Genomic DNA, 288,358 nt, shown 5'->3' with positions numbered 1-288,358 from the left:
CTACTTTTAAATCTGTTATAGAATGTCCAGGAAGATTGAAGTGTTCTCCTACTGGCTTTTGTATGTTGCTGTTCCTGATGTCAGATTTGTGTCCATTTATTCTTTTACGTAGGGACTGTCTGGTTTGGCCAGTGTACATGGCAGAGGGGCATTGCTGGCACATGATGGCATATATAATATTATTAGACATGCAGGTGAATGAGCCCCTGATGGCGTGGCTGATGTGACTGGGTCCTCTGATGGTGTCGCTAGAGTAGATATGGGGACAGAGTAGGCAACAAGGTTTGCTACGGGGGTTGGTTCCTGGGTTAGTGTTTCTGTGGTGTGTAGTTGCTGGTGAGTATGAAGGTGTGCCTGTGGAACTTTCACAGCCTAAAGGGCTGATTGGGGGAATGGGCTCAGCTGGCGAGAAAGCTGGCTGAGGGCCTGCAGCTAGCCTGAACTGGAGTCCAGCTTTAGGAGGAGAGCTGTGGGGATGCCTGATCTAAGGCAAATGCCAATAAGAGTTTAAAATACAGCCAGGTTCCAGGAGAGGAGGCTGCCTTAAGGAAGGATAATGTAACTACCTGAAGCATGACCTAGCTGCCAGAAAGGCCATGAGTGGACTTGAGGAATCTCCTCAGTAGCCAGCTGGGATGAAGCCAGATGAGGAGACCGAACTACACTACTCCTGCTCTGTAATCTCCAGCCCAAGGAAATGGAAGGAGCAGTTTGCTGCCTAATTCAGGGTCCTTGGGCTGAAACTCAGACTAGAGAGTGGGCCTGGGTTCTCTTACCTCTCTGCCGGTAAGAGGAGGGACTACAAGCCTCTAGACTAAAAGAAGCAGAGACTGATGGGGCCACAGAGGAGGGCCAAAGGCATAAAGGCCAGTAGACTTGGGTTTGGTTCTGTTTGGGCTTTTCTGCTAACCCCTACCTCTTGGAAGAGGATTGAACTCTAAAGTCCCAGGCAATGGAAGTTGCAGACCACTATAAAACCAGAACAGCAGATGACAGGCAGTGCTAGAGTAGAAGAACCCCTACAATGCTGCTGTTAGGCCTGTTTGCTCTGATAGTGAATGTGCCCCACGACCACTAGCATCACATAGGAGCTCTGGGGTGGTGGTAGGGGATAGAATCCAATTCTCTAGGGTGGTATTGAACTGCCTTAACCATGAGATTGTCCTTTCTCTTCCTGCAGTTCTCTGCCTCGTTTTCTAGGCACGTTCCAATGTCTACAACGAATGGAGCAGAAGCCTTAGAGAACGTTTTTATCTCTACACAACCCTGACTCATCCCAAGAGCCGGTCCATCCTGTGCACTGAATGAGGTAAGGGTCCTGGGGAAAAGCAATATGGAATCATAGTGGATATGCACAAGGGGGCTGAATTAGTCTTGCACAGCCTTAATTCTGGTGTTTCTTAACTTTTCAGTGCTTGACTTTGTGACATTAATGTTCTCTTAACATTGCATTTTTGTGTGTAAATTGCTTTTTTAAAAACCCCCAGCAAAACCAGAATTTTGAACCTGTGGTGGCATATTGACCCCTATCTGGGTCATCAGCAGGGTTTGAGCCTTTAGATCCACCACATGAACCTCTGTCACTTGCACTAATTAAATGCTGGCCTATGCTGTATAGTTATGTTGGCTTAACGACATTGCTCAGGAGTGTGAAAAAGTTAATGCCCAGTGTGAGGTAATTAAGCAGACCGAAACCCTAGGGTAGACACCCCTAAATCCACAGAAGAATTTTTTTCCATCAAATTAGCTCCTGCCTCTTGAAGAGGTGGATTTCCTACAGTGATGAAGAACCCCTTCTGTTGCTGTGGTGCAGCTGTGGCTGTGCTGCTGTAGCATTTCTAGTGTAGACATACCCTGGGTAACTGATAACAGTAGTAGACCATTATCCTCTGTGGACAGCAGTAGCAGGGGATAGGACACTTTGCCAGTGGGTTTCACAGGTACAAGCTGATAGCCGAGGAAGGTGAGGCTCGGGAATCTTGGTTTCCATTCCAGGTGTCTTCTCCAGTGGGCACAGACTCTTCCGCTCTCTTCCCCCAATCTTGACCCCCTTCTGTCTTACTCCTGTCTCTTTCCCACCCCTTGTTCCCATCCCAGTCTCCTTATCCAGCAAGTCCTGGTCTCACCTTTCGAGATGCTCTGTCCCAGTCTTCTTGTTCAGGTAGCCCCAATCTTTTCCCACCCCAAATCCTCATCTCAGGTTCCTTCTCTTCTCCCCACAGGCTCCTTGTTCCAATCTACTCCCCCAGGCTTTTGTTCCTTCTGCATTGGACTCAGACTTCCTCCTGTATGGGCCCAGTGTGGGAGGGGAACAGACAGACCGGCTCCTCTTAGTTCTGGTGCCCAAATTGAGCCTGGCTCACAGCAGGCCTGAGCTGTAACTGTAAGGAAATTCCTGCTCAGCCTTGGGCTGGAGCATACTAAATGCAGACAAAACTTCGGGGCATTTAGCTGTGAAGCTCTAGTAAGTCACTAATGAGCATGTGAAAAATACATAATTTTCACATGCTTACAATTTTGCCAAATCTGGGCAGCTTCTCATGGGGATGGCTAAAGGTGCTACCCTAACAAAAAGGCCACTCCTTGCCAAATTCCTAGTCCCTGCTCCAAACTCTGGGGTATTAAAACTTTTCAAAGAAAATGATGCCAAAATCTCTTTCATGTGGGCAAAACAAAATATTATTCCCAAATCTTGTTCTCAGAAACAGCTGAACCATTCTGGCTGATATTTCCCCCCCCCCCCCCAAAAAAAAAAAAAAATTGAGCATGAGGTAGGTGTGGAAAATTTTAGTCAAAGCAGTTAGTTTGGCAAAGTTATAAACAACCAAAAACAGAATCTTGTAAATGGGATGTGCTGGCCAACATTAATAGCTGGGGCTGGTAGCATGACCTATGATACAGTGGTAACAGCAACAAAATACAGCTTCACCATTTGAAAAGAGTGGCCAGTTACTGACATTAAATAAATGTCACAGGTATGCATGGTGCTTCACAGATAGATATAGAAGAAGACAAAGAGCTGTCCAGGGGGATTTTTATAGTCCATCATAGACAGATAACAGAACGTGTGTGTGTTAAATCAAACCATGGGGTGGGGAGGAATGAGGAGACAAATGAAGAGCGTGGGAGGAAAACTCTTGGAAGACTTGTCCTAGTGTGTAATGATCAGAGAGGGGCACGATCAAGTCATCTGAACCCAGGCCTGGGTACCAGAAACTCCCCTGCTTCGAATCTTGGCTCTGATGCGGATTTTCTCTGTGGCCTTGGGCAAGTTGCTTCATCTTTGCTCCTCAGTTTCCTCACCTTTAAAATGAGGCAGATGATGCGTCTTTCCCTCCCAGGGGTGTTGTGAAGAGTACAATGAATGTACTTAGAGCATTCTGAAGAACTAACTGGTTTACAGGACTTCTCCTGCTTTGTTGGCAGTCTAGTCCCAAGTATCCTGTCTCATTTTGTTATGCATCTTGTGAAAACTGGATGGATACAAAATCCTGGGCAGGAATGGAGAGGACATTGGAGAGAAAGGTGTGTGTGTGTGTGTGTGTTTGAAGACTCTTCTGGAAGCTAGCGTTTGATGTCAGCACTGCTCCATGCTGGGCTGCTCCTAGCTACACTTCCCCCAGTTATCCATCTTTGCTACAGAGATCGTGGGACAAGGGAGATAGAATAGCTTATGCTTCATAAGGAAGCATTAGTGTGATGCTAAATACAATCTGCTGATGAAAATCCACTTTTTAATAACATCAGAGTTCCCTGCTGCTTTGCATTTTAGCATAGATATTAATAATTGTTTATGAAATTCTTGAACAGATACTAACAGCAGGAAATGCACCTGCATTATTTAAAGGCTGTTAAATAAGCAGATTTTATTTACCAAAATACCACCGTACTCCTTTAGCTATTAAACCTGTCCTTGGTTTTGGCAGGATGGGTGCTTATTTCTGTTTTGGGCCATTGGCTGCATGTTGCTGTTGTCAACAGACAAAATGGACTTTTAAATGAGAAACAGTGGCATCCTTGGCTGTGAATTTTGGCTCCTGTTTAGGACTCTGCAATCAGCCAGTGATATTCACATATTGACTAACTGGGGGTTTTGTACAATACTCTGGCTAATCCATTTTAATGGGAAATAAGTATGTATTGAATTGGCTTGTGTCTGTACCCCCTGCTGGATGGAATCAGACTTGATCAACTGTGTGTCATCAGCCCTATACTGCTAGTGGTGATTATCCTTTAGCTTAAGTGGCAGGAGGCTATGGCTTTGGCACATAAGGATCTGAGTTCTGTCATTGTTGCTGCCATGAAATGCCAAGTGTAACTCAGTGTAATTACACTAGGGATGAAGCTGACTCATTGGGTCCATTGTAACATCAGGAAAAATATCACAAAGCAATCACTTTATGGCTCTCTGCAACACAACTGCTTGATATTCCCTTCAGTTCTTTCTCGCTCCTTCCTGACTGCTGAAGGGGGAAGAGAGGATGGACTCTCTTCTCTTCCTTCCTCCTTTATTTTGACTGTTCGGAGGAATAGGGGTCTAAAAAGCTCCACCCCATTTGCTCAACTTTTCCTGCAGAGCCTCCAGTGAATTGGGTAGCATGGGGAGTGCGCCTTGGATTGGCAGTCATTCTACCTGATAACAGGCACAGCCAGGAAAGGGCCTGTTCACATATTACCCCCTTATTCTCTCTCCCCTCTTTCTCCCTTCAACCCCCCCCCCCCCGGGAATGCATTTGGCATTAGATCCATAGTCTGAGATCCATGGGGTAGAGTCTATGCTGGATGAACCTGTTGCTTGGATATGTAGCCACAGTCAAGGCGCTTGTCTGAAGCCCAGCCAGACCTCCTGCATCTGCAAAATTTGCCTGGAAACTTCATGTTACTGTTAACAGATGTTCTTGAGATTTCTAGTATATCCTACTTATGTCTGGCCTAAAAATACAAGAATATCTCCAAGGTTATTTCAGCACCTCTAGGGTTGGTCCCGGTTGGAACCCAGAACCTCACTGGTCTGAGGAAAAGGCCAAAGCTAAAAGAATGCTTCAGAACCTTCAAAGATGCTCCCTTAAAAGAATGTGCAAAGGGTTCTGGGATAGATGTAGGAGCCTTATTGCGTCAGATTCAGGCAAGCTGCTTCAAACTCATGACACAAGGGTTATCCCGCTTGGCTCTTGCCTTTCGTTTGAAGTTCTCAGTATTTGTGATGCACTTTAATTCTCGTACCATAGTGTGGTGGGTATTAATTATTCCCAGTTTACAAATGGGGGAAACCTAGGCACAGTGTGTCAAATGATTTGCCTGACCTCATACAGCATGTCCATGCCAGAGCTAAAAATGAACCAACAAATCTTTACTCCTAGTCCCATTTGGGATCATTTGATCACTCTGTGCCTCATACACAAAAATTTGATGGGGGAAAACACCACATTACTAGACAGGTTGTACAAATTTGTATTGCAGTAGCTCCTAGAGACCCCAACTTGGATGTGTGTGTGGTGCTACTCAATGTACATACACGCAATAAGAGACAGTCCCTGCACAATTTAAATAGACAAGACAGACAAAAGGTGGTGGTGGTGGGGAAATCCACCTAATTATCCCCATTTTATAGATAAGAAACTGAGGAGATTTGCACAAGGTCTTATGAGATGTCTGTGGCAGAACTGGGAAATGAACCAATATCCTCCCCAACTCCAGGTCCAGTACCTTAACTACACCGCCATCCTTCCTCTTAATCACAGAGTTTTATCTGTGTAAACAATTGTTAAAAACCCTCACATGATCCTATGCTAATTGTTTTAATTGCGCAAATGACACCTGTGCAGATCTAAGAAAGTTAAGACATCAATTAAAACTGTAGCCAATGGCTGTTTGAATAGTAGGGTGTCAGTGTAGAATGCTGCAACATCAGATGCAGCAGCAGAGTTGTTAAATTAGCACAGGGGTTCTCAAACTTCATTGCACTGTGACCCCCCTCCTTACAATAAAAATTACTATGTGAGCCCGAGGGGCAGGCTGGCTTCAGCCCTGGGTGGTGAGCCTTAGGCTTTGGCCCCAGGCTCCAGCAAGTCTAATGCCAGTCCAGGTGACCCCATTAAAATGGGGTCGCTACCCACTTTGAGGTCCTGACCCACAGTTTGAGAACCGCTGAATTAGCACATTTAATGGGGCAGGGGGGAAAGAAAGATGCATTTTTTTTCCTGCTGTTACAGAATAAATCCATCATTCATTAGAGAGGCTTTAATCCAGATGTCTGACAAGAAAAGTTTTTTCCTTTGAACAGCAGCATAATGGTCAACACAATAGGACTCCCATAGCCGAAATGATCTTGCAGCCACATTGAGCGAAAGGTCTGTGGTTCACAGTGTGCCACAGAAGTGACATTCAGCGGGGTGATTTCCTCCTCTCAGCAGCAGAAAAATTTCAGTGTGTATTGAGACTGCTGACAGCTGTTGAAATTGGGGTGGGTCAAAGGCTACCATGATGCTACTATCCACCATAATAAAACATTATTCCTTTATAGACCCTTTCATCCTAAAGCAATTCACAGGCTATGTTCGGTACAATTAGGCTTAGCAGAATTTTGATTCCAAATTTATAAAAATTTGGATCTTGTTTTAAGCATTTTATTTTTATAAATGTTCAGTTATGGGAAATGATGTGGGCTTTCAGACTAATTATTGGCAGTAGATGTTGAGATTAAAAAAGTTAAAGCTTTATGTAACTGTTAGAACACAAACTGTCAACATCATATGTCAAAACATACAATGTAAATGCCTTTAAATCAAACTCTAAGTTCTCAAGCAGCATTTTCTTTTCCTTTACCCATCTGTAAATCTCAGTTGTTATCGCTGGCAGTGCTGGTTTGGAAATATAGGGTGAAAGATGTTTACCGATTTTTTTTTAAAACTAATGCTTTGAAGCCTAACTACAATGCAGCCATCTCTAGCTTGCCGCACTGGAGAGGGGAAATGTTATCCACGAATGCAGCCTACCACTGCCCTTTCAAAAAGTGCCACGGGGTCTTTAGTGGGCTGTAATATCAGACTGAATCCTGCTCTCCAGTTATGGGTCATTTTGCCGTTGACTTCAATTGCAAGGAGCTCTAAATCATCTGCTTGCCGTAGGATAGTCATTGGAGCAGGGGGAATAGGCTAGAGAATCTTTCTCCTTCTCTCGCCCCCTGACTATCTAACTATATCTCCAAAGTGGAATGGCTTCAAGAGGAGATACTGAGAGAACTCTGTATCAGACTATCCAATAGCTCAGTGGTTAGAGCACTCACTCAGGATTTGAACAGGGATCTGCTACTTTTTTTCTCCCCATCAGGCGGACAGGGGGACTTAAGCTTGGGTTTCCAACCTCTCATGTGGGTGCTGGAATCACTAGGCTGAAAGGTATAAGAAAGGCACTAGCTCCTCCTCTGGCTAGATTTTGAATGGGGCCTGATCCATTAGGTGTGCTCTGAGCGCACCTACTGGAATGGGCCCCAGAAGCAAGATAGGTATTCCACCACCGGTCTTCCCCTCGCTGGTGGATCGTGTTAGGGCTTAGGTGTGAGAGAGACATTCAGATGCCTTGAGTGAGGCAGCAACGCTCATACCCAGGGCAAAAACTTAAGCACCTCTGGAACTTTTTTAAAGCAAAAATTTAGGTGCTGAGTGAGTTAAGTTTGTACAGAGTTAGGAGGCAGCTGAGCAGGGGTTTTGTGGGTCACAGTTGCACCTAAGTCCTTTGTGGATCTGGGCCTTTGAGTTTTTGGAGAAGAATAAACATTTCCCCATAAAACAGGGCTGGGGTGGGGAATAAAGAACCTTTCCCTACTAAACCTGGATCTCATTGATCAGTTATTCTAATGAAGACCTGGTTGTTCCCTTACAACTGGCCATGCAATAGCACCAAATAGCTTAGCCAGAAGCTTAACTAGAGTATATCGTGTATGCCAGGGCTTTTCTTGGGAAGGTTTCCTGTTCTCACTGCAAATCAAACAAATAAAGAATGGGAGGTGAAACTCATGAAGAGTAGCTCTGGGAAGAACTTTCCCAGCATGCAGAATCAGTTAAGAGAGGAAATCAGTGTATTTAAAGACATGACAGAAAAATATAACAGTCAGTTTTTTCAAAAGGCCTAATTTTAATCTAGCTAATTCAGGCACCGAAGCCATGAAACTGCGGCAGCATACACTTTAATGCAGGCTGTACAAGCATACCCTGGGTAATTACTCACAAGGCTAATCTCCTCTGAAGTGCATGCTGCTTCAGTTTCATGCTCTGGGTTGTGAGCTAGCTAAATTAAAGCTAGCTCAGGTATGTCTGCTCCAGCTGCAATCACACCCTGTGATTGCCGTTTAGACATCCTCAAAGACAAACGGATGCTGATTCCAGGTATGGCAGGATTTTCTTATGATGAGAGCTTAGGAGAATTGGGGTGATTTAGCTTGGAGAGCAGAAGCGAACGTGTAGATGGAATATTATTTCAGCATTGTAGAAGGAACAGTGAAAACTGATCAGTCCCTCCTCCTTACCCTGTCCCATCAGACCACAACAAGAGGTCAGAGGCTGAAATTAATGGTCGATACATAAAATATTTTCTTTAATTTGCCCAAGTGTGGCAAGGAGCAGGCCCAGCCTCTCACTTGGGAATCCTGAGGAGGCCTTTGCCCTGCAGTGGCCTAAGAATGACTGATCCTGATGGCACTGACCAGGTGCTACAGTAATGGATGGTATTAAAAAAACCCTGAGAGAGATTGACCGGACTTAAAATATGAGGTTGGTTACCTAATTTTGTTAGTGTGCAGGAAACCGAATCCTGTTTACAAACTCCTGGAACTGGCAGGCATGAGTTGCTGACAACACAGGAATATGCCCAGACCCGATTCTGATCTCTGTTATACTGGTGTAAATCCAGAGCAGTTTCAGTGGAATTGCTCCTGATTTACATTGGTATAACAGAGATGAGTATCAGGGCCCCATTTCTCTTGCAAGTCCCCAGAGGGTTCACGTGCCACCTTGGCCTCTCATTCTAAGGCAGATGTGTATAAGCAACTAGATTGACATAGAGCAAGGATAGCCAGCCGGTGGTTATTTCAGACAATACATGTGCCTCTCAAAGGGCCTGTTCAACAGTCCATCTACCCTGCCCAAGACCAGGTGGAAGGGAAAAAAAGGAACTCCCTCCCCCTACTTCACCTGTTTATTCCCAGCAGGAGAAGAGAGAAGGAAATTCCCTGTCAAGTTGCAAAGTCACCAGATAACGGTGGTGCGATTGCTTGCCGCTGCATTGTGGTGTTTCGTTACAGCATGATCGTTGCAGAATGATACTGTGTCACAACAGTGCCACCCCGGGCAAAATAATGGCCGAAGGGAACGCTATGAGTCTCTGCACCTCCTTTCAGCGAAGGTTGAATAGCACTTGCACAGGGCAGGCTTCTTACTGACTGCAAGATGTTGCTTATCTTATGCTTGTATTTTTAGACTGTCATGGATCACTTCATCCTCTCACAGATGTTTTCCCCATCCAAATACCCAGTCCCACACCTTTGCTTCAGCTGCAGGGTTTGGGTATGCAAGAAGGTATTATCAGGGCAGTATTAAGGAGATAAGCTGAAAATGATCTCCCTTTATTCAGATGGGTGTGGCTGCCTGGTTTTACTCCCTATTTCCTGGGTTAGGGTAGTTGATTATTACTGATAGTCCCATCATTGCTTGCCTCTCAGCACTCTGGTCTCCCGGCTTTGTAGTTGGGTCTATTCTCCTGTGAGTTTTCCCTCTAATTTTATTTCCTGCATTTTTGATCATTGCTTAATTTTATACTGAAAACAACTGATAAAGGAGGGCATGAAGCAGTCGTGCAACATGAGGGAGGGACAGGCTTGGTTAAAAAAAAAAAAGCTCTGGAAATCATAGCAGAGTCCTGGACTGGGTTGCAGTTTAAGTAGCAGAAAGCATAAGTGCTTAAAGACTGGCAGATGCAATGCCATGGAGAGAGCCGGCCACGTGGGAAGGCTTTGTAGAGAACAGCTAGAACCACTGTTTTATGGTATCTTCAGGGTTAAAACTCCAAGTGGAGGGAAATCATTCCTTTTAGACTAGCAGCAGAAAACCATCCAGGTGCTGGATCTGAGTAGAAAGGAGCATTAGAGTATGTAATTTACAGATTTTGTGCTGGTGTGTATTATCATATCTGAGTACATTCCTTTAAAAGTAGTCTAGAGTCATCTGAGTGCCCATGACTTCATTTTCACTGGGACTCTAGTTTGTCTTGCTTTTTTGTTGTTCAGCAGCTCTGCCAGTCCCAACAGAAGCAGGCAGTAAATCATCACCATCTTTTCCGGTGTTGTTGGCAGCTGTTGGGCACAACAGAAATGCTAAGGGACTATGTAGAATCCCTTATCAATCACTTGGTGGGTGGTGAAGTGAACTGACTTCCAAGCAGATTGAGGTTGTGTGTAGTGGGGCAGAGGAAACATTACAATGACTGGGGCCATATAAGAACCTAAACACTCACAAATGGTTCAAGTGAGTGCAATCTGAGTCTGACCATCCCAGCTTGGACATTGCTAGTCCGGTTCTGTCACGTAAAAAGATATTTACCACTACAGTTTGCATGAAAAATTTCAGCCAATAGCTTTTGACTGAAAAAAGTAGATTTGGGTCAACTGATACTATTTTGTAAACTTGAGTCAGTTTTGATAAATAGTTTTGGTCAAAGACTTTTACCCCCCCCCCTCCGCAAAATAAAAATAAGCCAGAACAGCTTGTTTCAACATTTCCAAACCAAAACATCTAGATTTTTTTTCCCCCTTCAGGAAGATGACTGGTGGTTTGTTTGTTCTTTAAATGCAGGGAAATTCCAAAACCATACATGTCTGAAACCCTGCAACAAATAAATAAAACCCCTTATTCAACCTGAAATGAAAGATTTTTAACTTTTTCATCCAGCAATTCAAACAATTTTTGGTTGATTTCTGAATGAATTCACGTGTGCGCACACACACACCATGACTTTTTTTTTTAAAGTTTGGTTCACCAAAACAAAAGAAATGTTATTTATCCAGCTCTACTCCCCACTTTTCAGACTTTGTCCCTCCAGGACAGAATCACCATGTCACAGTGCAGATGTTGCCATGTCTTCCTATAAGGTGAAGAGCTCAGCACTGAGATGTGGACAAAAAGAGGAGGTGAGGTTTGGTGATGAGTTCTGTAGGTTCTCTGAGTCTGCCCTTCCCTACTTATGTTTCACCATTTCTCACTTGTGTAGAAGAAGTTTGTCAATTACCATGCTGAAGTATATTCGTAACAAAAGTGTTGTCAGTTTCAGAATGACCATCATCAGTGCTGCTGAGGAGTGGATGGCTCACAGGCTAATGATATTTGCATGAGGAGATTTTTTACCCCTAGGTGGCTAGTTCAAATCCATCTCCGATAACTATGAACTAAAAGTTTCTTTACCTTCTGCTAGCTGTTAAGTGGCCTATATGAAACGAGTGGGTGGATCTCAATCCACTTCCATGTAGGCACTTGTCCATCTCACAAATCCATCACCCTATTTGGCACTAATAGGCAATCTTAGGAAAGTACAAGGATCAAGTGAGACATGGGGACTAAACTCCCACTGGATGGAGTTCCTTCCAGGGCATAGCTGGCACATCGATAGGACAGTGTTAAGAAGATTGTGTTGTCTATGCCTGTTCTATGGATAAATTTCACTCTTTAGGATTGTCTATCCCGCCTGTTTAATGAGCACTGAATTCATTAACAAAGAGAACAAATATGAACAGGACCAGCTAAGGCTGACAGAAGAACTTGAGAAGATTGGGAAGGGTAAGGGGAGGAGGAAAAAATGATTAGAAACAAGCCCCCCCAACCATTAAGAGCCTGATTCTTCTCGCCATTGAATAAACTGCATGTAAGGCCAAGTAGTGCATGCTCAGGTCCAGATTCTACCACCCCTACTCATGTTGAGGAGCTCCTTACTTCCATTGGCTTCAATGGGCCCACTTGGGGAGTAAGGCACTATTCAATGTGACTAAAGGGGATCCAAATCCAGACTTCTATCTGGGTATAGGCTTTGGTTCTGTAATATAACTTACCTTGGGGCACTTCTCCTCTGCGCACACACACAGTTTAGTGGAGCAGACTACATTTGAAAGTTTACATTTTATTCTCAATTGTATGTTTCCTTTTCTTCAAGGTTGTTGAGCCATTTGTGCAAGCAATAAAGATGACAAGGAGTTTGCTTATGGTGAAAATAAAGACATTCTTTAGGCATAGGTGCTTTAACTAGGGGTGCTGCTGCACCCCTTGGCTTGAGGTAGGTTTCACTTTGGTTCAGAGTTTACAGTTTGGTTCAATGTCAGCGCCCCCATACAAATTGACAGATGCAACTATTTGATAATTGCACAAACCAAGCATGGCATTATTACAATAATTAAAAAAACTTAATTTTTGGGAAGAGGTTACTTTTTTTTTAAATTGTATCTGTCAAGGTTCCTTCCCCACTCTGAAGTCTAGGGTACAGATGTGGGGGGGGGGGGACTTGCATGAAAACCCACTAAGCTTACTTTTACCAGCTTAGGTTAAAACTTCCCCAAGGTACAAACTATTTTACCCTTGGACTTCCACTGCCACCACCAAACATTTATCTGGGTTTATTTTTATTAGGAAAGCATTGTTTGGAAACGTCTTTCCCCCAAAAATCCTCCCAACCCTTGCACCCCACTTCCTGGGGAAGGTTTGATAAAAATCTTCACCAATTTGTATAGGTGACCACATACTCAAACCCTTGGATCTTAGGACAACGAAAAAAGCATTCAGTTCTTGAAAAGAAACATTTTAATAGAAGAAACAGTAAAAAGAATCACCTCTGCAAAATCAGGCTGGTAAATACCTTACAGGGTAATTAGATTCAAAACATAGAGAATCCCTCTAGGCAAAACCTTAAGTTACAAAAAAGACACACAGACAGGAATATTCATTCTATTCAGCACAGCTATTTTCTCAGCCATTTAAAGAAATCATAATCTAACACATACCTAGCTAGATTACTTACTAAAAGTTCTAAGACTCCATTCCTGTTCTGTCCCCGGCAAAAGCATCACACAGACCCTTTGTTTTTCTCCCTCCTCCCAGCTTTTGAAAGTATCTTGTCTCCTCATTGGTCATTTTGGTCAGGAGCCAGCGAGGTTATCTTTAGCTTCTTAACCCTTTACAGGTGAAGGGATTTTTCCTCTGGCCAGGAGGGATTTTAAAGGTGATTACCCTTCCCTTTATATTTATGACAGTATCACTAGCAATGGGTTTTACAATACAGCTGACCCTACTCTGTTGAGCCAGGGAGAAGAGAGAACGGTAAACTTGAAGTGAGACAAGCTTTGGTAGCCCATGTATTTAGCAAGTAAGTAGTAATCCTGCAAGGTGCTGAGTGCCCAGAAACAGATCTAAAAAGATTTTAAATGTACCACATTTCATTTGCTAACCCTTAATTCAAAATCACTAATCTAGTAGATTTGAGAACCCAAAGCCCCAATCCTGAAATCACTTACTACTGTGACCAGTCCCAGGACTTTGCAAGTCAAACACTTACATAAATGTTTGCAGAATCAGGGTCTTAAGGTAATATAGTGGGTCCACAGCATAATCTTATGTTCCTCATTCGCTAACTACTGTGAAGAAACTTTTAAAGTAACTGAACCATTCACAATTATTACCTCCTAGCTTGTTAATTTCTTTTGGTTTCTAGCAGTGATACTGAAATCATTCCAGGAAGTTCTACTTATTAATATTTCAGTTCCTGGCAGCATGGTTTAAGTATTGCATGTGGGAAATGGCTGATTTTTTTTTTTTAAATAAAGGCCATGGAACTATCAGCTTAGTGTCATATATATGGCACAGAAGAAATCACAGCAACCAATGGAATGCTTAGCAACCAATACAGATCTGTAAAATGAAATGCTTTCTGTGACATGTATTAACAGTCTACTGTAAAGCATCTTAGGGAAAAAAATCATCTCAGGTCACTGGTTGGCAGAAAGTTTTGTACTATGAAGTATGTTGGAAAGATTCTGCATTGATTAAGTCTAATAAACGATACAGGTCAATGTAGTATGCCTATATCTTGATTATGTTATATTTATAAAGCATCTAGTGCTTTATAAGTTTTGGCCAATGCTAGTCACTGAAAAGCAGCCCTCCCTGGGATGCAGTGGTTTTTAAAAGGTGACAGCAAACAAGGCACAGCAATTTAGGTCAAGAAATGAAGCGCACTGCATCCAATTAAAACCACAGAACTTTGGCCAAGACACCCTGGATCTTTATAAAGTATCGTGGGGTGTATCTACATTGCAGCTGACTTGGGCTCCGGCTACAGGATTATAAAACTGCAGTGTAGACATTCAGGCCTGGGGATCCCATCAGGGGTAAAGGGTCCCAGAGCTTGGGCTCCAGCCTGAGCCAAGATGTCTATACTGCAATTATACAACCCCACAGCCTGAGCCCAAGTCAGCTGGCCAGGGCCAGCTGTGGGTGTCTTATTGCAGTGTAGACATACCCATGACGTCTTTAATGACTTCAAGTGATCAGGATCTTTGATTTTTATCTCTTATCCAAAAGGTGACCCCTCCATAAACTCAGGTGAGAATATATTACAAATAAAGCTTGATGACCCAGGATGAAATTAACATGTTTAAAGGGATGCTGTCAACTCTCATTTAGGTATAAACTCCAAATAGATATTACAGAATCTGATATGAAGAGACAACCTGGAGAAGGATAGAGTGGACAGGGCTGGAGCACCCACAAAGAAAAATTAATGGGTGCTCCGCATCCACCAGCAGCCAAGCTCCCCCCTCCTCAGCTCCTTCTCCCCCACTCCTGAGCATGCTGCGTCCCCACTCCTCCCTCTCCTTCCTAGCGCTTCCCACACCCCTGCTGCCTAACAGCTGTTTGGTGGCACTTAGGACTTTCCGGGAGGGAGGGAGGGAGGGAGAGGAGTGGGGATGTGGCGTGCTCAGGGGAGGAGGTGCATAAGAGGCAGGACAGGGACTTGGGGGATGGGGGTGGGAAGATGGCAGGGCTGCGGAGGGAAAAGGCGGGATGCAGCGGGGACTTTAGGGAAGGGGTGGAATGGGGGTGGGGCAAGGACAGTGCATGGGGCAGGAAGAGACGGGGCAGGGGTGGGGCAGTCAAGCACCCACTGGACAGAGGGGAAGTTGGTGCCTATGAGCTGAGCTGTGCAGGCAGAGGGGTTTTACTGAAACAGAATGCAAATGCAAGGGATTGGGTGTGGTTTGATGGAAAGGTGTCTGAGCAGAAACATTGAGTTGCATCTGGAGGCAGCTAGAGAATAGGTAGACGACAAAAGTCAAGTAGTTAGTAGGAGAAACACTGGAAACAGGACCCTGAGAGAATGCAAAAAGAGCGCAATTTGGGGCAGAGGGTTGGCACTCTGAGCAAAGAAAATGCCTCATTTCTACTGTGTTCAGGGAAACAGAACTTTATGTACTATTTTGGTAAGTAAACAGGATTGCATTAAAGAAATACTTGACTCCATCATCAATTTCTCCTCCTAACAGAAACAGCCTGCAAGATCCTGAATATTGGCTAACTGCTTGGGTCAAAAGCAATAACAATACCTTGCACCTCCCCTTGGAAGATTTCTAAACACTCTACAGTCATGAATTAAGCCTTAATATGCTCAGGGCTAAATTCTAACATTGTGCCAATATTTAAAAAGGAATAACCCAGGTAATTATAGGCCTCTCAATCTGACATCGATCCAGGGCAAGATAATGGAGTGGCTGATAAGAGACTCAATTAATAGAAAATTAAAGGAAGGTAATATAATTAATTCCAATCACCATTGTTTTATGAAAAATAGATACTGTCAGACTAACCTGATATCTTTTTTTGATGAGATTACCAGTTTGGTTAATAAAGGTAATAGTGTTGATATAACATACTTGGACTTCTATGAGGTGTTTGATTTTCTACCACATGACACTCTGAAGAAAGTTGAACAATACAAAGTTAACATGGCACACACTAAATTGACTTAAAACTGGCTAACTTACAGATCTCAAAATGTACCTGTCAACAGGGAATCCTCCTCATTGAGCAGGTGTGTTTATAGGGCGACCCCCAGGGATCTGTTCTTGGCCCTACACTATTTAACATTTTCATCAATAACTTGGAAGAAAACACAAAATCATCACTGATAAAATTGGCAGATGACACACAAATTGGTGGAGGAGTAAATAAAGAGGACGGGTCACTGGTACAGAGTGATCTGGGTCATTTGGTAAGCTGGGCACAAGCAAATAAAATGTGTTTTAATACAGCTAAATGTAAATGTTTACAGCTGGGAGCAAAGAATACAGACCAGACTTACAGGGTGGGGGACTCTATCCTGGGAAGCAGTAACACTGAAAAAGATCTGGGGATCATGGTAGATAATCAGCTGACCATGAGCTCCCAGTGCGCTGCTGTGGCCAAAAGGGCTAATTAGATCCTTGGATGCATAAATAGGGGATTCTTGAGTAGAAGTAGGTTATTTTATCTCTGTATTTGGCACTGGTGAGACTGCTGCTAGCATATTGTGTCCAGTTCTGGTGTCCACGGTTCAAGAAGGATATTGACACATTGGAAAGGGGTCAGAGAAGAGCCACAAAAATTAGCAAAGTGACTGAAAAACATAGTGATAGATTGAGTTCCTTGAATCTATTTAGCTTAACAAAGAGAAGGTTAAGGGGAGTCTTGATTACAGTCTCTAGGTACCTACATGGGGAACAAATATTTAATAATGAGCTCTTCAATCTGGAAGAGAAAGGCATAATGCAATCCAAAGGCTGGAAGATTAAGCAGACAGGCCTAAATATTTAACAGTGAGGATAATTTACCAAGGGTCAGGGCAGATTTTCCATCACTGGCAGTTTTTAAATCAAGATGGGATGTTTTTCTAAAAGTTCTGCTCTAGGAATGATTCTGGGGAAGTTCTATGGCCTGTTTTATACAGGATGTCAGACTACATCATCACAAAGGTCTCTCCTGGTCTTGGAATCTATGCATCTTACTCTTACAGATGGGGAAGCTGGAGCACGGAGATGGGGGGAAAGGGACTTGCCCAGCAAGTGAGTGGTACAGCCAGGAACAGAATCCAGAATTGCTTTCATCTGGAACTGTTCCTTAACCAAGAGACCATTCTTTCTCCATAGCTCTTGTTATGGGACCCAAATGCATGGTGAGATTGCTGCAATGGCAAAGTTCTTAAATAGATTAGCGTGCAAACCCGTACAAGGACAGAGGAAGGGAAAAGGGACAGAGGGCCCAACAAGCCCAGGATAATCATTCTTAGCTACTAAATGGAGAACATGCTTTGGCAGAGGGTTGGGGGAGAAGGATGGGGAAATTTAGTAGATTTAAAGTTGCTGGAAATCGTATTTACGGGGCTGAATTCATGCTAGCACTGATCACAGCAGCATCAGGAGGGAATCCTTTCTACAGGGATGAATAACTTCTGCATTGCACTCGGTATAAAGAGGCTTGTCTTCCCCACCAGGTGGGTACATAAGTTCTTCTAGTATTTCCTGTGCCCCCCATTGTACAAGTGTTTTATTTTCCTCCAAAGCAGGTTTGCAAGGAATTGCTAAATGTAGCCTCAAAGGGAGTAGGCAGGTTATACAGAGACAACTGTTTGCTATGATATCCTAGAATACCTTTGAATGGAATAGTGTTATATATGTCTATTTCTTCTGCTCCATATAGTTCAGGATAACCGCCACGTAATCTTCCATGTCATTGGCTATGGTCAATACAAACACAATCCCTTCCCCACCCCTTCAGTTTCTGTTAGAATTCCACAAGTCCATTTGAGAGTATTCCAGACTACTGTTGCAATAAGCAGTTTGGTTCCAGGCTCATTCCCTCCTTGAAGACTTTAGTACTATAGAATAGCTGATGTAGCTGTTGCCTTATTGACTTTCTGTTCTAATAGCTGCTTCTTTGGGGCACCAGAATAGAGTCACCTCCTTCTGGCAAGTGACTGGTCTGGGGTCTATGGCTTCATCCATTGTTACCAAAGACAGTGAATCTTCATCATCATCAGCTGCTTTTAAGGCAATAGTTACGGTAGCATCACAATATGGAGAGAGTATGCTGGAGTCGCTTCTACTTTATACTATACTCCAAGGAGTCTTGTCTGCGTGGCTCACGGGATTGGTAATAGGTTATTAGCAGTTAGCCTTTAATTCAACTGGGGGATTTACAAGGGGGAGCATGGCTGGGCAGGGGACCAGTGAGTTCAGTCAGTCAGCAACCCACAGCTGGATTGCCAGCCAAAGGCCTTAATAGCGGAGGAAGGGGAAAGACATTTCTGAAGATGGAGGACTGGAAGGGGCATAGCAGGGGCCAGGTAGAGAAGGAACTTCCAGCTGAAGGAGCAGGCATCTGACACCTGTCAAGGAGGGCAGAGCTGAATGCATCAATGGTACCTGTTGCGCACGTCCTTCCCCCTGCCACTCCTCTCACCGAGCCTCAGTTAAGTGAGGTATCAAGAGTAATATCAGTCAACTGCTGCCTCCCTCAAGCAATCAGCTGAAGTACTTTTACCTGTGGATGCAACATGCATTGTAATCAATTGGGGGACACTGCAATCATTTGATCGCTCTCTTATGCAGCCAAGCCCAAAGTTCTCTCTCTCTCTCCCATACTAGCCCTACTAAGATATTGCTTCAGCTGGATGAAGGTCAAACCTCTACCAGTGTTACTACAGGCAACTGGAATCTCCTTGAGTTCCAGTGATGTAGAGGTCTGCATTTGGCACAGAGGATACTGAATTCTCTGTCTCTGTGCCAAGCGTGTGTACATTTTAGCCAGCAACCTTGGCCAAAATTTTCCAAAGGGACCAGTGACTCTGAGCACTCAACTTCAGATGCTGTGTAAGGGCCTGATTTTCCAAGGATGGGTGCTCACAATTTTGAGAACCCTTTAATGTATCAATTTGAGTATCTAAAAAAATTGAGGTACCCAGAAATCACTAGTCACTTTAGAAAATCTTGGCAATGGTGCCTTGTTTGTGACTATGAATTTGCTACACTACGTTCAGGCACTAGTGCCCAGACACACATAGGGACTTAGATGTCAGAACACTGAGTGTTGTGATGCCTAACTTGTAGGTGTATTGGAAAATCACTGGAACCTACAAACCCTGGGTTAGGCACCTAGACTCCCGGTGTAACTCATGGGAAGACAGGTGCCTGAGAATTGGATCCACAAAAGCCAGCATGCTAGACAATGGGAGGCCCTCTCAGAGGTCCAGAGAGGCCTGGGCCACTTCCAGCTTTTGAGGCCCCTATCCATAGTAAAAATAAAAAATGATGACCCATGAAAACAAAATAAGGCACCAAAAAAAGAGTGAGACATAAGTTGAATATTTTTTTATTTAACAAATGCTTTTCTGGTCCGAGGGGGATGTGCGTAAAAACAAGTTGCGAAACTTATCAAATACCAAAAAATTAACAAGTGTCTAACTTTGAGGCCCCCTTTGAGCTTGAGGCCCAGGCCAAATAGCCCTCCTGGTCCCGCCTCTGAATGTCTCTGCCAACAGGAGGGGTGTCTGCTAAGCCCTGGCCCTCTCACAGAGTTCAGCACCTAACACCAGGCTGCAGGGAGACACCTATCTCTGCTTGCAACCCACAGCTGGGAATCCCCCTTGCCTGGAGTCAGGCACCTAAGGGTATGTTGGCACAGGATAGTCAAGCCAGGCTCAGACTCAGGTTTAAGCCCAAACCCCCTACTGTCCACACACAGCTCTTTCTGACTCAGGCCTGTGGACCCATCTGGGGTTTGGTTCCAAGCCAGAGACCCGCTAGGACTCGGATCCAAGCCCAGTCATTTTGCCACGTGGACACAGCTCAAGCTTGGGTCACCAGAGTCATGTCCAGAGAATCCACCAGTGCTTTCCCACAATCCCCTAGGCCTGTGTTTCCCAGCCCTTCCTTCCCAAAACATCTCACTTGATTCCCAGGAACTGGAAGCGACCTCCTGGTTCAAACAGAGCTGCTTGGCATGTAACCCTTCCCTCTCCATGCTGACCATGCAACTGGAAACTCCATTAACCCTGTCCCACGTTATCTATGGCCAGCGCTGCTAAGAAGCCCTATGGTAACCACTAGGCTAAAGGCTAGAAGGGAGGCTGCCATCGCCTCCACCCCGCCCATCAGCCATTAGGTATGCTCTGAGCACACCTACCAGATCGTGCCCTGCAGTGAGACAAATAGGGGAATGCCTATCTGCACCTGATTTGAGGATCATGCTGGGCTTAGGTGTGAGATAGGCATCCGGGCACCTGCCCGATGCAGCAGCGCACATGCCCAGAGGCAGAAACTTTAAGCACTTAGGAAACTTTTACAGTAAAGATTTAGGCACCAAGTGAGCTTGGGGCAGCTGAGCGAGGGATCACAATAGTGCCTAAATCTAGGGCTTAGGCAACTAAATCTTGTGCATAGGTGCCTAAATTCCTTTGTGAAGCTGGGCCTATGGAAGTAGCTCTGAACCTTTCCAGACCCTATTTGTGCCCCTTTCAGGAGTCTGATTTGTCTTGTGTACCCCCAAGTTTCTCCTCACTTGAAAACTACTTGCTTATAAAATCAGACATAAAAATACAAAATGTGTCACAGCGCACTGTTACTGAAACATTGCTTCCTTTCTCACTTTTACCATGGAATATAAATATCGTGCTTACATTTCAGTGTATAGTATATAGAGCAGTATAAACAAGTCATTTGTCTGTATGAAATTTTAGTTTGTACTGACTTCGCTAGTGCTTTTTATGTAGCCTGCTGTAAAACTAGGCAATACCTAGATGAGTTGATGTACTCCCCCCGTCCCCCCCGGAGTATGTGTGCCCCTGGTTGAGAACCACTGGCCTATGGCACCAAACCATGAATCTGGGATTAGGTGTGAGATAGGCATCCGGGCACCTGCCCGATGCAGCAGTGCATATGTCCAGAGGCAGAAACTTTCAGCTTTCTGAACTACTGGGTTTTCCAGTATTGTTTGTTTTCTTTGTAATTGAATTTTCAATCCACAACAAAGGGAACCCCAGGAAGAGCCTTAACGTTGACAGAAACCGACAGTATCTTGGCAGTGCACTTGATCTGCAGCCTCACAGCTGCCAGTACGCTATTTGAAATTAATTAATATAGACAATAAAGAGGAATTAGGGCCAGGCCTTTAGCCTGCATTGAAATGCACTGCACTTTAGGAATTGTTTGGAGGGACAGAACGGGAGGTGGGGAGATACTTTTCCCCCCTAGAGAATAAAATTGTCCTTCAGGAGGGACAGTTGGCATAAACCATACTTCCTCATGCTGTGATCTTAACATCTCACAGGGTAAAGCAGGATCAGAACTTAAATCTGAGACCTCCAATGAACTCCTTGTGCTGCAGAAAGGACCGTTGGTCATTTAGTGGGTGGTACTCATCTCTCTTAGTACTGAGACATTCACCAGCCTGGGTTTAGGCTATAATGAGGCTCTTATCTTTCAGATGGTATCAAAAACTGAGGCTCAGTTTTGTCTGAGAAAGGGTTTTGACCCTGGTGTCCTGGTTTAATTCTACTTCAGGCAATTACATTCTGCTTCCTTACGTTTCCTTCCAGTTTGCTAGATATAAGAATCTTCTTCACATCCTACCTTAAGATTTTGTATAGCATTACTGGGGGCTGTCTTCCGCTCTAGCAGTAGCTTCAATTCACACATTCTTCAAGTGCTTCACAATGAATGGCCCTAAATCTTGGTTCTTATTCCTACCTGATCCAGATCTTTAATCTCTCATTAAAATCAGGCATACGAGACATATTACCATGATTACAATATTGATGTCAAATAAGGCACGCTCCTTTAACTGTATGTCTGCAGCATGAGAATTAGATTACTGTACTAACCACCTGCAAATAGTAAAACTTTCCATCCATTTTATTTTCAAACAGTAAAACTGAAGTCCTATGTTCCTTGGGGACCTGTGTCTTCTGTGAAAAGCCACATGGTGGCTCTTAAATATGTCTTATAATCACTGGTAACTTACAGCATGATCATTTTGCATTAGGCAAGATGCAGATGAGACCCACGGACTCAAATATTATCTGGTCACTAAAATGAATGGCTTTTCCACTATGCGCAACCTGGGACGGGCCACAGAAGTCTCTTGCCGTCTTGCAGCACCAATGAGAAAGTCACTGGACATTCATGATCTGGGCCATGACAGGGGCTGTCATTTGTTGTATGTTTGTATAAAGCCCAACACAGCGGGACTCTGATGCAGTTGAGGCCTCCAGGTGCTACCACAGCATAAACAATAACTGTAATAAAGGGTAACGAAGCTACACTGTAGCCTGACGAATTCACTGCAGGCCAAGAGTTAAGCAAGAGAGAAGAGAGGAAATGGAGGCAAACTGGCTAAGAGGGGAGAGGAAACAGAGTTTCCGCAGCATCCTCAAACAGTTTTCCGCTCATTGGGAGCCCGGAAATATTTACTGAATAACAGCTCAGCTCTGGCTAAGTATAGTATGTAAATCTGAAAACAGCACTTCTTAAACAGTGCATCAGTCAGGGGACAGTTCAGGTCATACCAGAGTGTACATGATTCAGGAGTCTAGCACCTGCCAAGAACTGTGTGGCGTCAGTTCCCAGGAACATTCAGGGTATGTCTACACTGCGATAAAATACCCACCTCCTGGAGTCTCAGAGCCTAGGTCAGCTGACTCAGGCTCGCGGGGCTATAAGATTGCTACGCAGACACTGGGGCTCCGGCTGGAGGCCGGAGCCCTAAGAGCCCATGACGGAGGGAGGGTCTCAGAGACGGGGCTCCAGTCAAAGCCTGAACACCTACACTGCAATTTTATAGCCCCACCACCCGAGTCAGCTGACTCAAGCTAGTTGTGGCCATGTCGTGGGTCTTTTATTGCTGGGTATATGTACCCTTAGTAACTCACAGGGCTCAGCACCTCAGAAGCTTGGCACCTCAGCATTTAACCATCGACATCTGCCCTTAGCTGAAATTTGGCATATTCAAATGGGACAAATGAAAAGCTTTTGTCACAAGCTGGGGGGGCGGAAGGGGAGGAAATTAACTTTTTAAAAAGAAACTTTGCCTGCACTTTGTGCAGGTGCCATTAAACAGCTGGGTTATTCCAAAGTCAACATCCCTGAAGGATCTGTGAGGATTCCCCCGCTCTTGTTCGCCCACTCCTCAGCTAGAAATATCTCAGGCTGAGGAGGACAGCTAAACAGGTTCCCCCTTTATAGTCAACCACTATTATTTCCACAGTATACCTCTTTTGCCAATATTTATTGCCTCTATAGGCTGCAGCCACTGCCACCAGGTGAGGGAGGAAGTGGTGTTATTTGGATTGCAGTAATGTCTAGAGGTCCCTATTGAGATCAAGACCACGCACTGTGCTAGGCCCTGTACAGACACATAGTAGCATAGTCACAGCCCTGAGTTTATAATCTAGTGCAGGAGAAAAATATTACCCCTATTCTACGGATGGGGAAATACTGAACCACAATTCCCCCTGGCCATGGAGCAAGTAAAAGAACCAAAGCTAGGGGCTCGTGTAAGAAAAAGCGTGGCCAGTCACTTCCCTATCGGCACAATCTTTTTACTTTCTCCATAGTAACCTCCATAAAAGCAATCACTGTGGGTTAATTATTCTGGGCCTGATTTTTCAGAGAAGCCAGAACCCATATGCTCATTGGTTTCAGCTGGAACTCTTGGGGCCTAACTCATCCCTGGTTTAGCTCTACTGATTTCGGTCAGCTTCTGACTGGCCTTCCGTGTGGCCGTTGTTTTGGGCGGTATCTCCTGTGTTTCACCTATCTTACTCCAAAAAATGAGCTTAACTGTTTCTTACCATTTGTTTTGAATAAAGGGCAGGTATCACGCCACCAGCTTCCACAAGGTTTCACCCAACCTCCAGCCTAACGACATTATTAATAATAATCTCGCTTCCTCATCACTAATGTCCTAGAAGGATCCTTTCTGGGGCCTGGATTGTTTGGAAAAACGCACAGGATGGGGCACAAGGGAGAAGAAAATCCTGTGAGAATCTGTTTGGGACTTCTTCAAGCTTCCATTGGGCTAGGGGAGAGTTTGTCCCTTATAGAAGAAATCTGGTCTGTATTGCCCCTGGATTTCCTGAGATCCAGCTTCCTGTGTGGACCAACAGACTATTTCTGTCTCTGGGATGGTCAATGACAGTTCAGTCTGTCCCGAGCATTCCCTGCCAATGTGCCTCATCCTTAGAATGGAGAGCGTGAGAGAGAGCATTCACATGTTCAAGTCTATGAAATTAGACTGAAAATTTCAAACTCTGGACAAAAGCAAATGTTCTTCCCCCATTGGCAGTTACCAGACTCCAGTGCTGATTGGAGGGGCTACTGGTGATACCAGGGCAATGCATGCAGGGAGGTCTATCTGTGGGAGAACTAGAGGACTGTGGAAGAGCAGCTTCATATGTGAGTTTAGACACAGATCGGCTTCCTTAAAGTCATGGTTTGTTCTATTGTTAAATATGGCACAGAATGTTAAAAAAAACCCAACAGCTGACTGGTCTTTTGACTTCCAACAATAGCAGTAACTTGTACTTCTCTTACCTCTTTCATCTGAGTCCTTCAAAGGGCTTTTACACACACACGTCATTCTCCCCACCCCCTGGCAGCTAGGGGAGATTACCCTCATTTTCAAATGTGAGTTTAAATAGCTTGTCCGAGATCTCAGAGCCAGGAATAGTATGTGGGAGTCCTAACTCTTCAAAACTTTAAACAACGCTGCCTCCCACTGGCCCCGCCTCCTGGTGTTCTCCAACCTGCTGCTGCTTAAAGTCTTGTAAGACTTCATATGTATTCCAGCTGCTGCACATATCTGCAGTGAGATTATCCTAACCAGCTCCCATTGTGTGGCTTAAACTGGGGCTTTTTGCTGGTCTGAGTAAGTGTCACTATAATAACTCGAGGGCCAAGTCTGGGGCTTTGAATGTTCCAAAGCCTTGAGGCAGAGCAGCAGCTGCTGCTCCTGCTGCCACCACAAAGCTTGGCCACGCCTCGGACTCGGGCCATGCATCGGCCTATTCCTTGCTATGCTGGTATGTTTTTTTTCCAGAGGCTGCACTTCCTCCAGCAATTGTCAGGAAACAGCAACTTGGCTGGCAATAACACAGCCTGAAGGCTTTACCTGACTCTGCTTTCCAGATTGATAGAAGCTGTGAAGTGGGCTGCGGGCACAGCTTTTGCTTTGATAATTAAAGCCTTGGAATGTGGGGGATCTGCCTTTGCATCTCTGAAAACAATACAAGCGGAGAGGGGGCTCAAGCTGCCAACTTTGGAACTGGATCCAAAGAGGAGGGATATTCCGATGCTTGTTACAGAGAGATTTAGCCAGCAGGGAAGTTTGGACTTGGATCTGAACTTCTCCAAAGGCTTTTGAGGCTTCAAACTGAGCATTTAATTTTATTTTTAACAGACTGTGCAAATGAGCCCAAGGGGCTGGGGGAGAATTTTGCTGGTACAGGTGCACTGTAAGACTTGAGTGGGCAGCTTTATGCTACACCTCCCCCCTTGAAGACCCCAGCAGAGAGGGCTTGAATATAGTGTCAAGCACTATGGGGATTGTGGGCTGCTGTGAGTTTAAAGCAGTCCCAGGGCTGCTCTAATTTATGCTGGGGACAATTTGGCTCTGTAGCGACCCAGAATCTAGGTGGTGCAAAAGTGGCTTGAGAAATCCCTGTTGCAAGCTAATCCTCTAGACTATGATCCTTGGACAAAATTCTTTGCTGGCATTGAAATCAGTGGGGTTCTGCCAGCAGAGAATTTGCCCTCTTCATCCATAGAGTGTGTATGTGTGTGTTTTTGGGGCGGAACCTACTAGAAAACTGTCCATGACAATGGTTATTGCTAGCACAGTTCCAACTGTAGCATGGCCAGGTCCTAAGGCTTCATCCTCCCCCTTAGAGCTCTCCTCATGGCTACTGCTTGTGTAGCCGTACCTGTGGGGAACCTGAAGAACAATGCCGGAGCAGGAGAGGCCTAAGAGGGTAACAAGTTCTTCTGCTGTCTCACCCTGTTTGCAGGTGTAGGAACCTTGCAGGGGGATGCTAACTGAGTCAGTTTGACTCATTGTATCAGACGTATAAGGGAGGTGGGTGAGACTCTCTGGAGAGAGGGTGCTAGAGTGTGGGACAGAGAGGTCCTGAAGGGAAATCCTAGGAACAGCCAAGCTGGGGAACAGAAGCGTCATGTTGGCTGGTGAGTTTGTTTTTTAGCGGTTACGCTCTCTTCACTCCGGTTCCTCCCTGTCCTTCTATCCGTGCTGCAGCTGGGGACCTCATGCAGAGATTCGCTCCATGGCAGCCAGGAGTGGAGATGCCACACCCTACATTCCCATTCCGGGCAGCAGAGTCACAGCTGTTCAGCGGCCTTCAAGCCTTTGCATGGCTCTGATTTGCCCCCTAGAGACAGATAAACCTGCACCTGTTCTCTTCTGTGCACACCATCCTCCTCCTGCTCCTCCAAATCCCTCCACAAAGCTGCTCACTTTCCGTTCCTTTTCCCTTGCTGATCTCTGCTGTGGTGCTACCCAGTCCCCTGATTACGGCCCATTAAACGCACACAGACCATGGCAAACATGAAACAGACACACACTGAGCATGCTGGCATTGCTGCATAATGCTCTTCCCATAAGCAGCCTGTCCCATTCCCTCTCTCCCTGCATCTTATCTCCCATTAGGTCATCATCTCCTTCAGGTTTTAAACCCCTTGAGACAAAGCCTCTGGCTCCTTACTCTACCATAAACCCTATACACATCAGTGGAGCTATAGTTATAGCAACTCATAAAGGCCAGCGGGACAATTGGATCATCTAGTCTGATCCTCCTGTGTATCACAGGCCATTAGATTTCACCCAGTTACCCCTGTATTGAGCCCAATAACTTGTGTATGACTATAAGTAAAGGCATATCTTTCTGTAAGGCAGTGTTTTTCAAAGTTCGGGTAGCGACCCAGTACTGGGTCGTGGCATGTAAGGCACTGGGTCACCTTGCTCAGCACCCAGGGACCCTAGCGGCTCTGGTCAGCACCGCTGACTGGGACACTAAACGTCCTGTCGGTAGTGCTGCCCAACTAAGGCAGGCTCTGTTTTGTGTATTGCAGACTCTCAGGTACTTACTTGCTGAACTCTTTTATGAAACAAACAGAAGAGCTTTCAAAGACAGAGAGCAGAACAGTAATGTATTAAACACAGGTGCAGGCTAAAACATTAGTTGCAACAATGTGACACTCTGGACTGCTCCCCACCTTTTCTGGCTAACAAGGACACTGCTACTCATGCTGAGATCCTTCTGGTAGAAGGTGTTATAGAAAGGCAACATATGAACTTCCTAAGTCCACACACAAGCTAAGCTGGCATCAGAGTGCTGTGCAAACATTAATGAAATAAGCCTAAAAGCACCCAAAAGGAATCAAGGTGGTATATCCCCCATTTCACATGGGTAAACTGGAGCACATGGGTAAAGTGACTGGCCCAAGGTCACACAGCAAGTGTGTGGCAGAGTTGGAGGTAGAGCCCAGATCTCTTCACCTTTAACCTAACCCTCAGAACAATCATAATTTTCTCAGTGATGCTTCCAGTTACTTCACAAAGCACATATGAGCATCACTGTTGTCTTTGTGTGCTTGTGCATGAGAACCATCTTCCTTGCCGTAGGATCTGGAAATAGAATTGTAAAAAAGTTCAGCTTTCCTGAAATGTCAGTAATGGCTGACACAACAACCCAGAGCCAAACACGTCTGAACATAGGGATAGCCAAAATCCAAATTTTGGAGCTCAGCTGTCCTAAAAAGTTTTGTAGAAACACATCAACTCCCTCTGTGTTTATACTCCTTCCTAAAGAGAAATGGATGGGATTTACCCCAGTGCCCTTTGTAAGCTTTTTCCCACATCTCTGTATTATTCTGATGTCAGAAATGCTTGGTGTGCTGTGCGTATCGACAGTGGAATCCTGATTATCCGAACAGCTTGGATGACTCCCAGTTTGTTAGGATAACCACAAATCAATAGGCAGGGCTTGGAGAGTGGGAATTGGGGATAATAGGGACTCGATTTGTGTGTTAGATTAAATAAACCTATTTTCACTGAATGAGATTAAAGAACCATCCAGGGTGAGGAATTAGACTTGTTTCCCCACTTCCCTCCAGTCTTTCCCTGGAAGCTGTGAACCCCAATTAGAACAACGGTAAATCTGGACTTTGCATCCTCTGCTGGTTTAAGTGTAAACCTAGCAGTGCTGTGAATGCATTGCTTTGTGAGCATTCATGGGAGGTGGCGGGGAGAGAAACCTCACTGTACCCTAATTGCAGATTTGTTCGCTTATTACATCCGGCCTTGTGCGTTAGCCACAGAACTTTCTAAGCATCAGCACAAGCCAAGTTCGCATATGACAGCAGCAGAAGGCTGGGGAGAGGTTCATTAAGGAATTCTGTGATATTAATAGCCCCAAGATAAAAAATAATGAGGATTAATGCACAGCAAGGTAACCAGAGATCCTGGTTACGGCACCATTCCTCTTTAAAAGTGCTTCATCATAAAACTGGTCAGCATCAGACTTACTTCATGCAGCATTTTGTTTTTTTAATTGAGGTAATTTGAACTTTCTCCGGTAGGAGTCTGTTACTTCTTTGGATGGATTTTTCTCTGACCTTGCGTTTTTTAGAGATAACAGATATTACCTCCTCCACCTTGTCTCTCTAATATCCTGGGACCAACATGGCTATCACACTGCAAACAACTTGTTTTATGTCATTCTTGGATGCAGGATGCTAGGGTGCAGTTACTGTTTTTATAGCAGTGCTCGCAGTTTGTGTGATATGCTTATACCATTGACACCCAACACTTCAAGACGTGTATTAATCATAAGGCCCTACCCGTCCCTTGTTTGCCATCACTTGTTCTCATCTTGAAGATGCTCTGTGAAAGATGGGAAATGTTTGATTATAAGGCAGGCCTGAAAGGTAGGGATGTGTGTTAACATTAGAAATTCAGGTCTTGTCTACCTTGTTTTTCCAGAAGACTTTTATGAAGGACTGGAAAACCAATTCTTGTAAGACATCCAAGATCTCAAGCAAGTGAAACTTGATTTAGGATTTGTGTAGGCTGCGTGGCCATCCCTCCCTGTCAGTCTCTGAGGGAGGCCATGCCTCCTCGCTGTCGGGTACCTGTAAAGGAGAGCTAAAGGGGGGGAATTAGCTTCACCTAATGCTCCAGTCCTCTGGCTGGGCAGAACAATACACCAGTCTCTGAGTCCCAGACCCAGTCAGGCAGGGCAGGGCAGCAAAGCAATGAGGGGGCTCTGGCCTGCAGTCAGGGCAGAGCAGCTAAGCAGTCCACGAGCCCCAGTAGGGGTGAGCACCAATACAGTCTAGAAGCTCAAAGAAGGGTGAGCACCAGTAAAAGACTATGGGGCTCAGGTAGAGTTGAGCACCAAGAGAGTCTATGGGGCTCAGGTAGGGTTGCCTGAGGAGCGCAGACCTCCTGGCTGACGGAGGGAGAGTACTGCCTTCCCAGGGGTGCGCTGGCAGGGGGGATGCGGGCCTGCCCAACTCTACCACGTCCCAGCCCAGGGCCCTAACAGCGGCAGAGTGGTCCGCTACTGCGTCAGTGGGGATCCGCCCGCAGCACACTGACCTTGTATCAGGCCAGCTCCCAACCAGACTGTTGCCTGGTTTCCCTGGGCTGCTTCCTACCCCGCCCCCACCCAGGCGTACCTGCATCTCTCGTCTCGGGGAGACCCGGCCAGACCGCAGGCGACAGTCCTGACAACTCCTCAGCGTATTGGTTGGCCAGTGGTCCTGGGATCTCTGGCCAGTCCTCAGGGGGCAGCCCTGACAGCTCTTCTGCAGGCTTCATCAGCAGGCTGGATGCATCCGTCTCCTGTGGTGGCTCCTGCAGGGCCCGCCTTTTGTACTTCCCCTTCCTGTTCCAGCCTTCCGCTTCTGGCGGGGCAGACGTGGCTCTCCTGGTTCAGCCCACCAGGGGGCCAGTTGTGGTCCCTCCCTGTCACTCTCTGAGGGAGGCCACGCCTCCACACTACACTTGTCTACACAGAAAGTTTTTACCAATTAGACTAATCTAGTTATACCAATATAATTATATTGGTTTAACTCCCCATGTGGACACTCTAATTCCAGTATAAGAAGGCCTCTGGTATAGCTTATGTTGCTTTGGAAGGGATGTAAGCTAAACTAAAGGCCTTCTTCTGCTGGAATTAGGTTATGTCTACACTACAAACTTTGGTCGATGCAAGTTACATCGGCATAAAGCCATAGTAGTTAGTGTATTGCTTGAGCATGTGCATACATAACTCCTTGCGTCGGCAGTCCATGAACTCACCAGGAGTGCTTGTGTCAATGAACATTGCAGTGCACCATGGGCAGGTATCCCAGTGTACATCCCACTGTGCAGCCCACTGTCTTTTGGGAAGCTTTGACAATGCATGGTGGGACGGAAATGAGTTGAACAGGGGTGACTGGGAGAAAGGGGTCAACTTCCCAGCTTGCAACTGACTCCATCCCATAATGTCATCTCTAGCCCATAACTTCTGTGCCTTTTTTCAAAATCCCACAAACCCACGTGGCCCTTCTCACTGTCCGCCATCTCTGACAGAAGCATGGAGCCTGCTCAGCTCTGCACTATTGTCATAAGCGTTGCAAGCGTGGGACACAGGATCCTCTGGTATTTGCAGAGCCGTAATAAGCACTGAATCAGCAGGGAACATAATGATTCCTTCCACGACCGATTGCTGTGGGACATAGCGAGAGCCAATTCAAGGTTGTTGGTGGCATTCACAGTTGCAAATGGTGGAGTGACACTTCTGGGTCTGAGAAACAAGTACTGATCGGTGCGATCGCATTGTAATGCAGGCTTGGGATGATGAGCAGCGGCTGCAGAGGCACAAGGCCAAGTTCTGGATCTGTGTTCTGAGCTCACCCCCCATCCTTCAGCCCAGGGGCACCAGAATGAGAGCTGCACTGACGATGGAGAAATGGCTATCGCACTGTGGAAACTTGCAACACTGGATTGCTACTGGTCAGTGGGAAATTATTTTGGAGTTGGAAATCCACCGCAGGGGTCATTGTCATGCAAGTGTGCAGGGCCATTAATTGCCTCCTGCTATGCAGGACTATGATTCTGGACACAGTGGATGAATTTGCAGCAATGGGGGGTTCCTGAACTGCAGGGGAGTGATAGATGACAGCATATCCCTATTTTGGCACCAGACCACCTTGCCACAGAGTACATCAACAGAAAGGGCTATTTTTTGATGGTTTTGCAAACACTGGTGGATCACTGGGGATGAGTCACCAACATCAGTGTTTTCTGGTCAGGGAACTTGCCTTGATGCTCACATCTTTAAGAACATAGGACTGTTCACAAAGCTACAAGCAGGGAATTTCTTTCCCAACCAGCAGATTACCATTATAAGAGGAAATCATTAGTACCTTCAGATAGCGTAGTGCAGCTGCTCTATGCAAAAATTCCTCCATGTCAATGTCCCCCCTAATTTTTTTACATCCATGCGTGGAATTAATTTTATGTGCCCCAATATAGAGGTGATGTGTGGCAGGGGTGGGGCTGAGGGGTTTAGAATGTGGGAGGGGGCTCAGGGCTGGGGAGGATGGTTGGGGTGTGTGGGGGGGGGTGAGAGCTCTGGGGTGGGGCCGGGGAGGAGGGGTTTGGGGAGCAGGCTGTCCCGGGGCTGCGGCAGGTAGAGAGGACTCCCCCAGTCCCGCAGCAGCCCGGGGCCAGGAGAAAGCACTTCTCCCTGCTGGGACAGCTCTGGGGCTGGGGAAGAGGCGCCTCTCCCCACCTGTGTCGCCCTTGACAGCCTGCTGCATGGCTACGCAGCTTAGAGGGAACTTAGCTCCATGCCCACTTCCATGTGTTGGTTATACACACTTGTTGCATCAGTTCTTAAACTTAGAGTGTATGTAATTACTGACAGGCCTTGTCCGTTACTATGTGTATGTACAGCACGTAGTACAGTGGGGCCCTGATTGGGATTTTTTTTTCTCCAATCTCATCCAGTGTCTCCTGGGAGGTGTTGAACACTCTCAGATGCCATTGCAGTCAGTGGGAGTTAAGGGCACTCAACATCATAAAGAATTGGGCCTCCGTATTATACTTCAGGCTAGTGCAATATTAGTGTAAGCCATTTGGGGATGTTAGCTGCTCATCAAACCTACTTTATTTTTAATGGGAAATTCCAAACCGGTGAGTGACTCAAGAAGGAATTCTGAGGCCTATATGCTGATGGAATATGGTCTTGCTAAGACCCAGCCAAGCCAGCCCCTAGGGTGGCAGAGTCAGATATGTAAAAGGGGTTAAAATGCACTGGAGGAAAAACGCACCATTGCCACTTGCTGTAACTTTTAGGTTAAAGGGGAGGATTCATCACATCCAAACTCTGATATGAGGTTCTGCAAATAAAAGCAATCAAACTCCCTGAACAGATTGTAGTCTGCGTTAGTGCCAGTTAAATCTGCTGTGGAGAGTGGACATTTGTTGAGGAGCTGGATGACTGCACTAATGAAGGCTTCAGGCCTGGCATGTCTCTTCTCTGAATGGCCCAAGGGGCATTAACCTATCCAGGTCAAATGAGGGGAAATAGCATTGTTATGATGTGGTTGTGTGTTGTAAACACACAAAGATTTCTGACAGAGACTGGCCCAGCCCTCCAGACTCAAACATCTCTGGCACATAGGGTGACCAGATAGCAAGTATAAAAAATCAGGACAGGGGTGGAGGGTAATAGGTGCCTAGGTAAGAAAAAGCCCCCCAAATCAGGACTGTCCCTATAAAATCGAGACAGCTGGTCACCCTACTTGCACAGAGTGCCTGAAATCTACCCACCTTTCATTCTAGAGTTGGCTTCTTCCTTCATTTAGTGACTAATTGATCAATTAGTCATTTCATTGAGCTTGGAAAGAGCCCTTCATCCAGAGTGCAAAGTACTCACGACAAGGCTGGAGTAGATCTGCCCATCCATTTCCAAAGGGCATCCCGAGATTTTTCCAAAGGGGAACCTGTCATTTCTTCAAATTCACTTTTAAGTCACTGATGTGCATTTACCCCCCTAGCTTGGCTACTTCTCCAGAATTACATCAGTTATTTCTGGCAATGCTGTCTCCCTTCCTGGAAATATGCTGTTACCAGATTTGCCCGTTACTTTGGGATACGCTCATCTATTAGGGTTACTCTTGGCGGGGGGGAGGGGGTCCCTAATTCTATCCATGTACTGCTTGTGTCACTTGTGTTCTCATATGGAGCTTTATTTCTCCCTTCTGCAAGTTCCCTCCCAATGGAGCTATCCTGCAGGACCTAGGTTCCCATGGGCTGGGTTCTTCCAGCCACACACAGACACACAGAGCATCTGAGAGGTCCGGGTTAATCAGCACTCCCAAGCTGACCCCTTAGATGCCCCTGGACTCAGCAGGCCGGGTCGAACAGCACCTCCAAGCTGTCACCCTCATATGCCATGGGCACCGCACCGGAATAGAGTACGCCTGAGCAGTGGCCGGGGAGCCCCGGGCCCTTTAAAGCGCCACCCGAGCCCCACTGCCAGAGCTCTGGTGGTGCCTTAAAGGGCCCTGGGCTCCCCGCAGCGGCTGGAGCCCCAGGCCCTTTAAATCCCTGCCGGAGCCCTGCCGCCAATACCTGTAGCAGCGGCAGGGCTCTGGCGGCGCTTTAAAGGGCCCGGGGCCCCCCACAGTGGTGATTTAAAGGGCCCGGTGCTCCTGCCACTGCAGGGAGCCCCAGGCCCTTTAAATAACCTCTGGAGCTCCGGCAGCGGGGCTCCGGTGGCGCTTTGTAAACCTGAAGTGGACAATGGTATTGGCTGAAATTGTCAATTCTTGGGACAAACTCCCCAGAGAGCATCTGCTTCCCGCTTCCATTCTTCACCAGAAGACGAGTCCTGGTGGAAAGCAAACCTCACTTTTTCTCTCCATGAAGGACCTTTTAAAGGTCCAGGCTGCTGCGGATGTACAGTGAGAGAACTCTCTCTGGCACGTTTCTAGTTGTCCTGGGCCTGCCCATGGGACGGGATAACTGGTTGGGGGAAACTGGAGGAGTGTATGAAGGTCTGAGAGAGGGGTGAGGGTTGCTTTCCACCCTGGGGATGGGTGTGCAGCCACTCAATCACATTGACATTGGCACTGATCTCTGGATGCCTGGATGGAGCACTGGGTCATTCCCTTGTTCTAGTCTCTGTGCTCTCTCTTCAGCAGAAGCCATGCAACCATTTGTACCCTGCAGCACTTGTGCCCTTCCTACTGTCCCTCCTCCTCCCGCCCCTCAGGGAGTTAGAAATTAAAGTTGCAGTAAGCACTCCCACAGTAAGCACTAAGCAGTAAGTGGGGATGGTCAAATCTGACCTTGGGGAAGGCTAAATCTGTAATGGGCTGAACCAAAATCTTGTGTCTAAACTCCCCTGCACTTCATGGAGTGGGCCATCTCTGATATGATTTGTGTGTCTCTGTTTCCCCTCTGACCCTCTTCTTGGGTAGTAAGCTCTTTGGGGCCTGCAGTATCTGTTACTATGTGTCTTTGCACTGCCTAGTACAAAGGGGGGCCTGATCTTGGCTGGAGTTTCTGAGCACTACCGCAATAAGCTATTTTAAATTATTTGTAAACAGGGCTTTTCCCTCATGCCAATGCCCTATGCTGTGTTACAGATTTCAGTGGCAAAGTCTTGCTGTATCTACTAATGAACATGGGACGCCAGACCTGGGTGAGAGCTAGAGTGCTGTCCAGGTTCCATTTCAGCTTTTTCTTCAGGACCCACTAGCCATATTCCCACTCTGTTTCCTTCCACTAACATCTCTGTACCCAATCTTCCTCTGCCTTTCCACTCTGGGTTCTTATAGAGACATCTCGTGGATCAGTGTATGTACTACAGGGCATTCACATTGCAAACTGACACTTATTGTTAACTTGAGACCAAGGAAAATATGCCAATCAAGGATCTTCCGTTTTGTTTGTTTGTTGTTTTTTGTTTTGGGGGTGGGGGGGTGGGAACTTCATTACATTTGAGAAAATATATGGCAGAAGATTCTACTTTGACTCATTAGAACACACTGTGATTTTAACTCTTGTACTCAGATACCATGTGATGGGTGCATTACAAACGAGACCAATCACATTTACATCACTGAAGAGCACAGCAATATTTCTAATTCCCGCTCCCCCCCACATTTTCTTCCTGTCTCTTCCATATGAAATTCAGTAACAAAACAAAATATATCTTCTCCCTATAGCCATGGGTTTTGTACTTAATTATCATATGCCCCTCAGCGTCAGGGTCATAGTCTCTTCTTCCCAGCCTTCAGCTCACTAACCCACACAATGGCCTCCTCTGTCCCATTTTATTGTGCATACAGTCCTCCTATGGATACCAGTGGAAAGACTGCAGGCTACACAGGGAAATCCAAGAAGCACGCTGGAGATGAGATGCTTATCCCTGATTTTGTCTTGCTTTAGAAAGTTTAAAAAGAAAATCTCTCTGATTCTGGCCCTCAGATCTCAAATCTAGAAATGGCTCCAAGTGCTTTTTTCCCCTTTTTATTCTTTTTAGGGTTTTTTTTTTATTCACGTACCCACTGTCACTGGCCAGTTGAAACAGCTTGACGGCTGCCATGTTTAAAGAAAGAAAGTGATATTCTGTTCCACAATTGCTATTCCCTAGTAAATCCAAATGTTTGTTCTTTCTAGTTAAGAACTCTTGAGAGTATACAGCATTCCTAAGGAGGAAAAAGCAGATCAAATCAACCTGAATTACATTTGTACATATGCTACAGATAAAAGGGCATGCAAGTTGTCTCTGCTAACACATAGATAACTTCTAGAGCACTGCTTCTTCATGCAAATAATGTTGTTGTCTCTTCTTGTTTGTGTTTCCTTTGGGCTCTGGTTCAAGTATTTCAAGATGGGATAGTGAATCCTTTCAAATGCATCTTGCTGGCAACACACACTATGAAATAATTAGCTCTGATTCTCAGAAATTGAATCCTGCGATTTTTGAATAGGTCCTTTGAGGGGATTCCCAATGGAGCAAAACTATCATCTGCTTCATTAATGGGAGAAAGGGCTTGGATGTATTTTCTTTCTTTCCTATCCCTTGCTTTTGATTTCACTTGGGGCTCGTCTTTAAAATGATTGCAGTGGAATGATAAAGCGATCAGATATACCATGGAGCACCCTTTAATAATGGGATACAGTTCTGCCTTGGCTGTAGGACTGACTTCTGGAGTTACTTGTCTCTATATCTGGGGTTACAAGCTTGATGCATCCCAGATTTGTGCTGTGTTAAAGATACTCACGTTTTTCTTCATCCTTTTGCAGGGTTCTTAAGTGCTGCAGTAAAACAAACCAGCAGTGGTAAAAGGCTATAAAGTCATATCCTAGTATCGTACATGTTTGCTTGCTCAATTAAATACTTGAAAATATTTGTTCTTCCTCCCTGGTCTAGAGTGAGGCAGCTGCCTAGATGATTGTCTAGAGCTTCAGATGTATTGAAATGTTGAGGATCCAAAATATAACTGGCCTTGCATAGCTTTAAAATTTAGAAACCGGGGGGGATCATGTTGTACAAAGTTTCAATCTCGATCAGACTTTTCCTGGTATAGGCGGTAGTTGGGGTCTTGGAGTTCAGTTATTCATTGATTTCAAGGCCAGAAGGGACCATTGTGGTCATTAAGTCTGATCTTCTGTATAGTACAGGCCATAGACCTTCCCCAGAATAATTCCTAGAGCAGAGCTTTTAGAATAACAGCCAGTCTTGATTTAAAAATCAAGCCTGTTATTAAATATTTGTTCCCATGAAACTACTTATAGATTGTATTTGAGTCCTAACTTAACCTTCTTTTTATGAAGATAATTAGATTGATCTCTTTGAGTCTATTGCTACAAGGCATGTTTTCTAATCCTTCGGTCATTCTCACAGCTCTTCTATGAACTCGCTCCAATTTATCAACATCCTTCTTGAATTGTGGACACCAGAACTGGACACACTATTCCAGCAGCGGTCACACCAGTGCCTAATACAGATGTAAAATAACCCCTCTACTTCTACTTCAGATTCCCTTTTGTGATCCTTGGATACATAAAAACCTTTGTGGCCACAGCATCCCACTAAGAGCTCATGTTCAGCTGATTGTCCAGCATGCCCCCAAATCTTTTTCAGAGTCACTGCTTCCCAGTGTAGAGTCCCCCATCCTGTAAGTATGGCCTGCGTTCATTGTTCCTAAATGTAAACATTTACATTTAGCTTTATTAAATGCATATTGTTTGCCTGTGCCCAGTTTACCAAGCAATCCAAATCCCGCTGTGTCAGTGACCCTTTCTTTTCATTATTGACCACTCCCCCCCAATTTTTGTGATCTGCAAACTTTATGAATAATTTTGTTTTCTTCCAGGTCATTGATAAAAATGTTAAACAGTGTATAGAGCCAAGCACTGATCCCTGTGCGACTCCATTCGAAAAATACCTGTTCCATGGGTCCCTGTTTACAATTAGATTTGGAGATTTATCATTTGATGCTGGAGAATGCCATCTTCCCCATAATACCCAACCGTAGCACTCCACTTACTGTTAGAATTGTGGAAAGATGTCAGTCATCAAGCCCTAAGGTACAGATTTTCTGAGTACAGTACTGCTCAAAGAAATACTGTTTCATCAAATTCTTCAATTACATCACAGCAAGAAGTTACGCTACCACCAAAACTGAAAAGTTGTAAAATAGAAGTAGCAAGACTTGCAATTACTTTTTTAAAGATGTGCATTCTTAAACTGTAGCATGTTAACACAGCCACTCTTTTCAGCATTCCCAATTGGCTATGGGAATTCCTCGCCCTGGGTACTTCTTTCTGGAGACCTATAATGAGATAAGTGCATTCAACGCTATATTAAGACCATCCCAACTCCCCAAACAAAGAGCAACAGATGTGTGTAGAAATCATCTGTTTACCTACCTCCTGTGAAAAAATAGATATGAGCCCACTGCAAAGTTAGGTTTGTGAAACAAATAACTTTATACAGGCATTTGTCTGTACAGCTGAGTAACTCAAGATTTAAAATTCACTTGAAGCCCGCGTTCAACACCAAATATCTACAGAGCTAGTATGCAATTATAAGACCATCACAAAAAAGCCACTACAAAATGTAATTGCCATAGTCTGGTATTGACTGTTGATGTTTATACACATATCCTACTGGGTTGTCTATTACATTGAACAGACTTAAGAATTTGCTCACAGTGACAGCATTCTGTATTTGATACAGGAAAAACTGGTCATCTATTTGTTAACTTCTTATCAGCTGGCTACCCCAAATATGGCAGCAGCCATTCATCAGAGTCAGCCCAGTGCCACTTCAGAATTGGGATGGCAGGAGAATAGTTTTCTGATCACTTTGCTGTATGCTCCTTATCATGTGCCTGAGAGTGCAAAGAGTTTACAATGAAGTTCTTCTAGTTCAAAGCGATTTTCTCTACTAGTCTACACTGGAATGATTATGCACAGCTAGTCCTTTTGTATTTGTCACAGTGCTGTCAGCTTCTCAGAAATCCGTGTCTAAGCTTCTCTTCTATAGAAAACTAGAAGAGCCTCCATCTCAGAACTACCCCTTAGTTTACTATTTTATATCTATGGGCTTGTCTTAGAGAGACTTTTAAAATGTGTTTGCTAATAAGTTTTAATACTTTAGCATAGACAGGCAGCTTGTGTTTGACACGCGTCAGCTGGTCATGTTGTGGCACTGGCTTCCCCTTGGAGGGTTCACCTCCACCAGCAGACTTGTTTTAAACTATAACTTACCTTTCTATAATAGTGTGGGAAGACAAGTTAGCTAATGCCTTTTAACTAACATGTTTCAGAAATCCACTTTTATCCTAGTCTAGACAAGCCCTGTGAACACGTGTAGCCTTGCCTACACATCCACCTACCAATTTAACAAAACCGCTTTAGAAACTAATTCCATTTCATAGTGTCCACACAAGTGGAATACGCTGATTTAACTAGTTTTTAAACCAAGTTAGTCACACTGGTACAACTTGTGCGTGTGGGCAAGGCTTGGCGCTTGTGCAGTTCTCCATCTCTGATAAATATGGGTCTATAATAATGTTTTAAAGTGTAATTATGGACCCTGGTTGCAGCAAGGTGCTCAAGTACATGCCCATCTTCATGCCCAATGAAGCCAAAGTCACGCATGTGCCGAAAGCATCTTGCTGAACTGAGGCCTATGTCAGAAAAGTAATTCTAGAAAAAAGACCCTAGAGCAAGACACTCATGGTATCTCTGGCTTCCAGGTGAGGTTTGATCAAGTGAAAGTCTGATTTTCTAGCTTCCAGTCCCACAGGTTTCTTCCCTAGTGCCAAAGTTCAGCTCTCAGAACTTAACTGGAATGTTGTGGACTGTGAAAGCTTGAACAGAGCTCCTTGCTCTCCCATAGCTACCTGGCTGACAGCCGTTAATTCTAGTTTGTGTTAGCAAAGTGAGTTAGAAACTAATTATATGGTGACTATTTGGCCCTGTTCAGACATCAACAATATAGATTCCCTTCCCTGAAGATCTTCCAGCCTAAAAGAATCTGAACTGATTATCCAGTTGGTGTCTAGCTACACGCCACAGATCCACAGGGAGCAGATATGCTGAGTTCACAAGTGCCATTTTTAGATAGCATATGGTCAGAAAATATCCTTACTTTTTAATTACATTTAGAAAAGATTTCTCCCACAGCAAGAACACTTCCTAGCTTACCTCCACCCTTCTCGGAAATCTTGGTAGGAACTCAGGACCCATAATGCGTAGTGGGATTTTTCAATTATAATACTCCCCTTGCCATGTAAAGATCCAGTAGGTGTCCTTTTCTCAGGGGGTAAAAAACATGCATGGTCAGCAGCAGCAGAGTCGTTTCCATGTGCGGTGTTCATGGCTACTATGTTCTCCTATATGAGCAAAAAAATGGCAATTCCCCAGGTGTACCCAGGAAATGCTGGTCTTCCCCAGTCCTCTCCCCACATTAGCATGCTCTTGTGTATTTCTGATGGTTGAAGTATCAGCCAGAATAATATATTCCATGCTGCTGGCTAAGCAAAAGATTGGGTATCGGCGTGCCAATAAAGAAAGAGTCAAATTACAGTCCCGAGTAGGGCCAGAGCCAGGCAATGACTTTCAGCTCCATCAAGGCTGGTGTATGGGTCCAAGAAATACTCACCTACATCACAAAAGCTTGGATATATAGCTAGCATTCAGCTGGGTTATTTAAGCATTTCTTACCTCTGTATAGCTAGGTGCCATACAAGATTTATAAAAGCCAGTGGGACCTATGTAGGGATACACTGTTAGAAAATTTTAAACCACTCAGGTCTGCAAAACTGAGGAGGGTGGGAGGAAATCTCTTGAACAGCCCTATCTGTGGTATTTCAATACTTCTCCTTCAAGCTCTGCTAAATCTAGAAGCTCAAAGGTCCAGAAATGGTAAAATACTAGGGTGAGTGGAAGGTGGGTAACTGAAGTCTTTCAAACATCACACACAGTTTTTGGTGAGGGGTACAAATCTAATTCTCTCCCCCCACCACACACACACATTTGGTTCCTCCATCCAGAGACCCAGCTGGCTAGTTTAGCCTTATTTCCAAAACTCTGTTCAGCTTCACTGTTGTCTCTACTTATTTCTGTCACAGACTGCTTTGGATAGTTTGTTCTCTGTTCAGCAACCTTTGTGTAAAGAAATCCTGACTGCAGCTTTGTGTATCAGTCCCTTATTCAACCCCCAGCCATTACCTCTTATCTTAAAATTCAAGGGCTATCTCAGGTGAAGTATTGACGGTGATCAGTTCCCTAGATCTTGCAGTCTGCTTTAAGATATGCATTTATCAATGTACCTGGGTTGCCAGCTGTCCCATTTCCTCTGCCTCCAAGATCCTCTCCATTTTGGAATAGTGGTCAAGCTTGCAGAACCCAAAAGGGTCCTAGGGAACTACAATAATGTTTCATTGTCAAATCACAATGGGATGATGGCCAGTTTGTCCTGGAGGTAGAGACTGTTATGTTTCTGTATCTAACTGCAAAGGGTTTGAGCTGTGTGCAGAGACAGCATGAACAAGTTAAGATGGGGAAGTCATCACAGATCAATGAAATACGAGTTGATCAGAAAGCCAGGCTCAGGGGCTCAGGTTTGGGATGTCATCTTTCTCTAAAAATGCATTTCATCAGTTGCTGTAGACTTGTGGTGAGGATTAGCTTGGTTAGATTTTTTTCAAGGTGCTTTACAAACATGAAAGTGCTATACAGATCCTAGCGTATGTAACAAGCTGGATGGGGGGGTATGGTATGTGCCATACTGCCTGACAGGTAGAACTGGATGTGCTCGGCTTTGTGCCATAGCACTGATGCTGCAAATGAACAGCTGCCTTAGCTCCAGGGGCAGGGGTCTGTGCTTTCGGACCAGAGTGATTTGAATCCTAGCCCTGCCATGGTATTTCGGTGACCACAGTCTGTAGTATAATGACGGCTGTGAAGTTTCTAAGTGGCCAGGAATTCGTTACACTTTTATTATTCATCTTGAGCCTTGGAATAACTCTGCAGCACGTCCACCAACACAAACTCTTCTGGTACTACTTCTTCAGCCCTCATTTTCCCACTTTTTATCACCGAACAGTGCCTGGTCCCTTAGGTAAGAATAACACTGGCACCCTCTGCTGCTCATAGATAACATAACAGGATATTTTGGCAATACAGTATTGAAAGCTGCTTCTGTTTATAGAGCATTGGAGAGGAGGAAAACATTTTTTCCTGGACATTGTGGGGGAAGCAAAGGGGTACTGAGCAAATGTGAGATGCGACTTCCTTCAGCAGAGGTGGAAGAAGCAAAGTTTGTCTAACGGAAGTTGCAATGGTTTAACTAAATCAATTGGCATTGAACTAGTACAACTTCTCCTGCTGATGCTCTTCTGTTTAAACATGGCTTATATCCATTTTAACTTGTGCCTAGAGTGTGCAACCACAGACAGAGTTGCAGTTGTAGGTATACAGCACCATTAGTTATGTCGGTCCAACTCTGTTTGTAGATCAAGGTCTAGTGATGACCCAGGCTAACTAGCTCAGCCATCTTATAGTGACAGACCTGCCTTATTGTGATAGAGTCAAGGAGTTCACTCTACATAGCTTAGCAAAGAGGAGGTTAAGTACCTACATGGAGTACTAATAGGCTCTTTAGTCTAGCAGAGAAAGGTATAACAATCTAATAGCTAGAAGTTGAAGCAAGACAAATTTAGACTGGAAATAAGGTGTAAACTTTTAACAGTAAGGGTAACTAACCATCAGAACAACGTACCAAGGGTTATGGTAGATTTTTCTATCACTGGAAATTTTGAAATCCAGATTGGATGTTTTTCTAAAAGCTCTAGGAATTATTTTGGGGAAGTTCTGTGGCCTGTGTTATACAGGAGATCAGACTATATCAGTGGTTCTCAGCTTCTCCATACTACTGGACCCCTTTCAGGAGTCTAATTTGTCTTGCGTACCGCCAAGTTTCACCTCACTTAAAAACGACTTGCTTACAAAGTCAGACATAAAAATACAAAAGTGTCACAGCACACTATTACTGAAACATTGCTTACTTTCTCACTTTTCCCATATAATTATAAAATAAATCAGTTGGAATATAAATAATGTACTTATATTTCAGTGTAAAGTATATAGAGCCGTATAAACAAATCATTGTCTGTATGAAATTATAGTTTGTACTGACTTTGCTAGTGATTTCTATTAGCCTGTTGTAAATCTAGGCAAATATCTAGATGAGTTGATGTATATCCTGAAAGACCTCTGCGCACCCCTAGTTGCGAACCACTGGACTAGATCACAATTGTCCTTTCTGGCCTTGGAATCTATTAATCAGGGAATTTTGGATGAAAGCCCAATGGAAGAGAAGAGAAGATAGGAAGATAGTCTGTCCATTTTACACTTGATCAAGAGAATGGGCTGAGCTGCAGCCTTAGGCTCAAGATGTGAATGATCCCAAACGTTTAGAATGGAGGGTATTCTTTTGATTCAGGCCTATGGTGGTTGGTTGGTTGTTGGTATTGCAGTAGTGCCTAGAGATCAGGGCCCCATTGTCCTATGTGCTGTACAAACAGTGAAAGATACCTGCCCCAAAGACCTTACTCTTACTCTTACTCTTTTAAAAGTTGCTTCTTTATAGCTGATCCAAGCTCCAGGTCCCTCTGAATTCCGTGCTGAGCCTCTATCAGAGTTTGGCTCTTTATATGTTTTTGGTTAGGGTCAGGTCTCTTTTGTATGATCCCTGGTATTTTTTTAATCTCTTCCCTTCCCCCGTCCACCACCAGCTGCCCTATAAGAAGCTATCTACTCCCAGAGACTCAATGGGATAAGGGATTCTTCACTTGCTGTCCTAAAACACTGGTGTAGTATTGCTGAGTGCTGTTAAGCACCTGCCGTATTGCACCCAGAGATGACTGCATTTTTAGTGGTGGCTGGATCAAAATGAAAAGTTCCTACCCAACCTAAGTTCCCTCTAAGCTGCGTGGCCACCCAGCTGCCGCCAGGGAGAGGCGCTTCTCCCCCAGCCCTGAGCTACTGAGGCGAGAGAAGACTGGGGGGAGTCCTCTCTCCCCACCATAGCCCCTGGGCAGCCTGCACCCCAAACCCCACATTCCCAGCCCCACCCCAGGGTCTGTACCCCCCCACACCTGAACCCTCTGCCCAAGCCCTGAGCCCCCTCCTGCACCGTGAACCCCGCATCCCCGGCCCCACCCCAGAGCCTGCACCTCCAGCCAGAGCCATCACACCCACACCCAAATCCTCTGCCCCAGCCCTGAGCCCCCTCCACACTCCGAATCCTTCAGCTCCATCCCCACCACATGAATTTTGTTATGTGCACCAATATGAAGGTGATGTGTCACACATCACCTCTATATTGGTGCACATAACAAAATTCATTCCCCACATGGATGTAAAAAGTTAGAGGGAACACTGTGTCCAACTGTAAGGTATTAATAATATATATGTCATTTGCTTCTTGTTTGGCCCTCAAATCATACTCTCGATATGATTCAGGGCTTTGTGGTAAATGACCTTAAAGTGCCACCCAGTATTTCTTGGGCAAAACAAACTCTCAGCCTTACGCCACATGTTGTTTAATAAAATGGGAAGGCAGCACCTATTAAGTCTGAACCAGTGAGGAGGAAGGAGTCGTCGTTTTTTCCCCTCTCTTGGTGCAACAAGTCTTTGTGGCTATCGAATGCAGTGAAGGGGAAAAGTGGGCATGGATTAATAGGGAAACACTGTGTGCAGTGTGATTTACTCCACAACAGTTCTGAGGGCTGAGAAAAATAGTGCACTGGACTATATCAACCGTGTAGGCTCTGGAGGAGCAAAATGTGCTTAATGGCTCAATTATAAATCCCTGACATTCAGTCTTTAATATCTGTTGGGGCTAAAACATGATTCCTTAAATCAAAGGCCTCAAAAAGTCTAAACATATGACATCTTTGCAGTTACCTTTATCCACCAAACTTATAATCTCCTCAAAGAATTAAATCAGGTTTATTTGATGAGCCCCATTTTCCATAAAACCATGTCTACTGGCATTGATTCTATTCCTATCCTTTAATTCTTTATTAATAGAATCCCTTATCAACTTTTTCATTATTTTGCCTGGGACTGATGTCAGGGTAACTGGCCTGTGGTTGCCCAGGGTCATCCTGCTTGCCCTGTTGGAATACGGGCACACCATTATTACGCTTCTAGCCTTCTGAATTTCTTAGGTGTTTGAACCTGGGTCTCCCACATGCCAGATAAGTACTTTAACCACCAGGCTATTAGGTAAAGAGCAGTGCCACTTAAGAACAGAAGAACTGTCACACTGGGTCAGACCATGCTTCATCTTGCCCAGGATCCTGTCTCTGACAGAGGCTTGTACCAGAGATTCAGGGGCAGTGTACAGAACAGGACAATTATGGGGGGGTTGCCCTGAGCATGGGGTTGTCCCCCTGACCATCTTGGATAAATGCCATTGATGGACCTAACCACCAGTCTGTTTGTTGAACCCACTTACACTTTTGGCCATCACAACATCCTGTGGCAATGAGTGCCAAAGTTACTTATGTACTGCGTGAAAACTACTTCCTCTTGTCTGTATCAAACCTGCAGCCTATTAACATCACCTGGTGATTCCTAGTTTTTGTATTGTGTGAAAGGGTCAATAACACGTCTCTATTCACTTTTTCCACACCGGTCATGATTTTCTACATCTCAGTGGTATCCATCCTTGGTAGTCTGTTTTCTCAGCTGCACAGCCCTTATCTTTATCGTCTGTCCTCTATGATAACTGTTCCAGACTCTTTATCACCTCTGCTGCCCTTCTCTGAAACTTGTCCATTTCCACTATATCCTTTTTGAGATGGGGCGCTCAGAACTGCATGTAATATTCATGGGGAGGTGCTCACCATGTGTTTACAGAATGGCATTGTGATATTTTCTGTCTTATTTTCTCTCTCTTTCCTAATATATTCTTAGCCTTTTTGACCACTACTGCACATTGAGCGGAAGTTTTCAGAGAACTATCCACAGTGACTCCAAGATCTTTCTTGCCTAATGAAAGTTAATTTAGACCCCTGCATTGTATATGTATAGTTGGGATTATTTTTCCAGTGTGCATTACTTTGCACTTACCAGCATTGAATTTCATCTGCCGTTTTGTTGCCCAGTCACCCTGTTTGGTGAGATCCCTTTGTAACTCCTCCCACTTCCTCCTCCACAATTTGTGTGTGTGATATATGAATATATGACCTATCTTAGTGGCCTGTCACAGACCTGGTTGGGCTCCCCCTGTTCATGGCTCACTGGATTGCAGTGAGGAGATCCAGTTGTTGAATCCCTGCATGTTTCAAGTCCCAGAGTCAGAACAGAGCCCGGGCACTGTCCCAAGGCACAAGTTTGGGGTGCAGATCCTCTGTCTAGCACCCTCTCCCGAGAGCTGTGACAACATACTCCCCCTGCTCACTCTCTGGAAGTAGTGCTTATTCCTCTGACTCCCCCTGTAGCTTAAACACACCTTCTCCCAGAACTTCACCCAAAGGTGTCAAACTGCTGGTTTCTCTCTCTCACACACACACACACTCTTTGCACAGAAGTCTAACACATTATTGCTCTTTACTTAATCATATGAGAAATACACAGATCTATAGAAGAAGAATAAACCTTACATGCATTTCCTTGCCTCAGTTTCCTCACCGCTCCAGGGAGTCCTGGGGCTGGGGTTAGAGTCCTTTGGGCTTGTCCAGCATCCTTCTGTTTCAGTTCCAGTGCATGGCTTGTGTTCTGAAACTTGGAGCCTTCTCTTCCCACAGGTCAGCTTGCTTCCTCTGACCTTGGTCAGTCTGTCTGCTTCTGTCCTCCTGCCCAGACTTCCTGTGAGTGCTTTCATAACCCTTTGCTTCGGTCATCACTTTTTGCCTGTCTCCTGCTTTGGAAACTCTCCATTTCTCCACTCCCATCAGACAGAGAAGGATGGAGCTCCTTCCAGCTCAAGCAAATTTCCTTAGAATCCCTATCATCCAGTCAAAACACAGTTGCTAAAGTTAAGTTCCCCTCACTGGCCTCCAGTTTGTGTGTGCCTGCTACAGGCCCTGTCAGCAATGGTGAATACTTATTGAGACTGGGGTTTTCCATGATACAGCAATTCCATAATAACTTCATAATATCACTTAATTGTCAAGTAATTGTGCGTAATACAGAGATAACTGGGTGTTAGGGAGGAGGTCAGACTAGATCAGTGGCTTTCCAGTCTACTGTACCCCTTTTAGGAGTCCGATTTGTCTGGCGCACCCCCAAGTTTCACCTCACTTAAAAACTACTTGCTTACAAAATCAGACATAAATGTGACAGCACACTATTACTGAAACATTGCTTACTTTCTCATTTTGACCGTATAATTATAAACTAAATCAACTGGACTATAAATATTGTTCCTACATTTCAGTGCATAAAGCAGTATAAACAAGTCATTTGTCTGTATGATATTTGTTTTGTACTGACTTCACTAGTGCTTTTTATGTAGGCTGTTGTAAAACTAGGCAAATATCTAGCTGAGTTGATGTACCCCCTGGAATACCTCTGGGTACCCTGAGGAGTACCCATAGCCCTTGTTGAGAACCACTGACATAGATGATCTAATGGGCCCTTGTGGCTGTGAACTGAATTAAAGAAGCAAGGAAAGACACCAACCTAATTGCTTTCTAGCTCACTTTTGGAGGCTGGAAGCTAATGGACTGAGGGGTAAAGTGAAAGATCGAATCCTGCCCCTATTGACTTCAACAGAAGTAGGATTCAAAGTGTAAATGAATAAATTTCAGCAGAGAGCAGCTTGGGGGTGCAGTGAACACAAGTTTGTGCTGCTGCTTGGGTCTAGACTTGGGTACCTGGTGCCAGCAATGGCACAAAGCAAGCAGTTTATGGTAGCGGATTCTGATCTCCCTGGGTCCCATGGTAGGAGGGTATTGCAGCTGTGAGTGGCATTGCTGGCCTGCTCGACCCGGCAGAGGAACAGTGCGAGTGCTGAGAGCTTGCAGCCAAAGGAAGGGGCAGACTGCAGGGCCAATGGAGGTATTCACTAGAAGGAGAAGCCAGAAAGGCCTCTCCTTATTCATAGCAGGGGGTGGTGGGGGGGAACAAGGGATGACGCGAGAGGGCAGCATGCAGACTTCTGGAAGCAGCTATCACAGACACGCACCTTCCACGTTTGGCTGTATACAAGACAAAATGCTGCTTGTGTAGTAAATATCTGAAGCTTGTTCGGTTATCTGCTGAAATTGTCTCTGCAGTATGACAGGAGCAGAGATAAGTACCAATCAGTTACAGCTGGGATTGGGAATAAGGGAAAGTCTCACTGCTTACCTGTAATTCTTTCCCAAGAATAGCAGTGTATTTCCGTGCTGGTCATGTGGACTTTAGAGAGCATCATTCAGGCTCACATGGCTCCAGGGTAGTGGGGACTCCAGGCCCTGACACTGGGTCTGAAGTTAATGGCAACAGGGCTGTATGGCATGTCTGAGTCATGTGGACCTCATAGAAATGGTCTGATCAGAGACAGGAATTCACAAATTTGAATGCTCAGTCCCTTGCGTCTGGCAAATTACTTAATCCCACCCTGTCTCCTCATCTGTAAAACGGGGATAATGCTACTCCTTTACCGTCTCACAGGTAGGATTAGGTAGTTATGGGTAAAATGCCTTGAAGGGGTAAAGCAGTGTATGTTATCAAGATTGGTCAGTCTGGTGATGGTATCTGAAGAATTTTGTATAGACCTGAAAACCTGTAAGCCAAACTCCTGATAAGCAAAAGGGAGACTGACCTTGCTGACTTTCATGCGGAAAGGAAAAGGCAAAAGGTAAACAAACAAATGGTGACAGGCTGGCTTTTAAGGATTTGCTATTGAAGGAGTTTGCGGTGTAGTTGTATTTGTGTTGGTCCCAGGATATGAAAGGGACAGGTAGGTGAGGTAATATCTTTTAGTGGACCGACTTCTGCTGGTGAGGGAGACAAGCTTCTGAGCCGCACAGAGCTCTTCATCAGACCTGAAGCTCAAAAGCTTGTCTCCCTCACCAACAGAAGCAGGTCCACTAAAAGATATTACCTCACCCCCCTTGTCTCTCTCAAAGGAGCTGGAAGGGGAGTACTGAAATCTGCCTGTTTCCAAGATCCGATTTTGTAAAGGGACAGTCTTCCCCTTTAACTTGCATCAAATGTAATATGTTGGTCTAAAAGGAATAAAACACTAGTGTGGATTTAGGTGGCCAAATCATTCCTGGTGTAACTCCACAGACAGTGGGGATTACACCAGGCCCAGAAAGCTTTTCTAACTTCCTGCAGCAGGCTTTTGCCCTGGCAAAACACCCACTGAGCCATGGGTAGCATGAATTAAGTGGGTGCAACCTTTCTCCAAGTCTGTGAGCCAGGTCAATGCTGTAGGTTACTCAGCAGGTGTAAGTGGCAAAGTAGTGTACTCAGTGGTGTGCCCAACAAGTACATATTCCAGACAAAAGACAAAAGGAAGATGCAAGAAAAAACTGCTATTCTTGCCCACTGTACACAGGGGGCTGAATTCTTATAGCAGCCTGAAAGCCAGCGTCAGTGGCTAGCAGGGAATGGCCCTTTCCAAAAGGGAATCCCTGGGTGGCAACACATTCATGCAGTTTTCAGGGGACAGTTCAGCATGTTAAGAGTAGAATATCTGTACTGTGATGCTTTAGCCCTGAACTTCAAATAAGTATGGGCAACTAGTATTAAAAAAAAAGCTGATTTGTACAGTGCTTTGACTACAGCTGTGTATAAGTGCAGATTTTTGTTGGTTGTTTGTTCTGTTTCATCCTATTATGTTTACATACAATGATTATTCCTTCCTCTGCTGTTTGAGGCCATTATTTCAATCGTTATCTCTGGGATATTAATCTTTGAGCTTCTTGCCCCAAGGGAGAAGCCTTTTTGGTTTGAATTTTGGAATTCAGTTTTAGGCTTTCTGCCAAAAGAGACTTTTGCACATTTTATTTATGGTTTTAAGCTGGTCTATTTGTAGTTTCCTAATCTATATTTTTACCAGAAATTACTCTTGGTATTTCTGGAGTTAGAAGAAAAGGAGTACTAGTGGCACCTTAGAGACTAACCAATTTATTTGAGCATGAGCTTTCGTGAGCTACAGCTCACTAGCTCACAAAAGCTTATGCTCAAATAAATTGGTTAGTCTCTAAGGTGCCACAAGTCCCCCTTTTCTTTTTGCGAATACAGACTAACACAGCTGCTACTCTGAAATCTGGAGTTAGACTGTCCCTCCCCAAATAGCTTTCAGAGAGGATTTTGATAGGGACAGCTTGAGGGTGGGAGGAGGACTCTTTCAATGAGTTAATATCGGGCACAATGAGAAAGCAGCTTGATTGGTCTCTGTCACAGGAAAGGCTATTCTACTTTGAGATACAATCTTTTATTTTAGAGTCAGAGAGAGAACTAAAGTGTTACTTTTTTAATCTCACCCTCCAACTCTAATGATCTGTTTTGGAAGGAGTGTTGCACAAACTTCATCTAAATGTGGCACCTAGAGCGATGGGTACCCTAGACATGCCTCGTGGACTGTTTGGGCTTTGACTAGTATGGGGCCAGCCTACAGAGCAGAGAGAACCTTTTCCTGCCTCTTTAAGGGTTGAGACTTGTGCTCTGAGGGTTTGATCCTGTACCATTGACCTCAGTTGTCACAGGATCAGGGTTATAGTCCCAACTCCTCTATGATGTGAAATTCTCTAGTAATTTCACCTGCCTGCAGTTTCTGTCTCAGTTATGAATGCTAAGTGAATCATCACCCCTTGTAAACACGTTCTTGGTTAAAGGACATGGTATCAGGTTCCCAGCAGTGCTGGGCCAAGCACATCCTGGGTGGAACTTGGCCCTCTTACAGGGTTTTAAAATTGGCTTTACTGTGCAGAAACTGTCAGCATGCCTGACCCTGAGCCAGGGCAGGTAAGGGATGAGAGCATAGTTCAACATCTTGGCCTATTCAGTCCTCTCTGGGGCAATTAAGGAGAGGAACATAAGAACTGACCTACTGCATCAGAGCAGTGGTCATTTCCAGTCCACTAGCCTGGCTGTGCTGGTAGCCACTACCAGATGCTTCAGATGAAGTTTAAAAGAAGCACTAACAACTTTCCAGTGCAGGCTGGTGTATGCCCTGAAGCCATGAGCATTTACTGCTTCTGCAAAATATTCTATCCTCTTTACTGTAGCTGTGCTAACTGTGGAAACAGCCATGGCAGCTCCATAGTTAAGGATGAGCCTACATAAATAGCCATTATTATGCTGAATTTAATTGATACAAGTTTGTCTACTAAGAATTTGAGATCAACTCATCATCCATGGGCCAGCCAACGGTTAACAATTTCTGGGCAGATTCAACTTGAACTGTTCTTCAGCTCCTTTGGGGGAAGGAGTGAAAGGTCACTCTTTTGGTGTGGGGGGGGGGGGAGGACCTCTGAGTCAGTCACTGCCTTTCAATTTTTAGCCACAATGCTGCACATTGCATTGTAACCAGCGATGTTTATTTCCTGCCTCTTGAACTACCTCTGTAGAATTACAGTGTTAAGCAAACATGAAGAGTCCTTCCACATCCAACTGTAACCTCAGTAAAATTATCTGCTGTAGGAGGTGGTTCATGTACTAAGCAGGTAGATAAAATACACATTCATTCTATAGTGCTTCCCATCCAACAATCTCAAAGCAAATAGCGAATCAAGCCGCCTAGGAGGTGGCTCTTGCTAACCCCATTTTACAGTTGGAGAAATGGAGGTAGCGTTACCAAGAGCTGCAGCCACAGGTACCCTGCCAGCCAGTGGACGCCTCAGCCCTGGCCTAGGCTCCCTGTACACTGCATGAACAGAGGTGCCAAAGAAAGGGATTCACAAGCCAGCCTGCTGTGGGGGGAGCTGCCTAAGCTAGGCAGTAGGAAATGCTGAGATCCAGCTGTGACCCCGCTTCTAGATTTAGGTGCCTAAGCCAGTTCAGCCCTTTCGCATGAAAAATAGTGCTAGAGGGTATTTCTCTAGCTCTCCTGTTGAAACTGCTCCACTTCAGCCCAATGACTAATTTATACAGAGGAATGGACTCTAGTTTAGTGATTAGCGCATGCATCCAGGAAACTTGTCTTCAGTCCCAGCTGCCATGGCTCTCTACATCTGGAACAGCTTCAACAGGAGAGAGTGAGATTACTCAAGGAGACCCAAGGCACTCAACTGGGAGGTGGGAGATATGGGTTCAAGACCTTGCTCCAAAGCAAAGGATGGGGAGATCTGAATCTTGGTTTCCTAGGTCCAGGGTGAGTGCTCACCACTAGGGTATTGCCCAGAAAGGGGAGAGTGGTGGGGCTCCTCCACCTCCCCAGCTAGGTTTTGTATAGAACCTAATTCAGGAGGCATGCTCTTAAGTGGCCCCTGAGAACGCCTACCAGATCAGACACCACAGGTAAGATAGGTGGGAGCTAGGTGCCACAGTATATGCTCACCAGCAGAACATTGGGGGCCTATGGAATTTTGATACCTACAGGGTTAGGTGGTAGCTAAGAAAGTTTTGAGGATCTAAATTTTGGAGTTAGGTGCCTAAATCCATTTATGAAGCTGGCCCCCAAGTGACTTGCTTAAACTAATGCATGAAAGCTGCACTAAGGCTGGGCATAGCTAGGACTCCTGCATTATAACTATCAGACAGTGCTTCTTTTTACTGAACTGAGTTTTAAGAGGATGATGGAGACACTGGTTCAGACTTGTCATCAATAAGGTAAAAAACACAAACTGGCTATAGTCCTACTTATTCATGGAAATGTTAAATCTGTAAGACAAGGTTAGGCTTCAGTGTGAAGTATGGGGACAGAGCCACATACCTTTAGTGTATGTCTACACTTAAAAACAGTACAGCAGTGCAGCTGCAGTGGTTCAGTGTAGACACTACCTATGCCAACAGAGAGGGTAGCTAGGCTGATGAAAGAATTCTTCATCATTGATGTAGCACTGTCTTTCCTGGGGGTTAGGTGGGTATAGCTACGCCTCTCAGGTATGGATTTTTCACACCCCCAAGACACACAGCTGCTATCCCATGTAAATTTTTAGTGTAGACCAGGCTTGAGCATGTATACAGAAGCAAGGTAAACTAGAAGATCTCACTGCATCATGGTGCACAATGCAAGAGGCAATTGAAAAGGAGTCATTCCAAGCAGATTTCTCTTTTTGGGTACCTGCTAGAGCAGTTGATCAAGTTGTACACAGGAGGAATAAATCCAATCAGATAAGATACAGAGGAAGTTTTCCGCTTTACATCATGTAATCTTAATCCCTCCAAAGCTACACGTGTTTTTAGCCCTCAGTATGTTTGACATTGTTTCATAGGAAGTGAACAAAAAACCCAACTTACCGGTACTACTCATTCAGTGTCTTGCACAAGTATCTCTTCAGGTAGCAGAATACACAGAAAACCATGTTAATTTTGGTTCAATTACTTAAAAAATAGCATTTGCTGAAGGAATATATATTTTAGAACAAGTCTCTCAATACTAGTACAGTCCTTCTAAATTCAAATTTAGAGAGGTTTTAAGCTAATGTTGGGGTAAAAACTAACTTCTATTGCTGAATCATGAGGGGCTGAGTCAGACTCAGGGTATTTTTTTTAAAGGGACGGAGGGTTTGAAAACCAAACTCTTGAGACGGGGACTATTTAAATACAAACATTCCAGCCTTGTGCTAGCACCTGAAAACAACATTTGGGGTTTTTTTAATTATCCAAGATGAGTGGAGAAAACAAATGGTGTAAAGTTCAGTTTAAATAATTACTCTTACCATAGCCAAAGTAGCATGTATAACCCCTTAGTGTCACTTATTTTGGACTATCTGATTTCACTTTGCATCAGTCCCGTTGCTGGCATTAGGATATGAGTGGGTTGTGTAAGAATTAGCTACACTGTTTTTCCCCCACAAAGCATTATTTCCAAAGAAGCTTTCACAGGCTATAGTCCTAAATTACAAAATAGCTTCCTTACCTGAGCATCATAGTTATTTTGCATATACACAAGGGAAGAGCATATATGGCTCATTCCCATAACTACCTGGCTTTCACATTAACCTAGTCTACACCTAGATGTGATGAGTAATACTAATGAACTATACTTCCTACTAGTACATGTTCTGCTGATCTAAGTATATTTTATGACTGAACAGCATGAGAATCAGATCTCTCCCTGTGGACTGTGTCAAAAGAAGTGCAAACTAATTAAGGAAAGTACTGAGGGTAGTTACTGCTATGAAGCACTTGTATGGCTATCGTATAGAACCACAGCTGTTGGGGTACCCTCACTGTCCATTTCCACCCTCGTGTCACTCCTCACAACCCTCCATGTGAGAGTGGGGTGGGAGGTACACTATAACGATTTGGATGTGCTAAAGTGGGATCTAAACTTGATTACACTATACTACATGCAGGCCTTTGAAGGCAGCTTAGAGATGCACCCTCTGCAGGAGAACCACCATCCTGCACAAGTTTTCCCCTTACCATTCACTGCTCTCTGCAGCTGGAAGGGGAGCTGCAGTCACCTTTAGTTTTCTCATTTCTGTCTCTCTACTACCCACAGAGACTTGCTCCTATACTGATTTAGGCTGAGTTGTGTCTTCCATGTACACAAGGATGGAGGCAATCTAGCACATTCACCCCTTGCTAGGGTAGCATCTTTTAATCCCCTCTAGACTGCTTTCCTCTTTCTATAGAGCTGGGACAAGTATAAAGACAGATGGGATCTGGATAACAGAAGGCCATGACTTTCACAGCTAGGCCAAAGCCCTAGGTCATAGTCCCAGTGCCACTGAGTGGATGTCCTAGGGAATATTGCCCAGAGAATTCTGAGTAGAAGGGCTGGAAAAAATGCAGCAACTACAACTCACAAGTCTTTCCCGTTTTGCTCTCAGCCAGGGTCTGCACCTGAACTTTGAGGGAGTCAGCAGCTGGCAAGAGCAGACACACAGCTTGAGAAGGTAATGCAGCTTTGGGAGGAAAGGAAAGTGGGCCCAGTTGGAATCATCTCTTCCCCTGACTTGTCTCCACACCCAGAAGGGGTGACACTCCTCCCATGGGCACTAGGATGTGTGCAGTGCCCTACTTCCCCATAGCCCACATTGACCTAAGGAAGAAAAGGTCCAGCAAGGCTTTAGCGCCAGAACTCAAACAAACTGGCAGAAAGCAGGTACAGGTCACTCAATAGGTGCTGGAGCAGGGACTCTGCGGGAAAAGTTTTAACTGGAGACACTCTGCTTTGGGAGGAGGGTATAAAACAAAGCCAGTTTCTTTTCACCTTAACCGCACTCTGCAAGCCCTTCATGCTCCCTTCCTTTGCCTAATCCACTCAATTAACTTCCACTTAATGTTTTTTAAAAAATTATGGCACAAACATGCTACTTGACACCATCACATTGCTTGCTCCGTTAGATCCATGTCTCTAGCGACTTTAAGCACCTCAAGGCAGGAACGGTTGGTGCAGTGTCTGGCGCAGTAGGACACCCTAGCCACTACTACAGTAATGAAAATACTCATTATGTGCAGATAATCTCCACCCCAGAGGGACATTAACCTTCTCCAACGCACATCCTCAGGCAAACCGTCCACATAGCCTTGTGGTTTTTAATTGACAACCATTAGCATGCTCAGGGCAGTGTATAAGTACAGCAGAACTGAAGAGTAGGGGAGAAAAGGTTGCTGTATACTGTGAATCTTTACAAAAAGGAAGGGCATTTAAAAAAACATTACCATGTTCTACTTGAACAGCCATCTACAGGGGTAAAATTAATAAAAAGCCAACAGGGGTTACAGATAAATGTATTTTAATTAAGATTAAATATATTATTCCAAGGTATTTTAAATCGCACTTGTACTGTACTAAACAGCCAGAGGCAATAAAAAAAGTTCGGAAACTGAGAAGTTCTGACATCCAACACGCGACAGTAAATGCTGCCAGTTAAAGCGACATACACTGCTCCCAAGAACAATTATTATTATTATTATTTTTTTTTTTTTAGAGAAAAGTCAAACTTTTTTGTATGGACAAAATCTAAATTGAAAACTGGAAGAAATATTAGTGCCTGCCTTTATTTTTTACATTTTTTTAAAAAGCAAGGTACTTCCTAACTCCATGGACTATATACTGTATGTACACGAGTAGAACATTTTACAAGTGTTTTGGATGGAGCAGCACTAGCTAGCTATAAGCTGGTCGTGTGTTGCTGAACCAAATGCCAAGACAAGTTAAGCATTCTCTAGGAGCCTTTTCTCCACAGCTGGTGTGAGAAAAAGAAAGTGAATCATGTACATACAAATCACATATTCAAACAACGCCCCCCCCAAACGCCAACATCCCTATTTGTTATGGAACTGTACAAGCTGCCACTAATCAATGGAAATCCTACTGCAATAAGTGATTTGAGAAAGATGCAACAGTAATCAAGTGCATTACCCACGCAGAATGCTCAGTTCACCTTTACCATACCTGAACCCCCCTCTCATCCCTTCAAAACAAAGCTCCATAGAAAAGTGCACTGTTTCTGCAGATATGCACCAGATAGCCATCTCTATTTGTTTTCAGAGCACAAACTATGAAAATGCTACAACAGTATCTATGAAATATGGCATGGGAGATTAAAGCTAAAATATTTAAGGATCTGCAGGAACACTCTGCTTTTCCCTGAAAAACATAATTACAAACTAGAATTAAAGCATGGAGGGTTTGCACACAAGTGCCCCCAGATTAAGCTAAAATGGGCTGTTCCTGGCAGTGATTTCCATAATATTAGTGCAACATTAATCCCTACACTTCACCAAAATGATTGAGATAATTGTTTAAATGCACTATGTGCAGATTTAGGTTTACAAAAAACACAAAGCAAGAGCTGAGAGTTGTGCAGAAAACTGATTTCACTTTGAAGTCTACCCGTACAGCAAATCAGCAAACAAGATAAGAATTTACTCATCCCCTGGTTCGGTGTCAGAATCCCACCACGGCTAGCAGTAGGTGAAGGGGGCACTAAGATTCTGCTTTGAGTCACTAGTTACACATATTTTCAATTGCTATCCTGGTTATCTCTTCCAATTTTGAAGTCACACAAGGGGCTCCATTTTTACAGTACTGTTGTATTGATCTGGACTATGCAGCCCCACTGAAAACAAATGCCATTCATCTTTTATTCACTACACTGTTTTAAGAGATGGAATAAGTTATCTCTTGCATGACAACAGCAGACACACAACTTGGTTCAAGTTTTAATTGTGTAAAAATCTGACATTCGAATACAGTTTTAAGGGAGAGACTTGCTACATTGCAAATCGTAACCAATTCTGCCAATTAAGGATGAGACCCCGTCTAATAACAAATCACCATAAATTCCCAAAGCACACAGACCAGGCAACACCATACCAACAACCGTTCAGACACTACGTGCTTGTGTGTGTAAGTAAGTAACAGTTTGGAGGTTTTGTATATGCAGTTAGTGTGACTTAGTCTAAGCACTGGCAGCCAGTGATTTCATTGGCTAACCTCTTGATGCCATTAAGGGCTGGGAGGTCCTGTGCTAAGCCCAACGTGATCTTCATTACAATTGTGCAGCAGAAAAATCCCAGCTTTTAATGTTAAAGTTCACACACAAACCGTATAGATACACCAGACAGGGTAAAATAGACTCAAAAGATCCATTACGTTTGAAGAAAATTCTGAATAAAATGATGTCTTCTGCACAGCCTCAGCCTCCGACACTGCAACATCTTTATCTAGTATAATAGACTCTGTAGTAAACTGTTTTTGATCTCCATAATGAGTAGGAGTTGTCAAATTTAAGGAGATAAACTCCTCTCCCTGGGTACTGGTGGCTGCCAGCGTACACTTCTTCGTGACAGTCTCGTCTGTATACAGGCACTATTTCATCTAGCTGAGGCTTGCTGGCATTCTTTTTGGATTTCTCTTCACTGTTTTCTGTAGTGGAAAAAATAAATATCAGTCATTAAATATGAGGGGGGATTTTATGCAAAGAAAGAAAGAATAAAATAAAATGATTGGGTTTTGTTTTGCTAGTCCAAGAGGGACCAGGAAGACACAAATCAGTGTTATCTGAGTAACAAAATAAGAGGTATGTTTAACTATTTGGGAGCATGTGGGGGTTTTTTTTGGGGTGTGGGGGGGAGACTGTTAGGGACTAAGCATTCATGGGGAAGATTTAAGGTAAGATTTCTAAAATGAAGTACAGAAATGAGTCTCTTTATTCCTGCCTGAGGAAGTTCTTTATCCATTTTATGAGTGGTACTTTGTTGTGACATTACATTTACAAAGAAGGGGAAACCAGCCTTTAGTTCAGTCTGATCATGGGTTTCTTCATCAATCATGCACTTTATGAATCCACTAATGTTAAATAATAAACAGATCCAGGGCCTGATTTTCAAAGGGTCTTGAGCCACCACAGCTTCCATTAAAGTCAATGAGAGCAACTGGTGCTCAGCATTTCAGAGTTGAACCATAAGCACTTTTTACAGATCTTGTCAGAGGATCTCAAAGCCCAGCTATTTCAGACTCCTCTCGAGAGCCACTTTTGCTCAAGATCAGAGTTAATTCTCTGCACCTTGAAGTCTTTAAACCACGATCTGAGGACTTCAATAGCTCAGACAAAAGTTAGGGGTTTGTTACAGGAGTTGGTGGGTGAGTTTCCGTGGCCTGCTCTGGGCAGAAGGTCAGACTAGACAATCATAATGGTCCTTTCTGACCTTAAAGTCTATGATTCTATGATAATCAAAAGACTCAACAACTGATAGCACAGTAAAATAAAGGTTAGCTGAGTTAACTGTTGAACTCCTGACAATAGTTAGGGTGGCTGACCTACTGTTATTCATGTGAGCTGAAGGACAGCCCATTAAGTGGGGTGGCCTGACCTGATGACTAGACCACAGCTAGCTGAATTAAGGTCATAGCCTGAGGCATTTCCAAATGTGGTTCACTTGGTTGTAAAATATCCACAGGTCATTTTGTTCACTTGTCTATGCAGAGCAGTTGTGCACTTGCAAGCACATCCCTGTGCACAGTTTTTGCAGGCAGGACACAGTATACCCGACGGTGGCCGAGCAGTTCAGTGGCAGAGGACAGATGGCTGGGTCACAAGCTCCTGCAATGGCATGGCAGACTCCCCGGTGGCTGAGGGAAGGGACCTGGGTCCAAGCCTTTGGCCACCTGGCTTATTGCAACGTCAGGCCTTGGAAGAGAGGATGTGGAGGTTAATTTCCTTCCTGGAAAATAAGTCAGCAGTGCAGGAATTGCATCCTTTAGGGGAGTATTAAAGGTACATGGAGACTTTCACCACCATGTCTTGAGTTTTGGTTCAACATATAGAATAATGGAAGTGTGCATTTCATTGCTTGAGTCATTCGATACTGGACAAAGCACTGGAGACTAGACAGTAAAGATACTCATACATCAGAGGCAGGAGAATGAAAGACAACCGAGTAAGTCTTTTCCATCTCTGACTTTTAAGAATGGTATTTCTCATTCTCCCTCACATCAGGCTACTTTAAAACAGGTGATCATGTAAGTGAGTTAATCACACCATATCATCTACAGGTAAAGTTTTCAAAGTTTTCTCTACCCCACCTCCATTTCTATGTGAACATTTTATGCACAAAAGGCTCCTTTTCTAGGTTTCAAATCACTGCACATAAGCTCTGCAATGCCAACATGGAAAGGCAGGAAACCATCAGATGTAGCAATGTCCAAAGATCAATTCCAAAGAATGCTTTCACCATACTGTGTAGTTATTTCTAAAATGGACACTCAGCACTGTGACCTTTTGTGTTTAAGATTTTTTTTTTTTCGAGTTCCATGAAGGAGAGTTTCACTTATCAGTGGCTTATCTTAGTACCCTAGCTAGCAACAAGTGTTATCTGGGTCAGTATCTAGCAGAAGCAGGGATGTCCAGATTTGCCTACTACATAGTCATATATTAGGAAATCTAACAGCCTGAAGGTCATGTCCTAAAACAAAGATTTCCCTTAACCTTCAGCCCCACAGGTCCCAGCATCAGCCTAGCACTAAAGGCTTTGCACTTTACGGCCCCTTCTATCAAGGAACTCTCAGTGCAGAAATAATTTTGCCTCTCAATACCCATATCCAGGACAATATGTTTTACAGATTAGAAAGTCAAGAGAGTGGTTAAGTGACTTTGCTCAAGGTGACAAAGTATCAGGATGAGAAACAGAATCCAGGCCTCTCCCCCTTGCTTTGATCACAAGACCAAGATCATCCTTCCACCCCAGCATGCAACGTTTGAGCACCTTGTTCAAGGTGGAGCATAGCATACCGACTCCCACAGTCTACACGAGCACCACTTCAGTGTTGAAGGAACATTTTTTTTTAAATCACGTCTCTCTGAAGTGTTATTGTTACAGCCCCCAAGATTAGAGAAAAAAAATTAGAGAAATCAAAAATCATTAGAGAAAAAATCAGCTCATCAGTTGAGCATTTAACAGCAGCAAGGATTGTTTCCCTTGGAGTGTCTTTCACACCAAAAGAGAAAAGGACAAAATAGTAAAATAGAACCATAAAAACCAGCAACAGGACTGAGACACATGCACAGAGCCATGGCTCCTGAAGCCAAACAAACAATCCCCAGAATTGAAGTTTTCACTTTAAAAAGTTGTATTTCAGACCTTGTGGTTGCAAAATAAAAGCCTGAAATGTAAGCCAAGCGTAACCATGGCAGTGGTGTCTGCAGACAGCCCGAAGAAAAGGTTCTAAAGAGGTGTTAACCTCCTCATTTATTCCAATGGGGTGTTAACTTTGAAAGCCCTACTGCTCTGGGAGGGGCCCCTGAGAATTGTGTGCTACCCCATTGCAGCTCTGTTGGGGTGTTGGTGGCAGGACCTCTTTGCTTGAGTGGGTAAGAACCTCTCTCCTCTGGGAATTTCCCCAGCCTGCTTAAGGAGTCGTGGTCTGGACAGGAGGGAGGCCCTATCTTGCCAGAAGATGGAGTAATAGTGACTCCTCCCTAAGCCATATGGGTGGCCCTTGCCATTCACCCCAAGGGGTTGTGGGGCCATGAGGGCCAACACACGTGGATGCAACTATGACCATGACTGCCTTAGCCTGGCCGCAGTCAGATGTAGTACTTGAAACAACTAGTAACTAAGATTTGGAAGGGACAGATTTCATGTTTAGAGGGACACCAGCTGTGCAGAGGGTGCGCACAAAAAAGAGACCGTTACATTAGAGTATGGCCAATGGACACCATTAAAAGCGTATATAAAATAAGCACATATACCTTCATCTTCATCCTCATCATCACTGGATTCACTGACATGCACACTGACTGCAGTGTTGGGGGAGTCTGTCCATTCAAAATATACCCCAAAACCAATGTCATAATTGTCTGTAGCAAACTCCCAGAAGAGATACGACCCCTCTTCATGAGTTGGTACTCTGACTGTAACCACTTCTCCTCGGCCTACTGTGATCACAGAGTCTGCATCCTGTCGGATCTTCTCTTTAAAATCTTTTATCTGGGGTCGTGTCCACATGGATGGAGCAGCTATCACTGGAACAGATTCTAAAGAGGAAGAAAAAAGCATGGACAGTGAATGATTTGCCTTTAAAAATACAGCTATTTTAATGTTATGTAATAACAAATCACTTCTGTAAGACATGGCACCACCGAGTCTCTGCAGGGAAGTCTCAAGATTGCTTCCAACACGGAGCTTTCATGCTATTACAGGACAATGCTCTTTTAACGGAGGCCTAGCAAACGCACATGAAATATATCATGAAGCCTGCATTGTAACATTGCACATATTACAAATCTGCCCCTTAGAACTAAGTCTGGTTGAGCGTCTCATTCGATTTGCAGCTGTCTGCACATCTAAGCTGACTGACAATACTATCTATCTTTATTCAGGCAAAATTTCATTCCTAAGACATCACTTCAGTGCAGTGCAATATGGGTTACTACTACAGTCAAAGGCACCGGTTCTATGATAGCTACACAAGGTTACTTAAACCCTTTCAACAAATCCTTGAAATGTAACTCCTGAACACGCAAGCTGTTTTATTTGATGTGCTCAGTAGAACTACTCCACTTTTTTCACACAGGACCCAGAACCCATCCCCAGTTTCTTGCTAGGGCCTGCCCAAATCTTACAAGGATTTTGGATGAAGGTGGGCAAGTGCCACTGATGAAGCCAGGAATAGTGATAGACAGAACTGGGGAGTGGGGAAGGGAAGCTGATAGTGGGTTGATTTTCCTCCTCCAGCTCCACAGATTGTTACAACAGGGCTGTCCCTGGGAGCCAAGGGAACAGCGAGGAGCTGAAGTCTGTTGGGTTGGAAGGAGGATGTACCTGGATCATGGGGAGAGCAGCAGCGGCAGGTGGAAAGGAGAGAACAAGTTATTCCTTTAGAGTCACTCTCTTTAGACACTTGGAACTAGTGTCCATGAGAATATGCCCCCCGCCACATTCAACCAACAGCCCCACTCCCCCATCAAGACCCACTTGTGGAACCGATCCTATACAGAGAGAAGCTCTGCAACAGAACTTCTACCTTACATTCCTTCCCTCCATGGTCTTGTGTGTCAGTTACCTTCAGCTCAAGAGGACTGGATGGGGGCTCTTTGGAACCCATCCAGCCCTCTCCTACTTTAGGTAATAGAGTTGCGGCACATTCTTCATCTTCCATAGGAACTGAGCACACTGCCTTTATACCCAATCCCTTCTGCTTTGGAAAAGGTAGAGAGTGGGCCCAGGAACCACATCTAGCTCTGACCGGGTAGTAGAGAGTGATAACTACAGAACCACAATACGAGGGGAGGGGGGGCAACAGATAAGTTACTTACTTTACAGAACTGGAAATTCTTTGAGCTGTGTGGTCCCTATCTGTATTCCATTGTAGGGGCGCATGCACTCTATGCATCCTGAGGTGGAGGATTCTTGTAAGCAGTGTCCGTTGGTCCATGGATGCGCCCTTTGTCTCCTTGGGCCTCAGACCAAGAGATAATGGGCAGAGCAGACCGACTGCCTCTCCAGTCCCTTCTCTACTGTGAATCCAGGAATGATCCGAAGCAGAGGGGAATGAAGGTGGGTAGTGAAATATAAATAGGGACCACTTATCTCAAAGAACCTCCAGTTACTAGAAGGTAAGTAATTTTTCTTCCAGTATTGGTCCCTAAATGCATTCCACTGTGGTGACTGTCCAGCAGTACTCAATAGGAGGAGCATGCGAGAATGCAGGCAGCAGACTTTCCCAATGGATACATCAATGGAGGAGTCCTGTACCAGAGCATAATGTCTCACGAATGTGTGGCTAGAACTCCATATGGCTGCCTTGCAAACATCAAGTATAGGTACTTCCTGAAGCACTGCCACGGATGTAGCTTGTGCTCTTGTAGAATGAGCCCTTACCTTAGGAGGAAGAGAGAGAAGTAGTGACAGCTGGTAGCAGAGTAGGATACAGCCTGAGATTCATTTAGAAATCCTCTGGGAAGAGACAGTGTGGCCTCAAAGTCATTCTGCTATAGCAAGAAAATCTTTGATTTTCTAGTTGGTTTTGTCCTTCGTAGGTAAAAAGTCACAGCATGTTGCATGTCAGCGGAACTCTCTGTCTCCTCCTCAGATGCATGTGGTTATGGAAAACCACAGCTGATTTACTGGCTTAAGGGGAAATCTGAAAGTACCTTGGCAGTGAACTTTGGCTGTAGTCATAAGACAAGACTTTGTCCTTATTGCAGATAGCGTATGGCGGATCCACCATTAGGGCTCTGAGTTTCCCCACCCTTCCGGCTGAGGTGATGGGCAGAAGGAACAATTTTTATTGATAGGGGATACATGGAACATGTTCCTAGTGGTTTGAAGGGAGTCAGAGTGCTGAAAACAAGATTCAAGTCCCAGTGAAAGGTAAGCTTCTTTACTGATGGGAAGGTTCTGATTCGGCCTTTCAAGAATCTGTTAGTCAATGGGTGAGTGAAAATTGAGTAGCCATGGAGGATGGATGGCATGCACTGAATGCTGCCAGGTAGACTCTTATAGGACTGAGCAAGAGCCCAGTTTTGAGTGAGAAGATAGTCCAAAATAAGGGGAATATCTGCCGACTCAGATGTGTTTCATCTGTGCCCATATGGGGAAACACTTCCCCTTGATTGAACAGCATTTCCTAGTGTCCTTTTTGCTGCTCAGGACGGTTTGCACTGCTTTAGAGCGCGAACATTCTAGAGTGATGCCCATCCAAAAAAACAAGTCATCAGATAGGTTGAGATGCTTCATTTTGCTATTCTCCTGGGTCAAGAGAGCAGGAAAGGACAGGATGCTGATCTGAGGGTGAGATGATATAAGGAAATTTGGGAACCAAAACTGTCTGGGCTAACTGGGAGCAATGAGGATGACTCGTGCCCTGTCCTGAAGAATTTTCCATGGGACTCAACATAGGAGTGGTAAGGGAGAAAAGTCATAGCCAGATGCCCTGACTAGGTGTGAAAGAGAGGACTGCCCTGAGTGTGTAGCTCTAGAGCACCTTTGGAACAGCAAATGTTGCATTTCCAGTTGGTTTGGGAAGCAAACAGATCCCAGGTGGGGCTTCCTTATTGAGTGAAGATACTGTTCACTACTGAATTGTGCAGCTCCGACTTGTGACTGGTGGCAAAATGCCTGTGAGGGTGTCTGCCAACACATTCTGAGTTCCCAGAAGGTAAGCTGCCAACAAGGTAATTTGACTGACACCTCAGTTCTATAGGGTGATAGCTTACACACAGCGAGAAATGGATCTCATCCTTCCTAGTTTGTTGATGTAAAAGACAGACAATTGCCATATTATCTGACAATATGAGGACATGCTGGGACTGGATAAGTTGAGGAAAGGCCTTGCAAGCTTCTTGCACTGAATGATGTTCCAGAGATTGATGCACATCCTGGCTTCTTAGGGCATCCAACTGCCCTGTGCTGTCCACATGGGCCACCCCCCTCCTCCCTCAAGAGGGAGGGATCTAATGACTGTCTTTTCCAGTGAGAGGTATGGGAAGAGAACACCCACACATCCTTGATTGGGATCCCTTCCATCAATTTAGAGATGATGTTATTCTGGAAGGAATTGTCACTAAGATAGTTGTGGTGTGGTTGGTTGGTGAACATGCTGTTTAGAGTCATGCCTGTAGGCAATGTAAGTAGACTCTGGTGAATGGGATAACAAGTGCATGAATTCATGTGCCCCAGGAGGGAAATACAAGTTTTGAGTGGTGCTCAAGAGTTGCACATAACCTGGTCTATCAGGTCACTCATGGAGCAAAACCTGTCCATTGGTAGATAAGCTCTTGCCATGGCTGAATCCAGGGTCGCCCCTCTAAAGTCTATGGTCTGTGTCAGTGGGAGGATAGATTTTTCCAAGTTTACACTGGCTCCTAAAGAGGATAGGTGCTGAAGCATTAATGAGGCCTCATGTGTCCTTGCAACGAGAAGCAAATAATTGAGATAAGGGCAGAGACGAAGCCATTCCAGATGAAGTGAAATGCAACTACCAGAAAGACTTTGGAAAAGACCCTGGGGTGCAGGCAAGACTGAACAGGAGCACCCTGTATTGGAAATGGTTGGGACCCACCACAAATCTGAGAAACTGCCTGTGGGTGGGGTGAACATCCACATAAGAGCATGTGTCCTTCACATCAGGAGCTGTAAACCAAATGTCTTTTTCCAGGAATGAGATTATTGATGCCAATGTGACCATGTGAAATTTCAGTTTATGAAAAAAGCGGTGGAAATTGTAAAGATCAAGGAAGGGTCTCCAATCACCCTCTCTTTTTGGATACAAGGAAGCACACTGAGTAAAAAGCCCTTTCCTTTCCTTGGAGAGCTACCTACTCTATTGTTGCTTGTTGGAGAAGGGACTCCACTTTCTGCCTGAGAATACTCATGTGAAAATGATCCCTGAAGAGAGGGTTTCAGAGGAAGTAGAACAGTAAACTTGATTGCTTAGCCAGATCGGATGATGTTTAATACCCATTTATCCATGTTACAGCACTCCAGTTGTGGAAAAAGTGCCAAACAACTCCTGAAGATTGGGGGATTGGTTAGTGGCGGCATCACTGAGTTTGCAGTTCTTAAACAGCCATCAAAAATATCTTTTAGCCAGGGGATGGGATGGTGCTAAAGATGTGGGAGCTGCAAGGAAATGAGACTTCTGCATCTTCTGGCTCTTATGAGGAGTATCATAAAATAGCTGATAAAACGGTTGAGTTACTGGTCTAGATTTATAGGGCTGCCTGTGATATTTTCTTTTGGGGGCAGGTGTATATATGACCCTGGTAGACCAACTGCTAGCTCATGACAAGGCCTCACTGAACACTTAAATGCATAGTTGGAAATCAGTCTTGCTTTTCTGTGTGTTAGCATTATCAAAATAAATATTGGATGTTAAGTTGATAAGAATGTGTTTTTAGTATTTTATAAAATGCTTATAGGATACTGCATGTATTGTTTTCACTCAACTATACCCTATGTTATAATACAACAGCAAATATTTGCATTGTATTATAGCCCTGTAACTAAGTAACCCATCAAACAAGAAGGAAGCCTTGTGTAATGCAAATGGTCTCTTACAAAGATGTTAAATCCTGTTCATTAAATGCCAGTGAGCCACTGTGCTAGATCAAGGATCAAAGACTAAGTGCATTCCTCCCCCCACCTCCCATGAAGAAGGGACCTGTGTCGCAACTGTTGCTGTCAGCTTGGTTTCTGAGAGAAGAAGCTATATAGATGGACACAAGGAAGAATTCTTCATCTCTGGACTGTCTGAATTCTAACAGGGCAGAATAAAGAAACGAGAAGACGGAATTCCCAAGTTACTCTGGGTAACCCTAAAAGGCTTATGGGAAGCTGGCAGTTTATAATTCCAAACAGTAGCAGAGACATACTAAACTCTCTCACCTGTATATGTATTTTTTACCACCTTTAACCTTTCAATAACTCATTCCTTTTTCTTACCTAGTAAACCTTTAGTTAGTTTACTATAGAACTGGATACCAGAGTTGTCTCTGGTATGAGAGCTGGGATGCAAATCAACTTGGGTGAATGACTGGTCTCTTGGGACTAGGTGTAACCTGAAAGTTCTGTGATTTTTGGTGTGCTCACTAATCACATAGTCCAGCTTGCCTGGGTAGTGAGATAGTGTCTAATGGGACTGTGTGACTGTTATAAGACTATTGTAGTACTTTGGGAATTCACATTTAGTACTGTGTTGACTAAATTTAATTATAGAACATACCACCAGTTGAAGTGTCCGCCTTGCTTTTTGAAAGTCTGCTCTGAGGTTGGTACTCCCGTTTGTGAGTCACTCCAGACAGCATGACCGTATAGATTCCCAGGGAGTGAAGGGTGGCTCTGGAGTCCTTCAGAGTAAGGACTCATCTGTCTTCTCATTGAAAAAAATGGGCTTAGTTGAAGGGCAAGTCCTCTACAGTGTTTTGCACCTCCCTGGAAAATCCTGAGGGGTCTAGCTACGAGTTAGGATATTATAATGGCTGTTAACATTGACCGTGATAATGTGTCTGTGGCATCAGCCACTGATAGATGTGTGGTTCTTACCACCAGCAGATCTTCAATAAGTGCTTGTAATTGAGCTCTGTCTTACTATGGCAGCTCATCTACAAAGTCTGTAAACTTGGAATATTTCAGATAGTCATACTTAACCAACAGTGCTTGATATTCCACTATTCTGAACTGAAAGCTTGTGGATGGGAATACCTTTCTTCCCAATAAGCCTAGATGTTTAACCTCCTTGTCAGAAGGATTTTGGATACTGTCATCTAGATCTCTCAATGGCAGCCTGCATGACCAGAGTTAGGTATGCGATGGGTAAAAAGAAATTCCGCTCCCTTGGCTGGAATGCAATATTGTTCCTCTGTCTTCTTAGGGGTAGGGGTGCATGTGACTGGTATATGCCAGATTGCTTAACAGGTTCATTAACTCGAAGCACTATTTGACTAGACCCAGTAGTTTGCAGTATATCCAAGAGTTTGAGGGATCTGAACCTCTCCTAAGGAGATCAGGAATTCCTTTGCCGTTCTGCACAATCATTCTTGGAACGGTTTCTGGTCATCTGGAAGGGATGGAGACACTGGAGTGACTACTAAATCAGGAGATGAAGATGACAATCTTGTCAGTACCAGCAAAACCGATGGAATCGGTTTGTAATCTTCCTCTTCCATAGGGTCATGAGGAAGTTCTAAATGTTCCCTCAGAGGGCAATGGTGGAGTGACTGCCTAACAGGACAAATAGGCTCTGCATCTGGGTCCCATATTCCCCAGTATGACCAATAAACTGTGTCAGGAAGGGGTTGTAGAGGTCTTCAATGCATGGGGCACCACCAGTCCAGAGGTAAATGCGAAGGTGGAGGTTGGTACCAGGAAGCTCTGGATTTCTTGTCTGGGCTAGATTTTCTTGGGGGAGATGATGGTTCCTCTGGGGGTTTCAGATTCTCCCAAGGAAGAGAAATTTTGGTCCGGATTCATCAGTGATACTAACAGTTCCAATGGAGGAAAAGCCAGACTGGTAGATGGAAGAGGGGACAGACTTCTGCTACAGCCAACATCCCCTGGTAGAATTAAAATCTCCCTCGTGAGAGAAGGTCCAGATGATGGGGGAAATTGAGGCGTGGGAACAGGAAAAACATCTTCTGGTGTAGTATAAGTCTCTGCCTTTCCTGGGTGTGATCCCCTCGTGCTGATGGGATTGGAGGTGCTGTGGGAGATGGGGAAGGTACCACCAGTGGTTGAGGCTCTGGTCAGGTGTTCCTTGCTGGAACTGATGTATCCTGATGTTTACTCCTGGGGGAATTCTGCACCACTACACATGCGCATAATTCATGTGCCACGTATAATTTATTTTATTTTTGCAGAAAATAGCTGCTGCTGGAAAGTTGCTGCCATTCCACCTTTTGCCCACCAAAGGGCGCTGTGTCACTAGAACAGAGCAGCCACTAGGGAAGAGAAAGAGCCTACTTTCTTCATAGCGCCTGTTGGGCCAGGCCAAGAGACATGGGATATGGGGAAACAGACTGTGTGGGGGTGCCGGGGGGGTCAGAAAGGGGCTAATGAGGACAAACTGGGGCAGGGGCTGAATGGGAGTAGAGGTGCAAGGGATGGGAGTGGGAGTGCAGGGCCACATAAGGCACAGAGGTGCCTGAGTGGGGGCACAGTGACACATGGGGACAGGGGCAGATGTACCTAACTGAATTGGAGAGGCCAGGGGTCAGACAGGGTCTGCATGGGGGAAGCTCCCTAACAATCTTCCCCCTCCCCCCCCAAAAAAAGCCTGTTGCCTACTTTGCCCATCCATACCAAACAACCCTCCAAGTTCACACCCAGGCTCCTTCCCAGCAATTACCTCCCTCCGTTCCCAACTCCCCCAAGCCTTTACACTGCTTCTGATGGATGCAGGAAATACGGTTCTGTATTGTAGTTTAAATGAATTATTACTCAAGAGTTCTCTATTAATAGGCCTAGTACGGAATCTATTTGTTAAAAAACATTTCCTGAATCTTTTTTGCTGTCTGTATTGTTACAGACATAGTTGCTGACAAGTATATTGAAATAAATTACCAAAATAATTGAAACTGGTGTAATTATATTGTGTTATTTTGACAAATAAAATAATATGCAAATTTTTGCAGAATATTAAAATATTGTTGCATAATTTGGGGGGGGGCGGAGATGCACTAATTTTTAGTTTTTAGCACATAATTCCTCCCAGTAGATGTTTTAGCTTGGACAGTACCAGTGAACTTGGTGTCACTGGTACAGGGTCTGGTACTGAAAAAGCCCACAGAACCAGGGCTCTAGTGTCATGATCTTGGGACCTTAGGATGATCTAAGTCCTTACAGGCTGAATAAGCAGACATGCTCAATTTAAGCAGAAATGCATTGGTCATCTGAAGCACATTTAGAAGAAGACCTGCTCTTAGGCTTGTGAGAGCATTTCCTGCCTGCTGATAAGGGTCTGTGGATATAGATTCACACCAGCATCACCTCTCATTGTGGGAGGCATTGTGGCCTCATGGTCTTCTCCATGAGGTGCTCTGGACCCGGGAGGTTCTGACCCAGGCTATGCGGTGGCAAGAAGGAACTGGAGAGGCGGTCATCTGCTCTGCCCTTTATACCCTCAGTTTGAGGCATGAGGAGAGCAAGGGTGCATGCGCAGACCAATGGATGCTGCTTGCAGGAATTCTCCAACTTCAGGTGCACGTAGCACATGTGCACCCACAGGGGAATACAGATAGGGACCAACACTCAAAGAACTAGGCTCTAACAAAAGTCTCAGGTTTCTTGTTTAAATTAAGGAATCTCGTTCTAGTCATACCTTTTGGTCCATTCTCTAGTGCTTCTTCCAGAGCATCTGGCTCCAGCTCTTTTTCAGGGATGTCTGTATGAGCCTTGGCCTGTCCATTAACAGATGGGCTCTCTCCCGGGGCAGCTGCATTCACCTTTGGCATGGTAGTCATAGAAGCCCCTGCTGCCTCCTGCTGGTTTTGTAATGCTGCCTACAGTTAGAGAAACCAAGTTCAGTAAAAACAAGGAAGTAGTCATCAAAATATCTTAATTAACATTTCAGAATGTAGGCCAACATTTTTCCAATCTGGGGACCTAAAGTTAAGCATCTAAGTGGCCTGATTTTCAGGTGTGCCAAGCATACACAGCCCCCATTGCAATCAGTGAGTTACATGGAGTCAGGCCTTTTGAAGTCAGGCCATTTGGATCCAGATGCTGAAAAAAATTGAAAATGGTCAGTTGAAATCCTAACTGGAGACAGCTAGTGGTAATTTGTTTTCACACCTAATTGGAGAAACGTTTGCAAGTTTCAGTAATCACTATAGTAATTCTGCTCACAAAAAACTTGTTTTAGAAAAGGTATGCACAGAATTTCACAGTTACATATTTACTGGCCTTTAATAGTTAGCCTGTTGAAAGGGTCTCTCTTGAAATCTAGTTAACTTTTTGAAAGCAGAAGTACCTGAGAGCTATAATAAATCCCCTGCCAGTTTGTGGGTTTACAATATCAAATCTGTGTGAATTTGAAACTAAGGGCAAAAGAAGCCCACAGAACTAAAGCAGAGAGCAGCTATGGAAAGCATGCCAGAAGAATGGCATTCCAAGGCACAGACTGAGGATGCTTTGCACACAGAACAAGGCCTATGCACTTTACCAGCTTCAAAAAAAAAAGGGTCTCAATGGGACATAAGTGGTACATAGATTTTGTGTGGACCCTCTGCAAATGGTTTAATTCACCCAAGAAGAGGGAGAACTGTACCATGTAATAATTCAAACAATTTATAGTTAACACTTGGAATTAGCCAGCGGGGAAGTCTTTTGGATTTAGCAAGGAAGGTTTATTCCTGAAGAAAAATTGGAAACCCAACAGATTAAAGAATTGGGGGGGGGGGGGGGATCAGATTAACATGGTACCAGCCTTTATGAAAATCAAAGAAAAACAAGAGCAACAGAGATGTGATCTGACTTCTAATTCCTTAAAAGACTTTCCCATGAATGGGTTTGAACTAACGTCATACATTAAAATGCAGAAATTCTGGAAACGTAAATTTGTTCCCATCTGAGCCCAGATTCCACTGCTATGGGCACATTAAACTATTAAAGTACGCACACATTATTACAGAGTGCTTAACATTTGACCTCTAAGAACTCTAACAGGGATTAAGTGATTGGCAAAGTCACTTCAGACAAGTCAAAGGTTGAACTGTCTACTTAGAATATTCTTAGCCAATGGCTGTTTTAGAAAATTACAGGAAGAGATTAACAAAGAAGCTTCAGTATTTGAATCTGATACAGTGTCAGCCAACCAAACGCCACTTTTTAAATTTTAAGAGTCACCACCTCTTTGACCTAGGATAACAAAAGTGCATTAGTACCTCTGGTAGAAAGGTTGGATCAAGGATACCAATGACTCTGTATATCTCAAATGTCCTACTATACCTGTTGCTGTGCAAGCTGGACTTGATACAACTGCTGCATGTACTGTTGATAGTGCTGTTCTTGAAGCTGGCGAATTAGGATCTGTTGCTGTTCATAGTTGCCCGGATACTGCTGGGCTGCATATTGCTGGAACTGAACAGCAGTCTGGGAGTTCAATGCTGCCATTATTTGTTGCCTAAATTGTCAGGAGCAGAGTATGAAGATTACAAATGGCTGGAGGTATCAGCAAGATCACTATTTTTAACTGGCCTCAAATACAGTGAACTCAATTCCTTGTGCAAACTAATTAATACAGATGGGACAAAGCCAGGAGATAATGCAAGTGAGATTTCTCCCATCTAAAATATGCCAATTGAGAAAAGTATTAGCAAGAGGCCAGCTTATTTTCTACTGAATGTTTGAAAACCCGTTTAAAGTGTTAAAGAGCTGCCTTGCAAGGCACACCATGAGTCACCATTTGAAGTCTGATAAACCAGAAGGAAGCACTAAAAAAGCCACAATATTGCATTTTTCAGATTTTGAAGCCAGAAAAAAGGGTTTGGTGTTCAAGTATACACACACAATCCCAATAGTCCTCCAACACAGAAGGCATCAAGGACAGAGTGCCAAAGTAGTCCTATGTCAATGCTTTGTGGTGAAAATAAGAGTTCTGTACAAAAGGAGAACATACATTGTGATACTTGATCTGCCTCAAATTCCCTGGACAACCTGTACTCAACCAGATAGGGAAAGTATGACTGACTGGCCTGATTCAGGGGAGGACAGAAAACAATGCAAGATGGAACAGTGTGTGACAATAGCAGGTTTAATTGGTAACACTTTAGGATTATTACATGGGTTAGTTCTGAGTGGATATGCAGCTTTTCTCCTTTTCTACAGGAATGAAATAGGAATTTGATCAGACACATGGTCCACTTAGTCCAATATCCTGTCTCCAACTGAGGCCGGGACCAGATGCTTCAGAGAAAGGTGAAAGAGCCTGGCAGTAGGCAGATGGGATAATTTGCCCCAACTCGGGATAATTTGCCCCAACTCATTAGGTCTCATCCTGATCTCTGATAGTTACAGACTGGCTTAAACCTTGAAGGATGAGGTTAATATTTCTTCCACAAAATGTTTGACACTTATGGATATTCTTGATATGCATATACATGTTCAATCCTTTCCCTCCCTTCCACCCCTTTTTAAATTATTTGCATCAACTTCCTGAAGCCATGAGTTCCACAGTTCAATTACATGGTATGTGACCAAAAATTCTCTTACTGGTTTTGAATTTCCCACGTTACATTTTATTGAAAGTCACCTTATTCTTGGGTTACGAGACAGGGAGAACAAACTCTTGATCTACCTTCTCTGTATCATTTTACACACTTATTATGTTTCCTCTTATTTGCCTCCTTTGTAAGATGAGCAATCGCAGTCTTTTCCGTCTCTTTGTATAAAAGAGGTTTCCAGATCTTTGATCACTCATCACCCTTCTCTAAATCCTCCTACTTCTATAATATCCTTTTTTAAATAGATGCCCAGCACTGCCCATAGCATAAGCGAGGAGGCTGTATCACTGATTTATATAAAGGCATTATAATATTCTCTATTATTCACCATCCCATTCCTCGTGCATCCCAACATCTTGTTTGCATTTTGACCGCCGTGGCACGCTGAGCAGAGGTCTTCATATACAGTAATGCTCAGGAACCCTTTTTTGAGTGACAGTTACTTTAGAACCCTGTAAAGCGTCAGGGCAGGTCCACACTGAAAACGCTGCATTGGTGCAGCGCTTAAGTGAAGATGCTCTCCCATCGGCATAGTTAATCCACCTCCCAAAGAGACAGGAGAAGCTCTCTGGGAGAAACTCTCCTGTCAACATAGCGTTGTCTACACAGGGGATTACGGTCAGTATAACTGTCACACAGGGTGTGGACTTTCCACACCCCTGAGCAATGCACTTATATCAACCTAGGCCTGTAGTGTAGACCTGGCCTTGTAAAAATCTCTCTCAAATGTGTATTACTTTGCATTTCTGGAAATTGAATCTTGTCTGTCATCATGTTGCCCACTGTCCTAGCTTTTTTTTGATCTCTCTGAAGTTCCTCTCAGTCTGCTCTGGTTCTGACTAACCTACATAACTGACATTTGCAAATTTTACTACCTCACTACTCACTCCCCTTTCGAAGTCATAAATATATTAAACACAGAGGCACTCCACTGTTAACCTTTTGCCATGATGAAATTAGACATTTTTAATCAAAGAGAAGGAAAGAAGTTTTAATTAACTAGTATTCTCTTATGCACTGAGTATACGATGGATGGATCCATGTTCTCAGGATTTTGATGTGTTTCTGCTGGTAAATACAATGAAATACACAACTTTAAATATATTGCTTTTTAAAAAAAAGTTAAAGCTTTACATCATCATAGAATTTGATCAAATTTTAATCTTGGGCACAAAGTTCCAGCTCTTTACTGACTTGATTTTTAGAGGTACTGAGCACACACAAATTCCAAGTAAGTAAACAGGAGCTACAGACACAGCACCCCTGAAAATCAAGCCATGTTAGGGAACAAGGTTTGAAAATTTTGGTGCATGTACGCATAGAATTGAAATTGAGAAACATGATTATACAGCATTCTCTTTAAAGTTAACAACCTGGGTTCAATTCTCAGTATAGACAGGGCCTCAAATCACAATTCAAGTAACCTTTTCATAGGGGCACTCAAACTTTCCTCAACTGTGGGTAGCATTAGCAACTTGCCAAGAACCAGAGGGCTGCAAATTTGTATAACTGCAGCCCATGAAACTACAGAGCCCAGAACAAATCACCCTTCTGCACGGCTGCTTTTTCCCCTTCATTCTCTCGGTTGCATCAGTGGCTCTACAATGTCAAATTAAGAGGACAAGGCATCTATCATGGGGTTAAATGCTTTATAGTCCAAATCCTGTTTTTAAGGCAAACTAAACAGCAATTTTGCTCAAAATGCAGAACCGCATGCTGGGATCTGCAATGTTTGCAAATCTGCACCTCTGTAAGATGCGTAGCTGCAGATCTCATTGTAGAACTCCATATGCCATATTTGATCCACACACAGACTGCTCCTGACCAAGACTTTTGGCATTTGTTTATGGTATAACCATTCCAAAGCGAGCACAGAATGAAAGGCAACTGTTCCAATAGCATGGATAGCAATTTTCTTAAATTTGGTCTATTCCAACAACTCACTTCTGCTGTTCCATCCGGAGCCTCTCCTCCTCTATTCGCTGCCTCTCCTCTTCTTCCCGTCTCAGTCTTTCTTCCTCCTCTCGTCTACGCCTCTCTTCTTCCTTTTGTAAACGCTCTCGCTCTTCCTCTTCACGACGCCTCTGTTCCTCCTCTTCCCTCCTGTGACAGCCATTCAATGACACACTTCAGCATCACCACCATCCTAAATGTAGTTACTTTTACCATTTTGTCATCTGCGGCAAAGTCAAAGTTATGTCTACATGACTCACTGTACAGGGTACATGGCTTCAGGCTTCTTTTCATATGTATGATAAGGCTTTCGGTATTCAACACATTGCCTCTTTCTCTCTAACTTGACAGGCATAATATCTTTATGAAGATATGGAGAAGAAAGACTTGTCTGAGCTTTACTCAGCTGTCATCAGTTTTGCCAAGTGTAAAAATTAGAATCATAAGCTGATGATCACTCTAACCTATAAGTTTTGTCAGCAAACTATGGTAGAACATGAAGCTAAATGGCTGGAAACGAGCTCAGCCACAACTACTTCTCCTCCCCCATGTTTGTTAATGATTTAGAAACTACTATGCAGATTCTACTTAACACATGAGCTGCTGTACCCCCTGCCCAAGCCTGCGCTGACTCCTCTCCTCCACTCTTCCTCCCTCTCTGGAGGTCCCTGCCAAGACATCCCACCTGCCGCATCCCTCCTCACTGCCACCCCGGGGAGGGACCACACACTGCATCCCTCCTCTCCCTGGAAGCTGGGGGGAGAGAAGAGCCCTAGGCCAGCAGTCTGGGGTGGGGCTCAGGCTGGCCTAGCTGGGGCTCCTCCAGCCGTGGGGTGGTGGAAGGAGAGAGGTAGGGATGGGGCCTCAGGCAGAAGGGGTGGACCCAGGGGGGGCTAGCCTCCCCCAAGGGGGCTTTCAGCCGCTGCTTATGCCCACTGGAGACCAGTAGGATAGGAGATTTTAGGCATCTGCTCATTATTTTATATTCTAGTTGTTCAGTGTCAGATAGTGGGAAAGTTATTTTAGACAAACTCAGTTCCTCACAAAGATATTACAAATGTTAGCAGAAATAATAGCCAGGCACTTCTAAGGCACTCTAGAGAGGTTTGGTCTTCTTACCCCCTTCCTTCAAATACTCACTTATCACTGAAATGGTAAAAAGGCTTAAGGAGTGTGACTGGTGCAAGGCAATTTGGGAGACAAGCACTGACAAAGGTAAGGGCCTGCAACTGAAGCTAGCTGCAGCTTTGCATGCACATGGAGGAAGACAGCTCTCTTCCACACACAAAAAACCCACTTCACCTTTTCTTTTCTTGTTCTTCTTTCTCTATTTTATGGGAGGTGACATATGTTGAAAAGAGATGACAACACCTATTAAGAAGGTGTACAAATTCTGCCATGGCTTCCTGTTTTGACATGTTTCCAAGGGCTGCCCATTCTTTCCTGAGAGAAACAAAAAATATACCCCAGTAAGAGTATATAATGTTAGAAGAACATACAACAATCTTCTCAAGTTAGTGGTCAACTCCCAATCCAACAAACACAGAATGAACTCAGGTTGAAATTACAGTCACATTTTGAGCCATGATGCACAAGAGGCTTGGAACCAAGCGTGTTTATCTCATACTAACTAGAAAAAACAGAGTTTTTCTTCTTACAATTGACATTTCAACCAGAAGACTTCATAGCTGTTTTTCCTCTCTATCCTACAAGGCTTTTTTCTGCCCATCCCTCTTTTTAGGGCGTAACATTTATGAAGGGATTTTGTTAAAGTATTGCAAGCAAGTCTCCAACGCACACCATTAAACCTAACTATAACTTCACATTATACTTTGAAAAATCCAAAATTCAGAAAAACTGGAAAGGAGGCATTTGATGTATTATCCCCCTTTTGCTTCTGTTCTATATTATGACTGATTAATTCTTCATGAATCTAATGAGATTTTGGGTCATTAACTAATCAAAATAGTGACATGTTATAACAGAAGTGGTTTAGATAAATTGTATAGATCTTGCCAGTTGAAGATAAAGGATGCCGAGTATTCCTGGGTTTCAAGTCTAAACAGTTCTATTCTTATATTTGCCTAGTAACGGATATGTCAGGTACACACATCTGAAGAGCTCCCCCTTCCACCAACTTATTTGCATTTCCAGACAGTACAATATATTTGTTTTGCTACTGTTGAACCAAGATTATGTTAACCGCATTTCTCTCACTGTCTGTTTGAAATATAGGCCAATGAAAGAGAAACTACCTCCTATCATTTCCCAGTACATCAAAGAATCCAACTTCAGGACAAGTGTCCGGATTGTAGGGTCCCAACAGAACCTGCTTGTGTAGTGCCACAAGTTTAAGTTTTTCTTCATATGTTGGATGAAAGGCTTTGCCATCTTTCTCTGCCAAAGCAAAGAGAAGAATATGGTATTATGATTTATTCATTAAAAGAGAAACTTATACTAATATGAAAAAGCCTCACAGAATGGATAGGGTAACCTATGCCTTAAGTGTTCTCAATTTTTTGCCCCAGAGGAAATTATCTGCTCCTTGAATTGTTAAATACAAGTCATAAATCCTATTATTTGGTCAAAATTAAGCAAATTTGTCCAGAATAGAAACATTCAGCTGTAGCTATTGCAACATAATTATAAAAAGTGTTTTAAATAACGTATCCTAGATTGCATCTTTAGCAAAAATACGGTAATTACCGTATAAACATTTAAATTATATAGACCAAAATTGTATCATATGGATCTATAGTTTTCAAATATTTAAGAGGCTTCTTAATGTGATTTTTTCACAAGTATGCTTCCCAAGTCCCCTGTAATGGCATGGGAAGGCATTTCTGTATAAAGAGCTAAGATTTAAATTTTACATTCCATAGAGTTTTAACACTGTTCTGTGTGTCTTGCTTTATGCCAAGAGCTACAGAAAGGAAGACTGTAGAAAATAAAAAAAAAAATCACAATTTAAGGGGAATATCTTGCTTAAGGCAATTAAATTACTCCAGCTGCCTTGGCAAAATGTGATACTACTCCACAATTAAGAGACTAGAGGTGACTCAATTAGCAAGGCTTAGACTGAATGGATTTCAGTGCTAGAGGAGAAACAGCATTAAAACTTATATTTACAGTAAATTAAAATTAATTTAAAAAAGTCTTCAGATTCTATCAATTCTGCATATCACATCTTGATACGGTCTTAGTCCAATTACACTGAATGCTTATTAGTAGAGCCATGCAAATCTGCATATACCCACTTTATATTCACGAACTATGTTTGTGGATGGATACAGATACAAATTTTGTATCCTTGCATGGTTCTACTTATTAGCAAGAAAAATGCTGCATGGAAATATATTTATTTAAACAAAAAGTGTCAACTAGGACTATCCCAGCATGTTTCACTAGCTGTCAAAACAAAGCAAAGGAACATCCATTATTTGAATTATACTGCTTGCAGAAAAGACTTGTTTCCTGTTACACAAGATAGAATTAATAACCTTTTTCTCTGTTTAGAAAGATTAGTATAAAGGAGCCACTACTGTAGATAACCACAATACAGAATTCAAGTGAAAGGCCTACTGCACTCAAAACCTGTGCTTGCTGGTACTGCTTGTACAGTCATGAATTGCAGCCAAAGTACCTACAGGTTGGAGCTGTAAAACTGCCAAGAATGGGCCCGGCTCGGAGCCTGGCTGCCCAAGGCTCCTGGCTCTAAATTCCCCACCAGGAGCATAGCAGCTGACCAGACTCCAGGTGGCTTCCCCTGTCTGCCGGCTGGGGGGAAGCTGGGCTCCTGGCAGGGAGCTGCGTGAGCTCAGACCCCTGGCTCTCAGCCTCCCAAACTGGCCCTCTTTAGTCAGTGGAAGCGCTCCTGGTGAGGACACACACCATCAACAGAAGGAGGATAGTGTGGACATCAGCCACCACAGTAATTACTGCAGTGGCTGTAAGTCAGGGGGGCAAACTTTTTGACCTGAGGGCCACATCTGGGTGGGGAATTGTATGCAGGGCCATGAATGTAGGGCTGAGGCAGGGGGTTGGGGTGTGGGAAGGGGTGCAGTGTGCAGGAAGGGGCTCAGGGCAGGGTACTGGGGAGCAGGAGGGATGTGGCAGGAGGCTCAGGGCAGGGGGTTGGAGTGCAGGAGGGGTGTGGCAGGAGGTTAGGGGGCTCAGGGCAGGGATTTGGTGTGAGGGGTGCAGACTCCGGCCCGGTGCTGCTTACCTCAAGCGGCTCCAGAGTAGCAGCAGCACGCAGCAGGGCTAAGGCAGGTTCTCTGCCTGCCCTGGCCCTGTGCCTCTCTTGGAAGTGGCCAGCATGTCCAGCAGTGGCTCCTGGGGGTGGGGTGGGGCGGGGCAAGCGGTTCCGCCGCACACTGCCATCGCCTGCAGGTACCAGCCCCGAAGCCCCCATTGGTCACTGTTCCCCGTTCCTGGCCAATGGGAGCTGCAGAGGGCAATGCCTGCAGGCAAGGGCAGCGCACAGAGCCCTCTGGCTCCCCCTCCCCCAGCGACATGGTGCCGGCCACTTCTGGGAGTGGCAGGGAGCCTGTCTTAGCCCTGCTGCACCATGGGGCTGGCAATCCTGCAGGCCACACTGAAAACCCTGACTGGCCAGATCTGACCCGCGGACCATAGTTTGCCCTCCCCTGCTGTAAATCAACTTAACCTAGGTTGATTTAAGATTATAGTGTAGACATGGCCTGTGTTTCAAATCAGTTCAGACAGTTACTCTGAAATTGTTTTTTCTTACATAAACATAAATGAGAGCCATTGCTAATATACCACTGTGATAGACAACATTGTAAGAACCTAGGAAAAACAGAAGTTAAATGTTATGTCCAGCTATCCAGTTTTAATTGTAATTATCCACCAGATAATTTCCGAAAATAGCTTTTGGTCCATGGATCATTTGGGAGAACTTTATTGCAACTATTTGAATATTAAATTAGATAAAATAAATTTGGCTCTTAAAAACAGGTTTCCAGTGTGAATACTCACATTGAAAATGCTATTTATATACAAAAATGATCAGAAAATCCAAGCTCATCTAAATGGAGATGACTGTCCTTGGTCATGGTAGGGACAAGGACACTAAGATAACATTATGTCTAGCTTTACATGCTAAGTACACTTTCAGACCACTAAACACCACGGACAAATCTAACAATGGGGAACTGTGTACCTGTAATTCTTCATTGTTGGATGCTGTAGCATAGACACTGTGTGGATGTTTTTACCACATGTTGTCTAACCCTGTCCTTAGAATCAGTATCTGAGCCCAGCTCAGAGCAGGGTTAGTAAAGCCTATTTCTACCAGCAGTTGAGAATTACAGATCTACATTTTCCCAATGTAAATAAGCTCTCTGATGACCAAGCTTCAAATATGAAGTGAAGCTGAAATCTGTATTGACAAAGAAAGTTCCCCAAGAGAGAAAGAAATAAAAAGCTAAATAAAAAAAAAAAGGATCAGACAACTTTCCACTGAGAAATTAAGAGATTTGGGGGGCTAGGGGGTGGAATTCAGTGGCTTGTTCATACTATAAATGGGAGTACTTAGCAAATGGTATTCTTCTGAGTCAGTCAAGAGAATCTGAGCTTCTAGGTTACATGCTAGCTATTTCTTGTTTTAATCATGTTTATGTTGCAAGCTCTAACCACCCATCATACTTAGGCCTTGTTTACACTGCAGAGTTATGTTGGCAAAAGGCAGCTTTTGGTGGCAAAATAGTGGCGGTGTACAAAACTGCAATCCCACTTTTGGTGGCAAAATAAAACCAGTTTGACGGGTAACAAACACTTCTTGCACAAAAGTATTATCGACAAAGTGCCAGTGTAGATGCTGCAGTTCGTTATGTTGACATAACTAGCCCCCCACCCCCGTATCCCACAATGCCCGCTGTGACTGCTCTGCTCACTGTTTTGAGCTCAGCTACCCTGAAGACATGCACCCCTCCCCTTTCAAAGCTCCAGAAAACGTTGGCATTCCTCAGCCTGGAGAGCTCACAGAGCTGCTGAGGAGGCTGTGGGAGAACTCAGAAGGAATCACAGAACCCTTAATGTGGAATCGGCAGGCAGGCAGAGCAGGCTGCTGCTGTGGGGAGGAGAGAGACTGCTGTCCTGTGCAGAGCTGGGAGTTTGATGTGGAAGGGTGTTCCCCTCCCCCAGGATTGGTTGTTCAGGCTGCTGTCTGAACATAAAGAGACAGCATGCCACTCTCCCCCAACACACACAAACTGTCTCTCACATATATACTCCCCCCTCAAAAAACACTCTCTCACACACACTTCCCCAGCACACACACACACACTCACACTCTCCCTCTCACACACTCCCTCCTCCCACATACACTTCAGTTGAAAAGCAGCTGGTAATCTAGTAGGATGCCCATGGAACAATGGGATTGAGAAACCTGCAACATGTGATGCTGTACCTGCCCCCTGAGGCATTGCAAACCCTTCCCAAAGCACCCTGCAGCCAGATGCACAGTAGGATAGCTACCCACAGTGCACTGCTCTCTGTGTCGACGCAAGAGCTGCTACTGTGGATGCGTTCTGCTGACACAAGGAGCATAGTATGGATGTGCTCTGCCGACACAAGGAGCACTTTTATTAAAGTGGCATCACTTTTGTCGACAAAACTCTACAGTCGAGACAAGGCCTTAGAACCTTAACAGTTAAACTGTATCAGAAGATGAAACAGAGTAGCTGAAACGGTCTGCACCAGAGCACATGGAAAAAGCTACAGTCCTCGGAGTCTTGCCAAATAGGCTCTTCAGTGCCAGGCTCGTTAAGCGTCCACGAGTCATAAGCCTTTGACAGCCCTGACTATAATTACTGGACAGCTCTACATGGTAAAATGATACTTTTGTTTCAATTTAATATATATTTAGTACTTGTGAATGGTTCAAGAACAACACTGGACAATGGGTTCCCCTATTTATCCAGAGGGGGTACGTACCAAAGTCAGCAAAACTACAAGCTTCCCCATTCATTTCCATTGATATACCTCAACTATGACCTAGGAGAACCACTCCATGGATGGCAGGATACGGTGATCTTTTTCTACCCGTCCACTATGACCCAAAAACTACTCAGACCACTCAAGCTCCAGACCTTAGCAACTTTCAGTCACTAAGGACGTGGACTGGACTTAACTGATGATTAAGAAGTAAAAGCTATGTGTAACTGGCCATTACCAATCCCCTAGCCATCCAATCCTCCATACAGCTTTTCTTTATTCTGTTAGCATCTTGATTAAGTGAGAACACTCTAGAGATCCACTGAACACTCAATGAGTTGTCCATTGAGACAACTCTTCAAACAGGTTAGTCTCTATGCTAAAGTTAAAGCCAGGCCTATTAACAATGCACTTGAGACGTTTAATATTAGTCTGCAAGTATGACATGAACAAGAGAAAGATTAAACCATTCAAATGAGCTAGCAGTTGAAAGGTGCAACGCACACAGATACAACTGTCTCCCTTATAATCACAGAAAATTTAATTTACCGTTTCATTATTGTCAAGTAGTATATCTAAAATGGAATATATGCTGGAAATTGAGACTCAAGACAGAATGCAATTAAATATGCTAAAAAGAAAGGAGTATTAGTGTATTGTTTATATAAACTAAATAGCATTGCTTTTCATTTTATAACCATATTTTATAGCCATATTTAAAGTCATTTTATAACTTTAAATACTGAAAATTCTTCACTGAGAAACAGTGCACAATATACTCATAACGCTCCCTCTCAGGCTTCTATTCAATTACTGCATCCATTCTAAGGGAAGGAGTCCCATGGGACACAGTTAATTGAGTTTTTAGAACCGCCTCAAAAATATGTTTTTCGTTTGGTGTTTTTTGGAAGTGACGAACCAAAATATTACAAGAATGACTTAAAACCTAATTACTGTCTAATCTATGTACAGTTATTAGCACTCACCCTTACAGAGTATGTTCAGGAGGCAAGAAAAGTAGAAATAAAAATCCCAGTTAGGGAAAGTTACTCAAGCAAGTCCTTATGCTCAGAGGGCATATCAAAAAGGCCTAGCACCATTCTGATCACATCTGTAGATCTCTAGAGCAGATAACACTTTTCAAATGCCAGAGAACAAGAATGTACCCACAAAACTCATTGGCGAGACAATTCAGCCATTTCTAGTAACCAGTTGCTATATGCCAAGCAACAGAAGAGACCAGGTCATATTTCCTGTCCTGAAGCCTCTGTGTAAGTCTGAGGACAGAGACAGAACTTCCGTCAGCATGATTTGAGGGGGAAACAGAAAGCTGTGGTCAGACGAAATTAAGAAACAGATTTGGCCACGCCTACATCATGGTTGCTACAGCGGCAGAACAACAGCGCTGCAGCTGTGCTGCTGCAAAACCCATTGTGTAGGTGCTTCCTACAGTGACAGGAGGGGTTTCTCATACCCAAGCAACGTAGCTAGTTGATCCAATTTTTAAGTGCAGACTAGGCCTTAAGATACCACTGTAGCTTCCCAGTAGTAAAATGAGTACTGTTTCTTTATGCATTGATGGTGCTGCACAGCTGATCATTTCCGGACAGATAACAAGTCTCTTCCTCAGACTGGTGTATACTGAAGGTTGGGGAGAAAATATGGACATTTCAGGCACAGAGATTTCCATCCATAAGGCCAAGTCTACATTAGAAAAGGTTTGCTGGTACAGTTACACAGGAAAACCCTCTTAGCATAGGTACAGCTTACCCTGGCAAAAAAGAGCTTTTGCCTTTTCCTGATGTAGCTTGTATCAGTCGTTCCCAAACTTTTTTTCCACCAAGGTCCCCTTTGGCACCTATATATCCTGCATCCCTTTCATTTCCTAAAGCAACAACTTGAAACGTACGTATATTAGGTAAGCTTATTATGACACTTATGCACATGCGCAAACACAGTTGAGTTCAGTGGTCTCAGGATTCCCTGGGCTCAGTTCCTATCTCCACCACAGAGTCCTGAAACCCTACATCACTTGATCTGTATTTCTGTTTCCCCTAAATGGGCTATTATTTTCCTATCTTGTAGAAGTGTTGAGCCTTGACATCTATGGCAGAAAAAGTACTTCTAAGCCCTCAAAGAAGGGTGTAATATCCTGAATGCGCAAGGGCGGTACTACTGGAATACCCACAAGCATGACCACTCATGCCTATTGCATGAGAGGTCATGCAATGTGCAGGATGCCATTTTGAGAATAAAATGGCATCCTCCATATAGCAAAAGTGCCAGAATGCCATTCTGGTATGTTCTGGGCCTGGCGCAAAGTACAGACCCCTATATAACAATGGATCACCAGAGATCCGGGGATCCCACTCTGAGAACCAACGGCTTACAGGAGTTTAGTGAGTGAAATAAGTTACACCGACAGAAGCATTTTCATGCTAGTATAACTGTGTCCATGCTAAGGCTTTTGCCAGTACAGAGGTGTCTCAAAACCTTCACACTCCTAACTGACATTGCCATACCAACAAAGGTTTTGAGCAGAGATCTGGCCTAAGAATATGGAATATTTTCCTTATTCCTAACGAAGGTGATGGAAGCCCCAACACTGGAATCATTTTAAAGTAGATTGCACAAAACAGTACAATATACGGTAGTAATGCAGGGAACAATTTTGCCAGTAACAGGGGAGACGGAAAAAGGGATTATATCTAGACCATCTTTAGATGTCTCTCTTTGGTAGAGAGTAAACAAAATCGTCTTTAATATTTTAAGCCTTACCACTCTTAATTTAATTATATACCATCACATCACAAATAAAGGTAGAGTTCTTTGATCTATATAAACACACAACAATGAAAAAACTTGGCAATCACAATAAGTTGTTACCCAATTGGTACATCTGCACTGCAGCATGGAGCTATAGTTCCCAGCTCAGATAGACTAAGGCCTAGTCTACATTACAGACCTATAGTGGTGTAACTACATTGCCAAGGGATCTGAAAAATCCACACCCGAGTGACTTAGTTATACCAACCTAAGCCACCATCAACATGGCTACCGCCTTTCAGGGAGTTGGATTAACTATGCCAACAGGAGAGCACTCTCCCACCGTCTTAGAGCATCTTCATTGAAGTGCTACAGCAGAGCAGCTGCATCAGTTGCAGCTTATTAATTGGCTTAACACACTAGCTCTGATCAAGCGAGTGCTCTAAAAACAGCAGTCTGATCATGGTAACATGAGCGGCCACCAGAGTACAATCTTGTCTGAGACCTTAGGTATGTACTGAGGTGGCTCGCCAAACTGCCACCACCCATTCTGCTGGGACCACATTGCTATTTTTAGCACACTACCATGATCAGTACTAGCACAAGTACGTCAGCCTGAGCTGGGAATTACACCTTCCAGTTGTAGTGCAGTTGTACCCTAGAGTTTTTTGATCAAAATGAAATTTTATGGAAAGAAGAATCAAAGACTGCAGAGTTAGCTAGTCATGTACCAGAAATGTACATACAGGAGCAACACTTGGATAAGTAATTTCCTATTCTCTAGGGTTGCTTATTCTTTGGCCTCCTGTGGCAACCTCCCTGGTATTCCAACTTATGCCCTCTCCATACCAACATCTGTATCAGTGCCATCAAGAATAGCAATTCATGACACAAGGTTGCCCTTACTTGCTTTGTGTTGGGTGTGTGGACAGTGAGCATCATGGGCTGCAATGTTTAATCATCAAGTCTTCAGAGAGGGACAGAAGATTTTTTCCCCCTAACAGTTCAACATTCATGAAAACTGCTACACTAACAGCCGAAGTCTTCTCTCCATCAACACAGTATAGCTTTTGTAGAGGTAGAGGGATCACAAGCAACACAGGCTTCCTAACATTAGCCTTCCAGCATGCCTCAATTCTGACCTGGAGCAACAGCTTGTGCATTCACTCATTAGCCTCTCTTTTGAGGCTACCAATAAATGGTGCCAATGCAAAAATGTGTTTTACGATGTGGATACCTAAGCCACTGGGAATGGGACCGAGACCAATTCATTTCAGACATTCCATAGTCACCATCCTACTTCATATCTGAATCACTGACCTGAACGTGAGTCTCTCTAGCCAATTACTAATACTAATAACTGAAGCACAAGTGGAAAAGTTGACTGAAATAGTTTTAAATTGATGCATTCCACTTGGTGATTTAGATGTATGCTTGTTCACAATGTATGATTTTACAGTATGTCTTTTAAATAGCTGGGGGAAATGTAGAGTAATAAAACCATAGTCAAGAATGAAAGGCAAAGATAAGGTACCTTCCATACATAAGTTTCAAAGTACTTTAAAAAGTGCTCAAGAAGCCACACAAGAACCCTATTAAGTATTATACCCATTTTAACAGGTGGAAACAAGGCAGAGATTACATGACTTGTCCCAGATGACACAGAGTGACATACTCAGGAATAGAACCCAGGAGTCCCGATTCCCAATTCATGAAAACTTACCATTAGATAAAAACTGTTTGCCTCTCATATTTTAAAGAATTAAGAAAATGCCTCTAACTTGTTATTTTATTAAGAAAAAGAAAAACACTGCAGAACTACATCTCCTTCCCCAGGTCAGACTGAGGGTATGTCTACACTTAAAATACTACAGCAATACAGCTGCAGCAGTGCTTCAGTGCAGCAGACACTACCTACATTGACGGAAGGGGTTCACCCATCCCTGTAGGTACCTAGGACTATCTACCAGTGGGGTTAGGTCAGCATAGCTACATATTGGAGTTTGGATTTTTCACACCCCGAGAGACCTAGTATGCTGATGCAAGTTCCTAGTGTAGACCAGCCCTAAGGCAATGCAGTGCCCGGAACACAGGCTCCTAGAAGAGATGCATGGGCATCAGCGATAAAGCTCCAGGATGAAGACTGTATTCAACAACTTAATTCCTTTGGCACAATGGACCTTGTACAATAAGGTTAAAGCTTATCTATCCAGAAGACAGAGCTTTCTTGGGAGCTAGCTTGAGACCGTGAACTCACACAGGACCTAAGGACCTCCACAAACTTCACCACCATCCGCTCTATGTACAAGAAGTACTTCTTTGACCTTAAAAAGAAAAGGAGTACTTGTGGCACCTTAGAGACTAACAAACATATTTAAGCATAAGCTTTCAAATAAATGTGTTAGTCTCTAAGGTGCCACAAGTACTCCTTTTCTTTTTGCAGATACAGACTAACACAGTTGCTACTCTGAAACCTGTCTTTGACCTTGCCTTCTGTAACATACAGTACGATTTTATTAAAAACTACAAAACGCTCCACTGCACACACCTCCTCTAGAGAGAGGATGAAAGAACAAACATGGGACAGATGTTTGTCACATTGCTTAATGCACTACTGGAAGGCACTCAGATACTATGGTGATAAGCATGATATAAAGAACTTGTTCAGAACGAAATTCCTCCCCAGGATCAGCACAAGATAGAACCTCTCCCCCTGGGGGCAATAAAGATGGCAACAGGGATCTCATCTCCCTCCTCCAGAAAGGCAGAGGTGGCATCGAGGGTCCCCCAGTACTTACCCAAGAAGATAAAGTATGGCTGTGCTAACACAGTTATTTCCTGAGACTGATGTTCACAGGGCTCCCAGATTAGTGAGCCTTTGAGTTAACGCCCCTTTGAGATGCATGGGGCAGTTCAAAGCCCTCAAAGCAACTGTCTGGCTGCTGCAAACTCAAGCAGCCATCACTGAAATCGTGATGCTCAGTCCACATTTTCAAGGCTCTCTTTGTATCATGCAGGCCAGAAACAAATTTCAGTACAATCACATGACCCCAGGAGCTGGAGCCCTAAATATGAGCCAGTAGCGCCTGTTGTCTTAATCCAGGTTTCAGAGTAACAGCCGTGTTAGTCTGTATTTGCAAAAAGGAAAGGAGGACTTGTGGCACCTTAGAGACTCACCAATTTATTTGAGCATGAGCTTTCGTGAGCTTTCATGGCATGCATCCGATGAAGTGAGCTGTAGCTCACGAAAGCTCATGCTCAAATAAATTGGTGAGTCTCTAAGGTGCCACAAGTCCTCCTTTTCTTTTTGTCTTAATCCAGTACTGCTTCTTCCCCTAATATACAGAGAAATTTGCCGCTACAATTTCATTTTAAACATGAAACAAAAAAACCAGTAAAAGAGACTCTGCATTTTAGAACTGTTTGAAATTATCAAGTAAACCCCGATTGCTACAATCCTTGTTACTATAAATTTACCACTACAGCCTGACCTCTGTCCTTCTCTCGTGTTATAATATTTACAGCGGTAACCTGGGGACCCGGGGGGAGGCGGCAGGGCTTGGGGGCAGCCCGCGCCCCGGGGCGGGCCCGGCCGGGAGGCGCTGTCGGGGGCGGGGGGTCAGTCACCTTTGAAGAAGCGCAGCGCCAGGCCGTACAGCTCCTCCAGGCCGAACCCCCAGCGCTGCTCCGGGCTCAGCGCCGCCGCCGCCTCTTCCGCGTCCCCGCCGGCCGCCTCCGGGAGCCCGGGGCCCGGCCGGCTCCACCCCGCCGCGCTCGCGGCCTGGGGATCCGGCTGCCCCGGCCGCTCCTCGGAGTCGGGGCTCAGGGTCAGCCCGTCTATGGAGACCTCGAGCCGCTCCGAGCTCAGCGCCGCCACCGCCGCCGCCGCCGCCATCCTCCCTCAGCCTCCGGCTCGGCTCGACTCGGCTGGGGCGGGGCGGCCACGTCCCGACTTCCGCTCCCCTCCGACCCGGAACTTCCGGCACCAGCCCCACGGAGCGGGAGGGGCCGGGGAGCTCCGTGGGGGTGGTGCCCGCTGGAGGTGTCGAGAAGCCGGGGGGGCGGGGCAGTTCCCTCTCCGCTTTCAACAGCTGCCTGCGGGCTCTTGTCCCGCGCTTTCTGACCGTTCCGCCTTTGCACGGTGACTCCGCGCGCTCTCCCCCTCTCCCACTGAACTGAGGGCGGGACCGAGTATTTTATTTGCGAGTACAGATGACAAGCGTGTACGCTGTGCTTTGCGTCTCTTGTGGATGGTTGTTAATAGGTTAGTTCGGCTGTAAAACTGCGTGTAATAAAACAATACAGTTTTCAGGTTTTTTGATCTGCCACATTTTGTGCTTCAGTCACAGGGTTTGTGTATTGGGTTTCCTAACTGTTGTATGAGGCAGCAGCTGCATGGCTTAATCTTTCGAAAAATTAAGCTGAGGGTCTGGTTTAAGAAACTTCGAATTCCTTTTTCTAAAACACCTCCTCACTGTGAAAGGAACTGAATTTGTGACTGGACCTGTCAGGTTTGCCATGTTTTGCCTGAGATGGAAGGAAATACTTATTCGCATTCTAAGATAAGTTTGTTTCCTTGCTCATTTTGGCCTTGTCTACATTAGGGGAAAAAGTTGTGTTCTTACTTCACTGTTAAAGATAAAATCCTAGGGAAGACAGAGCAGTTTGTAGTTTTCCCATGTTAGGAGATCAAGGTAAAGACAAAGAAAGTCTAGTTTTTACCTGGACCTGCCACCTCATTAAAAGAACAAACTGCCTTGTCTTCAGTAGGATTTTATCTTGGGTTAGCTGACATAAGGGGGAAAAAATCCTTTTTTCCTAGGGAAGATGCACCCTTGTGTTTCCTTTCTGCAATTTTTAGTAGTTTGTGGACCTCCAACTATCTACTGAGTGTTTACTGGTCACATTGGGTTAACTCCCCTTTGTTTCAAACTGCTAAATTACATTAAAGAAAGTAAAAGTACATCGGGGAATTATTAATGTTACACTCCCATGTGAGCAATTGCTGTAGGTGACTCGGGTGCTATGCAATTGCAACTGTGTGACCAGGTGATCCGCCCAACTATAAAGAGAAGGAGAAGTGTCCATGCAATATGGTATTAAGCTGCAGGTACACATTATGAAAGAGTTTAGGAATCTACTGGCAGTAGAAAATTGGTGAGAAGATTCTCCAAAGGTGAATTTTTCAAGTTGTGGATATGCACATTTTTTGCTAAAAACCAAAATTCTAATAGTTACATTACACTCATCCAGTCAGGAAATAGAAACCTGTCCGGAGATCTATGTATCCAGTCAGCCATAGCTAATACAACTCAAATTTCATATATCAAACACTTACAATTAATAAATGTTTGCCATAAATATTTGACTAAATAATTCCAAATAGTTTATACATTTGAGAAAATGATTAGCAATTGGTGGCTAATTCACAAATAGCATAAAAAGGCTACATTCACCAAATACATTATACACTCAGCTCTAATAATCACTGATCCTGGAAGGGAAAAGAAATGCAGAAGAGATTAGAGTCCCTGAAAGATCTGGGGGCAACAGCAGGGGTATCCATAGAAAAGCACAGTCCTGGAAACTCAAGATGTAACACAAAAGAAATCAATTTAATTTAATTATATAAACAGAGTTATAGATAACAAAGGCTCACTAGGTGCTTTATATCAAGGGACCAGCCCATCCTTCATCCCAAGATCCCATCAAATACCTTCATATAAGACTGCCTCACTCAATCAAATGACTCTCCTGACAGTGGGATTGGGGGAAAGCAGAAGAAAGCGCTATATTTAAAGGTAAAAGGCCCCTCCTCCCTAGGCAGTCAGAGTGAACACCCTGGTTTCTCCATCAGTCTGTACCTTCCTACCAGGAAGGTGTTCATGTTCCACACATCCAACAATTTCTAATAGAGGAGGAGTCTAGACTTCCTCTTACCCCATAAGAAGTGACATGAAGTACTCATGTGATTTAATATGTCAGTTCTGCTAGGTTGCCAACCTTCCAGGATTGGCCTGGAGTCTCCCAGAATCGGCATCAATCTCCCAGTGACTATTGAAAGCAATCCAGGAGATTTTAATAGGATATTTTAAGAAAATAACATTATGTCATATGGGGGGGGGGGAAATCTCCCGGAATAGCTTCAGTCAGAGTTGGCAACCCTAAGTATTTTTATTATGTCAAGTGCACATCTCTGAACAGCCAGCCCCTGCTGCAGGCTCAGAACAGTAAGATGTTGAGGCAGTCAGTCATTCACAGGGGAAATCTGATGATCAGCTGCTATGGCACAGTCATTTGTTCCAGCCTTAGTAAATCGGACAGACATGAACACAATGTTCCTAGCAGCACTGGACTTATGCCAGGCCAGAGCTTAGTAATGCAAGAAGAAAGCCCTAGACTAGTACCTTTTATGAGAGAGATTACACTGAATGAGAGTGTCCCTGCCCTCTTTCCCCTCCCTCACTTCCTTATGATAGAAGCTCAAACTAAATGAAAGGGTGGAGTTCTATTAAGTCTGGCAATTAAATTTCATACTTTAGTGGTGGCAGAATTTACCTTCTTCCAGAGCATGAAGGTTCTGTCCCTTCCTATAGGATATTTCTGTTTTTCTTTGTTTCTTTCTTTTTTGTTTTGTTTGTTTGTTCCTGAGGGTTATGCTATCTGGCACAATCTAGACTAGGAAGAGGAGCCTAAGGTCTTAGACCTTTTATCTATCTGAATTTTATGTGCCCCTTCCCTGCAGTAAATAGGTCCCAACTATACTGTAAAATCAACAATGTTGACTATTACAATATGGCAGGCTCCCAAGACTATTAAAGATGCAAAACAAAGATAAATTGAGTTTGTGCCTAAGCTACTTTATCGTGTATAAACAACAGTTGTTTTAAGTACTTTTTTCTGCTTTTTTAAAGAAGATATTTAGATTTTTCCCACTTTGAAAGACTATCTGCTACTGGAAAACTGCTAGGATTATGACATCACAGCACCAAAGAAGTGAAACTTGATTGAGAGGAATTTAAATCTCTGTTTTTCATGAACACCCATTTAATTCAATAGCCCTGCAAATCTTGGGGAGAAAAATAAGTGTGTTAAAGATGCAGCATCTCTTACTTTTCAATTAAGGCTGAGAGAATTCCTAATCCACATCTCTGAAACCTCCAACAAGTTCTAATGCAAAACTGGGAAAGACCAGATTCAATAATCCTGATTTTTCCAAGATATAAAATAAGCTGCAGCAGGGGGAGAAACAAAGTGGTGGGGAACTTCTATGTAGAAGCATAAAAAGTGCACAACCCTAATTTCTTTTCATTTGCATGGTTTAGTCTTGCACTGTACATGAAATCAAAGAGTATTTTTAATAGTGTATCTGCACCACCCTGCATCTTTGGAGTCTGCAAGGCTGTACTACAGATCAGAAACATAATTAAAACATAGTTCAGTCCCTTCTAGGTTCTAGGGAGAAAATTCAAGCAAAAAATTCCCACTAGTGCAGCTATTTTGGTGGTAGCACTGTTCACAGTCCTATTGTTGCCCAGCTCATGTAGTCACTTAGGCCAATGCAAAATGAGTGTAAAGCACTACCAGATAAGCATTTTACACCCACTTTCTAGGGTTACCATATTTCAGGTTTCCCAAAAGAGGACAGTATGGGAGGAGGGAAGCTGAAGGGGAGGGGGGGGAACTGGAGGGGATACCTGCAGCAGGGGTACTCACTGGATGTGGGGGGCAGTGTCGTTCCCTGTCATGGTGGCAGGGCAGCTGGCGCGAGCCCAGGATGCAGTGGCAGCCACCAGTTGGCACCTACCTGTGAGATCCCCTCCCCAGGGCTGGGAGCTGGGGCCTGGGCGGGTGGGATCCAGCAGCTGTAGTTTCAGGAGAATGGACCAATCAGCTGCCAATTCAGGGGAGGGACTAATCGGGAAGCAGACCAAGAGGAGCTCTTTCTGAGCTGCAGCGACTGCTCTGCAAAAATCCAAGACATTTTCTGTTACTTGAAAAATCTGCCCGTTCGGAGCCTCAAAAAAGAGGCAATGTCTGGGAAAACCCAGACATATGGTAACCCTATCACTTTGCCCTTGTGAAAATGGTCTCACAAGGTGCAGAAGAATCACCATTGTTATGTAGATGACTTTCAGGCTCTGGCAGCAGTTTTCAATACCACGTCCATTAACACAGACAGATGGGGTAAACTGACACAGTGCAGCACATGGCTGCTGGAGCTGGAGAACTGTCTACACTAAGGCCTTTCTTAAAAGAACCCTAGTGTAGACAAAGTTACAACATTAGAAAAATGCCTATTTTTTCATGTGTATATATACCTGCCTACTGTATTTTCCACTCCATGCATCTGATGAAGTGGGTTTTAGCCCACGAAAGCTTATGCCCCAATAAATTTGTTAGTCTCTAAGGTGCCACAAGTACTCCTCGTTGTTTATACCAGTATAGTTTAGTCTGCTTTGGCCACGTGAAATAAGCTCTACACTGGCTTTTGCTGGCATAACTAAGTCAGTAAACAACCACACCTCTTATTGACATAGTCGTTTTGGTAAAACTTTCCTATGGCCTGATCTATGCTAAAAACGTGGTAAGTTTAACTACGTAAGTCAGGGGTGTGAAAAATCCACACCCCGAGCAGTATTGTTAAACCAATTAAAGTCTCCACGGAGACAGTGCTAGTTTGATTGAAGTTCTTACGTTTACCCTAGCTACTACCTGTCAGGGAGGTGGATTACTTTATGCTGACAGAAGAACCCTTCCTGCCAGCGTAGGTAGTAGTGTTTGCAATGAATTACTACAGCGGCACAGCTGCAGCAGGGAAGCTGTGCCACTGTAGCGTTTAGAGTAGTCAAGCCCTATGTTGCCGCTACTGGTGGGAAGTTTGCTAAACAGTACAAGGTCAAACAATGTTTTAACCACATTGGGACACTCCCGTAAGGTAACCAGCTCCTCTGATAGAGTTGACTTTACAGAGTAGAGGGTACTACCGTGAATATTGTTAGCAAATGCATGGTTTGGCTGTCTGTCCCAGAAACAACTCTGTGAATCAATAGCCAGGGAAATACCCTTGAAGTGTTTAGCACCTGTAGTTGCTGATTTAAGATACATTTGTGCTGGCTCAGGGTTAGCTTGAGAAGGGGTGTGACACCTCCACTTGTTTTCATTGACTAAACCTGAATTTCATGTTTGTGCCCTGAAAGAGCTGAATAAAGGGCTCTGGTCGTAACTTGAGGAGGACTGGGGACCATCAAGGAAGATTGTATGGCAGGGTTTTCACAGCATCCATCAACAAGATTTGAAAAGGGCTGTCAAGAGAACATCTAACTAAGGTGGCTTTGCTGGGACAACACTATTGTAATCTCCTCCATGGTAAATGTGTTACCAGATGTGCCTGTTACTTTGGGGTATGTTCATTTATTAAGGTTACTCTTCGGGGGGGTTCTGTAATTCTATTAATGTACTGCTCATGTCACTTGTGTGTTCATATGGAGCTCTACCCTTCCTTCTGCAAGTCCCCTCCCAGTGGAGCTATCCTGCAGGACCTAGATTCCCCAGGACCGGGTTCCTCCAGCCCTAGAACCAGATGAACATGCACACACAGACACACACACACTAACAGAGCAAGTCTGAGCAGACCGGGTCAATCAGCACTCTCAAGCTGACCCCCTTATATGCCCCTGTACTCAATGTGCTGTGTCAAGCAGCACTTTCAAGCTGTCACCCTTATGTGCCCCTGGTCTCAATAGGCCGGGCCGAGCAGCACTTTCAGCTGCCACCCTTATGTGCCACAGGTTTAACACGTCCCTATCCCCACTTTCATGTCACAATTGTACTCATAGTAACCCACTTGATGAGCAAATCTCACAATATTTTGGGCACTGCAGGGATCTTTAGCTTAGGTAAAAGAAGCGTTGCTGCAGAGTAAATGAGGAGGAGCTAAAAGCACAAAAGAGTAAAGTTCAGAGAGAGAGAAGCAACCAGCTTAACCATAAAAGTTATTTATTGAATAATAGTGATAACTACACAAGGAGAGCCTGAACCAACATAACAGTTACATTATTAAAGGTTAATACCGAGGTAGAAAAGAAAACAGAGAGAGAGGAGAGAGGGATCTCACCTACTCCATGGAGATTGAACTGGTCAGGGTTCCCAGGTGATGGCGGTAGCTCAGGGTCCTGAGTGCTGGAGATAGGCAGAGCCCCCAGCATGATCAGTCAGGAGATGGAGTCCCAGTGGAACTGCTGCAGAGTTTGGGTCCATGCATCAGAACACTTACTTGGGCATAGGTAGGGGTTTTTGTAGAGAAAATACAATGATTCAAGGGAGAACACTAGATTTGTGTATGGATAAACTGATGACTCAAGAGTTTTCTTTAGGTTAGACAGTAGGAGCTGATCACTCTTGGCTATGGGTGGTGTTTTCTTCCAGGGAGCTCACAATGCAACTAGGCTGCTTCAGTATTTTGGATATCAATCAAGGATTCATTACTAGAATTGGTCTAATAACTGCTGAGCTGAGTGTGTGCAGGCGTAGGTTCATTAACATCTGGAGCAGAGATTCCCCATGATGCAGTGCTTCCCTCCTTTTCTGGTCCCAGAGTTCAGTGCAGTTCTCTGTTGTCCATTCTGTATGCTAATGGAGATGTCTTCATCTTGTCACTCTTGTCAGGAGGAGTCTAGGTGTGTCTCCCATCCACCATTCATTGCTCTCTGCAAGTCTTTTCTCTGATCGGTTTTGATTTAAGCAGAGGCTGGTGTGGGGGTGTCTTTCATGAGTCAGACAGGCTAGATACTGTGCCTTGAGTACAAGAACACAGAGCTGATTGGAATCAAATGCAGACAGCTCCTCTTTCATTAGGTCCTTGGCTTGCACAGTCTTCTGGGAGATGCTCACTTCTCTGGTGCTGGCCAGTGCTGAAAAGTTTCAAAGACTTTGGGGTCCATTCCTAGATTGCATGGCAACAGGATATTAGTTTCTGGGGTCTCCACACAACACCTGGTGCCAAACACAGCAGCTTTCAAACATATCTTCCCTACTCTTTTCTTTGCACCTGCTTCTTCTTTTCTCCTGTACTCTGTCTTTTTTGTAGCCTTTTCTTTTTAATTAAGTTCAGATTGTAAACTCTGCAGGATAGAGATTTTTTTCTTCATAGTCGACTGCAAAGCACCATGTAAGTATAAGTAATATGGCTGAGTGATAATTTATTGGCTTTCCCACCCTCCTCTCTTGGAAGCTTTTGGGCAATAGTGCTTGATACTATACACACCTATCTTTCAGGCAAGTAAAAATGAACAAACATTTTTTAGCTACTGCAGTGAACCTCTCTCTTCTCCTTTGACTGGGGCCCTAGCAGCTCTTACATCTCCAATAAAAAGACTGCAAGGGCATGTGGACTCCTCGTTATTTTCAATGGAGATAGATAGTACAACCAATCCTGGCTCCCATCTATTCAACACTAGGTCTGTTTCTTCTCTGTCTTAGGGTAAACTGAGGCCTGTTCTACACTGTAACGTTTAGCCAACATAGCTACGTCATCAAGCACACACACATGCACACACAGCTGACATAGCTATGCCAGCAAAACTGCCAGAGTAGACAACTATGCTTACAGAAAAGTGTTTCTGTTGATATACATTGCATCTCCATTAGGGGGCTCTGCCAACATAACTATTCCAGCCAAGGCTCTGTAGAGTAGACCAGTGGTTCTCAACCTTTCCAGGCTACTGTATCCCTTTCAGGAGGCTGATTTGCTTTGTGTACTCCCAAGTTGCACCTCACTTAAAAACGACTTGCTTACAAAATCAGACTTAAAAATGCAAAGGTGTCACAGGACACTATTACTGACAAATGGCTAACTTTCTCATTTTGACCATATAATTATAAGACAAAGCACGGGTTGAGAAACACTGGTGCAGACAAAGCCTGAGAAGTGTCTTCACCTGACTAGTTATCCTTCAATTACTGTATTTACATAGTCAAGTTACTAAACATTTTGCTCTCCCCACACTATTTTGTCAGCCATAGATGGCCATGTTCTCACCAGAAGGAAATAAAAGTGTTTCTCAGCATCACTCCACACACACAGCAAAAAAGCCTGGTTGACCATATGCAGACTCTCTGACAATACAAAGATGGGTGGACATTTCAACATCTTGACTGGTCAGATTGCCCACCAATGGGCAGGTTAAGCAGACTACTACCAACTGGCCATCACTTCAGCAAATGCCCCTGGATACATCCAGCAATCTAGATCTTACAACACCCTTCACCGTGGAGGAACTGGATGCTGGCATCAATGCCCTGAAAATGGGGAAAGCAGCAGGCCTAGATGACATCCGAACCAAACAGATCAAAAATGTCGGCTCCTCACACATGGAAGTGGCTTCTAAATACATTCAATACTTCTCTCATCCAGCTCAAGATACCAAAAATCTGGTGACAAACAAAGCTAGTGGCCCTTTTGTAGCCTGGTATGGAACCATCCATCCCAAAAAACTTTTGACCTATCTCACTCCTGTGTGATATTTTAAAATTGTCTGAGTGGTTACGGTCATGTCACCTTACCCAAGTTATTGAACCACTGCTTATCAATGAACAGGCTGACTTTCACCGATGTCAGTGATGGACTGGACAGCTTCTGAACTTGACACAACATATCGAAGGCAGGTTGATTATGGGAGCTGTGTTTGTTGATCTCTCAGCCACCTATGATTCAGTCAATCATTGTAAGCTTCTTGCCAAGGTACTAACAGTGACAAAGAACTACCCCAGTTCATGAATCTAATGCAGACCACACTAGAGAACAGAAAATTCTTCATGAATTTTTGTGGAAAACAGAGCTGATGACAATGACAGAAGGATGGCCACCCACAAGATAGTGTCTTAGCATCTATATTATTCAACATAGACACAAACGACCAGCCAAGCTACCCTGGCACAAGGTGCATTATCTCTGCAGATGATCTGTGCATCACCGCACAGCACAAGGAGTTTGGTGTGAGAGAGAGTACTCTGGTGAATGCACATAACACCCTAGAGAGGTATTACTCAGCCAAGCAACAACGTGCAAACCCAGCAAAGACGCAAGTCAGTGCATTCCAGCTCAAAAACAGAAAGGCCAAATGCAAACTCATTATCAGCTGGGCTGGGACAAAACTTAACTCATTCCACAAATCCCGAATATCTTGGTGTTACTCTCAACCGCACATTCTCCTTTAGAGCCCACATTGAGAAAGTGAAAGTTAGAATGCAAAGCAACATTCTCAGCAAACTGGTTATCCACTCACTCTGTGATCAACAGCATTAGCACTTTGCTGCTCCTCTGCTGAATACACCTCATGCCAAGAAGCATGATCCCCCCCTCATGCAAAGAAGCTAGACCCTGTACTTACCACTGTCTGCTGTTACATTACAGGATGCCTTAAGTCTATCCACATCAACAGCCTCTACATCCTTGCAGGTATTGCTCCTGCTGATATACGCTGGGAAGTTGCTAATGGAATTGAGCACATAAGGCAATGCACAGATCCAAGACATCTGATATAACATTGACACTGAGTTGACTGAAGTCATGACAAAGTTCTCCTGCTACCGTTAAACCCCTCGATTTGTCACACAAACAGACAAGGGTTCAGTTAATCCAAACAAGGTCCTGTAGCTTGTGCGCTCCAGCTCCCAGTCAAGCATCCACCACATGGTGCAGACCAGCCCTGGCCTATAAGACATTGCTTTAATCGACTCTGCACTGGAGTTGGCCAGTCTAGAGACGCGATGATCAAGTGGGCTACTTCATTAGCCCCAATATCTGGGACTGTGGCAGAGCGCCTCAAAAGATGAAGCTTCTTCTGCAATGCCAGCTGCTTGAGTGACTTGGTGGAGTGCAATGATTGGGCAATTGCATGTGCGCCAATGTGATGGAACGCAGCATGAGGACACGACAAGAAGATCTTGGAGCTAGCAGTAAAATTTTGGAAATGCAGCAGGAGAATTTCAATGAGTCAAGTACCAGATAGTTCCATCCCACTGATTAGGCAGTTGACACCAGCATTTTTTCCCCACTCTTCCTCCTCCCCAGTTACAGCATTAGTAAGTCCTTTCATTTTTAGTTTAAACCAATTTTTCCCGAAAAAAATCCCAGGTTTTACAAAAAGTATTATTTGTTTGTTTTATTTCTTCCAGTTTTCACTCTTCTTTTGTATCATTCAAATATATAAAAAAACCAAACTTGTTTTATTTGGAAAATACAATACATTGCAGGAGATATATGTATTCTGATAATACATTAGTCTGTGTGTATATGCAAAGCTGCCTGTTGAAGTAGACTATGGATTAGTCTAGAAGATACACACAAAAACCAAACAGGCATGCACACAAGCTCTGAAGTGGGTGCATATCTGAACGTACTGATGAATCTCACGTCCACCACGTACACATTTCAAGCTGTGAGTGGATAACGGTTTAAAGATCTGACACACTAAAACGGGAAGGAAATGAAAATCTGTATCAGAATATGTTTCAGAACACAAGGAAGTATTCGAAAGTTTTAAAAAAAAAAAACAGGAGAAAAGGATGGAGTTGAGTATATGTGCTGCAAATGGTGTGGCCCAATTATTAAATGTAAATATTTATAGGCTAATAGTTCTAGGTCTGCAATAGTAAACTGTTTATTCAAATGAAAAGTTTCATGTGGGGATTAGAGATGTATTGTTTTCTTTAAACTCAGAGGTGGCAGTGTGTTTTGAGTCCTGTTTTAGCTCTGCAGCGAACCACATTGTATTCTATTCATCAAAGCATTAATCTATTGAATAGTTTTCCCCCTGTCCTTCCGGCCACTAAAATAAACCCCGATATTTACCCAGAAAAATCATGAATAGTTTTTTCCACCAACTTTCATCTATTTTTGTTGTTGCAGTAATAAACACCAATAAATTCCTGGGAAACATTAAATAAAATAAAAATGAACGACCCTAAGCATTTGACAAGACTCACCTTTTCCTTCTTAAAGGATCATAAATTCCCCTCCCATCAAAGAGCACTGACAACAAGGTAAGAAGAGGCAACATGCTGCGTGATTAGAGCAGGGAACCAAAAAGAGTCAGATCACCTGGGTTCTGTTCCTGACCCATTGAGTGGCCTTGGCAAGTTAGTTAACCACCCAGTGCTCTCTAGTTTCTCCATCTGTGAAATGGAGATAATGATATCTATCTCACACAGGTATTACGAGACTTAGTGAAATAATGTTTGCAGAGTGATTTGAGGTCCTCGCTTGAAAGATGTGTGGTCACCTCCGTATGTATGAGCATGCTGCTCCATTAACCCTGCCCTTCACTGGCCAGCAGATGTCCCTCTTTAAGAGAACAAGGCTCCCCCTCCCAGCACGGCATTAGAGCACAACACATCTACCGCTCTCCTTGTATCTGAGTGGTAGAGCACATCAGCACTCTGAACTAGCAACTCCTGCACAAATTTTTAAAAAATGCTATTAAAACAAAACCTTACACTGCACACACAGTTCTCTCCCTGGGGTCTGTAAGCTAGAGAGCATCATAGAATCAAAGGGTTAGACAGGACTGCAAGGGTCATCTAGTCTAACCCCTTGCCGAGATGCAGGATTTGTTGTGTCTAAACCATCCAAGGCAGATGCCTATCCAGCCTCCTTTTGAAAACCTCCAGCGAAGGAGCTTCCACCACCTCCGGAAGCAGTCTTTTCCATTGTCCTACTGCTCTTACAGTTAGGAAGTTTTTCCTGAGATTTAATCTAAATCTTCTAGGCTGTAGTTTGAACTCATGGACGCTTGTTTTGCCCTCTCTGGCAAGACAAAACAACTTTTCTCCATTTTTTTTATGGCAGCCTTTCAAATATTTGAAGACTGCTATCATGCCCCTCTTAATCTCCTCTTTTTCAAACTAAACATATCCAGTTCCCTCAGCCTTCACTCATATGGCTTTCATTCCATTCTTTTGATCATCTTTGTCACTCACCTCTGGATCCTTTCAGTTTCTCCAGGTCTCTTCTATACATTGGTGACCAAAATTGGATGCAATACTCCAGCTGAGGCCTAACCAGCACCAAGTAGAGTGGTACTATCTGCTCCCGTGACTTGCATGCTATGCTTCGGTTAATGCAACCTAAAATTGCATTTCTATGTTTGCAACAGCATCACATTGCAGACTCATGTTGAGGCTGTGCTCCACCTCAACTCCCAGATCCTTCTCAGCAGTGCTGCTGCCAATTTTTCTTCCCCAAGTGTAGCTCCTCACATTTGTCTGTTGAATTTCATTTTGTTGTGAATGAACCACAACCGACAAATGTTAGGCCAAGTCTAAACTACAGACTTCTGCTGCCATAGCGATGTTGATCAGGGATGTGATGAGCTGCGATTCCTGGCTGGCATAGCGGTGCCAGCAGAAGACTCTCGTGGAGATGCAGCTATACTGGCAAAACTGTCTTGTTTTGCTCACAGGGGATGGTTTTACTATAGGTACATCCACCCTAGGGGCACTTTGCCTGTGTAGAACACTAGTACAGTACTCCTAGTATTGACATGGTCTTTGCCATGTTATTTCATATGCTACTGGAAGCTGCTCAAGTATGTGGAAGTATAACATTGTATAACGTTGTATAAGGGGACATGCTGGATACATTGTATATGAGAGGGTATGCCAAAACATGTTACAAAGTATCTGAGGGAGCACACGTCGGGACAGTTAGCTTTTGAATGGAGAAGCAATTAAGATAGAGCCAGCACGTCTAAGAAGCAGGCATCAGAATGGAAGGTGTGAAGGGCAATTAGTTAACTGGAAGCTGTTAAAGGAGATTGTTAAGGGTGGCAGGTAATTGAAGATACGTGACTGGTCTCAGGGATCTCGAAGGGTGGTGACTAAAATCTTTTTCTTCTTTTGTCTGTAACTTCTCTGTAACTTGTTCTCCAAAAAACTGTATAAATTAAAAGACACAAGCCCCACTCAGGGGGCTCACTTCTAAATGTATTAGCAGAGCAGCTTTGCTAATAAAACAGAGTGGTCTGATAAATTGTGAGTCTGAGTCAAACTTTTACAAGTACTACAGTGATTAGGATAGTTGAGAACCCGTACAGAACAGAACAAAACAGGAACCCATGAAGCCACAAAGAAGCACTGGTAGTGTGCTAAAACTAGCCGTGTGAATGTTGTGGCACAGGTGGTGGCTCAGGCTTGCCACCTGAACTAGGATCCAGGGCATTGGGGGCGTGTCATAAATATAGAGGGAAGGGTAAACACCTTTAAATCCCTCCTGGCCAGAGGAAAAACCCTTTCACCTGTAAAGGGTTAAGAAGCTAGGATAACCTCGCTGGCACCTGACCAAAATGACCAATGAGGAGACAAGATACTTTCAAAGCTGGAGGAGGGAAAACAAAGGGTTCTCTCTGTCTGTGTGATGCTTTTGCCGGGACCAGAGCAGGAATGCAGGTCAGAACTCCTGTAAAGAATTAGTAAGCAATCTAGTTAGATATGCGTTAGATTCTGTTTTGTTTAAATGGCTGGTAAAATAAGTTGTGCTGAATGGAATGTATAGTCCTGTTTTTGTATCTTTTTGTAACTTAAGGTTTTGCCTAGAGGGATTCTCTATGTTTTGAATCTGATTACCCTGTAAGGTATTTACCATCCTGATTTTACAGAGGTGATTCTTTTACTTTTTCTTTATTTAAAATTCTCTTTTAAGAACCTGATTGCTTTTTCATTGTTCTTAAGATCCAAGGGTTTGGGTCTGTGTTCACCTATGCAAATTGGTGAGGATTTATCAAGCCTTCCCCAGGAAAGAGGATGTAGTGCTTGAGGGGATATTTTGAAGGGGAGACGTTTCCAAATGGGCACTTCCCCTGTTCTTTGTGTAACGCTTTGGTGGTGGCAGTGTTTAACCTAAGCTGGTAAGAATAAGCTTAGGGGTATTTCATGCAGGTCCCGACATCTGTACCCTAGAGTTCAGAGTGGGGAAGGAACCTTGGCAGTGCACTTGGCCTCATGCCCCTAGACCAAGCCGCTGCCCATGCCATAACATCCACAATGCTATTTCTAGCATGATAGTTGAACCCTATTAGCAGGGCTGGGAGGCACATTCCCAACTACAGTGTAGACATACCTAAATAGGATTAATCTGACCATCCTTCTGAATCCCCAATTTACATACAAAGCCTATATAAGAGCACGGAAAGTGTTAAATAGGTTCCCTAATCAGTGTGGACATGTTTCAGAGTAGCAGCCATGTTAGTCTGTATTCGCAAAAAGAAAAGGAGTACTTGTGGCACCTTAGAGACTAACCAATTTATTTGAGCATAAGCTTTCGTGAGCTACAGCTGACTTCATTGATGAAGTGAGCTATAGATCACGAAAGCTTATGCTCAAATAAACTGGTTAGTCTCTAAGGTGCCACAAGTACTCCTTTTCCTTTAGTGTGGACATGGGATCAGAAGCCAAGGCTCCTGGCATTCTGTGGCCATTGTACTAGACAGACACCCTCCTCTTATCACTGCTGCAGAATGGCAAGAGAGTTGTCTTCCCTTCTCAGGACAACCAGCCCCCATGGGCAATGATTTACTCGTCACATATTGAGGAGTGTGGAAGTCATTCTGGTGCCTCAGTGCTTGAGATGGAGGTAAATGGAGGAGCATCGTAGTACAGGGCCCTATTCTTGCCAGGTGTGGGACTAGAACGGAGAGAGAGTGCATCGCCTGTTTGTCAGAGGGTAATGCCAGCCTCAGAACAATCTACAGAAGATGGGAGGATGAAAACAGTCTCTGGCTGGGAGGTTATTGAATGCACAAAACTTATTCCCAGGGTCCTAAAAAAACCCATGTTCTACGGCAAACCAGCTTCCCCTCCCATCCTATTATGTATGGATCACTGGACCCCAGCAATGCACCAGTTCCCCTGAGAGCATGTGGCTACAAACTCAGAGTTTTAATCCAGCACTGTTGACACAACACACCCTTATCCTTGTGTGTGTGTCCGTCCCCTGATTCTGCCAAACTCATATGAAAGAGCTTATTATTGGAACTTCAGGTGGAATAAATACTTCTCAGTGTGAACAAGAGTGTCAGGATTGAGTTCTATGAGGGTCAGTTGCACTTTCATTGCCTTCCGTTTAGACCTTATCTATGCAGGGATTTTAGCCACTGGTGTAAATCATACATTGTTGCAGCCACACTGGTGGCTAAAATCCCAGTGTAGATAAGGCCAATGGGTAACTAAGAAGCCTAAATCCTATTTTCAAAAGTGACTTAGGCACTTACAAGCCTAAATCTCATCAAAAGACACTGGAACATAGGCTCCTAAACCGCTTAGGTGATTTTGAAAATTTTACTCTAAATCTCATTTACGGGGCTGTGCTAACAAGATCCCACCACATAAAACACACTTTTCTCTGGCAGCAGTCTGTTGTTTTCTTGGGAACAAGACTTTATCTGCTGTGCAAAGGGTGTAATTGCTTTTTGATAGCAGTTCCTTTCTCTAACACTCTTCAGCTCAAGGATCCTAAAGCACCACCTAAATTATATACGTAGAACACCATTGAAATGCAGCCACGTCTGGGGAGGAATACTATAGTGCAGGAAGGGAGAATGCTGACCAAAGATATTGGTTATTGCATTATTCAGCCTAGTCTATAGTTTTTTGTGTCAATATAACCATTTTGGTCAGGGGTGTGCTTTTTTTACCCAAATAGTGATACCAAGTGTAGATGCAATTATATTGGTATAAATGTGCCTACTGGTACTGCTTATTGCCCTTCCCATATGGGAATAGCTATGCGTTCTCAAACTGGGGGTTGTGTGACCCTCTCAGGGAGTCGCGAGCTGCCAGCCTCTAGTGTTAAATGTAAAGAAGTGTTTTCAATTTATAAAGGTGAGGTCGCACTCCGATGCTTGCTGTGTGAAAGGGGTCAGCAGTACCACTGTGAGAACCATTGGCCAATATAAAAGCACCTTTTCCCAGTATGATTGCATCCACACTAGAGGGGTTGTACCACTTTAACTTTACCAGAGTACTTAAAGCAGTACAACTTTTGTGTGAGACAAGCCCTTTATCTGCTCTCATTGATAGTGTTATGGGGGTTTTAACATCCACCCAGAGCAGAACAGAGCTTGGGTTTTAAGCTCTGGCAAGTGCATCCACAACACGCAGGGTGCTTCTGTTACTCCGGTCCCATCAAAGAGACAAGTCCTGTAGTGTGATGCAGAGTTCCAGCAGCCCTGTCTTGACTTTGATGAGTGTAGCGGTGGTCCGAAAGTGGCTGTGTGAAAATGGCACCTTCCTTGTGTATACGCAGACTCACAGCTGCTTAGGGAGTTGGCTCATGCATCAAGAGAACTGTCCAGTAAACCCCACTTATAACATCTCTGATCCTGAGAAGGACTCATTTACTGGTGATGGTGCAGGAGGCAGAAAGAACCAAGCTCAACTCTCAGATCCCAGCAGGAGTTTACAGAGATTACTGGGAGAGGGTGGGGGAGGGAGACAATCTCTTTACTCTTACACTAAGAACATTGGATCTGAAGATGAACAGAATGCCATAATGCCATTTTAACAGCATGACTTTGAGAGCAGACCAGCACCTTATGTAGAACTATGGTGCCACACAGTCCTGTTTACCATTTGGACCATGGTAGAGAGAGAGGCAGAGCCCTGGACAAAGTTGTTCATTTAAAAAAAAAAAAATAACAACCTCCCTTTGCCCCCTTTAATGCACATGGTAACCATGCAGGAAGAGGATAACTGGTTATATTTTGTCCATTCGCACAGGAATGAGCTTTGCAATAGCCCAGCCCTGTCCTCGTGACATTTCCAGCAGGGATAACAAACAGTTCTGAAAGATGTAAATGATTGTGCTGGAGAGGTGGTGAGGAGGGGGCGGAGATTTTTAAAATGGTTTCCAACATACGAGAGGAAGGATGGCCTTGTGTTTAAAGAACTGAACTGGGATGCAGGAGACCTAGGTTCAATTCTGGCTCTACCACAGGCTTACTATGTGACCTTGTGTAAGGTCCGTGTAAGACCTTCTGTAAGACTGTTCTGTGCCTCAGTTTCCCCATCCATTCTTGTGTTAGGCACACACACACTCTGGCTACAGGTAGGTAAGCACAATAGAAATCCCTTCAAGTAAAATCAATACCATTCTAAAGATTAGGGAGCCAAATTCAGCTATCCCAAGATAATTATACTGTCACAGTTCCACTGATGTAGCTGAGAGCAGAATCTGACTATAGACCACTACTACAGGGGCAGTCATACCTCATCCACTCCAATGGCACCACCGTGTTGTAAGAGACAACTCAATAAGCACACACCCCTGCTTAGCACAGCCCAAGATGTAGTGTAGACAGGATCACAGTGTGTCCAGTCACATTCTGGATCTCCTTGTTTCGCATATAATCATTTCTCTAAAAGAAAAGGAGGACTTGTGGCACCTTAGAGACTAACCAATTTATTAGAGCATAAGCTTTCGTGAGCTACAGCTCACTTCCTCAGATGCATATCGTGGAAACTGCAGCAGGCTTTATATATACACAGAGAATATGAAACAATACCTATTCCCACCCTACTGTCCTGCTGGTAATAGCTTATCTAAAGTGATTTCCAGCACAAATCCAGGTTTTCTCACCCTCCACCCCCCCACTCACCTGCAGGAGAGTGAATTTGTGTGGCGGGGTGGAGGGTGAGAAAACCTGGATTTGTGCTGGAAATCACTTTAGATAAGCTATTACCAGCAGGACAGTGGGGTGGGAATAGGTATTGTTTCATATTCTCTGTGTATATATAAAGCCTGCTGCAGTTTCCACGATATGCATCTGAGGAAGTGAGCTGTAGCTCACGAAAGCTTATGCTCTAATAAATTGGTTAGTCTCTAAGGTGCCACAAGTCCTCCTTTTCTTTTTGCGAATACAGACTAACAGGGCTGTTACTCTGAAACCAATCATTTCTCTGTTTGCCTAACTGCCCCGTCACCTCGGGCTGCTTTAGTATTTGTCACCTGACCATTTCCTCTCAAACTCTGAGCATTCCACCCCTTCAGACCCTGTCAAAGGACTTTACATGCTGCTTAGACATTGGCAGCACCATTTTCCAGCCACACTCCAAAGGCCCTATCTATGCCACACAAAAACAAAACCAACCTGGACACAACACCTCTGTCCTTCGACACGGCTCTGTCATGCAGGTTGTCCATGGCTTTAGCATGGTTCGAGGACATGGTTCGGTCTGTTCTCATTCTGCACTGCCAGGTGAGAGAGCCAGCGCTTTATCTAATTCACACTGGTGCGTAGATAGCAAGTTGATTGGGGCCTTAAGATGCTTAATATAGACAGACACGTGGCTGATTGGAGATGGACTCCCTCTTTTCAACTGCTACAGCATGTTTCTTTGAATCTTGCTTATGGCTGGGGGAGATGGTGTAACACTATAGCAGGCTGGGTTGCAGCTCCATCCCCCAAAGGCAAACTAGCTCTGAGGTAGGTCAATCATCTGGCAATGATCTGGACAAGTTTGCTGTGCTTTCTAGTTAAATGCAGAGCACAGCATCAGTCACTCCCCTCCCCCAGGATATTCTCCTGTAAGTTACCTGATCTTTCCAAAAAGAAAAGGAGGACTTGTGGCCCCTTAGTCTCTAAGGGGCCACAAGTCCTCCTTTTCTTTTTGCGGATACAGACTAACACGGCTGCTACTCTGAAACCTGATCTTTTCAAGATTCCATACCCACCCTCCCATGGAGCCATAACACACATAGTAGAGCATGGGAGTTGTGCACTGGGCATTGGATGTGTTTGCATTTCAGGTTACAAACAAAACTTGTGGGTTTATCAATATGAACTCATGGGTTTCTTGATCATCTTATTCCTTGCTAATGAGTCACAGTTTGGAGCCTTTAATCTGGCCAGTAAGCAACTGATAGTTAGATGTGTTTCCCAATGGGCTAATTGGAAGCATTTAATAGAATCATAGAATATCAGGGTTGGAAGGGACCTCAGGAGGTCATCTAGTCCAACCCCCTGCTCAAAGCAGGACCAATCCCCAATTAAATCATCCCAGCCAGGGCTATAGAATCATAGAATATCAGGGTTGGAAGGGACCTCAGGAGGAGGTTTCATCTTAGTTCTCATGCTATTTCTATTGAAAACACTTTCCTGCCCCCTCCAAAGAAGCAATAGCTTTACAAAAATATTTGCACATTGTTTGGGCCTCACCATTTGATTATGAACTAATAAAATTCCATCATCAAGCAGCTACAGGCCCTGTAATAGCAGGACATCAGGCAGTGATGTCTAGTGGCTAGAACAAGAGGCTAGGAATCAGGACACACAGGTTCTAGTCCTAGCTCTGCCATTGACTTTTTTGTGCAATTTTGGGCAAGTCACTTAAACCCTCTGTGCCTCAATTTCCCCATATGCCAAATGGGGATAATAATACATAGCCACCTTTGGAAAATACTTTGAGATCCTCAACTAAAAGCTGCCATATAAGTGAAATAATTGTTAAGAGATCATCTTAAATCCTGGGGACTAACACCTTCCCTAGCCAAATGTTTGTTCAGATTTATAAAAGAATGAGCTTTACTACAGCATATAGAGAACTGGGTCTTCTCCAGCTTCGTTAGCTAGAGATCAACCACCTACTCCAGACAAGAATTTGTTTCTATGTGTAAAAAGAAAAGGAGGACTTGTGGCACTTTAGAGACTAATAAATTTATTTGAGCATAAGCTTTCGTGAGCTACTGTAGCTTCCGAAAGCTTATGCTCAAATAAATTGGTTAGTCTCTAAGGTGCCACAAGTACTCCTTTTCTTTTTGCAGATACAGACTAACACGGCTGCTACTCTGAAACGTTTCTATGTGTGGTATTCACAGCTAGCAGAATTCCAAATGCATTGAACTAGTACGTTGACTGTAAATCAATAAATTCTATTTCAGAAATGAACAAGTTCTTCTAAGATCATGCTACTAGGGGAAGCCTAGGGTTAACTGTGATCAGGTAACGTTTTTAAACACAACTGTCCTTGTCTACTTTATGGGCAAAATCCTGTTGAACATATTTGTTAACATGTTTTCTAACATAATGGATTTTCCCCAGTGTAAATAAGGCCTAAATGAGTTTATACTTGTCCAGTATTAACAGTCAGCAAAGCTACAGAAATGATACACTTCCTGGCCTCTGTGTTACTACACAGGAATTGCTTATACCATATGCCCAGATCACAGGTAAAATCAGAGGATTTAGGCAAATCTAGAAGAAATTAGTTTTGGATTGACATGATATAACCTTGGATTCCTGCTTGTCAAAGAGATGTCTGTGTTCTAAATTCCCTGAGTTATATAATAAGATGATTGCTATACTATTTTCTGTTGCTTGTGTTCACATGAAGTAGACCTGACTGATAATGTACCAGACTGTGTGTGGAGCAGCAGCTGCGCTGTGCTTTCAAAGAGCATTACTGATCTTTTTAAAGCCTGGCTGCAGATTGACATCACGGATGAACAGATTCAAGTTCTCAGATAAATTCTATCCACAACATGCAACCTTCACGCATTGCTAGCAGGAAGGAGGTTGATAGGAAGCCTCTGTATGGTGACATAGGCTAGTAACATTTATGTATTTGTTCCTTTCTCTTCCCCGCACTCAGGGTCTGCATTTTCTAATTAGCAGTGTGAAAGACTTATCCAGGGAGACTGGTTCCCTCAGGGAATTAGCAATAGTAGTAAAGTCTTTCATCTCTAGAGTGTGGTTCAAGGCAGCCTCTGTCACCAGTGACCAAAAGTTGTTCCCATTTGGTAGTGTAATGACTAGGAGGTTTTGTTAGCTCCCAGTATATGGCTGGTCCAGATGACAATAGGCTGGAAACACATGAGACCCTTTACACTGTCAGCCCTAATGTCTATGCCCTGAATTCCTGGCTACGCTGGAAGGCTTGTAAAAAATGGTGTCTAGTAGAGTCAGAGCCATTGACAGGGAAGCGTGAATGGCTGCTGCTCAGGCTGTAGCTGCCTTGCGGAGATGCTCAGTCGGTCAGTTTCCAGGACAATCAGGCTGACCTTGTTTACTAACAGGGTATTCACAGCTTGAAAAATAATGATGCTGGGTTTGGGGCTCATGTGGGGCTCAGGTGCACTTGGGGTAACGGAATAATTTTCATAGATGGTGAATGAACCACTTTCCAGAGCATCTGCACAAGGCCTGTGCACCACTTAAGCCCATAGGGCTTGATTTAGTATTGCCTTGGGCCCCTTTACACCAGCTTGGCTGGCACAAAGAGGCCACAGGACAAGTGCAATATCTCTAATGCCATTCAGATGCAAAATGGCCTCTGACAGCTCTTCACCACCCCTTCTAGGAGACTCAGGGGGGCACATTAGGGAAGGAGGAGTGGAGCCAGAGCAGGAGACCTGTCCTCCTACAAAGCCCAATAGAGCTCATTGAAGCAGGGGTGCAAGTTGGGGCAGACCCCTGGATAGAGGAGGCATAAGCTGCTTCCTCCTTGCTCCTGCATCAGGGTGGGGATCAGGGCTGAGTCCTGACAGCTCTAGGCTTGGCAGTTCAAAGCCCTGGCACCTCTGGGCTTGCCGTGTCAGTTATGAAAGTAAAAAAAAAAATTGCTTGAGCCCCAAAACCTAATGGTTTGAGCCCCAGCACCTCTTTCATTAACAATTAAGCACTGGTAGGGATGTGGTCCACAGGGTTGAAATGGTGCATGGTAATCAAATAGGATGTTGTTGGGGTTTTTTGGCAAGTATATAAACTGTTGCTAACATTTCTTCAAAATCTCATTATAAGAGCATAAGAACATGAGTGGCCATACTGGGTCAGAGCAAAGGTCCATCTGGCCCAGTATCCTGTCTTCCGACAGTGGCCAATGCCAGGTGCCCCAGAGGGAATGAACAGAACAGGCCATCACCATGTGATCCATCCCCTGCTTCCCATTTCAGTTTCTATCATTCCATTTGTTCACTGAGAACAGAGACTTAAGAACAACCTTCCCCCTTTTTAAAGTGAATCTCTTCTGGGAGAAAATTCAAGACACCCTCTAGTTAGTTCCTTTCCCCCTGTTTATATTATTTTCTGAACAGCACATGTAATAACTGGAGCAACAATGCAATTGCATCAAAATATCATAGACTGAAATGTTGCTGAATAAGACACAGAGCAGTGATTTGGGCATGCTGGCATTATGTGATCTAGCCTTGACTATATCCAGGCAGAGTGGGGATACCCACACATTCCACAACAGAGGAGAGCTGGTGGGAGGTGGGGATGAATGTGTCAAACCTTAGGGGGCTACAAACATCTGATTAGCTGGCCACTTCATCAAAAAAATGGTGGCCAAGGTGTATACCTGCCAGACGGTGATGAGCTGGGAAAGTGAGAATATTGCAAATACCTAACTTAATACATTGTTGCACAATTCTTGTATAAATGCCCTGGGCTTGCTGAGGTACTTTCCAAGGTGGAAACATGAATCACTCTTCCCCTTTTCAGAGTAGCAGCCATGTTAGTCTGTAGCCGCAAAAAGAACAGGAGTACTTGTGGCACCTTAGAGACTAACAAATTTATTTGAGCATAAGCTTTTGTGAGCTATAGCTCACTTCATCTGATGCATTCCACTGTTGTGGTTTCTTGGTGTCCTCTCACTTAATTAGTCAGTTTTTTAAAAGTGAATTTCTTGCTGGTGGGACCGATAGGCCTGGAGAGAGAAGTCCTCTTTGCAAGAGCCACAGTAGGGCTGGCATCAGCCAGCCCAGCCAATGGGTGTCATTGGTGGTATGATATGCAGACACTTTTCCACTGGGAACTGGACTGAGACCAATCCACTTTCTATACAGACCACTGAACCCCCAGAAAATACTGACAAGTTTTGGTCACTGACTATCTTGTGTGGGTTTGGCTCAGTGAAAAACTCTGCATCTAATTTCTAAACCCCTAAGCTATTCTTTCTAGCTGATTTTTCCATTGGAAAATGTATATTACTCTTTCTATAAGAACAATTTTTCAGCCTTTGTGTTTAAGTAACTGTTACTTGAACATCTTCCTGCACTTTTTCCAGGCTCTAAATGAAGAAATCTGGACCTTTTTATGACTAGATCAGGGTGGGCTAATAGACCACTATAGTTAAGGGTGAGACTAGTTCACTACTTAACAGCTGGTTTTCCTACCTGCTCTAAAATCCACATTGGTTATTGTCTCTCAAATTGCTGTGTCTCATGGGAATCGGGGGTGGGGGGGTAGGGAGGCGGTGTAGTGATCCATATCTGGGGCTGTCTGAGCAGGGGTTCTTGCAATACAGCTGTATCCTTCCTTAAAAATCATATGATGCCAACATGTTATCGTTCTTATCACTTTTTTTTTGGTACATACCTGGGGCTCAGACTAAGATTCTGATCCTCCCAAAATTGATATCACCTGCTCAGGACTGAGCTCAGCTAGGATCCAACATCCGCTGCCCCTTTTGAAAGACAATATTTAAAAGGTTATTCAGAATAAAATTTGGATCTGCAGTGAGGCTTAAGCCAAGCTGCTGTGCTGGAGAAAGTCATCTGTGCATAGTGTAGCAGGACTGGGGCCCGATTACAAGCCAGAGGGTGTGCAGGTAACCTGATGTCAGAGTAAGTGGGTGACTCAAGGTTTTCATAGATTCATAGATATTAAGGTCAGAAGGGACCATTATGATCATCTAGTTTGACCTCCTGCACAACGCAGGCCACAGAATCTCACCCACCCGCTCCTGCGATAAACCTCTCACCTATGTCTGAGCTATTGAAGTCCTCAAATCGTGGTTTAAAGACTTCAAGGAGCAGAGAATCCTCCAGCAAGTGACCCGTGCCCCATGCTGCAGAGGAAGGTGAAATGCTGTGGTCACTGAACACAAGCACTGGCCATGTACCATGATTCTGAGTCCTACCTGTGGTGGCTTTCTCAGAGTGTGTGTTGTGCACATTAATTGCATTCTCCAAGGGCCCCTCCCATAATTTTTGCCATGAGACCAAAGTTTCAGGTTTAAGAGCTGGTATTTCAAGGGCCCTAAAGTCCACATACACACTTCAGGTATGTCTATACAGCAGCTAGACACCCGCGGCTGGCTCATGCCGGCCAACTCAGCTGGAGCCACTCAAGCTCAGATTTCAACTTTGTCAAAGAAAAGAGCATTAATTACATGGAGGGAAGATGAAAGACTCAAGTAAGCTTTGCATTTGGGTGATATAATGTAATCAAGACGCATTGTCTTCATTAAAGCATTTAGATGGCCCAGCTGCATCAGTGCAGCTGCTCCAATGCAGTGTTTTAAGTGTAGACCTGCCCTTAAGTTCCCCTCCACTCCCCCTTGCTGCTGGTAGATATGCCCCACATAGCCATATGCACCATAGCTGGTAGATGCACACCTCATAGTCCAGCGACTACCCCATTCCTTCCTCCTTATGGCCCCTTCAGCCTTGTTGGGAGCAAGAAGGGGCCAGAAGGTTGGCAGATCTAGTAGTTGAGTGGCAGGCAGGTGTTCCCAGGAATCCTCCTGGTGCCACCCCAGTTGCTCCTCTCATTACTGCTACTTCCTCAGAAAATAAGGGAAATTCACTGCCCATAAACCCAACACAGAACATAAAGTGACACCATTCCTTATGTCTGCTTATTGGAAGCAGTCCTGGTTGACACTAGCCAGCTCCAGGGGGCAGAGCTAAGGTTAGAGTTAGCATGTATCTTAACTCTTTATTTCCTGTTTTTTCAGCGGTTTAAGTATAGGTACATTCAACATTTTGGAACTTTACTAGACACTGTCAGTCAACCTTAACTCTGCATTAACAAAGCCCTTGGGCAATGTTCCTAAGACAACAGTCTCAGAAACAGATTGCCTTGTGGAAAAATTAAACTTTCAGCAAACGAACATTTTCCAGGAAAGTAGGAAAGAGTTTGAGGGGGACTTGGAGAAATTTTCAGATATGCTTCCACTTAAATCTATTTACCTTTCACAGTGACCCCTTTGCTTATGTAATTATTAAATAGATTTAGTTTTAAAAGCTCATGCCTAAATTTCTAGGAAACTGGGCCACTTTTATGCTATTAAAATCACACGCGAGTTACATTGCCTCAGTTGCACAAAAGATATACCAAAAATAAGTCTCCCTTGCAACACTCTCTGACTCCTCCCACCCCTTAGGTGTTGCACCTCAGGGCCCATCTGGTATATTTATGTTATAGCAATACCTAAAGGCCCAAGCAAGATCAGGACTCCCGAGTGACAGCACTGTGCAAACATATAGTGAGGGACAGACCCTGCCCGAAAGGGTTTACAGAAAGGCACAGGAATAGCTAGGAATAGAACTCCCAGTCCACTGTTCTATGAGTCTTTGCTGTAGTGAGCCCTAAGAGACATCTAGAGGCAGCTATATTCCGTACATCTTAGCTCCTCCCTTTACACTTTTAAGACCAATGACAGTTATTTTCTAGGTGTTTTCAGGCAATTCTGAGGGCCTGGGAAATCTTGAGTCTAAGACAAAATTATGAGGATAGGTGAGTATGTTCCCTATGTGCTTGTTCTGAACACACAGGCAGCAGTGCTGAAAAAATATTTTCCCTTGGACTTCTCTATGTGATTTGGTTGCATTAGCGTGTGTAGATATAACTAATTTTGCAGGACTTTTAATTGTGTGTATATATATCTATATATATCTCAAGAAAAAAAGTTTGAATAATGTGGAGAGTTAAAATAAAGGCAATGCAGAACTACAAAAGTGGAAGAAAATCTATGCAAGAATCTCCTTTTTAGGGACAAAAAAACCATTCACTCTTATATAGTTTGCTCAGAGGGTTCTGCATCTGCATCATTGACAGCAGTTTAAGCATTAAACCTGTTAAATATGATGTAGGTTAGAAAAGGCAGCTCAGAAATACCACCACTGCGTTTCCATTAGCTATTGGGTCTGTAGTTTTTGCATAGTCCTAAATCAAAACCAGAAATGAAAATAGCTTTCCCAGCTTGTTTATTTAACCAAAGGGAAGCCACATCATGTCAAAAGAAAAGGAGTACTCGTGGCACCTTAGAGACTAACCAATTTATTTGAGCATAAGCTTTTGTGAGCTACAGCTCACTTCATCGAGCTGTAGCTCACGAAAGCTTATGCTCAAATACATTGGTTAGTCTCTAAGGTGCCACGAGTACTCCTGTTCTTTTTGCGAATACAGACTAACACGGCTGCTACTCTGAAACACATCATGTCAGTCATTTCTATCTAGACGGGATAAAGTGCTGAAGAACAGGCTGTAGGGAACTATCTTGCACTGGAACAAACTAGAAATGACCAAATGTGGATCTTCCAGAGTGCTATGAACTCCTTGTACAGTTGTAATATTAGCACATGAAGATTACTTTGGTAATTGATGCATCTAGCTGGCCAGCAATTGAATGGTTGTCATTATTAATAAGGAAGCCCAGTTGTGGAAAGTTTAAGTAGGCCATTAAAATGAATATGGTCAGAGTTCACACCTCCTACTGTTAATATGAGAAGTGAACAAGACCACAGTGCACTGAATTATATTGTATGTCCTTCTTATAAGCAGAGAGCTAGAAACTCTTGGTGAGCTTGAGCCTGCTCCATTGAAGTCAATGGGAGTTTCACCATTAACTTGAATGGGAGCATGATCAAGCCCTTAAACATGGAAGATGAGTTCTGCAAGTAAACCCTAGAATTACTCTAATTTCCCTGCTGCCTCCCCACCACCTGAATTTCTGTTGTTTCATCCAATGGGGAAGGCCTAAATGTGAAGGTATCTCAGCCAAGGAGAATTCCCAGTGGGAAATTCCTCATCTTCTCAAATTTGAAGAGCATGTGTTTTTCCGTCCTTGTAATGCAGCATGGAATACGGCCTTCTGAAATGCTGTAAAATGAACACCTTGAATGACACTATTTTGGCCCTGACCAAGTCATGTGTTACAAAACAGCCAGGTAATAGTGCAGCCAACTCATCTGCTATTCAGTTCTGTAGATTCCTGCTACTTAGCTAGTGACAAGGCCTCTCACATGGGCACTTTAGCCACTAATGGTGTAATCATGGGATAGCCCAGGTGCTAGCAATAGTGGATGTGTTAATGTAGACAGAGCACTGAGGTTTTTATATCTAACTCTGGCAAACCCTCTGCACTCCGTTTTATCCCACAGCCCTCCCCAAACTCTGCATTTGGCAGTATTGTCACAAAACTGTGTTCAATAGGGAGAAGGATCCTTTCTAAGCTAGCTGTAGAAAACAGTTCTTGGGTCTGTATCGGCTCAGGATTTGAGATTGTTATTTTTCTGATTTAGAATAATAAATGCATTTGATGGTAATTTGGACATGTGTCAAGTGGCAGATGAAAACTTGGGGAAAAGGGGAGAAAACTCAGGGTTCTTGGTTTCCCTCTGAGGCACACAAAAGGTGGGTGGAAGATGGGCTAGCCTTGGTCACACACAGAAGCCACTGGAAAGAATCAGGGGGGCTGGAGCACTAGGGGGGAATGAGATTATAAATAGTAAATAGAGGGAGAGGGAGATGGGAAACTTCAGACAACAAAGGAGTGGATTAGACTAAAGAGGTGATAATGGTGTTCCTTTGACAAGTCAGGGCCAAAACAGATAACAATAAGCACAACAGAAATAAAAAGAGAGGAGAAGAGAATGAATAACGGGGAATCATTTCAAATGGGAGGGGGGAATAAAGAGAGGCACTTCAAAGGAATGATCAGAGTTGAAGCATTTTTGTCGTAATTAGCTCCTAATGCTTCCAGGTGGAGAAAACATGACATCTGGATGGGGCACCTGATTCCGTCGGGTGTTTATTCCGTCGGGTGTTTGTGGTGGGGAGGTAGCCGGTAGATGCTACAGACTGGGTGTTTGTGGAGGGGAAGGATCATATTGCTTGTCTGGAGAGACGGAGGTAGGGTGGGAGGATGGGGCTGCTTTTCTATGCAAATGTGCATGGAACAGATGGAGATTTTGCCAGACTCGTACAAAAATCATGACATTGGCTTAAAATTGTGAGATATTGAAAAAAAAAAACCCCACATGGTAGGTTCTGTCTGGTTTCTGAACCTTCACGGTGCATTCACTCCACATGATCAAGCTTTCTCCACAACCAGGATGGCTTCTGCTTTTTTTTCTTTTTCTTGTTTTTAAGCAATAGCTGAGCCACTCATGCAATCCACTGATTCCAGCAGCTGTGGCTTTAAGATGCACACCAAATATCGTGAGACTTGTGCTAAAACCACATTGTTTGTCAGATGATGGGAATAGCAGGAAAATTTGGAAGCTGAATGGAAGTATCAGATACAGTATCAGTATCAAATACAGCTGGTTGGCATTGAGGGGAAGAGTGGGTTAGGTTAGTGGTTCTCAACCTGTGATCCCCAGGACCTGGGGGTCCTCGGGCTATGTCAAAGATTTCCAAAGGGGTCCACGCCCCCATTTGAAATTTTTAGGGGTTTGCAAATGAAAAAAGGTTGAGGACCATGGAGTTAGGATGCAGCTGGGGGGATTATTAGATTGACTGCATATGTGTGAGGGCTACATACAGAGGAATATAATTATTTTCGATAGTATTTCAGAGTTTATCTAGAGTAGGGAAATTTGTACTGATATAACCATAGCAATGCAAATTCCTACCCCCTAAAAAACAATATAAACCAAGACTCAGTGCCGCTCACTAAAAGGCTTTGACTAAGAACATAAGAATGGGCCATACTAGGTCAGACCAATGGTCTATCTAGTCCAGTATCCTTTGTTCCGACCATGGATGGTGCCAGCTACTTCAGAGAGAATGAACAGAACAGGACAATTATTGAGTGATCCATCCCCTGTTGTCCAGCCCCAGCACCTGGCAGTCAGAGGTTTAAGGACACCCAGAGCATGGGCTTTCATCCCATACCACTGATGGACCTATCCTCCATGAATTAGTCTAATTTTTTTTAACCCAGTTTTACTCTTGGCCTTCACTACGTGCCCTGGCAATGAGTTCCACAGGTTGAGCCTGTGTTGTGTGAAGAAATACTTCCTTATATTTGCTTTAAACCTGCTGACTATTAATTTCTCAGGGTGACCCCTGGTTCTTGTGTTATGTGAAGGGGTAAATAACACTTCCCCATTCACTTTCTCCTCACCATTCTTGATTCTAGGACAGACCGTGAATGAATCAGTAGGATTGGAACTTTTCATTCTGATATTTAATTAAAACTGAATTTAGTGTCTACGCAAGTCTCAGCAGGTCTGAGAGCTGCCTTAACCCCCTCAAATTTCCAGATGTGGTCTGAATATTTATTATCTAGTATTTATATTGTGGCGGCCTCTGCACAAAAAAAGACAAGATCCTGTCCTTTTCCTTAGTTCTTCTGTTTTTACTTCCCTCGTAATTCTTTTACTGGGACCCAGTTACTTCCCTACCTCACAGGGATGTTTGGAGGCTAAACACATTAAGAACTGTGAGGTGCTTGGGTACTATGATCATGGGGACCTTATAAGTATCTTAGATTGATAGTTATTACAATAGCCCCTTTTAAAGAAAACACCCATAAAATACGTTATTGGAAAGATCCTGTATTCCATCTGCAAACCATAGTAATGAGCCAAGCAATGTAGTTTATCCATTTTAAGTTGTAGGAGCTGGTTCTCTCAGTTTTGTGTCCTATACAATTAGAGAGCTGGATACAGGACTAATACTTAAAAATCACTGTCTAAGGATGGGCTGTGGGTAAACCCACTTTAAGTGCCCAAAGGCCAAAGCCTGTTGACACTGAAGTCAATGGGATTCTGGCCATAGACTTCAGTAGGAACAAGATGTCAGTTATGTACATTCTGTCTTCCTGAAAGCATCTCAAACTTCAAAGCCAGAATAAGGTTTAATAGAGCCCAGATTCACCAAAAATCCCCTTCACTCTAGACAGACTCTTCCCTTTAACCTAACCCCCTTCCACCTCAAGACAGCTTCCTACTGGTACTCCTCCCCATCATATGCTCTGATCTTCCTCATACTCCTGAGTCATTCATCTTCCTCACAAGTGAAGCAGGGAGCCAGCTGTCAGCAATCAGACCGTACTTTGCTCCTGCCTTCTTGCTCCACCTGGGTCCCCTCCAAACCTGGGATCTCAAATCTGTCCCTGTTGGGGTTTAGAAAATGCTGCTCCTTGATCTTTTCATATGCATCTCTTGTATTCTTATGCCTCCCCCACTGTTGTTTTTTTTAAGGTCTTCCTTATGTCTGAAGCTCTTATCAACTCTTTGGAACAGAATACACTAATGGTACCGTGGGAGACTGATGTCACGTCTCACACCTCCAGGGTCCCAGGTCACATCTGCTTTCTAAGCAGAAGGCTCAAGTCACAAGATTCTACTTGTTCCTTACTGCTAAGGCCAAAGAACAAAATTTAAAAAAAATAAATGACTAAATCTTATTCAAGAGTTTTGAATTATGGATGGAAGCAAGATATAATCAAGCTCTAACCAACGGAGATCAAGTCTCCACCTTTTGGAAAGGGCATGAATACTTGATACACTTTATTTTATTCTGCATATGTGCCGCCCTGGACTTCACTGGTTGGCAGAATTGTGCCTATGCTTTGTGAGCTGTAATGGTGCTCGACACTGCAACAACTGTGCCAGGTTACATGAGAAGGCAGTCTCTTGTCTTGGTATCTGAGAGTGGGTTGTGTCATTGTTGTCATCAGGTGCTGAGGGCATAGTTTTAGCTGCAAGCAACAACAATTCTTGGCTTTTCTGGAGTGCTCTTTGTCTGTAGCTCTCAAAGCACTTTGTAAAGGGGGGTGGGTAAACATAATTATTTCCATTTTGCAGCTGGGGCATATGGAGAAGTGACTTGTCCAAGAACAGAAAACAGGTCAGAGTCAGAGCTGTGAGTCCAAGTGTTCTTAGCTCATTGTGCTTTTCATCCAAATGAAGCACCTTATTGATCCCAGATGACCAAGTTGCAGTAGTGCCAACCTTAAATGTTCAAAAATCATGAGAGTCAGGCTCACCAAAAACTATGAGGTTGGCTTTAAAACCATGTGCTTATGTAACAATAATAGACTTGGGTGTTCTTTTTATTGGCCTTCTGCTTTTTGAGCCTTTCGGGGTCTGCATTGGGGTCACATTCTAACCCACGAGGGCTAGAAACTTACTTACTTTTTCTTTAAGAATGAAGGCTGGTGACCCACCCACAAACAGTCAGTTGCAGAGTAAACAGTCCATCAAGAAGAACAGAACTGTTCACACCTCTCAGAACTATTGTTTCAGGACGTTGCAAACTCAGGCAGGGGTCACCCTCTCTGTTATATTGAAGTCACGTTTTCTTCTTCACAATGATGAGGTTCAAAACATAAATATTTTTAAATTAAAGCTTACAGTCAGAAGCATGACATCATGAGCTTCCCAGAGCCAGGACCCTATCTACAAGCCTATAGTACCTATGCCTCAATCTATAGCCCTATGTATGGTTTCGGAGTAGCAGTCGTGTTAGTCTGTATTCGCAAAAAGAAAAGGGGGACTTGTGGCACCTTAGAGATGTGTGTCTCTTTTAGGGGAATCTGATAACCACCTGCAAGTATTTGAAGGTAGTAAGCAGGATTGTTTGTGGTGTTATATAGTAACTAGGAGTCATGGGATAGAAATTAAGAAGAGGAAGTCCTTAGCATCCAGCTGAATCCTTAGGTAGAAGAGGAAAACTAAGGCCAGTTCTACACTAGAAACTTTTGCTGATATAACAATGTTGGTTAGGGACATGATTGTTTACAACATTTTTATACTGGCAAAAGCCCTACTATAGGTGCCGTTATGCTGGCAAAAGAGAGCTTTTGCTGGTATTGCTTATTTCATTTGGGGAATTGGTATACTGGCAAACTCTCTTTTGGCAGTATAAGCTTCACCTACGCTAGGAGGGTTTGCCAGTGTTGGGAAATGGCATTGTTGTATATATTAAACATAGTTATAAACCCCCTCTAGTTCTCACATAGCACTTTTTGTCATTAGAGCTCAACATGCTTTATAACGGAGATAGCGTAATCCGCATTTTATAGAAGGAGAAACTGAGGCACAGAGAAGGGGAATGACTCACCCAAGGTCCACATCAAATATGTGGTACCACTCAGTGCACATAAAGGCTGCGTGGAATTGTATCAGCCGATCATGGTTCAACTGCCTCAACTAGGCTGGAAAGCTCAATCATTTGTAAATGAATTCATCAATGGCTTTACGCTAACTGAAGCACAAATGATTAAGTCCATCCACACTCGTCATGCTGTTATCATGTTAATGACATTTGCAGTTTTGGCCTGTGCTTGCATTAGTAGTCAGCTAGACCAATTCAGCTGCAATGATTTCTGGCAACCTCTACCACTGTTCCCAGCACAGTGCATTTTGAGAGATCTTGGCAGACATTGTAGGATATCTCTGTGGGCCCTGTGAGATATCACAGAACTCACTTGGTGCTGGCACTTGTTTATGGTACAGTCTTTAGTTACAGGTTCACATGCTATTGCCTTACCCCACAGTTGTTTCTACATCCAATAATGTGCGTAGCATTTTGTAGCCATGTACTGTACTCTGGATGCCAGATGATCCATGAAAGTAATATCTATAAAAATTACACGGTGGACTTTACATGTTAGACTAATATAGGGTAATAGTGAAAATCTTTTGGCCATAAGCCAAAGTTCACCAGTTAGCTAACTTCATTGATATTTGCCTTTCCTCTTGAATCACACCTAATTATATAGCACACAGCACAGGTGGTGGCAAAAAAAAATTAAAATACATACCTTTAAGAGAAAAGCACTTACGTAAAGAAGGCTGTCAATAAATTCACATCAGACCGTTAAGACAATAAAATTCATGTAAGCGTAAGAGAATGAAAAAGTATTGCAAGATTACATTACAGATTTTACAGGTGCATTTAGAGTTGCAGAACCTCTCCTCGGATCTATTCAGGATTGCAAAGAAGGCTCCATGAGTTTTTGTTGATGTTCTGCTTGCTTATGGAACATCTTTATAATAAATTGGATACTGCCAGCAAAACAGAAGGAAAGAAATACACTACACTCTTCTAGTGCAAGAATGTTACATAAAAGCGAAACCCCTTAGCATTTTCCTGCCCTTCAATAAGCCAGTTGTTTTCTCCCTAGCCAGAGCTGCTGGCATTGAGGCCACAGTGAAGAATGATTTTAGTGGAAAGCAGCAATGGCTGGAGCAGGGGAAGCTAGGTTTACAGAATTGGGATCTAGTAATTAGACAGCTCTAGAGGGAAGCATCAGGAACTAGATTTAAATGTCCCCTTCTCCCCTTCCAACTAGATCAATCACAGGGACCACAGCGAAGAAGTGTCTCTGGTGGGAACGAGGTTCAAAATCATGAAAGATGAGCAGTGGTGGGTGGCAGGAGAGAGGAGTTTTAATGGCCATATTTGTAGTCAGGAAGGAATTTCCCCCCAGCTCTGATTGGCAGAGACCCTGTAGACAAAGCTCATTACAGGATCAGGGCCCAAGTTACTGAGTTGTATGTTATAGGATTCAGAGTAACAGCCGTGTTAGTCTGTATTTGTAAAAAGAAAAGGAGTATTTGTGGCACCTTAGAGACTAACCAATTTATTTGAGCATAAGCTTTCGGAGCTACAGCTCACTTCATTGGATATAGCTCACGAAAGCTTATGCTCAAATAAATTGGTTAGTCTCTAAGGTGCCACAAGTCCTCCTTTTCATGTTATAGGATGTTATTAAGATGTGAAAACAGCACTTTATAAAGGAAATGCTGAGTTATTCTTAACTACAGCAGAGATAGCAGCCAAGTAGCAGCCAGACTACAAAATGTGCCACACCTAGAATATAATGTATTCTGTTCCATCTTTCTTCTATTATTTCTTCTATTTGCCTTCCCCTCTTTTCATAGTCTATATAAATATCATCTATCTATGTCTCCTAATTAAAGTTTTGAAGTCTGTGAAGAGTCCCTCATAATTTCATTTTTTAGGAAAAGTATATTAATCATTACAAGCTAGTTATTGGAGCTCCTCCCTTCCCCTTTCAATATCAAGATACAGTAAAGTGCAAGAGAACCCATGGAATCTCTGTTGCCCTAAGGATGTCACACACATGACAGTTTACAACTGGAAGTGCTGAAAGATCAAAGACCTGAGCCCATTTCCAAATCTACAGGTTGGGAATAGGTCCATTATCTCCCAATACTAGCTCTTTCCTGGGTTTGTTTTCAATATACATTGATAGAATGTCTGTCTTAATGGGAAGTCTGACCTGGAAAAGCAGGGCTGGATTAAGGCAGATGGGGATTTAGGCACACTCCCATGTGAGTCCCCCATGGCTCTCTCCCCCACACCCTTGTGGCCCTGCCTCTGCTTGCACACTGCACTCTGGTCCATGACTGGGATTAATAGTGACAAGGGTAAAACTCATAAATCTGCTGGGCTGGTGAAGAAGCTGGGCCTCCCCCATCTCGAAACTGTCTCTCCCAGTTACCAGGCAAGTTAGTGTCCATCCCAGAGGAAGACTCAGCCCCACCCCTTGACACGAGAAGGATGAGATGGTGGCAGCAAGACTCTTTCCAATTCTCCCAGTCATCTCCCCTTGAGTAGCAGGGTTGGAAGTTAACAACCCATTTAGATGAATGGGGCAGTTAGCACATCTCTCAACAATTGTTTCATGTTCTTTGCAGGTTGAGGTAGAATGTCTTTTAATCAGTTAGGGTCTGTCTAAACAGGGAAATTATTCCAGAATAAGGTAGGATGTTGATTTAAAGTACTCTAGTTATTCCAGAATAACACTTCGTGAGGGCACTCTTATTCTGGAACCAGTGGGCCTGCATGACTATGGGGGGAGGTACAATTTGTATATTAAAGATGTAAACAGAATTTAGTCCCTCCTTTATTTTGTATCATTGGTAAAAGGAGTTTTTATGTAACTGCACTGAGGAAACCGAAGTACTGTTTTTAAATTATGCCTTGGGGTTGTCATAAATCCAGAGATGCTAAGGCCAAAAGGGACCGTTGTGATTATCTACTCTGACCCCTTGTATAGGAGAGACCATAGAACATCTCCAAAATAATTCCTAGAGTATATCTTTTTTAGAAAAAATATCTAATCTTGATTTAAAAATTGTCTGAGATTTAAAACTGGAACAGATGCAGAGGAGGGCTACTAGGATCATCAGAGAAATGGAAAACCTACCAGAATGAGACTTAAGGATCTTGGCTTGTTCAGCCTAACAAAACAAAGGCTGAGGGGAGATACCATTGGTCTCTATAAATACATCAGAGGGATAAACAGCAGCAAGAGAGAGGAGTTATTTAAATTAAGACCCAATGTTAGCACAAGAACAAATGGATATAAACTAGCCATCGTAAGTTTAGGCTTGAAATTAGACAAAGGTTACTAACCGTCAGAGGAATGAAGAAGTGATGGAACAGCCGTCCAAGGGGAGCATTTGGGGAAGAAAAAACTAACTTGTTTCAGGACTGAGCTTGATAAGTTTATGGAGGGGATGGTATGATGAGATTTCCTACAATGGCATATGGCCCACCTATCCCTAAAGCCTGAGATGGGACGCTAGATGGGGAGGGCTCTGAGTTACTACAGACGATTCTTTCCCAGGTGTCTGGCTGATGGATCTTGCCCACATGTTTGGTGGGTCTAACTGATCACCATATTTGAAGGAATTTCCCCCCAGGTCCGACTGGCAGAGGTCTGTGGGATTTTTTGCCTTCCACTGCAGCATGAGGCATGGGTCAGGTGCTGGTTTGAACTACAGTAAATGGTGGATTCTCTGTAACATTAAGTCTTTAAATCAGTATTTAAGGACTTCAGTAACTCAGCCAGAGCTTACTACAGGAATGCGTGAGTGAGATTCTGTGGCCTGTGATGTGCAGGTCAGACTAGATGATCATAATGGTACCTTCTGGCATGGGTGGAGATTGGGGGTAGCATGTAGGGGTGCCACCCTCCCAACTGTATACCATAGGTTTTCACACTGTGGGGCATGCCCCCCTAAAGGGGGTGAGAAGGAATGTTTAGAGGGATACGCCTTGTTGTGCATGGCTGGCCCATGCTGCCAGGCATTGCAGCTTGCCCCCCTAAATGTTCCTCTGTGCCCCCATAGGGGAGCACACCCCACAGTGTGAAAACCTCTAGTATACGTTCAGGGGGGCAAGTGGCAAAGCCAGGCGGCTTGGGCCAGCCCCATGGGGGAAGAGGGAGGGGAGGCTTGGGCCAGACCCAGACAGGGGGGCTCAGGGAAGGAGCACCACTTCCATCCCTGACTCACTCATTAAGTACACTGTAATTTAAGTACCACTAACAATCAGTAAATCTGGAAGTTAGACCTATACCTATTGTTAATAGTATTAAGCCCCTTGCCCCAAATATAGACTTCTGACCTTAAAGTCTATGAGTCTATGAGAATTCACCACAATGCTTAGTAAATTGTTTCAGTGGTTAATGTCCCTCACAATTAAAAATTCATGCCTTATCTAAAGTCTGAATTTGTCTAGCTTCAACTTCCAGGCATTGTTATACCTTTCTCTGCTAGACTGAAGAGCCCATTATTAAATATTTGTTCCTCATGTAGGTACCTACAGGCTGTAATCAAGTCTCCCCTTAACCTTTTCTTTGTTAAGCTCAATAGATTGAGCTCTAGTCTATCATCATAAGGCATTTTTTTAATCCTTTAATCATTCTTGTGGTTCTTCTCTGAACCCTCTCCAATTTATCAACCTCTGTCTTAAATTGTGGGCACCAGAACTAGACACAGTATTCCAACAGCGGTCCCACTAGTGAAGAATACTAAGGTGAAATGACCTCTTTGAGATGCCCTTATTTATGTATCTCAGGACTGTATTAGTTTTTCTGGCCATAGCATCACAGTGGGAGTTCACATTCAGCTGATTATCCACCACAACCCTCAAATCGTTTTAGGAGTCACAGCTTCCCAGGGTACAGTCCCTCATCCTGTAAATATGGCCTACATTCTTTGTTCCCAGAAAACTGAGTAAGCAGTATACACCTGAAGCAACTTTCAATATTTTTGGCATTAAATCTGCATAGATCCCCTCCATTTGGGAAGCATTTATCACAGACGTTCCCGCTCCTTGTATTCAACTGTGAGGAATTACACCCATTAGTTGGAGTGGGTGGGAGAGGAGATGTTTTAGTGATATGGGCCTCTGTTTAATATCTACCTATAGGAATTTCCAGATGTGTGTAACCTATATCTTAAAAACAGAGAGCAAATCTTTGCTGCAGCAGGTATGTTATAAACCCACAAGCACAATTTACTGTGAGATACTCCCTAAACAAAATAGGAGAGACGATCAATAGGAGATAACTTTATTTACCATTTCTCAGTCAGTAAGGTACATAAGGTCCTTCCACACCACTAAAGTGCTATATACCTTCAGTGTCTATACTCAAGCACTAAAGACTGGTAGGAAAAGAAAAGCTACATCCTTTAAGAATTCCAGGAGACTGTTTTGAGAGGGGATAAGTGCCAAGGTGTCTGGCCTAACATACTTGACAGGGACTCATTAAAGGCCCAGTCCTGTGAGAATGTTGTATATGATGCTTGTTTGTATTTGCAGGACTGAGCCCATAATGAGTGCCCATATTGTTGTTCATAGAGCTTTAAAATGAAGCTACTGCCCTCCTCTCTGTAATAACTGCAAAGCAAGGACAGAGCTGATCACCAGCAATGAAACTGCAGTTGAACACACACCTATTACAAAGATGCATGGGTCTTCGGCAATTTATCGATGAGGACCTGGGATTGGGGACACCAGGGCATTAAATCAAAGGACTGAATAGATTAGTTGATTGCAAAGAAATGCCTGTAATCAATAAGCAAGGAAAGGAAAGGAAAGCTATGCTAAAAGACACAGAATATAAACACACCATGCCTGTTAGGGAACAGTGTTTACAGTCTTTGAAACAAGGCACACAGTTTTGCTGGTCAATGTACATAGAGGCAAACAATGCCATATATGGAAAAGGAGGACTTGTGGCACCTTAGAGACTAACGAATTTATTTGAGCATGAGCTTTCATGAGCAACAGCTCACTTCATCGGATGCATGATGAATCGGTTAGTCTCTAAGGTGCCACGAGTCCTCCTTTTCTTTTTGCGAATACAGACTAACACGGCTGCTACTGGGAATGCTATAACTGGTTACTGATGCCTATTTAGCTGGAGCTGTGGTTTAAATAGTTAAAAGCCCAGTACAGGCATGGCCCAAACTGCAAGATTCAAAGATAGATTTCAGAGTAGCAGCCGTGTTAGTCTGTATCCGCAAAAAGAACAGGAGGGCTAGTGGCACCCTAGAGACTAACACATTTATTTGAGCGTGAGCTTTCCTGAGCTACAGCCGATGAAGCGAGCTTCACGAAAGCTTGTGCTCAGATAAATGTGTTAGTCTCTAAGGTGCCACAAGTCCTCCTGTTCTTTTTAAGATTCAAAGAGGAATGCACATCCAGAGCAACCCCCCAGCTTCCCGGTCAAGAAGGGTCACCGTGTACTTTAATGGGAAAAGTATATTGCTCAACAATAGGGCAGCACCAATCCTCCAAGACCTGAGAACTATTTTATTCAGGGAGTCCCCTTCCAAAGGAAGGCAAAGGCATGTCATGTGAACCAAATGGACTAAGGAGAATCCCTAACTATTAATTACAACAACCAAACAAACCAACCCATCACCTACCACCACACAAGCCACGTGTTCTGGTGGTTTTTGTGACGACTGCCTTCCCCCGCACTCCACCAAACAACCACCAGCTGATTACACTTTCGGGTTACCACCTTTATTTAGGAACGATTCAAGCCAGTGTCTTTCAAATGCCTGTCACCACAGGAGAGGGGAAAGTCCGGCGCATCATGATATAAAGAAAGGGACTCCATCAAATAATGATTGGCATCTTCCACCTGAGGATTGTCCAGCTTTCTAATGTTTTGTATACGGGCCCCTCTTTGTATCGGGCCAGCCCCCATGTGGGATTCCCTCCCCGGAAATCATAGAATATCAGGGTTGGAAGGGACCTCAGGAGGTCATCTAGTCCAACCCCCTGCTCAAAGCAGGACCAATCCCCCCAATTTTTGCCCCAGATCCCAAATGGCCCCCTCAAGGGTTGAACTCACAACCCTGGGTTTAGCAGGCCAATGCTCAAACCACTGAGCTATCCCTCCCCCCAGAGTGTCCCCTCTGAATTTCCGCCCCAGAGAACTTGCTTTCCAATCGGTTCTTGTATTAAGCGTGAAGCCGTTTTCGGCCCGACCCGCCGGTCGGATCGTTCAGTCACCAGCCGAAGGGGTTTGTTTCCTCCAGTAACCCCCCCCCCCCCCAGTTGCGTGTTAAACCCATTGAAACATTTTCTTCCGCAGCCCTTCCCGAGCGCCCCGTGGGGCGGGAGCGCAGAACACAGGGCAGCCTGGTTACCCGACACGTCTCTCCCTGTTTCTCTTGACTTGTCCGCGGCCAGGCGCCCCCAGCCCTCCTGCCCATCCCAGCCACACGCCAGCGTCAGCAGCGTGGGTTGCTGAGAAGACCCCGGGGAATAAAGCTCCCAGGGGATGGGGGCGGGCGCCCCAAAGATTCGCACTTTCCCCCTCCTGAGTCCATCTCCGTCCTAAGGAAGCGACTATTATCTGCCCCCCCCCCCCCGCGTGCATCCTAAAGAGAGCGGCTGGCTCGGGAAGCCTTTGATCACCGGAGACCAACCCCCATCCACCCCCCGGGGCGGCTGGCCTCTGCGCTCCCAGTATAAAGAGGAGCGGGGCGAGGCGGCCCCTCGGAAGGGGAACCCGAAGGCGCCAGTCTCTCCGGCGCAACCCGCACGCTGGGCGGAGCCCCATGGATCTCTACCCCACCCAGCATGCAGCCCACGCGGGGGGCCTGGCCCCGCCGGAGGGCCGCTTCCCCGGCAACTTCCCCACAGGTAGGTCCCAGCGCCCTGCGCGTCGCATCCCCGCTGCGCCCCAGCGCTCGCTCGGCCTAGGCGCGCGTGGCTGACTTGCGTTGTCTCTCCGCAGCCAGGAGCCAAGTGGCCGGGGGTGGCTGCCCTTCCCTGTCCCCGGATCTCAGCCCGCCCGCCCCGTTCCCCCCGGACGCGGCTGAGCTGGTGCCTTCCATCTCCCAGCGCAGGAAAAGGACCAACTTCACCACGGCTCAGCTGGAGACGCTGGAGCTGGTCTTCAGCGACACCATGTACCCCGATATCTACCTGCGGGAGAAGCTGGCGGCCATGACCCAGATCCCGGAGTCCAGGATCCAGGTGAGTGGGCGACTGGGGCGCTGGTGGCCAGGGATCCCCCGAACTGTCTGCCTCCAAACGCGCCAGCCGCTGCCTGCGCGCTCTTCCCTGCCTGCCTGCCTCCCTCCCTCTGCGGCTTGCCCTGCCGCACGGGGCTCGGCCCCTCGGCCTGGGTCCTCCGCCCTGAGACCCGGGACGCTGCTCCCGCCTAAGGCTGGAACAAAATGGCTCGCTCACTCGCCATCCGGCCAAACCCTGCTGGGCTAACTAAGCCCTCCGATGACCAGCGCTTTGCAGCGGCCAGCACGCTTGTTCTCTGGGCCCGCCCCTGCCAGCTCTCCGCCAGCGCCCACTCGGGTTCCTCACACTGCACGGTAACCCGGGTCCGCCGCCCCACGGCTAACAACCGATCTCTCCCCAGGTCTGGTTCCAGAACAGACGTGCCAAGTCCCGGCGGCAGCGAGGGAAACCTTGCAGCAGTCCGGGAGCCGCGGAGCCTTTCCCGGGCCACCAGGCTCCTGCCAAACATGGATCTCCACCGGTGGGCATCCGGCAGCACCCCTCCCGCACAGAGCGGCACGGTTACTTCCAGGCCCCCGTGGGCCCTTCAGGGGCTGCCTGCGCTGCCCGGCCTCCTTGTCCCAGCAACCCAGCGAGCCCTAGCGTGAAGGCGCTGGAGGGTCATCCACCGCATTACGCGCTGTCGGGAGTAGCCCAGATCATTCAAATAAAAGAAGAAAACGCGAGTCCGTACCAGTGGCCCTCCAACCTGCCCTTCCAGCCTGGGCTCGGGGTGGACTTTGAGAGCGTCCCTCCGACTAGGACGGTCGGACCTGAAATGAATTTTCTAGTGCCCTCCCTGCCCCTTTCAGCTGGTGCGGGTAGACATGGCGGTATGGGGAAGCTGTGTGGTCCTCGCTCCCAAACGCCTCAGACCACGTGTGGACAATATTCGCCCATCTCTGATGCAGAAGACACCAGCAGCTATTCGGAGTCGGGCTCCGAGTGGGAAGAGAGCACCCTAAGTACCTTCCGAGGAATCTGAAGGGACCATTCAAGATCCGCAGGGGGTAGGGGAAGGCAAAAGGAAACGTGTAAAAGTTAATTTTTAAGCAACTTTTTGTCACCATGGAGTTCTCGAAACGGCGAATTTCGGGTGTATCTTTTAGAGTGCTAGGAATAAGTCTCGTAAGTCACAGGCCCCTTATGAAAAGGGCATTTATTTGTAAGCTCAGGTGTCCGGCAAACAAAACTGCCAACCCACCACCTGGTGTAATTTTATCAGCCAGACAACCTCCACCTCATCAAAAATATTCTACCTAGGAAAGGGAGTCATAGCAAGAATTAAGTCCGTGTTAGTGACAGGGAAACAATTAGAAAGCAAGTTCTTAGTTTCCTTCTTTTTAAATAACTTGTATGTATAAACAATACTTGTTTTTTTACTGTAGCCTAATAGACAAAGGGGAGCGACTATCGCCCAACTCCACACCTTGTTAACACAAAGCCACACCTTGTTAACACAAGAGGTCACTGGTGAAACTAACCAAGAGGGAAGCTGGAGGTTACCGTAACCCTAGAAATGGCATAATACTTTAAACCCCAATTCCCTCTCACCTCTCTTCCTAAAAGTTTCCTAGCAGCTATTGAATAACAAGTTGCTTTCACTGAACCCTAAGAGTTTCCTAAAACTCCTTTTGCTGCCTGACAGGAGGGAGGGAGTCACACCCAGGATCACCGGTTTGTGTAATAGATGCATGGATGTACTGAGCCATTGAAAGCTTCTAAAATAAAGCGTCTTCGTAGATCGCTGCACTGTAATTTAATCACAAGGTTTTAGAGTTGCACTATTAAGAGCCATATAAGAACATGACTGCCTAGTTTGGTGTAAATATGACTACAGCTGTGTGTGGGCTAGGGTTAGTAAAGGCATAAACAGGGGTGGAGGGAGAGAAAGTACCATGTGCAACGTTCTCTTATTTGTAATTAAATGAAGCTTATCTTAAATGTGTAAGACTTTATAGATTTTTGCATAGTTAAGAATACACCCAATATCACAAATGTTAGAGTGTACAGAAAACCCAGTATTTCTGGGCGGTTTGCCCCCTCCTATCCCCTTGAGACATACAAGTGTCATTTGAATACAGTGAAAGTGTGTATGGCAAAAATTACCATGATGGATACAAAACTCTCAAAACATCCTCTCGAGGATGAAATTAAGTGCAATAGTAAAACTTTAATGTTACCTATTTATTTTAAGTAAGGTGTGTGTGTGTGTCTTGTAAAACTGCCTTCAGATGAAAATACAGTTTGGCTTTTAAAATAAGAACAGACTATGATACTCAGTTGACCTAGCAAGGAAGATAAACTGGCTAGCTTTTTTAAAATTCTAGGAGCTTATTTATTTTTGCATCTTTATTTAACCTTGTGTAAAAGAATTAGGAAACTCCTGGTTCTATGTTTTGGAAAACCTGTGACATTTCTTTTTGAGAAGAAAAATAAAACAATCATTTGTTATACTATCTTGCTTTCCCTTAATGTGCCATTTTGTAAATTCCTGAAAGCAGGGATCAACTCCTCCACTATGTTGCATTTATAGTGTAGAGCAGACCCACTCTAAAAGGGGAGAGGTACTGGAGTAGCCAATCTGCAGCTTCTGTTGCTAAATCAGGTCAAGAAACCTCAGCTTTGATAGGTTGCAGCTCAAGATTGAATTAAATAGCAGGTTTGAACAATAGGCAACAAAATGTGTTGATTTACCTCAGTCATAATTTGATTAGCATAAATGTTGCTGGGGGGTGGGGAAGGAGAGTAAATCCTAACTGCCCTTCTAGCAGTGCAAAAAAAAAAAACCCAAAAGTTTTGAAACTTTGATTGAGCCAGCAGACTATGTAAATCTAAAGTGCCCTACCACCCCATGAATTAGCTTAGATGTTAACCAAAATGACACAAATACATCAATCTTTCTTCTGTCAGCATCCTCTTAACAGGGCTAGATAGTAAACTCTCTTTGCAAAGCGCTCTACAAAATTCCTTTTCAGAAGGCCCTAACCTCTTACAAATACTTACACATATTTAGCTAAGTTTTAAGCATCTGAATAGTCCCATTTATTCCAATAGTGCTATTCAGCTGCTTTCATGTGACTATATAATTTTCAGATTTAGTGTCTTGAAACCTAAACTGGGGCTCAACTAATATGGGGAAAATTCCCACAGGTGAAAAACCAGTGTAAACTGAACCTATGCTTATTCTGACTTTAAAATGTTAAACATTAGAATATCTTCAATAATTAAGGAAGATTTACCACAAGAGGTATGTAATAATAGCTAGCCAGGTCAACCAACTGTTCCTGTTACCTCAGATGAGGTGACTGGGAATTTTGTCACCTGTCTTTCCTCCAAACTGGCCTGGAGGAGCTTTTCAAAAGTGAAACAAAACTCCAGGATCCCATAACATTACATTCCCCACCCAAATCATATCTTGACCTAGGGCAAGGATGGCCAGACTTACTGGTCCTCCAAGCCACTTACACCAATCTTCAGAAGTTTGAGAGCTGGGACACACCTGTCAGGACTTCAGCCCTGCAGGAGGTGCCTGACAGGGCTTGGGGTTTCAGCCCCACTGCTGCTGAAGCCCCATAACTCAGCAGGTGCACCCCATTGGGCTGAAACCCCAACCTCCCCCCACCCCCGCTGGGCAGAAGCCTCTACCCCACCACCCTGCTGCAAGGTAGAGGTCCTGAGCTCCCCTCCACCAGTCTAATAGGTGGAAAATGGAGAGGGGGGCTTCGCTAGCTGCACTTTAATGATAAAAGAGCCAAATGTGGCTTGAGAGCCAGTTTGGCCACCCCTGGCCTAGGGTGACTGTGGACAAGGTTCATTTTCCAGCTGGAGTAAGTGAGGAATAAAGGGCTAGATTCTCTCTTGCACTTTGTCCCCTTTGCTTTGGCACCACTCTTTTGGCACAAAGAGGCCTTGATGACCCTCTTGTGGGGGGACCTCTAATGACTCTGTTGCCAGCGTAGATAGCTCCTATGGCAATCCCATTCTTGGACCAAGGGGAGGTAGTATTTCTGTAGCATGCTACATTCAAACAAACCTGGAGGGCTGATGACTCTTTGGGAACTATTGCTAGGTGGCATAGTTTAGAGGCTCCTGGGTTGCTCTAAACTACACTGAGGTTGGGGCTAGCATAGAACTAGACAAGGAATCAAGGAGTCACAACTGGCTCTTGGATGACTCCCTCCTCTGCTGTGACCTGTGGTAGTCCTGCTAAAGAAAGAATGTGGGCCTACATTTTTAAGTGACTTGCTAAAGGCTACACATGCAGGTAGTGGCAGAGCTAATAACACCTCCTGAGAAATCAGTTCTAAGACCCGTAATTATCCACTAGACTGGTGCTGCTTGTACAACTACTTCAAAATTTTGTACCTAATTAGGTCAAATTAAAATAATAATGCTTACCTAACGCACTCTGAAATCTACAGATGGAAAACCTGTGTGTAAATACAGAGCATTATTAGATATATTTGTTGAGGCGGTGACTAAAGACTTGTTGACAGAGGTAATTTGTCCTGGCTGTAGCCATTGATGGCCAACCAGCCAGCATAGCTGTGCTATGTAAATGATTACAGATTCCATGGCCAAAGGGACATGTATAACAGTCCATAGAACTTCCCTGGAATAATCCCTGTTTGAACCAGAGCATAACTTTTATAAAAACATTCAATCTTGATTTAAAAAAAAATCACCAGTTGAGGCTACACAGGTACAGCTACTATAAACAGCAATTTACAATGGTACCACTTACCCCAGTTTCAAGCAGGGGTAAACCACCTGGGTAAAAATTGTGGCTTATTAACATCTACACTAATAGATATTTTTGCTGGCTGTTCATGGCTGGAAAGCAGTATGGACAAGGCCTGAGTTCCATAGTAACATGCTTTGTACAGTGTAGACTGAATGAGGCAGATCTCTTTAGGAGCCATTACTAGTTTGGGAAACAGAGCTAATTTAATGTAGTAATCTTATAACATATGCATTCCATCTATTTTATATGGTCTTCATTTACTTACCTAGCAGGAGAAAATGAAGGATGTCAAAAAAATCAGTGGAAATTCCAAAATCAATTAACTTTGTTTAAAATACCAGTAACAATTGCTAAGTGACAATATTATAGTAACCTATCACATCATTTAGAAAGCCCAGGCACTTAAAAGTAATTAAATTGGTAAGTTAGGACATCATAAAACTTATACTTCCCACATGATAAGATTGGTGTGTGTTTTATTAAGTATAAAGAAATGGAAGATTTCTTACCCAAAATTTCTTTCTAGTAGTAATATCCCCCAGAATCTATAATGAATGGACTAAGCCTTTTTCCTGCAGAATTCTGAGCTTTTGTTGTCAGAGGCTCCAGGAATAAAATCTGTCCCTCACTTCCTACCACCAGCAGAGTTCTTCCAAAGCTGCAGAGATACTCAAGCACAATATGATCATCATCACTAATGCACTTACCTTTACACAATTTCATCACAGCTTGGAAACCTAAAACACATTCTGGCAATCAAGACAACTGCTAGGGTGGATCAGATTGAGATGGAACTACCAGAAAGGAAATTGCTGGGTAAGGAATTTTCCATTCTACTATATAGCACATCCCATAGCAAGTGGAATGTAACAGTATATCACGTAAGCGAGGAGGGAAGAAGTAAGGCAGAATTATTTTGTTTACATTAAGGTAGAATAAAAGATATAAATTCCTTCATAAGACACTTTTTAAAATTAAGCAATTATTTGGTAACCACCATATGCAGCACCTTTCTAGCAAAGGATGCCTCTGCAGAAGAAGAGAAACCTCCTTTCTAGAGTTCAATAAACGTATTGAATGATTTTGAGGCTATGAGGGCCTGGTGTTTTGGATGGAATGAGATCAACATGACCTATATGTATACAAAGAGGAGTTGTCAAGCATTTGAACCTGGAGCCTCTTGTACATAAAGTGAGATCAGACTTGTAGACCAAGCAAGCTACTTGGAAGTAACCAAGCTATTTGGTTTCCACCAAGCAGATCTTCTTTACCCATGACAAGTCTAATTCTTGGTCTTTAGATGATCATTCCATGGTATAGTTCTTCTTGAAAGATAAGAGGCTTTTAAACAGGGTTTGAATTAGGGGCTTGCAAAGGCTTGGTGTCCCAATACATTTTTGATGTGGCTATGTTGTGCTCCTGAATCTAGACTTTCTTGAAAAAAGACTCTAGCCTTCATGATTGAAGAGATATTTTTCCAAATGTGAACTAAATGTAAACTGAAGGAGTAATGCCTACCTAAGTTTGTCAGAGAGCCTGAAACAATAGCTCTAAGAGCTCTTTCACGTCATTTAATTTTAATTTCACTTAGGTGTTAACTCAGATGTCCAAAGATGACAATTTAAATGGGAACATTGCTATTTCCTTGCTGGTCAAAGCATGTCAGAAGAAGAGAAAAGTGGTCACGTGAAGAACTGCAGTACTGGGAAAGACAACTTTTTTGGCATCAGGAGTGGACTGCACTTGGTAGAGTACCACCACTTAGGGCTGGTCTGAATGCACTTTTTGTACTGATGTAACTATACTGGACTGCAACAATTAAATCAGTACAAAAACTGTGCATAGACTCTTTGATATACTTAAATCAGTTGAACCCCCTATTGTAGATGTAGTTATACCAGTATAAAAATATTTAAATTTCAGTACATTTACTGAAATAAGCTATATCAATAAGCACTTTTCTATTGCTATTTCCACATTAGAGGTTGCAACTATTTCACTTTCTAACCAATATAGTTAAATTCTGTAGATAAGCCTTACATTTACCCCCCAGTCTGACCTGTGGTTCCAACAAGTCAGAGGGCAAAAGCAGGGGCCCAGGAAATAATCTGAGCATTACCAACGGATAGCCAATCCTGCAGAGCCCAGCAGTGCATCCAAGTCCCACCAAGGAGAAGTGAAGCAAGGGGATCCAGTAAAGCCCTGTAAAAGTACTTGTAAGGATAAGCTAAGCCCAGGAGACCAGCAGGTAATCTGAGTCACTCAGAGAGGAAGATGAGCCCAGCAGTGGCCACTTAATAATATTTTAAACATCTGCATGATCTAAGTGGCATTTCACTTTGAAATCTTAAGTGGACAGAACTCAGAAGAATACCACTCCCCCTTGGTCAAGTTTGATCCCTGTTGCTAATTATGCCTGCTTAGCTGCGTACAAAACTTGGGAAACTTTACGGACTGCCCTTAGTCTCGTGGACTATGGGATCTTTTGGGCATAAGTCCCCTTCTAAAAGGGTGACTATATCTTTCATCTCTGGGGCAACTGCTGTACCACCCTTTGGTACCAGCGATGATGGTTCCTGTAATTTATGAGCTTTCCTTGTGGCTTAACTTAACATTTTAGTGTTACTCGCAGTTCCAATACACATCGCATGAGGTCCACTAAAGAGGAGAGTATGAGAAGCCCAGCTTCTAAGTCTGTTTGGAGGACAGATATTTTCCCTTAGTTTTGGGACCTTGTTCCTCTGTTTTGCCTTATCAGCCTTGCAGCTATAGTATAAAAACATGCAAAGGAAGAAAAGTATGTGGCTCTGTTGGCCTTGACTGAGCCTGGGTGCTTCTCTGCTGCTGTGTACTCTCCTCTTTAGTGGAGGGCAGAGAGAGCCCAGCAGAGGTACTGAACTGGAGGACCCAGAGGGTTGAAGCCTTAATGCACAGGCAATCCTACAATGGAGAAGAGGGAAAGAGGAGGACTAGAAATTGAAATGGGATCATTACTGCCTGAAAATTGAATACAAATAAAATATATAAAGCAAACTGGTTGATTTGTTCCAAACTACTAACTTGTTCCACTGCTGAAGGGAGAACTTAAAGTGGTGGAAAGTGTGGTAGGTCTTACGGCCAGAGCCCCCAACAACAACACATGACCACCTCCAAACTCTACAGGGAAGAGGCACTATCATTTCTTACTGATTGTGGGAGAATTCTAGGATGCATATTTCATCACAACACAACAATCTGACCGTACATAAACATTATTCTTATATTAGTGATCTCAAGATTTAAACATGACATCCTTTTGGAAGAGCAATGTAAAAAATTCATTTAAGTTCACATTAAATACACGTATTGTTCTACCCTCAAATACAAGTGCACATGTGTAGTTTTACCATAAAAATCAATATTATACAGTTTTTCCTACAGTAATTATAGGTAATTTCAACAAAAAATCTCAGCAACTTTCAATTGATATTTTCTGTTTAAGAGTATTCTTTGAAAGAACATATTTAGATATCAAAATCAAGATAATATATAAAAAAACACTGCTACCATCATTCAGAGATAAGATTGTGGTATGGTGATGAAAATATGTCTCTCTTTATATTTGATAAGAGCATGTGTATTATGTAGACATTGGCCTATCTGGCAGCCTGATATTAGTACACTAAAGTCCTGATCCGAGCATGCAAGTAGTCCCACTGACATCAGTCAGTACCTCAGTACCTTGATGCAGTGGGAAAGACTGAGCACCTTGTGGTTAACCCTACTGTCAATTCAAAGAATATGGCTGATTGGTTCTGGCAGAGGACACATTCCGGTCTCTTTACCAGATGGAAGATAACACCACAACGTAACAGGGAAGTAGGGTGGAAAGGGGAAGCATATAAAAATATTCTAGGGTCAATCCTCACAAAATGACAAATTTAGGTTTAGATTTGTAGATTACCATATGCAACTCATTAGGATTACCACTTAGTACTATTCTGTAATTTCCCTTGTAGTTTTTAAAATCTCTCCTAAAACACTCACCTTGCCAAGCAAGCAAAATGCTTCATTTTTATAAATTAATTATGCACACTTTTTCTGTTCAAATGAAATTGGACCTGCCTTTCAGTGCAAGAAGTTTGCATTTTTGTAAAATATATCAACTCTCATAGGTCAATTTATTTAGAATTAGAAATGTCATTGAGAATAAAAGATTTATGGATTTCTTAATTAACAGAACAAGTTTAGGTAAATATAAACTCTGCACTAAAGTTTTGCAGTGGCACAATACCATCACAATACAGAAGCATTTTTTAAACTATACAAAATTCCAAAATTGAAAATAACGTTTACATTTTCTTTATACATGAACATATAAAAGACCTCATTTCATGAGGCATCCAAAAGAATCAAAACATCTCTACAGCTATCTCTGAAAATTCAAATCTGGAAACAATTTATTACACTGAAGCTTTACAAGACTATTAAACAAACAATCCAATAACCACTTTTTACAAGATTAACATTCCAGAATACACTTGGAGGCATTTTTAAAAAACAGTTCACAACACTGGTTATCTCATTTATTATCAAAATCTTTTTATTTATATATGTTGGGTATTGTTGAATAACCAGTTATCTAAATTGAAAGTTGTGCAAACAATAAAAAATGGAAAACCAATATGTTATCAGTCATTTGTATAAAATATCAATTACAGGACTTTTTGCCCTGTATGGAGGGAAAAAGCCATAGCAAATATGTTCCTAGGAATTTAGCAGTTATGTTTTTCTATTCCTTCATTAGACTCCTTATATAAGTTATGATAAATTAAACATTCCAAAAAGGTATTAACTGATTTATAGAGCAGCCAGTATCCAAGTGTACAATATCTATCTATTCACTCTCATCTATTTTCTGTCCATATTCTGCTGCTGTTTCATAAGGTCAGGAATATACATACTGCTTCACCACACTGTAGACTAAAGTCTGAGATGGTGACTCTCAGGTAATAGAACTGTAGCTTTCAAGAACAAAGGACTGCCATACAGCCACTGATTTGTACCATTTCCTCTTCATTGTCTTTAACACATCAATAAAGCAATCTGCATGAATTGGGCAAAATTTACCCAAACTTTTAAAAATAAAGTTGATATATTCTTAGTTGAAATTGCATGAAAGCATATTCATATACTTCCAGTTTAAAATAAAAACGGTAGTTACTAATAGAAGTTAGCTCTTAGCAAAACTACTGTATGTATATAACAAATGGAAAAATCTAATGTATGCAGGCCAGTAATGCTGGTTTCTTAAGAAGCAGTACAGTTTACTGAAAATGGCCTTTTTAGAGGTTTCTTCTCCCTTATCTCCCCGCAGTTAGGATATTTGGTGAAGCCTATGTTAAAGAAGAGGATTTCACAGAATTACATGCTGTACACTTGAAATAGACATCGCTTTCAGTCTCTGTTGGTGTTATTGGCTGCAAAGGCATGTAAATTTCCCATCTGGCTCAGGCCACTCTGAATATGTGCAACATGGATCTCAACATTATTCTGAAAACAACTAAAGAAAAGAAAGAACGGTTAAATCTCATATTTTAAGACTCAATTTATTAACTTATCACACCTGAACATGACTATAATGAACACTAATTGCCTTCAAGACGAGGTATGAACATAGGAAGTAGTAAAAGTTTAGAAGGGCCAACATGCCAGAGAGCAAGATCTCTTTATCAAATTCTGTTACTGTAAGAGAAAAGAGCAAAAAACATTATCTGGGCTACAGCCCTATGAAGCCAGTAGAAAGGTTCCTATACCTACATGCCAGTGTATAGGTTTTGCATGATTGAAGTTCACAGAAATATATGAATATCGTGGTCTCTGATGATTAAGTATAAAGAAGGAAAGCCTCAAATTACTTAAATCCACTGCAATGTGTGATTTGTAATTCTGCTTATAGTGAAGTTTAGTTAAGAGTGGAGTTTTTCCAAAGGGGAAAAAACTGCTATAATAAAGGATGCCACCACTGTACTATGTTCTATGCTTTGGATAATTTAGAATACATTTACTAGTTGGAAAAAAAACGATAATTTTTCTTTTAATATTTAAATTATGGCTGTTCATTAATCACAGTTAACTCACGCGATTAAGTCAAAAAATTAACTGTGATTAAAAAAATTAATCACGGTTAATTGCACTGTTAAACAATAGAATACCAACTGAAATTTATTAAATATTTTTGGATGTTTTTCTACATTTTCAAATATATTGATTTCTATTACAACACAGAATACAAAGTTTACAGTACTCACTTTATAGTATTATTTTGATTACAAATATTTTTGCACTGTAAAAATGATAAAAAGAAATAGTATTTTTCAATTCACCTCAGACAAGTACTGTAGTGCAATCTCTTTGTTGTGAAAGTGTAACTTACACATGCAGATTTTTGGTTACATAACTGCACTCAAAAACAAAACAATGTAAAACTTTAGAGGCTACAAGTCCACTCAGTCCTACTTCTTGTTCAGCCAATTGCTAAGACAAACAAGTTTGTTCACATTTACGGGAGATAATGTTGCCGGCTTCTTATTTACAATGTCACCTGAAAGTGAGAACAGGCATTTGCATGGCACTTTTGCAGGTATTATGCAGGCAAGGTATTTACGTGCCATATATGCTCAACATTTATACGCCCCTTCATGCTTCAGCCACCATTCCAGAGGACATGCTTCCATGCTGATGATGCTCGTTAAAAAAATAATGCCTTAATTAAATTTGTGACTGAACTCCTGTTTTACCCACATTCTGCCATATGTTTCATGTTAAAACAGTCTCGGATGATGACCCAGCAGATTTGACAAAACCCAAAGAAGGTACCAATGTGAGATTTCGAAGGATAGATATAGCAGTTGACCCAAGGTTTAAGAATCTGAAGTGCCTTCGAAAATCTGAGAGGGATGAGGTGTGGAGAATGCTTTTAAATGTCTTAAAAGAGCAACACTCCGCTACAGAAACTACAGAACCCGAACCACCAAAAAAGAAAATCAACCTTCTGCTGGTGGCATCTGACAGATGATGAAAATGAACATGTGTCAGTCCACTCTGCTTTGGATCGTTATCAAGCAGAACCTGCCATCAGTATGGATGCATATATTCTAGAATAGTGGTTGAAGCATGAAGGGACATATGCATCTTTAGCGCATCTTGCGATGCTGGCTACAATAGTGCCATGCAAACGCCTGTTCTCCCTTTCAGGTGACATTGTAAACAAGACGTGGGCAGCAGTATTTCCTGCAAATTGTAACCAAACTTGTTTGTCTGAGCGATTGGCTGAAGTAGGACTGAGTGGACTTGTAGGTTCTAAAGATTTACATGGTTTTATTTTAGAATGCAGTTATTCTTTGTACATAATTCAACATTTGTAAGTTCAACTTCCATGACAAAAAGAGATTGCACTACAGTACTTGTATTTGGTGAACTGAAATATACTATTTTTTTTGTTTTTTACAGTGCAAATATTTGTAATAAAAAATAAATGTAAAGTGAGCACTGAACACTTTGTATTCTGTGTTGTAATTGAAATCAATATATTTGAAAATGTAGAAAACATCCACAAATATTTAAATTGTATTCTATTATTAACAGTGCGATTAATGTTTTTACCGCCTGACAGCCCTAATTTAAATCTTCTTTAAAAACAATTACATACATCAATAACTACTTGTTCAAATTAAAGATACATTTTGAAAGACTGAATGGCAAAGGAGATTCTAGTCTATACTGGATTAATTTAAATATATATTTTAATATTCTTTTTATATCTACTGAAGTTAGGTAGCCTTTTTCAATAGGACTATTCCTATAAGAACTGCAGAATTAGACTCAATTATATAAATACATAAACATTTCAGCTCTGAAGTGTGTTAAGAATATGTAATCATGAAAGATGCATGTAGGAACAAAAATATGTATGTATCATTATTAAAAGTTAATACCTGATATTGGAAGAATCTATTGAATTCTTGATGTCATTTAATGAATCTGTTAGTGATTTAAATTCAAAGGAATTCAGGTCACCTCCTTCTGCTAGACACTAGAAGAAATTAAGAAACAAATTTAGAATTGACTCTACAATTCTACTACATAATTTTAATTTCTATTCAAATACATGTTTTGACTTACTTCAACACAGAAATTTGACTGATGTCTATGGGTTGCCAGGGCTTTAAAATGTTGTGTATTATGTGTGAGGAAACATTAGAAATTTTTAGTAAACAATTTACCTTAATCTGCAGTAATATTGCTGTAAGTCTAGAGATCAGATCCGTCAGGTTTTCATTTTCCACACAAAGATGTCCTGTTGTTGATGCATTTGCTTGTCTAACTATCTCCTGAGCTTCTTCTTCACATCGGCGCCTCAGATCTGTTGGCTGGTCTGAAGGCTGGAGGCCTTGGTCTGGAGCAAGCTACACAGATATAATTAGAAGTAAAGATTAAGGGTCTGATTCTACAGCTGGTGTGCGGGTGAACCGGTAGTCAACTTTAAAGGGAGTTTCATAAGTGAAGAGCCTGCAAAAATAACCAGGCCCTCATACTGTTAACCAAAACTGTCCATTGACATCAATGAGAGTTACTGATATTCGGAAAGAGAGAAGTGAAAGCATATATGGCCCCAGTTACTTAAAGTTTGGCATTTGTGTCTAAATGGTCCTTTTTTATATATGAAATTTCAGTTGACTTATTTATATGTTAAACACAATGCCAAATAAACTAAGAGGTTAGCAACATATTACCTCATAACAGTACTGTTGAACCTTATGCAAAACTTTGTTTAGGTCCTTATTCAGTTGTTCTAGATCTAGAACAATAGTTGCATATCTTCTCTGAAACTCAATGCTGATGGGCATAGAATAGGATTTCTGTGAAGAAGACAATAAAGCATATAAAGTTTATAAATCACAAACACTATACATCTTTATTTACTAAAGTTGCACTTTACTGTCTAGATGCTTCCCTTGGATGACTAGTATCACCTTTATTTTGTCCTTCTTGTGAAATTTTAAGTAGAGAGTTTATACACCAATCCTTTTCACCCAGATTTGTTCTGCTATTTCTCCAAAATACAAATGACTTAGCTCAGTGGTTTTCAACCTTTTTTCATTTGCGGACCCCTAAAAGAATTTCACATGGAGGTTTGGACCCCTTTGGAAATGTTAGGCATAGTCTGAAGATCCCCAGGGGTCTGCGGACCACAGGTTGAAAATCACTGTTCTATGGTAACAGTAACCTTTTGCGGACCTCCTAGACATGGTCTGCGGACCACAGGTTGAAAACCACTACTTAGCTAAATGAATTTAATTGGCTTATTCATTGCTTAGATAACTGTGGCAGATACAACTTTTTTTACAGTCCTCAAATAGGAATAATATACTGAAGACAAAAACCTCTAAAGAACACTAACTGTTCCCTTCAAAAAAATGAAACTCAAAATGTACAATTGTGTGTATTAGTAACCCCTGTTAAGGAACCCTCTGCATTTTGTCATTAGAAACTAGTATTATTGCCAGACACTAATGTACTAATTTAGGATCTGCTTTGAGTATGGTTAAACAGTTCCACTTACTAAATATTAAACTGGTCACTAACTTATAACATGGGCACAAAAGGATTCCCCTTTAACCAAAACCAAAAATGTCACTCTGTTTCACTTTAACCAAAAATTATTGTATCAACATTAGCTAATTGATAAAATCTTTAAAGAATTTAAATCTGTATATTATTTTGGTCATGTTCAAGACAGGCAAGTGTTTGAGAAAATATTTTTGATTAAATGAAATACATTTTAAAGGCAGAAACTGACTGAAGACAGGCTAAGAACATAACCCCCTGGAAAGATATCACCTCCTGTAGTTTTATCAGAATAGCCATGAGCATTCACAAAAGTTACTGTATAAGAGGCTTATTTACAAAGTAATGAATAAAAAGGAGATTCAAAATATCTCATATCCCTAACTAAGCTAAACAGACCTAAATATATCAAATTGAATATATATCCTTGTTCCCCTTCCCTCCTGTTGCTTCTTTGTTTGTCCCAATATTCTTTATTTTCCTTCTGACGCTTCTCATTTCTCCTTTCCTCATTAAGTTTAATTTGTGATTTAGTATTTAAGTTTTGTTCATATTTTAAGGCAGTCATCTTCTTGTAATGAGAGAAGGCTTTCTGTAATCCCAACCTGTTTGATAGTTTATTTTTGTATAAGTGTCATACTTAGACTTTTAGTTAAATTTTAAAAACAAACTTTTAAAAAGCGGCATATTTTTCAGCATTAGATTTAAAATCTGTGACAAACTTTATATGTAATTTATTTTAATCCCTTTTTTGCTATAGTTGCATAGATTTTAATGATTAAACTGTACAGCTGAAACAATTTTCTTTAAAAAAAATTAAGAGAAAGCACAGTTAATGCACAGGAGAGTGAAATAATAATGCCAGCATTGAAGAATGGGATGTGGGTATGGGGTAGGAGAAGGGGACGGTGGACATGGGAAAGGGGAAGCAGAGAATGGAGAGAAAGAGTGAGCATACATGCGCCCACAGGTGGCCACGGGGGGCAGAGAGAAGAAATATTTTATCCATATTAAAAACCTTAAATGCTTTGTGAAAAATTTTAAGCACTTAGGTCTGGGTCCCCAAAGGGACTTAGGCGTTACAATGCAGAGCACTGCAATGCTTAACTTTTAGGCACCTAGCTAATCATAGGGATGACGTTTTGATCACCAAAGCCTGAATTAGGTGTCTAGGCTCCCTACATAATGCAAGTGGAGTGATAGGTGGCCTAGAATGTGGTATATAAAAGCCAGCATGCTAGGTGGGGAGCTGCCTAAGCTAGCAAATGAGAGATGCTAATGAGAACGGTGTATCGTCAGCCCCTCTGCATACCTCATATGCTGGGCCTGATCCAGGAGGCATGCTCAGAGGCTGCTTAGATTTACACAAAACAGCTGAAGGAGGCCCTCCCATATAACCTATAGGGCAACATATAGGGTCTTCACCTAGAATGTAAGAGAGCACTAGTTCAAGTCCCCACTCTGCCCTCATGAGGAGAAGGGATCTGAACAGGGATCTGCCACCTCTCAGGCAAGTGCTCGAACCACTGGATTATAGATCCATTCTCACTTGCTCTCTGGCCCAGTTAATATCTAATTATTCAGCTAAGGTGAAACAACTTCAACAGGCAAGACTGAGATAGCCCCACATCAGGATATCCCATAGTCCAGTGGTTAGAACACTCCCTTGAGAGGCTGTAGATACTTGTTCAAATCCCTTTTCCATCAGGCAATGGGGTGACCTAAGCCAGTGGTATCTCATGTGAGTACCCTGACCACTAGGTTAAAGCTTAAATGGGAGCTGCTGCTCCTCTTCCAGATCATCATTTTGCGTGGAGTTAGGCAGCCTTTGTAAGCTCAGGAAGTTTTATTTAACGATAAACACATTTTGAAAATGTTGACCGTAGTGATTTGCATAAAGTCATACCCCAGGTGGGAACAGAACCCAAACCTGTACTTTAACCACAAGATAATCCATTCCTCACTGATTATTAGTACTACTGTCTCTGTTTGTATGAAGATTATTTTTTGATTATAGCAGATACCTATAAAACAGGATATCAAAACTCATTCAAGAACTGAAAAAATAACATGTTTTTACCAGCTTTTCCGCTTCTGTGTTCATCTCCCTTAACTGCTTGATGTGCTCCTTCTTAATCATAAGGATTTTTGATAACCTAGTCTATAGACAAAGAGGAAATTTTTTTTTTTTAGGACAAACATCTTTAAACAGTTTTAAAATGAATGATAAAATTATTGAAAAATATCAGACACTTTTTGCTAAAAGTGTAAAGATATTTCTCAGACTGACTACAAATTAAGATGTATAAATTAAAAATATTTTTTTTCCACAGAAATTATAAACAGTACTTTCAGGGAGCCTTACCTCTATGAAGCCAAAGCACAATGGTTGAAATTCCCTACACAAAGACTGAGTAAATAGGATTTGTGGACATATTTTGAGGATGAAGGGAACAGAATCCTTCCCTCCCTACAGCCTGAAGATATAATATAGGACTTTTGCACAGCAAGGCTGTGGATGTAATTATCGTGGGCTACAGTAGAGATCAGCTGTTTCACCATCGCCTTCCCCATAAGGTTTTCACCCTGTTGATGGACTCACTTGTCATGTCCCAGACTGGACACAAACCCATTGTGTGCACTCCTGCAACAACAGCTGAAACACAACATGGGTTTGCAGCAAACAAGAGGGCTCTGGAGGTTTTTCACTTCTTGGGCTCTTCCTTCAAAACAGAAGTGCTCTGTATCTGCTGCATTTGGGGTGTAATGTGCCCATAGAAAGGTCTGCTAGATTTTGTCCAACGTGAATCTAACTACTTGAAGTGTGGATGTCAGCTGGGACGGATGGGTGTAATCCTAGTGCCACTGCAGTCAACAGGAATTGAGCCATTGATTTCAGTAGGGTCAGAATTTCCTCCTGTATGATGACGGTACCTATACTGGAATTCAGTGCAGTTGGGAACAAGGTATACTAGAATTTTCACAGTGATATGTTATAATTGAAGACTAAATGAAAGTTAGTACGAAACAGTTTATTATAGAAACTAGCTACTTTCAGTTCCCAATCTTGTAGTCCTCTTCATGAAGGCAGAACTACCACTGAAATTAAGGAAAGGAACGCAGGAACAGGCTGAATTAGTGTATGTTTGTTTGAGTTAGCAATTTATACTTGAATTTGAGTTACTACAAAACAACTATAGGGACACCGAAGTATTTTTAGTGTTTAAATATTTTACTCTATATTGTTTGTAGTATCTTCTGAGAAGTTTGAAAAACATGCATTTTTTCCTACCAATTTTGTATTTTCCTATTTGTTTTACACATCCCTCCTCTCTTTCCCCCCTCACCATTTAAACTAGAATTTAGATTTATTTCCTCGTATTTAATTTACACTAGTGAGGAAAACGTGCACAGTTCTGGGAAAATACTGCATTAGTTAACATGCTCCCTCTACTGGACATGCAGGAGCACAGAAAAAAAAAGTCATTTCTGTCTACATTCTGTTTTTATTATATCTTAATTTTTAACTCATCCTCAAAAAAAGAAGGATACTGCTAATCATTTGGAAAACTAGATTCTAACACAGCTGACAAACTGGGACCCCATACAAAGGGAATCCCATCCATCGGTTTTGAACTAAAATGTAATATATTTTAAATTGAATCCAGTATCCCCAGAAACATTTAATCTTGTACGTGAGGATAAAATATTTTCATGATTTTTGTCAGTATTCCATTTAGCTTGGATGTAAATATTAATGTACAAGAGATGGTCAACTGATATAGCAAATTCCTTTTGGAGCTACCATTTCTCTAATATGCATAACTTTGTCTTAATAAAAGAGAAAGTTACTCACCCTGTGCAGTAACTAAAGTTCTTTGAGATGGTTGTCCCTGTGGGTGCTCCACTTTAGGTGTCTTGGCGCCCTGCGCTTACAATTGGAGATTTGTAGCAGCAATGCCGCGGTTCACTGTGCATGTGTGCCAGCCTTCTCTTGCTGCTCTGAGCGGCTACCTCGCATGCGCAGCCAACTGACCCCCAGTTCCTTCTCTACCCCAGAGGATCAGCGTGAAACTCCGAAGAAGAGGGGAGAAGGGTGCATAATGGAGCTCCCACAGGGACAACCATCTTGAAGAATCTGAGTTACTGCACAGGGTGAGTAACCTTCTCTTCTTCTTCTTCGAGGAGTGTCCCTGTGGGTGCTCCACTTTAGGTGACTATGGAGCAGTACCCCTTGGTGGAAGAAGGGGCTTCAGAGTATCTTTGTTGAGGGTAGATAGCACCGAGAGTCTGAATTGAGTGTCGGCAGAGGAATGTTGTTCCAGGGCATAGTGTTTGGTAAACGAGTGGGCCGAGGCTCAGGTAGCTGCCCTGCAAATGTCTACAATGGGTACATTATTGAGAAACCCTACTGACGTGGATAGCTCTCTGGTAGAGTGTGTACAAATCACAGCTAGAGTCGGGATGTTGCTCTGATGATAGCAGAGGTGGATATAGCCAGAAATCCACTTAGATAGTCTTTGTTTGGAGATGGCCTCACCCTTCAATCACTCTGTGACTGACAGAAAGAGACATGACGATTTTCTAAATGTCTTTGTTCTTTCTAGGTAGAAGGCCAGAGCTCTACAGACATCGAGTGTGTGAAGGGATGCCTCCCTGGCATTGGTGTGGAATTTTGGAAAAAAACATAAGTAAGTAAATGGGTTGGTTTAAATGAAATGAGGAGGCTACTTTAGGTATAAATTTAGGGGGGGCTCTTAGGATCACTTTATGGAATGTGGTATATGGTGGGTGTGCCATTAGGGCCCCTAGTTCCCCTACTCTTCTTGCTGAAGTGATCGCAATAAGAAAGGAGACCTTCATCGATAGATGTAGCAATGAGCAAGTCGCAAGGGGTTGCCCATGAGGGTACACAGCACGAGGTTAAGGTCCCATATAAGAGTAGGGTGTTTTAGGGGAGGGTAGATGTTGGTCATGCCCTTTAAGAATCGTTTAGTTGTTGAATGAGCAAAGATCATGGTTCCATCTACCTTATCATGTAGTGAGGTGATAGCTGCTAAGTGTATCTTTACGGAGCTATTGGAGAGGCCCGCCTTTTTAAGGCGTAATATATAGTCTAGGACTCTGGGTAGAGGGGCAGAATGAGGAAACATATGGTGAGCCTCGCACCAGATGCAGAAACATACCCACTTATGAGCACATATTTTGTGTGTGCTTGGTTTGCGACTATTCAAGAGAATGTCTTTAACCTCCTCAGAGTAATCCTGATCCAGCCCCGTTGGCCATGGAGTAACCAGGCCTTGAGGCAGAGAACCACTAGGTTGGGGTGAATGACATGGCCGGTGTCCTGTGTCAGGAGGTGAGGAAGTTTTGGAAGGGTTTGAGGAGGTTTCACTGCCATCTGTATTAGTTATGGGAACCACGTCTGTCTGGGCCATGTGGGTGCGATGAGTATGACCCTGGCCTTGTCCTGTCTGATTTTGTGTAAAACCCAGCTCAGTAGAGGAATCGGCGGGGTGGGGGTGGGGAACCACATGTACATTAGTGGTGCTTCCCATTCTGTGAGGAGGGCATTGCCCATTGAGTGGTGCCCGAGCCTTGCTCGGGAGCAATATTAAGGGCATTTTCTATTGTGAGCTGTCGCAAATAAATCTACAGTAGGGAACCCCCACTAGTTGAATATGGGGGTTTGGTTGAATATTCAAGGGTCGGGCAGTCCATCTCTCACTTGTGGGTTTGTGAGAAGTGTCTGCTCAGATGGTCTGCTGTGGTGTTCTGAAGTCCTGGAAGGTAAGCTGCAGAAATGTCTATCTTGTTGAAGATGAACCATTTCCATAGGTGTAGTGTCTCGATGCAGAGAGGGTATGATTGAGTTCCACCCTGTCTGTTTATATAAAACATGCAAGTTGTGTTGTCCACGGGGACTCTGATGGTATTGTTGCAGATAAGTGGAAGGAAGCGTTCACATGCTCTTCTAATGCTTGGAGCTCTAGAATGTTTATGTATAGGTTGGTTTCCGCTGCGGACCAGCGTCCCTGGATGGTGGTGTTGTCCAGATGGGCTCCCCATCCCATGAGGGAGGCATCTGTGGTGATTGTGATAGTGCGAGCTTTTTGTTGAAATGGGACCCCGAGCAGATGTTTTGCGGTTGCATCCAACGCTTGAGGGAGTCCTTCACTCTGCGGGGCATAGTGAGCCGTTTGTGGAGGGAATGCTTGTCTGGTATATAGCAGGTGCAGAGCCAGGCCTGTAGGCATCCCATATGCAGTCTGGCATGTTTGACTACATAAGTTGTAGCAGTCATATGCTTAAGGAGTTGTAGACAGGCCCTGGAGGATGTTTGGGGGCTGAGTTTGTTATCATCAGCCTGGTTAGGTTGAGGAATCGCTGTTGGGGTAATCTCACTTGTGCTGAGAGGCAGTCGAGATAGGCCCCTATAAACTCTAGTTGCTGGACAGGGACCAAGGTGGACTTTTGGACGTTTATTTGAAACCCAAGGTTGGTGAAGAGGGTTATAGTGGTTTGTGTAGCTTGTACTGCCATCTGCTGAGTTGGTGTTCTTATGAGGCAGTTGTCCAAGTATGGGAAGATCATTATCCCTAGCCCGTGGAGGTGAGCTGCAGCGACGGCTAGGACTTTGGAAAATACCCTTGGGACTGTCGATAAGCCGAAGGGTAGTACCTTGTATTGGTAATATTGATGGCCTAGTGTGAAGTGCAGAAATCATTTGTGTGCTGGAAGAATGCTGACAGGAAATTATGCGTCTTGTAGGTTGAGGGACAAGAGCCAATCTCCTTTCTCTAATGCCAGAATTATGGTTGCCAGGGTAACCATTTTGAAGGGCTGTGTCCTTATGAACTTCTTGAGTTTGCATAAGTCCAGAATGAGTCTCCAGCCACCATTCTTTTTCTGTGTGAGACAAAACCCTCTTCCCCTGTGTTGGAGAAGTACTATTTCCATGGCTCCTAGTTGCAGGAGATGGTTTATTTCCTGCTGCAACAGGGTCTCGTGAAATGGGGGCCTGAAGAGGGATGGAGAAGGTGGGTGGGTAGGGGGATAGAAATAAATGGGAGAGAGTATCCCTTTTGGACAATTTCCAGCACTCATTTGTCTGTAGTTCTTTGGGTATTTAATCTGCCCTGTTTTTTCTTGTGGTGGTTCTTGAGTCCTTTAAGGTATGTAGAGATGCATCTGTGCGTTCCGCAAATACTTTTTGTCCCTCAAAGGGCAAGTCCTCAACTGTGACTTGTACTTTCCTAGGAAATCCAGAAAGGTGGAGCCATGATGCTCGATTCATGACCAGTGCTGTTTTCCCCTTTGGTTTACTGCCGATATGACCAGTGAATTTGGAGCTGGGTAAGTAAATAAGAACTCAGCCCTTTCGCTGGTTACATAATATTTTCTGTCTCCATTTACAGGAGGGTGGGTCAGTGGCAGGTGTCTGCCATATTATCTTTGCAGGATCCATTATAGCAGTGTTGATGGGCAGAACTATCTTTGCTGATGGGGATGCCTGCAAGATGTCAGTAAGTTTGTGCTGGGTCTCTGGCAGCTCTGCTAAAGAGATGTCCAGGGATTCTGCAACAATTTTGAATAAGTCCTGGAAGGACTTAAATCATCTCTTATGGCGGGAGGCAGTGGCATAATTATTTTGTCCTGGGACAAGGACAAAATATGGGTGAGCGGCAATGTGTTGCCTTCAGGAGCTTCTTCTGGCTCTTCTCCCTCTTTCTCCTGGGCCTCCGATGGTGGTGGGTTCATGGGTGAAGGGGACCAGGTGGCCCTTGATGCTGGTGGGTTGTGGGGTTTAAGATTTTGGGCTCTGTAGATTGCCCGTGTGTCCCAGCCAATTGGGTGGCATAACAACGGGCGGTGGCATCCATGGCTGTGCCTGCCAGCTTTGCCCTTGCATAGGTGGCTGTTGGTGAGAGGGTCCCGGTTTTGGGGAGGGATGATGAGGGATATAAAGACCGGAATCATTCTCTTCATCCTCATTACTAGATAGTGCAGATCCACTAGGAGTGCCTATTCGGCTCGATCCTGGTCTGACTAGGGTACCATTGTTGCCAAAGAGGGGGTTCCTGGCGTGGTGGAGATTGCCAGGTCTGCCAGTCAGGTAAAGGGTTGCAGTACTGGGAAGCTCGGTGCCACAGATGGCAGCGTAGTGTGCTCTGACGGTGCAGAGGTCTTGTTAGGCCAGGGGTTCTCAAACTGGGGGTCGGGACCCCTCAGGGGTCATGAGGTTATTACTTGGGGGGTCACGAGCTGTCAGCCTCCACCCCAAACCCCACTTTGCCTCCAGCATATATAATGGTGTTAAATATATTAAAAAGTGTTTTTAGTTAAAAAAAGGGGCGGGGGGGAGGCGGGTTGCACACAGAGGCTTGCTATGTGAAAGGGGTCACCAGTACAATAGTTTGAGAACCACTGTGTTAGGCTGTGTATATGCAGCAGGTGGTGCCATTACACTAGCCGGTGCTGAGATGTTCTTCGGTACTATTGGCACCAAGCTAGGGAGCTTAGCTTTAGCTCGTGCACCGGAGTCAGAGCCTGGCCGTGTCAGTGCCTTGGGTCCTCGGGATGTCTCGGTACTGGACATTCCCGGTATCTCTCGGTCCGAGGTTCTTGGTACCGTTGGTACTGGAGAAGATTTCTTGCCAGGAGACCGCTTCTTTTTAGGAGGATCTCTCTGTGGTGGATGACTGCAACCGATGTTTGGTCACCTACTTAGGTGCAGCGTCCTTAGACACGGTTTGTATAGAGCCCTTGTCTGAGGCTGCTGCTGGAGACGATTGGCCAGAAGGAGTTCTGGACTCTGGATTGGAGGCTGGCCTGAGGGATTTCTCCATCATTAATAATTTTAGTTGGAGGTCCCTGGCTTTCAGTGTCCTGGCAGATAAATTCTTGCAGTGTGGACACTTCTGTGGTACATGGGTTTCCCCGAGACAGCGGATGAACTGAGCATGACCATCCGATACAGGAATTGATAGTGCGCAGGTCAGGCAACGTTTAAAGTCAGGGGAACCGGGCATGCCTGAGGAGGTCCAGGTCTATAGAAAATAGCCGTAGTTCAGTCACTGTCGGCAGAGACCCGCTGGTGGCAGAGGGAAGCAAACTAAAAAAATTTTTTTTTAAAGTGGGTAAATGATGGGAAAATGGAAGAAAACCAACAAATAAGGATAAATAAAGGTGGGAATATAAACAATTTACAAAATAGACAGGGGTGCTGCTCTTGCTCTGATTCAAGCCAAAGGAACTGGGGGTCGGTTGGCTGCGCATGCGAGGTAGCCACTCAGAGCAGCAGGAGATGGCTGACATGTGCGATCAACTGGGGCACTGTTACTACAAATCTCCGATTATAAGCGCAGGGCACCGAGATACCTAAAGTGGAGCACCCACAGGGACAATCTGTGAAGAAGAACTAGAAAGATCATTTAGATACCAAAAGAAGAAAGGTCAATGAACATATTGATTTGATAAAGTGGGACCTGTCAGTCTTCATTGATAAATTATGGTAAAAATCAGTCTTACAAGGCCTGATTTTGGACCAAATTTCTTTTAGAATACTAACTAAATTTTTGCTTACAATCAATTGAGGGTGCAAAATTACTGGTGCAGATCACGATGTCTTCACATCTAATCATCTCGTGACCAGAAATCAACTGTTAGACTTCTAAACATTATAATTAGTTCCCACAATTAATTACAGGCACAAAATTAGAGGCTGGGTGGAAACCCCTTTGAAGATATATAACCTGTTATATTTATTTTTTTCAAACTGAAATCTTTCAATGAATTTAATAGATGTTACCAAATAACTTGTCTTGAATACTTGTATAACCACTATGTAATAAATGCATAATGTTAACAGTGATACTTCATTTCTGTAAACACATTCCAATTTCTGATGCGTTAGATTTTGAATAATTAGGTAATCTAAATGATAGATATAACCACCATCAATGTGAAGCATAGTTCCATCAAGCTCCATATAGATATCTTGAGGAATCTGGTCTACAAACCACGTTAAAATATGCTGACCTTCCTTATGTACCCACCCATTGCCCTTTGGATGGAACTTGATAAAATCTCATGTGTCAGGATCTAGTATGTCAGTATTCTTCCAGACCAGTGCCACAGATTGTATACCTGATTTTCTCTACTAGTTGTGGTTTTCATGAAGGTAAAAGTTTTGAGTCACAGCATAAGATTCTCTAAAGGAGATCTCTAATTATCTGGTACTTTCTTTTGTCTTATCAAATCATGTATTAGTCATGACTCTCATGTCTGACTTTCCATATAAAGTGCAAATGAAACTTTTGATTGTTGTCATGTCTGAGGAAATTTCAGCTGTTTATAAGCCCTGAGCATGTTCTTAAAGCTTCTTTGGGCTTTTCTATGAACTGAAGAGGACACATTTTTCCTTTGCACATGCCTAAAGCATTGTAATTATAGCCTGAAAAAAGCAATAATTTCAGGTAGAAGAGCAAAGGGGAAATTCCATTTTTGCAGCAAGGCTGTAATAACTTCTCAGTCCAAGATCCAGCCATATAATGGTAATCAACCTTTAACATAACAATATTACAGTACCTAGACAATATGTTTCTGTTACTCTCACAACGGTGCTGGCCATCAGGTGAAAGAGATGATTCACTTACAATACAATCAGTGTTAGCTTTTTCACAGCAACACCTAAGCTCAGCAACACTGCTTGAAATGTCTTCAAATAAAAATAATTTATACTCAAGGCTTAAATATAATGTGTGGCCTTTAAGCAGAGCTTTTTTTTGCATCCTTCTCTCATTCCTTTATTAGAGACATGAATTGGGTAGCCCTGAAATGACCAGACAAGAGTCCACACTGAAAATCTTTGCTCTGATTTTGTTCAGGCATATTTTGGCAATTTTTGCTTGCTCAGTGTCCTTGAAAAATGCAGTCAGAAGCATCACAGGCAAGAAGCCCATGCTTTGTAAGCTCAGTTTACTTAATGTGAGTAGGTGAATATAACCAAATATAGGTTGAAATTTGAAAGTTTTCTGATTTAAAATACAGCATCAACATCACACAAATCAACTGTGATTGCGTAACTGAGATTTATTGGCTCTTCAGTTTCTTGGTCAGTTTGGTCTTATCAGTTTTGCAGATCATTCTCCCTACTATGTCTGACGAATCAGACTGAGAGGATAACTCTAGATCAAGTGTAGCAGTAGAAACAAATCTCATGCCTTGCAATTAATGAATCTTCATATATTAGTGCCTTATTTTTACTATAATTGTATTTAATGTAACGTCCTTGACCTTACTAAACACTATCTTACCCTACTTCTTACTATTTTTGGCCATTACATTTCCCTTAATCCAGTGGTTCTCAACAGAGGTCTGTGGCCCCCTGGGGGTCTGCAATCTCTTTCAAGGGGGCCACGGGGCTCTGTGGCTGAAACCTAGAGCCCGAGCCCCAGCGCCCCCACACAGGCTGAAGTCAGGAGTGGAGGCTGAAGCCCCAATCCGCAGAGCCAATCACGTAGCTGAAGCTGGGAGGTGTGGGACTGAAGCCCTGATCCCCGGCACCCACCGCGGGGTTGAAGCTGGGAGGCACCAGGCTGAAGCCCCAATCCCTGGTGCCCCCCACGGGGCTGAAGCCGGGAGGCATGGGGCTGAATCCCGGAGACCCGAGCCCTAGTGCTCCCTGTGGGGCAAAAGTCCTGAGCCCATGGGCAGAGTTGGGGACATGAAGGGCTTTGCCCCCTCCCCACACCAAACTGCAGTGCAAGCACAGGACATTTCTGGGGCAGCTCCACACCTCCCCCAGGTCAGAAGCAGGAAGCTGGGGCTGGGCAGTGAGTGCGGGGCAGCTGCTGCTCTGGCTGGCGCCATGGAGCAGGCAGCTGCAGCGTTCCCTTGTCTCCTGTTGGTACCCCGGGTTGAAGCTGCTCCTCAGCTTCCAGCCCCCTTTGCTCACACATCCAGTAAGAGCTGCCTGGGCTGGGGGACCTGGCCCTGTGGCTGGCAGAGCCCTCAGGGAACAAGAACTGCAGGGGAGCCCTCCTGGCACACAGCCTCTAGCTACCCCCCTCCCTGCACCCTTAGCTACCCAGTTTGCACACAGCCCCTAGCTATCCCCCTGCCTGCACCCTGAGCTTCTTTTCAAACCCTCCACCTTTGAGTTATAATTGTTGGTTTCCCGCCCCCGACAGACTGAGTGACCTGCTGAGGTTAGTCAGGGGGTGGAGGTGCCACTCCCTCCCTGGACTCACCGTGTGGAGCTGGCTTGAGCCCCACTGGCTTGAGCCCCGCTGGCTCCTGCTCTCCCAAAATAGACGTCAAACTACGCCTATGCCCAAGTCCCCTGCGCCTATGCCCAATGTCCCATCCCCGCTGGGCCCTGGCGTTTTTAATAGTGGCGGGGGGGGGAAGAGTGTCTCAGAAAGAGAAAGGTTGAGAACCCCTGCCTTTATCAGTTTTATTAAGCTCTCTGACAAGCAATATTTACTGCAAGTAATACGCACCATAAGTTGAATGGCCAAAACAGAAATATATTTTATATGAATTGAAGATAACTGATTAAAGAACTGAATTTTATGTAATCTTTAAGAACTTTGTCAGAACTTCCTTCAGTTCTTATTCGAGAATATCCTGTTTTGATTCGCTTTATGCTAGTTTTTGCAAAAATTATAATGGAATTTAACTTCTTTCATTATCAAGTTGACATTACTAATGATATTGTTTTGTCATCTAGAATAACAACTTGCTTAGATTAGTTTCTGTGCTTCCTGGATCTCGACTTCCCAGTATTACATTTTCACACTTCGCTGAACACATTCTCAGAATAAGCTAAACTATTATCTTCAAACACATAAAAGGAGGATAAAGATAGATTTGGAACACTAGAATTTATATCTTGAGGGATAGGAAGCGTTTGGTTTAGACATATCTTTTTCACCTCCCTTTGATTTTGGGAATGCAGAGCTGCCTCTCTTGTTCTCAAAGTAGGCAGGACATCCCACTAGTTGCCGTGGCTTACTGGATGGGATGTGTCGAATACTTTTTTAAAAAAAGGATATATCAGTACCATGCAATGTGAAAATTAAAATCTTAAAAAGCAGTAACTGACAAAACAGTACATACAAAGAAGTTCTACATATAGTGAAAAAAAACCCTCAACATGTCAAAACAAAGATTTTGACTAACAATTCATGACAAGTTCCTTTTTTATATTAGCAAGCCTCTTATGAATTAATATCTAGTGTGAGTTAACCACATAAGAGTTCAACACAATAGATGTAAAAAGGCCAATGCACATAAAATTAAAAGAAGAGCAGTTAACACTCACCACTTGGATAAGAAATTCTACTGGAAAACCACCTAGTGTTTCGCTATCTGAGCCTGAAATTTTGTTTTTCCAAGAGGATTGTCCTAATAAAGGATCACTGTCCTATACAAGAAAGAAAGTTGCATTTAACAACTTATTTCTAGAAAGATTTTTAAAAAACTTTTATCTTGTTAAATATCCTCAGGTAATTCATTTCAATAATATACTGAATTACTAGATTAATGTTTCATATCATATTGAATAATTAAGCAATGACACATTTTCTGGTACATATTACTTACTGTAATTGGAGACTGGAGAGAAGGTGTGTAGTGTAATCGAGGAGGGGTCATGAAAAATCTAGAAGGCCGTTGTTTTTGTCCAAAAGCAGTAATTGGCATAGTTTCATGAGGCTCATTGCTCTGTTGAGACAGAAAAATGAAGAAAAAACTATTCTAGGGTGACTTTAAAGAGACCAAAAGTTTTACACACCTCTTGAACATCAGAAACCCATGGATTTATATTTCAGACTAAAACATGTTAAGAGGGTTGGTAGGCTAGCATTAATGTAATACACTGCTTTAGAAAGATCAAGCTTAAGATACTCCCTTTCCTCAACCCTTTGCTTCCAGGCTACCATGGATGGAGAACATCACTTAAATAACCTTCTCCCCAATAAAAGGGGATATGTGGCATTGCATCAGGGAATGCAATAATATTTTGAAAGGATGCTCCACTTTCCTCATTGGAGCTGTCGTAGATCAACACTGATAACAAGCAGGAAGATGCTCAAGATTGCCAGAACAGAACCTGATCTGTTAAGTACCTACAGTTGCGTTTGACACTTTAGAGGATACAGAAGAAAACCTGGCCGCTGCTCTAACTCATAAGGCAGGAGAATTCCTTTAATTGCAGGTAAACCAGCCAGGTAAGGTAAGATAATCCCCGAATTAAGTTTCAGTCCAAGGCACTTTTATTGTGACAAAAGGATCTGAAACAAGAGCGAAACAACTCATAACACTTGGTGCCAGTCATCAGAGGCATTTCCAGTTTTCAGCAAGTTAGGAGAGGACAGGACACAGCCTTCCCACTGGGTAGCCTTTCCTGAATACCCTCCAGGACATCTGCCAGTACCCCATGGAAGAACTCCCTTTGAGGTTTTATTGTAACCATGGGCGATGGGTGAAACCCCCATTCGGGCAGGCTAGCCCAGGCCCCACCCCTTACCCGCTGGAGCCCAGAGGCCCACCCTCTCCCTGTGGCTGGAGGTGCCCCAGCTGAACTGCCCCGACCCACGGCTTAACCCCAGGGCCTGCCCAAGCAGTGGCCCGAGTCCCAAGCTCCAGGAAGATGGGGGTGAGGAGGGACGCAGTGGGCAGCCTTGTTGGGGAGGGAAGTGGAGGGACGTGGTGGGCTGCAGGGGGTTTTGCAGGGGTGTTGGGTGGAGGAGGGATGTGGTGAGTTGGGGGGGGGAAGGTCTCATGGGGGAGAAAGGACTCACCAGGCAGTGGGGGCCTCAAGGAAGAGGTGGAGCAGGGAGGGGAAGAGGCAGAGCCCAGGTGGGGCCACCACAGCCCAGGCATCCGGCAGTGGGGTTCATGGCGGCTGCATCAGGGGATGCTTAGCCTCCCCCATGCCTAGTATACCCGCCGCTCATTATTGTAACCCTTATATTGCTTCATACTGAGCTTAGGATAACCCATAGTTCCCAAATGTGATCACCTGATTCATGGTCACATGACTACAGTATGTTCAGACCCTTCCTGGAATGCCTGGTCTTTTAAAGGACCTAAGGACTGTAACAGGTACACTGGGATGCAAGCATCTGCCCCAAGGCCCAGTGCCCTATTACAATGGGGTAAGAGGAAGTTTAAAGGAAAAACTGTTGACCTTCCATGCAGGTCAAGGTTATAGCCTTTCCACACAACTGTCTCAACCTGAAGGTTTGTGCACATCTCCCTGGGCAAGGACAGCCATAAGACAGACAGCAGGGAAATGGGGAACCTGAAATTATATTAAAGATCAAATTCTCCCCTCAAATATATATGTGCAACTCTCAATAAAGATATTAAAATATCAAGTATTTATTTACAGAAGGATACTTTTATGGCCATTTTCTATGTGTTTGATTTGTCTTTTTTCTGCTTTATGGCCAATAGCATCTGGATTTTATTCCTGTACCATCTTTTGCTTAATTTATATATACACATTGGTATATTTTGGAAAAAATCATTTTACATTCCAGCTAGTTTCACAAATGGATAAATAATACTTACAAGAACTTCATAATCTGGGACTGTATGTGTTCCAAGCCCTGCCCTGTCAAAAGTTACTCTGTAAGTAGCATTAAGTGTGTCTACAGCATCTATCTGTCCAGTGAACAGTCCATCATGTACACCACGCAACCGTGCTAAGAAAGGAAACACAAATATCAAAAATACTTATTTGAGGAAGATAGATGTTAAGAAGTCTTTTTCAAGCACTATATACAGAATACCTCAGATGGCATATTCATTATAACACATACACATTAACGAAAAACACTGTAAACTCAGAAAAATAATTCTATGTAACAGAAATACTGTCAAGCTTTAATCATAATTTATCTTTACAGGTCAAATGTAATATTTAAAAAAACACAATCATCACCACAGGAATCAATTTGAAAAGAAATTTTGCTTCATAACCAGTACCATCTACTACTCTGATTTTATGGAAAATTTTTTGTAGGTATCATGGCAAAGGAGAGTTTTGAAGAGGGATCTGAAGGTAGATAATGAAGTAGCTTTGTAGATGTTTATGCAAACGCCTCCCAAGGGTGTTATATGGGTGCTTGTGTGCCTGTTCTTCAACAAGAGTCAGTGTTTGGACAACGACACCTAGTAAAGGATTGTTTAAGATTTAATGTTTAAAGGCCAGATTAGGGACTGCAGAGATATATGTATTTAAACTGTTGTCTTTTCAGGATTTGATGAACTGTCTGGATTTTTAATAAATTAGATCACTTACAACTGACATAGTAGTAGTAATACAATTATTAGTTATTTGATGTTTAAATCTTCAAAGCATGCTACTTCTTTAGAAACATTAACTAATCCTCATAACTTCCCGCAGTGAATTAAGAAAGGTAAAAACATAAAATCTTCACTCAAAAAATGAAATAATTAACTTATCTGAGCTATACGTTAGTGTGCAGTATTTACTGATATATTTGCAAAAATATTTGTTTTTAAAATTACCTGTAACTTTTGTTCCTATAACAAGTGGTAATGGAATTTCATCTGGAAGATCCTTAAATTGTGAAATATCTGCAACTTTCCGTTGTTGTAAAAGTCGGATTTTCTGCCGTTTCTGTTTTAATGCTGACCTCTCCTCCTCAAAGAATGCAGAAGAACATCTATAATACACAATAAGGGAAAACCATATATTTATCGATTCCAAGGCCAGATGGGACCATTGTGATCATCTAGTCTGACCTTCCTGTATAATATAGGCCCATATAATTCTCTAACTAATTCTTAGGGCATATTTAGAAAAACATCCAATATTGATTTAAAAATTTCCAGTAATCTAAAATACACCACGATCTTTGCTAAAAACTGTTCCAGTGGTTAAATACCCTCACAGTTAAATATTTACACCTTATTTCCAGTCTGAACTTGTCTAGCTTTAACTTCCAGCCTTTGGAGTGGGTTATACCTTTCTCTGCTAGACTGAAGAGACCATTATCAAATTTTTGTTCCCCATGTAGGTACTTATAGACTATAATCAATCACCCCATAACTTTATCTTTGTTAAGCTAAATAGATTGAGCTCCTTGAGTGCATAACTATAAGGCAGATTTCTAATCTTTTACTCATTCTTGTGGCTCTTTTCTGAACCCTCTCCAACTTATCAACATCCTCTTGCGTTGTGGACAACAGAACTGGACACAGTATTCCAGCAGCAGTTGCATCAGTACCAAATACAGCAGTAAAATAAAAAATGGTTACTCACCTTCTTGTAACTGTTGTTCTTCGAGATGTTCATGTCCATTCAATCAGGTGTGTGTGTGCGCATGCGCATGGCAGCTAGAAGATTTTTCCCCTAGCATTATCCTTCAGGTCAGTCCGTGTGCCCCCTGGAGTGGCGCCTTCCTAGCGCTCAATATAGGGCCCTACTAACCCGCCACCCCCTCTGTTCATTCTTGACGGCTACTCCAACAGAGGGGTAGGTGGGTGGGTGTTGGAATGGACATGAGAAACACATCTCAAAAAACAACAGTTACGAGAAAGTTAGGAACCATTTTTTCTTCTTCGAATGCTTGTTCATGTCAATTCCAACCAGGGACTCCCAAGCCCAGGTTCCAGAGGCAGGGTTGGAGTTCAGATGTCTACTGATTGGAGCACTGCTCTGCCAAAGGCTGCATCGTCTCTGGCCTGCTCGGTAATTGCATAATGTGCTGTGAAAGTATGTATGGAGGACCATGTCGCCACTCTGCATATTTCCTGGGTTGGAACTCGCGCCAGGAACGCTGCTGAAGAAGCCTACACCCTAGTGGAGTGCACTGTGAGCAGAGGGGCAGGCACCTCTGCCAGGTTATATCATTCACGGATGCAGGATGTGATCCATTCCAAAATTCGTTGGGAGGAGTCTGGGAGATCCTTCATCCTGTCTGCCATGGCTACAAACAGTTGAATGGACTTCTTAAACGGTTTCGTTCTTTCTACATAAAAGACTAGTGCTCTGCAGATATCCAATGAGTGAAGCCTCTGTTCCCTGCTGCTCAAGTGTGGCTTAGAATAGAACACTGGGAGGAAGATGTCCTGGTTGATGTGAAATTGGGAAACAACCTTTGGGAGGAAAGTTGGATGCGGCCTGAGCTGAACCTTGTTCTTATAGAACATGGTGTAAGGAGGCTCTGATGTTAGGGCCTTGAGCTCAGACACCCTTGTGGCTGAGGTTACTGCTACGAGAAACGCCACCTCGTATGAGAGATAGAGCAGGGAGCACGTTGCCAGTGGTTCGAAGGGTGGTCTCGTCAGTCTAGAAAGGATCAGATTAAGGCCCCAGGCCAGGACCGGTTGTCAAACATGTGGGTATAGCCTGTTGAGACCTTTCAGGAAACGGCTAACCATATGGTTGGCAAAGATCGACCAGCTGTCTGTGCCTGGATGGAAGGCAGAGATGGCAGCCAAGTGAACCCTTATTGACAACATGGACAGTCCTTGGTTCTTGAAGTGGAGAAGGTAGTCCAGTATGAGCGGTAAAGAGGTGAGCGTCAGGGACGAATGATGCTGCGCTGACCAGATGGAGAATCTCTTCCACTTGGCAAGGTAGGTAGCCCTGGTGGAGGGTTTCCTGTTGCCAAGGAGGACTTGTCTAACTGGGTCCGAGCAGGAGAGCTCCATAGGGTTCAGACATGGAGCTTCCATGCTGTGAGGTGCAACGACTCGAGGTTCGGGTGCTGGAGACAGCTGAGTTATTAAGACTGGGAGGAACGACAAGGTTGGGGCGTCCATGGAAGATTCCAGTAGAGATGCATACCAGTGCTGGCGGGGCGAAGCTGGAGCTATCAATATCACTGAAGCCTCTTCCCTCCGTATCTTGAGGAGCACTTTGTGAATGAGAGAGATGGGCAGGAACGCGTAGAGGAAAAGGCCCACTTATGGGAGGAGGAACGCGTCCACGATGGAGCCTGGGATGCAATTCAGGAAGGAGCAAGACTGCTGGCACTTCCTGTTGTGTCGTGTGGCAAACAGGTCTATCTGGGGAAAGCCCCACCACTGGAAGATTGAGTTCACAATGTCTTGGCGTAAGGACCACTTGTGGCCGTGGAACAACCTGTTGAGACAGTCTGCCAACTTGTTCGGCACCCCGGGGAGGTACGATGCTTTCAGGTGTATTGAATGCTCTATGCAGAAGTCCCACAACATGAGGGCTTCCTGGCACAGGAGAGAGGATTGTGCACCCCCAATTTGTTGACACAGAACATTGCTGTGGTGTTGTCTGTCATGACTGATACACATCTCCCTGTCAAGTGGGCTCAGAAAGTCTGGCATGGCAGACGCACTGCTCTCAGCTCTCTGACACTGATGTGGGGAGCGAGTTCGGCCTGAGACCAGAGGCCTTGTGTCCTGAGGTCTCCCAGATGTGCTCCCCAGCCCAAGGCTGACACATCCATCACTAGTGAGAGGGATGGCTGAGCACCAGTGAAAGGGACCCCTACACACACTACCTGTGGGTCGAGCCACCACTGGAGGGAGTCGAGGACCTGGTGAGGCAGAGTCACAACCCTGTCCAAACTGTCCCGAGCTGGCCGATACACTGAGGCTAGCCACAATTGGAGAGGCCAGAGTGTGAGTCTGGCGTGTTGCACCACATAGGTACAAGTGGACAGGTGCCCTAGAAATTTCAGGCAATTCCTTGCTGCGGTGGTGGGAAACTGCCTGAGCCTTCGAATGATGTCGCCCAGTGCCTGAAACCTCACTTCTGGGAGGTATGCCCTGGCCTGTGTCGAGTCCAGCACTGCCCCTATGAACTCTATCCGCTGAACCGGGGACAGAGTCGATTTCCTCACGTTGAGGAGAAGGCCCAATTCATCAAACGGCATTCTTATAAAGTCGACTTGTGCCTCCATTTGAGCCCTGGAGCAGCCCTTGATCAGCCAGTCGTCAAGGTACAGGAACACCCGTACCTGGTGCCAGCGTAGAAATGTCGCCATGACTGCCAAGCACTTGGTAAACACATGAGGCGCCGCTGACAGGCCAAAAGGGAGGACTGTGAACTGCTAGTGGTTGTTGCTCACCACAAACCTGAGGTACCTTCTGTGGGATGGTGTAATTGCTATATGAAAGTATGCGTCCTTCAAGTCAAGGGTGGCATACCAGTCCCCTGGATCCAAGGAAGGGATGATGGAGGCCTAGGAGACCATGTTGAACTTCAATTTCTTCATGAACCTGTTGAGCTCTTGCAGGTCTACGAGCCCACCTTTGACTTTCGGTATTAGGAAATATCGGGAATAGAAGCTCTTGCCCTTCAGCTCCCGAGGAGCCTCTTCCACTGCTCCTAGCAATAGGAGCGAATGCACCTCCTGTATGAGGAGTTGCTCATGAGAAGGGTCCCTGAAGAGGGATAGAGAAGGGGGTGGGAGGGCAGAGAATTGGAGGGAGTATCCCCTCTCTACCATGCGGAGCACCCAGCGGTCCGGGATTGGTAGTAGTCCGACTCCGACGTCTCCGAAAAGGAGGACCACGGAGGAGCGGTACTTCAAGGCGCCGAGAGTCCGTGCAGAGGGCTCGGGGACTGATGAGGCTGCTGACCCTGTTCTGGCACCGGGGAGAGGTGCCCCGGGGATGAGACCATCGGGACATCATTGAGGGTTTTCCCATTGATAATGCCAGGGGAGCGACCGGTGCTGGTGATCTATCCCATCTAGGCAGGGAGAATGGTGCCATGAGCTGGAGCAGGTCCCGGGCTCCCTTGAATGCCTCCGGGGTTGACAGGAGGTGTAGTTATTGGCTTGGTCTTGGTGAGCGAGAAGGGTCCGGACTTGACTGCCCTTCCATGGGGGTAGGAGTTGACATGACCGTCTCTGGCAGTGGGGCCGAAGTAGTGTGGCCTGACTCGGGTCTCACAACGGATGGCTCCTTGGGTCTAGCTGTGGGGGAATGACCCCCCTCTGGCCTCCTCTTGTTTTGCGGCACTGGCGATTGAGATTGGTGCCTGCCTGGGGCACGTAAGGTGCAAGTGGAGCCATGATGGTGCAGAGAGTCCTTGTGTTTACTTGGCACCGATCCCTGTGCCGATAGTGCCGGGGCACTGTGTATTGAAGAGGAGATACTTGGCGCTGGGTCTGCTGATCCGGGGTCAGACTGGGGCCAGAGTACTGCTTCCATTAGTAGGATCTTCAGGCGCTGATCTCTATCTTTCAGTGTCCTGGGGCGAAACGCCCTGTAGATCCTACAGTGATCCTTTTGATGGCTCTCCCCAAAAACACTTCAAACATGAAATGTGAGGATCGCTTCTGGTCATACACTTGCCGCAGACTTCACAGGCTTTGAAGCCAGGAGACCACAGCATGCCCTAGCACCGGGATAGTACTAGAGGGGAAACCCCCACCCCCAAAGGAAACTTAAAATCTAAGTGAAGTACCTATTAACTACTTAACGCTAACTACAAAAACTGATTAAATATATATAGACTATCAAATGTGCTTGTCACGACAAGAGCAAGGGGAAGTTCCAGCTAACTGTCAATGGCGGTAAGAAGGAACTGAGAGGGTGGCGGGTCGGTAGGGCCCTATATTGAGCGCCAGGAAGGTGCCACTCTAGGGGGTGTGTGGACTGACCCAACAGATACGGCTAGGGGAAAATTCTTGTGGCTGCCGTGCACACACACACCTGACTGGAATTGATATGAACAAGCACTCGAAGAACCACCTCTGTTTTCCAACTCAAAATTCCCATGTTTATGCATCCAAGGATCACATTTGCCCTTGTGGTCACAGCATCACACTGAGGAGTCATGTTTACCTGATTACCCTCCACAACGCCCAAATCTTTTACAGAGTTACTGCTTTCCAGGATAGAGTCCCCAATGTGTAAGTATGACCTGCACTCTTTGTTCCTAGATGTATACATTTGCAGTTAGCCATAATATGTTATCTGCTTGTGTTTAGCTTACTAAGTGATCCAGATTGCACTGTAGCAGTTATTTATCATTCTCCCAATTTTTTTGCCATCTGCAAACTTCATCAGTGATGACTTTATGTTTTCTTTCAGGTCATTGATAAAAAGGTTAAATAGCATAGGGCCAAGCACCAACACTTGTGGAACCCCTTTAGAAACACACCTGCTCAACAATGATTTTCCATTTATATTTTGAGATCTAACAGTTAGCCAGCATTTAACTGTCATTATAGTTTTTTAATCAAATGTTATGCAGTACCAAATCAAATACCTTACAGAAATCTAAGAATATTACATCAATACTATTACCTTTAGCGACCAAACTTGTAATCTCACCCAAAAAAGTTATCAAGTTACTTTGACAAGACGTATTTTTAAAAAACCCATGTTGATTGGCATTTATTATATTACCCTCCTTTAATTTTTTATTAATCAAATCCTGTATGAGCTACTCTATTATTTTGCCCAGGGGCTAAGTCAGACTGATAGGCTGATAATTACCCAGGTCATCCTGTTTACCCTTTTTAAATATTGGTACAACATAAGATTTCTTCCAGTCTTCTGGAACTTCCCCAGTATTCCTATACTTATTGCAAATCATTATTAATGGTCCAATGAGTTCCCCAGCCAGCTCTTTTAAAGCTCTTGGATACAAGTTATTCAGACCTTCTGACTTAAAAATGTCTAACTTCAGTGGCTGCTGTTTAGCATCATAGTTAAAGTCAGCACTGAAAATACACATATATGGAGAGATTTAAGAAGTTATGCTGTGGAAAACAGCTTGGGTTCCATTACCAGATGACATTGGAACATGAGAGATAATTATTCCACTATTTTTTCATCCTGTTTCGGAAGGGCCCAATGATCTGCAGGTTTGGCAGCATTGTATGGGCTGGCCATACTCAAGTAACTTACTTGGAATTTAAAAAAATACAATTCCTATATCCATTTCATACAGACACAAGTAAAGGCATGTTGCTTTATGCTCAGTGATACCTGTATTCAAAATAAATGCAACCATATTTTAGTAAGATGATCCAGAAACGATTAAGAAAACAATATTAATCCTCAGAAAAATGCATTAAAAGTAAAATAAAATTCTCTCTCTATATATAGATAGATATATTTTTTACCTTCGTGGTTTTCCCATTAGTCGTCTGATTTTTCCCCATTCCACTCTTGTTAATTTTCGGGTTTTCAGGTTTGGAAAAGACTCTTTCAGGCATACACAGAAATCATTATCTCCCTCAAATAAAGGTCTGTTAAACACAAGTGACACTCTGTTAATTACAAACCTGTTAACTACATCCAGAAAATGTCTGTCATGAGGAGCTAAGAAATCTCCATCCTCACAAGAAGAAATGTGTGGAACAAAATTACTGAAAATGTTAAAGTATAAATTGCTCTGCAAGGGACACTATCAACTTGAAATTAAGTTAATTTAAAAAAAATAAAGTGTATAAAATAGTTTTAGGAGCTACATTTGCACTTGAATCCTCCTACCAATAGATATGGGTTACAATGAATCACATTTTCTCTCTCTTTTTAAAATGTTTCTCTCTCCCTTGTTGCTGTGTGGAAAAACACACAGAAATGGAGGCCCTGAACATACATTGTGACCCATGCACGTGGGCTGCTGCATCTGGGTGGACCCCCACTGAAGTCAATGAGACTCCATACAGGTACATCAGTCTACCTGTACAAATCACAGTAAAGGAGTGAGATTTCAGAGGAAAATGAGTGACTTACACAAAAGAGGTGTGAAAATGTCTATGCAGAAGGTGCTGTCATATGCACTAAGTAAATAAACTGAGAAAGAAAATATATTTGTATTCCAATCTGTTTCAAATAGAGCATGGATTCTCAACTTGGGGTCACAAATAGGTCCAAAAGGGCTGAGACTACCCTGCTTTTTTCTATGGTTAGACAGAAGGGGATATCTATTGTAATGTGGGGTCATGGGTGGTATGAGAAAATTGAGAACCACTGAATTATTGTAATCTTAGGTTTTTCTTGTATCAATAAAAAGTAAAAATTTTCAAACAGAAATATGATTTTTAAATTGATGTAGTCAATATTAAACCCATCATAACCCATATCAAAGTAGAAATATTTTACAATAGTTAGATTAAAATAACTAACAATGGTTGTATACTGAGTAACATTGGTACTTGACAAATACATCTGTGCAATTTCTAATTCTGTTTCATATAAAATATTTATATTAGTATTTATTATGTAAAAGAAAGGTCTAGATGAAATGATTCATAACAAAATAGCTCATTCTAAACAGTTTGTTAAAAGATATGTTGTTTCTAAATAAACTGCAATTTACAGGATGGTCATATATCTTATTAGTATTTATTTCAAACTGTGACAAATTTACTTTGAAAATCACCATTTTCAGAGCTAGGAGACTTTGGGAATTACCTACTACATACCTCACATTTCAGTTAACTAACGGACTGAACAATTATATACATTATTATTACTAGTATAAGCTAAAAAGTTCTTAAAGGGACGTAGTCAAGGATGGTGGAATACAAATGTTACTTATGCAAAAATATAACAGTAATTTGTTCCCAGTATCCTAGTAAAACATTTAACAAGACCATCTGTTGAAAAAAAACTCAACAACCCCCCTGTATGCTGTGAATGTAAAGCAAATTAAGTGTAATTTTTATACCCATAACAGGCATATACATAATACTTTTTCTCTGCTGTGCCTATCTGCTGAGTTCAGAGAATATTGTTTCAACAATCCTGACAGAAGCTATTCTGATTGAACATTGGAATACATTTATGTATCCTGAACAAATGCTAAGGAAAAATATTGGTTAACAAAGATGTGATCTTTTAAAATAAAAAGTGGCAAAGTATGGTTCTGGCTTGTATTGTATTTCACTGATGGGTCACACCAGTTTTTGAACAACTCTGAGCTGCTACTGACCAATTTTCCAATGGTCTTGCATTTAGATTTGAACTGTTACAAATCTGTGACGGGATATACAAACCACACAGTAGGCAAGAAGGGGTTAAAGAGCAGCTTTGGGCTCACGCAGCCCTGCCCCACTGCCCCTGCGAGGTATGCCAATCTTGGAGAAGACCTGAATTTCTCTCTTTTCAATTCAGAAGGCCCAGCCTGGAGCGGGGGACGGAGCTCTAATCCTCAGTTCCCACGACAGAGAACTAAACTATATTGACTGAACACAGAAAAGCAGGACAGACAGCTGGAAGATCCAGGGTGGGCCACAGAATCTGGAGGAGCTCTTTATTTCTGTTAATTTATTTTCTCTTCCATTGTTACCTTGAGGATTGAGACCAGGGGGTTGTGAATATGAGCCCTTTGAGGAGAAGGTGGCCACATTGTAGGAAGCAGCTCAGGGAAGAAACAAGAGGTCTGATGAGACAGACCTTAACCGCTTGCAACCACTTGCCGCAAGGCTCCCTCAGCTGGAACCTAGGTAGGGGGAGGGACTGGATTCTCCTACAGCCTCACCATAAAGACTAGCCAGAAGACCCCAGGCACAAGAGCCCAGAAGGACTGTTGGGCCTGGGCCAGTACTGTCAACCTGGTGTGAAGGCCTGGGACTAGTGGGTGAAAACCCTGATTTACCCCAAAAGGGGTGAGACCAAAGAGGGCCACATCACAAGGCAAGAGGGGACCAATAGCAGACTTCGGCAGCAGGACTACAAAGAACAAAACCCAGAAATGTTTCTCCTAGCCACAAAGTGGCCCACAGGCAGGTAAGTCACCTTACCACAAGTGATGGAGAACGTAGGCATCTGTGCAGCACTGCTAAAGGGTGTGACATTAAAAAAAAAAAAAAGCCTTACGCCCCTTAACAAGGTTGAGGCGGAGTCTAGAAGACAGTCAAATCTGGACTCATTTCCAAGAGGGACAACTGCAGTTATTGCAGCAGCTAGTATAGCTGTAGTGGAAGATGCAAGTGGTTCTTATTGGCAGAGATTGATGCAGAAGGCGCAGATGATACAACAATCCCCCAACATGACAGGTGCTCTATGGACTGTGCATATGCAGAGGTGTGGACTGTGGGCCTGCAAGCAAAGCCGGGCTAACTTGCAGGTGAATGGAATGGAAGTGGTGGAGATGTTGGACTTCAGTTGTAACCAGTATCAGGAATTAGGCCCTGCAGCAGAGCCAGACTCTGGGTAATCTAATGAGTGCATTTTACTGTAGTAGGCTAACTGATTGGCTACACAGCCTGATTGGCTGAAAGGATGAGCAGACCTGCTCTTGAGCAGAGGTAGCAGTCTATTCTATTCCATCTATTCAAAGGATTGACCCATAGCTGCGATAGCTCCTACCTGGACCCAGCCCTGCTCCTGTGTTGCCTCACCCAATTCTAACTCTGGGCTCCAATTCCTGCCTCTAGCCCTGACCTGAGGCTCTGATATCTGGCTTCTGACTCCAGTTCTGACCCTGCACTTTGATATCTGGTTATCAACTCCTTCTCCGACTATTATACATGACTCCTTCTCTGACCACTAGGCATGACTGCCCACATCCCAGTCACTGACAGCCAGACTGTGGTCTGCGACCACCTGATTGGCTCAGAGGAGGTCCCAGAGAACTTCCCCCCTCCCCCCCATTGTGTCCATGGGTATGTGAAGTTTACTCCATCCAGTGAGTTTAGCTGACAGTAGATCTCTACTGGTAGGACTGACCCCAAGACTTGCTTATCCAGTCATCCTATGCCAGGATTGGGAATCCTTCGTAGAAGTGTTGGCTGATCACTTGTTGGAAGGAACCTTGGAGACCCAGGGTAGTGCTGACTTGGAACCAATAAAACTGGTAGGGCTTCGGGAAAAAGAGGATCCCAGTGAAGGAAACTCTGGCCACTCAGCATCCCCTTCACATTCTTGGGCAATTAGGGACCCAGAGGCTGCTCAACTGTGAGAAAGTGTCAATTCCAGGGAGTAACTTTAGTTTCTACAGTAATAAATAAAAATAATATATAAAGAAATAGTACGTACTTATCTATATTTGAGTAGAACCATTCATATATGCACCATTTGTGTGCTTTGGGAAGTTTGAGTAGATTACGTAACCGTAATCCAATCTTCTGTGATGCTTTTTTGTCTGGCGTTGGCATTGTTGCAGTAAACTTCTAAGCAATAAAATAAAGGAGAGGTTACTAGCAGCTGAACTTCCAAAGTGAAAATGAAAGCATTTGCAGCATTAAATGTGCTAAACAGTAAAATTAATCAAACGAACAGGAGCCTTCTCAAATTCTTCAATTGTTTATTAAATATTCAGAATCCTTTAACTAGATAAAGAAAGTTCATTTTCTTGATAAAAATGAATACATTAGCAATTGCAATGTTTTAATTCAAATGTATTGTTCCATGGTTTCTTTAATTTTTATTTCAAAGATAATACTAATATAAAATGGCAAGTATTATAACTATACAATAAAACACACAACTGATGCCAAGAGCTAGCAGAGATAATGCCACAAACTATTAGCTGGTCAGGGTCTCTACACTAGGCCTTTTTGTGAAAATTTCCCACTAGCAGTTCAGCTCCAGTGGTGGTGGCCCTCAAATAGACAGGACTCCAAGTAACCGCTGATGTGTTAAGGTTAATCTAACTTTGCTCCATGCAGGGCTGCATGAACATGCTGGCTAAAGTGCTACCATCACTCAAACTGAACCAGAAATTTTAATGAAATAAGCATAATATAGACAATGCCTTCTTGAGCACAGTTTCTAAATAAGTTTTTAACAACTGATAACCATGCTTGGTGTAGACACAAACCATGTTAGGTTTTGTTTGAAAACTGTTTTACAAGATATAGTAAGGACAAGACCTTAGGTCCTACCTACACTACAAGAACTATAAGGTGCCTGCAGCTCCTGGTGGTTTTTTTTTTTTTTTTTAACCCCATGGCAGCTCCAGCATTGCTGGGTCCATTTAGTCAGTGTTCCCTACTCTGCCTGATACAGCAGAGAGTGCTAATGAGATGAGTGTTCCAATAGTTCTGCCCGTGCTTAGGTATGGTGGAGCACCAGTCAGCATTTTCCCCGATAGACTCAATGGTAGAGGATCAGCATGAACAGAGCTCTCTATGTCACTGAGGGACCCACTTGTGGGGAGGAAAAAGGATGTATTCTGAGCCACAGCCTTTACCTAGGAATAGGTCCTCCCACCCAAAATTAATAAACTTATTATGCAAATTGAGAAGAAAACACAATTTATTTTAAAGGCTTGCTTTCCCTTTTGGTAATGTTACTGCGTAACACATACATACCTGTGGAACCATTGCAATCTTCTGATTTCTTTTGGGGGACCTTGTATTTAACTGTCTGTCTTCTTCTTCACAAAAGAGACGACTCCGTTTTGAATTTCTGAAGGGCTGTATATATCAAAATTAGGAAGTAATTAAACAAAAAAGCTCATTTCTTCCTTTGATATCCAGAACCCATGATAACACAAATATAATCTATTTTCCTTTCCTAGCTAGATACCTTGGACACTTGAAGTGCCTCCTAACACAGTTATGGTCAAAGATTCAATCATTTAATTATTTCTTTGTTTATAAAACATCTTTTAAACAGCTTGCCCTTAACTTAAAAATAAAAAGGAAGGGCCTTCAAACAATCTATTTATTTTGATAAATTCTCATTAAAAAGCCAAGCTGGATAGAACAGTTACTTACAGAAGTAAATTAATCTACTAGTATTTTTAACATGTGCTACTGCCCAGGACTGTAATGGACGTGTCTTTGTGTAATGTCATTCATAATGGTATCACACTTTAAATTATTACAATACACTTCATGATGATGTTTCAAGGATCACTTACGTATCAAAGTATTTTGACAATTTTTAAAACTCATACCATAAAAACTTCCCTCACACCCGAAAATGCCAAAAAAACTGAGGAAATTGAACCATCAAATGTTCAATTTATGTAAAGATCTAACATGAGAAAGGAAGGATTTTCAAATTTAAGGCTGTTCAATGCTAACTGTAACCCTTTCCTGTGCTAAGATACTACAGCTGCAATAAAATTAGTGGAGTTTGCTGAAAAAAAAAAGTAGAAAATCATATATTGCAAATTTGTGGCATGAAGTTTTCACACACTTAAATTTTAGATATTTCTTTACAAAATTTCTTCATATGTCAAAGAAAATTGTCATAATTGAAGATTGAAGGACAAATTCTGGCTCATTCTGGCATGGGAGTGATGAGTGCAAAGAGCTTCCTTCTCACACACCTTGTGACCCAATACGGGAGCCAGTCCCTGCACTCTGCCTAGCACAGGGACTGAACCCTGCTAGCTTCTCCTAGAGTGCAGACTACTTACAGAGGAAGAGATTGAGCTGGATTCAGATCTCACTGATTTCCTTGGTTTTCTGACACCCTGTGCCAGATGAAGAGAGAGAGCCAGAAACTTGAGGGCCAATGGCAGAAAACAAAGGTTGATACAGACCAGATGAAACAACAAATTCCTCCAAGTTGTATATGGTTGCCAACCCTCCAGGATTGTCCTGGAGTCCCCAGGAATTAAAGATGAACCTTTAATTAAAGAAAAGGAGTACTAGTGGCACCTTAGAGACTAACCAATTTATTTGAACATAAGCTTTCGTGAGCTACACTGAAGTGAGCTGTAGCTCACGAAAGCTTATGCTCAAATAAATTGGTTAGTCTCTAAGGTGCCACAAGTACTCCTTTTCTTTTTCCGAATACAGACTAACATGGCTGTTACTCTGAAACCTTTAATTAAAGACTATGTCATGAGATAAAACCTCCAGGAATACTTCCATCCCAAAATGGCAACACTATTATGATGAGGCTGTATTCCAGGCCAAGAGAACCTTCCTATCACCACCTTTCACTAATGCTGCCAAATCTTGCCCCAGGGAGCTGTCCAGAGCGGTAAATTGTTTCCCCAATCCTGAGTGTCTACAGTCTGCATCAGAACAGGGTGCTGAATGCTGTGAACTATCATCATGCTTTGCTGAAAAAATTGTGCATATTTGAGAAGGATTTTCGAACAACATGGATCTGCTTTGCCTACACCCACCAACTAATAATCCTCCCACGTGGAGTTCAATACACTCACTCATCGAGAAATTCTGGACACCCTAAAGAAGCCTTGACTCAAGACCCATGAATCTGACTCTCATCTTTCCTGGCTTGCGAAAGAGAGGCACAAGCAACTGGGGCCTCTCATGACTGAAAGAGCCAATGCCTCATTCAGGGAAGGAACTTTTCTTTCCTCCTTCAAATATGCAATAGTCTGACCAACACTGAAGAAACCCCCTCTGGATACACTGGTTTTAGTCATCCACTACCCATTGTCAAACTTCCTGTTCCTGAGCAAATTCAGAGAGAAGCTAGCCTAATTGAAGTTAATATCCTAGACGTGGCACAATCTGGATTCTAGTCAGGATATGGAACCTAAACTACTTTAGTGGCAGTGATGGATAATCTCCTGCTATCAATAGATCAGAGGGCAGACATCCATTCTCATCTTCTATAGGCTTGTCTACACTACCGAGTTTTGTTGACAAAACTTATGTCAACACCCAAAAGTCGACAAAACAAAAACTGCCAAAGGGTGTTCACACTTGCTCCCTCTGTCGACAGATCATGTCCACACTGGGGACACCATCATCGACAGGGTGAGCAATGCACCATGGGTATGTATCCCACAGTGCAGTGTTATGGGAAGGAAGAGCTGATCGCTGCGCCTCTTAGGATTCTCTCTGAATTCTCCCACAGCCCCCTCAGCTGCCAAGAGCAGCATCATGAGTAGCTCTGTGAGCTCTCCGTGCTGAGGAATGGCAAAGCAGCACAGCAGTTTGTCCCCCTCCCCCTGCAGCAGCAGGCTGCCTGCTGCTGTGTTTCTAGTGCAAGGCAGAACAGGGGCATACCAATTATTTGCTCTTTGTTTGTTCCCCAAATGGAGCAGCACACGGTTACTTCCTGGAGCTTTGAAAGGGGAGGAGCACATGCCTCCAGGGCAGCAGAGATCAAAACACTGAGCAGAGCATTCAGGGCAGGCATTGTGGGATACTGGTGGAAGATAGTTCTGTTGACAAAACAATCAGCAGTGTCTACACTGGCTCTTTGTCGACAATAAAGGGAGGGGAAAGATAAAGGTCTCTCGTAAGGGTGGACTTTTTTGTCACCAAAACTGGGTATTTTTCACAACAAAAGTCCCATTGTAGTGTGTACGCTCTTGCTGTTTTGTAGCCAAAAGTTTTTGTCACCAAAACTTTCCAGTGTAGACAAGCCCTAGGACCTCTCTGCAGCACATGTCACTGCTGACCATCAGATATTGCTGTCTTGTTGAACAGAGCTGGCTGGAGTCCAACATAATACATTACAGTGGTTTGTGTCTTTCCTAAAGGGACACACCCAATGAATAGTGATGGGAAATTGTACTTCCACCACTAGACCTTTCATTTGTGGAGTCCACAAGGATCAATTCTTTCTCCAATCCTATTCAACAAGTACATGCAGCCATCTGGTGAACTAGTCAGATGATACTGTTATGAGTTGGGTGAAACCTTTTATGGGTCAATTTAAAACTTCAAAGTCAAAATCAATCTGAGACTGAGGAGTGTGAACTCACCCTTCAGTTAACATAACTGTAAGGATAAATTAATCAAAAGTCCTTACCTGAGATAAAGGGGTTTTGTGAACACACCCAGGAGTTTTGTGTGCGTGGAGGGCCTTAGCTGTGTATTGTTCTGGGTAAATCAGTCTGTCTGTGAGTGAGTTAGTACGCAGAACACTGGGGACCAGAGAGCTAGCCTGTAGGAGCTGCTGAAAACAGTGTGTGACCCTGAATGAAATCTGGGGAATGGTTCTTTGGCTCAGAGGTGTTGGCTGAAAAGAGTGTTCTTGCTGCTGGGAGCCAAAGAAGCTGTTTCCTGCTATTTGCTTCCTTCTGTGTTCAGAGACAAAGGTACATTCTTTGTAAATAAACAAAACTACATCTGAGGCTTTGTCTACACAGCCCAGTTGTAATCAAGGCTCCAGCACTGGGCAAGAGCTCTCCCAGCACTGTAAAAAAACCCACCTCCACAAGGAGCATAGCTCCCAGTGCTGGGACACTGCCACCCTTACTTTCGTACTGCTTTTTGTACTTTGTGCTGCTGGCGGGGTGCTGTCTTCAGAGCTGGGCACCTGGCCAACAGCCGCTGCTCTCTGGCCACCCAGCTCTGAAGGCAATACAGAAGCAAGGGTGGCAATACCGTGACCCCTCTAAAACAATCTTGTGACCCCCCTGCAACTCCCTTTTGGGTCAGGACCCCGAATTTAAGAAATGCTAGTCTCCCCCATGGAAGCTGTATAGTATAGGGTAAAAGCACACAAAAGACCAGATTGCACAGGGGGAGACTGGATTTCATGGTCCGTGATGCGTTTTTCATGGCTGTGAATTTGGTATGGCCCTAACTATCACCAAGATGTCCCAGTGCTTGGATGAGATTAACTAATGGATGAAGAACAGCTGGTTGAAGGTGAACCTGACCGAGACAGAAGTTATGCTGATGGACAGAGGAAAGCATTTAAGAGTTTGCAGCCATAGTGCAGTCTCCTTTGGTTGATGGCACACACCCACCATTGGCTGATTCAGTTAATAGTTTAGGAGTCAGCTTTGATTCCTCACTGATGCTAAGCTCTTGCGTAACAGCATTTGTGAATAATGCTTTCTACCATCTTTGGTTGGCAAGGAGACTCCATCTCATCCTGGAGGAAGACGAGCTGACCTCAATTATTATTGATGCCTTCATCACCTCTCAACTGAACTATGTTGTTGGCATAAACCCTTCAGTGCTTAGGAAACCGCAACTAGTACAGAATGCTGCAGCATATCTCCTCTGCAACACAGGCTACTGTGAGCACATCAAACCTGTTCTCCGCTTTCTACACTGACCTTCCATAGAATATTGAGTCAAGTTCAAGGTCTCAGTCCTTTTCTTCTTAGGTGTTCAATGGCCTGGGTCCAGGGTATCTAAAAGTTCACCTGAAGCCCCAGGATAAAGATCAGGGTCAACAACTTTGCTCATCTGGCAGAATGGTACTTTCCACAATAAGTGCAAATTTTATCTGTGCAGGAGACGCAGCTTCTTCAGGGGCCGCCTGAGACTGTGGAATGAACTGCCCCGGAACGAAGGACTATCACAAACCTCACCACTTTCCATTCCAAGAATAAGGTGCATTTTTGACCTACTATGATGGGGAGAGTGATATAAGTGTCTACATAGAATTGAACAGAATTCCTCCTAACAATACATCACTCCCCTCAAGATAAATGAGCACTTCACTCATAAAATAAAGCAAATAAATAAATAATGTAGTCAGCTAGTTTCTTGTGGGTGTTGTGGAAGAAGTGGTGTTCAGGAGGGAGTTCAGAGAGAAGAGGCTCTGCACACTAGTTCACAAAGGGTGTTCTGTGCATATGGGAGGTGCCATGGAAAAAGCACAGACACAGTTACGGAAAAAGTGGACAAACAGGGAATCAAGACTGATAACACTGGCAGAATGAACTTTGCCAACTGAGAGGGGTTAGGAGACAATGCTGTACACAACAAAATAAGTAGGTTATGTAGGAAGCTGATGGTGATCACAAGAAGCTTGAACCTGATGCAATGGAGAAGATTTAAAAAGCGGAAGATGTGGTCGGACCAAAAGAAAGGGAAATCACCTTATAGGCTGTAAAACATTTCATAAACACAGTTTTGCTTTTTTGTTTTAAATGGCAGTTCTTTTTTAACTTGTTTAACTTCTCCCGATATTCCCCCATCCCCAGAATATTGCAGGAAACTCTACTTCTATGCATTCATTTTTATTAGAATATCCCCCATAGAATGGCACAATAATGTAAGAGCATCATAGGATTTTCCCACCTTTTCCTAAAGCACCAGTAACCAGCCACTGCCAGAGGCAGAATATTGGACTAGGCAGAACAGATGGTCTGAGCTGGAGTGGCAATTCTTATGTTCTTTATAGTACAAAATAAACACAGTCCATATAACACTTGTAAAAAGGTAGCAAATCATTAAAACTGGTTCATTAAAATGTGAAACTGGTTACCAATGTAATTTTCATATTTATTTATAAAACATGCTTTCATTTCACATTAGAGTTGTATACACTGCTTTATTCATAAAGGATATTCATTTAGATATTCACAAATTGTGAAATAAATATATTTTTAAGCAGTTGATCTGATCTGTGACTATGAGTGATTTTATGCCATTACTACATGAACCCCAAACTTAATTGACTTTTTTATCACAGGCATATCAATATTTACTTCTTACCATTTCTACAGCAGAACCAGCGTTCCTGCTTTTCCAAATAGGCGTTTTCTGTAGAGAACTGTACTTTTCATTCCATGTGCTGGATAAACTTCCCTCTGTCATGAACAGTCACATACTATTAATGCATTCTTTTAATCTAACTATTGTCAAAATGGCAGCAGTATACTCTTAAACACTACCTTAATGTTTTTTTCCCCTTCACTGTTTGTAATGCCTTCTTAAATGGCAATGCAAATGGGTTTAAAATTCCATCATCTTCAGTCAATTATGCTGAACGCCTCCACTAACCAGGCTATAAGAGACATTCAGACCATTTCTTCCCACCACAAAGTTTGTCTCTCATGAAGTCTATCTAGCTTCAACTCCCTTGTGACACCCATCTAGATAGCTATGTTGCAGCTACCACAGAACCACACTGGAGTATAAAGCCAGTTTATATAGATTAGTCTTTTTTAAAATTACCTTTTAAAAGCTTACCAAGCTCTGAAAATTTTGGCTCAATAAGGGCACCAGTAACAGGAAGGAAAATGAACCAGGCCCTTCTGTCTCCCCACACACATTGTTGATCATACATCACTAGTAAAGGAGGAGTAGGATTCTGATTCATGCTTCTATCTTCTACCATGCTCCTTAGGGGGCCAAAAAATAATCTTCCAAATATTGGAAATTCTACCTATCCTACACCAGAAAACTGAGATCCAGGAGTGATACTCCTACACAGATGGTACCTTTACCAGAAAGATGCCTCTCCTTTGTATGTGACTATGTTTCCACTATTACCTTGTTTATGCTCATCAATTAGAACAGCATAAAGGCTCTTGGAATATAGTTTGTTAACTTTTGAAGCACCATTTAATATACTGTGGGCCTTATATAATGAATGGTGATGGCATTGTTTTATTACTTAAATTTCTATAGGACAGTTAGGTGCATTTATTTTTAAAGAAATATTTAGAATTCAGAGAACATTTCACATTTGATTATAACAATTTTAAGACAAATAAATATTTGGCCTGTAACTAATTGACATTTTCCCTTTAAAGTTAAGCTCTTCCAGAAGATATTTGACTATAGAATTTATTTCTTCCAAGGACAATATTCCAGCAAACATCTGGAATCCATTTTGAACATGTCAGTTTGAAATTAGTATGTTTAGGCATTCCATTTGCCAATAAAATAGCTTTAATCTATGCTGGGAATAAAATTGCTTTTAAACGGTTTAGAACTTTGTAGGCTATAAAAACAATTTGCCTAGCATGACTGTTACAAAATGTGCTCTAGAAAATGATTTTTGAATGGACATAAGCTGCACAATAAAACTGAGTGATCTAAATAGCCTGCACCAAAATTTAGACCGTTCAAAACTAGTTCAGTAAACAGGTTTTCTCCCCAGTGTAAATGGGGATCTTATAATACATAACAAAATTTCTGGCACTAGGCAGAGCAGAAGGATTCTAAATGTTGATGCAATATGCATGAATAGAATTTTTCTCCAGTGTTAAGACAATATAAGCAACAGCTCTGTTGCGTTGGCCCACTAGTTATTGGTAGAAGACAGTGAGATTACAAATTTCCTTTACAATATAAATTCCATCATAAGTAAAGGTCCCACTGGTAATCCTTCTATCTCACCCCCAAGAAAGGAAAAATTACCTCAAATTTCATGTCAGACCTGATGCCTAGGCAGTACTTAAAGTGGAAGCACCTATTTCAGAAATGGCACTCCAAAGGGTCTCATTTTCAAAAGCAGCATCCAAAGAAGCTGCAATATAAGTAGAGTTTGACTAGTGAGTACCAAACTACTCAGGCTACAGATATCTAAAATAAAACAATTATCAGCATATATTTTATAAAAACTATCTTCATAATTTTCCTTTGGAGAGGCTTTCTGAAATCAGAAACTCTAGTTATGATCTGAAGTCAATTTACATCTCTCATTTATACCACACATAAAGAATACATTGTATTTATTTCTTACCTTTCAAGCTCACAAGTGCTTTTGCTGAAGAACCTGCAATTTATTTAAAAAAAAAACAAAACCAAATTTTTCATAGTTGGTTCACAACTGGTGCAATAGCTACATATCAATTATATATTTTTCTTCAGAGGCAGGGAACTATTCTGAAATTAACCCCTTAACTACTGAGTGGGTGAATCCATTATACTCTCCACAACACAATGTGCAGTATTGTGTGAGGTGTGGCCCAGTAAGCACTGAAGACATATATTTAAATTTTAATTATGCCCTTTAGTTTTACATCCACAATGCTCCTTGAACCTAGAGCTATATAAATGAATGTAGCCAACTCTAGGCAAACTTTACTTCTGAAATACACATTTCTATGTGGATTCACATATTTGATACTGTTTTAATTAGGACATGTAAACATTATTTAAGTGTCACCATTTTGTGGTAGAATGTAGTCTACCAAGGTTCCACAATGAAATTTAAAAAAAAAAGGGGGGCGGAATTTCTTTTGCTTCTTCAATCTTGGGGTACAAGTGGGGGACAATGAGATGGAAGGTTGTCTCTGTGGTGCAATGCTCCCCCCACAGATATCCAGTAGATTCACAGATTTTAAAGCCCAGAAGGGACTTGAAGAGCACTTCTACAAATCACGTCACATGTCTCAAGTTAGGAACTCAAAAATATGAGGAACACTCAATTTGTGGCCAACTGTAAAAATTTGTTTCAAGGGACTTGCCCAAAATCACACAGGAATTCAGTGGCAGAGGCAGGGATAGAATTAAATTCTCAAGGATGGCTTCAACTGCCTTAACCACAAACTATCCTTTCTCTTTCTGAAATCCCATGCCTTATTAGCGACACACCTTCCAACTTCTTCAACAGATGAGGCAGAGGTTCTAAAGAAAACAGTCTCATTCGCTACACAAAACCCTGAAACACTGTTCATCCCAACTAAAAGAGGATGGGGTTGATGGAAAAAAAAAAGTGTAATATGTTCTTGTAATTAAAGATGGTATCTGCAACACTGGCAAACCAGGTGTCAGCTAGGTCAGAACCCCAGCCAATTCACTTGCGTGTTAGTATAGATCAAAGCATTAAATGAGTAAGTGTGTATTCAGATGTTTAAACTTCATGAAAACTAGTGGAATGTTACTTGTATTGTGTTCACTTATCTATATCTTATTATAATGGAATGGCAAACTTGTACATTGTGTATACACCCCTGTAACTAAATAACGCATCAAAAGAGAAAAATCTTTTGGAATGCAAATGAAGAACTTTAACATAAAAAGCTAATTTCAAAGCAAGTGGTCATTGTGTGTGATGACTTAGGACTCTAAGTGCATTCCTCATTCATTGTCGTCAAAGGAAAAGCCCATGTGGGTAATGACACTGCTTGGTTTCTGTGAGAAGCAGCTATAAATTGTATTCCTGGAAAGATCCTTTCTCTCTATTTGGATTCTTACAGGGCAGTGTACCAGACGCAAAGCAGAGATCCCCAGAGATAATCTGGGTACCCTGAAATCACTTTTGGGAAAATGGCATTTTATTACATTACTGCTACCATTTGGAAGTACAAACTGTGATTTACCTGTTAACATATTTTACATGCTTTAACCTCTCAATAACTCTCATTTCCTTTTCTTAGCTAATAAACCTATAGTTAGTTTACTATAGAATTGGCTGCCAGCAATTGTCTTTGATGTAAGAACTGGAGTACCAATTGATCTGGGGTAGGTGACTGATCCCTTGGGACTGGGAGCAATCTGATGTGATATGGTTTTTGGTTTATCACAAAGTCCAGTTTGCCTGGGTGGCAAGATAGACTGGAGAGTCTAGGGGACTGTCTGTGACTCCACAGTAAGATTGGTATACTGATCCAGGAGCGCACATTTGTTACTAGTTTGGTGAAATCTAATTACAGAAAATACTACCAGTTTTTTTGGGGGGCTCTGTCCTGTTTTTTGACAGTTTGCGTGAGGTAGGCACTCACAGTTATGAGCCACTCCAGAAAGTGTGACAGTATCATAGTGCATACATACAAAAGAACCAAATTAACGTTGCACCTATTGCTTGACTTTGCAACGTTAACATCATTTAAATGTAGGGGATTTTATAGGTAAATTTTCTACATTAAAAAAAAAAAAGAAAAAACAACAAAAATCCAGTAGTATTTCCATCATATCTAACTATACTGACCCCCACATGAGTCATCAACATGCTGGAGCCTTTAGTTTTCCACCATGCAGAGCAGTCACTAGAAGAGTCTGAGATACACATTTTGCCAGTGGATTTACAGCTATTTGCTGGCAACAGAGAAATGTTGGGGTTCAGGAATTCTAGATTCTGTTCCACGTTTTGGAAATGAGTAGTTTTTAGTGGTTACAAACCTTTCTGCTCTTGTTCCCCACAGCCTGTCCCCTTCCGCACCCCTCCTTTAGCATGTTCTCACCAGAGCCTATTTCTCTGCTTCTGTCTCCCATTCCCACCCCAACCTGTCCCTATTCCCCTTTCTCCTATCCCTGCTCCCATGCTGGCACCATGCCTCTGCCCCCTCTGCTCCCCCAATAAACTTTTCACGCTTCTTCAGTTGAATCTGCGTGTTCTCTTCTCTTCTATAGTGCCACAATACCAACAGGGGGAGCATGGCCAGCACAGGAGAGAGACTCCCTACTTTCAATTCTGGTACATGTTGCCACAGTGGCCTATAGCTGCCAGGAGCAGCAACTGTAGAAGTCCTGCTCAGCCCCAGGATTGAGCATGCTCAGTATAACTGGGACAAAGAGTGGTGAAACAGCATTCTCCAAACATTATACTATATTATGTAAGCATTTTGCTCTCAGACTCTAAGATGCCTATAATGATCATGTGCGATTTTCAGAGGCTATTAATTCAGCCAAATTTGGGTAGATTTTCATGAGGAAAGAAAAGTAATTTCTCATTCACCACTGTCATCTCCTTTCCAAATTTCTAGTCACTGCTCCAAAACATGGAAGTACTAGAGTTTCTCAGTGCAACTGTAAAAAGTATTTAAAAAAAAAAATACTGGCAAAATATCAATTTCCCCCTAACCTAGTTCTTGGAAATGACTGAACAGTTTTTGCTGAAACTTTCCCTCCAAAAATAAGCTTGAAGCAGACACTTGGTATTGGAAATTTTATCCAAATGGTTGAAGTCTGGCAAAGTTATAAGTAACTGAAGACAGGTTTTTATAAAATGGGAACTGTTAGGCAACCTTAACTACAGGCAGCATTGCCAGCTCTGCCTATTCTAGGAAGGTGAACTAAAAGCTCAGAGAAATGTAATGGTTGAAAAGCTCTCTCAATACAAGACCATTACTTTTTATTGTAGATATTTCCCCCCCCCCCCCATACCTTGAACATAGATAGGAGATGAAACATGGAGAATGTGTCTAAGAGCAATCTATAATAGAAGAGAGGTGTGAATCTCCATACTTTTTCAGTTCTTTATTTTGAAGTATATTCATAGTTTCATTCATATAGGTTACAGAGATGGATTCCAACAGGGAATGGGCAGCTCCAATGGAGGAATTTTATTTTAAGGTGGGCAAGACAGTTTGTCTTGTCCAAACTGGCCCTCTGTTAAATTAAAGAGCAACAAGTCACTAGAGTGGAAGGTCCAAGACACTAGCTGCCATACTGTAGCAGTCACGCAGAAAAGGTAGATGGGGCACTCCCATTTATCCTCTCTAACAACATGAGAACAAGGGAACAAACATTCAAAAAACTGAAAGAGAACAAATTTAAACCAGGTGAAATATTTGAATTAAAAAACATCAAGAAGCATAATTTATCTCTGGAACTCACTAACACAAGAAATCACTGAGATCAAGAGCTTGCAGGATTTCAAAAGGGATTAGGCGTTAATGTGGATGATGAGAAGTTACACCATATATAATATTTTTCAGTAGTGGATATGAATGCTCATACTTCGGGCCCTAAGCCAATCATCAGGTAGATTGATTTAAATCAGCAAACAAGAAATCTTGATATAATTCAAAATAATCAATTTTAATATTGTTTTGTATTTGTACTTTTTGGTATTTTCCTAAATATTTAAAATTTTCATCTAAATTTAGCAGCTTCCTTTTTTTTTGTTGTTGTTATCCAAGTGGTTATGCTATGTCTATATACATTTATTCAAGTAATTATATAGCTTAACATTTATTCAGAGTTTTAATTTACATTTTTTATTATGTACTTATTTACTAGGTGATAAAATCACTAATAAAAAATTAATGTCAAACTCTTGGATGAAAATTGCAAGTCAATTAATGCACAAAACAGTATTTTAAATTTGTTTTTTATTAGTTAAATAAAACTATCTTAAATATGCTGGATACATAAGAAAAAAAGGAAGTTTATCAAAACATGCTTTGCATTTAAAACTAACTGATGTATTAAACAATAGTGAATTGAAGTGATTGTTTCTGGTCACCATGTTCTTCACAATTTTAAAACTAGTAGATCTCATCCTCTCAACATTTAGCTTTTATTCATAGATTGGAATAAGTTTTCCTGCTAACAAGTTTTAACAAGTTTTCCTGCTTTTCCAACTCCCAAATGGTATCTTAACATTGAACAACAAATCACAGAACAGAATTAGCTGAATAAAATGAAAGGAAGAAAATATTCTCTCTTCATCTGCAGAAGAGGCTACTGCTGTTAAAAGCTGGTTGCATTTCAACACACTCTGGTTACAGGCACTTAGTCAGCGATTTCCATCAGTACAGCAGTTTGACTTTTTTGGCCTTAACATAGATTGTCATAAATTTCAAATTTAATTTTAAATAACTTTAAATTAAATACATTTTTCTTTTTAAAAATAAATGTAAAAAATCCAATTTTTAGTTTTTAAATCATCAGTTTTTATTCACTAAGCCAACTACTAACAGGGAAGTTAGAAAAAAAATTCCTCTGAGGACTATTCCCTAATGGCCACTATGAGGTTTCTTGCACTTTCCTCTGAAACATTTGGTACTGGCCACTATCGGAGACAGAATACTAGACGAGATGGATTATTAGTCTGATCCAGCATGGCAGTTCCTATATTCAGGATGGGGCTCATGGGCAGGTCCATTAGTACTGAAGTTAGTGATCTCAGATACCACATGCAGCACCAAGGTTCAGTTTCTAGGTCCAATCTTTTGCTCTCAGCCCAGGAAATCACTTAAGAAGGCTTACAATGAAGATGATCTGAAGCATCTCCTCTAGCTGATTTGTGAGCAACATTAATGAGCTCAGAAGGAAACTGCACCATCTTCTATGAAAGAAAGACAGATCTAATATGGGGTAGAGGTCTTTGAGATTCCAAGAGGCACACAAAGGACTTGCTTAAAACTACTTCTCCCCCATTCAAAAAGTACAGTTTTGATAGTGATTATCCTTCCCCTCCTTTTGACCTAAAACTGAACTAAGAAGGTTCATAAAGTGTAGCAAATGTGACTTAATACCAGTGATTGTGGAAGCTTTGACACAATTTTCTACATATACCCATGTAAAACAAACTAGTGCATTTGAAGTTTAAATTATGCCATTTTCACAACTGGTCTTACATGTTTATTTAAAATAAGAATACTGATGAGCCCTGGTTTAAAAATAGTTTTTGGGGACCCCCCCCCCCGCAGTGTTTTTTAACTCTGTATCATTTGTAATATCCAACTGAGACTTTGAAAATAAACTTTTTAATATCTACAGCTTTTGTTCTTCCTTGTTTAGCAAACCTAGATAACATGCGTACACAATCCAAAAGGGGGACTATATGATTCAGATGAGGGACAGAAGGATGCAAAGCCTTTCCCCCTCTAGGTTGCTAATCTGTCTGAATCCAGCCCTGACCAGCAGCGACTTTGAAACTGATTATATTACAACTTTCAAATAGGTTTGTAATCAATGTCATGGTTGCCTTTAGATGTTTTTTGTCCACATACAACATGGTAATACTCTAGGAGTAACCAGGATAGCTCTGAGAGTTTCATTCCTGCCAGTGGCCTCAGAGGTATCTCTTCCTGTAATTAAGTGGGCATGCTTTTTTCCCCACATCAGAGATGGGATCCCCTAATCACATCAGTGCAACTAGTTTGGCTTATCCTTTCTCCCTGTTCTCTGTGTAGGAGGATATACCAAAGTGCATTGTTCTATGTACTGTTGGTGTCACTCTGTTAGCATGTCATGTCCTCCAAGTCCTATGCCCTAGTGATGCAAGATGGGATAGCTGCCCAGATTTTCCCAGAATGCACGGATACAAAAACAGGCAGTGTGGCAGCTATGCACATGCAAACGGGGTTGATACAGTTGTCTTGTGAAAAGCAGTGTACAGTACATAAACAAAACTCAGCCATATGTGTTATAAGCTGATCAAAGAAAGAGTTAGAAAAACCTGGTTGTGCTTGTACTGTAGACAGAGGCAAAAGTTATTACAATTTGACGGCTGGAAAGTAACCTGTAGCTAGGTGGTGTCAGTTCAGTTATTACTGGTATATACTACTGATGGCCATTTCTTCAAACAATTATCACTGTCAATACTAATTATAACCACTTTTGGCTAGTCTCAGTAGAGATACCAAGCCTGAATAGACCTGGAAACTGAACTATGATCTCACCCAGAAGTGGTTGAGGAACATGGATGCTGTAATACTACTCCTGGTGGTATACCTATATGGAGGATGAATAAGACTGTCACACCACCATACCTAAAAAGCAATAAATTCATTGTGAAAAATACAGAAGCTGACAGTACACAACTTCCTTGCTTATGCATCGCGCTATAGAAATGCCATCAGAACTGTTCACAACTCTGAGAACAGCCTTTGTTACTTTGCGGCTGCTACTCAAAGTCAGAAGAGCAAGCAACAAGTGCATTAAAACAAGTTTTACGTAGACTTTTCAAATATAGTATCTTTTAAAATTATTTGACAGAGGTGTTGTCATAAATATAAAGGGAAGGCTAACCACCTTTAAATCCCTCCTGGCCAGAGGAAAAAACCCTTTCACCTGTAAAGGGTTAAGAAGCTGAAGACAACCTCGCTGGCACCTGACCAAAATGACCAATGAGGAGACAAGATACTTTCAAAGCTGGAGTGGTGGGGGGCGGAACAAAGGGTTCTCTCTGTCTGTCTGTTGCTTTTGCCGGGACCAGAGCAGGAATGCAGGTCAGAACTCCTGTAAAGGGCTAATAAGCAATCTAGTTAGATATGCATTAGATTCTGTTTTGTTTAAATGGCTGATAAAATAAGTTGTGCTGAACGGAATGTATATTCCTGTTTTTGTGTCTTTTTGTAACTTAAGGTTTTGCCTAGAGGGATTCTCTATGTTTTGAATCTGATTACCCTGTAAGGTATTTACCATCCTGATTTTACAGAGGTGATTCTTTTACTTTTTCTTCAATTAAAATTCTTCTTTCAAGAACCTGATTGCTTTTTCATTGTTCTTAAGTTCCATGGGTTTGCGTCTGTGTTCACCTATGCAAATTGGTGAGGATTTTTATGAAGCCTTCCCCAGGAAAGGGGGTGTAGGGTTTGGGAGGACTTTGGGGGCAAAGATGTATCCAAGCGGGCTTTTTCCCTGTTATATATTTGTTGGACGCTTGGTGGTGGCAGCAATAAAGTCCAGGGGCAAAAGGTAAAATAGTTTGTACCTTGGGGAAGTTTAAACCTAAGCTGGTAAAAATAAGCTTAGGGGGTTTTTCATGCAGGTCCCCACATCTGTACCCTAGAGTTCAGAGTGGGGAAGGAACCTTGACAGGTGTGGTGGATCAAATAAAAATATTTATGTAGAGTCTGGACATTCCCAATCATATTATAATCAATGTTTACATAGATCAAATTTTAATCAAATTAATCAATATATTAATAATAGCATGTAAGGGATTGTAAGTGTCTTCCTAAAAACTGTTTACTAAATGTATTTACAAGGACTGAAAGAAAACTACTTGGAACCGCACGCCAACATTGTCTTAAATATTCCTAAATAAACTACACAGTTTTAGAATATTGTAAAATTTTATTTATTTTTGTAGCACTTGTCCCCTTGGCAGTAAAGTCTCATACTTTCTGGTAGCATAAAATTGTTTTTTTTTCATGAACTGCCACAGTTTCCAGCCAAGAGACTGCAACACCAGCTTGAGGACCCCAGTTATAAAAGACATCCAATTCACTTAGCCGCAAGTATATGTATACAGTATTCTACAAATTAGACTGGCTAGCACTGGCAGCATAACACAAGAGGTGTAGCAATCATACTAAAGAGTACAGCTATTTTTAATCTTACTTCTCAAAAAAACCCAGAAATTGATGCCACTTTCAGAACTGCAAAATCATCAACCATTTACCTCAGAGTTCCAAATTTACCAGGATATAAAATAAAAACAAATGCATTCATTTAGTAAAATTAGCACAATAATTCCCTGGGTAGCAGCCATACTATGCGCACAACAGTGTTAAATATACAAATCCAATGACTGTTATGCCTGAAATACTTTTACTGCTACAGATCAGAAACTTCAGGGAAATATAATCAGGGCCCTTTGTATTCTGTGATTCTTCAGCTATAGGATCTGCCATTGACCCTACCTACCTCTTGTCACAGAAATGTGAGCCACATTCTCCATTTGCATTTAAAAAATGATTCTAACCCTCCCAGCTGTGAAGCCTTGAAAACATTAAATGAGTATAAACCGCTTCATTATTGTCTTCCTGAGTCTGCAGTCTGAACCAATGAATCAGAAGTGTGAATTTCCCTATATTAATTTCAATGGGATATTAAGTCTTAAACCTGAAGGTAATAGTTTAACTACTTCACCTATGATAATTCTAGCAGAAGCATACACCTAGTGTGTTCATCCTACAATTTCAAACTGCCTCCCCCCATCTCCAGATGTTAGGAGTCCCAAATGTTTCCTGCCCACTTATCCCAGCCCCGTGACAAATTCTAGAATGCAATTAGGCAATGTCAAGATAACAATCTTTGGCATATTAAAAACGGAAAAATGTCAGGATAGTGTATAATAAACTGAACGTATCAAATAAATAACAGGGTTATCAGCTGCATTCAATGCCACATTTAAATCGATTTAAAAAATTTCTACAAAAAAAATGAAGCTGCTGCACAATTTCCCATCTAGTGCAAAAACTGGTAATCATGAAATAGAATTTAGGTCCATCTTGCCATAGAGAACAAGGGGTTTAACTACAACCTATTTTATATAAAAATTCACAATGGTAAATTCTGAAAAAAGCTAACAAAATGTAATGTTCCTGAAAATCCACTTGGGTTAATGGGCTATGCAGAAGACGGAAAGCACGGGGGTCCTATATTCTACCTCTATCGGACACTGACTCGTGTAATCCTTTGCACTGTTATAGCAATTTACCAGAATATTTTGTAGGTACTGTTACTTCCATTTTACAGATTGAGAATCTGAAGCTCAGAAAGGTTAAGTGACAAACCCAAAGTTATACAGAAAATCAGTGTCAGAACCAGAACTCTTAAGTATGAGACTGGAGGTGAAGAAACAGATGTTAATTCACAAACAAAAACTGTGTTTAGTAACACTTAAAGTGACACCCCAGCAAACAAAATCCAAAGAACACAGAAAGAAGTGATTAAGAAAAAAGCTTCCTGCATTTCTTGCTATCTTCATATTGCCTACAACCCTGTCAATAACACATTCTAACACTCCATAAAGCTTTCACTTCCATCTTCAACAGATACTGAAAAGCAATACATATCCCAGCTTCAAACTTCCACTCTAACCCAAAACCTTAATCGTGACCTCAGCACTATTAATAATACCTAGCTCTTATATAAAGCATATTAACTTGACAAATACGTGGATTGTGCAACAGTCAGATGTGCCAGTCTAGTCACATAAAATACACACCAATGTGCCACACTGCCAATAAGATTTGTGCAAGTTTGATGAACTTGAGGTACATATTGTTTTTCAGTTTATGTTGGAGATGGAAGTGAAAGTCTTATGAAGTGCTAAAATGTGTTATTGACAGTGTTGTAGGCAATATAAAGGTGGCAAGGAATACAGAAGAATTTTCCCTTAATTTGTTATTTTCAAACTTTTAAGGTTTTGGATGGATGGTGTGTGTACCAATGCAACCTTAACTATCCACTAAAAGCAGTTTTCTGTTTTTTGTATTTTTTTTAACTCATCAGTGGATAGCTCCCAAGGGTCAGGGAGAAGGAGAACTGTGCCTGCCTGGGAATCAGAAGGAGAAACTGCACTGCACAACCCTTCGTAACTGTAATGACCCTTCTGAAGGGTGTAAGAGACTGTAACAAGCCTTAGAAAGTTCTGTATCTCTTATAATAATTTTATACCTGTTAAAAAGTAAGTAGGCCAAGAGCAACCCACCATATTTAGTAGTGGCTACAAAACCAAACAGCTAGAGAGAACCTCTATGAAGGAGTTTGTACCGCTGCCTACTCCTTGAAACATACTTCTTCTGCCTCTCATGGACTTCTGGAAATTAGATATATCCAGGAACTGCTGCAGCAGTAGGTCTGCCTATTGCGCTTTCCCCTCCCCTCGGTCTCCCATCCTTAACACTATAAAACATAATTCTCCATCTTCAAACCTGACAGTATGTGACAGCCACCACCTTGGCTGACACCAGAGATTAACCCAAGGTTTCCAGAGCTAAAAGCATGAGTTTTTACAGCTTGTGCTAAAGAGCCATGCTTTCAAGTTGGGAGCTGTCACAGGCTCTAACCCACTGGTTCTCAAACTTTTGTATTGGTGACCCCTTTCAAATAGCACACCTCTGAATGCGACCCCCCCTTTATAAATTAAAAACACTTTTTTATATATTTAACACCATTATAAATGCTAGATGCTAAGCGGGGTTTGGAGTGGAGGCTGACAGCTCGCAACCTCCCATGTAACCCTCTGTGAATCAGATACAAATGGGAGGTGTGTGTCTCTCTCATGCACATTCCAGAGAAAATAATAAAAAAAACAATGAAAAGTAAATAAAAAGATTTCTGGGTCATTCAAAAGTGTCTGGTGGTTTGGATTTGGCCCACAGCCCGCCTATTGACTACCCCTCGGTTAAATTAACAAAATATGTGACACGACTGAAATATGAAACATATTTTGGCAATTTACACTCTAATTTACAGATTATCCTAGTTCTTAAAGTGCAAAATCAGTTTTAAAGAGGTCTTCTTAATGTATGACTTATACACAACCATGCCATCCTCTCACATAGGCAAGCAGCAGGATTTGAATGCTGTGACCTTCAGATCCTCAGCTCAGAACTTTAATATTTCACGTACTGGAGTAATTACCAGCTGGCAGAGGAGTATGGTTTATATTGGTTAGAAATAGGATAAGCAAAGTTGGCAGTCAGTCAGTCAGAAAGGCAATGTGGTGTAGTAGATATGACTGTGTAGTTTGCCATGTTGGAAACATGGGTTCCATTCCTGACTGTCTGTAGTAACCTTGCATAAGCTGTATGTTTTCAGATAGGGGAACTTGAACAATGTATTGAAGATGAGGCCATAGGCTTCTACAGTTGCATTATAATATTTTTATATTGTTTTCTATCCCATGGGTTCTCAATCTGGAGGTCATGAACATCCTCCTTTTCTTCTGGCTAAGTGGGAGGAGGGTCCTAAACTTTTTCTGTTGTAACAAACGGTTCACGGAGGGAAAAGGTTGAAAACCATTGCTCTGTCCTTGTTTTAATTCAATCTAAATTTGTGCTTATTTGGTTGAGCATCACTGTGCATCAGTTTTCATCAGGTTGTTCTAAATGAACCCATTTAGGATTTTACCTTGCATTGTTACAGTTCATTTAGAACACATTAGTGTGTACAAGTAGTTCAAATGGTTATTTCCGATGTACATTCCTTGTACTTCTTTACACGGACTTAATCTGCCAGGCTGTTGTCCAAATGCTTCTTTGCAATCTCTATCCTCCCACTGTCTCTCTGTTTCTCATATAAACAAGAAATTCTTTAGGTATATCTTTGATTTGTGCTTCAAATTCTCAAATAGCCCTCCTAGTTTCAGTTATATGAAGCTAGCCCTCCTAGTTTCAATTATATGCTGTATCATATGCTCCTTTTTAATGGATACACTTTACAGAGACTTACATGTTTTAGCTTGAATAAACTCTTGTGCCTTTTCAATTAGCCCTATCATTTTTCTGTGCCTTTCTGCTTTCTTTCTTCAGTGTCTATTTGTATATTTATGTATAGTATGCATGTCTGTACGCATATAGCTTGCATAACTCTCATGAACGAGCATACATCTCTATTTGTCTGTATTTGTAGTTTTGTTTGTCCACAATCTGTATATGCAATGGTGTTGTAACCATGTTGGTCCCAGGATATAGAGACACAATACAGGGGAAGGTATATCGCTTATTTATGTTGGTGAGAGAGATAAGCTTTCAGGCTAACACAGCGCTCTTCTTCAGAGTAACAGAGCTCTTCTTACCAACACAAGTTGGTCCAATAAGATATTACCTCACACACCTTATGTGGTATTACCTCACATGCAGCAAGTCTCTGACAGTGTACAGCACATGTATCAACCTCTCTGTACGTTCATTTGCATCCACATATACAGTGCATGTCTGTGCCTTTGTACACAGTGTAAGTGTGTGTGCCTTCATATCCCCATCATACTATGTTTAGTTTGCATCTGTCCCCACATGCAGTGCGCGACACTGTGCAGCATGTGTATCCCCGTTCTTGGCATGGCCCTGGATGCAGTTTACATGTCTGCATGACCCGCATTTCTCTGGTGCCTGTCAGACAGCGTTTAGTGTATGTTTGTGTGCCTTTGTGCACCCCACACCCCCCATCTCCCTGGGTCATTTTAGTGCCCCCAGTACAATATGCATGTCATTATGTCCCACCCACAAACCTCCCTAGGGGCAGTGCACTTGCTTCTGCCACCCTCTCCCCAAGTGCACTGTTAGTACCTCCCAAGATACAGGGCACAGCAATGGCCTGTTCAATGCACGGCACTCATTGTGCCCCCCCTTTCTACCTGGGCCGAGTCCCATCCCCCCAGTGCAGCGCTCCTGCCCCAGGCGCTGACCACCCCCGTCCAGGAGCAGCTTCCCGAGCCCCAGGGGCAGTATCGATGCTCACAGCTGTTCGGCGCGTCCCTATCTGTTGACAGGCAGTGCCCTGGCCCGGGTGCGGCCCGGCCGTGGCCCGGGTGCGGCCGTGGCCCCGGCCTGCCAGGCTGCGCCCGAACTCGGGGTGCAGGTCCCCTCCCGCCGGAGGGGAGGGGCGGGGCGGGAACCCGCGGGTCTCCCTGCCCCGCTCCCTGGGCGGCCCCTCCCGTCTGCGCGGGGTAAGGGGTGGCGGGACGGGGTGGGGGCCGGGCCGGTTCCAGAGAAAGAGGAGGAGACTCGGGCTCCGGCCCGAGCAGCGCCCGCAGCAGCCGGTCCCGGCCCGGGGGAGGCGGCCAGGCCGGGGCGAGCTGAGCCCAGGAGCGGCTGTGCCCCGCGGGGAGGGGGAGTGGGCGCCGGGCCGGGCGGGGAGCGGGCGCGGGTCGCTACTCACTCTCGTCGGGCAGCTGATCCAGCTCCGCCATCTTGAACGAGCCGCGCCGCTTTTTCAAAGGCTGCCTGTCGCGGTGCATTGTGGGGAGGGGTCTGGGCCGTGCGCGAGGCGGCGCTGGCGGCCCGGGCTGCTCGAACCCGTCGGGAAGCGCTTGTGCCGCCGGCCGGGCTGCTGCCGCGGCGGAGGCGGCGCGCGGGGCGAGACCAGAGGGCTGGGCGCGGGGGGCAGCGGAGCCGGCTACGGCAGCCCCGGCGTCTCCTGCTTCCAGGCAGCGCGCACCGCTCTCAGCCTGAGCGCGTCACAGCAGCTGCAGGGCTCTGCACCCTTATTATTGGTAAGCACCGTCCCTCTCCCCACGCTGAACAATTTGCTGGGGTCTGTCCCCCCTCCCCCCCGTTTTATTGTAGAGGGAGGGTGCCTTGGAGCTGGGCACCCTGAATTTAGGGAGACAGGAGCCGCTTTTCGTACTGTTATCGTTCAAGAGCCACGGTCCAGTTCTAAGCATCCCTCCCTAGTCCCTGGTTTTCCAAATAATGCTCCCTCCCCCCTCTCCAAACGGTTCCCCACCCAGCTTATTTGCCCTCCTCCCAGCGAGCTGGTGACATGAGGCTGGCAGGTGACGCTGCTACGTGGCACTGCAGGGGCAAGCGAATCAATTTAGTTTTTAGAACATGAGAGTGGCCCTACTAGGTCAGCCTAACGGTCCACCTAGGGCAGCGGCTCTCAAACGTCATTGCACCATGCCTCCCTTCTGACAACAAAATTACTACCTGGCCCCCACTGGGGAGAAGAGCCCGACCCCGAGCCCCATCGCCCTGAGTGAGGGTAGAGCTCGGGCTTCAGCTTCAGTCCTGGCTCCCAGCAAGTCTAAGGGTAGCCCTGGCGACCCCATTGAAATGGAGTTGTCACACAATTTGGGGTCCCAACACACAGTTTGAGAACTCCTGCTCTAGGGCCTACTCTCAACCTCATCTCCTTGACTCTGCTTGCCCATATGCATGTGTGCAGGATGTCTATAGTAAGTGGTACTGACTGTCCTGCACTTCTAGTGGGATCTCAAGAGCATTGGCTATCCTGCCTAGTAGCTCTTGAAACTGACCATAGTCATCTGGTGAGGAGGAGAATGTTGATGACACAGCCACATCTAAGGCCAACGAAGGGTCCGTTGGCACTGTCTACCCCCGGTTCCAAGTGTTTACGAAGGATGGGGTGGTAATAGAGGAGAGTCCTCCTGTGTTGAAATAGTGAGGGCATAAGCTCTAGTATGGCCAACCTGGTTGATCCTGTTGTGTCAGTGCCTAAGGAACTAGATACCAGGGGCTCCTTGGCTGAGGTAAAGGAGGGAACTGCCACAGTGCCCTTGGAAACCTCTGGTAGTACTGGCTCCAGAATGGAAACGGCAGACTATGTCAAACAGCCAAATCCTCAGACTCAGAAAAACTGGAGTCTGCACGAACTGTGGTGCCAATGGAGCGGTCGGAAGGGGATGCATTAAAGGGGTATGGCCAATGCAGGAGAGGGGGCCCTCTGAGCAGGTGAGCGCACTGGAACACAGGGAGACCTCACTCTTTCCAGGGCAAACAGTTTCGTGAGGTCCAGGATCACTGCCAAGTCTTCCCAGAGTTAGTGATTACCAGTCCTGGTCCCAGCCAGAAACTGGGTAAGGGATGTGTCTCTGGACCAACAATTCACAGGATGCTGGTAGAGCTGAAGCAGGAGGGGTACATGGTTCCAGAACCAGGACTGGTGGATCCAGTGAACAGATAAGCAGCCTCTTACTGCTCTTGTGAGCCTTGGAGTACATTGCTCCTCAGTGGCCAGAACTCATGGATGATGCAGCGTCCTTCTTGGATTTGGAGGAAGACTTACTGTGGGGTCCATAGCACTGGTACTAACGGAGCTGGACAGAGGCTCCATGGTAGGGGGAGTGCTCTTAGATTGTTCAGACTGACGTATGGGGTGGGGGGTTCCCCCCGGCTAGGATCTGATTGCAACCCCATGGTAACCTCCACGAGGTGGTGTTCGAGGCAAAGAGCTCGGCCTTCCCATGTACGAACAGGGAGGAAAAGGCAGATACTGAACATGGATGCAGTGTGGGCTTCCCCTAAACCATAGAGTGTTGGAGCTCGTTGCTCATGGGAAACATGCAAGGGCAGGAAGTGCAGACTTTGAATCCCAATGTCTTCGGCATAATCCAGTACCCAGATCCTAATGCTGGAAAGGGGGGAGGGTGGGAATTGTTTGGCTGGAAAACTGCCAAAGCGGCATCCCAAGTCCTTAATCCTATAAAACTTCTAGGAACTAGAAAATTACTGTAAAAACAATAAAATCCTAACTTTGAACAACAGTAAAATCAGTTTTTCTATAAAGTTTGGAAAATGGGCAAGAGGACAGCAGAAGCTCTGATGCGGACCGTGAGAAGGAACTCAGCAGAAGCTCTGACACAGTGGTGAGAAGGAACTGGAGACATGGTCTGTCTGCCCTGCTCTTTATCACCTTGGGCGAAACCATGAGGCAGTACGAGGGTGCCTGCGCAGATTGATGAGCAATACTGTACTGTTTTGAAAAAGCTCTGGCTCCAGGTGCATGCACATACCCCTCAGTGGAATACAGTAGGAATCCTCACTTGAAAAAGAAAGGTGGATTTGTACTGTTTGCCTAATTTCACACATTTGGATCCTTTATATGTGAGGCTTAAATAGCTGAAGTTATGAAAAATTCTGCAGTATGTAAGAGTAACTACTGTGATCTATGTGTTTTGGGAAGAAGATAGGAGGGGTTTTTCCAACAAACAGTGTGCTTAAAAGCAGTTTAGTTGAACAGAATAAACATCATTAGCAGGACAGACACAACAGTCTGAAACTTAGCATCCAGTCTCCATCTAATAATTCAGAAAAAATATTATCTACAAAGAGAACTATTTAGCAGCCATTCTTCCCCTTATCTTCCAGTGACTGAGATGTATCAGCACAAACATTGCACAGTATGAAATGAAGTGATTGGAGCCAGGAGATGCCAATGGAGATGGTTAGTTTAACTGCATTGTTTTATGAAGTGTTTGCATCAAATATATCAATAGAGAACATCTGATCATTATAGTTACACTGGTTATTACGGCAGAGAATACTTTTAATCAAATGACTCACCTTGAGTAATATAGAAATAAGTGCACAAACAGCAGCAATATTTTGAGTCGAAAAACTGTTCAGTTTTATTTGTTGTAAGAATATTTTCACTATTAAATGTTGAGTTGAGGTTCACAAAGCCCTGCAGGTCAAGATGTTCTAGGACAATCACTGCATGGATGTTTGCTTGTTTAGGATACCAGGAGTCTTTGATTTTAGACTATGGGTTAGTCTATGCAGTGAGGGACAGCCCATGGTGGTGAATCACAGACTCTGGATCTACAGACTCAGACTCACACAACAGTGTTAAAAATAACTGTGTAAACGTTCAGGTGCAGGCTCTGAAGCCTAGCAGCCTGCTTCTAGCTGTGTAGACATACCTTATGTTGTCCTGGAACCAAAGAAATTCAGAATTAAGGTTGAAACTGTCCATACCTCACCATTTCCCCTCCTTATTATAATAAGTGTGGAATATGAAATTGTTCCCTGTTTGGTAAAACATGTAATTTTTAAGCAAAATGGATTCTATGAAGGGTATACTTTAAATGTAGGATTTCCTTGGTTGTGTGGGCTAAGTTATGCTTTTAGCTACTTTTCAATTCTCACCCCCCCTTTTTTTTAATTGTTAATTTTCTTTAAAAGATGCTATGGGGGCTTGGATTTTGTACCAAAAGAGTGACAACTGAAGTTGTGGCAGAGTGTTTGACTGCTTCACACAGATAAGATGTTTGATTAATGACAATTAAATATCTTGAAAAAACTTCAGCTGAAACATAATTCTAAGTTGCAACTGGTAGCCATGCCTTAAGTGAAGAAGTCATCTACTTGGAAGTTTCCAATATAAAAATTTAGCTTGGCTTCTGGCAAAATTTTTCATGGAAGTAGGAATTTGTATTCCCAGGAGTGGAAAAAGGTGACTAGTAACTTGTTTGACGGGTACATTGGTGCTAGAACTTAGTCTCCTGTACATGTTAAAAGGGCTCTGTATTCTCTTCTACTACATTTAATCCAAGTGTAAAGGCACACACAGATAGGCCATCTATGCATGATATTCCCTGCTATTGCAGATAGGGAAAATAATATTTGTTTATGAACATCCAGCCCCCCAGGAGACAATTACAAGGCAACTAAAAGTGCCATATGTGTTTTTTTAAAAATGAAGGCATGGACTTGCACATTCCAACTGACATTTTAAAAGGTAACCTGTAATTTTTGTTTTTGCTCCTCTCCTATAAAACAGGGTCCCCCGTCCCCCCACTTGTTTTGCCATCTTAGAAATATCAACCTGCCAACTCTGGTTTTGGACTAGCTGGGGTGGCCTCTATTAAGTCTGTCCCATTGGATCTTGGTGGCAAAGACACCAGCAGTTGCCAGCCCTCACTGGAGCTAGACTGGAGGGAAATTTTAGGGGGGAAAGCCTTCTGTAGACACAGTCAAATGGTCAACAACTGTTGTTAGGACATTAAATTTCTAATATAAAAAAAATAGTACAATAAAACCCTTTTTTTTAAAAAAAAAAAAAACAACACACACACTTCCAGAGTTTCCACATCCCCCTTTGCTGGTCATCTTTAAGTTATTAGATCACAGGCTACAAATCAGCTGGACATTTCTATAATGTTCCATTCCTTCAGCTGCAGTTGCTGCTGTTACAGATTTTGTAAAACACATCCCTGTTACACAGTATGTCACAAGAGTAAAGAATAACTACTTTATAATTTGGATTTCAGCATTAACAAGTTTTTACCTTTTGGCCTTTCAAGCTACTATACCAGTGCATTCAAGCATTTTATGCCTTTTCATTTCTTGTGTATATGGTATTTTCTACAAAATGCTACATACATGGAAAAATACTATCAGTCAGGTCAGGTGTAGTTTCTGCCGGCATTTGATGATCACAGTTCTTAGGCCCCACACCTGAGCTATTCGTTTTGACTGTTCATGTCCTTTTATAGCATTTAAAAAATGCCAGCAGCTTACATTCAAATGGTACCACGTGTTGTCATAGAGAGGAAAGGGGAAAACCTGAATGAAGATTTCAGATTCAAGCTTTTTGGCATGACAATGGCCCCATTTGTACTGACACACAAATTATAGTGAAAAAACAGATGTCCACAGTACTAGCAATCTATCAGTCCATCATTAGATGTTGCTGACCACCTACCTGATACAGATGAGAGATTCTGTATAAATTGGCTTTGCTTATTCCTTTAAGAGGAATAAAGAGTCATGACAGGTTATTGCACTTAATGGCCTGAACATCATCCTGAAGTTCCCCGGAGCCCACTCATCACCCCTGTTTTTCAACTATGCAAGACACTGAGATAATGAAAATCCCTGTATTTCGACTATTACCAATGTGTTCTACATCTCTTTGTTGCATATAGTGCAGATGATGTTATTTCCCGGGGGCTGAAAAAAATTAGCTCAACACTTATCCTAGGGAAGATGGCGATGATGGGAGGAACAACACACTTCGTGTCAGGAACCGAATGCTCTCTGGTCAGTAACAGTACTCTTGATGGACATTCTAGTGCAAGCTCTTTATCCTGCTGTATTCACCACTGTTCTAGGCCATTCAACAGAGGCTAGAAATACTTTGTTTCACTTGTGACTAGCCAGGAGACTATGCTCTTTTCCTGGAGAGGCTTGCCACCTCTAGGACTACTACGCCACGTTCTCAGTGGAAATGAATGTAATGGCCATACAGTAACTGAAGCCAGTTCATCATTCAGCATCCTGCCTCAGAATTGGGATAGATAAGACCAGTGCTCCACACTTTTTAGTGGCGCCTGATCCAATTCCAGATGTATTTCAAGGTGTTGGACCCTGATCTTTAAAGCTTTGAATGAACTAGGGACAAGTATCTCTGATTACCTCTCCCTCAAGTACCTGCAGTTAATACAAAAATTGCTGCTGATTGTCTGTAGGCACTGAATTCTTGGTAGAAGGCTTCAAGCTGTAGAATTCCCCCTCCTAAATTATCTCTGTACTTTAGCTTCTTCTGTTTTCATAGGGTTTCTTTTTCCTCCACAACTGAGATACAAAATGGTTCTGCTACTCAGAATAGCAACTAAAACAAGCACAGGATATGAAATCTAGCTCTTTGTTCGTGTTATGCTTATGCCACCTAGAAACTACGGTAATAGATGCTTTTAAGCCAAGAAAAAATAGGCAGACAGTAAATTTTAGACTACAGTGCATGAAGGTAGACACAAAAAAACAAAACAAAAAACTTCAGGACAAAAATAGCAAATTGTGTCTTTATAGCTAGAGCTTAAATTTATTTATATTTTAATCTTGTTATTTTAGGAGTGGGGAAGACAGCTGAGCAGATCTAACTTTCCCTTTTCTTACTCCCAAATCAGTAGAATATTGAACTTAGTGCCCAAAACTTTGAAAGCAAAAAACCACTTGTTTCAGGGGCCAATCCTGCAAAAAGCAGAGTACCCTCTGTGTTTCATAGATTTCAGTGATATTGGCACCTTGCAGGGTCAGGCTTTGGGTGAAATGGATTTTCCATGCTTTTAGATTAGAGCAGCCCGCAGGAAAACTGCCATAGCAATGTTAGTTTAGCCACACCAGATGTTGTTACCAGTCTTCTACATGCCAGTGTATGAATGAAATGGAAATACTTTTTGGGAGGTAGACCAGTATTTGTTCAAAGGCAGAAACCCAAGCAAGCTACTGGCCAGATGTATGTAGTCCAGGGGTTCTCAAACTGTGGCTCGGGACTCCAAAGTGAGGTCACCAGGAGTGGTGGGGCGCAGGCTTTGTCCCCCTTTCCCCCTCCCCCCATGGGCGGTGGGGCTTGGGTGGGCTCAGGCTTTGGTCACCCCCCTCCTGGAGTCATGTAGTAATTTTTGTCATCAGGAGGGGGTCGCGGTGCAATGAAGTTAGAGAACCCCGATGTAGTCCATCACAGTGGAAACATCGTTCGTTATAGTCAAAGACATAGCAGAAGGGATGCAAGATGTAGAAAAGAAATGTAACAACTCAGAGTTGGAGGCCCTTTAGTCACACAAGTATTTTCCCTTTCATTTATGTACACAGTGATGATTTTCTTTAAAAAACAAAACAAAAACAAAACTTTGTCCATAGGCTTTAATACTAAAGTGGTTTAAAGGGGAAGGATGGAAGTGTGGTTAAGGTATTAACCTGGCGCACTTAAGAGAACTGGGTTCTAATTCCTGTCTCAGCCGGAGACCTCCCAAGGGAATGTGGGCAAGTCACTTACCCTCTGTAGTCTAGTTTTCATCTGTAAAAGGGACATATTTCCCTTTCTGCCTTGTCCATTTAGATTATAAACTCTTAAAGGCAGAGACTCTCTCTTACCATGTGTTTAAGCTAGGCACTGTACAATGACCAGTCTCAGCTGGGCCCTCTAACACTACCATAATACAAATAAATACCAGATTTATTCTTAAATTGCTTCTGCTATAGTTCTCCTAATTCAGAAAATTCTTCACTTGGTAATACTTGCATAATTTCTTCCCAGCATATTTCAATTGGAATCATTCCTATTTTGATCTAAACTCCTTAACCCTCCAAAAAACAATCTTATTTAACTCTACAGTTCCTTCTTTGAGAGTATTATGGTCAAGTGCTGCCCTGTACTTACTCAACAAGTCTGTTCCCTGCATTTATTCCAAGTCTTATCTGGTATTTTAGTGACAAAATAGGTCTGCTATGTTTTTCCTCTCATGTTAGTCCTGCACAGCCAGTACAGTTACAGGAAAATGATTTACTCTGGTCCACACCGTCAAAGAGGGGCTGATTATCATTTACACTAAGGCACTCTTATGCCACGCTGGCAATAGAATTACATGTATACCCACAGTAAGGCCCTTCACATTGCTCTGGAAGTAAAAGGAACTTTGGGAGAATGAGGCGCAGAGCTTTTTATCACTGATGGGGATATGAGCCCAAAAATCACAATTTTCTGATTCCAGGTTGGGTATACAAGGCTGACATTTAGGATTTTTTAAAAAAAACTTGTCAACTGAGCAACTTTGGCATGAAGTTAAGACAGTCAACATAAAGCCCCACAAAGCCAATTATTCAGAGCAGAAACATACCAGTGTTCAAGGGTTCCGTTCATTTGATTTGACCTATAGGAAGTTGCAAGGTAAAATAAAATCACTGTGTTCAAGCTTATGATAGTTGGGATACACTGTAAGTCTTTAATTATTAAACAGAATATGCACTGGAGAAATATTTTCAAACTCAAATTCCATTCTGTAATGGAGATTTCATTGGACTGCAACCTGCTAACAAAGACTTACAATAAAGGACACTCCAGTGTTTGTCATAATTAGTTTCCCCACCTATTCCCTTAACTCTTTGCAATACTCCTCTTACCCTGGAAGGGGGAAGAGGCTGCTGCTGCACTCAGAGGAAGCCCTTGGCTTCCCAGTTTCTCATGTACCTGCGCTTTGTTCCCCATCTCCTTTTCTGAAAGGAGCAACCAATCAGGGGCCCCTCTCTCTCAAAAAAAAAATAAAAAAATCTTACAGTACCAGCTGCTCTTATTTCCTTCAACGTTTCCTTCCCATAGAGCAACAGCAGCTCTCTGTTCCCTCTATTGGCTCTTCATTCCCCTTATTCATTCAGTCCCAGCTCCAGCAGAAGCAGCCATGTAGGCAGCCGTCAGCCTTGAAACTCCTCTTTCAAAGGCAGTGGGACACCCCATGCGTTAGGAAGTGGATCTGCGGTTTCCACACAAGTATCTAACGACTGGAATGCAACAAACCCAACGGGAACTGTACTCTGTCTCTGCTGGTTTTTCTTTCACTGCGGGGCAGGGATGGATCTCACTGCCCATGCAGCACTGCCCCACGCCCCTGATTTTGAGTTGCAGGTAAGGGCTCCAATACAAACACTTCAGAAAAAAAATCTCCCACCAGCAAGCAATTGAAAATCCCAGTGGATAATCCAATTTTACAATTCTACTCAGAACCATTGTGCACGGAACCCCAATAAGTCAGAGGCAGCAATTAACATAGTTTGCCTTGCTTGTTGCAGTAGCAACTGCCACTGTTCTTAGAACACTAATTGCAATCACACCAACTTCATTATGTAAAAATCTGGTCCACACTCTAAAAATCAAGCATTTTATCATTACTGTGGCTGCAGGCATTATGATATACATATTAGAACACTGCCCTGAATATGGACTTTCCTCTGTTGAGATTCAGCAAATTTAAAATGTATGTATTTTAGCCCTCAACATGTGTAGTTTGTGAATGAGTCACAGAAACAGGGTTATTAGTTATTTACTCCATGTTTTACGCTGCGTATATCAAAACAATGCAGAAATGGATAGCTCAGGATATTACATAAGCAACATTTCAACACTAAGTCACCATGATCAAAAATCATGCCAGGTTGTTTTGTGGTCTATGGGAAGTGAGTTGGTCTCTCCCTGGATTCAAGAGAAATACCCACATCTCAAAAACTACCATGTTTAGAACTAAAGGCATCTTCTGTTTACAGTCGCTCAAGAGTGGTCAAGGACAAAATTGGCCATGGAGACTGAACCTGCATTTCAGCTGAGGTCAGGACAAGGGAAGCCTGCTGTACCCATGCAACCATTTGTTCTGTGGATCAAAAGAACATCAGTCTACAGCAGTGGTTCTCAAACTGGGATTTGTGAAATATTACAGGGGGTTCTCGGGAAAAAAATCCCTAATGGTGGACAGAACTGTCACTAGGGACCCCAGGCAGCACAGGGCCAGCATCCCGGAGCCCCTGGATTTCCAAGAGCTAAGCAGATCAAAGCAAGCATATCTATCACAGTGAGGAGATTTAAACTTCAAGACTCCTTCTAAGAAGCAAACAAAGGGAGGCAGATATTTTTTGTTTTTAAAATTAAATAGGCAGCTAGTATTGTTTTTAAAATTACTATGAGGAACAAGTTTAAGCTTTGTTGTAACATGCGTCGTTTGCCTGGATTGCTCAAGACCTGAATCCTTGTGTAGGAGGAACTCTTTGAGTTGCCTTCTTAAATAGCTTCATGCTGTTTTGCATCTGATACTCCTTGATGAAACATAGAAGCAGTGTCTTATAACAGGCTTATTAAAAGTGATACAAGCTACGAAAGTGAGGTCTTACAAGAGCGTTGCCATTTTCATAATGTAATACAAATACTGTAATGATAAATAGTGTGAAATAAGCATGTCATAAAAACAAATTTTGTATTTCCAAGATCACTGCTTTTATAATTTATACTTAGGTAAAGGAGAAAATCCCTGGAAATATTCATTTTTAGGAGGGGGTTCGCGAGACTTGACATTTTAGTGAAAGGGGTTCACAGGTTGTTAAAGTTTGGGAACCACTGGTCTGCAAGAATGACCACACACCCTAAATCACATGAAAAATTGGTATTTAAGGAGGTTTGTTGAGGCTAACACTGAACAAAACATAGCAACATGTGTTGGTGCTTTCCATGGACATTTACCACATTTGGCCTTGGATTAATCAGGAACTGCTTACTACTACCACCACCGACTGTTCACGGGGAAAAAAAATCTCAATGGGCAGTCCAAGTTTTCATTCCAACGTGGATTGTGAGATGCCTCCACAGGTTTTAATGTTCAGTGTTTATATTTAGAGAGACATGGCGTGTTTAAAAGCATTACAAAAGAATACATTGAAACAATTAAAGCAATTCAATCATTTTGCAACATAAAAATAAAAGTTGTTCATATGAAATTAGCTTTTATTTTTACCTCAAAATAAATGGACGTTTAACATTTATTCAAAATCAAAACAGGAAGAGGATATTTTAAACAAGAGGGCAACCTTTTTTTAAATAGCGCAACTATTTGTAAACATTCATAAATTCCTTTTCTTCCCCAACTCCATTTGGCTAAAATCCCCTTCCTTTTCTGTTTTTTGGTCTACCCTCAATTCAAAGACACACTTGATAGCCCAAAAAATTAGAAGTGGCTTAAAACAAAACCAGGTATTCATTCTCATCAGAACTCAGTTCCATGTGCTGCCACATATATATAAAAACCTCTTACTAAAGTGATTTACTAAATCTGGATTTAGTAACCTCTTCTGCAACTTAGCTCTTTGATACCTTGATAAGGGAAGTCAATGCTTAAGCAGGTCAGAAGTCAGCACTAGAATGTAACTACATAATAACTCGTTAACAAGGCTTCTAAATAGGGTTCACCAGAGTGATGTTTTATAGTTGAACTTCAGTTTCAGCAGGTACTTCAGATTTACCTGAGCAACATCATAGACAATATATCTGGGAAGGAAACAGTGAGTTAAGGAACAGCTACTATAAAATAACAATATAAACATAACTTGGACTTCAACAGTATTTGAGTCTTGCCCTATGCAGATCTGAATGTAAAAGCAAGCTCCTGATGTCAAATTCAAGGTATATGCCAGCATTTCTGCTTATGTATTAGAACATTCCACACCCCCACCCCACATTTTGTTTCCTTTTTAGTTTGCAATGTGTGAAACAGAAGTCTACGTTCCATAAAATTCTGACAATATCAACAAAAGGAACAGTGCTAGACTCTGCAAATACTATAGGAAAATCAGCTTCAGCCTAAACTAATAATGAACTCAGAAAAGCAGAACCGAACACCAAAATTAGGCACACCTAATTTCCTGACCCCACACAACCTTATTCCCCTCTCTGAATCAGAGCATATTATGTTAATTGCTTACTTCAGAGCTCTGATCCAAAATCAGGAATAGGCAGAGATACCAGATGGGAGAAGCACTAAAGAAAGTGTGATGGGAATCTCAAGAGACACACTGACTTGGACCAGGGACTGCGTTTGCTGAAGATTATGCTTAGCCAGTAGAAAAGGAGTACTTGTGGCACCTTAGAGACTATCCAATTTATTTGAGCATAAGCTTTTGTGAGCTACAGCTCACTTCATCGGATGCATACTTGCATAAACTGAGCCACTAAGCTTGGTTTCCTGTAGGTGAGACCTACAGGAAACCAAGCTTACTTTACCGAGGAAGGAGGTGAGCGGCTCGGTTTATGCAAGTATGCATCCGACGAAGTGAGCTGTAGCTCATGAAAGCTTATGCTCAAATAAATTGGTTAGTCTCTAAGGTGCCACAAGTACTCCTTTTCTTTTTGCTAATACAGACTAACACAGCTGTTACTATGAAACCTGTTTAGCCAATACTATTCTCGTCTGCCGGGACCTCATGGTGCCAAGTCACACGCTCAGTCCAAATATCAGGGACAAAGAAAAAGGTGTGGTCTGAACATGGGACTAGGGATCAGGAATTCCTGAATACTAATCATAACCCTCTTACTATTTTCCAGTGTGAAGCCAGCCATTTAATCTGTCTCAGTTCCCCATCTATAAAAACAGGGAATACTTGCTGGCCTCACAGAGGGACTGAAAATGAAAAACAGTGCAATTGTTGGCATTGCTAAAATGGACTGACACAGCCTGTATCATAGTTATTATGTTACTAAGTTTCATTAGACAAATAAGGCAGTTCACCTTGTCTGTTAATTTTCTCAACTCTTAATGCTACAAACCTACTTCTAAGATGATGACTCCTAAGGGCAAGTCTACACCACAGCATTACAAGTCTGGTGAAGACACGCTACGCCGATGGGAGAGCGCTCTCCTGTTGGCAGAATTACTTCATCCTTGTTGAGAAGTGGAAGCTACGTTGGCAGGAGAGCATCTCCCGCCGACATAGCACTGGTATGGACAGCGCAAAACTGGAGGTGCTTTTTCACACCCCATAGCAACGTAAATTATATCTATTTAGGCTGTAGCATAGACCTGCCCTATACTAGATTAAACAAATACTCACTAAATCTGCTGTAGATTAAAACTAATAGTGACAAGCTGAATGAGTAGCACATTAGTTGACTTGAATAAAGTTACAATTCCATTTCATGTTGTCAACTGAACTAAGACAGGAGCGATATTAAAAGCCAAAGTTGCCATATGCTCCCTGCTGCCAGCTCTTGAGATAGACAGCCTTGTGGTGAAACAATTCACCCAAGAGCAGTCAGCTGAGTTTCTGACCGGTCTAGAGATTGTTAATTTAAGAAGTTATTTGCTTAGTAGGATGGGAGGAAGTGTATCTAGTAGTTAGATCATCTATTTGGGAATCAAGACACACAGGTGCTATCCCTGGTTCGAACACTGACATACCATGAGTGTGGACTAATGAATTCTAGGTCTCAGTTTATCCATCCATCTAGAAATAGTAAAAGGCTAATTCCCCCCCCCCCCCCAAAGTGCTGTGAAGTTTAAATTTAAACTTGTTTACAAAGAGTTCTGTAAGTGCTACAGAAGTGCAAAGTCCTGTAGTTAATATAACTACTCACTGTGTGTACGATTTCTTTTTATGCAGGGTTGATAATGAGAGTTTCTTTAAACATCATTCTAAAATTATTCCCCTTGTAAGAGGGACTCTGCAAATTGTAGCTTGCTAACCACTCCATGAAAGATCTAAAAGAAAAGGCTTCTGTAGCTAAACTTCCTCTACATAATGGTACTTGCTAATAATTCTGCATGTTATAATACAGAGAAGTGCTTTCCAGTTAAAGTGGAACGATAGTAAAGGATACTCATTATATAGAAGACAGGTATCGCTAATTCCAGATGGAATCCCATTCCCTAAAGGAATATCTACACCATCTAGAGTGATGGTGGCTGAAGGATCAGGTGCAGTTTTGCCCAAACCTATGAAAGAGAAAGATAGTGTTAATTATAAGTCTGAAATGTAGGCAAAATCTTGTTTGCTTAGTATTAGAAAAATTCTCACTAATGACAGTGTTACAGTCATTTATACAGTGCAATAGATGTGTATGATACTTTACAGACCATTACAAGCACATACCCCTACTCACAATGGCTTGTCATAAAAGACATTTGGGGAATTGTATGGTATGTCCAAATACAGACTAACATGGCTGCTACTCTGAAACCTATGGTATGTCCAGTCTCTCTGGCATGTAGTTTAAGTTTTCTTATTTCTTCAAAGGAAACTGTGTACAATCGCCAGATTGCCCATTCACACGAAGAGCCCATTTCTGCTTGCACTGAAGTCAGAGGGATCTTATCCAGTTCCCATGTATGTTCACTGGAAATCAAGCGCTTCAGCACAGCCTCACTTGTACTGTAAGCCAGGGATTCTTAACCTTTTTCTTTCTGAGCAACCCCCCACCCACACTATAAAAATTCCATGGCCCAGCTGTGCCAAAACAATTGGTTTTGTGCACAGAAAAGCCAGGACCAGCATTAGGGGGTAGCAAGCATGGCAAGTGCCTGAGGCCCCACACCAAGGACAATATGAAACTAAGTTGCTCAGGCTTTGGCTTCAGCCCTGGGTGATGGGCTTCAGAGCCCCGGGCTGCAGTCCGGTGTGGCAGGACTTTGGCTTTCTGCCCTGGGCCCTAGCGAGTCTAATGCTGGCCACACTTGGCGGTCCCTCTGAAACCTACTCACAGGAGGCCCCGCAGGAGACCCCAGACCTCTGGTTGAGAACCACTGCTGTAAACTACAGATTTATATCCCAAGAGATCTTAAAAGTGACACTGACAGTGTACAGACTATATTAAATATACTATCACCTCACTTTTGGCACTAGTAGTCCATTAGATTGTTATGACTGAAATAATTCAAAATTTAATTTATTTTTCCATTTGTGCTGGCTGCTTGGTTTAATTTCACACATCTTGGACACTTAAAACTGATGGGTCAGATTCACTTTCCAGTCTCTCATACCATTCCCAATACAGAGTATGTTTATATTGTAAAATTTAAATGAAATTAAAATAATGAACTAATTCCTGTTCTTCTGTATAAGCCCCTCCTTGACATACAGTTAATTTGGGGCCTAATTTATACTGTATACTTAAATGAACAGATCTTATGTCAGATCTTTACTAGAGCTTATATCTTTAAAGATCAAAGATGCCTATCAGATCCACGTGAAGCACTTTGTTTTATCAGGGGCATTTGCCATATGTTACTATTCCCCCAACTTTGTGTGGATAATTCTCAAAATTCATTAATTTCCTCTAAATTCTCCTCTACAAATCCCCCAGAAAACAGGAACTCTTTTTTTTTTTAAAGTAGCATTGTAAGAACAGCAATCATTCCAATTCCAGATTTTATCAGTAACAGACAAAACCAGCTATTTATTCCCTGAATATTAAAGACATAAGAACATAAGACTGGCTCTACTGGGTCAGACCAAAGGTCCATCTAGCCCAGTATCCTGTCTTCTGACAGTGGCCAGTGCCAGGTGCCCCAGAGGGAATGAACAGAACAGGTAATCATCAAGTGATCCATTCCCAGTTTCTGGCAAGACATTTTGAAAGTGTTCTACAAAATCCTTTACACTATTGGTCTATCAAGTAACATCCTACCTCCAGCAATGCCCAATACCAGATACTTTAGAGGCAAGTACAAAGCCCCCAAACACACCTACTTTATTGTTCAGTGCTACACTTGGGGGGAAATTCCTGCCTGAACCGTTAGACAGCCAGCTAACATACTATGAAGCAAGAAATCCCTCCCCATCTGAAAATACATAAAATACATTATTGAAGGTAATGTTATCCAATCCTTTTAAAAGATACAGCCATAGCACAAGACTAGACTATTCTTTTCACCAAGCAAAAGCTGTCAAAGTTTGTTACAGTTACCGTCACCCTGATAATTTCTCAACGAAGCTTTACCTTTGACACTGTGTTTTCCCTTGGGCAACTTAGTTATGTGGGAAGCATTCTTTAGCTCATGCCTAGAAAGTAGAAAGAACAACATTTCTAGAGGAGTTGAAGAGAACTTTCTTAATGAAAAATAAAGACATTTTGTTACAATACTATGAAGTTATTTTACATACTATGCCTTTAGAAGGCAACACCATCACAGCTTCCTTCCTTATCATGGTTATTACTATTTATGCTGTTTCTTTTTAAGGCAATATTCTCTATCTACAGCACAAATTTTACTCAAATTATTTGCTTATTTCAGGAGTTTCCAAAATTTTCCTGATTTAAGAATGCTTTTAATTACTTCCAAGCAAACTGCAACAGCTTCTCATTGTCACTTGGATGTAGAAGTTTGCAGCTTAGGTGCTACCTTCTACAACTCTGAGCCAGTTAATAACATACAAGTTACTTACATGTTTCCAAGGGCAACCTCTCCCAGTAAAATTAAGCCTATTGGGTCAGTCTGAGATGTGTGACAGTAGTTGGCACTCTTGGACACCATGTCCGCAAAATAGATACCTTTACCGAACATGTAACCAGTCTGGGAGTGGGAAAGGAAAAAGGTTATCAAAATAAAATCCCAGCTTCAAAGACCAAGTTGATGTTGAAACCATCTGCCTAGAATTCTCTCTGTATTAACTAGAAGAGTAATGCTACAAAACAACTCCCAAGCACTGTTTGAGGTGTAACTTATTGGCAAACTTATAGATATGTTGCTCAGCAACCATTCTTTCTGGACAGCTTGAACAGCATTAAATATTCACAAAGGTCATCTGGCCCCTCCTTATCTAGACAGTCTCTTCTTTAGGCTCTTACCAATAGTGGCCCCAGGAGACCAGATGGATGGAGGGGGCAAAAGGTGTCAAGAGGAACAGAATGAGTGGCACAACAATCATTTTTATGCACTTGTTTAACAAGTAGCATTTTACATACCACAGGAGCTTCAGGTGGAGCTATTCGGAGACCCTGCGAGAAGATGCCAGCAAAGTTGGTAGCGCGGGAGCCATGCCAGAGCAGCTGGCGATTATGAAGCTGTCTGAACGGTTTGTAACGCTGATTTTCTCCTTCACGTTCTATCTTGAAGATCTTTATCATTTTAAAGAGAGAGAAAGGAAAATAAAAATCTCATGGTTAATTGGCGCATGGCAAGATGGTCTGATCCTGAAAATGGGTTAATCTGTGCTAGGAAAGTTAACATACTAAGAGAAGCAAACTTCATACTGTTTTCATACTGTCATAATCTAACTCCAGCAGCCAGTTATCTATAGCAAAGGTTACACCAGGACATTTCATTACACGTTATTTCCCCTAAGTGCTAGGCATAAGCAGACTCAAGGGGGCCCCCCTTTGCTTTTTTAGAATGTGTTGAGGGAAAGGGGGCACCAAAATATTCCTTCGTAGGGTTCCGAGTGGGCTAGCACCACCTCTGTTCCCCAACCCCCTCTACTTTTTATTGCTCACAACTTTCTGAATCATTCTCCTTTGGGGCTGAAATTTTCCAGCTTTCAGGGCAAAAGGTGATTTTCCCCCTGGATTTATTAAGAGACAAATGAAAATAAAGACATCTTGACAGCAAGAAATGTCTAAAAACTTAGATTTGAAAATTCCTCCCCAGCTCGCCTTGAGATTTTGTTGTTATTCACTCATGTAACAAGTACTTTCTATAACAAAAACTCAGTAGTTAATCAACACACAAAAGAGCCATGGAAGAAAGCAAAAGTGTATAAACCAATTTTATACATCTCACTCCCCACCCCTTCAAAACTTACATCCACAACTTTCAGATCATATGCATTATGGGTAGAGGCATGTGTATTCTTCACATACTGCTTTATGATCTTGGCTTCTTCTGAATCTTTATCAATAACCTGGGAGGAAAGAGCAGAACACAAAAGGTTTCCTTTAAAAATGCAGATTAATGTCAGCCTGTTAGGTCATTTTGGGGACTGAAAAATTCATCCTGCAGTTGGTGGCTCCCCCCACTAAATCTCTTATTTATCACTAGGAAAGACATGTCTAGGGCATCGTAAGATGTTTTTTTGGCCAAAATCAAAGGATCATCTCTGTGCAAGTTGAATCTGCTATTGGAGGCTTTGGAGAGACAGGGATATATGGGCTTTCCCATTCCACCCTTCAGGAACACAAACAGGATTAGAATTAAGAGACTTTTTTTGTATAGATGGTGGAGTGAATACAGACATATACAATGATATACTGGGAGCTCAACATGGGGCATGATTTGTTCCCTGCTAGAGTGGAAAGCTGTATTTTTAGTTTACCAGCAGTACCTTATTCATCTGTTATACTCCATACGAATGGGTGCCAAGTTCTTATTCACAGCCAGTGACCACAGTCTACTATTCTATTTCATTTACCTTAATGTTAGTTTTGAGCTTTTCGTAGTTGATGTCAATTGGGTCTTTATCCCCATCTTCATTTCCACCTCTGAGAAGGCTGTAAGCGACCTCAATATCAAGCAGGTTGTCTAACATCTGCACTTTGGCCTGGATAATTTGAAGAGGTTATTTTTCTTGCCATAGGAAAGTCTTTACAGCCTTAAGACCTTGTCCTGCAGTTGCTATGAGCATGTTAATGCCGAGATATTTATAAATGTCTGTGCACCACTGCCACAACACTTGGGTGGCTCACATCAATAAAGCTATCTATAGAACTTTCCTGTTAACAAAAACCCACCTATCTCTTTCATAAAATCAATACAGCACCTAGGCAAATGGATCTGACACTTTTCTTTAAGCTAACCACCCCAGGCTCCAAAGGAGGGTGCAGATTTCAGAAGCCTTCCCCTGTTCTGCTGCCAGCTATGGAGAGTTTAAGCTCCAGAACAGAGAGCTCAAGCAAACTGGCAAGTTTCTTCATCCTCTGCAGAGGGTCATGGGGAGATAAGCAATTTCTCAGACAAGTGGATCCAAGGCTGTGATGTCAAAAGCATTTCAGTATCCATGAGGACTGTGTAGAAGCTACATTAAAACCTGCAATTCCTACTTGAAGGTCAAGCTCTACATCTTTCTCTGCTTTCACAAAGCTAAAAACAAATCCCCTCAGTTTTCCCCTTTTCATTCAGTTTTGCTACTTTAAAACTTTACATCAGTAGATCCTTTGGCAAAGATATGCAACAGAATATGGGTGGGAGTCAGGCCTGAAAACCTAAAGTTATCCCACTCATACAGAGGATGAATTTGGCCCAGAATCTCTTTAGCTGTATATAAGCCACAAAGCCTATGAAGTGATGGTTAAGAGCTAGTTCAGCTTTTGTTATGCAAAGCACAGGGGACAATTCTTCAGACATTTCTGGATAACAGCTAAGCCAACTTAAACAGCACAGAAAGAAGCCTACCTACTTAAAACACAAAGCTACACTATTATAGTCACAGCCTTGCAGTGTCAAATAGGATTGCGAAAAGTTCTGTTCCAAACAATGAAGCAACGGTCACTTTTAAGTTGACTTAGTTAAATTCCTAGAAGAAGGCGTTTCCTCATTCACACTTAAAACGCAAATCTTCTACATTTGAATATCAGGTGCCAGAGCTGCTTTCCACAATAAATATCATAAGTTTCATTGATACCTGGATATGTTCTAGGTTATTTAAGAGAGGTGGTTTCTTCATCCCAAAGTCATGAGGTATCAGGGTATAAAAGCGATTGGAGAGATCCAGTATCTGAGAATCACTGCCACCATCAGACACTGCCTAAATGAGAAGAAGAGAAACGAATTCTGGGAAAGATCCATTCAACAATAGATGCATTCAAGGTACTTGTTTGGAAAGACTAGAAAAAATAAATGTTAACAATACAAGAACAGAGAAACATAACCAAAGTGATTTTAATGCTGAAACCCACTTAAATGAATAAAGGGACAGTCCTGTTAAATCACTTTCCATGTTCCAAATCAAAATACCTACAGCAATACAATCATTTTCTGGTAAAGGAACAACTGATAAAGGAATACGCTTGTTCGGGGAAAAAAACAAAAAAAAAACAGGTTCTGGTACACTAAAACAAACTGCAATAAAACCATAAGTGCAGACGTGCTGACTGCGTGAACCAGAGAACAGCTGAATGAATCATTTTGTTGCAGCAATCAGCCAATGTGCATTTATATGAAGTCTGGAAATGCCCCTCTGCATGCCTCTTTTGGGTACCATACAGAGGACTTTTGTGAGCTCTATGGGCAATACCGACTAGCGATCCTTGCAATGCTCCAAATCATGAGCAACAGTGCCTTCTAGCACCCAGAACAGATGAGCACTACAGCACATCTAAATGTATTATTAAGTAAACAGCTTAGAACCTCATCTTGGAATGCAGTGAACAGGAGTAACTCCACAAACTTCAGTGGATTAATCCCGCATTTACACCAGCAGCAGTGGATTTGGTCCTGTTTTAGGCCATGTCTACACCAGGGGCGCTACAGAGGCATAGCTACGGCATCACAGCTAGGCCTCTTATAACCCTGTAGTGTAGACACAGACTATGGTGATGGAAGGGGCTTTTCTATTGGCGTAGGAACTCCACTTCCCTGAGACACAGCAGTTAGGTCGACAGAGGCATTCTTCTGTCAACCTAGCTGCATCTACACCAGGGGTTAGGTCAGCATAGATATGGTGCTCAGGAAAGTGGATTTTTTTATACCCCAAGCACTGCAGCTATGTTTTAAGTGTAGACCAGGTTTAACTTTACATACTCCTCTACCACATGCTTAAAATACTGTTCTTCCTAAAGAACAAATCGGGTGTATTTACACTACAACACTGAAGTAATTAGTTGCATATTCACACTATGTCCTCGTAGGGCTGGTCTGCACTGGAAACTTACATTGGCAGAGCTGTGTCTCGTGTGTGTGAAAAATGCACGCCTGAGAGATGTAGCTATGCCGGTATAGGCAGCACAAGGTAGACAAAAAATTCTTCTGTTGTCCTAGCTACTGCCTCTTGGGAAAGTGGATTAACTACAGTGATGAAAGAACCCCTCCCGTTGCTGTAGTGAGTGTCTACACTGAAGCACTGCAGCTGTGTCACCATAGCATCTTAAGTGCAGACAGCCTCAGATACAGACACCATGGGTTAATTCAAAAAGAATGAAGCAGCTCCTTTACTGCAACATAAAGTATGTACTCTTCCTCCATTAACTTTTAGTTGATCAAAAAAAGTGTAAGCTCTGTAAAGCACAAATGCAGCAAGGAATCCAGTCGCGTTCTGAGCCCAGAATGACTTCTGAATTCCCTTGCTGGTTGTTAAGTCTGTTTCTTGCTCACCTGCTGAACCTCATTAAGGATGGAGTATGCACTCTGGATTTGCCTCTTGCTCAGCTTTCCCAGTGGCATCTTCTGGAGGTCAATCTGACAAGGAGATTTGTTGAAGCAATTAAAACAGGACTCCATTACAATGAAACCCCCATAGTTCCTCTCATCTGGCCATCAGAAAGATTTGAGTCTCCAGACAGAATACATTATATAAAAATTAAAACATTTCAGAGCTAGCATTTATCTGCATGGACTGAAGAATGACTAGAGTAGTGCAGCCAGAATATGGACACGTTATCTCCCAATGAGACAAAATTATGTCTGTAACTTAAGACAATGTGCAGTACTTGGCCTGAACAAAATAAGTGTTTCAGTCTAAGGTTTAACATTTACCTAATGCCATAAGCATTCATGACCCTTTACAATTAAGTCTGCTGCTGGAGAAACTAATATAAAATGGCAGTTTGAACAGAATAAAATATCCTTCAGGAGATCACATAATGTGCCCAGGGTTTTTACTGCAGTAACAGTCCAAGCGTACTCCATTTTCAGCATTTGCACTTGGCACCTGTACAAAACTACAGAGTAAAGCATGAGGAAGTTGTATTCTGTATTTTGCATACAGAGTGCCCCATCAAGGCACATGCCAACTAAAAGTGTAATCTCACAGTACAAATTACGCTTCTGTTTTCCACATTTTATTTACTAATTTATTTTAGAAATAGATGTTGCCTGGCACCTCCACCTATCTCACCCTCCCCACTTTTTGGGCAAACTAATTACCCCACCTCCGCCCCCGATATTAATTCTTTCTTAAGACCTTCCCAGATCTCTCTCTGGTCTGGCAGCACAGTTTTGATAAGAGTGTCTTTTGAACAGCTGGAACTTGGGAGTTTTAGCTTAAAACTAGACCTGTTCATGCACCAGCTTTGTAATGAAGCAGCTCTGTATGTGGCAGCATTTAACAAAGCTCCATTTTAACTGAAAGTTTTACGACAGGTTATGGATATGCTCTGGACATTAGCAGTCCTCATAGAACACACCTCAGCTCAGCAGGTCAGTACTATCTGTGTAGTTAGAACACTGACTGACAGGCACCAGGTCCAAAATCCTCATTGCAGAGAGGAAAACTGTAGGGCAGCTGGTTCCAAACAGGATTCAATGGCAGAACCCTCTAGGAAACTCCACAAATCTTTTCCTGTTGGATAAATTCTATTTTATTCATTAAAGTGAAATTAAAATTCCCAGCTACATGCACACCCCTTCTGCACAGGAGCTTGAGAAGCTCTTTTGAACCAGTGAGCCTTGCCACCCAAGTTCTGAAGTAATTTGCATGGCAATTTGCACCTTGTATCATGGTACAGAGATTTGCTTCCCCCTCCCGCTGCATCTACAACATGATGAAATCCAGCAATAAAGAAAAAAACAAGTTGGATGGAGAGATAGAAGTCACAGCCTCAGATGTGACAGAATGCAACTTATGATATCTTGGGGACACTCATTTAGAGGGACACATGCACTTTCAGGAAAAATCGGACAAAGCATTCTCAGTGATGACTATTTAGGCTAGCCACTACCTAGACCAATACACATTAGACTGTTATGTAGCCTCCCAAGAGGCCAGGTCTGGGCTGAAGTGTTGGAAGCCCCTTCCTAGAGTCACTTAAAACTAGCATTACCAGGGTGGACTGGACTAAATGCCCCAATATAACTTCCATCTCCAATTGCTATATAGGAAGTAAAGTGGCAAATGAGATGTACAACTATGATTTTAAGCTGCAAAGCAACATTGATCTGATCTGTTTAATTTTGGACAAAACAGCACAGAGATCATGAAGGATCAGGTCTAGATCAATAATATAGCCACTTTGTTGCTGCCAAATGCATCAGGTATATTGTCAGAATCACCTCCAGTGCAGTCACAAGCACCAGGTGGGACATGATGACAAAGCAATGCAGAAGCTGCAGACATATGGAGTACCAGCAGCAAAACAATTAATACACCAATGCTTCACAAAGGGGTAATGTAGTACTTCGCCCCAGTGCTCGATGTCTCCATCCAGGAATGAGAAGGGACAGTACTAGGGTAGTTCAGGTCCTAGTCCACCTAGCAGGTGTTTACTACAAGGCAATGGTGGGAAGAACTGTAACAGGCCTGGGATAGGGTTAAGTGAGGGGAAGTCTTTACAGAATTAGAAAGCTGAAGAGAGTCTTCAGATCACCCCCATCATGGAAATAATCCTTTACATCACAGTAAATCTACCGGGAAAAAGCCTGAAGCTGCCAAAGCTATCTACACACATTGGGAGTGCCTGGATACGGTGCAGTAAATAAAAGCACATGAAATCAGGTGGATGAAAGGACCTCATAAACCCCTTGGGGAGACTGCAGACAGTTTTTGGCTCCCTAGCAGAGGCAAATATTCTTCCCTCATTGGAAAGAGATGCTGCTCCCGTACATGGGATAATACTGAAGCCAGAATCTAATGGGAAGAGCAAGTCTCCATTCTAGCTCTAAGAGCCATACAGATCCTCAGATGGCACAAATTAGCATGGATCCAATGGAGCTAATTTTCTCCAGATGATCTGGACAGTACTGGAAATGGAGGATCATTAGCATTTATTTTAGGGGCTTTAATTCAAAAGCCACAGAATATACAGGAAAATCTCTTCTCATAGATGCTTCAGAATGTGCTTGCACATTAAAAGGACTTCAGGTATACAGAGTTTCACTGCACATGACAAACTGCAGTGTAGTTGTAGAAAAGGTGGTGTGCAAATTAATCTATATGTCACAGAGAGCAAGCAACACCTCTTTCAATATGCAATTTTATGCTAGGTAAAGTAAACTACCTTTATAGGCTGACCAAAGAAAGCCAGAGAGAAAAGTTGTTTAACATTACAGATGCCCTGACATGCAGCAGTTCACCCACAACATTAAAAATAGATTTGGAGACTGCAGATGAATGTTAGTACACACGTTTATATGGAGCAAGGCAGGCATATGGCCCTACTTGAATTGTGGGATGATTATCAAAACACAGTGGCTGAATTGTGGACAAGCCATGAAAAATTGCAGAAAAGTAATAATGGACCTTATTATTTGTGATAACAAAGCCCATTATTATTTTTCCATGATTTTCCGCTGTGGGCTGCCCAGGGCCTCCTCTGTCAGCGCAGACTGGGCTCCCGCTGTCCAATTGCGGTAGAAGCCTAATATTGTGGAATCCGCAATTTCTGCAATATTGCAAGTTAAGTAGGGCCTTAGGCAGGCACTACCAGACCATTCTTAGCCCCACCTGTTTGGATTCATAGCTATAGGTTATACTAAAGACATGGGAAGAAGGGTGGATCACAGTGCTTTTTTCCCCACAACTGAGAGTGGTGAGCCATTGACCACGTCTACACTACAATCTTAAGTCGACCTATATTAGGTCGACTTACAGCCACCATAGTAATTACTATCTTCCTCTTCTGCTAGTGGTGCACATCTTAACTGAAGAGGGGCAGTGTGGGGTGGGGGCTGAGAGCCAGGGCTCTCAGGTCTGCACAGCTCCCAGTCGGGAGCAGGGGGACAGCCGCTTGGGGCTTCTTGCCTCCCATCAGCCGGAAGCAGCCGCCTGGGGCCTCTCGCCTCTGGCGGGGAGATCCACACCCAGAGTCCAGTCAGCTGCCATGTTCTTGGGTGGGTGTCGGAACCCCAGGGGCAGCGGGGAGTCTGGGTAGCAGCCCAATTTGGAGTGGAGAACCCGCAGCAGCCCAGCTGGGGAGCCAGGAACCAGCTTTCTGGTCAATTTCACAGCTGATGTAAGGAACGCAGTGTCTACACAGACACTGTGTCACCCTACCTACACAGATATAAGCCCTATGCCTCTCATGGAGGTGGAGTTATGTCGTTGGTGTAGGAGGGTAACTTACATCAGCGTGAGCAAAGCTGTAGAGTAGACACCGATATAGTTAGATCGATATAAGCTGCCTCATGTCAACCTAACTCCGTAGTGTAGAGCAAGCCTTAGAAACATTACACAAGAATCCGGCATTTGACATGACTAAGAGGAGGAAATAGGCTTTATCTAAACATCACCTTACTGCACATATCAGCTTTCTGTGTACCTCCAGAGTCTCTGTTACTTAAATTTACTAATAATAGTTTTACTGGTGTCAGTGCTGCAGACCCAGAAGGGTGTTTCTTGCCTCATGTACCGATGGCCATCTGAGTTAAGATTCCAAAACCTCTACCAATGGTGATGATATGCATAGCACAGAATGATTTTCCTGATCCCAGGCTGAGCTTACAGGATGAGCAGACAGAAAAGTCCCCTTTAGATTTACAAGCTGAGAACATTTGATACAGAAGTCATTAAAGAAAAAGATGCACCAAGATGACATTTGTACAGTTATGATTTAAAAAAAACGATAAATGATCCTTCGAACTAGTGATAAAGGCTGGTTAGACACCCCTCCCCCCCCCAACATAGGGCCTGTTTCAATGTCCTCCAAAGTCAATGAAGGATTCCCATTGACAGTGCTGGATCAGATCCACAGTGCGAACGGCCTGCTACTGCCGGCATAACTATGGTGTCTAGTGGGAAGGAGTGACGAGAAACAAGCAAAAGTGCAAGTACCTCAAATTCCACCATGGCTTTCTTCATGCTCTCCACATCGAAGATCATCTTAATAAGGTCCTGGACTGGCTTAGGAAGCTTTGACTTGGTCCCAGCACTAACGGTCAGTTTCCTCACCGCTTCTTCATCCTAGAAAGAGTAAATACCAACACACCAAGGGATAAGGAAAATGGACTGATTGTCATGGTAACAACTCAAGACCAAGTTGGAGAGGGCACACTATTGCACACAAGACTAAATTTTGGTGGGAAATAGGGAGTATTGCTCTGACAATACAAAGCAAGGGGACGTTAAGTCTGTATTAATAAAAACTGAATCACCATTAACTTGACGTACATGATTTCAAGGGGTGCTCCATGTAAATGCAAGTTAAATTTAGAAGAACATATTTTTCATCTTCACATCTGTATTGTTGCTTCACCCAAAGCAATATTAAATAGATTTTCTTTTTCAACAATACTTAGCATGTATGTAGATCTTGGTCTGAACTAGGGGACTGTGCTTTGTTTGAACTTCACAGCCTGTAAGGTCAACTACTTAAAAAATATACTAATAATTTTCAATACATTTCTATTGTAAATTTTCTCTATTCATGGAACAGTCCAGTAGTCTTCTGTGGACCACAATGTAATCTGTGTGTTCTCCTGGATATAGATCAAAGATGCTATAGCCTGATCAATAAAGCATCTGCCTTGTACTTCAAAACAGAATTCTGTGTGCGTTGAGGTTGTAATTTTATTAACAGTTCATCAGTGTAACATTCTGAATTAATGCAGACCACTTCGCTAAAGTTATGTATTTTTATATTCAAACATTTTAGTTGACATCCAACAATTTGGCCATATGAATATGCAATAGCTAGAAAATATTTTCTAATTTTTTTGTTACTGCTATCTTAGGGGCTATGTTCAACAACTGTAGGTTTAAAAATGCTCAGAAGTAGGATTAAAGTTGAGGATATCCCTTTAAGTAAACTCTCAGAAGTTTTCATGGGCCAGAAGAGGGAGAATTCTTGTTTTACTATTTAAACAGCTGACTTTTCTGCAATGGCTGATTTCTCTTTTTCAGTCTGTTCAGTATGTGCATTTCACAGAACTCTGGGGAAGAGCCAGTTTTAGTGTTTCCTCTGTGTGGATGGGTCACTCATACAGGGGAAGAGCAGAGTAGTACTTTTTTAAAAATAGGAAAATGAGACTGTGATGTACAACTGGCCTGGGTCTCGGGGATCTGGGTAGTACATGAAACGACTTTTGACTTATTTTAAATGACAACTTTTCAATTGGTGTCCTTTTAACTTCCCCAATTGAGAGGTCCCAAAAGTGGACACACAGCGTCAACTTAAAGGCATCGGAGCTAACTTTAGCTTTAACACTTTTCTAACGTGACTCGTTATCTATTTAAATGCACTATTGTTCACATCTGATCTGCACGGTAAATCACGTAGGGTAGGCACAGTATCATCTTACGTTTGCAGAGCACTGAGCATAGTTTAGCACTCAGCCTAATGCAAAATATCCGGATTCCTGCACCTTATCCATTTGTTGAACTAATGCATTCAAAAAGCAGATTAAGATAGTGAAGGATAAGCATTTTCCTTTGTGTAAGAAAGAATTATCTTCCCAGCACAGGATTATTAGGGAGTTACCTGTCCATAGTCTATTTCCAGAGGGTAGAATTTTTTTGGATATTTAGTGAAGTTCTTGGAATGCCACGAGTTGCCCGTTTTCTCTTCATACAAATTCAAAAAGTGCTCAATGGCATCATCTTTAGACGGCATCTGCTCCAGTTTGTTACTCCCAATCACAGTGCCAACACGACCCCAAGATCTGAAAACCCAGTACCTAGAAGCAAACAAAACAGGAAAAGGGGACACAAGTAAGATCTCTGGATCCCAGTTCTAAATTAATCTGATCCCACGATAAAGACTGCACGGATATCAGCATAGTATCAGAATCATCCATCTGCATTATCATTAAATGGAAGGCTCTCTCGTTTTGGAATGACTACACAAACACACACACACACACAAAATGGGCCAAGTTTTTATATAGCAATACCTACAGGCAAAAAGTGGCTGCCACAAAAAGGTGTGCACACTATGTAGGCACCAATATTGAATTTGATGTGTGAATGTAGTACTGACGGCCACTAGATTAACAGCTCTGGAGGCAAATGTGAGGGTAGCAGCGAAAGCTTTCCTTTACTATCCTATCATCATGCTTCAACTTTGACCTGGAGGGACCGTCTCCAAGGCCTGGTCTAATGCAGTTTTTTGTACTAATTTCACTATTTCAGTTGGGGCTGATTTTTTACTGAAATAATCAAAGGAGTACATTGTTGTATTACAAAGGAGCCTTTATACCGGTATAACAATGTCCACACTAGGAGGATTGTACTGCTTTAGCAATACTGGTATAGTTAAAATAGGGCCACTTCTGTGTATAGACAAGCCCTATGGCAGAGAGCCAGGCAACCCTTTGCAATCTCAGGAGACACCAACAAAGGTGCCACCTGGTGTCCATTGTGGCTGAGATGCTGGCACTTGGGCCCTACCAAATTCACAGACCATTTTGGTCAATTTCAGGGCCGTGGGATTTTAAAAATAGTCTATTTCATGGTTTCAGATGTTCACATCTGAAATTTCATGGTGTTGTAACCGTGGGGGATCCTGACCCAAAAGGGGGTTGGTAAAGCTGTTGTAGGGGGTTCGCGGGATTGCCACCCTCACTTCTGCGCTGCCTTCAGATCTGGGCACTAAAGACAGCACAGCAGTGGAGTTTCCTGAAGCTGAGGGAGGTACCTGGAGGTAGGTCTGATCTCTCCTGGAGTGCGGCCGTACAGGGGAAGAAGTCGTCCCGTCTCTCTCCAGCCCTGCTGGGACTAGCCACTAGAGCCTGGTGCACAGTAGGAGACCCCAGTTGGGGCACCTCCAGCCCTGCCCCTCTCCTACAATAACTAGATTTAATGGGGGAGATCTGATTTCACGGTCTGTGATGTGTTTTTCATGGTGGTGAATTTGGTAGGGCCCTACCTATGGGACCTGGATTAAAACTGACCTTGTTTCATCATTGACGCCCAACAACAGCAACCAAACGGTAGAACATATTTTGCTCACTACCAACGTGAACCTCTCATCTCTAGTCTGCCAGTTCAGCTCTATAGTCCGTCACTAGTCACCTGTGCCATCCAGTCCTCCCATCTACACACCCAGAAAACCTTTAACATTGATACACTAGTCTGATTGCTTTGCCTGTGTGCTGTATCTCTTTCTCCCCACCCTTTATTCATCTATCATTTTACATTACATGTCTTTGGGAAAGGGATCAGCCTCTATCTTGCAATCAACTAACATGTCTGGGCTCTACTGTGGGCTAAAGAAGACAATACTGCAGAGTAAGATTAATTAGGATTTCAGTGCTTTTTTGTTATCAATGCCCAACTTTACATCACACTCAAAAACATAGGGGCATGGCTACAAATGTCAGATTTCACCACTAATCATTACATGTTTGCCATAAGCAGCAGCACTGTAAGATGGTTCAACTTCCATTTGAGAGAGTCAGAGTTGTGCCTGCTGACACCAAGGCTGAACTGGCCTATAGTGGAGCCAGATGAGACAGTTATTCAAAGAGATTCTGATGGCTCTTGGGGTTCAGGGGGAGAGAGAGAAGGGAGAGACAGAATCAACTCTCGTGACTGCACAGACAAAGGATCCAAAGTGTCTGACACATAAAAGGAGAGAAACAAGGAATTCAATAGTCAAAGTAGCAATCCAGAATGAAGCGAGCAAGTGGAAAGCCCAAAATTCCCATTTGTGCCCAATGTCATATTTTATAGAGCTACAACTCCACTGCCTATATCCAGTCACTGCTATGGCTAATTTTTGCTTTGTGTAATGTGGAAACTGAACAGAATAACGCAAATTTCAGCTTACTGTGGTCAGACATTTTCAAAACAGCCGCTAGGAAATCCTTGTTAAGCATGCACAACTTTAAACTATTCACTAACTAGGCAAGACTCCAAATCCTGGTCTAAATTTAAAGAAAGAGAAACTGTCAAAATACAATCATTTACAAGTCCAGCTGTGGTACTGGCACCATCTTAAAAGAGTTTTTGCATGATTTGTAGACATACGGTTAATCAATTTTTCTGATTTGTCAGCACTGAATACCAGCCCTGAAATTTCATCCCATACCAATCAGAAATCCAGATATGGGAACTGGTAACAAGGGTCCAATTTAAAGTATAAGTCATCCACAGCTGAAATAGGCAGCTTATCTGCAGCCCTATTGTGCATTCTCTCTCCTACTAGAGAATCAATTTTCCCCAAGGCCCTCTTCACGGCACCTTCTTCAATAGTATAGCATGTGCACAATTCTGATGTATGCTTGGCCGAGACGGGGGCATGATGCTTCCTGGCCCATTTCAATACATCTTGCCAAACCTCAGGGTACTGATTTCTACATGCTTACACAGATGTGGAGAAGCCTGAAACTGAGCTGGCCTCCAGAGGCTTCAGAGTCATCTCGCACCAAACAGGAGTTAGAGGGAAAAAAATGCAACCTGCACGTCTCTTCATAAACAATGTCCCAAAATAAAATGGGCACACTTGTGCCAAATCCTGCCTTGCTGCTCTTGAATGCTGAGACACCGGTCCCAGGACATTATAGTTTGGGTGTACATCATTTAATTAACCCTAATTCTTTATCTAAAAAACCCCAACTGCTCAATCTGGGATGTTTTCACTGTCAGTGGAACTGAGCACAAACCAGACTTGCTCAGGTGCTTATCAATTCCTAATTTCCATTTCACCCTGTAGGTTTACTTTTTTTCCATCTCACTTTATTCGGCAAAAATGAAACTGCATTGGTCAGTTTCACTTCCATGTTCTCATGCACTTACGCGATGTTGATGTAGTTGGGTTTCCAGAACTACAAAGGAACTTTTCCATACAGAACAAAACAAACATCACAGAAATTTTTAAAAGAAGTCATGAAGACATTTCTATTCATATTTGGCAGTTGTAAAAAAAAAAATTTACTGTAAAAACCCCACATTTCCATGGGAAATTAAACCCACCTGATCTCTCTGTCATCCTCCAGTAGCTGCAGTTTGTAATAGGAATTGGTTCCTCTGACAATATCTACCAAGCCGAGCGTGGCACTGAATATTTTACCACTCTTTTCAAAGACATGAGCAGAGTCCTCCAAACCTACGAAGAAAGGTAGTGAATTAGAGCCAGGGTGGGGTAGTCATTTTGTATCTCCTTTCCTTATTCAGACTAATTTTGTGTATGCAGACTTAACCAAGAAATATTAAGACACACAGGCACAAAACTGGGTGACTGGGCAACAAAATGACAGATTAAATTCAGTGTTGATAAGTTCAAAGTAATGCACATTGGAAAACATAATCCAAACTATACATATAAAATGATAGGATCTAAAGAAAGATATCTTGGAGTCACTGTGGATAGTTCACTGAACACATCCACTCAATGTGCAGCGGCAGTCAGAAAAGCAAACAGAAGGCTGTGAATCATTAAGGATAGATAATAAGACAGAAAATATCATATTGCCTCTATATAAATCCATGGTACACCCACATCTTGAATACTGTGTGCAGATGTGGTCGCCCCATCTCAAAAAAGATATATTGGAATTGGAAAAGGTTCAGAAAAAGGGCAACAAAAATTATTAGAGGTATGGAACGGCTTCCATATGAGGAAAGATTAATAAGACTGGGACTTTTCAGCTTGGAAAAGAGACGACTAATGGGGGATATGATAGAGGTCTATAAAATCATGGACTGTCATGGAGAAAGTAAATAAGGAAGTGTTATTTACTCCTTCTCAGAACATAAGAACTAGGGGTCACCAAATGAAATTAATAGGCAGCAGGTTTAACACAAACAAAAGGAAGTATTTTTTCACACAACACACAGTCAACCTGTGGAACTCCTTGCCAGAGGATGTTGTGAAGGCCAAGACTATAACAGGGTTCAAAAAAGAACCCTGTTCTGTTCATTCCCTCTGGGACATCTGGAACTGGTCACTGTCAGAAGACAGGATACTGGGCTAGATGGTCCTTTGGTCTGACCCATTATGGCCGTTCTTATGCATGCAGACAATGGAAAAGCCATTGTTATTTCTATGCATATCCAGGATGAGCACCAGCATTAAACATTTCACCAAGCAAATGTTTCTTCTATGGGGTAGGCAGCGCGAAAGGTGCTGAGAATCCACAACTCCTAGGTACCTCACTGGGAACCAAAGAGCACTCAAATCTCAGGTGTGGGCCATCATGGTTCTTTTGCAGAGGAGAACTTAAAACATAGAATTTGGTCCGCTGATTGGATCAGTAGCTTCCCCGGCTAGGGCTGGGTATTGATGGGGACTGCGATGTGAACGCATGGTTTCAAACGGATCAAACTCTGGCTAGGATGGTTGGAGGCACAGCTGGTTTTCAGCACTCACCTGAATCAGGATCCACTGCTGCTCCTCCTTTAACTGTTAACTTCATTTTCTTTTCAGACTTGCTGGTTCCTGAAGAAAGAGATGGAAAGACTTACATTTTTAATCTGATAAAGCAGGATTGTCTGAAGAACTCTCCTTGAATCAATGCTCAAGTTCTTTAAAAGCAGTAGAGTAGTTTTCATCCTGTCTGGATTCACACCGACAGGTTCCACCTCTATAAAGCACACTGCTCTTCTAAAGCAATGTTAGAAAGTCACTGCACTTTGACTTCCAGCTACACTGCACTTTACGTGATCTAACCTGGGAACTGGCCATCCTGTCTTCTCCCCTGCCTCCACCAAACAGGTGGAATGTGTTAGTTATCCTGCTAGAATTTTGGTGAGAGTTGCCTCCATTAATTAAAACCCGGACAATTGTTTATGAACGATACATTCAGATTCTGCTGCTGTGGGCCAGGCTGTTAATGCAACATACAACATGTGAAAATTTAAGTTTGGGGGTCATGAACTCTGTTCCTCACCTCTGAGCAATCAAAGGTTGGAAGGATCCATGGAGACAGCACATTCACACACCAGAGAAATGGATGGAAGAGGAAGGTATTGTGTAGCACTGGCTGTCTCTAGACAGAAACATTATACAGGCCTCCTTAACAGTCTCAAATGTGCCCCATGAACTCAGCATCACAAGGTAGTGGTCTCTCTACAACTTTTGCACATTAGCTAGAATGATGATAAATTCACAAGGCTGAACTCAGTGCAATTGTTTCTGAAGTTTAATTTATATACATTGAACTTACCTACTCATCTTGGACCCTATATAAAAGCCTATGTTTGTACCTGAGCTTGCCTATTGCTCAGATGGGGACTGTCACCAGTATTAACAGATTTATTTTGTTGAAAGAGTCACTATATTTTGGAAAAAGAAAAGGAGTACTTGTGGGTGTCTGGTAGAGCATGGGACTGAGAACCCAGGAATCTTGGGTTCTGCCACTCAATATATGACCCAGAGTAAGTCACAGAGCATAGGGGTGTGTGGATTTATACCAGCAGAGTATCTCAGGTATAAGGATAGAGAAGCAGAGTTATGTCATTGGCTCCCCCAGTGTTATTTCAAACTAAGGAATACCAGAGGCCGTCTCTCTCTCTCCCAGGCAAGAGTGAGCTAGAAGAGGGAGAGGTAGTATGGCAGGGAGAAACTCTACGAACAGCCTGTTCGGGAGGGAGTTTGGACATTGAGGCTGGTCTGGCCTTGGGGCTTTGTTACTCAAAGAAAGAATAAGGGCCCAATTTTGGGAAAGGGACGAGTTTGGACTATAGCCAGGGTACCTGTGCTGTGTGAGGAGCCCACCCATTCCCCTCAGACCCTCACACAAGAGGCACGCTATGGAAGGGTAAAGCAATGCTTAAACACACGGTAACAAACGCTCCTGTGGAGACAAGAGTCATTGTGTTTTTCACCTTGCTCTTCCTTGACCTTCCCAGCACTCTTCACGTTTGGGAGCCCGCTGGACTTTCCTCCCAGGGACGTCTCCGTGTGCTCCTGCTTCACCTCTGCACCCCAAGGCGAGAGCGCATGCAGCGACAGGAGCTCCTGGAAGCCCTTGCTGGAGGATTTCACATCCTGCAGAAACTGCTCTGAGACCACTCGGACTTTGGCCTCCTTCACTTCTTCCATCTTCTTGGTCATTTTCTCAATTTCCTCTGCAAGGAGGGGGATAAGAGTCAGGGAAACCGTAATCCAAGTTTCCTGGAGCAAACGTTACAGCGACAAAGACAGCGCGGAGCCCTTCTGAGACGCTCGGATTCTAGCCCTGCTGTGCTGGTCCAGGCTTTGTAATGTTTTAAAGAGGTGCTTTGCATGTGCCACACCTGCCCCAAACAAAATCCCCAACAGCGTCGTCTAGGCTAAAAGTAAGTTACCTGTTGCACAGTGACTTTCTGGATTTCAAACCCTGCCTCACCTCCCAGCTGGGCCAGGGGCTGGGTGGGAGCTGCTCTGATGAGCCCTGTGGTAGCATCCTACAGGCCAACTGTCTATCAGGGACATTTCTCCCCTACACCATAAGGGCCTGATATTGCACCTTTGAAGTCAACAGTTTTCCTATTACTTCAGTGGGAGCAGGACCTAACATTGAAATAGTCACAACGAGGCCATGAATGAATGCTATTAAATAGTTACGCCCCACCCCAAATTTGACATGTAGATACCTACATCAACCTCAGCTACCAGTTACATAAAAGAAGCCACTTCACAATTAAAACACGGTCTAGTCCTTTTAAATCCAAAACAGAAATATAGCTATTCCTGACATCAGTTCTACTGCAGAGTCAGGAAAACACTAGGAGATCACTCAGAACTAAGAGCGCTATAGAAAGTCATGCTTACAAAGTATACTTCTATTCACTTTTCCAAGAATATGAAAAAAACCCACTATCCAAACATGGCTCAACAGAATGTCACCTCCAGCCTTTACACAGGAATTTAACTATGGCCTCTATAATCTCCTAACTCCCAAGTCCTAAGGTTGCTGTTGATATAGCACTGTTCCTCACTTTGTGTGCTGATGCAAAGGGTAGCCTTGTTTGCTGTCCCTGTCACCTTTCCGCCCAGGTCCTCAATCATAGCCTTCACTTCTTCCTTGTTCCTGGATAATTTTCCAAGGGTCAAAATCTTCATGCTGGATAATGGCTTATCTAGTTGTTCAGAAATAAAAACATCATGTAAGTAAAGAGCACTGAGCACCAAACCCACAGATCCTGAATCTGATACTCTGAGCAACGGTCAGTACAGAGCACCTACAAGCCAGCATAACGCAATGTACATTGTAGTAAGCTTCCTGGGAAGCGGGGCGGAGAAATGAAAAGGGTTTTACCCTGGCACTCGCACCTTCCCAGCAGACACTGCTTGCATACTGTTGGCTATGAAGTGCTAACACAGCTTCCCTTTCCCACGTACAGCGAAGGGATGGAAGAGAAACCAAAAGGTAACATTTAAGCCACAAAGGGCACCTCCTCCATTGAAAAGCTGCTTTGGGGGAATTGGAGAGGGAGGATGTCTCGACGAGACCAGAGTGTGAAGCAGATATGATACTGAGCTGTCTTGGCTCTGTAACCACTCGGGATCGAAGTGGTAACACAGCTGGAGCACTATCATGTTACAGATCAAACACACCTGTAATAGATTTTGCAGTCTAGACAGCCACAAACACTGAAACATATCACAGGAACACTGAAGACTGTTACAAGTACTGAGGGCTGAATAAATCAAAGTAGCTCCTACTGATAAGTAAATGGGTAATGTTGGAGGAGTCTGGGATCAAGAGGGTAGAGGTAATAACCGTTAAGTGAGAGAAGCCAATGACTGGTAAGCCAAATGCAAATAAGTGATTTTAAACAAGCTACTGCCCTAACAGTTTAATTCTGGATGTGGAACATGTGATTCAAAGGTCTATGGATGCTCCTTACAAAATCAAGCAAGAAGCCACCCAATTAAATGTTTCATTTGAACCCTAGTCACACTGCCCAAGGAGTTGTATGAGCTCTCCACAAACACAGTTATAAACGTGGCAGGGAAAGGGGATCCCAAGGGGCAGTTCAACCTTTAAAATTCCTAGGTGACTTGTTAAAGCATAACCTGGATCTCAAATGCATTTGTCCACAGACTGAAGCTGGGATCTATCCACATCAGGGGTGAGGAACAGAAGAGGCTGCCTCTGCTTCTCACCATGGCGATTCAGCCTGATGTTGGAGCAGGAGGAGGAGTACAATATACTGCAGTGCACTTCAGGGACACCATGTGATTAGCCATCCACGTTCCCCTTCCTGAAATGCCGTACAGCAGACAAGTGACTGAGCGGAGCAACAGGAAGGAGCTTTGTGGAGCGAGCTCGGTGAGCAGGTCGCACACTGAAGCCATGGCTTCTCAAAAGACCAATCAATGCCTCCTTGCCAGTAGAGTGCCAGGAGAAATCCCACAGGCAGCACCGACACCTGCCATTCCCCTCCCCATTGCCACACTAGGGAAAGCATAAAATGAATGTTATTTGTCTCCAGCAACTGGACAGACACGTATTCCCATTCAAACCAGTCTCTCCTGGCTCTGAACACCGCCTAGCGAGTCATGTACCTGCTGGCACAGACGCCTTCTCTGTCAAAGGAGCAGAAGCTGTTGCTGGAAGCACTGCGTTCACAGCCACAGTCTCTGGAGGGAATGCTCTGTCTTGCTTTTTACACTTAAATTTCTTCAGGTAGGAGATTTCCCGGAACTCCTGGGGGGCAGCATTATAAGAAGACTTTAAAATCTACTGATACTGTTACAGAGTTAAAAGACTAAATTCAGTATTGGTCAGATCTTGGCATTTACTACTGAACGATTCTTACATGGATCTCAACGTGGTTCACAATCAATTCATTATATAAGCCCCACAACCTCCCATGCAAAGTTGGTAATTATCCCATTTTACTGGTTGAGAAACTAAGGCACAGAAAGGTGAAGTGACTTGCTCAAGGTCAAAACAGCAATTTAGTGACAGTCAGGAATAGAATCAGGAGTCCTAGCACTTCCCCATCCCCTTCCCTAACTATTAGAGAACTCTGCTTCCTGTTACACAAGAACCTAATTCCCCAGACACATTTGCTCTTTCTCCTCAGTGTAGTGTTTAAAACAAAGTGGAGAAAAAACCTTGGTTTTTTCAGTTGATATTTCACCAACATTTCTGCTGCAGGAGTTGCAATTTTTTTTTTTTAAATGCCCTCGTTAAAAAGTCATTAAAAGTCATGAACACGGTCTCTGAAAATGCTTTTCCCAATTCAGAGGGAAATCAGAGGAAACTGCATAGCCGTTTATTTTAAGACGATAATTGCTTATAGTGTTCTGGCATTCAGAAATTAGCATCTGAAATTCTGAGAGCACAGAATTAGAATCACTTGTCTCAGTTAGAAAGGAAAAATTAAAACAGCAAAATGAGCCAGTTATTAGGAATTACACTAAAAATCACAGACCCAAACCACAAGTCACTCTTGCAGCAGCGGGACAAATTGGAGAAGCCCAAAGTTCTGGAATGGAAGAAATGACATCTCTCCATCCCACTGCTACTGTAAAACAATCTCCCCTGTGCATTAGCTATGAGCAGCTCCTCCCATTCTCAGAGGCAGAGGTGCACAGAAGCTGCAGTACGCCCTGCCCACTAATACCAAGTTGTGGGCATTAATATTTATTCTTCCCTTCCACGAGCAATAGAGTAATTTAAGAACTTACAGCCTGAGTTTCAGATAGTTAAGTTTGCTGTGTCTACCTTTGGGATTATCCATTCCTTCCTGTTGGGGATCTGTGTTTTGGCAACACATTTCGTCCAGGCAGTGATGTCCCCTGAGCAGTAGTATGCATCACTCTTGAACACAAACTGCCCCTTGCACTCCTCACAGGGAAGCAGAGCTCCGAATGCCATCCCATCTGCTACTCGGTCCAAGAGCTAAAGCAACAGAGACGCAAACAAATCATGCCAGGGTAACAGTGGAAGCACACACAGCAAGCACATCATATACTGAGTCAGAGAATCCAGCAAACTCACACACATCTGAATATCTTGGCCTGAAGACAGTGTTACTTGTTGAATCTATAACTAGCTTATAAATAAAAACACATTCCTCAAAACTATTTGTGGCACAAAGCCTTGACCACACGTCACTAAGTTTGCCTGTCCACACACAGGCACCCACTTGTGCCTTTGGACTGTCGTCTCCTCAGGACAAGGCTTCTGCTCTGTGTCTGAGACAGCATGTTTATTGTAAAGTGCTAAGCACGCTTTCACTGGAAGAAGTTAAAAATGTTGCTGGAGGATGGGTGTTACATTTGGTTACACAGTGCATAGTCCATAATAATCCAATCTTCCTCCCTGGAAAATGGTCCTTGACCATTTTAATCCTAGAGACCTACTGTAGCCATCCTACCCCATCCCATCCCTGGTCCCCCCCCAACCCCCTCTATCCCCCCCAACACCCTTGAGGCTTTAGCACTGCTTTAGGAAATGTAAATACTCCAAGTCAGAGATGGCTCACACCTTCCATCGCAGATTGCAAAAGCCACTTCCTATCCCATTCACAACACTGTGGCAACTACAGTAATTACTTATGTGAATAAGTAACATTAGGAAAGACTTAAATGTAGTTTTAGCTTCTTTTAGTGTAATTAAGCTGCTGGGAAGAAAGAATAGATCTGATGTCAGAAAGGCATGGAGCAGTTTGCAAACCTCTGCCAAGTGTTCAATCCAACTGATTTTTCTGTTCTTGAGATTTTACAATAGGCTTTCGCTTCAGACCTTTGGCTGTCATTAGCAACATCGCTTTGAATGAACCTCACGGATTCAGACAGACAGTCACTTTCATAAAAGAAATAAAACCCCAACTCACAGCAGATTCCCCAGAAGGCACTTCCTGTTTGTTGGCTATCAGCAGCTCTTTCAGGTCATTAGAGGAACAGACTTTTCTCAGCTCGTCTTTGATGCTCCAAATCAACTCTGTCTGCTCCTGTTGAGGAAAACCTGGTAGCTTGGATATTTGCAATCACTGTCCAAGAAGAGCAATCCTGAAGTAGCAGGCTACTGTCAGGCTTCCAACAAACCAGAAAGAGGCAACTAAAAGGAACACTTGCAAACAGCCCAATGAGGTTACAAGTTCTCAGGTTTCGGTGTGACTGATGAGATTGTGTGCTGTAACTGTGTTTTTCCAGCTGTGAGGCTGCAAGTGAAAGTCAGCACCAGAGAGACAAGATGCATTTTCTCCCTCTGCTGTGCTTTTCTCTCCCCTAGTGTGTGTTTGTCTCGTTTTGTCTTCTAGGAAATGGCATCAGACTTTAACAACAACTGCTCCAGCCCATCTCAACTAACTTCTCTTTTCCTCGGAAGGACAGTTATTACCATCTTTAATACCATCTAAGAGATTCTCAAATTGGGGACTTGGGGGAGTCCTTTTAAAAATCCAGCTGGAGGGAAAGGGAACAATAAATGTTCAAATGAAAATCTTACTTAATATTTTACATTTCAAATGCTTTAACTGTTTTTCCTTCTTTTCTGTATCTTTAATAAAAGGTCAAAAATATGTTTATGAGGTTTGTAGCAGTACTCAGCAAGCAGAGGTCTCTTCAAACCAAATCCTGAACCTTGTTTAACTCTGTTTAATGTTGCACAGTGATGGGGTCATGTTAAACACCACTGACTCTTTAGGCCCACATATTCCATCTAAATTAATACAACAGGTCACATGATAGAAGTAGAGCCCACAAATCCTGACTCGTACTGCCAGTTTTAAGCTACGAGGCCACATACACACACTCCCCTATAAAAAGGAACTATAAAGGTCAGACATCCAGCAAAAAGGGAAAAATCTAGAAACTCTTCTTTTGGGACTTTCCACTGAGAGGGAGAAAAGGGAAGGATAATGACAGAATGTTGGACACTAAAATATCACTTGAGACATTTCTAATAATGCACATGTATTTGTCATGTGTGTGTTTAGGTGTGGTTTTCTCTGTACCATGGTGATAATGGGTAGCAGATATGTACGTTAAACAGTGTAATTTCTAGTTTCAGTAGAAAAGACAAATGAGTTCATCATACTAAGAAAAAAAAAACAAAAACAAAAAACCATGATGAATTTAAGAGTTTAACCCCAAACCAACCCTGATTCTCAGAATGATAAATTGTAGCAGTTGAAACCTTCTGGATCTGTAGATTGTGAACATTGTGCTCTGTTAAGGATGTAACAAGTTAAAATCACAAAATACAGCAGCAGAAAACTAAAACGCCTTTCTGCTCTATGTAAGCTGTGTGATAGCCATACTACTAGGACTTCCATTTCAGGAAAAGCTGCAGGTAATTTTTTCTTGAAAGATATCTATGCCAAACGTTTAATGTCTATAAAATTCTTGAAACCAAATCAGAAAGTCTTTCCACTGTCTTTCCTAAACCAAATACACAAAGCTAGGATTTATCAAAGTTTATACTGAAGAACTGGACAGATGAGTCACAAAAGGGTGCAACTGAGCAAGTGATATTATTTCTCATTGACCTAGTTCCACACCTTTGTCTCTGTTCAACTTCTCACATTTTATATGCTCCAAGATCTTAGGCAACAACATTCAGTTTTAATAGCATCCCTGGAGCCAGAAAGTGGCATAGAAAGGACTAAAACAAGTTATCTGAAAGATGAGACTTTCACCTCTAGGTCACCCGTTCAAATCCAGCCACCAACAGCGAGGACTTAAAGCGCTACCATCCAATACCTTTTTGGTGACCTGTTTGGAATGATGTGCTCTCTTATCAGGGGCAAAAAAGGCTCCACAGCACAAGTGTCTTAACTTCTCTGAGGGGCCAAGGTCTGAACAGGCTTGCATAGTGAACTAGCGTCTCACCACTTTACAGATGAAGCATACTAACAGGGCAGCATGAGGGACGCTTGCATTGCCGCAGTTCACACTGTACTTGTGTGAATAAATAAGACTCTAAATCCTGTAGCTGTGAATAAATAGGACTCTATGTGCCATGGCTGTCAACCCAGCACCCTTCAACAGCACTAAATTTTGGAAAGAAAGTTTAAAAAGTTTGGGATAGCTCAAACAACAAACCTTTAACAGCTTCTCCTGCTTGGATTCTCTGTCTTTTTCTTTTTTCTGTTTCTTTTTTGAGGTCACATTTCCGTCCACTTCATCTCCTTTTCTCTTTCTAACGGAGAAACACACAGAAGGGAAGTTATTCAAGTGTTTGGCAGCAACTCTGATTACAGTGGATTGAAACTGAACACTTCGTACAGACTAACCTTTTGATTTGTGCAACCCTAGTTCATTTTTAAAATTTCCTTCCTGCTAGATCTTAAATATGCAATATAAATGCATTATCTGCTCAAAAATTCTTGACTCCATAATGGAAAATCATGACCAGACTATGCCTGCTTAAAACAGTTTTCCACTGGAGACCTGTACAGACTGGCAAAAGTATATATAAAAAAATTAATTGCATCACCCAAGAGCCTCAGGAGATATTAATCTGGGGCTGTATTAACTATTTGAAACATCTTAACTTAAAAAATAAAAAGTCAGTAGGAATCAATACATTTTCTCAGATCAATGTAATAGCTGGCACAGATACAAGTCCTTACAGTAGGGACATCAGTGGAGAATGTATCAGTAATACCTGGCTTTTCATTTTAGACTTTGCTTGAATTTGAAGTGTCAAGGGTGGCAAACACAATGACCTTGGTAGGCCAGTTTTCTTTCAAGGGCCTTGATTAAAACTCACGTAGTATCAGACAGGAGAAAAGTTTATATCAGCCCCCTGGTTTTAAATTGACACTATTCTCACAGTGTTAGGACACAATTCTGCACAAACAGTTTAACTGAAGTTGGCTAGAGCTGCACTGGCCGTTGGGAATTCTAGTATAAAACGTTGGCTCAGAAAGCCAATAAAAGGGGGGACTTCAAAAAGGACAAGGGGCCCCACAGAAGACAATTTACAAATTTCCAGATCATTTTCTTGGCCATGGTGGGCTTGACACATGTTCCAAAATTCAGAGTGTTTTCGCTCTTTTGGGGAGAGAGGGAGAATTTCACACAGCTCAAGGGAGAGGGACCCACACTAACCCAGAGCTCAAGATAGGATGCATATACACAGTACTTTTGACCTCTGGTTAATTCTTCCGGGTTCCCTACCATTCAAGGCCATGTTTGTTGTATTTTTAAGAACAAAATGACCATACCTGTGTTTCTACCACCACCTTAGATTGTGAAAATAACATTCCCTATGAAAGGTTTCAGAGGAACAGCCGTGTTAGTCTGTATTCGCAAAAAGAAAAGGAGTACTTGTGGCACCTTAGAGACTAACCAATTTATTTGAGCATGAGCTTTCGTGAGCTACAGCTCACTTCATCAGATGTTTACCGTGGAAACTGCAGCAGACTTTATATACACACAGAAATCATGAAACAATACCTCCTCCCACCCCACTGTCCTGCTGGTAATAGCTTATCTAAAGTGATCAACAGGTGGGCTACTTATCACCATTTTACATGGTTTACCCTTTTTGCACTTCTGTCAGCTTTGACAATGGAAATAAACTAGCCCAATCTTGAAGTGTTTGGGGACTAAATAGTGCAGGGAAATGTTTATATTAAAGGATCCATTTTCATGAAAATTCAAAGATTTGTAGAAATATTTCCATTGCATTTAGACTTTATAAAACCTGCCAAGGGTCTAGAGTTTAGCCAAACCTTGGTTTCACTTACTATGACTCAGCAGCCGCCCCTTAAAAAGTATTTGTTACTAATTAGGAATCACACTTGTGGGGGAAATGGCTAATCCCCAGAGCCCTCAACACCATCTCCCAAATTAGCATGTGAAAGCATTCACTTCCTCTCAATCTCTCTCCAACTGAGTTGCATGTTCAGAGAAGTGAGGCCATTAGTCTGACTAGGGTTTGATGGCCTCATAAGATGGCTACACTGTAAAATGCCTGCACACTAACCATCACCTCCAGCTGGGAGGCCCAGAATGAGGCAGAAAAGCTGCACCACATTCTGGAGATCACTTTTTTCACAAAAGAAGCCACATGTTCCTTCCAACACCCCTGCAACTCACTCACCTGGGCAGCTGAATATCAAGAAAAGCACAAGCTAAGAGAGTCTGGCCTTCAACTGCCACCAGAGTGAATGACAGGTTTCAGAGGGGTAACCGTCAACTTCAGCCCCCAACTAAAACCTCTCCAGCACATCATCGAGGATCTACAACCTATTCTGAAAGACTATCCCTCACTCTCACAGATCTTGGGAGACAGGCCAGTCCTTGCTTACAGACAGCCCCCCAACCTGAAGCAAATACTCATCAGCAACCACACAACAAAAATACGAACCCAGGAATCTATCCTTGCAACAAAGCCCGCTGCCAACTCTGTCCACATATCTATTCAAGGGACACCATCATAGGAACTAATCACATCAGCCACACTATCAGAGGCTCGTTCACCTGCACATCTACCAATGTGATATATGCCATCATGTGCCAGCAATGCCCCTCTGCCGTGTACATTGGCCAAACCAGACAATCTCTACGCAAAAGGATAAATGGACACAAATCAGATGTCAAGAATTATAACATTCAAAAACCAGTCAGAGAACTCTTCAAGCTCCCTGGTCATTCAATTTCAGACCTAAAAGTCGCAATTCTCCAACAAACAAAATTCAAAAACAGACCCAACGAGAAACTGCAGAATTGGAATTAATTTGCGAACTGGACACCATTAAATTAGGTTTGAATAAAGACTGGGAGTGAATGGGTCATTACACAAAGTAAAAACTATTTCCCCATGCTAATTTCTCCCCCTACTGTTACTCACACCTTCTTGTCAACTATTTGAAATGTGCCATCCTGATTATCACTACAAAAGTTTTTTTTCTCCTGCTGATAACAGCCCACCTTAATTGATTAGTCTCATTACAGCTGGTATGGCAAACCCATTTTGTCATGTTCTTTGTGTATATCTATCTTCCTACGGTATTTTCCACTGCATGCATCCAATGAAGTGGGTTTTAGCCCACGAAAGCTTCTGACCAAATAAATTGGTTAGTCTCTAAGGTGCCACAAGTACTCCTCGGTATTTTTGCAGAGTGAATGAGTCCATCCAGCCCCTTCACCAAGTAAGCCACGCCAGGAACCTCTCTGGTGACCTCCTACTTGGGAGTAGGTTTTATATACTAGCTACAACGATTGAAGTCTTTTGGAAGTTCTGTAAAATTGTCACCTGCACCAAACCTACCCTGTGCAAAAGGTTATCGACTTAAGCCCAGTTCAGCAAAGCACTTTGTGCTTCAGTTCATTACATTCACTGACTAGGGAAGAAGTATATGTTGAACTTTAAGGGACATGCTCAAGTGCTTTGTTGAATCAGCATGCTAGTACCTAAAATGCCTGCTTTTTGGCAAGGGGAAAGTTAAGCAGCACTCTTATGTAGTAATCAGACTTTCCCCCGCAAACAGAGTCAGCACATGAATAGCCAGAAGCCTAATACATGACTGAAAGGCACTGTGCCCACACATCCCATCAGCTAATGAAGTCTTTGGATGGTTCTCCTCTCCATATGCAGCATTGGATTACTCTCTCCTGGCAGAAGTAGTAATGTATGTCGTAAATTAACATCTGGGCAGCAGATAGCAAAAGGCTTGCTTAAAAAGCCTGGGGCCTATGACCAACTGACATAGGCCACCACCAGAAATGTTCCACTTTCTCCTCACCTTCCTACCGGATATAAGCTATGGGGTTTATTTAAACTTTTAGAAAGCTGATAGGGGAAGAGGGCTGAGGACTGGCGTAGTGTATCCTGAGTCTTCTGATCACCACATCAGGCATCCAAGCTCAGATCTTCCTTGCGGAGAGAAGAACACATGAAAAACACTAACAGCAGTGGAGATTCTGGTGCAAAACCAGCAGCCAGTCTGAAAAGGGAGAAATGCAAAGACCATCACCTCAGTCTCTCCTCTTCAAAGCATTAACTGATTGTTCTTGTTCCTTGCGTGAGTGGTATTCCCCTGCAGGTTAATATAACACTGCAGTTAAACCAACCCTGTATGATAGTGGTATCGAGAGGGCAGCCTCTCTTTCCCCAGTAAAAGCTGCCTCAAACAAACAGCAATTTCTACTCTACAAAGATAAACGTACAAGAGAATTCTAGGGCTATGGACATTTACTCTTTATTTTTAGAGCATACGCTAGTTGATATTCAAATGAGGTGCAGCCCATAGACTTTCGGCAAGTTGCCAACGTAGCCCTCAGCACCACGCATCAGTGCTCCCTACAAGGTGAACCTTTCAGTACATAGCCACAACCTTTTTCTTGTGCTGTTGCAATATGGTATTGTCAGGCAAAGTGTCCAGCAAATCCATCTACCTACTTTACACCCCTAAGACTAGAAATGAAAACCCAGAGCACATACAGGAAAACTGGGTGTTGTGCCTAGATTGTACTGGGCTGGGACTCAGGAGATCTGGTTCCAGCTCCAACACTGCCACTGAATCATTGTGTGACCATGGGCAAGTCTCAACTATGGCAGGCTAGAAAGACAGGGAACAATTGCATAAAGTTTTCCTCCCATTTTTGATACACATTTTATTTTGATGGAAGACTCCCAGCCAGCTCTTGCTATAAACTCTCTGTTACTCAGTCCCCCACCCCACAATCTATGATTGTCTCCCTTACAAGAACTGCTGCAAGACTTAGTTCCAGAATGTGTGCAATGCTCCTTGAGCTCCTCAATGGAGGGTGTGATGGAAGCACGAAGGATGCATGCAGTATTCCAGTCAGACACAACATTTGGGTCCAAACAGAGCTCTGAAAAGGGAAGCCAAAGGCATCTTTGAAGCTCATTGTTAAAATCTCATCTGGTTTAACAAAAGGTGCATCGGAGACAAAACACGTTCAGTTCATTTCTCCTGCATGAGCTAATGTGTGAGGCAAGTCTTCTGGGACATTAGCTTCTCCAGTCAATCAAGCCAGTTTTGGGCTTCAAGAGAATTTCTTCCTCTCTCTTTGCAAAAGGCCAGCAGCGAGGAAGCAGGGGAATTCTACATTACTCCCAATGCTCGCTAGACTCCTTTTCTACATGCACAGCTACTTTCTTGGCTGATCCTTAGCACCCGTAGCTTGACCACCTAGCATAAACAGCAGGAGAAAAGGTACTGGAGTTGAAAGACTAGCTGGCACACTAGCTGGATGTGGCACCCATGCCCACTGCGTTTGCTGCTTTTCAACCTGTACATGATCAAAGACAACAGGGCCAGAAACCTTGGTATGCGACCTCAGTTTGCTGCACCCTATATCACCAGGCATTGTGATTCTAGGTTCATGTTTTATTTATACAGCAACTTGGCAAACAAATCCATGGCCTCTGATTGTAAATGCTTCACAGTTCAAGTAGAATCACCAAAATCCCCTGCAAAGGAGAGCCAAAGCAGACAAGAGGAAATATTTACATAGTGAAACTTCTTATGCTCTGCCAAAGGAACTAAGCAAACCCGTCATATACTGATCCAACTAGATTTACGTGTTACTCTGCATGCAATAATAGACTTTCAGCTCTCTGCACCTGAGAATGGTAAAAGCTGGTATGGGTAAAGATGGCCAATTCCCTGGCACTACCCAGCAATAACTGCATTCATTACAATCGATGGCCTGTAACAGCTGTAACTCAGATACTCTGCAAATTTACTGCATCTGGGAAAGTGTTGGTTAGGAAGGTGAGCAGACTGGTGTGAGAGGGACATTTGTAATGTATAGCATAGACCTGTGGTTCTCAAACTTTTGTACTGGTGACCCCTTTCACATAGCAATCCTCTGAGTGCGACCCCCCTTAAAAATTAAAAACACTTTTAAATACATTTAATACCACTATACATGCTGGAGGCAAAGCGGGGTTTGCGGTGAAGGCTGACAGCTCAAGACCTCCCACGTAATAACCTCGCGACCCCCTGAGGGTTCCCAAGATAAGTTATGATTTAATTAGAGTCAATTTCTGTCACACAGATCAGTGGTGAAGGGAAAAAAAAAAAGACTGACAATCAATTCCTACCCTGCCTCTGTTGGCAATGGTGATGACTCCAAGCCTGATAAAAGAGGAGGGGGTTCTGCAGTTGAGTTTGTGACACACTCAGGTAAAACCTATCCGCAACAGAAACAGTTCCGTGAAACCAAACCTTGAGGGCAGTTGGTGTAGATGGAGCCCAAGACACAAGTATGACAGATCTCAAGGAAAGCTGGAAGGAAGCGGAGATCTTGAGATCTCAAATCGTGACAACCAAATCTGTAACAAGAGTAGGCATGTGGAATGAACGTACCCTTATATGGGAAAGCTGGCACAGGTTACACAAGAAATAAGAATGAAAAAATACCACCTGAACATACTTGGTGTCAGTGAGACGAGATGAGCAGGGAGTAGCAAGATTGTGTCTGAAGTGCTGTAATCTTATACTCAGGAGGAGCAACACATGAAAGAGATGCAGGAATTGTGTTGGATAAAGTCACAGCGAAGACTCTGTTGGCGTGGAAGCCAGTGAATGACAGAACAACAACAGCCAGGCTGCAAACATGACATGCCAAATGTACAATAATCCAAGAACATGCACCAACAAAATGCAGCAGGTGACAGTGAAAAGGATGCTGCACCTGCTCATAGAATGTAAGTCTTGATGTCATAGTTAGGCACTTCCAAGTTGATGACAGACAACTTTGATGCATAATTTGGCAACATCGCTCCTGTCTGGGAAGAAGTCACAGCCACAGTAGCAGAAGGCATCTGAACTAATAATGGCAAACAAGCTCTTGAATCTCTCTGGCACAAACACCCTAAAACAGGAGGCAATCATTTCCAGCACAAGAGGATTCATAAGTTTACATGAAGATCACCAGACAATGCGACTGTCAACCAGACAGACCATGTTTATATCTAGGAGATGGGACACTTTCTTTGAGGAACGTTAGAAGAGCAGATGTTGGCTCAGACCATTATCTTTTAGTGACCAAATTACAACTTAAAACGTAAAGAGAGCAGGAAGATGGATAAAGAGAGTGTTACAGCAACAGAGACATTCAAGGACAAAAACGCATATCAGACTCCAGACTCAATATAGCAACCATTCCAGTGTTTTAGACGACCAGGCTGATGAAAGTCTGGAAGGCAGATGGTCAAAGTGGAAGAAGATGGTAGTCGAGACAGCAGAGGAAGTAGTGGACCACTGGAGAGGAAGTAAGAAAGATGCATGGTTTACATCTGGAACATGGGCAACGACAGAGAACCAGAAAGCTCTGAGGGCAAAAAAGGAACAGTTGCAAGACACAGGCAGAACTCTTAGAGGCATATGCAAGAAACAAAGAAAATGACAAAAAAGACAAGATGCAGGCAAGACAGAAATGCCTGGGTTCAGGAGAAGGCTGCAGAAGCAGAAGATGTAGCACAGAGAGGAGATTTCAAGCAGCTCTATAGAATAATGAAAGACCTCTCGAAGAATCCAACCATCACAGAGATTCTCATGGACAGATGTTGAAAACACGTGAAGAACAAGCCAGATGACAAAAGGAACATTTTCATTCCATATTAAACTCTCCAGGGCCAATGATCGTTCACAGAGTCAAGAGAAATGCCAATGCTAAGTTAAAAATAGAAGAGAGACCAAACACAGCTGATGAAATTAAAGCAATCATCTAAGGTCTCAAACAGCGGAAAGCTCCTAGGGTTGACAGAATTCAAACAGAGGAATTACAGGTGGGAGGTGAAATTCTGACTGAGCAGCTAACAAAACTAATGAAATATGAGTGAAAGAACAAGTTCTACAAGACTGGAAAGATGGTATCAGCATGGCATTGCCAAAAAAGGTGATCTTAGTGCACGAACTGGCAAGGTAGTGCCTGGGATTGATAACAGTGCCAAATATTGGTTACTGTTATGCTGAATAGAATTAACAAGGTAGTGGATAAATTATTACCAGGAGTGACAGAGTGGGTTCCATCCAGGTAGATCATGCTGTGAACAGATATTCACTCTTCAACAGTTCATTGAAAAAGTTACTGCTTGGCAAAAATCCATCTTAACTTTATCGACTTCAAGAAAGCTTTTGATAACACCCACAGAGAGACCCCATGGAATATTGCTAGAAACTATGGGATACCAGACAAACTGATCAACATAATAAGGAGTTTATATGACAAAAGTAGATGCACAGTAAGTTCAGATACAGACCAGGGGAGTGGTTCGATATTGTGACTGGAATTAGGCAAGGGTACGCCTTATCACCAATCCTGTTTGCATTTGCCATAGGTTGGGTGATGATGCAGGTAACAAAAGACATTGCAGGTGGTGTAAAATGGGTTAGCAGAGATGAGTTACACGACTGTCGCTTTCCCAGTAACAATGCTTTAATAAATAGGATGTGGAACAGAATGATTGCCTTATACCAGAGGTAGAACAGGAAGCAGCAACAATTGAATTGAAAGTAAATACAGAGAAAACCAGATTATGAAGGTAGAAAAGTGGGCAGCAGATGCAAAGGCCTACATGGATGGAAAAGAAGTCCAACAGGTAGAAGAGTTCCGCTACCTGGGAAGTGTGAATACATTTGAAGGTGGGTGCGATAATGATATTCATACAAGATTAGGAAAAGCAAACACCACTTCTGAAAGGTGAAACAACATCTGGCCAAACAGAGGTCTCCACACCAAACTAACGGTCAGATCGTACCATGTGACTGTACCAAGCATGCTACTGTATGGCACAGAGGCTTGGCCAATGACAGTGGCTATTAAGAAGAGACTGGAGGTCTCAGACAGACCTGGGGAAGATGCTACACATTTCATGGAAAGACAAAACAACAAATGCGAGAGCAAGGGAGCTGACAGAGCAGGGCACATTAGAAAATATCAAAGCAAGCTCGGGTAGCTGGGACACATACACCCTATGGAAGGTGGAAAACATGCTAAGCAAGCACGGTGCCGAAGGGAGGAAGGCCAAGGAAGAGCGGGCATATGACAGTGAAGAAGATACTGAATGCGCTGGCATCACCTGAAAAGTACCACAACTAATGAGTAACTGTAATCAACGGAGGAACTAGACAGCCCAATGAGTCAGTGGCACAGGAGGAATGAAAGTCTGAGGAATCACTTCTCAATCAACAGATCAGAAAAAAAGAGAACAACATTACCACCCCCACCACCAGACAGTGCAGCACAGAGTCTTTACAACTGAACTCATGAGAGCATAAGAATGGCCATATGGGGTCAGACCAAAGGTCCATATAGCCCAGCATCCTGTCTTCCAACAGCGGCCAATACCAGGTGCCCCAGAGGGATTGAACAGAACAGGTAATCATAAAGTGATCCATTCCCTATTGCTCACTCCCATGATTGCTAGTTTATGGCACAAAATATTAGATTGGTTTTGAAAGTCATGGTTGCTTGGTTGCACTCTCTCTGTATTTCCAAGGGAGATACTTAGATTGCAAGCTCCTAAGGGCAAAGGTGTGTCTTGTTTTATCTGTGCACAATGCCTAGCACAACAAGGCTCTAAATCCCCGATTATGGCCTCTAGGCACTACTGCTATACAAACAATAAATGGTTAAGACAGATTAAAAAGTCCTATCTATATAAAACACGGAATTTGTGAAGACATGCAGTGTGTCTTCATGGATCTTCTAGCCAGCAGGCTCTCTTACATCCCCCACATACCCTTCACTCTTCATGGCAGGCAGCTGCTTTTTCAAATCTTCTTTATCTTCTGCTTTCAACATCCCAAAGCCCTGGAGCTGACTGGCTCCAAATGCAGGGAGAAAGCCCAGTTCTGCTCGGTGGCTCACAAAGCAGTTTGGATGGTACCAATTATCTATCATTCCCAGTTGGGGCTTTTCGGGATGCACCATCTTCTTGGAAATTCTGATCTGCCCCTGAAGTAGAGAAAAACCAACAGTACAAGCGTGGCTGTGATGCCACTCTGGGAAGGACCTGAATGTTAATTCAGAGAAATAGGTTGGTGATTTTATAAAAGTAATGCTTCTTAAATAGTAGAGTAGTAGAAACTGTTCCACCCATCACCTGCTAGCAGTCACATGCTGAAATTTACACCAGTACTTTCATTCTAATCCCCCTGGTTTCCCATGCTCTGAAAATTCCTTTTTTGAGTTAAACTTTTCTCTTTTAGTCTCAGGCCATACTTACTACTTCTTTAAAAAAATTGTGGGAAATCCCATAACCAGTCTGAGCAAAGAATAAAATTCAGTCAAGTAATTTTTGCTCAGTAATAACTCAACAATAGCTAATCATATTTTGGATCCAATCCAACAACGTTCACTCATGCAAGTAGCCCTACAGAGGTCAAGCAAGCAAACCCTGCAGGATCAGGCTCCATGCAAGGAATTTTAAATTATAAAACTTTGGTTCTCCAGAAATTAAATGTGTGAGAACTAATGAAGTCAGCCTGATTTCTGACCAGATCGTATTCTGAATTACAGTTCAGCCTATACTATTCAAAACAATCACTCAGAAATCCTCATTTCAAAAGCAAATTTGGACTCCAATCCTGCAAACACACATGAAAATTTACGCATATGAGTAATCAGTGGGATTATTCACATTAAATAGTGCTTGCAGGTTCAGAGCCTTATTTTGCTAGCATTTCTTAAATACATATATATGGAGGAGCAGGACATACCCTACAAAACAGCGATGGGATGGGTCAGTGGAGAACTGCAGTACCCCCTGGCCTTCCTGAACAAAAACACATTTACAGTACCACAATGGGAAGCCAAAACTTCTCTCCAGGCTTTTCCTCTGCAGAAACACCAGCAGTAATCTGCCAATCAGCTCCAATGCCTGGACTGATTAAATATTTTCTTTCCTTTACAGAAGGAAAAGTCAGCAGGTCTAATTTCCAGGCTCTGAAGAGGTCAGATTTGAGACCCTACTGCGGTGCAAGAGCTTTGGGTTGACAAATTGTTCAGAATAGAGCATTTCTTCTGAGAAAGTACTGCATCTTTTAAACCCATAATATAAAAAGAGAACAACAGTTCAGAACTCATGGAATTAATTGTGTTGCCCTGGACCGGAAGGGGAAAAACCCAATAACTGTATGTCTCTACCTTTTCTATTTTCTGTGTACAACCTTTGCAGGTACTTCTGTTAGACTTGGCATATTCTGCAGCGAAGTCATTTAAACTCTTCTCAGCCTTGCCACCTCCCTCCTGGTCAATGCCTTTACCTGGAGAACAGAAGCAAAAAAATTAAACTTCTAAAGTTGTTCATTTTATTTCTTTAAAAAGTCTCCCCAACTGTTTATCATCCCCCACAATCAGCACAAACATAGTGAGAGACTAGCCATGAAACAAAGCTAAATCAACCACAACCTAGTACACTTAGAGAAATAAGTACAGTGACAAAACCCACAATGCCCTCTCTGAGATTCAGAATCCTACAGGAAGCGTTAGGAACTCTGTAGACTCATAATCAACTTCTAAGGTTACTCACCTATACCTCAGTCTTCACTACTAGGGAAGACAATCTCAATCTCTCACCTGCACTTGTCAAAAAGCATATAACGCTGCAACAACACTAGTTCCTGCAACTTCACATTTACAAAACAACCCCTATGAGAGATGAACTTTCTACTCTGAAGAACACAAGCCTGATTTGTCAGAGGTGTAAAGTGAGGACTCAAGCTCGATTCCAGCTCTGTCACTGAGCTAATATGCTGCTCTGAGGTAAATCACCACCTCTGTGCTTCAGTATCCCCATATGTCAAGAGGCTTATAGCTTAACTATAGCTCACATGCATACTGTGAGGATTAACCAGTTAACGTTTAAAAAGCACTTGGAAAAAGTCAAGTGTTCTGTATGTGTGCAAGGAGGAACTGTGGAAGTCTGCTTATGTAACTGTATATTTTAGAACAGTTATACTCAGCCCCTCAGTGGTTTGGGAGCCACATTAGTGATCAACAATACCCAAAAGAGCCACAGTAGTGAGAATTCATTGCTTCATTGTCTGTCTGTTCTAGTAGTAGTATAAAATTAAATTAAATAAAATAAACATTGCTATTCAAGACCTGACCAGAACTGGAGTCAACCAAATAGCCACACCTCAAACAGAACTCTCCTTTCCATATACAGGATGCATTTTCTTTGGTATGTTATATGCCAGAGAGGCTGACATCAATCTACAAACCTCCCACAATTCCTGTGTTGTATGGACACGGATGGTTTGAGTCTGCACTCTTATTAAATTATTCATATTACTGTAGCATCTAGGCACCCTATACCCACCCAACCACTTCCAATCTGGATCTGGTCATTTCCCTGACCATTTAGTTAATTGCACTGAACTCTTAATACAGCGCTTATACAATCTTTATTAATGTTTTCTGGATCTGATATATTGGTAGGTGTGATGTCTTAGTAACCTGAGACCTACTGTGAAATCATCACTACTTTTCCACAGTGCATTACAGATCATTTACTAGTATCAGCTAATTGAAGCTAAACACTAGCTACACTAGTCAAGTAAGTGAATAAAAGTATATTTAGTGATGCAATGTCCTTGCTTTTTCCACTGTTTGGTCACTTTCTATCTCACAGGGTTCAGTATATACAGTCAGTCTCCTAGTCATTACTGAGAATCCAGAAAGTTCCAGTGATTGTTCTGATTTCACCATCTGAAGGGACATCACAGCCAGTGAGCAAAAAACCCAGTACCCATAATCACATCCCCTCAAGTATAGATAGAATGGTTCTAAATCTCTTGAATCTCTGTAAATATCACTTTTGCGTCACTTACCTGCTGTGGCTCCCCCAGTTTCAATTGCTTTTTTGATTTTCTCCTGATCTTCCCATCGGAGCTCAGGGAAGCCATCAACATCTGCATGGGACACGAGTCGGGCCCGCTTCCAGAAACAAGTATAATGATGCCAATGGGGGACTTTACCATCAAACATGGGTGACTAGGAAGAAAGCAACATTAGGATAAGATGAGGAAATTCAGATATACCCAAAAGGAAAAATGGTTTCAGAGTAGCAGCTGTGTTAGTCTGTATCCGCCAAAAGAAAAGGAGTACTTGTGGCACCTCAGAGATGAACAAATTTATTTGAGCATGAGCTCACAAAAGCTTATGCTCAAATAAATGTGTTAGTCTCTAAGGTGCCACAAGTACTCCCTTTCTCAAAAGGAAAAAAGTCACTTCTGTATATTTCCCTAGACACTTTCTTTCTAACCACACGCAGGGATTTAGGACAAGGTACAAGAATTCAGAATCCTATGGCAGTACCACTAAACTGACCTGCCACTAAGAGCAGGGTCACAAGGGGGCTTTACAGAGGGAGAACTTCACCCATGTTACAACTAGCTCTTAGCTTCCTTCCCTTTCCCACATTACTCAAAACAAAACATTGACAGAATCATGACAGCACTATTCTAAGTGAGAAACGGCGCCTGGGGGAGTGTTCAGCACAGCCATCTGAAAACAAGCTCTACGTGAACAGGGAGATCTTAATTTTAGCTGGGAGGTTACAACTTGCCTTAACTGCATATGTGCCCATAAAGTGACCTGTGAGGGTCCTGTTTTTCCAAGCTTGTGTGCAGGGGTAGGTGAATGGGGAGTATTTTGTATGTATTCGGATAAGAAATATACTTCAGATTGTCACTGATTGGTGTGAAGCTTTTCCCTTTTCCAAGGGTGCCTTGAGGTTTCAACCCAGCTCCCTTATATCACACCTTCACTCCCAGAATTATTTTGCATTTGAAGAAGAGGGCTCCATATCAGAGCCCTTTGGTTTTATCCCACACACTCTGCCAGAGCAGCACTGTTAAGCACCGGAGGGCCCCCTGCTAAGTACTGAAGAGAATGCTTTGGCAACATTTGCAGCCTCAGGAAGAGGAGAGTGTGATCTCTCACTTTTAGGTAACATTGATTTTTAATATGCAAAATGGATGTGTGATCTTTGGCAGGTAATCCCTAACCTGAGAGGTTTACATCTGAGAAGCACGGTGTCTCATCCGTCTGCAAACATTAGCTTTAATTTCCAATTAAAACCATCAAACTACATCACTGTCTGTTCAGTAATGCTTTGAATTTACTGTCCTTAGGGCTTTTCATGCTGTATGTATGTGTGTGGGGGGGAGGGGAGAGAGAAATGTGTTTCATTACCCTTTTACAGACGCAGCACCGGTATAGTAAAACAGAGCCCACTGTTTTCCTCAGGGGGCATGGAGGCACCGAACTTAAAGCTACACGGTGAATTAGTGGTAGAGTCAGGAATAGAACCTAGGACTCCTGACTCCCATTGTCCCTGCCTTCATCAAACAGACTCTGTTCCCTCTTTCCACTTGTTCTACACACCTCCCTCCTGGCACTAAAAGTAGTGAATTCCCCTCCCATCTCTACAGGGGATAGAGCTCTCTTCTTGATGTCACTATTTTTATATCATTCATAGCAGTCATATTATAGTCACTGTGGATTTTTTCTTAATCAGCTGGTGTGTGTGTCTCTTACTTTCAGCCAGACAAACTCTCTGACTGCCAAGCAGGGTCAGGCCAGGTCAGTGCTTAAACAGAAAGTCCTCTAAGTCTAAGGAACCACTGTAGGAGTCAATGAGTGCTTCTCTACGTGAGTTAGGAATCACAGAATCACAGGACTGGAAGGGACCTCGAGAGGACATCTAGTCCAGTCCCCTGCACTCATGGCAGGACTAAATATTATCTAGACCATCCCTGACAGGTGTTTGTCTAACCTGATCTTAAAAATCTCCAGTGACAGAGATTCCACAACCTCCCTAGGCAATTTATTCCAATGCTTAACCACCTTGACAATTAGGAAGTTCTTCCCTAATGTCCAGCAGAAACCACTCTTGCTGCTATTTAAGTCCATTACTTCTTGTCCTAGCTTCAGAGGTTAACAAGAACAGTTTACCTCCCTCCTCCTTGTAACCACCTTTTATGTACTTGAAAACTGTTATGTTCCTCTCAGTCTTCTCTTCTCCAGACTAAATAAACCCAATTTTTTCAATCTTCCCTCATAGGTCATGTTTTCTAGGCCTGTGAACCAACCTGTATCCTGTTGATATGAGGTGTAATGCTCTAGAGCTGCTATTTGTGGGTGGGATGTGCAATTAAGATTCTGTCCTGTTATGGTTAAGATGGTAGGGAACTTCTTGCAATGGGAGAAGTGCTAATGCTGATATTGACTTGGTTTTCCTCCCTAAATTCCTTTCATTTCTCACTCAGAACGTTCCCTTCAGCAGGAAGGGAAAGCTAAGTAACAGGCATGTCTCATACGATACACTGAGGATTTCCATCTCATCTGAAGATGTCACAAGTGTGAGCTAATCACAGGTGGGCTCAGACTGAAGCACGGGGTAATATGTAGTTTCCATTCTGAAGATGAAAGGAAATGAAATCTTAGGGCTCATTGCACACCCCATCTCAATGCAGTAGCACTGTTCTAATGCACAGGATAAAAAGCTCACTTGGCCCAGGGTGCAAGTTCTAGATGGGGCACATGACCAGGCCGCATTGACACAGAGCAGCGTAAATGTCTGCCTGCCTCCCTCTCTCCCAGGCTGATGGAAGAGCTAGGAAGGAAAATGTAGGGCTGCTCAGGAGAAGGACCCTACAAGTGCAGGAACCAGAAGATGTCCAGGCTGGAGAGCTGTGAAGGCGATGGGACCCTGGAAGAGCTGCTGAGGAGCAGGGCTCTGATAGTTGTTTTGCTGAAGGGGAAGCAGGAACCTTTTGCTGTGGGGGGGAGGTGGAGCAGAATATGGAGCTGGTGAATAAGTTACATGCATATGGTGGTAAGCCGAGAGCATGGTGGGGAGAATAACAGTATGGGGAAGAGGGAAAGATTGAAAAACAAAATGGAGGAAGGTGGGAGTACATCAAACAATGGCAGAAAATGAGAAAGGAATGGTATAAAGTGGGGGCAAGAGAGGAAACAAAGCAGACATCAAAAGAGCTGGTGGAAAAGATACCAAGCTATATTGTGGTAGGAGTGAAGGGGAAAGGAAGGAAGAAAAAATGCAAAGGAAGTTTAATAAATTGAGGTTTTGTATTTTACAGAGCTAAATAAATACAAATATCCCTATTATGGGAACAAAACAAGATATGCATATCTAATGGAAACAACTAGAAGTGTATCAGTGCCTCTTAGGAAGCGGGAGAAGGCTGCAAGTATTTCTCACAGTGGCTAAAAGGCTCAGTCCTCAGGCTAGAGGGTGTAGGGCAGATTTTTCAAGCAATGCCCTAATGAGAAGAGATCTCCTTATTGTGCTACTTCCATTGGATCAGAATGCAATCACACTAGCAATAGCTAGGGTAGTTGGCACTTATCTGAAACGTCTCCTGTTGAGGAATTTGTGAAGTGCTCAACTCTGGAATGTAACCTTACTTAGGGGAAGCAAAGGCGTGGCCTCAGCAACAGAAATTAGGCCTCTCTCCACAATGGGGCTGAGAGAGCCAAGAAAGCTGCACAGCGTAACAGTACATTTTCAAAAAAATTAATCAGAATGATTTTTAAAATGTCCTGTGAGTTACAAAGCAAACAGCTGCCTTTTCGTCATGGTGCTTTTCATACCAGGCCTTTCCTACCCCTCTGTATTTTGGCAAAACATGCCAAATCTGACCGACTTCTGCCACCTTGGGTGGCCAAAAGGTTCTTAGAACCTTTTCAGCCTTTTATACCACTGTTTTTCCAGCAGAGGCATGGGGGTCTGAGTCTAGCAGCCGACTCTTGGGTTCTATTCCCAGCTCTACCACTGGCTTGCTGCAACATTTTGGACAAATCACTTACTAGGGAAGCAGAGCCTTCCCAAAAGTGGGGGGAGGCCCCAGTCCCCCTCAAGGCCAATTGTCTTCCCCCAGAGGCCCTGCCCACTCCCACTCTTCCCCTGGAGGCCTCACCCCTCAGCCAGCCGCCCAGGGCAGGTGGAGGGACCCAGGTTCCTCACAACTACCAGCGTGGCTCTTATCCCAACCCCACTCCAGCCGTGGGGTCGAGCCTTGGAGCTGTAGCCCAGTCATGATAAGAGCCGTGCAGCCAGGCAGGTGTGGGGAGCCAGCACGGACCCTCCACCTGCCCTGGGCAGGGAGCCTGGGGGGCAGGAACACGGGTCGGGGACTGTTCTCGGTCTCCCTCCACACCCCAGGCAGGTGAAGGGTCTGCGTGGCTACCTACAACTTCCCGGGCTCCCTGGCCAAGCTCCACCAGCTGTTGGCCTGGCTGGGGGGTTGGGCCTCAGGAGGTAGAGTCCCATGGCAAAAAATGGACAGGCCTCATCCCTCCACTTTCAAAAAGTGGCAGGGCCATGGCCCCCATCCTCCTTGTCACTTACCCTCATCCCTTGTGCCTCAGTTTCCCCAACTGCAAAATGGGAACAACACTCTACCTCAGAGTTATCATGATCAATAGTGTTCATAATCTAAGATCCTCATATATGGTAGAACCTCATTAACTCCCACTAATGATTAGAAGCCTAATATGAATTAGTGGATTTTGCCTGATCCAACTTCCACTGAAGTCAACAGGACTCTTTGCCTTGACTTTAATGGGAGTTTGACAAAGCCCTTACCAACTAAGTAAATAAATTTAAGAGGACCCTTTACAAAATAACATTCATGTAATCTGATCATTGCAGTTTAGTTCTAATTATTTGCAATGCTCTGTTACACCAGTGAGTGTTCTGTAAAACACTAGTCTTAATTACTAAGATTGAGACTTTGCTATGGCATTATTAAATCTCTGCTGAGGCGTGAAGGGAGAATAGTAATTTGTCTGTGAATTATCCAGTGTCCCAATTAGTAAGGTTTTATTGTAAGTTCCAATTACTATAAGTTACCTAGACGCTTTAGTGGAGGAGGCCAGAATACAAAAGTCTGATGTATTTGTTCCATAGTGCAAAAATGACAAATTAATTAAATGTGTTTAATCCTATCCCCAATGCCTCCTCCTCGCTCTCAAAAAGACTGAAAGAGCCCTTGTATTAGTGCCCTGCAAAAGACCTCCAAATTTCAATAATATTCTAATATGAAACTTAACTGTGCATATTACACAGTATTAATTTCAGAAGGCAGCCTTGTCCAAGCCTACAGATAGCACTTGGTATCAAGGAAAAAATAAGGAATGAAGAGCCATTTAGGAATGTGTTCATTCCAAGAAAAGAAGAATAAAATACCTCTATGCTACAAAAATAACCAGGTTTAATCATGGATGTGGCCAAACTATGATTATGACATAATATGTAGGACTGTCAATTAATTGCAGTTAACTCACGAGATTAACTCAAAAAAATTAATTGTGATTAATCGCACTTAGAATACCAATTAAAATGTATTAAATATTTTTGGATGTTTTTCTACATTTTCAATATTGATTTTAATTACAACACAGAATACAAAGTATACAGTGCTCACTTTATATTATTTTTATTACAAATATATGAACTGTAAAAATGATAAAAGAAATAGTATTTTTCTGTTCACTTCATACAAGTACTGAAGTGCAATCTCTTTATCGTGAAAGTATAACTTACAAATGCAGATTTTTTTTTTGGTTACACAACTCCACTCAAAAACAAAGCAGTGTAAAACTTTAGAGCCCACAAGTCCACTCAGTCCTATTTCTTATTCTGCCAATTGCTAAGACACACAAGTTTGTTTACATTGACGGGAGATACTGCTGCCCACTTCTTATTTACAATGTCACCTGAAAGTGAGAACAGGCGTATGCATGGCATTTTTGAAACCAGCATTGCAAGGTATTTACATGCCAGATATGCTAAACATTCGTACGCCCCTTCATGCTTCGGCCACCATTCCAAAGGACATGCTTCCATGCTGATAATGCTCATTAAAAAAAATAATACGTCAATTTAATTAGTGACTGTACTCCTTGAGGGGAGAATTGTATTTCTCCTGCTCTGTTTTACCCGCTTTCTGCATATATTTCATGTTATATAGTAGTCTCGGATGATGACCCAGCACATTTCATTTTAAGAACACTTTCACAGCAGATTTGACAAAACTCAAATAAGGTACCAAACTGAGATTTCTAAAAATAGCTACAGCACTCTACCCAAGGTTTAAGAATCTGAAGTGCTGTCCAAAATCTGAAACGGACGGGGTGTGGAGCATGCTTTTGGAAGTCTTAAAAGAGCAACACTCTGATGAGGAAACTACAGAACCCAAACCACCAAAAAAGAAAATCAACCTTCTGCTGGTGACATCTGACTCAGATGATGAAAATGAACATGCGTGGATCTGCACTGCTTTGGATCGTGATCAAGCAGAACCCATCTCAGCATGGAAGCATGTCCTCTGGAATGTGGTTGAAGCACAAAGGGACATATGAAACTTTAGCGCATCTGGCACCAGGGTGGATAAAAATCAATGATTTTTTTAAAAAAAATTAAAAATCGGATTTTTTTAAATTTCAATTGGATTTTTTTATAAAATGCTTTTTATAGGAAAAAACCTATCTAAAAATAATAATAATAATAATAAATATAAATAAAATAATTAAGATATCTTTGAGCTATAATGTATCTCATCATGGAATAGAGATTATAAATTCTAATTCTATAGTATGAGACAATATATTCATGTAATGTCTAAGAAAAGTTTCAGAGTAACAGCCATGTTAGTCTGTATTCGCAAAAAGAAAAGGAGTACTTGTGGCACCTTAGAGACTAACCAATTTATTTGAGCATAAGCTTTCGTGAGCTACAGATCACTTCATCGGAGCTGTAGCTCACGAAAGCTTATGCTCAAATAAATTGGTTAGTCTCTAAGGTGCCACAAGTACTCCTTTTCTTTTTAAGAAAAGTTTGTAAATGAGTCCAATAGTTCATGGATTAGGGACCCAACCTTATAGGGTTCCAGCAGCTTCTGTATACATTATTTAGGTTAATCTTTCTATCTACCCAATGAGACTCAGTGCTCAGTCGAGAAGATACCATCAGAGATGCTTAGTTTTGCAGTTCTCAAACTGTGGAGTTGTGTCTTCAGAGATAACATACTTGTTAAACAGCAAAAATGTTTTTAAATAAATAATATAATATATAAAGGTGAGAAATAACAGACCTCAACCCTACTGTCCCTCTGCAAATTTGTGTACACAGTGTCAATCCCTTACCTCTCTCTAAAAGTGCAAAGTTTCAAAAACTTTAATGAATAGAAGATTGTTAGGTGCGGAATAGATCTGGACAAGGAGAAGAAGTCTGGAGATAAATGTGAGAAGAGAGGGATAGGCAGCAGAAACAAAAGTGAAACTGTTTGAGCAGCATACTCCAGAAGTCTTGAGGTCTTTCTGAGTGTAGCCTTCATTGATTTGAGATCTACCATACCATTTTCTCACTAGAAGGAAAAACCTGTAATGGCAGCAGGCCGTAAAAGAGACCCAGTTTGGGAACATTTTAATGAAGTTCCTCTACCTGTGGGTAAGACAGGCATGCGAGCAAAATGCAAACAGTGCAACACAGAAATGCAAGGCCTGGTAGCCCAAATGAAACAACATCATGAGAAGTGTTCCCTCTCAGGAGGAAGCTGCATTGAAATGATGAAAGGATCATGTCTGAACATGCAGGATCTTCAGGTTGGTAACAACCAACAAGAATGCACTCTTATGTAGAAATCCATGATTAAATCGAGTCATGATTTAAATCAATTTGATTTAAACCAAATCCACCTTGTCTGGCACATAAATATCTCAAAACACCAGCTACAACAGTGCCATGTGAACACCTGTTCTCACTTTCAGGTGACATTGTAAACAAGAAGCAGGCAGCATTAGCTCCTGCAAATTGTAACCAACCTTGTTTGTCTGAGTGATTGGCTGACCAAGGAGTAGGACTGAGTGGACTTCTATGCTCTTAAAGTTTTACATTGTTTTATTTCAGAATGCAGTTTTTTTAAAAAAACAATTCTACATTTGTAAGTTCAACTTTCATGATAAAGAGATTGCACTACAGTACTTGTATGAGGTGAATTGAAAAATCTTTTTTGTTTGTTTTTTACAGTGCAAATATTTGTAATAAAGATATAAAATGAGCACTATACACATTGTATTTTGTGTTGTAATTGAAATTAATATACTTGAAAATGTAGTAAACATCCAAAAATATTTAAAATAAATGGTATTCTATTGTTAACAGCGTGATTAATCGTGATTAATTTTTTTCATCACTTGACAGCCCTTATAATATGTATTCCTCCTGCCTGTGTGGACTGAAAAAAAGTCATGAGGCATCATAAGCACATTTTAACCTTGGTAAATGCCTCTCTCTCTCTGTACTAGCACTTTGGTAGACTAGGCATCAGCTGCCACTAGTGTTTTCATCATCACTAAACTCCTCCAACCAAGACTAGAGGAGGCAGTGCTTATAATACTAGTACTGTACTGGGCCTACGCTTGCCCTACACTAAAAGTCGTAGGCTAGAAGCCCTAAGCTAAAACTTCTTTATCCAACAGGTTTCTTTCCTTTCCAGACAGGTAAGGAGCAATGTTCTATAAGGCAGCGGAGGGCAAGCCATATTTAAACATGGTTATGTTTAAAAGTACAGACAGGGTCTGAGATGAAAGGCTGGTTACATATTTTGTTTTATTTTTTTTTTAAACCACGCTAGTCAAACACAAGTTTCCCTGAACACCACACTTTTCATCAGACCATGGGGAAAAGCAGAGCAAAGTGTGAGAATGCACTGCTAGGGTGGCGATACAGACTTCATTAAAAATGCAGAGATGGGGGAGCCAGGGCATGGAGATGCAAGCTGCCACTATAAATAGGTTAAACTCATCCACAGATTGTCAGGAGGGAAGATTTAGGCCAGTAACAAACAACATTGTCAAACACATACATTAAGCTGCCCAGGAAAAGGAAAGAATGTAAGTGAAAAAACCTCCACAGCTCTTCAGGAGACTGAGCTTACACTTCAACTGTATGCATCGTTTTGATCTCCAGCCCTCCCCATCTCCAATTATTTGTCTCCACATAAATGTCTCCAAGCTGCAGACTGAGGTAAACAGAGCATTGTAATGTGTTCAGCAAATGATAAGCAACTCACAAAATAATAATATTGAGGGGAAAAGGACAAATATTGCCCAGTCAGGAAGTTAACGAACAGTTAAGTGTCCAGGATCACATGGACTGTGAGAACAAGGGATAGAATTTCTATTGCTTTCCCCCAACTCAATAAATCACATCTTCCTGCGAAATCTGCTAACAAATTCAATTTAACTAATTCAATTCAAACAAACAGGGCGATGAAATTAAAATGGAAGCCATCTAGTACACAACTTAAGGTTTTCTTTGTTTTATTCCATCAAACAGCCACAGCAAAATAAAGCTGTGACAACGCAATAATCTGCGAGATTTTAACATGCTGTCTGCCTTTCATATTGCATTGCATTCTTGCTCCTTTCAGCCGATGCACTTCGAATGCACCCTTGTAAGGGTAGTGGGAAATCAAGTCATTTCTTCTGCCTGATGACAAATTTCAGAGTAGCAGCCGTGTTAGTTAGTATCCGCAAAAAGAACAGGAGGACTTGCGGCACCTCAGAGACTAACCAATTTATTTGAGCAGAAGCTTTCGTGAGCAGAAGCTTTCATATCGGACGCTTATGCTCAAACAAACGTGCTAGTCTCTAAGGTGCCACAAATCCTCCTGTTCTTTTTTCTGCCCGATGTGCACAGAGCACAACATCCCACCACATCAGCGCCCCCTCTCCTTACGAGCACAGGGGGCTTCACGCGAGCTTGCAAGCAAACGCAGGCCCGCACACACGCTACCGACTCCCCGCACTTGAGCGACCTGCCGCAACTCCGCCGGAGTCGAGTCGGAATTCCCTCCGGCACCGCCCCCCCGCACAACCACCCAGGGAGCCGCCATCTGGCCCGCGGGCACAAATCCCGGCCACAACGACGGCGGGGGCCAACGCGGGGCGACCGAGCCGGCTGGGAACCCGCACGAGCCCCGCCCCGCCCCCGCGGCCGGAGCTGCCCAGCGCCGCGCCGGGGAGGGCCAGCCCCGCGTGCCGCGAAGAGCTGCGCTGGCCCGGCGCGTGCCGCACCCGGGGCGCTCTGCAGCCCGCGCGGCCCGGACGGGCGAATGGGGCGGGCCCCGCGCCCCCGGCGGAAAGCGGCACGCGGCGGCCGGGGCTGCGCGCGCCCTCCCCCCCCCCGGGAGCTGCCAGGCAGGCGGCGCGGCAGCCGCGGGGCCCGTGGGCGGGGCCGGCTCCCCTGTGCCCACGCGGTACCTGCACCATGATGGCCAGGCGCAGCGAGTCCTTGGCGATGCTCTCCCCGCATTTCTTGCAGGAGGCGCGGCCGCTCTTGGCGTACTCGGCCCGGTACAGCTTGTCCGCCGGCTCCGCCATGGCGGCCGGGGGCGCGGGCAGCGCAGCAGCGACAGCAGCGCCCAGAGACAGAGACACCGACCGACCGACCGCCCGCCCGCGCGCGCGAGCCGAGTGCCGCGCGATCCACCCGGGCTCAGCCCAGCCGCCCGAGCCGCCGTTCGGCGATCGATTGAGGCTGCCTGGCGGGGCTCGGGGCGTTCCGGCTCGCTACGGTGTATCAATGGGAGGAAGGACGTAGCCGGAGGCGGGCGGGGGAAGAGAGGGTGTCACGTGGCGTCCCCTGCCCGAGCCGCGCTGTATAGTAGGGGGAGGGCGGCCCCCCGCATATACCGCTCCTTGGCGGCGCTGCTGGGCGAGTCTCTGCAGTCCAGGGGCACCTAAGGGTGGGGAACGTCTGCTGGCATCTAGTGAGGCATCGGTCAGGTCAGCCCATTGCCTGCTTGTTCACTTCCAGGCTCTAGAGAGGTTTAACCTTGACGTTAAAGCGGCTGAGGCGCTTTATACCCTTATCTTCTAGACCACTGCATAGTTGTGCCATTATAACTGTCCCAGGAAGCCCCTCTTGGGGTAAAACTCACAGGAGGAGGAAAATTGCACTGGGTTCCAGAGAGGTCCTTCTACACCTTACCAGCCCCACTGTCCTCATTATCCCACAGGAGACCAGTGGCATCCACATCACAGCTTTGTGCCTCTACATGGGTGGCTTTAGGGAACCAAAACCCCTCTCCCAGCTCCCTGCCAGCATGGTCCCAATGGCTACAGCTGTTCCCCCATTCCTCTTAAAGGGGGAGTTAATACAGTTTCTCTGAAACTCATCAGAGCCAGAAAGCAAGTTGGATGGAATATGTGTGTCCTAGGATCTGGCGTGACCCATCTGCCCACACAGTCTCAGCTTTCTTTCCCCATATGGAACCTAAACCACAGAGAGCCCTCTCCGAGCTGCCCCAGGGTGGTGGTGTTTCGATGTTAACCGCCACAGATTTCAGGGGAGATCTGCAGGTAGCAAAGCACTTCTGTCCATATATCTCAGGAGCATAATCTGACCCTGTGTGATCTCTATGTGTGTAAATGCCAGACTAGATCACAGAAAGTCACTTGAGTGCAGATGTGAATGGACAAAATCCTGTAGTTTCTGCTGACTTGTACGACAGGTCTTTCAGTTTAGCTCAGGTAGTGTCCACTTGCAATATAGTGGCTCTGTAGTGAATGCACAGATCATCCTTATCCTTCTGGGCACAGACTATAATCTTAGCATTCTCCCTAATTAACAAGGTTGCTGAAGCTCCCAGGTTTGATCTCTGTTGTAGACACCTGCATGTACAGTCAATGTGGAACTATAGTTAATTAGGTCAATATGTAACTTACATAACTTGCTGTAAATTCCACCGTGACTGAGATCATTACAGAAGAATCCCAATGTCATGAACTAACTGGGCATTGCAGAGCGGTGTTCAAAGAATCAGAAAGTTCAAAAAATTGAACATTTAAAAATTACAGTAGGTACAGTGCGTAACTTAATGTGCAAATCATTCAGTGACAATGTACATAGTGAATGGTAACAAATGTATGCAGTGTATCTTACAATCTTATATGAACATAGTGTACCTGTAGCCACTGGTGAAAAAATACACTTCTGTTCTGAGTGCACATGCGTTCTACTCACTGCCAAGTACATATGTGTAGCTTCTTGATCGAGGGATACAGTTTTTTTTCCCCCAGGAAAAATGATTTATGCAACTGGTTGTTCATAACATCAGTGTCGTAAAATCGGGATTCTACTGCAGAACTTTGCTGCTGAAGTAAAATTTATATACGATTTCTGCCCTTCACACTACACTACAGCATTATTTTATTAAATATCCCTAAGCTTTACGTCACAGAAACCTGATATGACACTGTATGTTCAGTATACTTCTGGGAAGGGAGTCAGTTGCCAAAGGTGCAGAAACATGATTTTAGCTGATAAGGTGACCTATATTTAGTAGATATTGACCTATTTACCAAGAACTTTACACAAGAAGCAAATTCCAGAATGCGTATATTATGGAAAAGAGGAAACAATGTCATTTGGTATTCATCCAACACCCAGGAGATATACAGGACTGCTGCAGAGTCAAAATGCTGCAGAGTCTAAGATGCTTCAGTAACAAAATAAAAAGATATGGGGTTTCAAAAGCACCTCTCCAACCATTGATTGCTTTGTGATCTGAGAAGATGACAACATAGCTTGTAAAGCTGCAGGCATAGCCATAAAATCCGGGAGCTGCCAAAAGGGCCATTACTTCAAGTTATGTGTGTACACGTCAGCAGTTTCCATCCTTTGGGTCATCAGCAGTTATCAGCTCTCATTCTCCGCTCTCTAGCACAAACGCAGATTTGCCTAGTTACTTGCAACTGGTTGCTCATCAGATGCTAAGTGTGTCTTATAAGTCATGGCACTCTTCCTTTAAAGAAGAGCAGAGCCTAGTTCTTCTCTTGAAGCACAATGGCAAATAACATACAAATGTTCAGGAAGTAACTGAGAAGGACCATCTGTAAGTGGTTTGTGTCACGGTTTCAGAGTAACTGTACCTGTATTCCCCTCTCTATGATTCCGCGAGGGCACCCACTTAAAGTTTCCAGCTCCTAGTTGTCACCTGTCTTGGGTGGAGACCCATGTCTCTCTCCCTTCTCACCAGGGGTTTTAAGGCTGCACAGTTCCCTGCCTACATTGTGATATCCCCAACAAACCAGCCTGCCTAAAAGCCAGCACCTGTGCTTTGCTTTCTCTCCAAGGGCTGTGAACAGCATATTGCCAGCAGTTACAAGTTAACACAGCTCCTTCTAAACAAGTACATGTGTTCTTAAGGTAAAAGCATTACATATAAAACATATAATAAAATATTCCATATGCATGCTAAAAGCTTCCCAGAAGTCATGCATCAGTCTTATGGGGCCCTTAGTAGGCCAAAGTCTTTCCAACCCTTCTGTAAGAGGTGGGGCCTCCTTGGACAGAAGGTCCTGTCCACTTGGTGGATGAGAAAGAAGGCCCTGAGCCAGTTAAACCTAGCCTTTTGATATCAAAGGCCCTTGCTTTGTCTATTGGTCTCAGGAAAACCCAGCTAGAACCAGTACATGTAAACCTCCCCAGGGTGTGGCACCTCTCTAGAGGTGTTTACAATCTAAGTGATTCACCTTAATTGTCTCCCCACTGTTTTTGGTTCCTGGAGGACCTGTGATAACTCTCCTTCCTGGAGTTACATACAATCCCTGGGCCACAAAGATACATACATTTAATACAATATGGTCTCCAAAGATATTACATGTGGTTGCAATATCTATCACAGCTTGAACAGAAGGGTCAGGATAGGTGAATAGATGCAGTGGGGACTTGGAGCTCAAGATATATTTGTGGTACCGTGGACCAAGAGCAGGCAGAATAAAGCTCTGAGGACAGGAAAGGTACAGTCTCCCAGTGGATGGGAATGCTAGTAAGCAGGTGCTCTAGGAGCAACCGTGGGAGCATGGCAGGCAACAGATGAAAGCTCCCCAGCAGCTCTGGGGACATTATTGGTTCTGTGGGTGGAAGATCTGAGGTGCAAGCACTCTGGGGCCATCATTGATGCAGTAGGCAGACAACAGATGGAAGTTCTGGGGAGTGGGAGCTCTGAGAACAGCAGTGGTGTTGTAGGCAGGCAGCAGAATGGAGAAACAGCCACCTAGGAAGAACAAGATATTTATTTTTTCCTGTTTATTCATGGCACTGGAGGTGGTGAGGCAAAGTCAAATTTGGAGGGGAGCAGTGCCCTCTACCTCTACCAAGAAGGTATATGCTGCCAACTCATTCAGATGCTATTTATGCGTCATTCAGACCTGTCTCAGAATATGGTCTGACAATGGCAGCTGCAGCATGAGTGAGAATTTTATGTGGTGGCTGTGGATTGCTCAGAGCTTGTCTACATTTGAAATGCTACAGCAGCACCGCTGCACCGCTTCAGTGTAGACGCTGCCTACACCAATGGGAGGGCTTCTTCCATCGCTGTAGATATTGCACCTTCCCGAGAGGCAATCGCTAGGTCAACAGAAGAATTCTTTTGTCAATTTAGTAGTATCTACACTGTGGGTTAGGTTGGCTTAACTATGCTGCTCAGGAGTGTGGATTTTTCACACCCCAAGGGATTTAGTTAATCTGATTTAATTTTCTAGTGTAGACCAGGTTTCAGTAACCAAGCCAAAATATACTGTTACAGTAAACTGGAGAAATCCATTATTTCACAGGTTTGTCTGCTAACAGCAATAGTGAATTTTGCTCATAATCTTTATGCGTTATTTGTGTTCAAGTGCTGAAAGAAAAATAAAAAGACCAGTCAATATATATATAAATCCAAAAGAACAACTGTCATCTTCTTTATCCCAGCTTCTGATCAGAAACAAATACAGACTAGAAACAATAGAAGGAGATTCTGGGCATATTAGCTTGTAAAGCCAGACATTACAGATCTTGATGAGTCCATAAGCAGGTCTTTACTCTGGGAAATGTCATTACATAACAATAATACATTTGTTTGCTGTATTGTTGTGGTTGTGTTGCTCCCAGGATATGAGAGAGACAGGGTAGACAAGTGGTGGAAGGTACAAGCTTTCAAACTTCACAGATCTCTTATTCAGATTTGGGGAAGGAAACCAGTGTGTCTGAGCTAAATACAAATTGGGACAGACTGTTAAACACAAGGAGTTAACACATGCTGTGGGAGACCACTTAAAATTAAGTGGTCAATTCAGGGTTAGCAGGCAGTGGGATGTGTTACGAATTGTTGTAATGAGCCATAAATCCAGAATCTCTGTTGACACATTTGTTGCTGGCCAAGCTGTTTGAGTCCTGCTGGTGTTCTATATATGGTATCAGATGAATTCAGATGGTATCAGATGGATATGGTATCACTTGCATCCGATGAAGTGAGCTGTAGCTCACGAAAGCTCATGCTCAAATAAATTGGTTAGTCTCTAAGGTGCCACAAGTCCTCCTTTTCTTTTTATATATGGTATGAATGGATGATTAGTAACAAAATGGTACTTGAGAATAGCTAACCTCAAGCTGTTACCTTTCATCTGTTAATGTTTGGAGATTAACTACACAAACTTCCACTAGGAGTGCCCAAACTGTGGCCCAAACACTTTCCCCACAGTCTGAAAATCCATATAACTGCAGGGTTATATGATCAACAAGTTTAGTGTTGATGAACTCAGCTAAGAAGCAAGTCTAGGCCTCCATCAAGGAAGATACTCCATCAAGCAAATATTAGGGTCACAGGGAGAGCTGGTTCGGAAGCAGGGAGAGAGTGTGTGTGTTTGTAGAAAGGAGAATTTCAACACAATTTTGTAGAAGTTTCACCCCTTATTTTCAAAATTTTGATTATTCAAAATAGGTTGCTGAAGTATAGAGCTGGTCAAGGAATAAGAGCTGGTCGAGAAATAATTTGTGGAAATGTTACTGAAATTTTTCTAGACTTTGTTTCAAATTTTGAATTAAAAAATTTGAGGAATTTCAACCAACTGTAACTGTGGCTCATTGAAATCAATGACAAAGAACCCAGTGACTTTAATGGTGCAGCACCAGGACCTTGTTTTGATAGAATTTTATGTATATTTTCAAAGGCAATTTTGGTGCAGTGGCCATTGGCACTGCCATGCCTGAGCAATGCAATCTTTTTCCTCTCTAGAAGTCTGGAATGCTCTAAACAAGAGACATGTTACAATTTCTGTAGGAGACCTAAAAAAATGTAGGTATGTAAATTCTGGTAAATTCTTGCATGCAAACTCTGATAAAATTTATCATTGACTTGCTAAGGAAGTAGGGCTCAGTTTAATGCCTACAGTTTAATGCCAAGTTCCATGACATTTTTTCCCATCTGTGTAACTCCTTTTATTCAAAAGGATCCTCAAGAACTTCAGAAGCTCTGTACAGAGACAGGCAGTGTGGTCACGTAGCTTGAGCCAGGAACTAGTGACTGACACTGACTCTAGGTTGACCAGATGTACCGTTTTTAAAGGGACAGTCCCAATATTCCGGATTTTGTCTTATATAGGTGCCTATTACTCCCCACCTCCATCCCAATTTTTCATGCTGGGATGAAGTCACCCTATCTAGTCTAGGCTATCTAGTCACCCTAATTTACTCCCTCCATGGCCTTCTGCAAGTCACTTAATCTATCCATCTAAATTTCCACATCATCAAATGGGGACGATATTTGCCTGCCGCTTAGGAGTACTGTACGGATTAGTTAGTTGGTGTCTGTACTGTGCTCTGAAGTAAATGCTGAAAGTATTATATAGAAAAGAATGGCATCACCTGCTGGTGAAATTTAAAAGCTGATTAGTTGCACATAGCAACAGTATCCAACAGCAGGGCAGGAAGTGAAAACTATAGGCTATGTCTACCCTACCGCGGTAAGTCGACCTATGCTACGCAACTCCAGCTACCTTAGGTCAAGTTACCGCAGGGTCTACACCGCGGGGGGTTGACGGGAGAAAATCTCCTGTCGACTTACCTTACTCTTCTCGTCAGGGGTAGAGTACAGGGGTCACACTGGAGAGTGATCTGCAGTCAATTTAGCGGGTCTTTATTAGACCCACTAAATCAACTGCCAGTGGATCGACGTCAGAGGGTCGATCCCCGCGGTAGTGTAGACCTGCCCTATGATTTGCAATTGAAATGGTAAGTATGGTGAGAATGTAGTCACCCACACACGTGCTCACCCCTGCTGTGTAAACACCCATGGGATGGAGGTTTAGATGGTGGAGTGGGTGGGAGGAAGAACAGAAAATTTCAGGATATGGTTTGCTGTCTCCTGTTGGGTAGAAGGAATCTATGGGCTAGTCTTCATTACAAGCGCTATAGCGGCGCAGCTGCACCGAGAAGCTCTCCCACTGACATAGCACTGTCCACACTGGTGCTTAGGTTGGTGTAACTGAGGGCTTGTCTACACTGGCACTTTACACCTCTGCAACTTTCTCACTCAGGGGTGTGAATAAACACCCCCCTGAGTGCAGCAAGTTTCAGCGCTGTAAAGCGCTGGTGTAGACAGTGCACCAGTGCTGGGAGCCATGGAGGTGGGTTTTTTTAGAGCGCTGGGAGAGCTTAGGGGTGGCTTAGGGCTTGTCTACACTGGCAGCGTTAAAGCACTGCTGCAGCATCAATTCGAGTAGCACCGTGGGATCAGAGGAAGAACATATAGTCCAAGGTTTTAAAATATGCCCCCAAACTTTGTATCCTCCTTCTCTGAGGAATTCAGACGTTCAACAGAAATACAGGCAGCATCTTAAGAACAGGATCTAACACAAAATGTTATTTAATTTTATTATATTTACGCAGAACCCTGCTCTTATGAGTGAGTGGTTATATGAATCATTTTTCCTGATAGGGAAAAGAAAATCTTATCCATCGATCAACAAGGTACATGCATGTATACTTGAGCAGAGGACAGGCACACTCAAAACATGGGTGTATTATTTCACCAGTGGCTACAGGAACACTGTGTTCACACAAACAGACAAGACTGTAAGAGGCACATTGAACATTTGTTACCATTCATTCGTTATGTACGTTATCATTGAATGATTAACAAATTAATGTATGCACCGTACCTGTTGTAATTTGGAGATGTTAAATTTCATGGACTCCTCATTCCCCAGTTCATAAAAATCGGTGTTCAACTGTATTCATTAGCACAGATAATTTTTGATACTAGCATATTTTGAATATTCTATATTTAGGTAGGAAAAAGATTACATTGTTATCCACTAGATGGCCCTATCTACACACAAACTAAGTCTCATTCATGTGTATGATAGGATTCATAGGAAAGAGAGATGGAAAAGACCCACCAGGAGCCAGAGCAGGATTGTCCCCTATAGTGTATTCCCCATGGCTTTTGTCCTATCTAGCTTTAAGTGTGTCAAGCTATGAGGCTTTCACCACATCCTTTGGGAAATTATTCCAGAGTCTAACGGTGCCTTCTTGCAATTTCAAGGAGTGTGACACCATCTCACTCCTGAGGCACTTCGAACAGAGAAGTAAACCAGAAAAGAGTAAGGTTTCAATCCTCTGAAAATACTCTGTTGTGTCTTCTCTAGACACCGTAGGGCTGCCAGTCAGTGCGAAGCTCATTGTTATAATTAGTGCTTCCCGCAACTCCATGGCCATTGTCTCTCTGAAGACATGCAGCATTATGTAAAGGACTGAGCACAGGACAAGCCGCCAGGTTCTCATCCTATTGTTATTCAAGATAATTAGCTCAAATCTAGCTTGGGTATGTGTACATGTGCTGCGATCACACCTGTAATTGCAGTGTAGCCATACCAGCTGATGCTCAGGGCTTGTCTACACTGGTACTTTACAGCGCTGCAACTGTCTCGCTCAGGGGTGTGAAAATATACACCTCTGAGCACTGCAAGTTTCAGTGCTGTAAATTGCCAGTGTAGACAGTGCACCAGTGCTGGGAGCTCTTCCCCTCGTGGAGGTGGGTTTTTTATAGCTCTCTCCCAGCGCTACGCTGCAACTACACAGCCACGTTGCTAGTGAAGACGTGCCCTTAGTTATACCCGCACTGGTAAAGTTACACTGCTGTAGTTATACCAGTATAACTCCATGTTTGGACACACTAATTCTGGAATAAGTCACTTTCAAAGTGACAAACTAAACTGGGAAAGGGCCCTTTTATCCTGGAATAAGCGTGTCCACATGGGGAGTTACAGCAGTATAACTATAGCACTTTAAGTTCACACCCATGTCTATATTAGGGGTGCTACACTGGCATGGCTAGGGCAGCTGTAGTATAGATGCAGTCTGCAGTGACAGAGGGGATTTTTCTCTCTCTGTAGCAACTCCACCTCCCCAAGTGACAGTAGCTATGTCACTGGAAGCATTCTTCCATCAGCCTAGCTGCATCTACACCAGGATTTAAGTCAACATACGTACAGTGCTTAGGAGTATAGATTTTTCAGACCCCTGAGCACTGTAACTACGTCAACTTAAGTTTTAACTGTAGACCATATCTTATACTGGTATAACAGCATTGTAGGCAGTTTTTTCATTGGATTGCGGGATACCTTCTGGAGGCCAGGGGAATTATGGGACAAGGGTCAAACTCCCATAATCCCTCCTATTGTATCCTGTTGGTTTGAATGAGAGGAGAATCAGGCCCCAACAGGCCGTTAGTAAACAACAGTGGCTTTTCTTAATGACACAAAGCTCAGCCCTTCCACTTGTGCTGTACAGACAGTGTCTTCAGAGTCATAGCAACCAGGCTCTGCCAGGGTGCTTTGGGGCTCAAGTTATGATGTGGGGAAAGAGGCCTTCCGCCAGCATTTCCACCCAGCTGAGCATCTGATAGAAGTGAGACATTTACTGCTTGTAACCCGAAGGAGCGTCAGAACTGTTCTCTCTTATGCCTGGATGAGTCACTGGAGAAGACTTTCCCTTACCTACCCTTTCGTCTTAGGTAGCTTGACAGGTCCCTGGTTGAGATTTTTTTAAATATAAACTCATTTTAGTGGGAGGATCAAATGAGTTCACTGACAAGTTATCCTCTCTTTGCTGCTGCCTCATTCTCTCTCTCAGCCCTCGCAGTACCATGGATTTTGCAGGCAGTGCCACCAATTCGGCGTTTAACAGTAGACAGCAGCCACCGAGGGCCTGATCCTGACTTCTTTACTCATGGGAATAGTCTGAATGATCTCAGTGGGACTACTCCTGTGAGTAAGGGTTGTATAATTGGGGCCTTTAATCTACTGGTGATGAACTGGGGCTGGGTGTGTACTACCACACTTAAATGTCTATATTTAGTTTGATTTGTACACTTAATAAACTGGTGCACCTGTCCTCACTCTGGGAGGACCTGGACTCTAAAACTATGATAAAAAATACACTCTTCTAGTAGCCTCTCCTGAAAAGAATGTAAGTCGGACTTACATGATGCTCAGGCTTTTTGTTGACCCTTTGGACGGGGTGAATTTGAACCTTAAGAATAGACTTCACCCTCCCCAATTACTGGAAATTCTGCATTTACAGACCAGCTCAGAAAGCTCCAAGAAACAGCTCTGACAGCTCCTCCCGCCAGCAGCCTGTTTCTTTCAGTCTTCCTGATGTTGGGGGAGGAAGACGTTGGAAGAGATGGAGTTGGAGGTGGGTGGTGTGGGTGCAAAAGCATCTCAAATTTCTCGACTGAAGGCTTAACCCTGCAGTCTGGGTTGAGCAGGTTCACTGATGATGTAAACGGTGGCGTCAGTTACACATCCAGGGTGGGGGGATGATTGTGCAGCCTCTGAGTACAAGCAATTTCCATTGCAGTCAATAACACCGGCTCAAGCAAAGCTAGCTCTGACGTTCCCCTTTGGTGTTATCTGGACCAGTGATCTGCTAGGTAACTCCAGTCCTTGACTCTGGGAGCCAGCTTTACCCTGCTCTGCTGTGAGAACCCCCACTCCTGGGCTGTTCACGCACAGCCTCTAGCATGTAAGGTACTCCTTGGATTGTGCAACCGAGTGACACTAGTCAATATCTCCAGCCCCAGACACAACCCTAGGAACCTCCGTCTTGCAATGTCCGGTATGCCCACTGGATGCAGCAAGCTTATATGAGCTCATCAATTTAACAAAAAATTGATATGTACCAGGCTTGTTATCCCAAGGGGAGTCTCTGACACTCTTCAAACCAAACACACTGCTTCAGGTAGAACAAACAAATTTATTAACTACAAAGATAGATTTAAGTGATATTAAGTGATAGGCAAAAGGTCAGAGTTAGTTACCAAAAGAAATACAATATAAGCATGCAGTCTAAACTCTCAATCCTATTAGACTGGGCAGCAATTAGATTAAGCAGTTTTTCTCACCCCAGTAGATATTGCAGTCCTTAATATACAGGTTTGTTCCTTAAACCTGGGCCAATCTCCTCTGTTGGAGTCTTGTCTTCTTCTCAGAGTAGCAGCCGTGTTAGTCTGTATCCACAAAAAGAAAAGGAGTACTTGTGGCACCTTAGAGACTAACAAATTTATTTGAGCATAAGCTTTCCAAGCCGATGAAGTGAGCTGTAGCTCACAAAAGCTTATGCTCAAATAAATTTGTTAATCTCTAAGATGCCACAAGTACTCCTTTTCTTTTTGTCTTCTTCTCAGTGTCTTAGATACTTGCAGAGAAGGTGGGGGCAGGAGAAGGGCCACGTATGTGTCCATTCTCTCTGTTTTATACCCTCAGTCCATGTGCTTGGGGAGTACAAGTCTAGGCATGTGTGGGGGGCATTGCTGAGTCTCTCCAAGCAAGGTTGAGCAATTCCCCTGATGTGGCCTCATGCAGATGAGTCATTGCATTGTAGCTCCCTTGCTGGACAATGGCTGTTGATGGGTTGTTTGACCCCTGGGGCCCAGGCGTTAGTTACTTTCCTTGCTGTTGCCTCTGGGGAGCTAATATCTGGGTGATTCCCCAATTTACAGCATGTTTTAGTGACAATCATACAACACAATTTTCATAACTTCATATGCATTAATGATACACATATATGGATAGCAAAATGATTTTCAGAAGATCATAACCTTTCCCCTGATACCTTACAAGGCATGCTTTATATGTAAGATCACGATTATATGAAAATGAGGAATATGGGGGTTACAGTATGCTCCCCCAGGGTATAGAATGTCACACTATCACACTTCTAAGCCTCTCCCTTTCCATAGCACTAATCCCCTCATGATCTTTAATCACCAATGAAGTAGGGAGGTGCTATTATCCCCATTTTACATGTTTGGGAGCTGAGGCACACATAGGCAGAGGGACATTCAATGAAATTAAAAGGTGGGGAATTAAAAATTGATTGGGTGAAAAAATGTTTCCTTCTCTATATAATTAACCCTTGAAACTCACTGCCACAGGCAGCAACTGAGACCAAGAATTTAAGATTAAAAAAGGGATTGGACACGTATATCAAGATTATCTAGAGTTACAAATTTTGGATGGGATTAAACCTTGTGCTTCTGGGTTTAAGAAGCTCTAACCATTAGAGATCAGGATGAGACCTAATAGAGGAATGGATCATCCCACCTCTGCTTTCTTAAGTCTTCCTCTGAAGCTGGCCACTGTCAGAGATGGAATACTAGACTTTAGGGCTGATGCAGTCTGGTTTCCTATAACTTGCCCAAGGTCACACAGAGCGGGAAATTGAACCTGGTTCTCCCAGCTCTCAAGCTAGCCATTGTACCATCCTTCAGTTAGAACTACAGCACTAGGACCCACAAAAAAGGAAATGAACTTCATCTCTGGCAAGCCTTAAGTTTTGTGTGGACTCTACCCAATGTCCTGTGAGCCTCAACATTGGGAAACCAAAGCTCAACCAATTCTTTCTGCTCGTGACACTCCTTAAGCATTGGTGTCCCTCTTCACCACCCGCAATGTGGCCTCTAATGACCCCTTGTGTGGATGCCACTAGTAAAAAAAATAATCAATACGAATGAGGGAGCAGCAGCATGGAAACATATTTGCAAGCTTGAATCAGGAGAAGAGAGGAGAGAGAATAAGAAATATTCAGTTTCTCAAATATACATAAAGCCAGGATCAGAAGCTGAGAAGGGGAGTTAACATTAGAGATTGTCCTGAAACTAATCCCCAGATCCACTCTCAGATCAGACTTCTCTCCAAGATGAGCCAAAACCAATCACTGAATCATGGTCAGGGGCACATCTCTGCTCCAGTCCACTATGACTCATTTGCTTTAACTAGCAGATATTGCTAGTGTGCCAGACAATGGGCGTGTACGCTCCAACTGTCTTGGTATTCTTATTTACCCATTGTGGCCACCAAAAGGTACTGGGGGCGGAGGGGCTGGACCTCCGTGAGCACAAGGTATGAAGCAGGGAGAGTCAGTTAGACTTCCATTTCTCTTTCTGAATGTGGTAGGAGAAGAGGTAAGAAGAATGAGCTAGGGCACTAAAGAGAGCAGACAGTCTATCTGATGTCACTATTAATGGTACAATTGATAATGGGCAATGAGTGCACGGGAGGATGGGAAAGGTAAAACTTCCATAGACTACAATGTGCTTTGGATGAAGGACCATGATACTTATATCTACAGACTCCTGCCACTGAAATGCAACCACCTTTAGGATGGGACATTGCAACTTTTTAAACAGTGCTCAGTGAAGCTACAGATGGAATTTAGGGAGGGAGAGCCAAAACCGAGCTCTCTTTGCTTCTGTGTATATTGGCTCTTTTTATCTGGTGAAGGCTGTACTTGATTTTGTTTAATGAATCTCCGCAGTTCTATCCAGGTGAGCAGTGGGAGTGCGATGCTCCCTCAGGACTATGGCTAATCACCTAGAATGTGACTTAATCTCTAATTAGGCTACACTCCACTTCAGCATCATTTATACCAGTTGTTTCCCTGATGAGGAGCTTTGTGATATAGCAGACAGCATAATTCTCCTCACTTTACTTCACTTTCAAGCTATTTCATTCTAAATTGCCTTTAAAAGTGACCACGATTTGGACCCAGAAACCTAGAGGCTTATTCCCCCCCCCCCCGCCATTATCAAAACCAAAAGGTGCTTTCTCTTAAGTTGAGGACTCTATGTAAATATCAAGAGCTCAGCCAGGATTTCCATTATGTACATGAATGTAGAAGAGCTAAATACATACTGCTGGTTTAAACTGATGTAGCTCCATTGAAATAATTTCCTTCATTCCAGAAAATCATGATCTGTTTGCAGGCAAATTGCCAAGGGCAGTGATAAATTTTGCCTTATGAATTAGTTGCCCAGCCTTAGTTATTATACCACCCCCATTCATTTTAAACAAATCTCTATATTTTTATCTTTACAGGGTGCCTGTATTTATGGATTCTTGATAAGAAATCTTAGCATTCCACCGTGACTAATAACGACTAAGGCTTTGCTTAAAGACTAATTGGATTTTGTCCTAAATTCAAAAAAAAGAAAAGAAATAATCTGAGGTTAGCCTTCGCTGCATCTGTCCAGAAATCTGTTAATGAACAGGCCGCTTATTAGTTACCTAAATGTTTATTAAAGGGCCTAACTTTAGACATGCAAGTTTAAAAATTTACTCTTGAGTGATTTGCACAAGAACACACAGTAGGACAGTGGGGAAATTGGAAATAGAACCCAGGAATCCTGATCCCTCCTCTTCTGCTCTAACCACTAGACAATGCCTATCCAGATATATATTCCAGTACCCCTGTAATTAAAGCACATGCTATGCAACACAAATGCAATATAAAATTATTTTCCATTCAAATGATACATAAAGCATTTTAGAGAGCTAAATTATGCAACACAGTGAAAATATATGGCATAAATTAGAGAAGAGGGTTATGTAAATACATTGTTTGGTGGATGAATTTTTCTGGACCAGTGGTTCTCAACCTAAATATGTGGCCCAGGGCCCACAATGTGTTACCTGGGCCACAGGCTGAGAACCACAGAGCCCCCTTCCCCTGAGCCCCATCCCACAGACCCCTATGGCCAGTGTCTTCCATCCAGAGACCCCTCCACAGAGTGGGGCCAGGAGCGGAGCCCTGGCTGGGGGGCCAGGTGGCAGGGACACCGGACCCCGCTGTGTAGCAACCACAACCTGCTGGACCCCATGCTGGTCTCTGACAATGACCTGGGCCCCCTGGGGCCAGCATCGCCAACCCCAGAGCCCACGGGGCTGGCCGGCAGCCCCGGACCCTGCCCTGGATCTGGACAGGGTCCCAACACCGATCCTGGACCCTAGATCCCGTGGGGCCAGCCAGCAGCCTGGTCCCCCACCATGTGGGGCCGGCTGGTGACCCTGGACCCTGCCAGCCAGCAGTCTCAGACCCCAGACCCTGTGGGGCCAGGAGCCCTGACCCTGAATCCCGTGGGGCTGCCTGGCAGCCCTGACCCCGGAGCCCTACTGCACCAGGCAGCTGGGAACCAGACTCTGCCACACAGCCGGCAGCCTTGCTAACTGGGCCACAGGTTGAGAACTGCTGCTCTGGACAAAGGCAACCAATATGCCAAATACTACCTTGGATTTACATAGAGCTGCATCCCTGTCTTTCAGAGTGGTAGCCGTGTTAGTCTGTATCAGCAAAAAGAACAAGGAGTACTTGTGGCACCTTAAAGACTAACAAATTTATTTGAGCATAAGCTTTCATGGGCTAAAACCCACTTCATCAGATGCATACAATGGAAAATACAGTAGGAAGAGATAGACAGACAGACAGACACACACACACAAAGAACATGAAAAAAATAGGTGTTGCCATACACACTATAATGAGAGTGATCAATTAAGGTGAGCTATTATCAGCAGGAGAAAAAAACCTTTTGTAGTGATAATCAGGATGGCCCATTTCCTACAGTTGGCAAGAAGGTGAGAGTAACAGTTGGGGGGAGGGGGAAATAAGCATGAGGAAATAGTTTTACTTTGTGCAATGACCGATCCACGCCCATTCTTTATTCAAGCCTAATTTAATGATGTCCAGTTTGCAAATTAATTCCAATTCAGCAGTCTCTCATTGGGGTCTGTTTTTGAAGTTTTTTGTTGTAATATTACGACTTTTAGGTCTGTAATCGAGTGACCAGGGAGATTGAAGTGTTCTCCGACTGGTTTTTGAATGTTATAATTCTTGACATCTGATTTGTGTCCATTTATTCTTTTACGTAGAGACTGTCCAGTCTGACCAATGTACAGGGCAGAGGGGCATTGCTGGCACATGATGGCATATATCACATTGGTAGATGTGCACGTGAACAAGCCTCTGATAGTGTGACTGATGTGATTAGGTCCTGTGATGGTGTCCCCTGAGTAGATATGTGGACACAGTTGGCAATGGGCTTTGTTACAAGGATAGGTTCCTGGGTTAGTGTTTTTGTTGTATGGTGTGTGGTTGCTGGTGAGTATTTGCTTCAGGTTGGGGGGCTATCTGTAAGCCAACATTTTTATGGCTGACTTAGAACAACGCTTCCTCAGCTCTTGTCCTCTAACGCCCCTACTCTACTTGCACTACATTGGTGACATCTTAACCATCTGGACCCATGGACAAGAAGCTCTTGAGGAATTCCACCATGATTTCAACAATTTCCATCCCACCATCAACCTCAGCCTGGACCAGTCCACACAAGAGATCCACTTCCTGGACACTACAGTGCTAATAAGCGATGGTCACATAAACAGCACCCTATATCGGAAACCTACTGACCTCTATACTTACCTACATGCCTCCAGCTTTCATCCAGACCACACGGTCCATTGTCTACAGCCAAGCTTTATGATACAACTGCATTTGCTCCAACCCCTCAGACAGAACTGAGACTCAAAAGAGTTTTCTCTTGTTATGTTGCTTTGTAATGGGTATTAATTGACCATTCTCTCCCCCAAGGGGTATAACCATTTCTGTGAGTGAGACTCAGCAATGTTTATTGGTTTGTTATCATGAGGTCTGTCCCAGCAATGTTAGAGTTATGTAACACAAATGTAGAGCCATTACTCTTAATATGAGAAATACAGAGATTAGCACATGAGTATCACACTCATCCACTCACCAGCATTTAGGAAAGTCCAAAGACTACATATTTTACTTCAGTTTTAACAATTTAATTTTAATAACATTCTACCAGCATTAAGCCTGACAGACTCTAAAAGGCCTGGTCTATATGACAAAGTTAGGTTGACGTAAGCTGCCTTGTGTTGACCTATTTGTGCTTGTGTTGCCATTTAAGTTAGTCTCCCACCAATGTAAGCTCCTGTCAATGTAAGCTCTCCATCACTCCAATATTGTAACAGCACCTCCCTCAGCGGCAGAGACCACGGTTGATGCACTGAGGTTGACACAGCGTGAGTGTAGGCACTGGGTTACCTGTGTTGACCCTAACAGTCATAGAATCATAGAATATCAGGGTTGGAAGGGACCCCAGAAGGTCATCTAGTCCAACCCCCTGCTCGAAGCAGGACCAATTCCCAGTTAAATCATCCCAGCCAGGGCTTTGTCAAGCCTGACCTTAAAAACCTCTAAGGAAGGAGATTCTACCACCTCCCTAGGTAACGCATTCCAGTGTTTCACCACCCTCTTAGTGAAAAAGTTTTTCCTAATATCCAATCTAAACCTCCCGCACTGCAACTTGAGACCATTACTCCTCGTTCTGTCATCTGCTACCATTGAGAACAGTCTAGAGCCATCCTCTTTGGAACCCCCTTTCAGGTAGTTGAAAGCAGCTATCAAATCCCCCCTCATTCTTCTCTTCTGCAGGCTAAACAATCCCAGCTCCCTCAGCCTCTCCTCATAACTCATGTGTTCCAGTCCCCTAATCATTTTTGTTGCCCTTCGCTGGACTCTCTCCAATTTATCCACATCCTTCTTGAAGTGTGGGGCCCAAAACTGGACACAGTACTCCAGATGAGGCCTCACCAATGTCGAATAGAGGGGAACGATCACGTCCCTCGATCTGCTCGCTATGCCCCTACTTATACATCCCAAAATGCCATTGGCCTTCTTGGCAACAAGGGCACACTGCTGACTCATATCCAGCTTCTCGTCCACTGTCACCCCTAGGTCCTTTTCTGCAGAACTGCTGCCTAGCCATTCAGTCCCTAGTCTGTAGCTGTGCATTGGGTTCTTCCGTCCTAAGTGCAGGACCCTGCACTTATCCTTATTGAACCTCATCAGATTCCTTTTGGCCCAATCTTCCAATTGGTCTAGGTCCTTCTGTATCCTATCCCTCCCCTCCAGCGTATCTACCACTCCTCCCAGTTTAGTATCATCCGCAAATTTGCTGAGAGTGCAATCCACACCATCCTCCAGATCATTTATGAAGATATTGAATAAAACCGGCCCCAGGACCGACCCTTGGGGCACTCCACTTGATACCGGCTGCCAACTAGACATGGAGCCATTGATCACTACCCGTTGAGCCCGACAATCTAGCCAGCTTTCTACCCACCTTATAGTGCATTCATCCAGCCCATACTTCCTTAACTTGCTGACAAGAATACTATGGGAGACCGTGTCAAAAGCTTTGCTAAAGTCAAGAAACAATACATCCACTGCTTTCCCTTCATCCACAGAACCAGTAATCTCATCATAAAAGGCGATTAGATTAGTCAGGCATGACCTTCCCTTGTCACAGGAGTCCTCCAGCTCCTATCTGACAATGCTTGAAAGTGACTGCTCTTGTCACAGTTATTAACTCCACTGCCCAAGGGTCATGCATACCAGAAGCCCTGCCATCCTCGCCCCGCCCCACACCCCCTACCCCAGCTGCTTAAAACCCAGGGAATTTTTGAAATGTCTTTTCCTGATCGTCCATATTGGCATGCACACCTCACAGCTCTCCATTGTTGTGTGCACCTTCCCCGCTGACTGTGCCGGCTACATGCTCTAGATGCGCTGCAGCCTGGAGTCTACAGGAGATACTGGATCTCCTGGGTTTGTGTGGAGAAGAGACTTTACAAGCATAGCTATGGACCAGCCCTAGAAACGTGGGCATCTATGAGCAGATTACACAGGGAAGCAGAAGAAGGGGTATGTCAGGGATCATCAGCAGTGCCACACGAAAGTGAAGGGACTGCAGCAGGCATATCAGAAGGCCAGGAAGGCCAACAGTCAAGGCACAGACCTGGCACTTTTTACAAAGAGCTGCATGCTGTACTGGGCGGAGACACCACCACTGCACCACATACCACCATAGATACTGTCATAAATACAAAGGAAAGAGTAACCACCTTTCTGTATACAGTGCTATAAAATCCCTCCTGGCCAGAGGCAAAATCCTTTCACCTGTAAAGGGTTAAGAAGCTAAGGTAACCCCACTGGCGCCTGACCCAAAATGGCCAATGAGGGGACAAGATTCTTTCAAATCTGGAGGGGGGGAACAAAGGGTTTGGGCTGTCTGTGTGATGCTTTTGCCAGGAACAGATCAGGAATGCAAGCCTTACAACTCCTGTTAAGTTAGTAAGTAATCTAGCTAGAAAATGCATTAGATTTTCTTTTGTTTAATGGCTTGTAAAATAAGCTGTGCTGGGGAGAATGTGTATTCCTGTTTTTGTGTCTTTTCATAACTTAAGGTTTTGCCTAGAGGGATTCTCTATGTTTTGAATCAGATTACCCTGTAAGATATTTACCATCCTGATTTTACAGAGGTGATTCTTTTACCTTTTCTTTAATTAAAATTCTTCTTTTAAGAACCTGATTGATTTTTCATTGTTCTTAAGATCCAAGGGTTTGGGTCTGTATTCACCTGTACCAATTGGTGAGGATTATTATCAAGTCTTCCCCAGGAAAGGGGATATTTTGGGGGAAGACGTCTCCAAGTTGTCTCTTTCCCTGTTCTTTGTTTAAAACACTTGGTGGTGGCAGCATACTGTTCAAGGACAAGGCAAAGTTTGTACCTTGGGGAAGTTTTTAACCTAAGCTGGTAAGAATAAGCGAAGGGGGTCTTTCGTGCAAGTCCCCACATCTGTACCCTAGAGTTCAGAGTGGGGAAGGAACCTTGACAGATACCTCTGAGGAACCTGAGTGACAGGCCCCTGTGTGACAGGGCGCTATCAGCAGCACCCTGTGCACTGACATTGCTGCAGCCTGAGGAAGGCTGGAGGCCCAGTTGAGGGCAAGTATACATTTTCTGGTGGGGGACTGCAAGCACCAGGGTGACAATACTGGGTTAACACAGTAACTGGGGAGAATATAAGGGGAGGAAACAGGAAGCAAGGGGTAGCTCAGAAGGAGCTCAGGAGGAAGCTCAGACGGTGAGTCTGGGCTGGGGAGTGAGGGCTGCAGGGAAGCCTACCCTGTATCACTATGTAAGAGGGGAATAAATACACATCTTGATGAAAGATAAACTGCCCAGTGCGTGTGTGACTGTGAAGCTACCTGACCTAGCCAGGGAGTGAGGTTCACCAGGTAGTGACAGAGGCACTCCGTGACACCCTGGCATGAACAGCAAGGATGAGGGGGAGTTGGGGGAGGAAGATGAGGAGGATGGGGGACATGAAACTGGGGGGGCAGGGGGTCCAGGTATATCATGAGCCAGGACCTGTTTGAGATTCCACCACAGTCCAGTCAGCCCTGACAGTTGAGCACAGGCAAACCCGATGCAGGGCAAGGAATCTTGGGTATGAATTTATGTATGAATTTATTTCCCATTACAGTGTTGGTGCCCCCTGCAGAGCTGGACACAGCTATTGACTTTTCATTAATTTCCTCACACTAGAAGAGTACACACAGTACAACAAAGAGAGGTACACTTTTTATCTGCAGTACACAGAGTGGCAGCATGCAGGCCTGGGCAGCTTTGGGAGGTCAGCAGTGGCTACGCTCTCTGTGCCTTTTTGTTATCCTCAGGAATGAGAGATCAGCTAAAAATTATCATTGCCTTCTCCGCCTGTGACGAAGTGGGAATGTTCTTAATGTTCTCTCTGAATACTGTGTGGGTGCCTCAGCTTCCCCTAGGAATTTCTTACGTATCTAGGTGGTGGGATAAGGGTGCGTGATTGTTGCAGAGCCCTAGAGGGCCAGCGTGATGATGTCTGCACAGAAAATGGCCGACACCCTGTCTCCTGGCAACTGATGGCCTGGGCCCCTCCTCTGCAGAGGTGCCAACTGAAAGTGTTGAAGAACAAAGAGATCAGGTGGCCTCCTGGCCCCAGAAAGAGACAAAGGCCAGAGGAGGGGCGGGAGAGTTTCAAGTTTGGAGCTGGCTGGAGAAATGGAAGGAAGCCCAGATGGGGCTCTGGGCTCCCTGGCCCCCAAGATGGACCTGACTAAGGGGTCCTGTTTCCTGTACCTACAAGCTCTGTTTTAGACCGTTTTCCTGTCATCTAATAAACCTTCTGTTTTATTAGCTGGCTGAGAGTCACGTCTAACTGCGGAATTGGGGTGCAGGGCCCTCTGGCTTCCCCAGGACTCGCTGGGGGAAGTACACGGTGCGAGAAGGGGATGCTGAATGCTTCAAGGTCTGACTCAGGAAGGTGGAAGCTGTGGAAGCTTCTTGCTCTGAAGACAGTCTGCTCACAGAAAGGAGGCTCCCCCAGAGCCCTGACTGGCTTCGTATGGAGTAGTTCCAGAGCATCACCCGGTGACTCTGTTACACCGCCTTCCACAGTCTGGGTTGCTGCTGGAGGTCCCTTTGTACTGGTCATCTCCCCAGGAACATGCTTGATAGTGCCTGAAGAACAGACTTTTGCTGGCCAAGGATGGGTCCAGCCCATCCCTGTATTGGCTTTAGTGTGTGGTCCGTAAACCCCAGCAAACCCCTCTATTCACTAGGCTAATACCTTTGTCAAGAAGGAAATTAGGCAAGATTTGTTCTTGACAAATCCATGTTGTCTTTTATTTATCACCCTATTATCCTCGAGGTGCTTACAAACTGATTGTTTAATAATTTGTTCCCATATCTTTCCAGGTGTTGAAGTTAGGCTGATGGGTCCATAATTCACTGGGTCCTCTTTATTCCCCTTACTAAAAACAGGCGCTATGTTTGCCCTTCTCCAGTCCTCTGAGATCTCACTTGTCCTTCATGAGTTCTCAAAGATAATTGCTTCATCTAGTTCCATAAGTACCTTAGGATGAATTTCATCATGCCTTGCCGACTTGGATACATCTAACTTACCTAAATATTCTCGAACTTTTCTTCCCCTCTTTTGGCTTCCCTTCCTTCCCCCGATTGCAAATATTGATTGTGTTAAGTATCTGGCCACAATTTACCTTTTCAGTGAAGACTGAAGTAAAATAGGTATTAAACGCCTCCGCCTTCTTGATGCCATACATTATTAACACTTCTTCCCCACTAAGTAGAGGACCTACACTTTCCTTCATCTAGTCTTGCTCTTCAATGTTTTTAAAGAACCTTTTCTTACTGCCTTTTACATCCCTTGCTAGGTTAAACTCATTTTGGTGCCTTGGTCTTTCTGACTTTGTCCCTACATGCTTGTGCTATTCTTCTGTACTCATCCTTAGCAATTTGTCCATGCTTCTACTTGCTGCAGGATTCCTTTTCACTTTCCAGATCAAGCACTCCTGATATTAGCCTCATACTATTCTCCCTCTTTTTCCTTTGTATCTGGATAGTTTGCAGTCCTGCCTTTAATATTGTCTCTTGAAGGAACTGCCAGCTCTCCTGACCTTCTGTTTCCCTTAGATTTTCTTCCCAGGGGACTTTAATATCCATTGTTCTTATTCTCCTGCTCTCAACTCTTTCCCTTCCTTGGAATAATTAAATCATTTCATGATCACTTTCACCCAAATTGCCTTCAACCTTCAGATTGGCAACAAATTCCTCCTAATTCATCATTATATACAATCGAGTCCTAACAAAGGGATATCGCGAATGATCCTGCTCTCACTAAATTAAATGGCAAAACTCCCACTTGAGTTCAATGGGAGTTGGGGTGGGCCTGTTATATTCCACTCTTAGCATGAGTGTCACAAACAATGGAGTATAACAAAGAACTGGACAAAGCACTTCTCAACATCCTTTTGCTGGGAGAAACAAAATGCATGCAAAAGACAACAAGGAAGGTTACTTTATGAACACAGGCTGAAATCACTGTCATTTCCCTTCTATTCCTTCCATTCCAAGTGCAATTATAGTGGCATCAGCTGTTCAGGATGTTCCTCTGATTCGTGGTGGCTTTTCTCCACAAAATTGTTCTCATGTGGGGTTTCAAATTGCAGTTGGTCTTATTATTCTTCCCACAGGAAAGACACAAACACCAGCTTGTCTTCTCAATCACAGAACGCACAGTGCCAGAGGAGAAAACACTGGACTCTTCACACCCTATTTAGGCTAATCACTGCTTCCTCTCAATAAATTCTAAATAAGATGGACAGCATGTTGACCAACTCGATATAATGATGGCCTGAAGTGACAAAACAGCACAGGGCAGCACTGAGTGAAGACTTCCAGTTGCATGAGGTAACTCCATCACCTTCAAGTGTTTGGGTACCTTAGTGGTGGATCAAGGAAGGAAAGTCATTAAGCATAACAGGCATTCAAGTACCTTTGAGGATTTGAGCTAACTCCTATTGATCTCAAGTAGAAGTTGACTGATAAAGTCACATTGAAAAACATAACCCCAACTCTACATACAAAATGATGGGTTCTAAATTAGCGGTTACCACTCAAGAAAGAGATCTTGGAGTCATCGTGGATAGTTCCCTGAAAACATCCGCTCAATGTGCAGTGGCAGTCTAAAAAGCTAACAACGTTAGGAACCATTAGGAAAGGGATAGATAATAAGACAGTAAATATTATAATGCCACTGTCTAAATCCATGGTATGCCCACGCTTTGAATACTGCATATAGTTTGGTTGCCGCATCTCAAAAAAGATATATTAAAATTGGAAAAGGCACAAAGATGGGCAACAAAAATGAGTAGGGGTATGGGGCAGCTTCCATGTCAGGAGACATTAAGAAGACTGAGACTGTTTAGCTTGGAAAAGATGATGGGGGTCGGGGGAAATAGGATAGAGGTCTATAAAATCAAGCGTGGTACGGAGAAAGTGAATAAGGAATTGTTATTTACTCCTTTACATAACAAGAACCACGGGTCACCCAATGAAATAAATAGGCCGCAGGTTTAAAACAAATGTAGGGAAGTACTTTTTCACACAATGCACAGTCAACCTGTGGATATAGATCTTGTTGTCAGGGAATATTGTGAAGGCCAAAAGTATAACTGAGTTAAAAAAAGAATTAGATAAGTTCATGGAGGACAGGTCCATCAATGGCTATTAGCCAAGATGGTCAGGAATGCAACTCCATGCTGTGGGTGTCCCTAAGCCTCTGACAGCCAGAAACTAGGACTAAATGACAGGGGATGGATCACTCGATAAATTGCCCTGTTCTGTTCATTCCTTCTGAAGCATCTGGCAGTGGCCATGGTTGGAAGACAGGATACTGGGCTAGATGGACTATTGGTCTGACCCAGCATGGCCACTCTTATGTTCAGAAGTTTCTATTTTTAGGGGAATTTACAAAACAAAATATCCCACTTTTATGAAGCATAGAAAAAGGGGTCACTTATTTGGGCTTTGTGGTCTTGTCGTAGCAAAGATATCAAACATAACAGCAAATTAATCCCTATGGTAACTCTCTCTCTATTTAAGGAATTTCTATTGCTCTCATCACTGGTGTAGGTAACTCCAGAGATTATTTGGACTCAACGTTTCTGTATGGCCAAATGTCCTCCCTGTCATTTGATCTGAGGGGATTATTATCTGCCAATGAGAGCAGAGGGCTGGAATTTAGAATTCCCGAGTTCTGTTCCAAGGTCTGCCAATGACCCACTGTGCAAGTTAGATCATTCACTTGCCACAGGGCTAGATTGTGCCCAACCCTTTAGCAACTGCACAAAGAGCCTTTCCTCACGTGTTCTCCATGTGGGAGCCAGCACAGTTCCAGTCTCTGCATTCTCATCAGCTCAGGTTCTGCTCCTGATAGTGCCTGAGGGTGTAGTCCACTTCAGAAAGATGAAGAGGGGCAGGCTGAAGGTAGGGCCATCCCACCAACCGCTTTCAGAGCTGATACATAGTGGAGAGTAGGGCATGCTACAACTTCCTAAGGAGTTGTACAGTGGGTGTGCTGCTTCTCCATGTTGCCTCCTTGAGGAATAATGCCTCCTAGATCTCAAACTAGCACAGAATCACTCCACACCTCTGGTGTGGGCCCATACCCAGTAGGCATTATCTGGCCCCTGATCTCTTTGTGGCTCAATTTCCCCCATCTGTTAAATAAGAATAACAGTTACCTTCCATACAAGGAGCCGGTGGGTGTTGAGAGGCTTATTTAGGTAGTTTTTACACTTTGACATCTCTAGATGAAAGTCATGATAGCAGCACAAAGTTGTATCAATACATATAGGTATATTTACCACCACAGAAACTGCTCAGCATGCTGAGACTCTTGATGAACAGCACTGGGAAGAGCAGATCATCCAAAGGAAACCCCCACGATGCTTCAGATGGAGGTATAAACTTCTTTGTTTTCACTTGTTCAAAGAATCTTTTTGTTTCTTAACAGGAAGCACATAGATCAACATCCAAAGTCTCATTGCTCAGTCAGGACATCAGCAGATGTCTCTGTACTCAAAATTTTCTGTAATGTTAAGCAGCTGATGATCACACTGTTCCCTTATGCACAAACAAAGCTGATGCATTTATAAGAAGCGATTCTTGTAGATCAATTCCCCTGCTTTCAAATGGAATTGATCAGTTTCAGGTTCCTAATATCTTTTGATGAACAAATCTATGTTGTATTCATCTCCCGAATACGTAGGCTAGGAAGTGTCTTATAGGAAGGATCTCTGTCCTCACTCGTGACCACTGACAACCTTGATTAAGTAACACATCAGCACAAGATAAACCAGTCATGAAGATCCAATGCCACCTTCAGAACTGTAATGAACAAGGTATTCTCAGCACTAGTTGTTTCTCATTTTAATAACTAACCAATTATTGCCCAGTGCCAGAATAAAGAATTTTGGGGCCCTGTGAACTATGGAAATTGCCCTCCCCCCACTTCCATAATGGAGGGGTGGCAGGACCAAATGTGAATGGCCCCATGCAGCAGGTCACAATGCCACCAACCCAAATCTGGTAGTGCAGGGCCCCCCTGAGATGGACCCAGTGCAAGTATACCTAGTGCACATTGGTTAGTCCAGGCCTGCTCTGGGATTCCTTTCTGAATTGGTTTGCCATGAACTATCAATGCACCTCTCTGTGTAACCAGAGGCTGCCTCAGAGTGAAACATCCACCACAAAGGGGCCCTCAGGGATTGGCTTTTATTTCCCATTTATTTAAGTTTCCTCAATAGATGTTTTCTTGTGTTCGGTGCAACCCTTTTACATCTTCTATTCAGAAAAGTAAAAAGATATCGCAAATGCGGTGGGCTCCCCTAGGAGCTGAACTGCACAGAGTAACGGTGACTGCAATGCAGGAACAAATTTGAAAGGTAACGAAGGTGAGTTAAACCCATTTCATTGAAGGCCTGCCTGACTCATGTGCACAATACTTTACCACTTTCTGCCTGTCATTCACTGCAGCTCTGATTCGTCAGACTGCAATGTCTGCTTCCTCTCTGTATTTTTTATATGAGAGGCAAAGAAAAGTGAGACAGAGAGAGACAGGTCTCACATCAAGCTGAAAGCAACTTCTATTACTACTCACTACTCTATTCAGACTGATCTCTTCACCCAAGTTCTATTATTGGGTGGGAACAGTAGTCAGATTGGAAAAGCAAAGTAATAATGCTCTACCTGAGCTCTGCACACAATTCCTAAATACTTGGATATTTCTGTTGGAATGACCACCAGTGTTGTAGTTAAGTGTTGATTATTAAAGACCCATCATTACATTTCAGAGTTAACACGATAATGGGGTGGTTTGCATCTTACTTTTTTATAATGATATGCAGCTTCCTTTAGCTAGCATGGCATCAATTCACATTTTGAAGGCTTCTTTGCAACCACATGGGCTAGATAGTTTAAACATTCTTATAAAATAAAACAGAAGAAAGTGATGAGGCCACTGGAAGAGTACTGGTGCTGTAGAGTGTACCCGTGAGTATCAATCCAGCCCTACCTTTCCGTGGAAAGAGAAGATTTGCAGAGGGAACTTAACAGTAAATGCAGATAGAGTGAAGTAAGACTGGGAAAGTGATCCCTTTGTATAAGTTGCATAGCACGTGTATAAAACCCACTGGAAAACCAGAGCCAAATTGTGAACATAATTGCATAAGGATAAATCCAAAGTAGCTCTAGTAATGTCACTGGTGAGAGTGAGACCAGAATCTGGTTTCCAAGGAGGAATGGCTTTGTAATAAGAGAGTCTGAAGTTGAGACAAACTTAAATTACAAACAAACAGAAATATATCGGAAGATACATCTGCAAGATTATGAAGAGGAAGGATGGTCTATGTTCAATTCTTGTCTCTGCCACTGACTTCCTGTGTGATCTTAAGCAAGTCATCTCTCTGTGCTGCAGTACCCTTGTTCTGGGACAGACTCTCTCATTACATATGTACTGTGCCTAGTACAATGCAGCATTCATTTTAGTTGGGGGCCTACAGGCATACTATAGTACAATAATTAATAAAATTGAAAGGGATCAAAGATTGCCCACTAAAACATGAGCAGGACAAACTCCAAAACCTCAGGAGAATGGAAGACGACAACAGAAATATGAAGACTTTGCACTTCTACGTCACCTTCTTTCTGAGGGACACAAAGAGCTTCACATACATTAAATGAATTAAGTGTCACAGCACCCCTATTATGTAGGTATTACCCTTATTTTACAGATGGTGAAACAGAGGTTTAGAGGGCTTAAGTTATCTTGCCCCATGTCACTCAGGAAATCATTGGCAAAGCCAGGAAGAGAACCTGGGTCTTATGCCTCCCATTTCTTTGCTTGATCCACAAAAATACCTTTCCCCTAACAGCTTCACAACAGGTGATGATCTGCCCCTAAATCAGAAATGCCCCGTCACCAAAGATGGACATACTGTAGAAAACCCCAACAGTAAGTCTATTCTGGGGACAGAGACATGCATTAATTTTGCTAATGCTCATATTGGCTTTCGCTGTCATGCCAAGTTACAGAAACTGAACTGCAAAGCAATTTGGATTCCTTCAGGATGAAAAGCACCGTATACAAGTAAGTTATTATTACCGTCATTAGCTTGTACATGTCCCCTGTCCTATGTTCATAGATCATTCATGGGACCTCCCCTGTGAGGAGAAGAGGAATGACAAGTCTCTTGTTTAATCTATTTAAACCCCAGTTCAACTAAGTGCTAGCCTTTCAAATGTGTTTACATGCCTAAAGATGCAGGTAAGTGCCTATGGGGATTTTCAAAAGCACTTAAGAAGATTAGGCCCCTAACTCCTATTGAAACCCATGGGTCTGAAGTGTCTGAAATCAATGGGAGTTGGTTGCCTAGGCTGCTGAGGAAGTTTAAAAAATCCCACTAGCGCCTATCTGCATCTTTAGGTGCCTAAAATACCTTTGAAAATCTGGCCCTAAGCCCTTAAGTACATACTTAACTCAAGCATATGCTTAAAGTTCTTTGCTGAATTAGGGCCTGATCTGCCCCTGTCAAATTCACAACAGAGCTCCCTTTGATTTCACTGGTGCAAGATCAGATCCTTAGGCAGCTGAGACTTTTATAACGTCTCTTTTTGCATTGAGCTTCCCATGGCTTTATAGTAGAGAGGGACTTAAGCTGAAAGATTTGGATCTGGATCCCGATTTGAAACACCCCTAATACATTTACGTCTCCCCGCAGCCCCCCAGATCATATCATTGGGACAGGGACCATTTTTTTTCTGTTTGTACAGTGCCTAGCCCAATGGGGTCCTGTCCATGACTGCGGCTATTACGTGCAATGGTGATATAAATAATAACAATCTGCAGTTTATTGCATGGCTGATTATTTTTCTGTTTGCACAACCTTATAATCATAGAATATCAGGGTTGGAAGGGACCTCAGAAGGTCATCTAGTCCAACCCCTGCTCAAAGCAGGGCCCTTAGAAAGAACACTAAGAACTAGAGATAAGCCCCAGCTTAATACAAAGCTGGGATCCAGATCAGAATTTTCCCCAAGTTTTGTTAAGTGCTGACCTGGAACAGGATTTCAGCCGGAAAAATCAGTAGAACCTTTGGGCACATGATGTTTTTGGCAGTAATGGGTGAATGTCAAAGGATTTAGGGCAGATAAACACCAAAGAGTTTAGAGTAAAATTCCAAGAAACACAGTGAGAACAAACCAGAGCATGGGCTGCCCATGTAGCAACTACTGTAGATTTACAGGCAGATTTTGCTTCTGGATCTGGTAATGAAATAATAATCTAACCTACCAAAAATAAAATAAATAAAATAAAAAGCCCAAGATGATGATTGTCAGCATCTTACCTGGTTTTATACCTCCCTGAAGTTCGAAAGACGTTGGCTAGCTGCCTCAGAGAAATTGGTCTTAGCCGCTATTGAAATCCTTACACTGCTTGGAATATCAAATGTTGTGTTAAGGTGATAATCTGAGACTGCACAAAAATGTTTGCTCTGTGAAACCAAACACAATAAATCTGATGAAGGAAGTAGATATGTCAGCCTTATGCCTCCCTGGGAATTCTTCTAAGCTGTACATATGTGCATCCTGAAGGCCATAATTGCTGATTATTAATGTACACTGCATGTTTTACAGTACTGCACAGAACATGAGTTTGTCAGAAAACTCAAACAGATTTTGTAAAGAGCTACACTCAGCTGAAAGCTACATGGAACTTGCCTGTCTGAGAGCAGCTAATGTCTGATGTTTCAGAGGAAGGTAGGGATGCCTGTCTAATACATTTGGGGTGGCTGCTCAAGTATATGACTGTTAGTTAAGAGGAGCTGGGTTCTAGTCATCCCAGATTTTACAGTGACTTTGTCTGGGGTTCAGTTTTCCCATCTGTAAAATGGGGATGTTTACACTTCAGTATCTCTTAGGAGTGCTGTGAGGCTTATTTGAGAGTCTTAGGTGGAAGATGATATAATAATGCAAAAATATTATGAATTGTGCAAGATCAGTTGTTAAGCATTGTTGGCTATATAAAGTGCTAAGTATGGTTAATACTACACAATGAGGAGAGATTTCTTCCTCACCCTAGCTGGGGATCAGTTTACACTGAAGCATGAAGATTTTTCTCAGAATTAGGGCGCTTACTAAGTTATAGCTTTCTGTGTAACTCCAGGAAAGAACATTTTAATACAGCCACCTGCCCAAAATAGCTCAGTTTCCAGCAGCAGAAGAGCTGCCAGTTCTTCTATTTTAAATCGTATTAACACATTGTTGTACCATGAATCTAGCATAGGGCTGCCACCTGTGTGTACTTGTTGTGAGGGACCAAACCTCGTGGTGAAAGTGATACTATGAGCACTGGAGAGGAGTTAGCTTGTCTTGGGACTCTTCACCCCAAGACAGTCCCTTTCTCCACCCCACCCTGAGCCCCAAGACCCTTCTTCCAAACCCATGTGATTGTAGTGGGCCAAATTAGAGTACAGCAACTGGAATAAATCTAGAGTAACTCCACTGCCTTCAATGGACTCACATCAGTGTAAGTAGAGCAGGATTCAGGCTAATGCTTTGTTCTCTGTACTCTATTATGCCTAGAAGACCAGGAGGTGCCTGCTCACTAGGAAGTACTGTGGGGGCCTAATTTTCAAAGACAGATACCTAAATTGTGTCCACAAAATGTATAGCTGCAAACAGGAAACTGCAGGCAGAAAACACCCACTTGTCAGTGCAATTACCTATTCTGCACACAAAAGTGCATTCTTTTGCACTTAGTTATCACCCAGCTGTGCCTGTGTGATAAGATTTTGCAGATCAGCGCAACATAAACGTCTGTTTTTGAAAGCTTAGCATTCTTTAGGAGAGAAGGCAAGATGGTCCAACAAATTGGCCTCTCCTTTTTTAAAGCCAACCTCTGGCCCAAATTCACTATTTGTGTAAGCAGGTACACTGGAGTTGTTCAAGTGAGTTTGATCCTCTGAATCTAATAAAAAGGAAATGTAGGTAACAGAGGGAGAATTGACAACTGTTATCACACCCTCTTTTCTAGAGACAAGAACATGAAGGGAGCAGGGAAAACAGTATTTCTTTTGTTTAGTTCTAGAACTGTTCATTGCTGTTTAACTCCAAACCCTAGTGTTCAGTTCAGGCTGCAGACCTGACACAAGAGTCAAATTTTAATCTTATGTTCTTAGCCAATCCCTATTTTGTATGTAGATGAGATTTTAAAATGGAGAAAGAATAAATGCCTCTATTATATAATATTGAGTTATAGAGAAATGCACATAGTACATGCCTTGCACAAGAATCTGGGCACATTTACATAATGAAAAACAAAGCTATAGCCATTTTGCTCATAACAGCCACCATTCTCTTGCCAACTTGCATCCATCTTTTAACATCTTTGGATTTCAGTTCAAAACAAGCAAACACTTAGGCAGAAACACAAGCCTTGCACCAACAAACTCTGACTCTGGAAGAGCAGGATGGCAGGTAAATTCCACAGCTAGATACTCTCCTCCGAGAATGCTCCCCTGTCCTTAGGCATCATGTGTTAA

General features: G+C 43.2%; 4 protein-coding genes and 2 long non-coding RNA genes across 13 annotated transcripts; 2 read left to right on the top strand and 4 right to left on the bottom strand.

Annotated features, from left to right (window-relative positions):
* Positions 1-57,283: 57,283 nt before the first annotated feature.
* ACBD3 (acyl-CoA binding domain containing 3) lies at positions 57,284-88,579 on the bottom strand. Its single transcript, XM_073338702.1, has 8 exons — positions 88,256-88,579; positions 77,158-77,299; positions 76,205-76,345; positions 74,894-75,052; positions 71,676-71,850; positions 70,048-70,228; positions 60,980-61,264; positions 57,284-57,654 (listed from the first exon to the last, which is right to left on the bottom strand). The coding sequence occupies exons 1-8, from the start codon at positions 88,521-88,523 to the stop codon at positions 57,449-57,451; spliced, it is 1,557 nt and encodes a 518-aa protein (XP_073194803.1). The 5' UTR covers positions 88,524-88,579; the 3' UTR covers positions 57,284-57,448.
* A 39,907-nt stretch (positions 88,580-128,486) lies between these two features.
* MIXL1 (Mix paired-like homeobox) lies at positions 128,487-131,348 on the top strand. The gene is made up of 3 exons (XM_073336700.1): positions 128,487-128,571; positions 128,666-128,907; positions 129,308-131,348. Exons 1-3 carry the CDS (start codon positions 128,487-128,489, stop codon positions 129,929-129,931), a joined length of 951 nt encoding a protein of 316 aa, XP_073192801.1. The 3' UTR covers positions 129,932-131,348.
* Positions 131,349-137,834: 6,486 nt separating this feature from the next.
* Positions 137,835-193,222, bottom strand: LIN9 (lin-9 DREAM MuvB core complex component). Of its 3 annotated transcripts, XM_073338701.1 has the most exons (16): positions 193,117-193,169; positions 179,567-179,599; positions 179,242-179,350; positions 177,589-177,683; positions 171,556-171,660; positions 170,279-170,412; positions 166,414-166,539; positions 159,851-160,008; positions 158,888-159,021; positions 156,914-157,033; positions 156,633-156,734; positions 145,383-145,463; positions 142,468-142,593; positions 141,958-142,140; positions 141,670-141,767; positions 137,835-139,235 (listed from the first exon to the last, which is right to left on the bottom strand). In XM_073338701.1, the coding sequence occupies exons 4-16, from the start codon at positions 177,589-177,591 to the stop codon at positions 139,130-139,132; spliced, it is 1,476 nt and encodes a 491-aa protein (XP_073194802.1). In that variant the 5' UTR covers positions 177,592-177,683; positions 179,242-179,350; positions 179,567-179,599; positions 193,117-193,169; the 3' UTR covers positions 137,835-139,129. The 3 variants fall into 3 exon arrangements, with proteins under 3 accessions (XP_073194802.1, XP_073194800.1, XP_073194801.1); XM_073338699.1 differs by lacking the exon at positions 179,242-179,350 and having other exon boundaries at positions 193,117-193,218; XM_073338700.1 differs by lacking the exons at positions 156,633-156,734; positions 179,242-179,350 and having other exon boundaries at positions 193,117-193,222.
* On the top strand, positions 192,749-232,430 carry LOC140909433 (uncharacterized). Of its 6 annotated transcripts, none has more exons than XR_012158207.1 (7): positions 192,749-193,450; positions 196,068-196,143; positions 198,629-198,743; positions 207,243-207,332; positions 225,394-225,714; positions 226,818-227,246; positions 228,997-232,430. It is a non-coding gene; the product is annotated as an uncharacterized lncRNA (long non-coding RNA). The 6 variants fall into 6 exon arrangements; XR_012158206.1 differs by having other exon boundaries at positions 207,243-207,379; XR_012158208.1 differs by lacking the exons at positions 198,629-198,743; positions 207,243-207,332 and adding an exon at positions 209,786-210,020.
* On the bottom strand, positions 203,790-257,412 carry PARP1 (poly(ADP-ribose) polymerase 1). Its single transcript, XM_073338698.1, has 23 exons — positions 257,143-257,412; positions 246,678-246,840; positions 244,990-245,108; positions 243,584-243,798; positions 233,956-234,052; positions 231,744-231,860; positions 230,630-230,806; positions 229,462-229,603; positions 227,889-228,029; positions 226,794-227,036; positions 225,337-225,405; positions 223,941-224,073; positions 220,507-220,702; positions 218,862-218,990; positions 214,250-214,333; positions 212,562-212,684; positions 211,353-211,481; positions 210,747-210,845; positions 209,911-210,063; positions 209,391-209,518; positions 208,945-209,006; positions 206,827-206,941; positions 203,790-204,501 (listed from the first exon to the last, which is right to left on the bottom strand). Exons 1-23 carry the CDS (start codon positions 257,260-257,262, stop codon positions 204,420-204,422), a joined length of 3,036 nt encoding a protein of 1,011 aa, XP_073194799.1. The 5' UTR covers positions 257,263-257,412; the 3' UTR covers positions 203,790-204,419.
* On the bottom strand, positions 256,184-257,061 carry LOC140909435 (uncharacterized). The gene is made up of 2 exons (XR_012158209.1): positions 256,619-257,061; positions 256,184-256,369 (listed from the first exon to the last, which is right to left on the bottom strand). It is a non-coding gene; the product is annotated as an uncharacterized lncRNA (long non-coding RNA).
* Positions 257,413-288,358: the final 30,946 nt, after the last annotated feature.

This window comes from Lepidochelys kempii, chromosome 3 (assembly GCF_965140265.1).
Source record: "Lepidochelys kempii isolate rLepKem1 chromosome 3, rLepKem1.hap2, whole genome shotgun sequence".
NCBI classification, from domain to species: Eukaryota; Metazoa; Chordata; order Testudines; family Cheloniidae; genus Lepidochelys; species Lepidochelys kempii.
The sequence above is the reverse complement of the archived record's forward strand: the minus strand, read 5'-3'. Positions and strand labels throughout refer to the sequence as shown.

Coding starts and splice junctions, on each gene's coding strand:
- LIN9 (XM_073338699.1), bottom strand. CDS start 193,195: ATGCACCGCGACAGGCAGCCTTTGAAAAAGCGGCGCGGCTCGTTCAAG. Junction 160,009..166,413: donor CTAATGGGAAAACCACGAAG/GTAAAAAATATA, acceptor TGTGTATTATAG/ATGTTCTTCTGCATTCTTTG. Junction 159,022..159,850: donor TATAGGAACAAAAGTTACAG/GTAATTTTAAAA, acceptor TTCCTTTCTTAG/CACGGTTGCGTGGTGTACAT.
- MIXL1 (XM_073336700.1), top strand. CDS start 128,487: ATGGATCTCTACCCCACCCAGCATGCAGCCCACGCGGGGGGCCTGGCC. Junction 128,572..128,665: donor CCCCGGCAACTTCCCCACAG/GTAGGTCCCAGC, acceptor GTCTCTCCGCAG/CCAGGAGCCAAGTGGCCGGG. Junction 128,908..129,307: donor TCCCGGAGTCCAGGATCCAG/GTGAGTGGGCGA, acceptor ATCTCTCCCCAG/GTCTGGTTCCAGAACAGACG.
- PARP1 (XM_073338698.1), bottom strand. CDS start 257,262: ATGGCGGAGCCGGCGGACAAGCTGTACCGGGCCGAGTACGCCAAGAGC. Junction 243,799..244,989: donor GTACACAGAAAATAGAAAAG/GTAGAGACATAC, acceptor TCTCTACTTCAG/GGGCAGATCAGAATTTCCAA. Junction 225,406..226,793: donor GAAGGTCAAGGAAGAGCAAG/GTGAAAAACACA, acceptor CTCTTTCTTCAG/GAACCAGCAAGTCTGAAAAG.
- ACBD3 (XM_073338702.1), bottom strand. CDS start 88,523: ATGGCGGCGGCGGCGGCGGTGGCGGCGCTGAGCTCGGAGCGGCTCGAG. Junction 71,851..74,893: donor CTCCGGATGGAACAGCAGAA/GTGAGTTGTTGG, acceptor CTGACAATTTAG/GCAACAAATAATGGCAGCAT. Junction 57,655..60,979: donor TGATGAGGATGAAGATGAAG/GTATATGTGCTT, acceptor TTTCCACTACAG/AAAACAGTGAAGAGAAATCC.